The sequence below is a fragment of the Malaclemys terrapin genome, chromosome 1, assembly GCF_027887155.1.
Source record: "Malaclemys terrapin pileata isolate rMalTer1 chromosome 1, rMalTer1.hap1, whole genome shotgun sequence".
Taxonomy (NCBI): Eukaryota; Metazoa; Chordata; order Testudines; family Emydidae; genus Malaclemys; species Malaclemys terrapin.
The window spans coordinates 136,608,482-136,862,069 of NC_071505.1; the positions used below are offsets into that span (position 1 = coordinate 136,608,482).

Sequence of the window (253,588 nt, forward strand, 5' to 3'; positions counted from 1 at the left end):
AGTCATTCTTGTTGCTCTTCTCTGGACCCTTTCCAATTTTTCCACATCTTTTTTAAAATGCGGTGCACAGAACTGGACACAATACTCCAGCTGAGGCCTAACCAGAGCAGAGTAGAGCGGAAGAATGACTTCTCGTGTCTTGCTCACAACACACCTGTTAATACATCCCAGAATCATGTTTGCTTTTTTTGCAACAGCATCACACTGTTGACTCATATTTAGCTTGTGGTCCACTATAACCCCTAGATCCCTTTCTGCTGTACTCCTTCCTAGACAGTCTCTTCCCATTCTGTATGTGTGAAACTGACTTTTTCTTTCTAAGTGGAGCATTTTGCATTTGTCGTTGTTAAACTTCATCCTGTTTAACTCAGACCATTTCTCCAATTGTCCAGATCATTTTGAATTATGACCCTGTCCTCCAAAGCAGTTGCAATCCCTCCCAGTTTGGTATCATCCGCAAACTTAATAAGCGTACTTTCTATGCCAATATCTAAGTTGTTGATGAAGATATTGAACAGAGCCGGTCCCAAAACAGAACCCTGCGGTACCCCACTCGTTATGTCTTTCCAGTAGGATTGGGAACCATTAATAACAACTCTCTGAGTACGGTTATCCAGCCAGTTATGCACCCACCTTATAGTAGCCCCATCTAATTTGTATTTGCCTAGTTTATCGATAAGAATATCATGCGAGACCATATCAAATGCCTTTCTAAAGTCTAGGTATACCACATCCACAGCTTCACCCTGTGATGGGGAATTGAACTCAAGTGATTGCGTATCATTACAGAATACTAACTTCAGCAACACAAGGACTGCTTGCTACAATGTTCATTACCTAACAGCCAAATGGGAATAGCTAATTAGAGTGGAAATTAAATCCACATGTTCTGCACAGCAGTATTTAATCAATGGGGCCTTGGTTCATGAACATTACAGCAGCCCTCATTCATACCAGTAGCTGGACATTAGAACCAAGAATTGTACATGGCTCATTGACATGACAGTACAGAGCACTATGAAAGGGCATTCCCAGCAGAGGACCCAATATATGGAATTGGCTTCCCTGCTGTTCCTATAGACCCAATCTCTTAACTTCAGGTCACGTGGTAAGATCCTTCTATTTTCACAGGCAAAAGCATGATGTGGAAACTGTGGCATGTATATAGCTCATTGTATGCGTATGGGAAGGGGAAAGGGAGAAAAGTGGAGCTCATTTTTTTCCCACACTGATCAAGGAATAATGCAGTTTTTAGTAATCTTCTACATGTCCCACAGGACCTTACAATCTCAGATTGGTACATTTTTAAAATACATAAATTAAAATGAGTCCAGCAGGGACATAAGATCATCCCTAATGTGCAGACAGTTACATTATTTTCCAAAAAGAAACTTTCACTGCTCGCACTGCAGCCTATCTGGCAAAACTAAACACCAGAGAGTTCATACTGACGGTCACCATGTAACTTCTGAACGCCTCACAGGACTTATTATTTTCAAAGCATGGTCTCTCTAATAATGTTCTGTGTGATTTATCTCCCAAAATCCCACAGCTCTGAGATCCCAGGTGTATATCTTCTCCCAGGTGGACAAATGATGAAATATTCATCCTTGTGTGTTCCAGGCTCCCAAGTATGATCGCTGCAGTACATACATAGTACTATACTTTTTGCTGTGTTTCCCATTAGATCTCACAATCTAAACAACATTGGGCTTTATTTGGATGTGCATGGAAGCATCTAAAAAGTATCTAGGTATTGCAGGGGGTGGGGTGGGTGACTCGCTAGGTGCACTCTTCCCTCTGAGTCATCACTGACCCTGATATGATGCTAACATTCATCTTGGGATAGTTTCATTCTTCTGGAGAGAGTGGTGGGGTGACTCTGTAACAGGAAATTTTCTAAATCAGTATCCCACCAGTCCTGCAGCTTGCGGCAAATGGGTTCTGCACTGGTGCTCTTTCTTGGAAAAGATGTAAACTGAGGTATTGAGCAATTGCGGACCCCAGTTCTGATTCAGGAATGACCATTTTATGGCCCTTAGCACATTTATGAAAGTACATTTATGTGAAACGCAGAGGCCTGATGATGTGCCAGCTCAGATTATTACAATATGCCTTCCTAAACCTCCCCCTGTGGTTTCAGTTCTTTACTCTCTGGTGTGTAACATTACTGTGCACTATGAACCTTATTCTGCACTCCTGGAGGTAATGGGAGCATGGCCACTGACTTTTTCAAGGCCCCAATTCACTTACATACTGGATAACACCAATTTCAGTCACTTCCATGGGGGTGACTCCCTGGTTTAGTCCCATAGGCTTTGGGAAAGAAACTGCAGGGATCAGCAAACCAGGGACTGAAGCCAACACAATAGTAGTTACTAGGGTTGCCACCTCTGAGCAGGAACAAACTGGGACTTCCGAAACATTTAATCTGGGACAGCTATCTCAAAAAAGGGACGGTCCTGGGAAAACCTGGAGAAATGACCACACTGGTAACCACATACTCTTGGAGAGCAGGGAGTGTAAAATGGGGTCTAGCAGGGGCTGTCCCTCCCCACAAGCAGGCCCAGAAGTGTGCAGAGGAGACCACCCCACTGTGGATAGTAAAAGCCACATGGCCTGCCCCTTCTTCCAGCTGTGTGGCCTTTGGAAAAGAAACTGCATGGAAGTGTCAGCCAGAGACTGCAGCTGGTCCAGCAGCTGTAGAAAGCAGCTCAAGCACAGAATTATGGACACTGATGACATCATCAGGCTGCTTTCTGCAGTTTTCACTCTGAACATTCTCTCTCCTTTGCTGATTTGCTCCAATCCTTTCTCCTTTCTTTTGTCTGTGCGTCTAGCTCATCCCCTCCTAACAGAATCCCATTGAAAGGACTTCAGTGAAAAACAAAAATGGAATTAACTTGACATGTTCTGCCATTCCAATCTATTTAGATTGTAAACTCTTTGGGACAGGGACTGTTTCTTATGCTATGTTTGTCCAATGCCTAGCGTAGTGGGATTCTGTTCTCATTTGTCCAGTAGGCACTACTGTGATTTCTCCTGTATTAGGGTGTGGAATAGTCTCCCAAGGGAAGAAGTGTGTTATGTTCTACAGCGTACAAACAGAGAAATTAGATAAATAGCAAAAAATACTCTTCCTGGAAAGGTGCAATGTAAAACTACTTTATTTCTTAGGCAGGTCTTCACTACGGGGGTGGGTGGGGGGTGGGGGGGGGTGTCGATTTAAGATACGCAAATTCAGCTACGCGAATAGTGTAGCTGAATTTGACATATCGCAGCCGACTTACCCCGCTGTAAGGACGGCGGCAAAATCGACCTCCGCAGCTTCCCATCGACGGCGCTTACTCCCACCTCAGCTGGTGGAGTAAGAGCGTCGATGCATCCGAAGAAGTGAGGTTTTTACTCACGAAAGCTTATGCCCAAATAAATCTGTTAGTCTTTAAGGTGCCACCAGACTCTTTGTTGATTCAGGGATCGATTGTCGCGTCCCGACAAGACGCGATAATTCGATCTCCGAGAGTTCGATTTCTACCCGCCGATTCAAGCGGGTAGTGTAGACCTAGCCTTAGAATTCAGAACACACAAGAACCCCAAACCAGAAAGAAAAACCAGACTGCTCTCTAAAACAGAGAGGAACAACTCACACCACCTTACTCTAACTGGCTGGTTGCTAACTGACTCTGCTAGCCTCAGATAGCACAATTCCCTGCAGAACCCCTTCAGTGGAACTGCTCAGGGTAATAATAAGCAGTATATTAAGCAGTATGTGTTGGCCAAGCCAATCCAGTTTTAAGCAATGCAATTTCTCCTCATATAGTTAACCATTGGTTCAGGGTGATTAGTGATCATATTCTTCAATTAAAATATGATAAATATAAGCCTTGTACAAATTTTAGTTCACATTCATAATTATTATGTATTAAATTACACATTGTTTTGTTTTCCACCATTAAAGTATGAAAAGTGCCTTAAAACACATCTTTTATTGGGAAAATAGGATTTTTTCTTCCTTTGTTAATTAAAAATAAGGGTTAAAAGATTTTTATGAAAATCAAAAGAAAAAAAGTATCAACTCAGGCTGGGATCTAATATGACACATTTCAGAACCAGTGACACAAGATGTGTGAGAAAGGGGACCTGACATCGCCTCTTTAACACTACTCACTACTACAGCTCTATGGGCTTGTCTCTGTTAAGGAATCTTGCAGGCTTAAAAACAACGTTGAGGAGCTGAGTTAGCTGACATGGTGATAATGATCATGACTGACTAACCAGCATATATGCAGTGTTGGTGTAACTCTGTCGGTCCCAGGATATTAGAGACAAGGTGAGTGAGGAAATATCTTTTATTGGACCAACTCCTGTTGCTGAGAGAGACAAGCTTTCAAGCTTTCACAGCGCTCTTCTTCAGAAACAAATGTGTCTCTCTCACCAACAGAAGTTGGTCCAATAAAAAATATTACCTCACCCACCTTATCTCTCTGATAACCAGTGTGTAGATCAAGTCAACCCTTTTTCAGCATTATGTCAACTAATCACAGGGGCGGTGAGTTGTATGGGCCCGTGGTGCCCAGGCTCCAGGAATATTCAGGGCCCGGGGGCCCAGCTCCACCAGTGTTCAGAGCCAGATCTCTACCCCAGGCCACAATTCCCACGCCCGTGTGCCTCCCCCAGGCCCCAGAACGTCCCTGCCTCAAGCGGGCGGGTGCCTCAAGCAGGCAGCTGCCTGCCGCTCCATGCTGCACTCCCTCGCTGCCAGCCGCTGCTGCCTACAACACAAGAGGGGCGCTGGCAGCAGGCTGAGGCGGCTGCTGCACCTGCGGAGGGAGGAGGGGAGGAGGCGCACACATGATTGGCAGCCATCCTCTCCCTCGGCACCCATCGGGAGGCAATGGCAAGGGGGCTTCTGGGAGACAGAGTCTGGACCTTACTCGAGCAGCTGTTGGGGCTTGGGTGAGTGTCCGACCATGTGATTGGCCCCTCCAACTTGCAGCCACCACTTCTGCCCCACGCTGGGCAAGGGGCAGCCCCATTCCCCATGAGGCTATGATGAGGGGCAGCAGGCTGCAGCAGTGGAGGAGGCTGTGATGTTGCACTCCATATTTTTATAAAAATATGTTTATAAGTGTGGATATGATGTAACTGGAATATGCTTTATGCAAAAGGTCTCTTGTAAGGTATCATTACAAAGCTTATAATCTTAAATTAAAGGAGATATCCTGTCTCCTAGAACTGGAAGGAACCTTGAAAGGTCATGGAGTACAGCCCCCTGCCTTCACTAGTGGGACAAAGTACTGATTTTTTTGCCCCAGATCCCCCCTCAAGGATTGAATTAACAACCCTGGGTTTAGCAGGCCAGTGCTCAAACCACTGAGCTATCCCTCCCCCTACTGAGTGTGGTCATCCTATTTATATGAATGTATCATTCTTGTATCTGAAACTAGGAATATGAAATATATCTCTGAGGTCCTATTGTAATTATGCAAAGTGTGGGACATTAATGCTGGTTTGGAATCTTGATGTCTCCCGTTAACCAGGACAATTGGTTGGAAATGGCTCTGTTTACTTGTAAGACTTCCTGTACATGTGTGCCAGCAGGTAGGTAATGAAGTCTCACAGGACATGTGATCATGTCACCTGAACTGGAATCCATCTTTAACCTGGTGCTTTTCCTTTTAGAAGGAGGGGTGTGAACCAAGAGAGAGACAAAGGATTCCTGCCTTGTGCCAAAGCTACTAAAGGGGGTGGAACAGAACAAAGAGGGCTGTAGTCATGAGAAATCCCCTTTGTTAGCATCTGAGCTGGAACTCTCACATCCCAGCCCCACCCAAGAGCCTGCACCCCCAGCCAGAGCCCTCATCTCCCCCACACCTCCACATTGTGCAATATAGGGAAACCGTTAAACGCTTACTGTTTCCAGTCCATTTTTACATTATTTTAGAATTTATATATCAGCTTACAAGGCATGTGTGTGTGTAGCTGGGGAAACTTGGACCCATTCTGGGCACCACCAAAAATTATACAAACCTGCCTCTCGTAATTACTCATGTTTAAAACTAGGGTTTGTCATGACTAACTGACATGATCCTTCACATGATTTGTTTGTGAATACATAACATTGTGGACTCCATTACCTATGGCAATGACTCCCCTTGGTGTGTTAGCACCTTTTGTTCCCTGTAGTGTTCTGGCTCCCAACAATGTTTCCCTGGCTGACACAAAAGCAACTGAGAGAGACGCCCCTGCGTAAGGACATGCATATAACACTTGACAGATCCTTGTTGGATTTCTACTAGAACTCACCTAGAGCCCCTTCCCTTTCCTGGTGACTGAGAAGGGTGAGGGGTTCTTCAGCAGAGGGCTAGCTCCATGTTTGCTCTGGACAGCTGTGCAGTGAGAACCTTCCCCTCACCACTAGCTCTCCTAATCCTTCCTGTAGACAGCAATCCCTGATGAAGCCGTGGGATCCAGGAGGGATAACATGGAAGATGATCTCCTGCCTCTCCTGGTGAGAGTGGTTTCTAAAGCTCTGCCAGTTTTGTTGGCGATTTCTAGTTTAAGTTGGTGGGTAGCTGGTGCCAAGGTAAATTGTGCCTCCTGCAGGCATCCAGACCATCCCTTGATATCTGTTTGTTCCAGTGATATCATAGAGGTGTCACATCGCTGCCTTCTCCTTGTTGTGACTCTTAGTAAGGAATGAAATGACATTTTCCAACCGATTGAATTTTTCACCTTGGTTCATTTTTTATTAGGGTCACAATTTCAAATTCACTAAACACATTTTCATTCCTTTTTCCAAATGATCTTGGTCTCCATGGACAGAAATCAATAACTTGACAAGCGTCCAGTGAAGAGAAAGGAAGCATACTGAGAATAGCTGTGACATTACTATGGGTGTGACCATCAAAGCATGAGGCTGTGTAGCAGAGCTCCAAGCCCAGACCCCACTGTGAAGTCAGCTGGGATCCAGGACAGGGATGTGTCTTGCAGCACTTCCTAATCAATCAATGCTACACCCCCAGCCCCACACTGGCCTGCCCCCATCCTAGCAATCAATGATACAGCCCCAGGCCCACATCATTCCAATGACCCTCATTTCACCTAGGAGTCTCCTGCAGCCCCAGGGGGTCTTCGCCTCCTCTGACCTTTACCAGTGCTGCAGGGAGGAGAAGCAGGGAGCAGGCTGACCCATTGCTCACAGTAGAGGAGAGTAGGATAACCCTGAGCTGCTCTTTCTGCTCAATACTGCCCTATCCCCTTCGATAAGGATGGTGTCAATTGCTCCCTCCCCCACTTCTACCCCAAAACAGCTCTGGCCCCTGATGGGAGAGGGGACAACTCTGTCTGACACCTGCAGCAGCCCTGGTTGGCTTCTATTCCCCAGGAGGTGGGCAAATGGGGAAGGCAGCCAATCAGAGGGATTTCCCCTGCGCAGGATTTGAAATTCATGAGAGCTGGAACCCAGCTCCAGCTGGGGCCAAAATTGTGTCACTGGCCATGAAATCCCAGGCGTTGGCTGCTATGCTAGGAGCGCTCCTGTGGTAGAGCAGCAACCACTGCTACAGATCCCAGGATGTTGTGATTGAGGGTGGCAGCACCTACAGGAGGAGCAGGACACATCTCCCTCCAGGACTGAAGTGATGCGAGTCCAAGGGGGTGAGGGCAATGCTATTGCATAGGCTCCAAGGGAGGTGGGGCCCAAGAAGGAGAGAAGAGAGGGATAGACCAATAGCTAAACGTGCTGCATGACAATAACTACCAACGAATATTAGATGTGGCTGCATTTCCCTTTCTGACATGGTGCCATGGGCAGGAAAAGGCTATTGCAGTAAAATGCTGCTGGAACGGAATCTGCTTGCTGTTTGGTGGAGGCCGAGCAGAGGCTCTTGCTGATGTGACCATTCTGGGTGGTCCCTGGACGCCGGATAGAGCTTGGATGCAGTGATCTCTACTCTATATGTCTCTGGTTTTCCCATCGGTTTCTGCACTATGTGAACTGTCATTTAAAAAAAAAAAGTTTCTTGCCCCTGTAGCAGTAAAGGAAACCTTCCAAATGTGGCACCTTGTAGTGATCTGTGCCTGGGTCCATACAGACAGCTTGAATCAATCACTCTCAGATGGGGTCTGTGCCTGAATAAGGCATTAAATCTGAACCTGGTGACTACAGAAATTTCTCCACAGTTAACAATCGCACCTCTGATCATTGCAGCAGAAACGTCAAGCCTATTGGAGTTGTGGGGAAAGTCCTCACTGGTACCAAATTATAAAGAAGAGGCAAAGCAGAGATCAGGTGTGCATCTCCAATAATGAGAAGATTTACTGACGAGAACTAATACATATTCAGGATATGGACCTGCAGAAAAGCTTCATGGAAGGAAGCATCAGGCCTAAGTTCAGGTAAAAATGACACATGTTGTCATGGACCCCTGTGATTAGAAGGGAGAAGTGCAATGAAATGGCCCTTTCTGTGACTGAACATAGAGGAAAATAGGAAACATGATCACTTGTTCATCGTTCACCACAGTCCTGGAGGAAAAAGCAAAGCAGAAATATCAGTGAGAACAAGGCAAACACAGAATTCATAGATTCTAGGAGAGCATGAATTCAGTCTTGAATACTGTGTACAGATGTGGTTGCCACATCTCAAAAAAAAAAGATATATTGGAATTGGAAAAGGTTCAGAAAAGGGCAACAAAAATTCTTAGGGGTATGAAGCATCTGCCATATGAGGAGAGATTAATAAGACTGGGACTTTTCAGCTTGGAAAAAAAAAAAACCTAAGGGGGGAATATGATAGAGGTCTATAAAATCATGACTGTTGTGTAGAAAGTAAATAAGGAAGTGTTATTTACTCCTTCTCATAGCACAAGAACTAGGGATCACCAGATGAAATTAATAGGCAGTCGTTATAAAACAAACAAAAGGAAGTATTTTTTCCACACAACACAGTCAAGCTGTGGAACTCCTTGCCAGAGGATGTTGTGAAGGCCAAGACTATATCAGGGTTCAAAAAAGGAATTAGATAAGTTCATGGAGGATAGGTCCATCAGTGCCTATTAGCCAGGATGGGCAGGTATGATGTCCCTAACATCTGTTTGCCAGAAGATGGGAATAGGCGACAGGGGATGGATCACCTGATGATTAACTGTTCTCTTCATTCCCTCTGGGGCACCTGGCATTGGCCACTGTCGGAAAACAGGATACTGGTCTAGATGGACATCTGGTCTGACCCAGTATGGCCATTCTTATGTTCTTAATCTCTTGACCTCTGGGTTAGGGGCCCAGCTCACTTCTGCTGCACAGCTATATTGAGGGCAGCATTGTGAAGCTGGACCAAGGAATCCAGCTGTTGGATACATCTGTAGCTCCAACAGCCCAGCCCTGCAAGTAGCAGCCAACATGGTGTAAGAATGCTGCATTTCCAGGAATTGAACCAGGGCCTCACATATCAGGTGATATGTCTCCCACTGAACCAATACTCCAGCCCCAAGAATGACGTCAGTATGAGCCAGCTTTCTCTCCAGAAAGCATTTCACTGATTCACTGGCTAGAAATGGGATTTCCATGAGTCCCAGCTCCCTGTGAAATGGCCAGGTGGGTACCTGGAAGAGGCAGGCTTTAAAGGGCTGATTAGAAAAGCACTGCATTTTGGAAGATGCTAGCGCTTATATAATACTCTTCAGCCATTTTCCATCAGTCTGATTTTATGCACTTGGGCTCCAATGCTACAGAGGGCAAAGCTCTTCCTGGGAACTGCTGAGTGCCCCCAACTCCCATCAATTTTGGGAACTTGGCATCTGGCAGGATTGGGCTCTTACATGAAAACAACCTTGTCTCCCTACTCTTTGATCAGGCTGGTGGAGACTAGATAACCCTAACCTACAGGAACTTCTATCAACCTCTTTACCCCACCTCTGTATATCTATTCAGTGCAGCTCCCCATTTACCTCACCTTTCTTCTTGCTCTCCACTCACCACCTTCTCCTTGTATCTGCTCAGTGTCTCCAGCTCTCACTTACCTTTCCAGGCTATTCAATGCTTTCAGGGGCAGCTTCATTGCAGAGTGACTTGTATTCTGCAACAGCATGTTCGTCTGGAAGAGATGGGAACATTCCCATTGCAGTAAGAAGTCACTCCATCTCTGATGCCCGTCACACAAACCTCCCCTCCTTGTGGAGTATCCCTAATCCATAGAAGCTCAGAATGGATCTCTTTGAAATCTTCCCAGTTCTAGTCCATCACCTATTCCACATTCAGCACATATGGCCTGAGCCATAGCTCATTGAAGAAAACAGGTGTCTCTCCATTGACTTGAGTAGGTTTGGCTCAAACCCCTATTGAGTTCCAAGGCCCTCATCAGCCTCCCAATTGTAATGGCCCTCCATCAGCTTTAATAAATGCAGTGACACTTCCCCCCACTTGGTGTGTGGTCTAAACAAAGCCCTCCTACCTGTTTCATAGTAATCGTAGATCAGCACTGAAGCTGGTTTGATGTTGGACACAGGAAGGTCTTGTTCAACAGAGAAGGAGAAACTGATAGTCTTCCGTGAGACCTGGGAATGTGAGGGACAGAGATGGGCATCAGCTTTTGTTCATAGAATGCTGACTCCTCTGTAAAGGGTCAACCCCAGGGACTGCTAAGCTGTGGTGGGTTCCCAACACACACATCTCCTGTGTGCATGACGCACTCCAGCCCTGGCATCCATTATTTACCTGCCTGTATCTGTCATTTTAGAAACAGTCTTAGAGAGTTTTTTAAAAATGTTATTGGTTCCAATTTTCCTCTCCTTCTTGTATTGCTGTGATCCTCAGTCTTCATGAGTCCCAATACACAGGGCTCAGAGGAAGCAAAAACAACTTCTAAATCCCAAATGGTCATGACATTGAAGTCTAAAGTCTTGCAGTCCCTCCAAGCATAGAAGTGACAGTGTGCATCCCATGGAGAAGCTGGGAATCTCCCCTTTCCACTGGTGTAAACACTCCCATTGCTAGTCCTGCAGGGTCTCAAGGGAATCAACTTTAAAGATGTGACATTTTTTTCTGACTAGAAAAGCTGCTTCTGTGGCAGGACTGTGTTCTGCTAGCTCCAGTCCTGAGGCAGGTGCAGTTTGATTGGAGGGAAGGTGGAAATTCTCTATGTGGCAGGTGTGAGGAGGAGAAGGAGCATCAACATTTCCAGACCAGATAAAATTACTGCTCCATCTAGTGCAGTATCCGGTCTGTGCTGGTGGCCAGCACTGGCTGCTTTAGAGGAAACCCCCTAGTGGAGCTGTGTGCACACTGGGGAGGTTGCTCCCTGACCCCCAGCAGTCAGTGTCTGAAAGGAGGAAACATTTTGTGTGTGTTTTATTTTGAATAAAAGAACAGGAGGCTGCTGGAAGCTGCTGAGGGATTTGGAATGTTAGAATAGTTTCAGGGTAGATGGATTAATGGGCAAAGGTGCATGATCAATGCAGTTTATCACACAGATGTGGAGTGGCTATGCATGTATCTTCTATGCAAAATTAAAACCTGCTAAACCCAAACCAAAGAATTGATTTTCCAGAACTCACACTCTCCAGATAGAAGAGGACGTGGTTTTGCTTGGTTTCTACCTGCATCACTTTCTGATCCTCACGAAGCTTTAGATCAGGAAATGTGGGAAACATTAAAATATTAATAATCACTGGAAGCAAGACACCCCAGAATCTGCAGTAAATGACTGAGCCAAAGTGTTATCTAATGGATAGCATGGGTCAATAAAAATAATCACTTGATAGAGACCCAAGTGTGTAGTGGCTTTGTCAGGAAATGCACATACCTGAACAGTTATACAGGAGACAGTCAGTTTGGAATTCCAGTTGGTTAATCTAATCCAGTGATCCTCAACCTTGTCCATATTAGGACACCTCCCTCCCCTGAATCTCACTCCCATTTAACTAGGCTCTATCTGCGAACTCCGTCCAGTTTAGCAATCTAGGAAACAGGGTAGTTGTGACACCCTGACCCCTGCTCAGGACTCCTGGAGGGTGTGACCCCCAGGCTGAGAATACACAATCTATTCAAGTGCTACAGACACATTAAAATCCCTCAGAAAGTGTTTTCTCAGTGCTAACCAGGCCCCCTTTTTTATCCAGTCCATGTTGTAATATTCTGTAACCCCCTCTTCCCCTGAGGTGGCTTATTCATGTCACTGTCATTCCTTACCTTTTGCAGGGATGAACTGACAGGTTCGAAGCCAGAGAGCATCTTGACGTCGATAATGGCCATGTTGGAGATATTGCGTTTCCCGGCATAACTGAAATGGGAGGGACTGGGTCACTCTGGACCATGAATGTGGAGGAAACACAATGATACCTTCGGCTCCAGAGCATACACAGCCTGCAAAGGCCTTTTTGAATTGCATGTAATTGCTGATCATTTATTAACATGGAAGAGGTGCGGAAATGACCAATGATAGATGTCCAAGAAGGGGACAAGTATCCCCAGGGAGGGACAGTTGTCTGGAAAGAGGGGGTATCCCTGGGGTTTGGGGTAAGTGTCTAGCAGGCCAAGGCGATTAGAACCCTCAGGTATTTTACACAGACTATCTAATAGCACTTTAATATTTGTAATCTGTTCTTTCAAATGCCATCCCGTCTTAACCAGCCAGTTCTTGTCATCCAGGCAACTGAAGGGAGGTTACCTGGCTGAGAGGATGATGTCAAACTTTGCCCGGAAACTGTCTGCGCAGGAAGCATTTGCCGTCTGCACTGAGAGAGAACCCAGAAGTCTTATTGGGAAGAAGGATGTTGTATCTCAGGGTTGTCTGGAACAGATGAAAAATGGTAATGAAAATTAGAAATCAGTCTGAGCTATTGACCCACCTGTAGTGGTGTCTCGCAACCCCTTTTTTGCTCCATGCCTGGAGAAATCCTGACTGAATGCACCAATTCCCCAAGGGTAACATTTAGTCACTGGAGAACTACTTCAGCAAACCACCAAACTGCCAAGCTTTCCATCAGTAACATTAAAAGCCTTCCCTTCCCCACAACCGAGGTTCCATCCAGCTGAACAATGTAAGGAATAAGTGTGCCACCAAGTGGCCAGACAGAAGTGTGGGGAAAAAACATGTTAATCCCCATTAGCCTTTTGATCTGCCTAGGGATTTATAGGGTTCTCATCACCAATGTATCTGCATCTTATAAACTCTGTGAAGTAGGGAAATGCTATCACTGTGACCGAGTAGGATATGTATGGATCAGATTATGAATTCTATTGTACACTATGTGTTGAACTCTAGTCTGGACTCGTGCAAGGGTAGCCTGTTGCATTGCATTCCAGACAGCTGCCCTAGCTCCTTTCTGAAGACCCATCATCAGAGTCATCTGGAGCTACTGATTCTGAATGACTGAACTATTGGTCCAACCCCGGGGAACAATGGTCTCTACACTGGGCCCACAAGGGTAGGGGGCAAGCATAACTGGGGGATCTGGAGCATCTCAGTTCGAGCACATGGCTCAGAGTCATGGCCCTATTTAAGAGCAAGATTCTGCTCTGTGCAGGGGCCCATCCACTGCAACATGTAAGAAGGGCTTGAAAGAGAGAAGGCAGGAGAGAGTTTCAGGCTAAGCAGAGTCTGACAAATCAGGGACTTACAGAAGGGATGAGATCAGACTCAGGACAGTGCATCTCAGGGCTTCTGTTATTCTCAAAGATCTGTCATTCTTGAATGCTTTAAAAGTAAAGCCACGATGGTTAAGAAACATCTTTGCTAAGTCTGTGTTCCTTACTTTCCTGCCAGAGTCCCAGTAGAAGCCCAGAGACCCTTAGCCTAGTTGGGACTCTGATGGAGAATGAGTAAGCAACTGGGAGGCTTGAGAGGTTTCAGGATCCAGGGCAGCTGGATGGCAGCACCCCATATCCCAACAGATCTGAGCTTCTGAGTGTGCTGGGGAGTCTCAGAGCTAGAAACAGTGACTATACTCTACCCAGATCCAATTGACTTGGATTGGGCCCTCTCACAACAATGATTGGGCCCACTCACAACAGACTGATGCCTATACAGAGGGTACTGCACCAGGTTGTAACAATACCCATTTTACAGACAGGAACTAAGGCACATAGAGATTAAGTGATTTGCCCAAAGTCACATAGGCAGCTTTGCCAAAGCCAGAAATTCAACCCAGATCCCCTGAGTCCAGTGCATTGATCAGATCACCATTCTTCCTCTCATTGATTGTGTTGTCTGGAGATGGCAAAGTAGGGTTCAAAGTTTGTTCACCTTTAGTATGATGTTTGTCTAGGAGGATCCTTTCACCACGACTAGCACACTATATGGGTTAAGATTTAAGGTGCAGCCACTCAGCAGGAACAAAAGGGGCAGTGCTATTCCAAATGGCTTCTATTGTTAACCTCTTGGCAGCTGCTATTTTAATGGATGAAATGTTTCTAAAGAGAGGTGCACAGAGTTTTGGCCTCTCAGAGTTAGCCATTATAAACTATAGCAGCTCTTTGGGTTTTTTGACCTCATAATGCTTGTGTTCCCAGTTCTGGCTGCATCATATGACATTTTCCCCACCCAGTCAATGCTGCACTGCTTCACTAGAGCTTTTCCTGTGGAGCCTTGTTGCAGTGATTTACTCAAGGTCACTCTGTGAGTCAGTGGAAGAGACCGGAAGAGGACCCACGTCTTCTCCCTCCCATTCCTGTGTTGCAGTCCGAAGACCACAGGTTAAGGACTGAATTCTGATGTGTTTTCTGCCAGGGAGTTGGGTTCCTCTGGGAGGATGCAAATCAAAAAGCCCAGAGTGAAGCATGTGAGAGCTAGGGACAAGACATGGTCAGTAGAAGGGAACTGGCTCTGGGATAGACTGCCAGAGGAGATCAGGTGAATACAGAGCCTGACTATCTTTAGGAAATCCTGCAAAACCTTCCTCTTTGGAAAGAAAAAAATCTTTCCACCATAGCAACAGTGAGACTCACAACACTGATGGTGCTCATCTATCAAACATCTACCAAACAAATGCCTGCAAAAAAAAAAAAAAAATGTCTGAAAACATCTAACAAGTTTACCTATCCAACCACTCAAACTAAAACATCCCAGGCAGATTTTTACCCCAAATAGGAAGATCGCTATTGATTTAACATGGAAGCAGTTAGATAATACAAAGATGGGCAGTAGTATAAAGCCCTATGACTGACAGATAGACAAACTATACTCCTTCAACTGGAACTCAAGTTTTACAAATAAAGAGAAGGATGTTTTGTGTGACACATGTCCAGTTACCAGTCATCACCTAAGAAAAACTAATCACATGTGATACAGAGAAAAAACACCAAGGACCAATTCTTTCTTTCTTTCTTTCTGAACTGGACTTAAAGAAGTTGATATATTTGTCCAAAGAGCCTTAAGAAAAGAAATAACAGGAGAGGTAGGAAGGAAGGGGAAAGAGAGAAAGACTGGACAGAAGAGAGGGACACAAAAGAAGAAAGGCTGTATTATGTGCTGAAGAAGCCACACGCTGAAGGGTAGGGTGAGCACTTACCTGCACAAAGACACATCCGTTGCCATTCACTTCCAGGGTATAATTCCCTGGGATATCAGGCAGGGAACTCTGCTGCAACAGTAGCCTGTTCTGGCTATTCACCTCAAAGACCTTCTCAAAAGGCTTGCTGGAGCTGATTTTAACTGTGTTTTGGCCGTTCTCAGAGTAGGTTGCTGCACCATAACCAGCCAGCGCTTGAAGAGCAATAACTGTGTCCTGAAAAAGTGTAGAATAATTGTCAATTACAGACACACTGTGTTGGGATACTGCATGGGGTTATTAAACACATGGTTCCAATACAGACCACGGTCATTTCACGGCTCACAAGATTTCAGTGCAGATGAGCCCAAACCCATCCCAGTTCATCTTGGAAACTGAGTCCTGTAGAGCATTAGGGCACACCTCCAGAACGCTTCAGTGCACCAGGTGTGTCTGATAGCAAATCATACACACATCAATAATAGGCTAGAACCAGGGACTAAAGGAATTCTCTGAGCTCCTATTCATGTGAAGATCTAACTGTACCTGTTACTATTCATAGATTCATAGATTCATAGATTATAGGACTGGAAGGGACCTCGAGAGGTCATCGAGTCCAGTCCCCTGCCCGCATGGCAGGACCAAATACTGCCTAGACCATCCCTAATAGACATTTATCTAACCTACTCTTAAATATCTCCAGAGACGGAGATTCCACAACCTCCCTAGGCAATTTGTTCCAGTGTTTAACCACCCTGACAGTTAGGAACTTTTTCCTAATGTCCAACCTAGACCTCCCTTGCTGCAGTTTAAACCCATTGTTTCTGGTTCTATCCTTAGAAGCTAAGGTGAACAAGTTCTCTCCCTCCTCCTTATGACACCCTTTTATATACCTGAAAACTGCTATCATGTCCCCTCTCAGTCTTCTCTTTTCCAAACTAAACAAACCCAATTCTTTCAGCCTTCCTTCATAGGTCATGTTCTCAAGACCTTTAATCATTCTTGTTGCTCTTCTTTGGACCCTTTCCAATTTCTCCACATCTTTTTTAAAATGCGGCGCCCAGAACTGGACACAATACTCCAGCTGAGGCCTAACCAGAGCAGAGTAGAGCGGAAGAATGACTTCTCGTGTCTTGCTCACAACACACCTGTTAATGCATCCCAGAATCATGTTTGCTTTTTTTGCAACAGCATCACACTGTTGACTCATATTTAGCTTGTGGTCCACTATAACCCCTAGATCCCTTTCTGCCGTACTCCTTCCTAGACAGTCTTTTCCCATTCTGTATGTGTGAAATTGATTTTTCCTTCCTAAGTGGAGCACTTTGCATTTGTCTTTGTTAAACTTCATCCTGTTTAACTCAGACCATTTCTCCAATTTGTCCAGATCATTTTGAATTATGACCCTGTCCTCCAAAGTAGTTGCAATCCCTCCCAGTTTGGTATCATCCGCAAACTTAATAAGCGTACTTTCTATGCCAATATCTAAGTCGTTGATGAAGATATTGAACAGAGCCGGTCCCAAAACAGACCCCTGCGGTACCCCACTCGTTACGCCTTTCCAGCAGGATTGGGAACCATTAATAACAACTCTCTGAGTACGGTTATCCAGCCAGTTATGCACCCACCTTATAGTAGCCCCATCTAATTTGTATTTGCCTAGTTTATCGATAAGAATATCATGCGAGACCGTATCAAATGCCTTACTAAAGTCTAGGTATACCACATCCACCGCTTCACCCTTATCCACAAGGCTCGTTATCCTATCAAAGAAAGCTATCAGATTGGTTTGACATGATTTGTTCTTCACAAATCCATGCTGGCTATTCCCTATCACCTTACCACCTTCCAAGTGTTGGCAGATGATTTCCTTAATTACTTGCTCCATTATCTTCCCTGGCACAGAAGTTAAACTAACTGGTCTGTAGTTACCTGGGTTGTTTTTATTTCCCTTTTTATAGATGGGCACTATATTTGCCCTTTTCCAGTCTTCTGGAATCTCTCCCGTCTCCCATGACTTTCCAAAGATAATAGCTAGAGGCTCAGATACCTCCTCTATTAGCTCCTTGAGTATTCTAGGATGCATTTCATCAGGCCCGGGTGACTTGCAGGCATCTAACTTTTCTAAGTGATGTTTAACTTGTTCTTTTTTAATTTATCCGCTAAACCTACCCCCTTCCCATTAGTATTCACTATGTTAGGCATTCCTTCAGACTTCTCGGTGAAGACCGAAACAAAGAAGTCATTAAGCATCTCTGCCATTTCCAAGTTTCCTGTTACTGTTTCTCCCTCTTCACTAAGCAGTGGGCCTACCCTGTCTTTGGTCTTCCTCTTGCTTCTAATGTATTGATAAAAAGTCTTCTTGTTTTCTTTTATTCCCGTAGCTAGTTTGAGCTCATTTTGTGCCTTTGCCTTTCTAATCTTGCCCCTGCATTCCTGTGTTGTTTGCCTATATTCATCCTTTGTAATCTGTCCTAGTTTCCATTTTTTATATGACTCCTTTTTATTTTTTAGATCGTGCAAGATCTCGTGGTTAAGCCAAGGTGGTCTTTTGCCACATTTTCTATCTTTCCTAACCAGCGGAATAGCTTGCTTTTGGGCCCTTAATAGTGTCCCTTTGAAAAACTGCCAACTCTCCTCAGTTGTTTTTCCCCTCAGTCTTGATTCCCATGGGACCTTACCTATCAGCTCTCTGAGCTTCCCAAAATCTGCCTTCCTGAAATCCATTGTCTCTATTTTGCTGTTCTCCCTTCTACCCTTCCTTAGAATTGCAAAGTCTATGATTTCATGATCACTTTCACCCAGGCTGCCTTCTACTTTCACATTCTCAACGAGTTCCTCCCTATTTGTTAAAATCAAGTCTAGAACAGCTTCCCCCCTAGTAGCTTTTTCAACCTTCTGAAATAAAAAGTTGTCTCCAATGCAGTCCAAGAATTTGTTGGATAGTCTGTTCCCCGCTGTGTTATTTTCCCAACATATATCCGGATAGTTGAAGTCCCCCATCACCACCAAATCTTGGGCTTTGGATGATTTTGTTAGTTGCTTGAAAAAAGCCTCATCCACCTCTTCCACCTGGTTAGGTGGCCTGTAGTAGATGCCTAGCATGACATCTCCCTTGTTTTTTGCCCCTTTAAGCCTAACCCAGAGACTCTCAACACTTCCGTCTCCTATGTCCATCTCTACCTCAGTCCAAGTGTGTACATTTTTAATATATAAGGCAACACCTCCTCCCTTTTTCCCCTGTCTATCCTTCCTGAGCAAGCTGTACCCATCCACACCAACATTCCAATCATGTGTATTATCCCACCAAGTTTCAGTGATGCCAACAATGTCATAGTTGTATTTATTTTATTAGCACTTCCAGTTCTTCCTGCTTATTCCCCATACTTCTCGCATTTGTATATAGGCATCTAAGATACTGGTTTTTTTTTCAATTGCTGCCATGTGACTTTCACCTTGGCACAAATTTAGGACCAGATTGTCTTCTGGACAGCAGAACTCAACTCTAATGTTCTGCTTCCCCAGCAGGTGACATTTACACACACATCATTCTGCAGAGAGCTTGAGTGCATTGGCACTTTGTACGTAGAGGTTGAGGCTAGGGGTGGCAGCTGGCAGGGTGTGGGGAAGCCCGCAATCCCTTCATAGCGGTTATTCCAGCTTTTGGAATAGGGCTGGACTATCTGTGGGAGAAAGTGACCAATGGATCTTTTTAGTCACAGTCCTATTGGCTCTCTCTCTCTTAATCTCTAATGCAGCTGGCTTATGTGAGCAGCTGCCTGTGATTTCCTGGGTGTGATTAGAGGGCAGAAGGTAGTTGCTGTACCTGGGTGGAAGAGAAACCCCCATTGGGATTCTGCTGTCTGATGATCCACTGCACAATCTGTGAGGCGAATGTTAGGTCCTTTTGAGCCCGTTTGGGTTTGGGGAGCACTGCCAGAAGCACATAGCTGGTCATCTCAACCTCAGCAGAGGGGGTACGGGAATAGAAAGAGGGGAACGTTTCTGCAGGGGGCTTTACCGCCCGTTCCCAGTGCACTGAGCCACCTGAGAACAGAAAGGAGATTGTGAAGAATCAGAACAGCAGCTTAGTAATTAGTAGTCTGTGCTGCCATGCAGAAGCCCCAGTCCCAGTCTCTTTGAGTATGTCTTCTTTTGGTGGCATGTACAGTACAGAGACAGAGAGTCCCCCTAGCATAGATATAAATAGTAGAGCAGGCAGAGAGGCGCTGCTTAGGTGAGTAGAGTACAGACATGCTTGAAAGCTGTGGGTATGTACCCAAGTACTTACCCTACCCAGTTTTCTACTTGCCCAAGCTGTGCCTCTCCCAATGTAGTGTTCCAGTGCCTCCCTGCGGCTGGAGCATTTCGCCACTTCAGGGAAAGACACAGGCAGTGTGAAAAGGTTCTGGCAGGGTTGAGGCAGCAAAAATGGCTCTGCCAGCTACCCACTTCTGGTGCTTTTCCTCATCACAGTGAAAGGATCCGGCTGCAGGGAGCGGCATCCCCCCCACCCCCCACCCCCAGAAACTTTCACTGACCCATGTAACTACACAGTACAGTGTAGATGCAGCTGCTTTTCACTGTGGCATGCAGCTGCACACACAGTACACAGCACCAGCAGTGGTGTGTAGTGTAGACGTAGCATTTCTTTCTCCAGAAGGTTGGGAGGACCATGGAGAACAAACTCAGTGCTCTGTACTCCAATAGGAGATATAAATGTTTAGGTCTCAGTCCTCTGGCCAGATTTGGATGATTTAGTCGGGGATTAGGTCCTGCTTTCAGCAGGGGGGATGGACTAGATGACCTCCTGAGGTCCCTTCCAACCTTGATATTCTATGATTCTATCTGCTTATGTACACTGGTGTAACTCCAGAGAAACTCCACTGGACATAGGAACATAAGAATGGCCATACTGGGTCAGACCAATGGTCCATCTGGCCTAGTATCCTGTCTTCTGACAGTGTCCAGTGCCAGATGCTTTAGGGGGAAATGAACAGAGCAAAGCAATTATTGAGTGATCCATCATCCCTTGTCATCCAGTTCCAGCTTCGAGCAGTCAGAGGTTTAGGGACACTCAGAGTATAGGGTTGGGTCCCGGCCCATATTGGCTAATAGCCATCAATGAACCTCTCCTCCTCCTTTTTCCTACCCAGTTATACTTTTGGCCTCCACAACATCCCCTGGCAATGTGTTCTACAGGTTGACTGTGTGTTGTGTGAATAAATACTTCATTCTGTTTGTTTTAAATCTGCTGCCTATTAATTTCTTTGGGTGACCCTTAGTTCTTGTGTTATGAGAAGGAGTAAATAACACTTCCCTATTCACTTTCTCCACACCAGTCATGATTTTATAGCTCTCTATCATAGCTCCCCTCCGTGGTCTCTTCTCACCTCTTTAATCTCACCTCATATGGAAGTTATTCCATACCCCTCATTGTTGTTGTCATTTTCTGTACCTTCGCCAGTTCCAATAAATCCAGTTACTCTTGATTTATAGATGTAAAGGAGGGAAAAATTTGATTCCTGCTCCCTAGCTCTCTCTAGGACTTGGAGAACTGCAAAGGCTAGGTCTGGTGTACCAGGTACTAAATCTTGCCAGCTCCAGTTCCTGATCACAGCATCTTCCTTCCCTGAGGTGAGCAGGAAGTCAAAGGCGGCTGGATTTGGGACTCTGAGGGAGATTGCTCGGTGCAGTCAAACGTCAACTATCCAAAACAAAGTTTGTTGAAACTCTCCATTATCTGATAGTTGGTTAAGTCTCCTGATGTTTCACTGAAGCTCTGGTCATGGAGAACAGAGGAACGGCTATGTCATACCCGCCCAGTGGTCCATCTCGTCCAGTACCCTGTCTCTGACTGTGGCCAGAACCAGCCACCTTCAGAGGAAGGTACAAGAAATTGTAGAGTGGGTAGTGTGATAGACCCAGACCAGTTGGGAACAGCAGAATAGCAGAAGGGAGATATACTGGCCACTGGATAAGTAGTTTTCTGTTCCCTGAGTGACCAGAGCAGGGGCTGCTCCAGGCTAATAGACCACCTGACTCCAATTAACCTGCTAAGAGTCAGGTGAGGCAGTTAAGCATCTGACTCGAATTAAGGCCCCTCTGATGCTATAAAAGGGCTCACTCCAGTCAAACCCGAGGGAGTGGAAGTGTGTGTGTGAGGAACTGGGAGCAAGAGGTTTGCAAGAAGCTGAGAGTGAGTAGGCATACTGCTGGAAGACTGAGAAGTACAAGCGGTATCAGACATCAGGAAGACGGTCCGGTGGTGAGGACAAAGAAAGTGTTGGAAGGAGGCCATGGGGAAGTAGCCCAGGGAGTTGTAGGTGTCGTACAACTGTACCAGGAGGCACTCTAAACAGCTGCAGTCCACAGGGCCCTAGGCTGGAACCCGGAGTAGAGGGCGGGCCCGGGTTCCCCCCATAGCTCCCAACTCCTGATCAAACACAGGAGGAATTGACCTGGATTATAGTTTCTACCAGAGGGGAAGGTCTCTGGACTGTTTCCTGACCCACAGGGTGAATCTGTGAAGTGAGCAAATCTGCCAATAAGCGCAGGACCCACCAAGGTAGAGGAGGAACTTTGTCACAATATATAATATTTTTAATTTTTATAGCGGCCTTCACTTCCCCTTTAAGACAGGTTGGTTTACTTTTTAACTGCTGCAGCCTTCTTCTTTCAATCCCCTGCTAATAAAGCAGGAGATGGATTCATTATTAATTATTATTAATAATAAAATTACATGTTTATTATTGTACCACCTAAAGGTCCATTCAGGTCACAAATACAGACACGCTCCCAGCTCCAGAAAGCTTACTGTCTAAAAAACTGAAGAACAGATGCAAGATTGGAGAGGGGAGAAATAACACTGAAGCAAATTCACACAGTGATGATTGGTGCAATTTCGTGTTTTGTCATTACTGTTTGTTTAAGTAGGGGGAGGTCCGAGTGAGGGGGAATGGCAGGATTGGGGTGGGGAGGTTGGTAAAAATAAGGAGAAGGAAGAAAGGGGAAGAGGCACAGCCACACCTCATGTGCCAAGCTAGTCGCTGTCAAGTGTTTTTCCAGAATCACAACAAAGCAGAGTCTCAAGGAGGAATTTGAAAGAGGATCAGATGTTGGTTGCACAGATTTTTTGGGGGAGTTTTCTCCATGCAGAAAGGGCAGCATGAGAGAAAACACAAAAGTAAAGTGTTAAAGACGTTTCCCTTAATCCAAGTATTTGTAACAGTTCTCTTTAGGAAGAGCCTGAGATAGGTGAGGTGCCAGCCAGTCATTATTATGTGCTATATTCCCCTTGCCTTGTGCCTCTTCCTATAATTGTCTGTGTCCCAAGAATCAAGTCAACTTGTTCCCAAGGAATCTTCCCCCTACTGACAGCACTGATGGGCCTGGTATGTGCAGGACATCCTGCTACTGCAAGAGAGGGTCATGGCCTACTCAGGAAGTCCTAAGCTCTGCCTTTACCACAAAGAATCATGGTCTAGGCAGGAAACCCCAAGGTCTATCGGAGACTCCCAAGAAATAATATATGTATAAACAATATATTCAACACAGTAATTATATTAAACAGGAGACAAATATAACATAACAGGGTAAAACACTATTCTTAGGGTCACCGGTGCCCATGCTGATAATACCCGTGACTTTCTCCAGTCACATGACCTGATGTAGCAAATGTAAGATTAGTGTCCCGTTGGTACGTGTACTTTGTTGGGGCCCTTGATGACCTGTGACCATGATATCTTCTCTGCAGTGATTTAGCAGAGTAGCTGACTGGATTCAGTACAGCCCAAAGGACTCACAAATGGGAGAAGGTGGTAAATCCCTCCACAGGTTTAATATGCAGCAGGTTATAAAATCCCCAAACCCTTATTCGCTGGCTTGAGGACACAGTTCAGGGAGTAGGGGGTCCCCAAAACAATTTCCCTGACTAACTAAAAGATGGTGCACTCACAACCTCCATGAATGATCCTCAGGTTCAGAGGTGACTCTGGCTCCTCGGTCACTGCAGAGGGGCTGATCTCTGCTGGCAGGGATCCTTTTCAGGCAGGAATCAGGCTGCTTCTGGTCCCAGGATTTCCCCTCACCACAAAGAGGTGCAGTGCTCAAGGTGCAAATTACCACAACTATACTAAAATCCAAACTGTAGTCTCCTACCCCAGCATCTAGACACACTCACAGCAGGCAGCAGCCCTGTACTAGCAGCCAGAGCAGAGCTGACCATGTGGTGACTGGTCTCACCTAGGAAGCTGGAGGGCTAACTCAGCCTGGCTGGGGAAGTTTCCCAGCAAGACTCTACAAACTGGGAGTTATCAGTGGAGAGGGAAAAGCCCAGCTGAGGGATCTTGCTTTCAGGTCCCTAGAGGCCAGTTCTCAGGGGGAACCCTGCATGCAGGCCTGGGACTTACTAGCTCCCCACACAGCCAGTCCTGCCCTTGCTGTTGCTGGCTCCAGACTGCCTCTAAAATGGCTTCTCCCCTTTCCTGATCTCCCTGGGAAGGGCATCTCACTCCCTATTGGTTGGCAGGCAGACTCTGAGTCTGCCTTGGCTCCCCATCCCTACCAGGGACAGTGTGCCTCTCCCTGAGCTGCCAGCAGACAGAGCCCCAGGAACCTAGGTAATCTCCTTGGGGGGTTACACTCTCCCGGGGCGAAAGTTCTTGCCGTCCTCAGCAAGGGTCATTTAACCACAACACAAACTTGCAAGGTCCTTTTCGTCAGGTAATAGTAGACATTGCTTAGTGGACAATAAATGTTGTTTGTCAACAAGTAGGTATTGCTGTGTCCACATACAATATTAATTTAAAACATTAAATTATTATTCACTTTACATTACTAAGCCATTCTTACTATATTGAAATAAATAACTTAACCTTGGAGTCTCCATTGTTAACTATCAGGCACAACCACCCGCACCTATCTATTTAGTAAGTGCAAAGGGACAGAGGTGGAGATCCCTGAAACATCATAAGAGAGTTTCTCTACAGGTTTTTGCTCTCATTCTGAACGTCGAAGTACAGGAGCTTCTTTATTCTCAGGGCTCTCAGCAGTAATGGCTGCAGGACAGTCAATGATTTCCCTCTTGGCAGGTTGCATGTCATTTCCCATATCCTTTGCAGATGGAACCATACTAGCTTGTAAACCATTTGCCTCTTCAGGCGGTGCCAGCAGGCAGGGGTTATCATGCTGTATTTTTGACTGATTGTGTGATTTTTGGATTGATGGTGTGTTTTGACTGATGGTATTTTTGACATGACTGTGCTGCTGTAAGCTTGTAAGTGCAGACACGGCCTAAGTATGCAGTGCCATACGCTTTGTGGGGCAGAAGTACTTTTCTATGAGTCTGTGAGGTGTCAGAGGAGCTCCATGGAGCCTGAATGGAAAGGTCTGGAAGTGGTACAGCCCACAGGTCATGGCGAATGCAGTTAACTCCTTGGAGTCAGGTGCCAAGGGGATTTCCCGATAGCCCTTTGTAAGGCTGAGAGGGGTGATGTATTGAGCCTTACTCAGGCCTTCAGGCATCTCGCTGATCCAGGGTATAGGATAGGCATCAAACTTTGGCACTGCATTTAATTTGTGAAAATCAATGTGAAAGTGAACACTGTGGTCTGGCTTAGGGACCCGCACAACTGGGCTGCACCAGTTGCTATTTGATTCCTTAGATACACCAAATTGCAACAGAGTTTGTATTTCCTTCTTGGCTATGTCCTTTAACCACTCCTGTACCTGGAAGCAGCCCTTCTGGACACAGCTCTCAGGTTTCAGATGTACGTGGTGTTTGATTAGGTGAGTTCGCCCTGGTTTAGTAGTAAGGCCATTTGTGAAATGCTTGACCAATTCTCTGGCCCCCTCCCTGAGAGGCATCTCTGTGCATGACCCGGTCTCTGACCTCTGGGGATCAAATTTTGCCTCTGGTGTTGGCATGTGGGCAAGACACACATCCTGGACCCTCCAGGGCTACAGCAGCTTGATGTGATATATCTGGGACCCCAGCTGCTTGTGCACCACTTGAAACTTGTTGCTCACCCCCCACAACTTATCTGAGGATCTCAAAAGGCCCTTGCCCCTTTCTCAGCAGTTAGTGTTCTGCAGGGGGGAGCAGCAGGAGAACCCTATCCCTGGCTGGTAAACCCACAGGAAGTGTTCCTATTTTACTCTTGTTCCTGGGAGTGCTGTGCCACTTTCAGCTTCTCCTTGGCAAAGCCCCCTACCAGATCCAGTCTCTCTCGCAACTTGAGGACATACTGTATTACATTCTAGCTAGAAGTGCCTTTTTCCTTCCAAGACTCCTGTGAAAGATCCAGTACCATCTGGGGTTGTCTGCTGAACAGCAATTGAATGGGAGAAAAGCTGGTGGAGGATTGTGGAACCCCCTGAATTGCAAATTACATATTGGGGCATTTTGTCCCAATTCTGGGATTCCTTATGTGACAGGCATTCCCAGGGTGCAGCCTGGAACTGGGTTACCGCTGTGCTCCCTTAACTCTCCAGCCTGGGCTGACTCTCATAGTGCCTTGCTAGTGACAAGCAGCAAACCCCTCCAGGTGCTACTACCACTCGGCACAACAGCATGTGGAGCCCCACACCCAGCTAGATTGCATGAATGATCCAGAGCCACCATGAATTAACAATAGAGAGAGACTCCAGCCAAAATACCCCCAGCTTCCCAGCTTTGCACCCATGGACTACTCCAGTGGTTATCAAAGTTTTGTACTGGTGACGCCTTTCACATAGCAAGCCTCTCAGTGCGACCCCCCCTTTATAAATTAAAAACACTTCCCCCCCCCATTTAACCCTATTATAAATGCTGCAGGTGAAGCAGGGTTTTGGGGTGGAGGCTAACAGCTTGCACCCCCCCCCCATGTAATAACCTCACAACTCCCTGAGGGGTCACAACCCCCAGTTTGAGAACCCCTGAACTACACTGTCCTGCCCTGGTCAAAAGCCTGACCAGTATATGAATTTATTACACAATCCACCCCTCCCTCAATGTGGAAAGGACAATGTACAAGCCTTTGTTAACTGACCTGAGATTTTCCCCCAAGCACTTCACTCAAAGAACACTGTTATCAGAAAGATATATTTTAAGTGATTATAAGTAATAGCTTACAGATCAAAGTAAATTACCATAAGAAATTAAACAAAAACACAATCTAAATTCTCTAAACTGGATAGGATCTGAATCAAGCTGTGTCTCACCCTGTTCGATACTACAAACATCCATCAAGCTTCCATACACAGGCAGGATTCCGTCTTTCCTGCCGAGGACCCCCCCCCTCCTCAGTTCAATCTTTGTTCCTCAGATGTTTCCAGGTGGCGTGTTGTAGGGGGAGTGAGGCCCCTTGGTGATGTCACTTCCCCCTTTTACAGCTTCTTCCATCTTCCTGGAAAGATCTTTTGCTGTGACCTGACTGAAAGAGTCCACACTGCGTAATGCTATTTCTGAGAGGGTTCTATTGTACCCAGTTCCTCGGATAATCCTTCTGAGTGTATTTCCCTCAATAGGCCATTAACGCTGTTTGGCCTTTTCACTGTTGTACCTGAAAGGCTGGTTTGGGGTGTTTTTAACTTCACAACATATTTTAGTGACAGATACATAGCAAAACTTCATAACTCTAGATATAATGAAAGCACATAAACATTAATATCCTGTTAAACTATAACAGGTTAAGATGTTTAAAATACCTCACAAATCATAGTTTAATTATATCATAATCATATCACTATGGTGAATATGAGGTGCAGAGTGTTACTTTGGGGCACAGAGTGTCACACTTTAGTTACAAACTTTTGCAACATCTTTTTTAATGTATGGTTAAGCTGCTCTACCAGGCCATCTGTTTGCGGGTGCCAGAGGTTATAACTGAGTAAATTTTCAGGGGACCACAAAACAGAGGTATTAACTGGGCTATGAAAGCGGTACCCTGGTCAGTCAGGAGAACTCTTAGAAACACCCCTCTTGCAAACACATCCATTAATTGGGTAGCTATTGTGTCTGGGACACTGCTGAGTGCAGGGCTACAGCTCGGGTTACCAAGTGGCATAATCAACAGTCACCAACATAAACTGACACCAACTTGAACGTGGTTCCAGAGACCACAAAAGGTCTACCCCAATGGTGGCAAAAGGGCTGCTCACCAATGGAAGAGGACTGTGGGGCCCCATGGACTTGCTGTGGGGCCACCAGTTGGCATTCTGGACAGGATGCACAATAATTTTTGAGGGTGCAATAATCCAAGGGCTAAAAGAACTGGGCCAGCATCCTCCCTTGGTTCTTTTCCACTCCCAAGTGGCAGAACCACGGTACAGCTTGGGCCAGTGTTAAAACTTAGTTCCAATACAACTTGAGGACCAGGAGTTGGGTTTGGCAGGCCCCGCCACTGACATTTCAACCTGCTGCTCCATACCATTAACCTGACTTTAGCCACAGGGTAGGGCCAAACATCCTGATGAATACACTCTGCATAGACCAATTCGGTCCCTTTAGAGAGCCGGGAACGATTAAGTGCTCTTGTGTGAACATCTGCCCTGAACCTGAGTCAACCAGGCCCAGTACCTCAGTCCCCCGTTCTGTAACCAGGATGACGTAAGCGTTCAGCCGAAGGGGTTTGCCACACATTTCTGAGGAACAGGCACTGGCAGAGTTGCACTACATTTGGGGGCAATCTTTGTACTTGTTGCCTTCTCGTCACAAGTAAAACAAAATACGGAAACTCCCCAGTCTTCTTGGGCTGGGATTCCTTTGACTGTCAGCCCTCATTCATTATAGCTGGCCTATTGCCAGGGCTATGCACGGCTTACAGTCCCTTGCAGTATTGTGGGTGCACCCCATAGCCCAATGTGGCCTGCCCCCAGGTGATTCTTGGGGCCCGGGCCTCTTCCCCATTGAACCTGAGCTGTGGATGTTTGATTGCCCGGGTTTTCCCAGAGGCTCACACTCCAATTCAGTCTTGAGAAAGTTCTCTACGAGACAGACTGCCTCCTCCAGGAAAGTTTCCCGGTGGCAGCCAACCCACTCCTTGGGCCATGCCAGGGTAGTTTGGCAAAACTGTTCTAACATCACCATTTCCACTGGCAAATAAGTCTCTGATTTCAGCCAGAGAGAACACAAATCCCAGAGTCATTGGGCTGCAGCCCTTGGTGGGAATCTAGAGGCAATGGGTTCAGGTTTGAATGGACGATGATAGCCCTCTTCACTAAAACCTAGGCAAGCTGGTAGGGTGGCTGCAGTGTCCCATTATCTTTTGCCATCTCAACTCCCAGGGCATGATACACTGCCTGGGCCTCTCCTGTTGAGTAGGGCGCCATCTTAGTGGCCCATTCCTCCCAGGGCCAATAGTATGTCCTGTCCACCTGCTCAAGTCTCCAGGAAGGGCTCAAGAACATCTTCTGTTCCCATTTGGTGAGGACTCCCCCCTCCCACAGAGGTAACCACAGCCCTGCACCCACCTGTGGGCTCCAGTTCTGCAGGGTTAATAGGCGAAGCATAAACGGCTGCTGCTCCCTGCTGCTTTTCTTGACACTGTTGTTGTAGCTAAAGCTGCTGGTGTAACTGCTGCTGCTGGGTAACAATCTGCTGCAGCTGCTGATGTTGTAGCTACAGTTGCTCACACTCCATTGTAGAGGGGATTCAAGATCCATGGTTTCCTGGGCAGCGGCAGACACAGCCGGCATTCTCCACCCGTCCGCTGGGTCTGTCCACCAGCCTGGGGGCAGAACATCCAGCCCCACCCCACTCTGCTTTAGCCTCCTCTGTTATTCCTCTGCCACACGAAGACAAGGTGTATGGAAAAGTAGTGATAGTCCTGACTGGGGCAGATACTGCAGGGTCCTCTACCCCCAATAGCTCAAGGGTCACAGCCCTCCCTTAGCCTCAGGGGGTTACAGGGCCCTGCCCTGTTACCGCCTGCTTCTGCTCAGGGAAGTGTTTGTCTTTTGTTCCCCCAGGCCTGGGTCCTCTCTTACATCTTCCAGCTGGGAATTGGAGCCACTCATTAGTTGCTGCTTAGCTGCATCAGCTGGTTTCCTACACCTGCCTGCTGAGCTTCTCCTTAGGCCAGGGCTTGCTGCTCCCTGGCTGGACAGGCCCTTCATAGAGCAGATCCCCGTGCTAAAGAGAGCATTTGGGTCTATTGGCTAAAGAAGTTTGAGGGCTCTAAACTCAAAAATGGCTCCCTTTGTTCTTAGTCCCTCCAGTGTTCGGAGTAGCAGGACTTTGTACATTCCTTGGAAACAACCAAGATTGCACCAAAGAAAATACCAGACTCCATCTGCTTCCATCTGGAACATCCCCAGAGCCCCAAACTTTGACTAGCTGCTAAGGTCAAAAAGGGGCAACAGCCCTAGTCAGGATTAGGGCCTCACTGCATATTGAGCACTGTACAAATAAAAGGTAGTATCTGGCCTGCAAACTCATAGTGTAAAAGTGTATGAGCGCGAGAGAGAAAACACTCCCCAGCTCCTAGCCAATGTTTCACAGTTTTGATTAGAACTGTATGTTTTTTGTGAGTGCGCATGTGTGATTCTCAGCTGCTGTTGCCTCTTATAATGGTGGTTTTGTAAGAGATGGAGCTAATAGCACAGTTTACAGTCAGGAAAGGAAAGAAGGAGTATGAGTCTCCTACAGATGAGGGGCTGCCTACTGTGGTTTCAATAGTCACATCTGGCTTTTGAAAGGATTAATCTCTGTCTCTCAACTGAGAGGATGTTGGGACACTTTTTTTAACTACGCACCTTGGGATAAATCTCTCCAGATCTGTGGGTCTGTGTGTGTTTCCTGTATGCACTAAAGAGCCCGTGTAATAAATTTCCATTGATAGTCAGAAATGTATTAACTTCTGCAAGAGCTGAGCATGTCAGGGGAAAGCTGGCGAAATACTTTTCTAGTGAAAAAATTTCATCAAAAGTGCTGGTTTGAAAACAGTAAATTTGGAAGAAATTTCCTTCTTGTTACAAAATTTCAAAAAAACAGATAATGGTGTAGTTTTTTAAATTTTTGTTTTCAAATGTTTGATTTTTGTTTTATTTCACACTTTTTTTTTCTCTGTTTCTATTGTTTACTAACTGAATTTTGTCCCATGTGGCCAGGAGGTTTTCCTTGCTCGGTGAGTGTGCCCACATACTGGAAGAATGTGTGCTTGGCTCAGCTGACCTGCATGTTGCACAGAGTGAACTGTTGCTTTGTGATGAACATTGGTGCTAGGTCGACACACAGCACAAGACTGACCATCTGTCTGGGGTTCTGAATAGAGCAACTGCACCCACCCCTTCACACCACCCCCTCGCCCCCCAATGTCTTTGAGCAGAGGGAAATGATTTGGGGCTGGTGATTGTCTCACTGACTGTTGCGAATTGCAGATGCTTGGCTGGGATTATCATTACACAGGGGTCCTGTGCAGGCCTTGTACATTGTGGAGCTGGACACCTGCTAGCAGGGTTCCCTGCATGGTGGCTGGGCTGCACTCCCCTTCCCTTCCTCTCTTCATTATTCTCCCCCTCCTCCTCTTTCTTCTCTCCCACCCTCCATCCACCTCCCTCCTTTCACACTCCGTAGGGGTTATGTTGATGACATTGCTTTGGGGGCTTGTGGGGGGTTGTGTCTGTGTCTCTGGCGGCGGCGGAAATTGGAAAAAAAAAAAAAAGCCTTGATCGTAGGGGGCAGTTCAGCGGCAGGTCCCTCACTCCTAGACGGAGTGAGGGACCTGCCGCCTCCGAATTGCCGCAGGTGCCGCCCCTCTCCCTTGACCGCCCCAAGCACCTGCTTGTTAAGCTGGTGCCTGGAGCCGGCCCTGTCCTCCATGGAGACAGAGATCTCAGATGTCTGATGCCTCATACGCTCTCAAACAAGAGTGTAACCATCTCTCAGCCTTTAGCTGTTCTGTCTGCTGTGGGTAGAGAACACTGTCCCAAGCAGGCAGTTGCTGGAGGAGAGAAGATAGGACCAGGCATCAAAGGCCTAAAGGAATTCCTGGGAACACACTGTGATGTGCAGCTGCTCTAGCATGACAACCCCCATGGACATGATGTGCAGCTCAAGTGTCTCTTGCTAACTTTAAGAGTTAACATAAGAACGGCTGTACTGGGTCAGACCAAAGGCCCATCCAGCCCAGTATCCTGTCTACCAACAGTGGACAATGCCAAGTGCCCCAGAGGGAGTGAACCTAAGAGGTAATGATCAAGTGATCTCTCTCCTGCCATCCATCTCCACCCTCTGACAGACAGAGGCTAGGGATACCATACCTTACCCATCCTGGCTAATAGTCATTAATGGACTTAACCACCATGAATTTATCTAGTTCTCATTTAAACCCTGTTATTAGTCCTAGCCTTCACAACCCCCTCAGGCAAGGAGTTCCACAAGTTGACTGTGCACTGTGTGAAGAAGAACTTCTTTTTATCTGTTTTAAACCTGAGGCCCATTAATTTCATTTGGTGGCCCCTAGCTCTTATATTATGGGAACAAGTAAATAACATTTATTTATTCACTTTCTCCACACCACTCATGATTTTATATACCTTTATCATATCCCCCTTAGTATCCTCTTTTTCAAGCTGAAAAGTCCTTGCTTCTTTAATCTCTCCTCATATGGGACCCATTCCAAACTCCTAATCATTTTAGTTGCCCGTCTCTGAAACTTTTCTAATGCCAGTATATCTTTTTTGAGATGAGGAGACCACATCTGTATGCAGTATTCAAGATGTGGGCGTACCATTGATTTATATAAGGGCAATAAGATATTCTCTGTCTTATTCTCTATCCCTTTTTTTTTATGATTCCTAACATCCTGTTTACTTTTTTGACTGCTGCTGCACACTATATGGATGTCTTCAGAGAACTATCCACGATGACTCCAAGATCTCTTTCCTGATTTGTTGTAGCTAAATTAGCCCCCATCATATTGTATGTATAGTTGGGATTATTTTTTCCAATGTGCATTACTTTACATATATCCACATTAAATTTCATTTGCCATTTTGTTGCCCAATTACTTAGTTTTGTGAGATCATTTTGAAGTTCTTCACAGTCTGCTTTGGTCTTAACTATCTTGATCAGTTTAGTATCATCTGTAAACTTTGCCACCTCACTGTTTACCCCTTTTTCCAGATCTTTTATGAATAAGTTGAATAGGATTGTTCCTAGAACTGACCTTTGGGGAACACCACTAGTTACCCCTCTCCATTCTGAAAATTTACCATTTATTCCTACCCTTTGTTCCCTGTCTTTTAACAAGTTCTCAATCCATTAAAGGATCTTCCCTCTTATCCCATGACAACTTAATTTACGTAAGAGTCTTTGGTGAGGGACTTAGTCAAAGGCTTTCTGGAAATCTAAGTACACTATGTCCACTGGATTCCCCTTGTCCACATGTTTGTTGACCCCTTCAAAGAACTCTAATAGATTAGTAAGACATGATTTCCCTTTCAGAAACCATGTTGATTTTGCCCAAAAATGTACGATGTTCTATGTGTCTGACATTTTTATTGCTTACTATTGTTTCAACTAATTTGCCCAATTCTGATGTTAGACTTACTAGTCTAATTGCCGGGATCACCTCTAGTGCCCTTTTTAAATATTGGCGTTACATTAGCTATCTTCCAATCACTGGGTACAGAAGCTGATTTAAAGGACAGGTTACAAACCATAGTTAATAGTTCCCCAATTTCACATTTGAGTTCTTTCAGAACTCTTGGGTGAATGCCATCTGGTCCCGGTGACTTGTTACTGTTAAGTTTATCAATTAACTCCAAAACCTCCTCTGACACTTCAATCCATGACAATTCCTCAGATTTGTCACCTACAAAGGATGTCTCCGGTTTGGGAATCTCCCTAGCATCCTCAGCCGTGAAGACTGAAGCAAAGAATTCATTCAGTTTCTCTGCAATTACTTTATTGTCTTTAAGTGCCCCTTTTGTATCTCGATCGGCCAGGGGTCCCACTGGTAGTTTAGCAGGTTTCCTGCTTCTGATGTTCTTAAAAAACATTTTGTTATTACCTTTTGAGTTTTTGGTTAGCTGTTCTTCAAACTCCTTTTTGGCTTTTCTTATTACATTTTTACACTTAATTTGGCAGTGTTTGTGCTCCTTTCTGTTTACCGCTTTAATAGACTTTAAGGTCAGAAGGGACCATTATGATCATCTAGTCTGACCTCCTGCACAACACAGGCCACAGAATCTCACCCACCCACTCCTGTATCAAACCTGTGTCTGAGCCATTGAAGTCCTCAAATCATGGTTATGGTCACTATTTCCAAGCGGTCCTGTTATAGATACCTCTTGGACCAGATCCTGCGCTCCACTCAGGATCTCTCCCATTGTGGGTTCCTGTACCAGCTGCTCCAAGAAGCAGTCATTTAAAGTATCGAGAAATTTTGTCTCTGCATTTCATCCTGAGGTTACATGTACCCGGTCAATATGGGGATATCTGAAATCCCCCACTATTATTGAGTTCTTTATTTTGATAGCCTCTCTAATCTCCCTTAGCATTTCATCGTCACTATCACTGTCCTGGTCAGGTGGTTGATAATAGATCCCTACTGTTATATTCTTATTAGAGCATGGAATTACTATCCATAGAGATTCTATGGAAAATGTGGATTTATTTAAGATTTTTACTTTATTTGATTCTACATTTTTTTCACATATTGTGCCACTCCCCCTCCCGCTCGACCTGTTCTGTCCTTCTGATATATTTTGTATCCTAGAATGATTGTGTCCCATTGATTGTCCTCAGTCCACCAGGTTTCTGTGATGCCTATTATATCAATATCCTCCTTTAACACGCAGCACTCTAGTTCACCTATCTTATTATTTAGACTTCTAGCATTTGTGTACAAGCACTTTAAAAACTTGTCACTGTTTATTTTGTCTGTCCTTTTCTGATGTCAGTTTCTTTTTTATGTGAATGTTTCTCATCTGATCTAGCCCATATTTTATCCTCTTCCATCCTCTCCACCTGACTAAAACCTAGAGAATCTCTATCAATAGACTCTCCTCTAAGAGAAGTCTCTCTCCGATCCACGTGCTCCTCTGCAGCAAACGGCTTTCCTCCATCTCTTAGTTTAAAAACTGCTCTGCAACCTTTTTAATGTTAAGTGCCAGCAGTCTGGATATACTTTGGTTTAGGAGCAGCCCATCCTTCCTGTATATAGGTTCCTGTTGTATCCTTGGGGGCAGCAGGTTGAGGAAGAAATCACTGGAGACCAGAGAACTTAAAATAAGCCTTAAAAAGCAACCATTTATTTACACACACTGATCTAACCAAATCAGCCAAAACTGGCTGGGCTATCCCCTAATAATCTAACTCAGTTGCCATAGCAACAAGGTGCTATTACCAGGACAACCAAATATACAACATATTCCCCATCCCAAAAGCTTCCCCAGTTCCTAATAAATCAAAACCCCTCCGCTCTACACTATTGTCTTATCCACTTATTGAGACTCTGAAGCTCTGCCGACCTACCTGGCCCTGCGTGTGGAACTGGGAGCATTTTGAGAATGCCACCATAGAGGTCCTGGATTTCAGTCTCTTTCCTAGTAGCCTAAATTTGGCCTCCAGGACGTCTCTCCTACCCTTCCCTATGTCATTGGTACCTGCATGTACCACGACCACCGGCTCCTCCCCAGCACTACACATAAGTCTGTCTAGATGCCTCAAGAAATCCGCAACCTTTGCACCAGGCAGGCAAGTCATTATACGGTTCTCCCAGTCATCACAAACCCAGCTATCTATGTTTCTAATGATTGAATCTCTCATTACTAGCACCTGCCTTTTCCTAATGACTTAAGTTCCCTCCCCCAGAGAGGCAACCTCAGTGCAAGAGGATACCCCAACATCATCTGGAAGGAGGGTCCCAACTATGGGAAGGTTTCCCTCTGCTCCCATTGACTGCTATCCTTCCCTGAGCCTTTCATCCTCCTTAACAGTGCAGGGGCTGTCTGACCAGCAGTGGAACAAATCTACAGTGTCCTGGAAAGCCCCGTCAACATACCTCTCTGCCTTCCCTAGCTCCTCCAGTTCCGCCACCCTGGTCTTCAAAGCCCGTACATGGTCTCTGAGGGCCAGGAGCTCCTTGCACCGAAGCACACATACGCCACCTGCCCACAGGGAAGATAATCATACATGCTACACTGAGCACAATAAACAGAATAGCCCCTACTCTGCTGCTGGGCTTCTGCCTGCATTCTCTCCTACAGATACGTAGGTTAATGATAGAGTTTCTGTTTAAATCAAGAAGTTTTGATTATAGTTTAGTAAAGGTTTTAAACAATGGCAAATGAACCCTCACCCCCTTCCCACTCCCCTTCCAAACTCCTTTTCAAAACTCCCTTTTAGTAACCCCTGTTTGCTTGTTCACTGCTTTATAAAGTCCTGGCCTTCTTGATAGCCCCACCCCCTGACTAACGCTCAGCCAATGAACAGAGGTTTCTAGATTTCAAACCTTGTTTAGAAGCTCACAGCTTCCAACTGCCGGCCACAGCACTGCAATGCAATGCAATGGCTAAGAGGACTAGTGTGAATCTTAGCTTTATAAACATGGGCATGTCAAACAGGAGCAGCTCTGTATGCAGCACTGGTGAGACCAATTCTGGATACTGGGTCCAGTTCTGGTGTCCATGCTTCAAAAAGGATGTTGAAAAAAAGAGTTCAAACATCTGGGTGTCAGGACACAGAATCATGAGACTGGCTTAAAAATCATGAGATGCTTTCAAAAATACATTTGGACTCTTGTCTTTGCCTTTTTTGTTTGCCTTTAGGGGGCCCCTGTGTTTAAGCTTTTCTCCACAACCACGAAGGCTAGAACATTGCTGTGTTTAAATGAAGGCTGAGACTCTCATGCAGTCTCTGAATGCCAGAGCTGGGGCTCTAGAAACTCCTAATAAAATCGTGTTGGCAACTCTACAATATTTCCTTTCCCCGCACACTCACTGTGCGCCAGGGCACAGGAGCTACACTAACCACAGGGGATTCTCCTGGGAAAGAATTTGGCTCCCGTTAGGGAGCAGGAAGCCAGGACTGCTCAGGCCACAGCAGCCCTGAGAATCAGCTCCCCTGTGTGTGCCCCACCTCACAGAGTGGTCTGGGGGAGAGAGGAGAAGCTGCTCCAGCTGCTCTGGCAGATTCTAGAGTGCAGCTCATCACCCTCCTGGGAATATGCCCAGTGGGACTCAGGGGCATCCCAACCCAAGCTTTGCCTGTCCACGCTCATGGAGTCAGGTCAGATCATGGGGCAAGAAGGAGATTAGGGGACGAAAAGCAGCCTCCCTTGTGGGTTCCCCAGAGACTGTAGAGGTGAGAATAAAGGAAAGGATTTCATGTGCTTTCCCTTGGCCCACTGATCAAAGCAACTCAGGCTGCACAGGGTCCCTCCCTCCTCCCCTAGCAGGCAGGGCCATAGCGAACCAAAGCATGTGCCATGACAGGGAAATCACTCTCTGACAGACACTAATGGAATAAGGAGAGACACTAATGGAATAAGGCCTATAGACAATCTTCCTGGGAAAACGGGAAGGCCTTATTTCCTATGAGCAGAGCAGAGTTGGACTGAAAATCCAATTGCTTTTGTGAGATTTTTTTTTTTCAATTTCCCATTAAAACATTTTGGTTTTCAATGGAAACCTACACCCAAAACTAAAAAATCAAGGAATTTTTTTTTTATTTTTGAAAACCCCACAGTGAAAAGCAGTGGGTTGTGCTGACTTGTTGTCAGTGTCTATCCTTTTTCTTTTCTTAGACTCAGGTCTACAGAGTGTCAGTCCTACTGAGCCTTGGGCCATGCTGTCTCCAAGGTTTTGGAGATAGAATCATAGAATATCAGGGTTGGAAGAGACCTCAGGAGGTCATCTAGTCCAACCCCCTGCTCAAAGCAGGACCAATTCCCAACTAAATCATCCCAGCCAGGGCTTTGTCAAGCCGGGCCTTAAAAACCTCCAAGGAAGGAGACTCCACGCCCCCCCAGGTAACGCATTCCAATGTTTCACCACCCTCTTAGTGAAATAGCTTTTCCCAATATCCAACCTGGACCTCCCCCACTGCAACTTGAGACCATTGCTCCTTGTTCTGTCATCTGCCACCACTGAGAACAGCCGAGCTCCATCCTCTTTGGGGAACCCCCCTTCAGGTAGTTGAAGGCTGCTATCAAATCCCCCCTCATTCTTCTCTTCTGGAGACTAAACAATCCTAGTTCCCTCAGCCTCTCCTCATAAGTTATGTGCTCCAGACTCCTAATCATTTTTGTTGCCTTCCGTTGGACTCTTTCCAATTTTTCCACAGTATTCCAGATGAGGCCTCACCAATGTCGAATAAAGGGGAACGATCACGTTCCTCGATCTGCTGGCAGTGCCCCTACTTATACAGCCCAAAATGCCGTTAGCCTTCTTGGCAACAAGAGCACACTGTTGACTCATATCCAGCTTCTCGTCCACTGTGACCCCTAGGTCCTTTTCTGCAGAACTGCTACCTAGCCATTCGGTCCCTAGTCTGTAGCAGTGCATGGGATTCTTCCGTCCTAAGTGCAGGACTCTGCACTTGTCCTTGTTGAACCTCATCAGGTTTTTTTTGGCCCAATCCTCTAATTTGTCTAGGTCCCTCTGTATCCTATCCCTACCCTCTAGTGTATCTACCACGCCTCCTAGTTTAGTGTCATCTGCAAACTTGATGAGAGTGCAGTCCACACCATCCTCCAGATCATTAATAAAGATATTAAACAAAACCGGCCCCAGGACCAACCCTTGGGGCACTCCGCTTGAAACTGGCTTCCAACTAGACATGGAGCCATTGATCACTACCCGTTGAGCCTGACGATCTAGCCAACTTTCTATCCACCTTACAGTCCATTCATCCAGCCCACACTTCTTTAACTTGGCGGCAAGAATACTGTGGGAGACCGTATCAAAAGCTTTGCTAAAGTCAAGGAATAACACATCCACTGCTTTCCCCTCATCCACTGAGCCAGTTATCTCATCATAGAAGGCAATTAGGTTAGTCAGGCACGACTTCCCCTTCGTGAATCCATGCTGACTGTTCCTGATCACTTTCCTCTCCTCTAAATGTTTCATAATTGATTCCTTGAGGACCTGCTCCATGATTTTTCCAGGGACTGAGGTGAGGCTGACTGGCCTGTAGTTCCCCGGATCCTCCTTCTTCCCTTTTTTAAAGATGGGCACTACATTAGCCTTTTTCTAGTCATCCGGGACCTCCCCCGATCGCCATAAGTTTTCAAAAATAATGGCTAATGGCTCTGCAATCTCACCCGCCAACTCCTTTAGCACCCTCGGATGCAGCGCATCCGGCCCCATGGACTTGTTCACGTCCAGTTTTTCTAAATAGTCCTGAACCACTTCTTTCTCCACAGAGGGCTGGCCACTTTCTCCCCATACTGTACTGCTCAGTGCAGCAATCTGGGAGCTGACCTTGTTCGTGAAGACAGAGGCAAAAAAATCATTGAGTACATTAGCTTTTTCCACATCCTTGGTCACTAGGTTGCCTCCCTCATTCAGTAAGGGGCCCACACTTTCCTTGATTTTCTTCTTGTTGCTAACATACCTGTAAAAACCCTTCTTGTTACTCTTAACATCTCTTGCTAACTGCAACTCCAAGTGTGATTTGGCCTTCCTGATTTCACTCCTGCATGCCTGAGCAATATTTTTATACTCCTCCCTGGTCATTTGTCCAATCTTCCACTTCTTGTAAGCTTCTTTTTTGCGTTTAAGATCAGCAAGGATTTCACTGTTTAGCCAAGCTGGTCACCTGCCATATTTACTATTCTTTCTACACATCGGGATGGTTTGTTCCTGCAACCGCAATAAGGATTCTTTAAAATACAGCCAGCTCTCCTGGACCCCTTTGCCCTTCATGTTATTCTCCCAAGGGATCCTGCCCATCTGTTCCCTGAGGGAGTCAAAGTCTGCTTTTCTGAAGTCCAGGGTCTGTATTCTGCTGCTCTCCTTTCTTCCTTGTGTCAGGATCCTGAACTCGACCATCTCATGGTCACTGCCTCCCAGGTTCCCATCCACTTTTGCTTCCCCTACTAATTCTTCCCTGTTTGTGAGCAGCAGGTCAAGAAGAGCTCTGCCCCAGTTGGTTCCTCCAGCATTTGCACCAGGAAATTGTCCCCTACACTTTCCAAAAACTTCCTGGATTGTCTGTGCACCGCTGTATTGCTCTCCCAGCAGATATCAAGGTGATTAAAGTCTCCCATGAGAACCAGGGCCTGCGATCTAGCAACTTCTGGTGTTGCCAGAAGAAAGCCTCGTCCACCTCATCCCCCTGGTCTGGTGGTCTATAGCAGACTCCAACCACGACATCACCCTTGTTGCTCACACTTCTCAACTTTATCCAGAGACTCTCAGGTTTTTCTGCAGTTTCATACCGGAGCTCTGAGCAGTCATACTCCTATCTTACATGCAACGCAACTCCCCCACCTTTTCTGCCCTGCCTGTCCTTCCTGAACAGTTTATATCCATCCATGACAGTACTCCAGTCATGTGAGTTATCCCACCAAGTCTCTGTTATTCCAATCGCATCATAGTTCCCTGACTGTGCCAGGACTTCCAGTTCTCCCTGCTTGTTTCCCAGGCTTCTTGCATTTGTGTATAGGCACTTAAGATAACTCATCGATTGTCCCTCTTTCTCAGCATGAGCCAGGAGTCCTCCCCTCTTGCGCTCTCCTGCTTGTGCTTCCTCCCAGGATCCCATTTCCCCACTTACCTCAGGACTTTGGTCTCCTTCCCCCGGTGAACCTAGTTTAAAGCCCTCCTCACTAGGTTAGCCAGCCTGCTGGCAAAGATGCTCTTCCCTCTCTTCGTTAGGTGGAGCCCGTCTCTGCCTAGCACTCCTCCTTCTTGGAACACCATCCCATGGTCGAAGAATCCAAAGCCTTCTCTTCGACACCACCTGCGTAGCCATTCGTTGACTTCCACGATTCAACGGTCTCTACCCGACCTTTTCCTTGCACAGGGAGGATGGACGAGAACACCACTTGCGCCTCGAACTCTTTTATCCTTCTTCCCAGAGCCACGTAGTCTGCAGTGATCCGCTCAAGGTCATTCTTGGCAGTATCATTGGTGCCCACGTGGAGAAGCAGGAAGGGGTAGCGATCCGAGGGCTTGATGAGTCTCGGCAGTCTCTCCGTCACATCGTGTATCCTAGCTCCTGGCAAGCAGCAAACCTCTCGGTTTTCCCGGTCGGGGCGGCAGATAGATGACTCAGTCCCCCTGAGGAGGGACTCCCCAACCACCACCACCCTCCTCCTCCTCTTGGGAGTGGTGGTCGTGGAACCCCCATCCCTAGGACAGTGCATCTTATGCCTTCCAATCGGTGGAGTCTCCTTCTGCTCCCTTCCCTCAGATGGGTCATCTAGTCCACTCTCCGCATTAGTACCTGTAGAGAGAACATGGAAACGATTGCTCACCTGTATCTCCATTGCTGGTGCATGGACACTCCTCTTTCTCCTTCTGGAGGTCACATGCTGCCAAACCTCATCACAATCCTTCTGTCCCTGCTGCGCCTGCTCTGAATCTTCAGAACATTGTGGCCGTAGAAGCATCTCCTGATGTCTGTCCAGGAAATCTTCACTTTCCCTTATGCAACGCACAGTTGATACTCGTTTCTCCAGCCCTCGAACCTTCTCTTCCAATATGGAAACCAGCTTGCACTTTGTACAGACAAAGGGAAACTTTGTCTACCAATTGAATGTTCCCTTTAGTTACCCAGTCTTCAGTGTGGCCTGAACGTTCGTGGATCAGGGTTCACTGACCCCAGAGATAGCTTTACAACATTTAATTTTTTCACAAACACTTTGAATTTCTCAATTTTCTATTTCTTGATAAAATTTCATGCACCTTTTATGGGTAAATTAATACAGGAAATCAGTGTGTTTCCAAAACTGTATTATTTAAAGTTTGCAGTTAAAGGTACATAAAAGAGCTGAAAAGGTGGATGCAGACTTTAGAACTGTTTCTTTAAGCAAAAGGGGACAATCCATGTGACCTCAAAACTCTTTGGGAATGATATGGAACAAGGAACCTTCTTTGTTTGCAGAATCTTTCATCCTATGTTTGAGACTGTGATGGATCTGTTAAGAATGGAACTACGACCCCCACCAGCCCCTTCCCCACTGCACTTCCCTTTCCACTGGCCAGGTAAGGGGAATTGACCTGAACCAGGAAAGGGCCGGGCTATTGTGGGAAGTGGTGGCCACGTGGCAAACGAGGAGCTGCAGAGAGCTGGATGCAGAGGGCAATCCCCAGGAACTGTATGCAGAGCTGCACATGGAACCAGCTGTGACTGCCAGAGATAACAGCTGGCTGCAGGTCTGTGAGAGGTTTATGGAGGAACAGCAGAGGCTGGGCAGGGAGCCAGTGGAGAGTGGCCCCAAAGAGAGACACTAAGTGAACCGGCCTGGAAACCTGCAAGGTCCAATTTGCTTGAATAGAGATTGGACTGGAGAGGTCATGCCAGGCTCTAGGCTGGAAGAGCCCTGACTCTCAACTGGACTGCCTCAGAGACCCAAACATTTACCAGTATTACTCCTTATGAACTGTAACTGTTTAAGCCTCTGGACCTAGTGTGTGTATAACCTTCCCCTTTTCCCTTAGCCATGTGTCTGAGCAGCTAGTGGGACCAATCAGACCTAGCTGCCGAAGCACATACAGTGCTTGTCTCTGAGTGACGGTGTACCGGGCACGCTACTGGCACTTCAGGAGTTTGGTGTACTCCAGCACCAACTGCCCCAATAATTACAGGATTGTTTCTAATGGGTTAAAGAAGAACTTGTGTTGAGATTGACACGTCCCTTTTAGGTTTGTTGTTTTTACAGTGTGAACTTGCTCTGCTTGTGGGTACAGTGCATGTGTTTGAGCTGGTACCCACACACCAACATGGCTGAAACATGCAACTTCCCCTCCTGGGTGTTTCTCTCCCTCTCTCATTCTTTTCCACTGGGGGTGCTGACCCATCTTCTGTACGGCCAGAGACCCTGATGTGCAGGAGTCAGGGGTTTCGGGGGAGGTTTTGTTTTCTGTGGCTAGTGACTGTCCCTAAAGTTACTCCTCTCGACACCCTATTGCCTTTTGCTGCATCTGCCATACCCTGAGTACTAGGCAGGGACTGGGTTGGAAAGAGGGGGCACCTGTGAGTTGAAGTGGCCACAGGTCAGACACAGCAACATCTTAGCCATAACATAGATGTGTAGATTTTAAGGCCTCTAGGGACAATTAAATAATCCAGTCTAACCCCCATACATATGATAGACCATTAAAGTCACCCCTGCATTAAGCCCAACAACCTGGATTAGACCAAACTGTTATAGCCCTCAGGAGACTAAACTATTTTGTGCCACAGGCAGAGACTAGGAAGGACTGAGGGGCACCCAAACCTGAGGCCCCTTTAATGGCAGGGAATTGATTTGGTGAGATATACCCAAATGATCCTAGCAAGTGACTTGTGTCCCATGTTGCAGAGGATGGCATAAACCTCCAGTGTCCCTGCCAATCTGACCTGGGGAAAAATTCCTTCCTGAACCCCAAAATGGAGATCAGGTAGACCCTGAGGATGTGAGGAAGGCCCACCAGCCAAACACCTGAAAGAAATAGTTTTCTATATCACCTGAGAGCACTTGCTTAAGTAGCCCCTGTCCCCTCACGCCAACTCCATGTGGGTTGGAGAATCCATCATTTCCCTTGGTGCTTTTTTCCAATGTTTAATCACCTATTTCAAATTTGTCCCTTATTTCTACAATTTCTCTGGCATTAACTTCTTTATTATGCCTTTCTCTACTAGATGAAAGAGTCCTTGAGTACCCAGTATTTTGTCTTTGTGAGGGTATTTATGCACCATAATCAAATCACCTCTTGATCTTCTTTTTGATAAATTGAACAGATTGAGCTCTTGTCTCTCACTGTAAGGCATCTTTTCAGCTCTTTTTAAAATAGCTCTTCACTGCCCCTTGTCCAATTTTTCACAGTTAGTCTTAAAATGTGAACAATGCAATTGGATGCAATGTTTTGGTATTGCTCTTACCAATGTTGAATACAGAGATAAAATCTGCGCCCTATTTCTAGTCATTATTCTCTTGTATATACTTCCAAGAGTTGTATTGGCAATTTTGGCCACAGCATCACCCTGGGATTTCATGCTGAGTTTTTTGTCCATTATGATACATAAATCCTTCTCAGAGTCACATATGTATGACCTTGGATTTTATCAAAGCTCATTTATACAATGGAATTCCCTCCTCAGTCACCTTCACCTGCTGCTCTCCCTTTTCTCTTTCCTTTTCTCCAGGATCTGTGTGTGCCATTTTGGGGGGAGTTCTCCTCCTCCCTTTGCCTGTGAGCAACGTGCCCCCCCTGGATGGACTGACCAAACCCAGGATTCCATCAGCCTTAAAGAAGAGGGGAGAGTTGATCTGCTCCCTCTTTAAGGCTTCATTCCCAAGCCCTAGGCAAAGTCAGAAGCCTGGGTTCCCTGCTAAAGCACAAACATCCACCCTGGGGCCACCTCCTCTCTCTGGTCATTTCCTTTATCCCACACATCTGTGTTGACGACACAACCCCTGGCGCGGATTAGCACAGCCCGAGATTTCCCTTCTCAGTCTCGAAGGATCAGTACACTCTATTACATGTCTTGATAATGTTGTCTTCTGTTTTTTCCTTTCAAAAGTAAATTGTTTTATTCCTAGTCTCTTTGTATGACCGTCCCACCCCCAAACTTCCTGCTTCCAATCATCTGCTTTCACCTTCTGTCAACCTTTTCTATCTCCATTATATTGGTGTACAGATGAAGTGACCAAACTGAATGCAGGATTTGTGGTAAAGGAAAGACAGACATTTCTGTGAAATAGTGATGTACTCTGCATGCATTCTGCTACTTATTTTATTGAGGGTTCATCCAGAGAACACTTCTGGCTTCTCCACTGGTCAGTACTCAGTTCAGCATCAATATTAAACTATATTTGTAGAAGGCATTGGAAATAAATATTCCACTGTGTGAACATGATCAGTTTTACTGGGGTTTCTAGTAACAACTAGACTTGTTATTTGTTGTAGCTTTATCGGTTCAGTGGAAATCCAGACTCTGATTAACCTTCCCCTTGTCACTATTTTCTATAAAGTATTTATTATTCTAGCAGAAATATTCATCCTTTGTATTTATCGCTAATGGGGAATTCTTTTCTTCATTTTTTTAATTTCAGGTGTGAATTACCCAGGGGGAATTTCCCATTTATCTCCTTGGATTCAATGAATGTTTCAAATCTGAATTTGCTTTAGGAACAACCATGTTGCTCACTGCAGAATGTTCTCTTGCTGGTGTCTCACTTTTACCATATGCCTGATAGAACATGCAGTGTAAACCACCCCACCCCCTTCAAATAGCCTGCCAGACCCAGAGGTGGCCCATCCTTGTCTCTTCATTTGTTTAATCTCAGCCTCAAACTGTAATGAGCCGTGGGAACTGCACAATTCATCTGGCAAGAAAAACTTACACTATGGGGAAGACTTTCCGAAAGGATTTAATAAGAAAAAGGCACAAATTGAACCTGAAGAAATTACAGGGATAAAACAGCAGGAAACTTCCATCCTTGTCAATCAATGGGAAGTTACACAGAGGAAATCTCTGAACTTTTTCCCACTCACACTTTCCTGCAACTTCACACAAATCCTAAAGAAACATCTGCTTTGTCTATCTACCAGGCAGGGACTGTCTCTGGGCATCATGCCAGAGGGAGCATTTCTCAGAGAAAGGGGCAAAGCTTTTACATTATCCCAAAGTTATTTGGTCCAATCACATTGTTCTGATACTGATCTCCCAGAGTCACCATGTCCCACATCATCATAACTTGTGTCTCCAAGAGGCAGGAACAGGGTTTCTTTCTCTGTCACAGAGACACCTTCATTCCTTAGCGAGTGCAGATTCCAACCTGAAAATACAAAAGGAGACACATACAGTCTGTGGATCCATTTTATGGCTACATATGGCCACATAGCAATGGTGGAGTGCACTCTCTGGTATGGGTTGGAAAATGTTCCCTCTTCGTTCTTCTCATTGGGTCCATGACAAATTTTAATCCATCATCTCTGTACATATTCTGGAAGTAAAATCCTTGGTTTCAAGACCATTTACAGTTGCCAAGTGAGTACTGTATTCACCTGTCACTTCATGTATAAAACCCAATCACTTACCAGGAAGTAGCTCTTACTTAAGGGCATTGTATAATTCACTCTGTGCTAATCACAAACATAAGCACGTTATTCTTATCAAGTACTAAGGTAATGCACATTTGATTGCCACTCCAATTCCTCTGGGGTGGCTGGTGGTGTCTGCTCATGACACAATGGGGAAAGGAAGGGATAGGAGATGTTGGCCAAGGATAATGGGCAAAGCCTGACTTTTACAGGAAGTGTCATGGGCTCTTTAACAATGCACATCAGTAACAGGACTTTGGTTTATAAGATTCTGTCCAAAAGATACATGCACAGAAAACTGTTGGGAATCCAGTAATCCAGGGTGTGCCAGCCACACAAAGATTTGAACCTAGAGACTGAGGGACCTTGCAGCTTTTCCTGTCCCCACTGCAAGCACTGAAGCCTCTGCTTTGAGGGAAAGAAGAGAAGGAGAGTTTTTTTTCCACAGGCATTGGGTTGGTCAGGTTTGTTCCTTTGCTGCGTAATGAACATTTCCACCCATCCCATCCTGTGGAGACACTGTGAAGTGCAAACTCACCTGTCTGTGAATCCCTGCTCCTGTCACTCACCCCAGTGCCTTCCTCATCATTCTGCCCCAAACTAGGGTCAGCTTCAGGGTCAGACACTTCTCTGGCATCATCATAACCATCCCCTGGGACATCTCCAGGCAGGGCAGGGGCATCTGACGTGAAGATGTGAAGTAATTAAGAGAATATTCACAATGAAAACAGAATTAAACTACAAGCTGCAGATGCACCAGCCTCATTGGTCCTTGGGGATCTCTCAGCGACTTAACTTCCACCCTCAGGGATGTAAGACAAACCCTCCTCTGGAACCCTCAGATTGAGGGGTTTTACAGATCACATTGATTTGATACATTTCAATAGCTGGTTAAGAGGATCCTAGAGCTCCCAGATGATGAGGGGACAGGGAGTTCTAGAAAGAGGTGACTGGGATCTAGTCCAGAGGGATTGCTCCACAAATCATTTGGTTACAATAATTACAAATCTAAATGACTTGGAATTGTCCAGAGATTGTTCCTGGCTTCCTAAATTTGATAATATTTTTAAATGTCTTTTCAATACGTCCTCCTGATAAGGTTTACCCATAAACTGCCATCAGTCTCCAATGCACTGACACCACTGGGAGCTGAGCCAGCTAATAAGGGTCAGAAATGGGACTTTGGGTGTAAAATCTTATGCCCCCCCGTCCCATCACAGCATATCTAACATAGATGTATATAAGCTGCCATAGCTGCATGTCAGGAAAGGCTGACAGGCAACATTGCTCCTATGTAAAGGTCTCTCCTTCGATGCTCCCTCTTTACAACTAGTGAGTAACCTTGGTGCTCATGGCAGTGAGGGTCACAGGGCAGTGATCTGAGCCAAGCACCGTGTGGGCAGCTCCTGAGTAAACTGCTCCTTCCGTCCCCGCAATGGGCCTCTGTCATGACCTAGGGCACCACACTCTTCCCTACCCCTGGGATTCCACACAGCTCTTGTAATGCACCTGGTCAGCGCCCCCAGCGTTATGCCAGTAGACAATACTGGTGGTTAAACTTTGTGGTTTTCTTAATAAACCACTATTGTTCATATTGGGAAACAGATTTAGTTTTTTTTCAGGGTGATGTTGCTTCCAGGAGGCAGATTCACTGCTCACCTCGGCCGTCTGGAGTCTGGGGGACGTCTTTCAAGGCAGGCTCCTCCACGTTATCATAATCCAGCTGAGACCCCCCTGGGGAAGCTCCATCTGAAACAGCAAATGCCACACTCAGCCCATGGCACCAGCAGCGTCTCTTCAGCGCAGGTGGCCTTATAACTAGAGCTGTTTATCATGGCACGTCAGAGGGGAAGTCGCAGGGGGCCCATGGTGAGAGGGCACAAGACATAGAACGACAGTAAAACAGGAGTCCCAGAAATAACTAGGGGCCAATCCTGTCCCTGCAGAATCTAACAGCAGCTCTTGTATGTGTTTCAGTGGGAGCAGGATCTCGGCTTGTGCTGAGATAACAGGTTGGAACACGGGCGCTGCCAGGCCAGACTGTGTGAATCCAGCTGATCTCTGCAGACAGGTTTGAATTTTCCTGTTACACTGGGGAGGGGGAACCTCCCCTCTGCAGGAATTAAAGCTCCCGTTGGGAGGTCACTGGCCTGATCCTTTGTGAGTTCCTGCTCTCCACTAGCCTCTCAGGCAGCCCAGGGCTCAGCTTGGCAGCACTCCAGCTTCTCAGCAGAACTGGCTCATCTGTTCAGTGTCTCCTCCCCCAGCCACAGGCTAAACTCCCACAGGGCCCAAATTCATGGACTCCCTTGAGAGCAGCTGGGGTAGAAATGCCGCACTGTTTATAATTAGAGATGGGCCGAGGCCAGAAAGTTAAGATCCAGGGTTTTGCTTCAGCTTGTTATAGCAACAGGTGTCAGCTGCAAAACTGACATCTGGAGCTGGGGCCAGAAACTGCAAATGCCCCCACCCACAATGGTCTGGTGGGTTCGGACCAGTGAGTTGGGCTGAGCCCATCTGTAATTATAACGTAGGACAATCTTCTCGTCTCTCTCAGAGGTGAGAGACGAGCTCTGTTGGGCATTGATGCCTTCCACCCAAAGAGACTGACCCGTCTCCTCCAGCTCCTCACCGTGGGAGGTCACTGGGAACCACTCCCAGGGGTGTGTGCTCAGGAGATGGTCACATGTTCCCATCTTGAGATTCTGAAAGAAATTTTGTTCAATGGGATTAGACCTGACTGTGTAAAATGGGAACCATGTGAGGGGAAATGGCTGTGATTGCAGAAAGTGTCATAGAAATTCTGTTCTCTGCCCAGATTTGGGTCTCTCAGCCTGAGTCTGCCCCTCCCCCGTTACCTTGTTCTGATCCAGGATCGTTTTCCCCCTCACTGTCCCCGGTGTAATACGGCAGCTTCGTCACTGAGTCATCTGAATAGGAGACTGGAGAGACAAGAACCAGAAATTCATCACTGTGAGAACAGCAGTTCTGTGGGACTGGGAACACATCTGGGGCCAGGAGCAGGATTTCCAGTCTCAGACTATTCCTTCTTCTACAGGAGATGGTGGCTCACAGTGACTCTGAGTGGTTAGAAGCTGACACAGACTCCCCAGGAGAAATCTCCATGTTACTGTGGTAAATGTGACAGAGGGGATGCTACAATATGACCTGAAATATACTGGGGTGAGTGAAGGGCACGTCTCTGGCTGCTGGTCCAGGGAAGTTCCACAATGATCCTGGCCTCCTCAGCCACAGAGGGGACTCCTCCTTCTTAAGGGTAAATACCCACCTCCCACATGAATCAATCGATCAGCTCTCCGTGGTGTTTACAGACAGGCCCAGTGTAGAATCTGTGATTTCCTGTAACCATCTTAGCAGTGGTGCTGGGAAATGCCCTGAGCATGTTCCCAGAGCCTCACCACAGCACAGCCCTTGGGCAGGATGTTCTCATCAGACGTTGAGACAAAATTGCACATAGGATAACAGGGCCATGACTCAAAGTCATGAGGCTCTCCTGGGCTGATCTCACTGCTCTGTAGGGCCAGCACACAACATTTTGGCACCTGAGGCAGGGAGCTGAAATTACGCCCCCATACTCCATCGCTTGGGCCAAAACGTTGAAAGGTCTCAATTCTGCCTTCTTCCTGTTCTACTCCTCTCATGGTACTGCTCTGCTACCTACCCCAATAAAGAACTAACAACTTAAAATGCCTTGTTCAAAAATTTTAAGTAACACTTAACTTTCAAACGCCTAAACAGCAAATGTAACTTTTCTTGGCTGCATAATAAACACTGGCATTTTTATCTGTTTGAATAATCAAAGTGGTGCTTTCCGTGCCTTCTTTGTTTCAAAGATATGAACTGCTTCCTGCTGAAGGTCCACAGTCTGGACCAGCTCATGCTCTACTGAGATGGTTGCAAGGTCGAACAGCCTCTCCTGTTTCATCGTGGAGCGTAGGTGTTTTTTTATTAACTTCAGCTTGGAGAAGTTGCGTTCTCCACTGGCAACTGTTACAGGAAGTGTTAAAAGTATGGGCAGAGCAACAAAAGCATTTGGAAAGAGGGTGGTCATCTTATTTGTTCCCATATATTCCAGAACAGCCTTTGGAGTCGATCCTGCTGAAATGTATCATGAAAGGGCTTTCAGTTCATCACCTAAATCACTCACATCAATATTGCGCATATCATCATGTGTCAACACTGTCTCTAGTGCCCTGCATTGCTGGTGTAGGTCTTCTTCGGGTATAGTGAGGAGTTTTGGAATATCATACAACATCCCGAATATACTGCTCTGTTCCTTGAGCTGCATGAAACATTCTTCAACTGACTGTATTGCACAATCTAGCACCTGGTTAAAAAATTTAACTTTGGGGTCTCTTATAGGATTATCCCGTGCCTCGTAATCAAAATGTCTTCTTCTTCGGTGACTCTTGTATTCTTGAATGGGAGGGAAAATAATTTCAGTGTGAAGTTCCTCTGCCAACTTCTGTGCACTCTTCAGAACGTTTTGAAATCCCTCATCTGACCGGTAAGACTGTAGGTATGACTTTGCTTTGTCCAATTGTTCCATTGCTCCAGATATATCAAGGTCAACACCTTGGAGTTTCTTGCTTACAACATTTATTTCAAACAGTATGTCATGCCACAACATTAAGCCACACAGAAATTTGAAGTTATGTATGTTTCTGGTGATTCCATTTCCCTCTGCCACTGTTTTCCCACGTTCCTGTCATAGCATTATCCTCTATCAGGGCAACTATGGCATCATCTATCTTCCCAATTTGGTGTTTGATAGGCTTTATCACCTCCACTCAACTTTCCCATCATGTGGCACTCAGTGGTTTCAGTGTCAGAGAGGATGTTCCCAGATGTTGCTTCAAACTTTGCCATTGATGAGTTGATGCAGAGAAAAATACATAGATGCTTTGAATTACATTAAAAAAATCAGCAGCCTCACTATAACCTGATGCTGCATCACTGACCACCAAGTTCAATGAATGAGAACTGAATGGGACAAAAAGAGCTCGAGGGTTTAACTCTCGGATCCATGTCTGCACTCCTCTGTTCTTTCCTCTCATGTTGGCACCATTATCGTAGTCCCGACCTCTCATGTCAGTTATCGCAATTCCTGTATCTTGCAGCTTTTTAAGAAGCACATTTGTCATATCAGCTCCTGTAGTATCATCAATGTCAATATGTTCTATTAAATGCTCTCTAACAGTCACCATTGCAGGGACATTTTCACTACGTTCTGTTGTTGTTACAAGACGCACCATTAGAGTCATTTGTTCCATATGGCTGATGTCAGGTGTGCAGTCCAGAATAACAGAGTAATATCTTGTTGACTTCAGATGTGCCACAATCTTATGTTTGACTTTTGTTGCCAGTAACTGTATGATCTCATTTTGAATTGTTTTTCCAAGGTAGTGGTGTGTGTACATTTCCTATACGGTGACTCTTCTTAGATGTTCCTGCAGTACAGCATCAAACTCAGCTCCACAATTTTAAGGAAGTTTCCGTTGTTTAGCACATACAACTGATCTGAAGTGCCACGCGGTGCTAGGTTTTGGGTAGCAAGCATTTTCACAATGGCAATGAGCCTTTTCAGAACATTTTGCCAGTAAAGAGACTCTGATGCAATCTTGCCTTGATGCTGATCACCTATGGTGGCCTTTAACCTTAGTCTCATCTCAAGCTCTTTCCACCTATGGAATGCTCTCTGGTGATTTGCTGCCTTCTCGTGGCATGCCAGATTTCTAGCCAGATTTTTCCAGTCCTTTGTTCCTGTAGAACCCAATGTGGCTGGAACATTAGACTGGAAGAGTCTGCAACAAAAACAGTATGCAACATTCTAGGTTTTTGAGTACATAAGCCACGGCCTCTCCACTTTGTCACCATTGGGGATTTCACGTCAGTAATGTGTTGGATGGAAACTTTTATTTTCACTGTCTTTGGGGAACATGAAGTTTTTCACTTGCTGTGGCTCATGCAGTACAAGGAGGTCCCTCAGGCTACTGCTCAAGTGGGTGCACAATCCTGGATCATCTAGACTTAAGGAACTAAACTCAGCAGCAGCTGTTTCTTGTGCCTCCACCACACTCTTCTCTGATCTACACTTTTCTTCAGGAATGTGCGTGGTTACATCCATTTGAGATGGTGATATGGATGCTGCAGTAGCTGCCAGGTCACCTGCACACTGACTAACTGGAAGATCAGGCATCTCCTCACCACTCACATCCTCACTGGGAATGGAAGGCTCACTGTGAACATTTGTGTCTGTGTATCTCAGGAGAGCTCCTTCCTGCTTAGATAGAAAAACTTCCTTTGCTTTCTTTCTTTTTCTGAATGCTGCCCCAGAGGGGCGTTTTCTTCTTTCACTCATGACTGCTGTTATATGCCAGCTATAGTGGCTCTTAACACGCAATTGAAGGGTACAAATAAGGAGGCTGGTAGCAGGGCCGGAGTAAGGGAAGAAATCAGCATCCTAAGGGCCCAACTGGTTCCTACTACGTCAGTTGACTGCCTGTTCTCCTCAAGTGGGTTCAGGGAAGCAGCAGGAAACAGGAAGCTCCCTGAGAAGCTGGTGTTAATCACTCCAGGCTCCTGGGGGTGCTAGAGAGGTACATAAGAGGCTCCTCCTCCTCCTCTCTCTCCCTGCAGCTCCTGCTACTTTCTGTTATTCTCTCTCACCTTTTCTCCTGCCTGCCTGTTACGTCTCTTGTGCCCTCCTTCCTCCAGCACAGCACTCCACCATCTCTGTGCATCTAGAGCAGAGAGAATACATATGCACCAGCAGCAGACGCAATTTTCTACATGTAAGCAGAGTCAGGATAAGCTTTACCCTGACATCTGGTGGTAAATTATGGTGAGTGTGGAAAAGAACTTCAGGGGCTGACCTTGTTTGCATAGGCACACCTACCCGCCTAGCCTGGGACAACAACAACTGAAAGTGCTTACTTTGGCTGGTGTGGGATCCCCAGTTTCTCTGTTATTGGGGCAAGAAGAATAAAGTGTTGTTACCCTGATAGGTGAATCAAGGCCAGTGGAACTGTTGTATGACGGAGAGACTCACCAGTAATTAAGTAGCACTTGCTAGACAAGGGGCATGGGTTACAAAACCCAGTGACTGGAGAAAGGATGGGGACAAGTATTTGTATCTGATGGTATGGGTGCCCTTTGAGGGCTCAAAATACCAATTACACCATCTCCTCTCTCCACTGTTGAATGTCAGAGCTAATTTTGATTCCATTAGGAGTCTAGTTACAGGCTGCTGAACTGAATTCACTTTGGGCCAATGGTGCACCAGCACTGGGGCTCCCCTACTATGAGCTGAAATCACAAAAGTGCTAAAATCACAAAAGTGCTAAAGTTATTAAGAACTGAGATTACTGAGTGCTGTGTTAAATAGTGGGGGAGCCTAAAGCTGTACTGCTAAGTGGCTGGCAGAGCAAGTTTGCGGGGACGGCTGGAGGAGCAGCAAGTGGCGCGAAGCCTTGCGGGGATGGAAGGAATAGTGAGTGGAGGTGTTTGCGGGATGGCTGGAGTGGCTCACAGGTCGGTGAGCGGAGCGGAGCAGCTCGTAGAGCAGGGCAGTTCGTGGGACGGCAGGAAGTGGACTGGCTCGTGGTGAAGGCTGCGGCAGAACCCCACGGAGAGATGGCCGGCCGGCCTCGGATCACGTAAGGTGCCCTTAACACTCTGCGTGCCCCCCTTTTACTCTGTGGCTGCACTGACCAGGGACAGAGACTTTGGGTGCTTGCTGGACCCAAGAGACTTTGGGGGTGTAGGACTTTGGAGACTCTGGGTGATTTTTGGGTTGCTGGATTCAAGAACCAAAAGGAAAGGACACAGCCCAATTTGCTGGGGTGGATCTTTTGCTCCTGGTTTGTGTTATGAATCCTGTTTGTGGTATTTTTCTAATTTAATGCTGATGTCGTTTACCTCATGTTATTAAACTTTTTCTGCTACACTCAGACTCTGTGCTTGCAAGAGGGGTAGTATTGCCTCCTAGAGGCAACCAGGGGGTGGTATATAATTGTCCCAGGTCACTGGGTGGGGGCTCGAGCCGGTTTTGCATTGTGTTATTGAAACAAAACCCCTAGATTCAGACCCGGCCCTTATTGCTGCCAACTTAGATGGGCAAAAGGGTTACATACACTCTGGGTCCTAGTGGCGCCCCCATAGTCTGGCACCTGAGGCGGCCGCCTGAGTTCACCTCATGGTAAGACCAGCCCTGCTGCTCCGGGGGCAGGAGGGAACTGACCCAGCAGACCAGTGGCTGGGGTGGGAGCGGGGCACAGAACATCCCCTGCTCCAATGCTCCGGAGCAGTTTTCAAATGATAGTTTAGCCTGGCCCCAGACAGCCGCTTTCCTGACCACTCACTGGTTACACTCCAAGGCTGCAGGACGGGCAGAGTGACATTCACTGTGCCTAGAATAGGGACACTCAGTGTAAGGTGGGAAAGAAACTCACCTCCCTCAGTCTACATGAGTAACTGCTGGTCTCACCACAGACCCAGCTCCACAGCTACAGCTTGGCAAAACAAACAAAACAGATGGTTTGGTTCTCTGGCCATTGGGGAAAAAAAGCAAAATAACTCCAAGATTGTTTTGAGTTGAGCCAAAAATGACTGTTTTGGGGAATTTTTGGCAAATGAAAAAGTAAAAAAAAAATTTAATGTTGAATGAATCCATTTGGTGTTTTTTTGGACATTAGTTAATTTTTGTTTGTTTGTTTTTATAGCTAAAATTAAAGGAAATTTCTAATGGAAAAATACTATCAAATTGAAAAAACAAAATGTTTTCTTTATAAAGTGTTGAAATCAAATGAATCGTTCTGTGTGTATTTGGAACAACTGGGTGAAATTGACAGGAATTTGTGAAATGTTTCAGTGTCTCTGAATCTGTATTTTTCACCAAAACATTTTGTAATGAAGACTTTGTGCCCAGCTCCAATGACAAGCTCACAGGCTGAAGCTGCAGTGATTGAACTCTGGGTCAGGGCCTCAGATGGAAAAGTCATTAGATGGCTGCTCCCTGTTAAGAGTGAGACCCACAGACCTGAGCGACTGAACATCTCCTGCTTCTCTCTCATCAGGTTATAATCAATCTCCTCGTACACGGCCTCAGAGAAGGGATCCAAGGGTCTTCTGGAGCCTGAAAACAAAGGGCAGGGATGGCACAGGGTTATTGAAACCAGAGATGGGAAACACTATGGGATCATCCAGCCCCTCCCCCTGGGCCCAGTTTGAGGCTAAATCCTACAGCACATTCCCACTGCTGGAATTTAAATGAGCCAGGGGACAGGGTTTCTTTCCACAACATCCCTTTAATGATGGTTCCCAGGGCTAGTTTGCTGTCTGGAAGCTTCCTCACATTCATCTTAAATGTTCCCTTTTTAATCTCATCCCATTATTCCTGGTTATTCCCCTTTGGAGCAGTTTAAATAATTCTTCCCCCACGCTGGTGTTTATCTGCAAAATGGTGATAACATCTTTTTTTTTAATTGAGTTTAAGGCTAGAAGAGACCATTAGACCATCTAGTCTGACCTCCTGTATAGCACAGGCCACTGCATTTCACCCAGATACCCGTAGGTTTGAGTTCAAAGATTCACTTAGACTAAAGCACTTCAGCAGAATAAGCTCTTGTGTGCCACAGGCAGAAAGCAGGGGCGATTAAGGTACCACCAATGCCCAAGATCCCTGCAATGGCAGGGAACTGACTAGGTGAGAGATGACTAGATAATCCTGGCAGGTGATCCATGCTCCATGGTTCAGAGGAAGATGAAAATCACCTAAGGTCCCTTTTTGCCAATCTGAACTCATGGAAAATTCCTTCCTGATCCCAAATCTGACTATCGGTTTGAACCTGAGCATGTGGACTGGTCCATCCCATCCAGTGTCACATATCCCTCTGTAGCTAATGTGTGATGCTTCAGAAGAGGGCAAGAAACAAAAAAAAAAAAGCAAAACAAAACACAAATGTGGGGGCTTCCCAGAATTCTTTCCTGACCCCTGCAGGTGACTGGATGAAGCCCTGAACCATGAGGTCTGATTATAGTCATTGTCTTTGTCATAACTATAAAGGGAAGGGTAACAGCTGTCCTGTGTACAGTACTATAAAATCCCTCCTGGCCAGAGACTCCAAAATCCTTTTCCCATGTAAAGGGTTAAGAAGCTCAGGTAACCTGGCTGACACCTGACCCAAAGGACCAATAAGGGGACAAGATACTTTCAAATCTTGCGGGGGGGAAGGTTGTTGTTTGTGTTCTTTGTTTGGGAGTGTGTTCGTTCTCGGGACCGAGAGGGACCAGACATCAATCCAGGTTCTCCACATCTTTCTAAACAAGTCTCTCCTATTTCAAACTTGTAAGTAAATAGCCAGGCAAGGCGTGTTAGTTTTCCTTTGTTTTCTCAACTTGTAAATGTACCTTTTACTAGAGTGTTTATCTTTGTTTGCTGTACTTTGAACCTAAGACTAGAGGGGAGTCCTCTGAGCTCTTTAAATTTGATTACCCTGTAAGGTTAATTTCCATACTGATTTTACAGAGATGATTTTTACCTTTTTCTTTAATTAAAAGCCTTCTTTTTAAGAACCTGATTGATTTTCCTTGTTTTTAGATCCAAGGGGGTTGGATCTGTATTCACCAGGAGTTGGTGAAAGGAAGGAGGGGAAATGGTTAATTTCTCCTTGTTTTAGATCCAAGGGGGTTGGATCTGTATTCACCAGGAGTTGGTGGGAGAAAGAAGGGGGGATGGTTAATTTCTCCTTGGTTTAAGATCCAAGGGGTTTGGATCTGTATTCACCAGGGAATTGGTGAAAGGTTTCTCAAGGCTTCCCAGGGAAGGGAATTAGGCTTGAGATGGTGGCAGCGGACCAGAGCTAAGCTGGTAGTTAAGCTTAGAAGTCTTCATGCAGGCCCCCACATTGTACCCTAAAGTTCAAAGTGGGGATACAGCCTTGACAGTCTTACTGCAAAGTTGTGAATGTTACGCGTATGTTGATGGCAATCCCGTTCTCTACCTTCTTTCCAAGGAGCTGGTAGCTAATGTTTGTACAGTGTTTTAGAGAAGTAAAAACCCCTACAAGTGTCAGCTTTGAGTACAATACAGTATAATGCTCCTTTCCCACACTTCTCCTTCCTCAGATTGTCTTTTCCATTGGATCACTCTCTTCACAACTATTTACCACCACTCGATTTTTATACACTTTTTTTTCATGACAATATTTCCAATTTCTCTAGGTTCCTTTTCCATGATGTCTCTCCTCATGATATTCAGAACCCCTCCCTGTGATGTATGTTCTACTGCATTTGGGAGGGTTATCACAGCTCCTTCAGGAAGAAAAAACAGTGTGGGTGGGGGATGGGGGACGTGATTAAGGTGAATCATGGAGATTGTAACAACTCCTGAAAAGTAACAGCCTTCAGGGTGGTTTATACAGACTGGTTCAAACTGGGTTACCAGAGACCAAGAGACAAAGAAAGACTTCTGGTATGAAAGGCTGAGTTTAAACAGACTCAGGGCTTTCATTTTGATTCAGCAAATGGGCAGGACCTTCTGTCCACGGGGATCCCAACACTGAATCATTGGACAGTCTAACAGGCTGCTGAGAGAGAGCTGGCTGGTAACTTGTGACTGCTGGCAAATCACTGCTCATAGCCCTTGGGGAGAAAGCACATCATGGGGGCTGGCCTGTGGGCAGGCTGGTTTGCTGGGGTATCACAGTGGAAGGCAGGGGGCTGTGCAGAATTAAAAACACCTGGCCACAAGGAGGTGGGACAGGAGGTTCCCACCCACAGACAGGTGATGGTTGGAGACCTGAGTAGGCACTCCTGGAGTGGATTACTGGAGGGTGGGGGGGATACAGATGCAGCTTCTCTGAAACTGTAAAGGTCCCTAGCTAGTATCATCTCCAGATTTCATGACTGGACTGTTCAATTGCCAAACAGTTAATAAAATAGTAAATGAGAGAGGAGTTACCAGGCACCCCCGTCCACCCCACCCAGCCCGGTATCACCCCTCACCCTCACACCCTGCAGCCCCCCTGCTATTGCAGAGGCATTTCACACAGTGACACCAATCAGCACCCACCTCTGCGCTGTGCCCTGGCACTTCGCACCTGCGCCCCCAGGATGATTAAGACCAGGCAGAGCAGGGCCCCCAGGATAATGCAGACGACCACAGGCACCGTGACTCTCCCACTGTCAGTCAGAGGGCGGCGTGGGGGAGCTGGATGGAAATGAACAGACAAAAGGGAGAGATTATCCTGTGAGAGTCAGAGGGCCCCACGGAGCTCCCCAGTCACTCATTGCACGGCCCAGGACTGCAGGGTAACGGGCTGGGACACAGTTTGTGCGCCCTGGGGGCAGCTCACAGGCTGCTGTTTAAATCACAGGCTCTACCCTGTCAGCTGGAGCCAGCTAGGGTGACCAGACAGCAAATGTGAAAAATCGGGACAGGGGGAGCAGGGTAATAGGAGCCTATATAAGAAAAAGACCCAAAAATCAGAACTGTCCCTATAAAATCAGGACATCTCGTCACCCTAGAGCCAGCAGATAGAAATCCTCTTGCTCAGCAGGGCCTGCAGCTCCCACCCGGGTGTCCTTCCCCCTCAGATGTCACAGGCCATGGAAAGGAGCTCCTTCCCTCAGGCTGCAGCTTGCAGCTCCTCCCTCTGTGACCCAGCCCCAGGGAAATTTAACCCTTGATGGGAGGAAGGAGATGCTTTACCTGGGGTATTTGGAGAATCTGTCCTCTCTGTCAGACCTGCAAAGGGAAAGGGAGGAGAGTTGGAGCCTGGAGCGAGTGGAAGGTGACGTGTCTGTTCCCGGGGGGAACCTCTCCACTGAGAGTCCCAGGTTGTCTCCAGCTGTCACCTCCACAAACTCCCTCACAGCAGCACAGGGCCTGTTTGTTAGTGATTTAGGGCCCAAGTCCCTTGTGCTCTGTGCAGCAATGAGGACTCTAGTAACAAACCAGCACACTGGGGCCAGTGATGGATGCAGGGGTTATGTGGGCTGATGCCTGAGCCAATCTGACCCCACAAAGGTTCCACCTCACAGCATCCATGATGCTCCTGCACACAGGAGATGAGAGGTCCTGGTCTGGGACCAAAGGGATAGGAGGGTGGGCTGATCCATCCATGTCCCTGAAAATTACAGCATGTAGCAGAAACATCTCCTGTCACTCACCTGAGCAATTCACTGCAGCATCTTCCTTATGACCACAGTTGCTGTCACCCCAGGGCTTGGCAGGACAGTCCCAGAGAGATGACTCTGTCCCTCTGCAATTCAATGTCTCCACCCAGATGGGACCAGTCCCCTCACCGAATGCAGCCTCGCCCGGGGCAGATACAGCAGATCCACAGCCCAGTTGTTTGCACACAACGTTAGCATCCGCCATGTCCCAGGAGTCATCACAAACTGTTCCCCAGGAGCCACGGTACCAAACCTCCACTCTCCCCAAGCATCCGTGCTCTCTTCCCACAACACGTAACTTCTCCCTGTCTGGAAATGCAGAAACCTCACATGTTACTGGGACAGCTGGGAAAGTCCTTAGGGACCAAGAGTGAGACAGTGAGAAGCAGAGATACCTGTGCAACTTGTAGAGTTCGGGCACTCGGTGAACAGGGTCTGAGTTGGTTTTGCTTTTTTTCCTATGGAGAGAAAAAGCTGAGGTGAATGCACTGGGTTGTGTGTGTGATGTAGGAGTAGAATTTATCTGTATTTTTAACCCCTAATTTCAGCACTGTATGAACTGAATTGTGAACTCTAGGTCATTTAATACCAAATTAATTTGCTATCAGTTGTTACTGAGAAACAGGCTGACATGCACCCAGTCTTGTGGGGGATTCCAGTCTTGACCCAAACTGCACAGCCTGGGCCCATCTCTGATTGTTCATCCCAAAAGGATTAATAACCACAGAGCTGCCTAATGACGGTCTCTAGGGAGAGGCTTTTCTAGGATCTCACACTACCTTATCACACTGTATAACACTGGTCTCTTTTATAATTAATTGATTAACTTCCATGTTTGTTGTTAATCAGACAAATGCTTATTGCTATAAAAGACTGTGAAAATATGTTCGTATCTTGTGTTAAGAATTTACATCTGTCTACACTGAGATGTGAACAACAACAAGTTCTATCCTAACCCTTCAATTTATTGAACATATCGCGTACATGTGTGTGTGCATGTGCACATGCTGGTAGTTTCAGAATTACCAGTGCAAGAAATATGGGTCTCTTCTGCTCGGTTATCACAGGACTTTGGATTCCAATGGTCTGATGGGCACTGCCAGAGGGAGCGGTGCTGCTCACTGCATGCAACGTGGTCCAGCCATGTGGGACCCTTTCCATATTCAGATCCTCCTGAAATATATCCTCCATCTTCACAGTTCAGCTGTTTGCAGACAATTGCTGCAGTGACTCCAGACATCTGATTGGAGCAAACACTGCCCCACGTCCCATTGTAGAAAACTTCCAGCCGCCCAGCACAGTCACTGTCGCTCACCAGCCTCAGATCTGTGAATTCTAGAAGCAAATGCACAAAAAGGGAATTTAAATCATTTGATTCTGAAATGAACTGGGGTGTGAAGAGTGAAATCCCAGCGATTGCTAACGATCCTGTGCATTGTTCTGCAGGAGTAACTGCTAGAGAACCACTCCAAGAATTAGAGACTCTTTTAGAGACCACAGGCCCCTTAGACATACAGTGGGCGTCTCTGGAAGGCCACCATTTACCAGCAGCTACATACAGATTGTAATAGATTAAGGCCAGGAAGGATTGTGACATTGGCAGGCCAGATGCCAGCTCTTGCCCAGGCTGCAGGCCTTAACTGAGAACTGACAATCTCGTAGCTGGAGACCAGACCAGGTCACCTGTTTGTTAGTTTTGCCCAGAACAGGTATTAGTCTTGTAAGAATGTAGTTTGTGCTTAAACTCTATGAAATGGTGGTTAGTTGCTGCAGGCATTAATCTCACTTGTAATGTATGTGGTCCATGCTACAAGAAAATATGTAAGTTTTGCTTTATAAGTTTGAAAATGCTTGCTCTGAACTTGTGAACTCAGGCACGGGAATGATCCCCCCATCCATCCCCACGAACTATCAAAACCAGATGGGCCATCAAGGATCATCACAATATAAAGGATTGGTTAATGGCCTTATCGCACCCAGGGAGCAGTACATGCAGAAGGCCTCGTCCCATCACTTTGAAGGCTGGAAGAGAGAAATAAAAATAGTAGATGTGAAGATGTTTCATCTTTTTGGCTGTTTGAACTATGACAAGGCTAGAGACACCAAACTGAAGCCAGAGACCCCAAGGATTACCCCTGGGTCAGCGCTGAAGGACATTTGGAATTGGCAGATCGCTACAACTCTGTCACTCCTAGGATGTAAATGGTAACTCATTTGTGTGTAGATGTTCGTTTGCTTTAACTTGTAAATAACTCTTTTATTTCTTTTTTCCTAGTTAATAAACCTGTATATAGTTTATTACAGGATTGGCTACAGGCATTGTCTTTAGTGTAAGATCTAGGGTACCAGCTGGTCTGGGGTAAGTGTCTTGTCTCTTGCAACCTGAATGCAGTGTGATTTGTGGTGTAAATGATCAATTATAACTGTCATAACTATAAAGGGAAGGGTAACAGCCCTCCTGTGTACAATACTGTGTAATCCGTCCTGGCCAGAGACTCCAAAGACCTTTTGCCTGTAAAGGGTTAAGAAGCTCAGGTAACCTGGCTGACACCTGACCCAAAGGACCAATAAGGGGACAAGATACTTTCAAACCTTGGTGGGGGGAAGGCTTTTGTTTTTGCTCTTTGCTTTTGGTGGGTGTTCGCTCTTGGGACTAAGAGGGACCAGACATCAATCCATGATCTCCAAATCTTTCTGAACAAGTCTCTCGTATTTCAAACTTGTAAGTACAGACAGGCAAGGCGTGTTAGTTTTATCTTTGTTTTCTCAACTTGTAAATGTACCTTTTGCTAGAGTGTTTATCTCTGTTTGCTGTAGGTTTGAACTTAAGGCTAGAGGGGGTTCCTCTGGGCTCTTTGAATCTGATTACCCTCTAAAGTCATTTTCCATCCTGATTTTACAGAGATGATTTTTACCTTTCTTTCTTTAATTAAAAGCCTTCTTTTTAAGAACCTGATTGATTTTTCCTTGTGTTAAGATCCAAGGGGTTTGGATCGGTGTTCACCAGGGAATTGGTGGAAGAGTCTCCCAAGGCTATCCAGGGAGGGACAGGTTTTTTGGGGGAAGACAGAGTTTCCCAAATAACTCATCAATCATTTGGGTGGTAGCAGCAAAAGCAGATCTAAGCTGGTAATTAAGCTTAGAAGTTTTCATGCAGGCCCCCACATCTGTACCCTAAAGTTCAGAGTGGGGAAGGAACCTTGACAATAACTAAGTCCAATTTGTTCGGGTGACAAGATTGACTGGAGAGTCTAAGGGGACTGTCTGTGACTCCATGATAAGATAGATATAGTGATCCAGGACTAAGTTTCCTCTAAGCTGCGCGGTCATGTGTCCGCGCAGCAGGCTATCAAGGGCCGCATAGACACGCAGCCACAGGGGCCTGGGCTGGAGAGGCACCTCTTTCCCAGCCCTGGAGTTCCTGCGGCCGGGGACTGGTGCCTCTCCCCGGCCCCAGCCCTGGATCTGCCATGGCCGGGGAGAGGCATCTCTCTCCTGGCCACGGAGCTGCCGCATCGGGGAAAGAGGTACCTCTAGGGGCTGCTAACAGGGAGTTTTGCAAGGGAGTTCGGAAGGGGAGTGGGAAGGGGGCAAGGTTCACTTGCTGTTCTTTAAAACCTGTAAACTAAATTACATTCAAAACTTCTTGATTTAAACAAAACCCTTTCATTATCTAGATAGCTGCAGGAGACAATGCAGGCAGAAGCCCAGCAGCAGAGTGGGGGCTATCCAGTTTATTGCACTGACTGCAGCATGTATGATTACCTGCCCTGTGGGTGGGTGGCGTATGTGTGCATTCGGTGCAAGGAGCTCCTGGCCCTCAGAGACCACGTACGGACTTTGGAGGCCAGGGTGGCAGAACTGGAGGAGCTAAGGGAGGCAGAGGGGTGTTGATGAGGCTTTCCGGGACACTGTAGAATTGTCCCACCTCCAGTCAGACAGCCCCTGCGCTGTTGAGGAGGATGAAAGGCCCAGGGAAGCAGGGCAATCAACGGGAGCAGAGGGAAATCTTCCCATAGTTGGGACCCTCCTTCCAGATGGTGTTAGGGTATCCTCTCGCACTGAGGATACCTCTGCGGGGGAGGGAACTCCAGTCACTAGGAAAAGGCAGGTGTTAGTAATAGGAGATTCAATCATTAGAAACATCGATAGCTGGGTTTGTGATGACCGGGAGAACTGTATTGTGACTTTCCTGCCTGGTGTGAAGGTTGCGGATCTCTCGAGGCATCTGGATAGACTTATGTGTAGTGCTGGGGAGGCGCCGGTGGTCGTGGTACATGCAGGTACCAATGACATAGGGAAGGGTAGGAGAGACGTCCCGGAGGCCAAATTTAGGCTGCTAGGGAAGAGACTGAAGTCCAGGACCTCTATGGTGGCATTCTCAGAAATGCTCCCAGTTCCACACGCAGGGCCAGGTAGGCAGGCAGAGCTTCAGAGTCTCAATACCTGGATGAGACGATGGTGTAGAGAGGAGGGGTTTAGATTCATTAGGAACTGGGGAAACTTTTGGAATGGGGGGAGCCTATACAGGAGAGATGGGCTCCACCTAAACCAAAGTGGAACCAGACTGCTGGCACTTAACATTAAAAAGGTTGCAGAGCAGTTTTTATACTAGGAGATGGGGGAAAGCCGTCTGCTGCAGAGGAGCACGTGGATCGGACAGAGACTTCTCTTAGAGGAGAGTCTATTCTCTAGGTTATAGTCAGGAGCAGAGGATGGAAGAGGATAATGTAAGGGCCAGCTCAGATGAGAAACATTCATGTAAAGAATTGGACACATCAGAAAAGAGCAGACAAATAAACAGTGACAAGTTTTTAAAGTGCTTGTACACAAATGCTAGAAGTCTAAATAATAAGATGGGCGAACTAGAGTGCCTTGTGATAAAGGAGGATATTGATATAATAGGCATCACAGAAACCTGGTGGACTGAGAGCAATCAATGGGACACAATCATTCGGGGTACAAAATGTATTGGAAGGATAGAACAGGTCGTGCGGGGGGAAGGGGAGGGCAGCAGTGGCACTATATGTGAAAGAAAATGTAGAATCAAATGAAGTAAAAATCTTAAGTGAATCCACATGTTCCATAGAATCTCTATGGATAGTAATGTCATGCTCTAATAAGTGTAAAACATTCGGGATCTATTATCGACCACCTGACCAGGACAGTGATAGTGATGATGAAATGCTAAGGGAAATTAGAGAGGGTATCAAAATTAAGAACTCAATAATAGTCAGGGATTTCAATTCTCACCATCTGCCCTGAGGTGGGCACTCAGAGCTGTGAGCCACTCCAGACAGCGCGACAGGGATCATGAGATCAAATAGTTTGACCTTCTGTAAAACAGCTGCATAGAGCCTAATAACTTGAGTTTGACTTAAGCATAGCTTCCAGAAAGGCATCCGGTCTAGACAGGAAGACTTCAAGAGATGCAGAATGCACCATTTCCATGGTAGTTTGTTCTGATGGTTAATCACCTTCCCTGTTAAAAACCTGGGCCTTATTTCTGATGTGAATTTGTCTGGTTTCAGCTTCCAGCCATCGACTCTTGTTCTGCCTTCCTCCATTAGATTAAAGAGCCCTTTAGTAAGTGTATGTTCTCCTTGTGACAGAACTTATGTACTGTAATCAAGTTACTTCTTGATCGTTTTGATAAGCTAAACAGATTCAGCATCTTAAATCTCTCAACGTAAGACTTTTATTCAAGCCCTCAGATCACTTTTGTGGCTCTTCTCTGCTCCCTCTCCAATTTTTGTGGCCATCAGAACTGGACACAGTATTCCAGTATCTGTCTCACCAGTGCCATACACAAGAGTAAAAATTAGTCCTGATTCCTACTCACTACTCCCCTGTTTATACATCCAAGGTTTGCATTAGCCCGTTTTGCCACACACACAGCACTGGGAACTCATGTTCAGTTATTTCTACACTGGGACCATACATCCTTTTCAGTCACTGCTTTCCATGATACAGTCTCCTTCAGATATCTGAGATGCAGCATTCTAACACCAGGGAAATCTTGCAATATCTCCAATATCTCTGGGTGGGAGCTGAGGACTTTCTAATGGTGACCCTGGTAGGTAGTTACTCAAGGGAAAGGGAGGCAGAGACAGTCAGGGAAAGTATCATTCTCAGTGACCTCCTTAAACATCTGCCCGCTCCATTAAACCCCCTGGTAACATGGCTCACAAGAGCATTCACAGAACAGACCTGAGCAGAGAACTCCCGCGTCCTCTTTGTGTCTGCAGTTGTGCTGGCCCCAGCCTCTGGAAGGACACGCCCAGATATCGGATTCAATCCCAGAGCAGTTCACATCATCCAGCCAGATCTGCCCGGATCCTTGCCCATAATGAGCAGAGACAGTTGCATTGATGGCATGTCCACATCCCAGTTGTTTGCAAACGACACTGGAGTCTGGCAGGTCCCAGGAATCATCACAGACTGTCCCCCAGCTGCCATTGTAATAAATCTCCACTCTCCCGGCACAGCGACCTGCCCCGTTCACCAGTCTGATCTGCCTGCTTCCTGCAGGGATAGATTCCAGCTGTTAATGTGCAATATAATGATAACTAAACAGCTTCCATGCAAATCAATGACGATGCTACAATGGCTGAGATACTGAAAAATGTGTGTCTTTAACAAGAAACATAAAGAGAAGAAGTCAGTAGAATTAGGAAATGCTGAAGACTTTGTGAAGAAACTTCGGATAAAAAGCATTTAAAGGGACATGACCTAATCCTGAACCTTTAGTCATCTGAGTCATCCTTATCGGACAGCTCTTGAAAGTAAGAACTACTAGTGAAGCTAAAGCTTTGCAGAATCAGCTCCTACTTGGAAAACTTGAACATTTTCAAACAGCTCTTCTAAGGATGCACAAGAAATATCATATTAACTAACAAATTTATCAGAAATTCCAATTTTCTTTTAAATTGTTACAGACTTGGGAGGTTCCAGAGGCTTGGAGAAAATTAGACTTGGGACCCATTTATTTTCCAAATAAAGGAAGAAAGGCAGGTGGATACATGTACCTACGGTAAAGTCTAATAGACTTAGGGCTCTATTCTAATGCTGCTGAAGTCAATAGCAAAGCTCTCCCTGCCCTTATGGGAGCAGGAATGGGCCCTTACTGTGCCGTAGTTACCCTGGAACTGGAATGGGCATGAACAATGATTTCAGTGCAGTAACAGTACAGTGCATGATACAGGTGTTTATTAAAAAATCTGTTATTTGAAGAAAGCCATTGTTTATTTACCTTCCCCAGAAAAGAACCATAAGAACATAAGAGCTGCCAGCCTGGGTCAGACCAGAATTCTGTCTGCAAAAGTGGCCTGTACCAGAGCCGTACTCTGACCATCTAAGCTAATAGCCATTGATGGACCTATCCTCCAGGAACTTATCCAGTTCTGTTTTGAACCTAGTTATACTTTTGTCCATCACAACATCCCATGGCAATGAGTTCCACAGGTTAGCTGTGTGTTGTGTGAAAAAGTTCTTCCTCTTGTTTGTATTAAACCTGCTGCCTATTAATGTAATGAGGTGATTCCTCGGTTTTGTACTGTGTGAAGGGGTAAATAACATTTCTCTACTCACTTTTTCCACACCATTCATTATTTTATAGACCTCTATCATACCACCCAATGTGTTTCTTTTCTTAGCTAAACAGCCCTAATCTTTTTAGTCTCTCCTTGGACAGAAGCCATTCTGTACCCTTCAACATCCTTGTTGCCCTTCTCAGTATCTTTTCCAGTTCCATTATATCATTTCTATGGATGGGGCAACAAGAACTGGACATAGTATTCAAGATATGGGTGAACCATGGATTTATTGTGATAGTTTCTGTCCAGTTTTCTATCCCTTTCCTAATAGTTCCTAATATACCATTAGCCTTTTTGATCATTTCTCAATTTTCAGCAGTTTTCAAAGGATTATCCACAGTGACTCCAAGATCTCTTTCTTTGGTGGTAACGGCTAATTTAGAAGCCATCGTGGTATATATGTATTTCGGATTATTTTTTTCCAATGTGCATTGGTTTGCACTTATCAACAATGAACTTCACCTGCCATTTTGTTGGCCAGTCACGCAATATTGTGAGATCCCTTTCTAACTCCTTGCAGCCTCCTTTGGACTGAACTATCATCTACAAACTTTGCCACTTGACTGTTCACCCCCTTCTCCAGATCATTTATTAATATGTTGAACAGCACAGGTACCAGTACAAATCCTTGGAGGGACCCGCTGTTCGTGTCTCTCCATTGTGAAAAGTGACCATTTATTCCTACCCTTTGTTTCCAATATTTCAACCAGTTACTGATCCATGAGAGGACCTTCCCTCGTATCCCATGGCTACTTAACTTCCCTAAGAGCCTCTGTGAGGGACCCTGTCAAAGGTTTTCTGAAAACCCAAGTACGCTGTTATCAGCTGGATCACCCTTATCCATATGCTTGTTTACTTCCTCAGAGACTGGAGAGGGCATGACTTCCCTTTACAAAAGCCTTGTTGACTCTTCCCCATCAAATCATGCTTATCTATGTGTCTGATAATTTGGTTCTTTACTGTAGTTTCTACCAGTTGCCTGGTGCTGATGGTAGGGTCATCGGCCTGTAATTGCCAGGATCTGCTCCGGAGCCCTTTTAAAAAATCAGCCTTACATTAGCTACCTTCCTGTCATCTGATACAGAAGGTGATTTCAGTGATAGGTTACATACAACAGTTAGTAGTTCTGCAATTTCATATTTGAGTTCCTTCAGGACTCTTGGGTGAATACCATCTGGTCCTGGTGACTTATTACTGTTTAGTTTATCAATTTGTCTAAAATATCATCTTATTACACATCAATTTGGACTGTACATCAGATTTGTCACCCAACAATGATAGCTCTGATGTAGGGATCTCCCCCACATCTTCTGCAGTGAAGATTGATGCAAAGAATTAATTGAGTTTCTTGCAATGGCCTTGTCTTCCTTGAGTGCTCCTTTAACACCTTTGTCACCTTTGTTATTTAGTGGCCCCATGGTCTGTATGGCGGGTTTCCTGCTTCTCATGTACTTAAAACAATTTCTAGAGGTAGTTTTTGTGTCTTTAGCAATCTGTTACAATAGTGATGTACAATCAGTAGCAATAAAAATATTATCATATAATCCTCAATTCCTTTTTCTTTTCAATGAAGCAAAAGGATGTACTATTAAGATTAGGACATAACAATACCACATTATAACAAAAAGTTTTACTTAATCACCAAGAGAAATAGGGTTATGTATGACTTCCTTTTCCTGTTAATAATAATAGAATCTAATTCTGATATAGCACAGTTCATTGGTAGATCTCAAAGCACTCTACAAAGGAGGTCAGTGTCATTATCCGCATGTTACAGATGGGGAAACTGAGGCACGGAGAGGTGAATGAGCTGCTTGAGGTCACCAGCAGGCCAGTGGCAGAGCTGGGAGGAAACCCCAAGTCTCCTGAGTCCTGTTCCAGTGCTCTGTGAAATAGGACACATTGCCTCCCCCTCTTTTCTTTTTTGATTCTGGATGCCCCATTATTGAAGATTTTAAGATAAGAAGCCACTGTATTTACCTATTTACTGACCTGCTCAGAAAATTATCTCTTCTGCCCAACAAATGTTAGGATAGATATCAATATTTTTCATTGTCAGATTTTTCCATTATTCTTTCAAAAAAAAAAAAAAAACACCAAAACCCCATCTGATTGTGTTTGTGGTGAATGTGGGGGCAGGGTAGAGGTTCCTGCTGTGTACCCTGAATGTGACCTACTAATTTGACTTTTAAGATGGTGTCACAGTGTCAGAGGGAACAGGCAGCTCTGGCCACAGGTCGATATGGTCACAAGTCCAGTGACTGCCAACCATTAAAGCTGGATGGAGCTGACTGCGGGACAATGGAGCAATCATCATGTGGATATTCTCCTAGATGGCCTGGCTGGCCAACCGGGAAAACTAGTCTAAGGCAGAAGGAAGATTTCACCTGGCCTGTAACACAGACCACTGAGCAATATGGTAATTGAGCCGAGACACACAGTGTGGGTGGGGACTTCCAGAAAAAGCAAATTCACAGAGAAAGGGGAACGGAGTGAAGCAGACAAACTGCACCCCAGGTGTGTCTCATGAGCACCTTGGTTCTTACTAAAACACAGGCTCATTCTGTTCTTTTCCTGTTACTCCCCAGGGAAGCCCAGCTCACTTAATTTGCAGTGAAGCAGAGATTAGATGAGCTGCAACACAAGTGTGGGGTGTTTGTTTTTTTAAACCCCTTTTGCTCTAATGCATTGTTCCAGCTGCTGATTAAAGTGCTTTGTTCTGAGTATGCTGTAGGTCACTATCACGGGACACAAGTTCCCCAGGGGCAGAAATGCTGGTGCCTGAAACCCAGTCGGACCTGCAGGGGGCTAAGTGCTTGGTTTGCACTGGGTAGTGTAACCAGGCCAGGCCTAACAGAGGAAGAATCTCGAGATTCCACCCCAAGACAGGCCAGGGCAAGTGGGCCAAGACCTGATGTGGGTGCACATAGAGACACCAGAAAGGGGAGAAAGGTGCAACTAATCCTGTAACCGTGACAATGTTAAATGAAAATAAAAAAATGTTTGTGAAAATTTCCATAATAAGGAAACAGTTTTACATCTGAAAAAGTTTTGATTAAAAACGCAAGACAGACAGACAGTGAGGTTGCTGCAATGCATTAACCTATCTGGTGGCTGTGCTTTTCTCTGTACCCAATACTATATTTTTACAACAGAGTTTGACCCTCAGATCCACATATTTTCAAGGTCTGATGAGATCACAGCACAAGGTGAGATGTTTACAGGTCCTTGGACAGGTCATGTTCCCATTGAACAAGGACAGGATGTTTCCAAGATTTCATAGTAAGTCACCTGAGCAAACGACGCCGACATCCTCAGCAATTCCTGCCTGCTCTGCCTGAGATGTGGAGGTGATGCAGAGCGTCAGATTAGTCTCGTTTCCTGCACACTGGACACTTCTCAGCCCCACGGGGCCCGTTCCTCGCTCAGACTTAGGGGGGTTATAAGCTTTCTCAGCGACTCCGCACTGGAGCTCCCTGCACACCACGCTGGCATCATTCATGTCCCACTGGTCATCCAGCACTCTGCCCCACACACCACGGAGGGAAATCTCAACTCTCCCATCGCACCGGCTCTCTCCATTCAGCAGTCTGAGTGATTCAGGATGACCTGGTCTCAGGAAAGATGGGAAATTCACTGAATAACATTCCCTGTTATACATTAGAAATAATCCATACTATGCAAGAAATTATGGAAGTTTTCTAACTCAGAGGGTATTAACACAGTGATTGATGTGTATCAAGGAGTAACTTTCATGAGTTAAAAGGAGTAACCTCTGCAGAAGGTTTTTGGTTTTTTTTTGTTTTTTTTTTAATCTCTAGATGCCGGGTGCTATAAGGATTGTAACACCCAGCTGGACAGAGGGGCTTGTTAGCATATTCTGGAAGATGCTGAGCTTGTAGGTACACTCTATTTTTAGCCTGCCAGTCCCCTTGAGCTGGGAATTACATGCCCAGCACAGAGTGTAGATGTACCTGTGGCCCAGGGAGTTCCCCAGAGCCAACCCTCAGAGCACACTCCATACCACAACTCTCTTCTGGCCTGACACGCTCATTGCACCAACTGACTAGTGTTGAAATCTGCATCTAAAAGGTGTTGTGTAAGGTGTCATGCAAACTGCTATCATGCTGGTCATTAATATTGTTGTGTGGTGCATGAACAGGTGAGGTTTAAAGAACCATAGATGTGTGCTTAAGCCCAGCTGTCCTAAACAAAGGGCTGTTGTTTCACTGGCTTGACTCTGTCTCCATTGTGAATTAATTAAGTTGAAAGCAAAGCAAAGAAAACCCCATTTACATGTAAGGTAAATAAGCCCTTAACAATCTTGATGGGGGATGGAGGCTGCACCCTCAGGGAGCCTTCCTGCCTCTTCAAACAGGGTGAATGAACTTTGGGAAGATTTGAGCAGAGGCAAAAAGCCATTTTGTTATCCATCACCTCAGGGACAGAGGAGGAGCAGGGCCCTTTGAGGTCATGGAAAGTGGATCCTCTTGGCCTGGAACCCAAGAGTAGCTGGAACTGACTCAAGGTGAGAAATCTGCTTAGACAGAGACTGTAACTTGCTGGAGTTAAGTTTTAGTCACTAGAAAGCGTGTTTTGTTTTCTTTTACTTGTAACTATACTTGTGTCTTGCATTGTTAATTATTCTTCCTTAAATATCTGTTCTTTGTTAATAGACTCACTCTATTTTTATTACAAAACCATCCCAGTGCTCTGTATAAAACTGAAGAGTAAAATCCTGAGCCAAACTAGTAGGCTGGTGTCTCTTTGGAGGCAGCGCACTTGATAACTTCTGTGAGTACCCAGTGAGAGGGACTGACCGCGGCCAAATGACGTCTCTGGGGAACTCGGGCACTGGGGTTCACTGATGGGTCCCGGTAAGGCGAGGTTTGGACTGGCAGAATCCTGAGGCGTTGCGAGCCGGGCAGGCGAGCTGGTGTGGCAGGGAGCTGACAATAGCGGAGCAGCACAAAGCTCTCACTTGCTGAGGCAGAGCAGTAACCGTGTCTGACAGTTCTGAGTGACCTGAGCAAGGCCTCACATACCCTCACTTTCACCATCTGTAAAATGGAGGTGATAATAATACCCACCTACTGCCCAGGAGCTTTGTGAGGATCAACTAATGTCTGGACAGTACTTTGAACACATCAAGTGCTACAGAAATGGTGAGTGCTCTGAAGAATCAGGTCCTGGGGGGTCTCAGGTTGGTGCCCCACCACCCCAACTTAGTGGAGACTTTGGAAACTTTGGCTTTAATCACCAGAGGTAAAACTTTCAAAAGCGCCTAAATGACCAGGAGCTTAATTCCATTTTCAAAATGGGACTTAGGCAAAGAGATGCTGAATGGTAGTGGGGCTCCATGGTAGTGGGGCTCCTAAGTTGACTTCCATTTTCAAAAGTAAGTCCCTAAATCACTGATCACTTATGGAAATGTTGCCCTGGACAACATCCACCCAGTGCAGTGAATGATGCAGGAGCTGAGTGAAACAAATAGTTTGGAAGCATCCAATTAGACGGTATCATAATGTGTATGCAAAAGGGGGCAGGGGGAATTAGAAAGGATAACAAACAAACTGATGGTATTTCCTAAATTTGGAGTATTTGACTTTGACTAAATAACATTATCCTTTTTTTTTTTTTGTATGTGATGTAAATATTAGAACTGGTTGAAACTCCCAATTTTTTTCCTGTGAAGTATTTCAAATGCAATATTTCAGTTTTTCTCTAGATTTTGACCTTTGAAAATGGAATGAGAATTATTGTTTAGATTCTAACTAAAATGTTGTTTCATTTCAACTTCCATTTCAGTTTGACAGTTTAAGATTCTCCTGCCTCCTCTCCCGTTATATTTTTTCCTGTTTTTCCCCACTGTAGAAATTTTGGGGAAAAAAAAAAAAGTATCAGGAAGCAAGAAAAACACTTCTGAACCTTTTTCACCTGCAACAGTGTGATTTTTTTTTTAAAGGGTGTGGGGGATAAAGTGCTGCTTTCTTTGTGGCATGCTACCAAAAATATCCTCAGGAACTCATGTGAGAGACGGGAAATAATTATGATCAGCAGTTTATAATTCAGCCAAAATGGAAGGAATTTCACTGAAGTAAGGTATCAGAGGGGTAGCCGTGTTAGTCTGAATCTGTAAAAAGCAACAGAGGGTCCTGTGGCACCTTTAAGACTAACAGAAGTATTACTACTTCTATTAGTCTTAAAGGTGCCACAGGACCCTCTGTTGCTTTTTACTGAAGTAAGGGGAGTTCCTGGCCCCAGCACTGACCCCTTGCTGAATTGCAAAGGCCGGTTGCAAGCAGTGAAGGCATGAGGGGTTCTCCAGAAGGTGATGAGAATATTTTATAATAGAAAGTATGAAGCAACCTCTAGAGAGGGGGCCGCTCCCCCTGTAATTACTGGAGTAATGATTTGAAGAAGGATGGAGACAGTGGGTTGGTGACATTTATGAAACTCTAAGTACAAATTCTGTCCCTGCTTTACTGCCCTGCATAAGCACACGTTTGCTGAAACTCTTCCAGGAGAATCCAGGGCTTTCCCTGGTCATAACTATTCTGGTGATAATATATTTAATTTTATTTTATTTGCAATATATTAATTATTTTTATACGTGGTTTAGAATCTAGCTCCCTCTCCCCTTGCTGTGCCCTGAGATTCCCCTGCTCTGGGGTCAGTGTCACACACTGAGAGGCAGGTGTCCTTAATCCAGCATTACACTTACCTGAGCAAACCACACTGGCATCATTGTCATGGGAGCACTGAGAGGCCCCCAGGGCAGTAACAGGGCATTGGCTCAAATGGGGTTCAGTCCCTTTACAGTGATATGTGTCTGTCCAGACAGAGCCAGTTCCCTTCCCAAAATACCCTTCTCCTGGAGCCGATACAGCGAATCCACAGTCGAGCTGATGACAGAGAACACTGGCATCTGGTAAATCCCAGCGTGAGTCACAGAGGGTTCCCCAGGCACCACGAACCTGAATCTCCACCCTCCCTGAGCACTCTGTGCTGCCATTCACCAGCCGGAACCCTGTGTGCCGAAGGGAGAAGGGGTTTAGAGAGGGAGAATTTAAGATATTTTATAGCAAATAGTTAAAGAAGGAAAGTCAGGGGGCACTTGATCCCTTTCTCATTATCTTGGCTTGTTTGGGGTTTTGATCCAACCCTATCAAACCCAGCTCCCTACACAGTGAGATCAGTACATTGCTTCACCCTAATCTAGAATACACAGAACTGGTATTTTAAAGCTATTGTGCTGAATTCTTACGTGAGCATATGACACCGGCATCATTTGTGTGTGAGCATGTGTGATTCACTTGTGATATCCTGGTACAGGAGAACAGGAGAGACTCATTCCCCACACACTGGAATTCTTCAGTCAAGATCTTGCCTTGTCCTTCTCCAAAGTGACCTCCTCCTGGGATAGATACAGCTATTCCACACTGTAGTTCATTACAGATAACGTTGGCAACTTTGCGATCAAAGTGTGCATTACAGACTGTTTTCCACGTGTTTCCATGTTCTATCTCCACACGTCCTGAGCAGGCAACATCTCCTCCAACCAGCCGGGGTTTAATGTGTCCTAGAAAGACAATGGAGGCTGAAAATTATAAAGGGCGTTTGGGAGTTGGGGTGCTCCACTGGTATAAAACTTTACCTAAAAGCTCATACTGGGTCAGTGGCAAAGTGAAGGCAGCAATAGAAATAAAAAGATATATAAAAAGAAAAAAAATATATATTAAAAAATGGAAATAGTGGGAATTTGAGCAAATCAATATACATTAAAAGTTATTATATGAAGAAAACTGATAAGGGAAGCTAAAGAGATCAGGATAAAATCTGTGACTGGGAGGACTATGAAAAATAAGGAGTTTTTTAAGTATATTAGAAACAAACAAACAAACAAATCCTAACAATGATATAGGCCCATTAGAAATGGAGATGGTGAAATTGTTAATAATGAGGTAGAAAAGGCAGATGTGTTCAATACACATTTCTGGTTTTGGACAGCAGCAGGATGTCTATTCGTATCCTGTGAAGAGGATGAGTCTCTCTCCAATCTATTGGTACCTAGGGAGCATGTTAAATGGCATTTATCAGGGATCAACATTTTTTCACATCAGCAGGCCTGAATAGCTGATAAAACCATAGAATAATAGAAATGTAGGGTTGGAAGGAACATCAAGAGGTCATCTAGTCCATCTCCTCACACCAAGGGATGTTTAAGTATACCTAGGTCACCCCGATAGATGTTTGTCTAACTTATTCTGCAAAGTCACCAATGATGGGCAGTACACAACCTCCCTACGTACCCTGTTACAGTACTTAATTATCCCTCTAGTTAGAAAGTTTTTTCTAATATCTAATTTGAATCTCATTTGCTGCAATCTAAGATGATTGTCTAATCCTACCCTTGGTGGATATGGACAAAAATTGACCAACAACCTTTCAGTTATTTGAAGACTGTTATCAGTTCACCTCTCAGTCTTCTCTTCTCTAAACTGAAAATGTCCAATTCTTTCAACATTTTCTCATAAATCATGTTTTCTAAACCACTTACTTTGTTTGTTGCTCTCCTCTGGACATTCTGCAATTTATCGTTATCTTTCTTAAACAGTGATGAGCAAAACTGGACACAGAACTCCAGCTGAGGCCACACCAGTGCTAAGTAGAGTGGGACAATTACCTTCTGTGTCTTACATATAACATTCTTGTTAATACAATTCAGAATGACATTTCCCTTTTTCACAACAGCATCACAATTTTTTAGATTGTGATCCACTATAACCCGAAGATCATTTTCTGCAGAACTGCTGCCTTGTCAGTTATTCCATATTTTAGGTTTTTTGCATTTGATTTTTCCTTCCTAAGTCTAATACTTTGCACTTGTCTTTATTGAATTTCAGTTCTGATCTCAGACCAATTCTCCAGTTTATCAAGATCATTTTGAATTTTAACCCTGCCTTCCAAAGAGCTTGTGACCCCACTCAGCTTCATGTCATCCCCAAATTGTGTACGTGTATCTCTACTCCATCACCCAAGTCATTTACAAAAATATTGAATAGTACCAGACCCAGGACAGTGTTATTTTTTATTTATCCATAGGAACACAGCAATCACAGAGAAAAGAATAAAGCAAGTGAAGGCCTACATGCCTATGTCTTACCTAACGCTCAGCTTTTCCCTCAAAACCTGGGCTGACTCAGCTCATCCCAGGAACCCCTGCTTCTTGGGATTGTGTTTCAGTCTCCTTCCCTGCAGACCCTGCCTCACCCCCTCTGTTCATCAGGGCTCCCCTGTTAACAATTCCCAAGCTCTCTGTTTAAGATTTCTCATCTCATGGGTCCATCCCAAGGAAGGGGGCTTAAAATAAATAAATAAAAAATAAGATGAGCTTGTGCTCATCTTGGCCAGATGCAAAGGTTCAAAAATCCTGACGCCTGTATTGTCAGTTAAGTACCAGTAACTGGATTCTATGAAACCATTGTCTGCCATCCTGGGACATGTGGGGAGTTCAGAGGGGGGTTAACCTTTGAATCTCAGCAGGAAATGTGAAAATAGCAAAAACGACTAAGGTGATCCTTGGCTGTATAAAGAGGGGAGCAATGAGTACAGGTGACAAATGCAGGATTTCCAGTATACCGGAAATTTCACTATTTTAAAATTTCCTGTGAATTGGAAATCCAGCTAAAATTTTGTTTTGGAAACTCCAGCCCATGGCGTATCCAACATGAAATTTGCTCCCAGGACCCCCAACAGATGCGGAGTGACATTGACATCCTTGTCAGTTTCACCACTGTTAGCACCAGGACAAGCATGTCAATTTCTCACAGCCACTGCTGGGGCTCTGGGGCAGCCTCATCATGTGGCCTGACCTGGACTGGGGACCCCCAGGCCTCCAGACTCCTTGGCCAGGTGGCAGCCTAAACAGGCAAAAAGCCCAGTCCAGGACATTCTGCAAGGCAGGGCTGCCCCAGAGCCACAGACTCTGGGACACTGGAACCCATCCCAGGACTTCCAGAATCCCTGATGAAAACCCTGGAGCTGAGCCTTGGTTAAAGCTGGGGCTCCCAGGGCTTGCAGGTTCCTATCCCATGGCAGAGAGCCTGAAAGCATTGGCAGGGCTGCTCTGGAGGTACAGACCCTAAAAAGACAAGGTCTCCAATTCTGGGGCAATCCGTACCAAGCCCCGGGACAATCTTCATGGCAGGACTAATAGGAGCCACCAGGGAACCTGGCAGGGAACCAGGGACAATTCCACGAGACCCTGCTTGCGGTTTCGAGAAAGTTCGTTGAACCCGATTCACTTTCATGATAAATGTTGAGTTCAACAAACTGTTATTTTCCAATGAAACTCTGGTTTGCCAGATAATTTCCAACCTGCTCTAGTAGGGAGGTGATTTTTGCTCTGTGTGCAGCACTGGGGAGACAGATACTACATCTGCTTTTAGTGTCCACATTGTAAGAAGGATGTTAAAAAAATTGGAAAGGGCGCAGAGAATAATGATTCCAGGGCTTGAAAATGTGCCCTGCAGTGAGAGATTTAAGGAGGTCAATCTGTTTAGCTTATCAAAAAGTTGACCTAGAAGTGTCTTGATTGCAGTGTATAAGTATCTTCGCATGGACAAAACACTGCATACTAAAGGCCTTCTTAATCTAGAGGATAAAGGCATAACAAGAACCAGTGGATGGAAGTTAAAGGCAGATACAGGTGAGGCATACATTTTTCACAGTAATACTGATGAAACATTGGAACAAACTACCAAGGGAAGCAGAAGATTCTCCACCTTCTGAAATATTCAGAACTAAATTGGATGCCTTTCTGGAAGATATGCTTTAGCCAAACACAAGTTCAGATGAAGTACAGGAGTAATTGGTTTAAATTCTATAGCCTTTGTTACCCAGGAGGTCAGACTAGATCTAAAGCTCCCTTCTGGCCTTAAAATCTATACAGCTAAGAATCAAAAAGAAAGTTAAAGTTTGCAAAGTGAAGCACTCAAACATTCAGAATGCCAGACTTGTACTTGCCTGTGAAACCTTCATTAGTCACTTTTATGACTATACTTGCTGGTTCATTGTCCAGAACATGAATCTGGCAAAGGCATGGTTGGTGTTGCAAAAACACAAACACTCATGAGAAGTGCTAGACACTGGCACATGCATAAACACATTCCAGAAGGGTAATACCTTGATATAGGGTTATGATGTAAACACACTCCCCAATGATGATACAGGGACACACTAACCCCTCCTAAAGATAAGGTCAGGATGACAGGGGGATGGATAGAGATGTTTTAATCCAACCAAAATGTACAAGGGAAAGGGTGATAATTAACCACGTCAAAGGGGCAAAACGTAACTTTTTTGTATCAGAGTATAAAAAACAGGTTACAGAGGGGGTGTCTTTTTCTGGCCTCGGCAGTTGGGGGAGTGGAAAGTCTCACCACTCACTGAGCCAAGTCCATTGTAGGGGGCATAGATGTGCCAGTGTAACTGTAGACATTGATCTGAGGAGCTAGTACTGTGCTTTGTCAGCAATAAACCTGGCCAAGCGCCTTCACCACTGAACCAAGTCTGTGGTCTTCCTGGGCAGTTTGATTGAGACCTGCTGCGTCTGTGCAGAGATGGTGCAACACACAGAGAGAAAACACACAGCCAACAGCTGACAACACCTGGGAGGCTGGGAAGTATTATTATCTCCATTTTACTCATGGAGAACCAGAGACACTATGTTCAAAATTATCAAAAGCATCCACTAATTCTGGGTGCCCAACTTGAGATATCCACGTCCTGGTTTTTCAGAGTACTTATGCTTGTGCAGCACAGCTCCCACTGACTTCAGTTTACAGCAGTGCGTGCTCAGCACTTCTGCAAATCAGACATGCATGGTCTCAAGGGGGGCACCCATAAAATGAGGAACACACAATTAGTGACCACCTGTGAATCATTTGGTTTCAGTGACTTGCCAAGAATGACATAGGAACTCTGTGGAAGAGGCAGGGATAGAATCCAATTACCCAGGGCAGCATTCAGCTACCTTAACAAGAGACTCTCCTTTCTCTTTCTGCAATCCCCTGCCTCACACACAACACACTTCACAGTTTCTGCAATCAATGAGGCAGGGAGCCTATAGACAAAAGCCTCCTTCACTCCACAACCCTGATTCAGAGCACTGTCAATTCTGTGTGCTGCATGAAGCAGGGGTCCTGTTGAAAAAATAACAAGTTATCATGTAATGAAAGACTGAATATTAATGCATATGTAAAGATGGGCCAAAATAGGGTTGCAAAGACAACTTTAATTCTGCCATTTCCTTATTTTTACAGCTCAACATTTGCAAACTTAATGTTCCTTGAAAGTAAAGTTTTGTGCATAATTTCCTAGGTTTTTAAAAAAGCAAACTGAAAAATAGAAGTTCCTGGATGTGGAATCATGTTGACACCCACATGGGTCATCAATAGCTTTTGAGCCTTTAGATCCTCCACAAAAATCTCTGCCAATTGAGCTAATGGAGTAACTGACAGCACTAGTAGGTCATCATCCTCTTTGTGGACCAGCACTAGAGGGATATCAGAAGATTTTGTTGGAGAGTTTGATAAATATTTGCTGACAGCAGGGGAATGGCAAAACTCAGGGATACTAGGTTCCATTCCAGGCTCTGGAGAGAGGTGAATTCTAGTGGTCACAGACCCTTCTTTCCCTGTTGCCCCAAGCCTAACCCCTTCTCTCCAACTGTCCCTGTCCCAGTCCTGTCTCTTCTCCATCCCTTGCTCTGTGTCCCAGTCCTATTCTCCTTGTCTACCAGTTCCCGCCTCCACCCCTCAAGCTTCTCATCCCCAGACCCAGTCTCCTTGCCAAGCCAGTCCTGGACTTCACCTCTGGCTTCCCCAGCCAAGTCCCAGTTTCCCCCCTGTTCTTTGCGCTGTCCCTCCCCTCTGGGGTCCTCATCTGATCTGTTTCTCACACTTATCCTTACCTTGAGTTGTCCTGTCTGCCTCAAGCACCAGTTTCCCTCCCTGGATGCCTCATCCACTCTCAAGGCTTCTCTACATGAACGCTTAGTTTGTCGCAAAATTTACCCCGCTCTAGCCTGCTGCAAACTGAGTGTCTGTGTGGAACCTGCTGCTGCGCACTAACATTCCCCTAGTGCTTTGAAACGGGAGTAGATCTGTTCCCTAGGGAACTGTTAGGACTTGTCTTCCCTACCGCGCTGTATCAGTGCCAGTGCATTGATGTAATGGTGCTGATTTAGCGTGTCTGATGAAGATGCATTACCTCGATGGGAGAGCGCTTTAAGTTGATGTAACCTACGTTGCTCGGGGGGTGAGGGGGGCGTGTTTCACACCTGAGTGACGTAACTTACATCAACTTAAGCGGTAGTGTAGACAAAGCCTTGGAGCATGGCAGCATGGTCCACATGGACACTTGGTGCCTGTCAGGACAGTGCAGGGGAGATTTACACCCCATCTTGCCACACAATAAATGTTCATATAGATCTGCTGTCTGTCTCCCCCACTCCACCCTGCCTGCTTATTCCAGTCTTTTTGCCCAGTTAGTCTTATACTCCCCCCACACTCTGGTTCCTGATCTGATCTGTTTTTCCTCACCCACCCCCAGTTCCTCCCCACTGATTCCAAATCCCAGACTCCTCCCCCAGGGAGTCCCAGTCTCCCCAAGTGCCCAATCTCATTGATCAGAAAGTCCCAGTCTCTCCCCACCTACTCCCTGTCCTACTCCCCCTGCCTAGCCCGTCCTACTCTCTTTCCCCCTCCTCCCAGTCCCCATCTCCCGCTTTCTCTCCCATTCCCAGTTTCTCTCCATCCACAAGCCTCCAGGCTCAGAATATTCCCCCTGCATCCTTATCCTCATCTACTTTCCCCTCTCACCCTGGTCTGTGTTCAATTCAGGTAGCTTCCTCTCTGCGCTTCCTGGGCCCAATAGGTGGAGACAGTCTCCCTTATCTCAGTCCTGGTGCCTGGTGTCACTCTGGCCCACAGCAGACAGGAGCATAATTTCAGCATAATTTTATTGGCCACACACTTTGCCACTGCTGCAACCCCTCTTCGGGGACCATCACCTTGTTGCGGTGAAGGGGCTCATGTGCTCCAATGATCCTCAGAGCGAGGCTGTTGGGAGCTTCATTTTATTTCAGATTTGGTATAATGAGAAGATTCCAGAAGACTTGAGAAATGCCAACATTGTTACCGTCTTTAAAAAAGGAGATAAGTCGGAGGGTGGAAATTATCATAGCATTGCCTTGCTATCTACAGCAGGGAAAATTCTTGCCCGTATTCTTTTAAACTGATTACTTCCCCTTACTGAGGAAATATTGCCAGAATCTCAGTGCAGTTTCAGACCATCCCACAGGACAACCGACGTGATCTTCGTTGCCCACCAAATCCAGGAAAAGTCTCGGGAGCAAAATCAGGACCTGTACATGGCCTTCATCAATTTGACAAAGGCCTTCGACTCTGTCAATCGCGAAGCCCTGTGGAAGGTGCTGGCCAGATTTGGCTGCCCTTCAAAATTTATTAAGAGCCTAAGGCTTCTACCTGATGAGATGACTGCCACCGTTCTCTGTAATCCCCTGGAGATGGATCCTTTTGGCATCAAAACTGGGGTTAAGCAAGGATGTGTTATTGCCACAACCCTGTTCTCCATGTATTTATCAGTCATTTTGGTCCTTGTTAAAGACCTCCTCCCCACTGGAGTTGACATTCAATACAGAACGGATGGGCGGCTTATTAATCTTTGATGTTTCCACTGAAAGTCTAAACTCTCAGAGCGTCCATTACTGACCTTCAGTACAGTGATGACTGTGCCATCCTTGAGCACACTGAGAATGACCTTCAGTCCACACTGGATTTTTTTGCACAAGCTTACCGAAGCCTATGACTCTCACTCAATATCAAGAAAACTGAAGTGTTCCATCAGCCTGCTTCAGGCCTTCCACATGAGCTGCCACAAATCACCATCGAGGGACAGACCTTGGAAAGAGTTGAGGACTTCTGTTACCTCGGTAGCCAACTTTCTCAAAATGCAAAAATTGACAGTGAGATCCAGCACAGGATCCAATGCGCAAGTGCTTCCTTTGGGAAACTGCTCTGGCACATTTTCACAGACCGTGACCTACAGCAGGACACCAAGATCCAGGTCTATGAGATAATTGTTATTCCTGCACTCCTTTATAGCTGTGAAACCTGGGTGACCTATCAACAGCACCTTAGGAGTCTGGAGAGGTACCACCAACGATGTCTCTGGAAGATGCTTTGCATCAAGTGGGAAGATCGCTGCACTAACACCAGCATCCTCATTGAAGCTAATGTCACCAACATTGAAGCAATGATCCACACGCACCAACTCTGCTGGGCTGGACATTGTGTGCCGATGCCAGACTCTCACCTCCCAAAACAAGCCCTCTACTCTCTGCTCACCCATGGTGAGAGATCCCGTGGTAGTCAGAGAAAACCCTACAAAGACACACTGAAAACATATCTCAAGAAAACTCATGTGGATATCACAAGCTGGGAGGAGCAAAGAACCAACCGATCTCAATGACACTTCATTCTCCACCAGGCAGTGGCCTTCTTCGAGGGGAAGTGCCTTGATCTTGAAGTTGAGAAGACAGAGAGAAGAAAAGAAAGAAAGAAAAAGAACTTTCTCCCAGCAGGCAGCTGACCCATCAGGAAACATCTGCACCTATTGCAGGCAGATCTATGGTTCCAGGATCAGACTCCTGAGTCGTCTCAGGACCCATATGTAAATCTGTGGTAGAGATCATCCTTGAATGGAGGGGTTGCCGATGACGGCGATGCTGCTGCTGCAACCAATGAGGCTGTGGGCCTACAGACAACAGCCTCTTTCACTGTGCATCCCTGATTCACTCCCTGGGCACCGTCCAGCCTGTGCACTGACTGAGGCAGGGACCTTGGCAGAGGAGAATGTCTTGGCGAAGTTTGGTATTAATCCAACCAGAAATGAAATCTGAATGCTGTACAAGAAGGGGTTGAGAGAGACAAGGTGGGTGAGGTAATATCTTTGCTGAGAGAGACGAGCTTCTGAGCTGACACACAGCTTGTCTCTGTAGGATCAAAAGTTTGTCTCTCTCCAACAGAAAGGGGTCCAATAAAAGATATTACCTCACCCACCTTGTATCTCTAATATCCTGGGACTAACACGGCTACAACAGCACTGCATATAAGAAGACGACTGTCACTTTTTGGAAAGTTTTCTACTATTCTGTCAGGACAGCATCTCTCAAAAATTGCTTGGTGCAGAAACATCACAGATCCTATATAAAGAACAGGAGTACTTGTGGCACCTTAGAGACTAACAAAATTATTTGAGCATAAGCTTTTGTGGGCTACAGCCCACTTCATTGCATGCATAGAATGGAACACACAGAAAGAAGATATTTATACATACAGAGAACATGAAAAGGTGGAAGTAGCCATACCAACTGTAAGAGGCCAATCAACTGAGATGAGCTATTATCAGCAGGAGAAAAAAAAAACTTTGAAGTGATAATTGAGATGACCACATCAAACCTGTAGCCCACAAAAGTTTATGCTCAAATAAATTTGTTAGTCTCTAAGGTGCCACAAGTACTCCTGATCTTTTTGCGGATACAGACTAACACGGCTGCTACTCTGAGCTCCTGTATGTGTTTGTTCTCAGTGATATCTAGTGCACAGGGCAGTTTGTAGACAGCTGAGTGGTTATTTCTGGAATAATTCTGAATGGGCCCAATCCTGAGTTCTTTATTCTGTTTCTACTCAGTCTGTACAAAGCAAACTCACATTAGTGTCAATAGCTGCCTGCCTGAGTAAGGAACCCCTATGAGCTGGCCCTACTCCTCTATCCGGGGAAGACGGGGATTAGTGACAAGAATGGACATAACTATAAGGGTCATGGAAAGACTCATCCTCCTCTCCAAGCTTCAGCACAGGCATGTGGAACTACCCTGCCAGCACAGCAGGGGTTAAAGGAGCCTTTGGGCCCAGCTAGCCCCACCCCGCTGTACCTGCAGCCAATGCGAGGCCTGGGGGGAGAAAACGAGAGAGCCTGACTCAGTTGAGGGCTGACTGGTGAAGAGGCAGGACCGATCCACCTCACTACCTGAGGGGAAGGGTCACTAGCCTGCAAGCCGAGGCAGCCACCAGGGAGTAAGCACTGTCTCCCCAGCCAAAGGGGACTGTGGAGGAGACCTAGGAGCCTCCAGCAACTGAGGTAACTGGGTCCCTGAAGCTCAGAGACATTGTGGGGTTCAGTCTCACCAAACTTGCAGCTGCCCCACCTAAAGGAGCCTGGGACCGCAGCACGAGGCCACCCAAGATCCACGAGAGGGCGCTATGGTATACAAGCCACCAGCGAATGGGACTAGAGGGGCCATGCCCCAAACAAAAGGGACAGTGGTAGGAAGTAGCCCAGGGCAGGGGATTTAGATCCCTTCTGGGAGGCCTCCCCCATTCAGGGGTAGATGTATGCAGGACCCTGGGCTGGGACCCGGTGAAGAGGGAGGGCCTGGGTTTCCCCACCCTACTGCCTAAAATACTGAGGCAACTTCATCTGGAAAACAAGGGGCTGTAGTTCAGATGCAGCAACCAGTAGGTCGCCCGCCCTAGTCCACGAAAGCTTATGCTCTAATAAATTTGTTAGTCTCTAAGGTGCCACAAGTACTCCTGTTCTTCTTTTTGCGGATACAGACTAACACGGCTGTTACTCTGAAACCAAACTTTTTTGCCACTGCAAACGTGCAGCTCCAGCTGAGATGCAGCAGCAGTTTTAAAGAAAGGTGCACAGAAGGGACTTTTGCTTTGATACCCCTTTGTTTATGTGCTGCTCCCTCCTCCTGGTGAGGTTCAGAGGAGAGGGACTCCCTGCTGTGCACTTGCTAGGTGTGCAGCACAAGGCATTGCAGTTGTTATTACCAGGTTAGGAAATTTACATTGGTGAAGGTCAATGTGTTTTCTGAAGAGTTTAAAAGTCCTGGCAATGAATTTCTGTAAAGTTCACGTCCACCGTAGCTTTTTTATTTTTAAAAAATACTAAGAAATTGCATACAACCCCTCCCCCCATGTGAAGAGCGTATAGATGTTTGTCATTGAAACACTCAAAATCCAGGAAAGGGTGGAGATTGAACACTGCCCTGAGCTCCCACTGCCAGCGGGAGCTGCTAAAACTTTTGGAACTATGGGGAAATATTCTCTCTTCCTTGTGCTATGTCAGAGGAAGATATTACTCCCACTAAATATTAAGAAGAGGGTAGTTAAAAATAAAATTTATAATGAGTCTGTAGCTGTAATGTTAGCTACTGAGTCACAATAATATGATATTCCTGTGCTGTGTAGGGTTGAGGTATATTTTTGGCTGAGCTCTCTATGCTATGCTAGATCTACAGTATATCAGAGGTTTTGAAATTTTCTATTACTGGTTGGTCCAAAATGTGAGAAGTAACAGAGCAGAGAGGGGAGTGCTCTTGGTTAAATCTAATTCTGGCCAAGCTGAGAGAATCTGCCCATTCCTCAGTCACCCTATGAGGGTGGCAAAGAAGCTACATAAATGCCCCACCCTCTGTACCTCTGTGGTTGGATGTCTGGGTCTGGATTTTGACATGAGTGTAACATTTTCAAAAGTGCCTCAGCAACTTAGGAGCCTAAGTGACATTTTCCTTTTTAATTTTCTCTCCTATCTGCATTTTTAGACCCATTCAGAAGGAAAGGGAAAGGAAAGCCGTGGCATTAAAACAATGGGAAATGAGATAATGAAAATGATTCAGTCACACAGGGGGATCCTCAGAGTCCAGTGACATGAACAGTAATAATTACAGCTGAGTAATAACAATCATTACAGAACTTGCTCTACTTTTTGTTCGTTTCTCGTTAGGGTCACAGGCCCACGATGCCTTCTGGGTTCAAGCCCTTTTGTCTTAGGGGGTTTGCTTTTCAGGACAGAGCTGGCTGAGTCTTACCTGAACAGGTCACTCCAGCATCCTCTCCATGACTGCAGTCACTCTGACCCCATCCCTCGTTCCCACAGTGCCAGAGAGCAGACTCGGTACCATCACAGGCAACTTCATCCAGCCAAATTGTTCCAGATCCTGGTCCAAAATGAGCTTCGTCAGGGGCACTGATAGCAGCTCCACATCCCAGCTGCTTACAGACAACCCCAGCATCTGCCATGTCCCAGTTGTCATCACACACCGTCCCCCACTGATCCTGGTGTTTAACCTCCACTCTCCCGGCACAGGGGCTGCCTCCATTCACCAGCCTCAGCTCATCAGCACCTGCAAAGAGAGACACAGATCAGGGTCAGAGTGAGCAGAGAGCCCCCTCCCCAGCGTTATCACAGCAGAGTCCGCGCCCATCAGCAGGGGATCCGCGCCCAGAGCCAGGAGAATGAGACATGCCCAGAGCTGTCTCATGGCGCCACCTTCTCATGTCTCAGGGCCTCACATTCGGGGCTGTCAGTGCTGCAGCTCTCACCATTTTATCCCCACTCTGGTGATTTGAGGTGTTTTTAACCTGTCCCGTGAGAACACGATGAAAGGTGCCAACTAACGGAGTTTCCCTTATTTCAAATGGTGCCATCTCCTGTCACTGTCACTGGGGCTGAAGCCAGCGAGATGCCGCTATCTCCCTACAGTCTGTCGGCATGTGGGAGTGAGGCCGTCCTGAAGAAAGCTGGCTGCCACTTCCCACTAAAGCCTGTGGGGAACACGACTGTCTCTGGGTGGCTGAGGGGGCTGGAGAGGACCCAGGGACTGTGATGGGCAGCAGAGACCCAGTGAAAGGAGGATGGGGAGAGTGAGGGGAGCAGGGCACTGGGGGGACAGGAGGCAGATTCAAGGCTTGCAAGGGAAGGGGGTGCAGGTGCTGTGTGGGCCGGAGGGAGGGATGGGGAGGAGGTTCTGGAGCAGGGGGAGGAAAGAGGGTGGAGAAAGGAGAGTCTGTAGCAGGAGGCAGGAGGGACAGAGGGGAGGAGCCTCTGGAAGTGGGGGTAGGAAGGTGCAGGAGTGAGGAAGTGGGTCTGGGGTGGGGGACGGGAAGGAGGTCAGAAAGTAGGGGCAGGAGGGAGAAGTGGGGGGAGAGGGGTGTCTGCAGTGGGGGTTAACAGGGAAGCAGTAGAGAGGGACAGAAGGGAGGGGAGGGGACAGGGATCTGAAATCGAGGCATGAGGGAGGAGTGGAGATAGAGCACAGGGTTGTCTGGAGGGAGAGAAGGGAGCATGGGGCTGGAGGGGGTTATTGAGCAGGGGGTAAGTGGGAGGGGAGGAAAAGGGTGTTTAAAGAAGGGGGTCTGCATGGAGAAGTGGAGAGAGGAGGGGGTCTGGAGTGGGGGACAGGAGTGAGAAGTGAGGAGGGGGTGAGGATCCAGGCAGGAGAGTGAGAGAAGGGAAGGAAGAGAGCAGAGAGGGGGCAGAAGGATGCATGGGGAGAAGATGGGGGAAGGAGGAAGTGAGGGGGGGAAAGGTGATCATGTGTAGGGCGAGGAGGGAGGGGGTCTGAATCAGGGCATCAAGAAGGCGAGGAGGGGAGGGGTGTGGAGCAGAGAATGGGAGTGAGCGGAGGTAGCCTGGAGCAGGGGCACATGAGGGAGTGTTGGGGAGGATGGAGGAGTGGGGATGGAGGGTGGGTCTGGTGCTGGTGGACAGGAGATAGGGGAGCGGTTCTGGAACAGGGGACAGGAGGGAGTATTGGGGAGGGGAATGGAGTCTGAAGTAGGCAGGGGGTGGGGTCAGGAGTGGGAGGGGCAGGAGAGAAGGGGAGGAGAGGCGAGGAGGCTCTAGATTGTGGGGTGTGCTTCACTGTCTCAGGTAGAGAAGTAGCAGGGTGGTGTGGGGTGAGCCAGGGAAGTGTTGCTGTTTGCAAATGGCTACATCAATCCTGTCGTGTTACGGTGACATTATAGCTGATGTGAATGGTTGATGTCTCCAGTATCTCTGTCTGTAACTCACCCCTGAACAGTAACAGACGTTCTGTGTGTGAGTGTGAACCATGCAGCATGAATTTAGCTCAGTGGCTGTCAACTATTTCCCAGCCAACCCTTCATCTGTCAGAGGAACTGAACCAGGACGGGAGAGCGAAGGCAGTGCTGGGCAATGGACGGCAGTTCCCGGCTCAGGGGTGAGGGGAGGGTAAGCGCAGTCTCCAGCTAAGCAGCCAGGGGGAGTCGGGCAGTTTGGGTGCACTAGAGGGTGACTTTTCAGCCTGCGATTCTCACCCCCACTCTGGCAGAGGAGTAGAGGGGAGTTGAACAGTCCATAGACAGACTGAGTAACATAATGGGATGGTTTTTATAATCTCGTAATTTTTGTTCTGTGGCGCTTGGCATTACAGCCTTGTGCTCCCTACTGGAGCTTCCTCTCCCCACCTGCCCCAAACATTTCCCTCTTCTATTGGTCTCTTCCCACTCTCCTCCCCTGGGCTTTTCTCCCTCCTCTTCTCCCCTTTCTACCTGGCCTCTCTGCCCTGCGTGTACAGGCTGCTCCTTCCCCAGATGAGCAGCAGACTCTGCCCCCACTTCCTGCCATTGGCTTTTCTCACAGTAGCTCTGAGTTCCACCCCCTGCCCCCAGTTGTCTCTAAAGTTTTTTGTATCTCTGGGGGTTGTGGAGAGGAAAAGCTGGCTGCTGGGAGGGAGGCAGCTAACAGGGAATGTGAGGAGTGGCCACTGCCTGCCACACAGTCCTGGGATATTAGCTGGGAGAACTGGTGCGCAGGACAGGGTGTGAAGAGCCAGGACTGTCCCTGTGACTGGGAGCTAGTACGGGCATCATTACAATGCCCATGAGTTACGGTGTTTATTCAGGTATGACTCACTTCAGTGAAGTCCCACAGGCAACCCATGGGGACTGGTTTGCACTAAGAAAAAAAGGGCTTTTTTTTCAATGGAGTTAACTCAGTGATGTTCACTCGTGGCAGGACCCAAGGCTGTAACACTGCTCTGGCTAAGTGCACACTCAGTTCTGTTTCCCTGCACACAGTAGAAACTAACAACTGTCGGCAGTTTCCTTGTTCAGAAATCCCCCAGCCTGCCTCTCCAGTGAGCTCCAACTGGCTTTGTTTCTTTTCTGCTTCCAAGGTCCTGATCACAACTCCTTCTACTGGCTTCTCCCTCCAACAGACGTAGTCTGATGCCAGTATCCTGGCCCCTGCATTGGCAACAATGGAAACCCCTGGCTTAGCTCTGCCCTGCCCATGTGCCCAGTGCCTTTGGCAGTAGCCACCACTGTTTGCAGCTGTTTTTACTACATAAAGGATCTTGATTGCTCCGTCTGTTGAGCCTAAAAGAGATTCCTCGCCCTGCCATTGACTTTCATGAGATCTGTGATTGTCTTAGTATCGAAGCCTCCCCCATGGCAGCCATCAGCACCTTTCAGGATAACAATCACATTTATATTGTACCTATCATATACTGGCTCCACTTCTATGGCCCAACCTGGAATAATGACCCCCCCAGCACTCTGAACATTGGGGAAGTTCAGACCTTAGTCTGGGAGTTAAACCTGTGGCTTTGGTCCGTCCCTGATATTTTCTCATTTGTTTGCCTGGACCCCACATCATTTTACAAATTTGTTTTCCCACAAAATGTAAATAGGTCAATAATTGTGAAACACGATCTTCTGGCAAAGACTGACCTGGCCTCTACTCAGGGCTCAGGGAGGAGAATTGGGGCACTGAGGGAAAGGGAAAAGTAGCTACATGGGGTGATATTCCCTATATTGTAAACACCCCTGAGTCACTGTGTCTGTGTCATGTGAAGCAAACTCAAATTCCCAATAGAAAATAAAAAATATCAAAGGGATGATGCTCATTTCCTCATCAATCCAACAAAAATACACTGAGCTGAGCATGTGCTTGGCATCACTATATGACGCCATCCCACAAGTAACTGGAGAGTATTTTATGCTCCCCCATGTCACCGTGTCTACATCATGTGAAGCAGTCAAATTTCCCATAGAAAATAAGAAATATTCAGGGGATGAAAAACATTTACTCATAAATCCAAAAAAAATACCCTGAGCTGAACATGTGCTTGGCATCACTGTATGACACCATCCCACAATCGTGCAGTAATTTATCCCTCACCTGTTAATAATTGTCCGTCCCCTGCAATGTCAGTCTGATCACCACCAGACACCATAGAATCCTCTGTTTTTCAGTCATGTACAGCAGTGTTCTGGGCTCTAATCCCAGCATATTATATTTTAACTTCTTGGAAATCTGAAATATAAACTCCAAGTAACCTGCTAGATGGTTTGGTTTGCTCAGGATTTTCTGGGTACCAGCCCCCTAATCACCGCACAGTTACTGAGCTGTCTGTGAAATATACATTACGGCAGGTTTTTCTCTAAGACAATAATTTAGAGTGACATTTCTGATCATCAACTTCAGTGTCAGTTTCTCAGGCTGGTGCAGCAGCACATCGAGTTCCCATGAACCAGCTACTGCTGAGCAGTTCATTGCCCTGCCAGTCACATGGATCATTCTCGTGCTGTTAACACCAGCCCAACAGGTTCCAATCACTGTATTATTTGAATCATATCTGGGTTCCACATTCAATTTTAATACTATTGCTAATCAGTTTGGAGTCTTTGGGCCAGATTCACATCCTAAAATGCACCAGCACATACTGATGTACCCCATGATCTGCCTCTCCCCCCCACCCCCACCTTTGCTGTTGAGTTTGCCTTGAACTGGAACACAGCATGGCAAGGAGCCTGCAGCTCCCTCTGTGCTGGAGGAATGAGAGCAGCCCTGAAACTGGGCAGGGGCGGCCTTGAGAGAATGAAACCAGTGTGGCTCTGAGAGGCACTGATACAGCACCTCTGCCATGCAGCTTGTGCTGGTCGGGCTTCTCTAGTCTCCAAATAGGATTCAAAGCTTCTCCTTTCCAGCAGAAACCCTGGGGGAGGGAGGCAGGGCTCATGCAGGATAAATCTTCCTGCTGTCAGAGCTTCCGGTACCTCCATGGGCACAGGGCTTTGCACACTGCACCCCAACACATGCACACACCCCTTCCCTGGAAGGAATCGGCTCTGGGTTTATTTGGATAAATCCTGCTCACTTCAAAATTGCAAAACTTCTACTGGCTTCAGTGTGTGAATGGGGGAGTGAGGAGCCAAGACTTGGCCCTTGGAGCTGTTGGATTCAGTACCAAACAGACATTTCTGTTGGATCCCAAATTACTGATGTATTTATTGGGATTTAAAATACTAAAGCGATGCTCAGCCAAGACTGTTGGCACCCGGACGCATTGATAACAAACTCAAATCCCTGCAGCATGAAGTGACCATTACAACAGGAACTCAGCCAGCCAGACACCTACAGAAACTCCTTCCCACCCATTTCTCATTATGTTACGCACGGCCTGGGTCCTTCCCACCCCCAAACAAGTGTCTTTTGCAGTGTGCCCAGAAGGTCACCAAATTTGGGCTATTTTGGCCCAAACCGGACAACAAGTTTCCGAGTCCTGGAGGCCAGGGCTGGCTCCAGGCACCAGCCTGACAAACAGGTGCTTGGGGCGGCCGCTCCGGCCAGGGGCGGCAAGTCCAGGTATTCGGCGGAAATTCGGCGGACGGTCCCGCACTCCCGCTGGGAGCAAAGGACCTCCCGCCGAATTGCCGCCGGAGATCGGGATCGCGATCGCGGCTTTTTTTTTTTTTTTTTGGCTGCTTGGGGCGGCCAAAACCCTGGAGCCGGACTTGCTGGAGGCCTCAGGAGAACACCCTCTCAGCCACCCCTCTCCTTTATAAAAAGGGGGAACCAGCTTAGGTGCCCCTGCTAACCAGAGCTGTGGCAGTACGACACAGGGAGAGAGGTGATCCCTCAGGGAGGCCGGTCCCAGGCCACTTAGGTCTTTATAAATACTAACCCAACACCTTAACCTCCACCCAGAGCTGGACAGCCAGTGCAGATCCTGCACCATGGCTGTAACCTGCTCCTAGCAAGATGTGCTGATCAGTGAGTCTCTTCCGTTTGCACCAGCTTTGTTCTCTGAATGGTTCTAAGGTGCAGCCCCACATTAGGATCATTTGAATAGTCCAATCTCAAGGTAACAAAAGCCTCGGTAACAGTGGTAAGTTCCAATCCCAAAAAGAAAAGTCACAACCTCCTAGCCAGGCACTGATGGTAAAAAGCTGACTTTAAAAGTTACCACCCTAGTTCCAGTTAACCCAGCTCCCCTGGTGAAACACAGAGGAGACTTACCTGCTATGTCCTGAACTGTGAGGAGAAGAAGCCACAGCACTGGAGTGGAGAGATGTCCCTTCATTGCCACCCTGACTTGTTGTCCCCCCTATCAATGCACTGGCTGCTCCTAAACACCTGCCAGGCCTCCTCTGTGTCTGACAAGTGACAACAAAGCAGTGGAAGGGAAATATATAGAATCAGAGGCTGCCATCAGCTGTGCAAAGGAACCAATAGCAAACCCATCTGCCTTTTTAGTTATTATCAGTGGTTTTATCTGTGACTTTATGCAGCTAAAACATCCAATAAAACTCGAAAGCAACAAACATCACCATATATGAGTGATGAGCCCCCTCCTGACGTCAGCTTTACCACAGCCTCAGATCATCGGGTAACCCCCAATCCCCGGTGAGGGAAGGAAAAGTTCTGTATAAATTGTATCCCTGCTGTTTCTAACCCTGACAGATTTTATATCATATTAAACATGAATTGGGAGACATTAGAGGATGGTTATTTTATAAACTAGGAAAGAAATCCCTTGTGCCAAAGGTGATCATTACAAGACCAATTCCCAGTATAGGACATGCCCAGTTGTAGACAAGCACAACTCACTAGAACCAGGGTGTGTCACTCAGATCAGCTTTATAGAAGAAGAATTACTCAGCTGCATCTGAAATATTGACAGTTCTTCTACGAATAGACCTTGGGGCAGGGGTGAAAGTGGGCCGGTACGACGTACTGGTAAAAAGTGGCTGCCAGTACCAGCCCATATGCAGTTGACGTTCATTGCCCCTTTCCTCCCACTCCCACAGGCTGCCAACATGGATGGGGGGGGCAAAAGGGGAGCTACCCTGGGGCTGGTGATTTAAAATTTTAAATCTCCATCGGAGCCCCGGGTGGCGTGGGCCAGGCAGCGCAGATGCGCTGGCTGGAGTAGGCTGACCCCCAACCCCGCCCCTTCTGCCCAAGGCCCAGCCCCTTCCAGGGGCCCGGCTCTGGGCCACCGTACTGGTAAGTGCTTAATGTTACTTTCACCCCAGCCTTGGGGTTTCCTGCCTAGACCATGATTCTTAGTGATAGAGGCAGAGCTTAGGGCTTCCTGAGTAGGCCATGACCCGCTCTTGCATGGAGGCTACACCATGCCCATCAGTGCTGTCAGTAGGGGGAGGGCTCCTTGGAAACCAGTTTACTTGATTCATGGGACACAGACAATTCAAGGAACAGGGACAAGGCAAGGGGCATATAGCACAGAATAATGACTGGCTGGCACCACAGCTACCTCCTGCTCTTCCTCAAGAGAAGGGTTACAAATACGTGGATTAAGGGAATCGTCTTTAACTCTTTACCTTTGCATTTTCTCCCATGCTGCCCTTTCTGTATGGAGAAAACTCCCTGAGAAAATCCATGCAGCCAACACCTGATCCTCCTTCAAATCCCTCCTTGAGACTCTGCTCTGTTGTGATTCCGGAAAAACACTTCACAGAGAATGACTAGCTTGGCAGGGGAGGAAGTGGGGCTGTGCCCCTTCACCTTCCTTCCCTCTCCTTATTTTTACCAACCTCCCAGCCCCAATCCTGCCATTCTCTCTCACTCTGCCCTCCCACTACTTAAAGAAACAGTAATGACAAAACAGGAAATTGCACCAAAATAATATAAGGGCCCTACTGTCAATCAAACGTTAGCCCACCCCTTGATCCCTGCCCACCTGTCATGGGAAGTCCTGCACCTGTGGGTATTACTTCTGGTGTCAAGCCGGACACATGACTGGAAGCAAGGTGTGTCATGTGACCCCTCTAAGAACTCCTCCCACTGCCCTCTACCAATCAGGATGGGTTTTCGCTCCCTCAGGACCGCCCTAAGAGGCAATTTTACGAATTGGGGGGAGTTCCAGGGCGGGGTGATCCGTGCAGAAGTGGGTCATGTGACCCTTCTTAGAACTCCTCCCACCACCCTCTACCAATCAGGAGGGGTTTCAGCTGCAGGGGACCACTCCTGAGAGGATATTTGACCAATCAGGGAAGTTCTGGGATGGGGTGACCCATTTGGAAATGATTCATGTGACCCCTCTAAGAATTCCCCCCAATGCCCTCTACCAATTGGGATGGGTTTCGGCTTCAGAGGACTGCCCTGAGAACAGATCTGACCAAAATAGGGCAGGTTCTGGGGTGGGATGAACCGCCCAGAAGAGGGTCATGTGACCCCTCTAAGAACTTCTCCCACCACCCTCTGCCAATCAGAGCACAGTACCACTACCCCATAAGTCCCAGCTCTGGGTAGAAGAGGCCATCTCTTACCAAGAATGCACGTTTTAGAACGCGTGGAAATGCTAAGAGGAAACATGAACTCCTTCACCACCGACGTAAAAATTTCAGCCTTTGTTTTAGCCCCGAGGGACTTCGACCATCTGTGGAGAAAGCTCTACATCAGCGAAAGTTCTGAGGAGGAGGAGGACGAGTGAGAGACCAAAGGGAGACCTTTGGCCCAGCCGTTGATGGATACATCAGAACCCGATCCCGAAACCCAACTGCTCGTGAGACACTCCAATGAGCGTGCTGGCGTCTTGTCGTCCACCCCACTGGAGGAAGAAGGCGAACACAGCTCGGGGCAGTCACCGGCGGACAAAGTGAAAAGAAAAGATGTTGCTCAGGTAAATGAACAATTTAGAAGTGATGTTAGATGATGTGTGTGTGTGTGTGTTTAATGAAGTTGTGTAAATCTAAAAACAAGCAGTTGGAACTTACACTTGTTTCTTTTCTGAAAAATCTCTCGACAGCTCAAGGATACCTTTCTAGAGGACCCAGAGGCCCTGGACACCATTGCATCAAGCAGCAAAGACGAACTGGGCCCACTTTGTTTTTGCTCAAAGCCGATACAAATCATTGAAGAGGACTCTGAGGATGATGGCTATGAGGAGTTTAGGAGGGGGCTTGGCACGGAACTAACTGAGTCAGTGCCACGTCGTGAGCATAAAAATGTCATGCAGACTATTGTACGCATTGCTTTTTATGCTGTCCTTAATCACTATCTTAGGGAAAAGCTTTTTGAAGATTGTGAGGGCTGTGTCATAGATGCACCAGGCCAGCAGCACCATGACTGTGTGACTTGGACTTCAGTGGATATAAACTGCAAGCTCTGGGGCTTGTGTGCTGAGCTGTGTTTGGAAAGCTTATTCAACACTATTTTTGCCATAGGTGATGCTGTGCAATGTCTGTGCTTAACTCAAGAACTTTAGCGCAAGGAGTGGCCTTGATAAATGCTGTGCAATTCAGTGGAGACCCTGATCGGTTTTAAAGAAAATGACCAAACCGGAAGATTGTGTTTACGGCGTTATATTGATGGTCTGGTCCACACAAAAAGTTACAGAACCCTGCTTAAGAAAAAGACTATTTGTAAGAAATCTAAAGGGATTAAGTTAGAGAACGGTGAAGGGACAAACATGCGATATAAAACTTGGTAGCTGTCAATAAAAAAAAATCTATTGAAAAGGGCTTTGTGACTACTGTGTTTCTGTTTAAATTTTTAAGGTCTCTGTGGCCCTTAAGTGAGCTAAAAGTTTTAATGGAACATCTTGGTTTGTTTTCAAGGAGCTGTATGTCTTAAATTAAAAAAAAAATAGTTTGTGAGAACCTAGTTCTTGTGTCTTTGTGTAAAAGAGACCCATTTACAGCAAAATGCAGAAATGTATGTTGTAGAATCTTGGGGGGGGGCACCCTAAAAATGTGTTTACAATTAAAAAAAAAACAGGGATGGTTCAGACACGTGTTTGAGTACCATAGAGTTGACCCACCGTGTTGAACTGAATGGTTTTAATCACACCCCCACTGAATAGCCAGGGTGACTGAGATTATCCGTCCTTGTTGCCATCAGGGTTAATCATATTAGTGATCGGTAATTAAATTTGACGGGTGTACACCCACAGTAAGGGAGGTGGGTGGGTGAGGATGGTGAGCTCTGAGTAATATGAAATGAAATAAAACCTCAGCAGTTTGCAGATGCTATTGGACAGTTTAAATATAACTCCAGGAGTTTGTAGAATGCTATGGGTCACTCTTTCTAGCAACTCAAAGTCATTAAAATAATATATTTAAAAAATAAACAAGGCTCTAACCCCAAACTGAAATGTTTCAAGGGTTCACAAACCTCCACCATACTTTAGAACAAACATTTGCTCTAAAGACAATCAAAAATTTAAAAGCTCTGGGTACTTTTAGGGTGCTTACTATGGTTGTGATACACCCATTTTATTTCAAAAACAACCCCCAAACTTTAAGCATGAAAGAAACATGTTTAAAAAACAAACAGACATGCCCCAAGACATTCATTGATATCTGCAAGGGGCCCCCACTTGGGAATGGGGTACAGGAACATTAAGGATTGTTGTGTTTGGTGATTTACTGGTTTTTCATTGAAACAGAAAAATGTATTTTAACTAAAAGAAAAAAAAAATAGCCTAAAGCAGCCCAGTTGTGCAGACAACTTAATTCCTCCACCCCAGATCACAAAAGGGAATGTTAGGGGAGAGGTGCCTAAAGTCCTTAAGTATCTATTAATTCAGAGTTGTGGTGATTGAATCAACTGGCTAACTACAGACTTCTGAAGTCTGTTTGAAACAAAGAGTTAGGATAGTATAAAAACCTCAGTTTTTTGGAGACTGTCCTCTATCAACTGAAACTATCTTGAATTGAATTGCTGCTGGACTGCAAGAGGAGATATGCTTCCTGTTTTTAACTCTGAAAATATATATTGTATTGTCACTTTTTGGCCATGCTGTCCTTACTAAATAGTGGTACTTATCTTCATTGCACGTGATCTGTTTAGTGTGGAACCAGTCACTTTAAGCTGCATTTTACCACCAGGCCAATGTAAAAACCAAAACCCATTTTTAACTGTAATTGTGCTTAATACAGTTAAATTAAAAAACTGCAAACTGATGGTATGGTGTGTTTCAAAATAACAGAGTGTTTTTCTGTGCAAAATGGTTTTTAAAAGCAGTTTGGTTTCTATTCAGCAAAAAAAAAAAATAGATTTTTTTTTTAAATATGGGGTTGTTTGTCCTCTTAAAAGAGTTGGCTTTAATGTTTAAATTGTTAGTGATTCAGGGGCCTAAGCTAGACATAAGTGTGGGTGTTTAAAAAAGTATTTTGTTGCAAACTGTTGGTTTGGTGTTTTAAACTGGTGGTGTGTGTATGTGCGTGTGTGTGCATGTAAAACATAGGTGGCTTTTTAAAAAAAATATATATATATGACTGCAAATTATTGGTTTGGTGTGTTTCAAACTAACAGGTTTCTGTGCAAAATGTGTTTTAAAATAGATTTTAAAAGTTGGTTTTTAAAACAGTTTGTTTTTTATTCTGCAAAATGAGATGTGTTTTTAAAAAGTGTTTGTGTGTGTGTGTGTGTGTTTGTTTTTTTTAAGTGGTAGAAATAAACTCAAAACCCGTGTTTGTTGTACAGCTGGAAATAGATTATTTTGTTTTAAATCTATGACTTTTTTTAAATAGAAAAACACCCTAATGTGTATTTTATTTTTTAAGTTTAAAAGACAATTTCATGTTTTTATAATAATAATGTTGTCTGCTCCACAGTACAGTCAAAACATGAGAGATCCTTAGACCAGAGGGTAAACAAGCTCAATTGAAAAAGGAAAGAGACAGCTGAAAAGGAAAATTCACCAGCATCAGTGACTGATGGATGGATGAAGCCCAGTAAATATATTTTGCTTATTGGTTTGGTTATTTTATGAGGTTGTGTATTTTAAGTAAATACATAGGTGTGGGTGAGAAAGATGGTAACGTTAAGTTTTGTAAAATTTTTTTTTCCTCCTAATCAGGCATGTGCAGCTCTCCTGACAATGCCGTAGTCAGAGCTACAGGGACACCTCCACCAGAACGGCTAAAGAACTGGGAATCAGCTTTGAGACCTTTAACAATGCCAACACAAAACAGCACAAGAGTGCAGATGAAGCATCAGAGCAGTCTAAACCTCATATACGTCAAACTGAAGGACTCTGGTAAAAAACAATCATGCAAACACAACTCCAGTTTCCAAGCAGCCACCACCACACCAAGCCCTGAGAAAACTGTGAGCGAAAACACCAATATTCACAAACCCGGAGCACGTGCTCTATGGGTTGTGAGTAAAAAACCAAGGACTGACAAACCATTCTCCCAACACCATAAGCTCATCACAGCTCCCCCATATTCTAGTATTTTGGAAAATATGATGCTTCGTTCAGAATACTGGTGGACACTGTATCCTCGGGGGTTCTAAAAGAAAGAAGAGCTGGAAACTAGATCAAAAATGCAAAAGCTCTTGCAGGTGACTTTTTGAAAAATACTTCAATTTTTTTCCAAAGGGTAGCTCTGAGCAGGCATGACTATTCATAGAAAGGGTAAAAGGGGCACCCTGAAGGGTACACATCAGCTAAGGTGTAAACGAAATGGGGGACGGCGCTTGGGGGATAAACAGACAGCTGCCAAAAAGTTCCAGGCCAGGGTCACTGTAAACATTTTGAAAAAGGCTGAAGAGGTAATGAGGAAAAAAACAAAAAGAGATGCCCCCTACTGGCGGCTCTCAAACTGGCTCATCTGAAAATGGGGAGGTGGAATCCAACCTGCAGCGTGGTGGTGACTCTCATGCAGAGTCTGATTTAGAAAATTCCCCAGAAGGCTGTCTAGACGGGTCCCTGTCTACTCCTAATGACCCTCATGGAGGCCCCTAGGAGTCGGACTCTCAAATAGCATCTGATGTAGAAGATGCCGCTGATGGTGCCTTAGAGGAACCCCCAGGTAACCCTGAAAATGCAGAGGTGTATATGGAGATAGTGAGAAGTTGGCGATGTGAATTACCTAGATTTGGGGGTCGGTGTATTGTGAGAAATTTCGTTTTGTCAATCTTGAGTGAATAAATTCAGCTCAGCAGGTTGCTGAAGCCATACACAGGGAGATACAGTTAGTTCTCGATGATGTTAATGGTAGGATAGGCCCTGACGATTATGTTCAGTTATGTTTAGAGAGCCATAATTTAACTAACCCTTTGTTTTTGGCCAGAAGAATGAGGGATGAGCTGTCTGCTGAGGATTTCTTCAATCAGACCGATGTTGCATCTCGTTGTGACAGTTGTAAAAAACAGGGGTGGGGGCAGTCGTAGAGTTTTAAATTCTATCCTCAGTAGTCAAATCATCCATAAAAAGAGACAGTGTTTAGTAGACCTGACTTACACCGGTACCAATCTCTGTTTTACGGGCAGGTTCTTGGCCATCATGTCCAACCATAAGCCTACGGATGCGGAATTGTTAGTGGGGGCAAGAAAGTTGCATGAGAAACTGGAGTGGTCAGATCAAAAAAAGGTTCTGCTCAGTGATGTGGCAACATTTGAACAGCAATTAGGAGTCAACATACAGCTGGTGCTTTATGCGGCGAAAGGTGGCTGGGGCTTTTTTAAACCAAGGGGCCCAGTGTACCCCAAGACTTTTTTCATCCTGTTGCATGATGAGCATTACTATAGGGTTCTGGATGTGAAAAAGGTGTTCAGTGTGAAAAGTTATTGTGAGTTTTGCCACACGGTGTACAGTCACCACCACTCTTGCAGGTATCTTTATCGCCTTTGCTTCAGCGTAATGTGCTCGGACAGCATGGGTGTGCAGCTGAGGTGTTCTAGCTGTAGACAGTATTGTCTGTCCAAAGAGTGTTTAGACAGACACGTTGACTGTGAATTGAAAAAACAAGTTGACTGCCTGTTTAAAACTTTGTGTGATAAATGTCAGTCTTACATGGACAAGCGGCACAGGTGTAAAGGGAGGCATTGTAAGCAGTGTCAGGGTTTGATCACCGGTGATGTAGACAGCCACCTGTGTTTTATGGACAGCATTAGAAAGCCTGAATCATTAGAAAAGTATATTTTTTATGATTTTGAATGCACACAGGAGACGGGGTTGCACATGCTCAATTACATTTTTGCTATGTCCCTAAAGCTGGAAAAATCCTGGGAATTTAAGGTCTATGAGTGTCTTTCTATCTTTGTTAAGACCTTTATTGGCAAAGAATTCCAGGACGACATGTTCCTAGCGCACAATTCCAAAGGTTACCATACATATTTCGTCATTAGACAGTTACTGAAGTAAAAGATGTGCATAGAACTGATCACTCAGGGTAGTAAACTAATGTGTGTGGAAGTTAAGGCCCTGGGCATTGCTTTTATAGACTCTTTAAACTTCTTTCCCGTGAAGCTTAGCAAGCTCCTGCAGGCGATGGGGTTTGAAGGGTGCAAAGGGGATTTTTCACATTTTTTTAACACTTTAGAATATCAAAATTATGTGGGGCCTATGCCCGGTCTGGAGCACTATGGTGTAAAAAGCATGATGCCCAGGGAGAAAGCAAAGTTTCTCGGCTGGTATTGGGACCACAGATATGAGACGTTTGACTTGCAGAAAGAGCTCACATATTACTGTCAGCAGGATGTCAAAATGTTGAGACACGCTTGTATCCTATACAGAAAAGAGATTATGAAAATGATGGAGATGGGAGATATAGTAGAGAGAGGCCCTGGTAAAATCACTGAGATAAAACTGTGTATAGATCCATTCCGGTACATAACGCTGGCATCTGTCTGCCTGGCTATGCACAGGTTTATGTTTTTGGAGCCTAAGATGGCAGCTCTTCTCCCTCCAGACAACTACCACAGGCAGAAAAAGAGATATTCAACCCCATCTATTCAGTGGCTCCATATACCTCTCACAAAGAAAATATACAGATATGGCATGCTTTACAGGGTGGGGAACTACAGTTAGGCCCGTACTTTTTAGAGTGTTATGCTAATGTTGATGGGGTACACACAGCCTTTGAGTTTAACGGGTGTTTCTTCCATGGCTGTATCACCTGTTATTGTGAAAAAGCAAAGAACCCTATGATGGGGACAACTTTTGGGTTTCTTTATTACAAGATGCAGCTCAAGACCGACTATCTGAAAAGACTTGGTTTTGTAGTGAGGATTCTCTGGGAGCATGAGTGGGAGGTGATGAAAGAAACAGACAGGGAGCTGGCAGGTTTTTAAACTGAGCCCAATTGCCCCAGCCTCTCATGCCTAGGGATGCTCTTTTTGAGGGGAGAACAAATGCTATCCACTTGGATTACAAACCTAACCCCAGGGAAGAAATCCACTATCATGATTTTACCAACCTGTACCCTTCTGTAAACAAAACCAAAGAATACCTTATCAGACACCCCAATGTAGTTTATGACAAATTTGGACCCCTCACAAATTACTTTGGAATAGAAAAAGTTAAAGTGTACCCCCTGCAAGGCCTCTCTTTCCCATTGTTACCTGTCAGAATGAGTGGCAAGTTTATAATCCCGCTATGCGAAACCTGTGCGGAATCAGAGCAGCAGGAGACATACACCCATACTGATGAGGAGAGGGCCATCCTGGGGATGTGGTGCACGGTGAAATTGAATGTGACCATAGCAAAGGGGTACGCGGTGGCTAAAATATATGAAATCTGGCATTTTAATGAAAAATCTGACAAACTCTTTTCAGAGTACATAAAATTACACCTCTGCCAGAAACAAGAGGTTTCAGGGTATCCCAGCTGGTGCACAGACAAAGAAAAACAAAATAAGTACGTTAACAATTTCTACCAGAAAGAAGGCGTGTGTTTATGCCAACACGAGATCAAGTTGAACCCCGCTAAACGCCAAATCGCTAAACTGTTTTTATATTCTCTGTGGGGCAAATTCGGCCAAAGAACGAACCTACTCAATACCAGCATTGTGAGAGACCCTGACAAACTTTTTCAGTACCTGTTTTCCCCCAATAACAAGGTTTCATCCTGTGAGTTTATCAATGATGAAACAGTGTGTGTGTCTTGAAGACCGATACTTGGTGCTGGTAATAATAACGTCTTCATTGCCTATTTCACCACCGCTTACGCCTGCTTAGAACGATACAACCTTCTAATCAGGCTGCAAGAGCAGTGCTGTACCACGACACTGACTTGGTGATATCTGTGAAAAGGGAGGGTGACTGGAATCCCCCTCTGGGGGATTATTTAGGGGACCTCCCGAGCGAGATCCCGCCAGATCAACACATCACGAGTTAATGTCAGCAGGCCCGAAAACATATTGGTATAAGCTGTCGGGAGGAAAGACTTGTATAAAAGTCAAATGGATTACCCTGAACATAGCACAGTGTGAAAAGATCAACTTTGACAGTTTGAAAGATCTAGGCCAGGACTATTGCACGGGCCTGTGAGAAAACACGTCAAAAAAGATAGAGGTGCAGGAGCTCTCTATCGTAAGGAAAAAAATCAGTGTCAAATAAAGACAAAAATCCTTAAGAAAGCGCAGACAGTCATTTACAACAAGAGGGTCCTAGGAGAAGGATATAAAACCCTGCCCAATGGTTTTGAAAATGGATATGCGGTGGAAACATCCTTTTTCTGCAATTTTTGTGGGGCCTACCAACTGCGGAAAAAATTACTTTATAAAAAAATGTGTTGGATAATGCTGAACAAACGTTGTATGTTATCCCTGAGAATATTGTGTGGTGTTACAGTTGTTGGCAACCTCTGTATAAAAAACTGCTCTGTAAATATCCCTTTATCAATTTTGTGGGGTTCTGCCCGATGCTTTTTTTGTTTCCGGCCAATAAAGTAAATATGATTATCATAGATGATCTGATGAACTCTGCTTGTGAAAGTGATGAAATTGAGAAAGCCTTTACCAAGTACATGCATCGCAGGAACCTGAGCATTATGTATATAGTCCAGAATATATTTTGTCAAGGAAAAAAGAGTCGCGTGATTAACCTAAACACAGAGTACATGGTTCTGTTCAAAAACCCCAGGGGCAAATTACAAATCACTATGTTAGCTCGGCAATTGTACCCCGGTAAAGCTCAGTTCTCTCTAGAAGCTTTTGAGGATGCACCCAAAAGACCTTATGGCTACCTGGTGGTGGATTTAAACGCTTCCACACTAGAAGCTTACAGACTAAGAACCGGTCTTTTCCCTCGAGACTGGCCGGTGGTTTATACTTTGAAAAGAACAACAGTCGGGTATAAAAAGAGATGAATTATTGCAGGCCCCTTTTTAACAGCCGGGTTTGCTGCCCGAAAACATGTCTAACTGTGTGAAGAGAAACCTGGTCCTTTTAAAATTCCTTAGCAAATCGTCCCCGCAGCAAAGGAAGGCTATACTGTGTTCGGCCTCTGACGATTTAGTAGCGGCCCTCTCAGATAGAGCACTCAGTACCTTAAAATGAAACGTACCTTTGACACAAAATCAAGTGCGTGTGCTGAAAAAGAGATGCACGCTTATAAAAACTCTGTATAATAAAAGGGTTTCACTTAAAAGAAAGAAGCATCCATTGAAGCATTCTGGGGGCTTTATCAGACCTCTGTTAAGTTTTTCTATTCCTCTGATAATGGGGCTTTTAACTAATCGATAATGGAGTATGCCGAAAAAATGTATCTGGTGCCCAGCCGCCAGTTGGAGCAATTAAGAGCTCCCCCTCCAGCAGAGGAAAATATCAGAATGAACGCAACTCGCTTCTTGAATGCTGAAATGAAGTCTGTTCTTCAAAGAACTGACTTAGCCAACTATGGAAAGGCTAAACTTTACAGTGCTGTGCTTCAAAGGTACCTGATGTACTTGCAGCAGAGCAATGCGGATAAAGGGGAAATACATCTGTATCTACGAGAACAGAGTGTGACTGCCAAACCCCCAGAAACACCAAAGACGTCAGACTCTGCAGCTTAGGAGGTACCGGATAATGTGAATAAGCATTATAAGAAAAATGCATTAGTATTGCTAAATAAGCTGGGCCAGGTGTGACGGGTTAGATCACAGAAACCCCCTTGGGAGCTGCCACCAGATGTGCAAAGACTACCCCTGCTTCTGCTTTCCCTGCCAGCTCAGGACTCCAGCACCCTGTCTTGCTGAGCCAGACACTCCCGTCTGGCTCCAGACACAGACCCAGGGTCTGAATCACTTGTCCCAAAGCTGCAAGTTTACCTGAAAACAGCTCGCAGTAGCGTGCTTGTCTTTAGCACTCAGATGCCCAACTCCCAATGGGGTCTAAACCCAGATAAATCCGTTTTGCCCTGCATAAAGTTTATGCAGGGCAAACTCATAAATTGTTCGCCCTCTATAACACTGATAGAGAGATATGCACAGTTGTTTGCTCCCCCAGGTATTAATACATACTCTGAGTGAATTACTAAATAGAAAGTGATTTTATTAAATACAGACAGTAGGATTTAAGTGGTTCAAAGTAGTAACAGACAGAACAAAGTAAGTCACAAGCAAAATAAAATAAAATGCGCAAATCTATGCCTAATCAAACTGAATACAGATAATCTCACCCTCAGAGATGCTTCAGTAAGTTTTTCTCAGACTGGACACCTTCCAGGCCTGGGCACAATTCTTTCCCCTGGTGCAGCTCTTGTTGCAGCTCAGGTGATAGCTAGGGGATTCTTCATGATGGCTCCTCTCCATCCCTGTTCTCTTCCCCCCTTTATATATCTTTTGCATAAGGTGGGAACTCTTTGTCTCTCTGGGTTTCCACCCCCCCTCACTGGAAAAGCACCAGGTTAAAGATGGATTCCAGTTCAGGTGACATGATCACATGTCACTGCAAGACTTCATTACTCACTTGCCAGCACACACATATACAGGAAGACTCACAGGTAAATACAGCCATCTGCAGACAATGGGAATCATCAAGATTCCAAACCATCATTAATGGTCCACACTTTACCCAATTACAATAGGCCCTCAGAGTTACATTTTATATTTCTAGTTTTAGATACAAGAGTGGTACATTTATACAAATCAGATGATCACACTCAGTAGATTATAAGCTTTGTAATGATACCTTACAAGAGACCTTTTGCATGAGGCATATCCCAGTTACTTACATTCACTTATTACCGTATTTTCTCTAAAACTATCTCAGTTACATTATATTGACTTATTATCAAGTTTTTATAAAACCATATAGACTGCACAACGTCACACCCTCCTCCTGAACTTACTGCCAGAGACTTGGACACTGACCATGGCGGAGGCAGTATACCTAAAATTCATTTTTGGGCTCCCCTATGGGGCAGACACTCCTGTGTCCCCCAAAAGGGAAAGAGACCCTGACCCAGCTGTAGGCTCACAGCTTCCAGCTATGAGGGACCTTTCACTGGCCAGCAAAATCCCCCCCCCTTTCACTCAGGTTGGGTTTGCTTCCAGCTAGAGTCCTTGGGGTTTGTTCCCACCGCAGCAGTCACCAGGACCCCAACTTCCAGCTCCAGGATACATGTCTCTGTGCACCTCTTCCACTCCATTACAGCCAGGTCATGCTTCTGGGTCTTAATTGCTTTGTCTCTTAAGGCCAGGCTGGTGGGCAGCCTTTTCTTTTTCCAGGTCAGGCTTTCCCCAGGCAAATTGTACATCAATTTCCATTTGTCTTCCCTTGAGACCATCACTTGATGAGCTGGGATACCACAGAGAACACCCTCCTGCCAGAACAGGCACCCCTCCACTCCTGTCTTGCTAAATTAGACACCCCAGTCAGCTTCAGCACAGACAGAGGTTGGGCCACACCCATCTGCAGTTCACTGAAACTGAGATGCACTCAGCTCAGGGGCTTCTTAGTTAACAGAGACATTCCCAGCGCCCATTGTTCAGTCTTTCTGGGCAATTTGCAACTTGTGTAGTTTTAACTTCTTTTGATCTTCATTCTTACTTATTTTGCTTCCTTTTCTGTCCCTACTTCCCTTTCCCGAAATAAGCAAACAGAAAATAACAAACCAGTAACCACTTTGTCTGTTCTCCAGCCACCACACTTAAAACTCACTTAAAATCACTACCAGTATCTCAAAGCAATCAGCTGTGCACAGATCCTGCCGACTACGCCACTGTGACGGGTTAGATCACAGAAACCCCCTTGGGAGCTGCCACCAGATGTGCAAAGACTACCCCTGCTTCTGCTTTCCCTGCCAGCTCAGGACTCCAGCACCCTGTCTTGCTGAGCCAGACACTCCCGTCTGGCTCCAGACACAGACCCAGGGTCTGAATCACTTGTCCCAAAGCTGCAAGTTTACCTGAAAACAGCTCGCAGTAGCGTGCTTGTCTTTAGCACTCAGATGCCCAACTCCCAATGGGGTCTAAACCCAGATAAATCCGTTTTGCCCTGCATAAAGTTTATGCAGGGCAAACTCATAAATTGTTCGCCCTCTATAACACTGATAGAGAGATATGCACAGTTGTTTGCTCCCCCAGGTATTAATACATACTCTGAGTGAATTACTAAATAGAAAGTGATTTTATTAAATACAGACAGTAGGATTTAAGTGGTTCAAAGTAGTAACAGACAGAACAAAGTAAGTCACAAGCAAAATAAAATAAAATGCGCAAATCTATGCCTAATCAAACTGAATACAGATAATCTCACCCTCAGAGATGCTTCAGTAAGTTTTTCTCAGACTGGACACCTTCCAGGCCTGGGCACAATTCTTTCCCCTGGTGCAGCTCTTGTTGCAGCTCAGGTGATAGCTAGGGGATTCTTCATGATGGCTCCTCTCCATCCCTGTTCTCTTCCCCCCTTTATATATCTTTTGCATAAGGTGGGAACTCTTTGTCTCTCTGGGTTTCCACCCCCCCTCACTGGAAAAGCACCAGGTTAAAGATGGATTCCAGTTCAGGTGACATGATCACATGTCACTGCAAGACTTCATTACTCACTTGCCAGCACACACATATACAGGAAGACTCACAGGTAAATACAGCCATCTGCAGACAATGGGAATCATCAAGATTCCAAACCATCATTAATGGTCCACACTTTACCCAATTACAATAGGCCCTCAGAGTTACATTTTATATTTCTAGTTTTAGATACAAGAGTGGTACATTTATACAAATCAGATGATCACACTCAGTAGATTATAAGCTTTGTAATGATACCTTACAAGAGACCTTTTGCATGAGGCATATCCCAGTTACTTACATTCACTTATTACCGTATTTTCTCTAAAACTATCTCAGTTACATTATATTGACTTATTATCAAGTTTTTATAAAACCATATAGACTGCACAACGTCACACCAGGATAAAAATATCTCTTCGTGGAATGATAAAGGGGCTTTTGTGTACAAAGGTTCTGTGGTTAATGGTTCTAACATGCTTGACAGTCAGGGCCGTCACCCGGATGCTCTCTAGGTACATGTCTGCTAGGAACAAAGGATGGGATGTGTTTATGAATTCCATGGTGGAAATGAACGTACCATCTTCCATCATGGGCAACGCAACCAACAGAGATCTTTTGGAACGCCCGAAGGCCTCGACAGCCAACAATGGGGTGGATTGAGAAACGGTGAGCCCTTTTTTGCCCTCTAAAAAAAAAAAATTGGTTAAAAGATCCAAATGGCTCAGTGTGTAATGTTTTTCATGTTCTAAAAAAAAATAATAATTTAAAACTGGTAATGTTTTGCTTTAAATAAAACATGTCTATACTTAAAAATTAATATCTGCGTGTACTTTTTCTGAATTGGCCATTGTTTTTTTTTTTTTTTTAAAAAGAACAAAAACCCACCAAACATCAATTGTCTTTAAACCCCTCAGCTGGGGTGTCTTATTGAGTAACATGACTATGAAAATCGTTGCAAGATACACATGTCTGGGTTTCTTGAAACATGTTTTGAGTGAAGCTAGGCATGCCTGAGAATTTACATTTTATTTACAAAAATCATCACCATCTCGTTGTTTTGCACTAAGTCGTTAGAATATAATTTTAAAATCGGTCAAAAGATAAACCCTCGCTACGATGATGTAAGAAACACATGCAGTGATAGACACAGGCAATGGAGTGGCGTTCTTGTAATTGTCTAGTGTGAAACACAATGTCGGCGGCATTTTGTTTTAAAAATTTCATAATGCTTCTAGGAAACAACCCACTGTTCGGGGGATGCCCATAGGAGTCAAAAAACTCTCCACAGTTGCGCTTCGCCAGATACAAGCAAGGCAGTGTTCACCCAGTTGGTTGTGTGGATGCGTGTTCACCACCAAACCAAGGGGTCTCTGCGACAGCTTGCCACCAGGGAGTCAATCACAAGGGAACACATCTAAGACATTCTTTTTTGTGTAAGGGTCCATTGATAAGACACATGAGAGCTGCTTGGTATCCATATTCACATGTAGTCACACAGAATGTATCTCCTCTGATTTATCTCTATGACGTTGTCAAAAACCCCATACAAGATCATATTGACGGTTACCGTCAAAGCCTTCCCAAAATATATTTCTGCTCTCAGGTTCCCGGTTTTAATCAGGGAATAGTGATCGGTGCATTCCTGGTCAGGAGACTGGTCAAAGGCAAACAAGGTGTAACCCTGTGCAAACTCCTCATGGTTGATTAACAGAGAAGGCTCTTTCATGTGTTTACCAGCTGTCTGTACCAGATTCATGTATTCTCTCACACAGCATCGGGCCTTGAAGTCTGGTTGCAGAGGCTTGGTATCTGTTCACCATCCACATACAAGGCCACAAAATTAATATCGTAATATTTAAAATGAAAGGGTTTTTTAGTGTAACTTCCGCTAAAGGCATCATTATCCACAAAGCCTAGAACAGTGGTCCCCAACCTTTTTCATCAGGCGGGCGCCAGACGACGAGCCACGGAGGACCGTGGCAGCGGACGAGCATCCACCAAAATGCCACCGACAAGCGGCAATGTCAATAGGCATCGCCGCTGAAATGCTGCTGATTTTCGGCGGCATTTCGGTTGAGACCCTCTGGATGACGCTGCTTCTCGGCGGCATTTCGGCAGATGCTTGTCCACTGGCCAGTACGTGGGCATACTTAGATGCCCCGGTGGGCACCATGGCACCTGCGGGCACCACGTTGGGGACCCCTGCCCTAGAACAAGCATTTTGGGTAACTGTCCCATAACAGATTCTCCTGGTTACTGACCCTGCTGCTTGTGGGGATGCTAAACACTTTCATTCCCACACGGTCCACGGAGTATTTAGCATTAGCAGTAAGCAGGGCCTCCGCATGCCCCAGATGGACGCCCGGGGCCACCTCTACTTTCTTCACAAAAAGGGACGCTGATACAATGCTCGGTTTAAAGCCTTTGGCCACATTGCCCATTAAACAGAAGGCGTCTTTGCTGCGTGTCAGTTTAATTTTCACATACACTCCGTTCAACAAAAGTTTTTCTTGAAAAAACAGGTCGCTGTGTAGATGACCCAACAGCTCTACCATCCTGTTCTGGGCCATCAGCTTTGCCCGTCTCACAAACCCTAGATTCCCACCATCCAGCTCCATTTCTTTGTATTGTCTGGGAGTGTCTTTGTAAAACAGGCCGGCAGAAAATTGCGTGGCGAGAGTGTCGTTGCTGTAATTGAGAACCGATTCTATAAAGGCCCTGTGAGGGTTTGTGATGTTATAGACACAAACTGGGACCGTATAGATCATTGTTTGCAACCAAGGTCCTGTAGTAAAAACAACAAAGAGTCTGGTGGCACCTTAAAGACTAACAGATTTATTTGGGCATAAGCTTTCGTGAGTATAAACCTCACTTCTTCGGATGCATAGAGTGAAAGCCCTAATGCATCCGAAGAAGTGAGGTTTATACTCACGAAAGCTTATGCCCAAATAAATCTGTTAGTCTTTAAGGTGCCACCAGACTCTTTGTTGTTTTTGTAGATACAGACTAACACGGCTACCCCCTGATACTTGAAGGTCCTGTAGTGGCACCAAGTCTTGTATAAAGGGGGTCAAATAAGGTGTCTAAGACAAGGTTATGGTTTGCTGGTTATGATTATGCTATCTGTATGCATGTATCATGTTTGTAATTAAAGTTATAAGTATTGGCGCTATACTGTCTGTATTTCAAACTTGTGCTATGCTTCTGGGTGACACCCCAGACAATTTGGCATCAGCACTGCCTAGCCTGCTTGATGGCCCATTAAGGACCTCAGCTATACAACTGACCCATTGAGAGAAGGCAGATACACCTTGTGACTCAGCAAGGCATGCAGGGACATGCCTATGGACAGAACTCTAAGGTTTTTCTATGACATGTGCTGGATAGCTTGTTTTTGGAACAAAGGAAGCAGAGGCCACATGGCAAGAGATTATAAAAGGCTGCTGCATCTCCTCCATCTTGTCTTCAATCCTGCTTCTAACCTCTGGAGGAACTTTGCTACACTGAAGCTCTGAACAAACGACTGAATAACCCATCCAATCTGTGGATGTACTCTGAACACTTGATTTGAGCCTGCAGTTAATTCCATCACTGCTACAAGCCTGAACCAAGAAATTTGCCATTACTGTATGTAATTGATTCCTTTAACCAGTTTTAGCTCTCATCTATATTTCTTTCTTTTTATGAATAAACCTTTAGATTTAAGATTCTAAAGGATTGGCAACAGTGTGATTTGTGGGTAAGATCTGACTTGTATATTGACCTGGGTCTGGGGCTTGGTCCTTTGGGATCGGGAGAACCTTTTTTCTTTTACTGTGGTATTGGTTTTCATAACCATTCATCCCCATAACGAATGGCACTGGTGGGGAAACTGGGTTGTCTAAGGGAAACTCAGCCTTGGGCTGTAACTGCCCTGCTTTAAGCAATTTGTCCTGAACTGATACTCTCAGTTGTGTCCCGCCAGAGACTGCATTGTTACAGGGTAACAATTGTTGCTTTGGCTTACTAGGTGGTCTCCCAGCGGAACGTCAAACTGTCTAAAAATAGATGCCACTGGGTAATTCACCAGGCCCACCTCAGCATCCCTGGCGAGTTCAGTTCTGTCTCCTTTTACAATCTTGCAACACAGGTACACCAGCATGTTGTTTAAATCCATATATTCTATGCCATTCCCTGCTATAAAAAGTCAATGGGGGCAGACTCCGTAACGGCCGATAGATGCAGCACCTCAATGTAGATGCTTTTCTCTATGCTGGTCTGCGGGGGGACTATTTGGAACAAGTCTAGTTTGGATTTGGTGCACTCTTCAGACCTGCAGTGAACAAAAGCCATGTTGATTAAAATATATCTCTTTAACCAGGTGGAGAGCATTTCCTCTTTACAGGCCTCCTCTTGGACTTTCGCTTATGACTAGTCCTACGCATCAAAGCCCTTCTTTTAAAGGGTTGCAGGGGACCTGTGCATCGCGGGTATGAAGCATTTCTCTTTCTCTTCCTCCTTTTAATGTACATCATGCCGATCCCTCCTGTGAAGCTGGATTCCCCACCTTCTCCAGAACAGTGTGGGAGACGTGGCCTACCACATATCTAGCTATGTTTTTAGCAGTGGTTTTTATGTGGGGTTTAATAATCTCTAGCCCTCCCTCCTCAAAAGCGGTACGGCTTCTCGAAAGAGGCTACGGAATACTCCGCCCCATGATATCCAGGAAGGGCGTATCCAGCCTGGGCTTTGTAATAGTTCCTGTAGATGTTGGGGTCACAGTAATTTTTTAGGATTGCCATAATAGTGTTTTGCTTTTTAGAAACCTCGCTTTCTCCAGGGACCCAGGTGCAGCTTGACGATCACCTTGCCAAACCGAAATGAGACGTGTTTGTTCTGATCTGTCTTTATTTCAGTGGTGATGGTGTTGATGTGGTGTTTACTGACAGGGACGTAATGAGGTTTATCGTAAGTGATGGTGACAAACTCGTTCCTTGCTCAGACAGGGACATAGCGTAACAGGGGAACAGAAAAGTCCCCCACAAACTGATGTTCTACAATATCTGTTTACAGATACAAGGAGTTGAAAGCCCCTGTGATGTCTGCCAAAAAGGGGATCTTTTGGACGCTGTGCTTGGGGCCCAAACCCAGAATGTTAGCTAGCTCCCCACCAGTAGAAAACATATAAGTAAAATAGGCGGATTTCAGTCTAACTTTTCTACCCAGAGGGTCGTAGTTCATGACCACCTCAGGCTGTCCTGGGTGAGGAGCTACAGTATTGTTTATATGATCCAGTAATTCGGGTATGGACGAGTAATAACTTTGTCATAGGATGAAACTCCACATCATATCTCCAAGGATGATTTCGAAAGGGGTGTGTAGCGATGTGAGGACTCACCACTGCGGTGCCTCCCCCTGCTGGTCATCCTGGGAATTAGCTCTCCAGCTCTGGAGTGCCCTCTCCTGGCCAATGTCCCACTTGCCTCAGGCCCCCGTGTCCCTCCCAGACCCCAGTGTCCCTTACGTCGGGGTTCTGCCCTCTGCAGTACCCCCACAGTCTCTGGGTCTCCCCTCCCAGGGGAACCCCCAACCCTCTATCCCCACCTTGCCCCAGTGGTTACTGCCAGTCATCGTCTAGCCCCCGCTCACTGGGGCAGACTGCAGTCTGTAATGGCCACTCATCATTGGCAGGGGGGGTTTGGACCTGCTGCCTTTGCCTAACCCTGAGCTGTACCTCTGCAACCCCAGTACCTCCTTTGGGCCTTCACCAAGGCCTTCAGTCTGGGCAGTTGCCAGGCTGGAGCTCCCCCGCTCCTTTGCCCTTCCCCAGCCCTGCTCAGCCTCAGGTGCCCTGCTCAGCTCTCAGGCATCCCAGTCCTTCTCTCTCCAGTGAGAGAGAGACTCCTTCAGCACCTGCTTCACAGACCTTCTATAGCGCCAGCTGTGGCCTCCTTGGGGCGTGGCCCAGCTGTGGCTTCTTCCCCAATCAGTCTACGCTATTGGCTCCCAGGAACAGCCCTTTACCAGGGTTGTTTTAATCGCTTCAGGGCCGGAGCGGGGTAACCACCGTGCTACAGGATGTCTTTGTTGATAGTGTTCCAGCTGTGTGGTTATTGTTTTTCCACTAACTCCACCTCCCAGGCAGCCGGGAGATCCAAGGTCTTAATTAGCCACATTGTAAAGTTTGAGGTGGTGTTTTGGGGGAAAATTGCAGAGCTGACGTTGCTGGGCAAAGTAATGTAAAACCCACCGTCGCTCATTTCTCTCTCTTTCTCTCTCTCTCTGTCTTTGCAGGAGGAATTTTTTTTGTTTTTGTCTAAATGTCACAGAGTTGAGAAGCTTCCACCAAGCTGTTAAACTTATTGGGCCACCCCAACCATTTCACCAGGAGCTGCTTTTTTCTCACTTTTCCTTTCTCTGCTAGAACCTTTTCAATCCTGTAAATCCTGTCTCGTTTGGGGTTTACTTTTTGTAATTGTGACAAAGTTCCTCCTCTATCTTGGTGGGTCCTGCGCTTATTGGCGGATTTTCTTGCCTCAGAGATTCACCATGTGGGTTGGGAAACAGCCCAGAGACCTTCCCCTCTGGAAGAACCCACAGTCCAGGTCAATTGGGAGGTTTGGGGGGAACCTGGGCCCGCCCTCTACTCCGGGTTCCAGCCCAGGGTCTTGTGGACTGCAGCTGTCTATAGTGCCTCCTGTAACAGCTGCATGACAGCTACAACTCCCTGGGCTACTTCCCCATGGCCTCCTCCAAACACCTTCCTTATTCTCACCACAAGATCTTCCTCCTGGTGTCTGATAACGCTTGTGCTCCTCAGTCCTCCAGCAGCACACCCTCTCACTCTCAGCTCCTTGCGCCTCTTGCTCCCAGCTCTTCACACTGGCACCACAAACTGAAGTGGGCTCCTTTTTAAAACCCAGGTGCCCTGATTAGCCCGCCTTAATTGATTCTAGCAGTATATTTGCCTTCTACCAGACTCCTGTACCCCACTGGTCTGGGTCTGTCACATATCCCTCCCCCCTGCTCAACGCCAAGGGCTTGGGCAGCTTGGGACGCCAGACAGTGCACACGTGACAAGCCATTGGCGTTGCCAGGATGGCTCCCTGCTCTGTGTTGCACACGGAACTGGAAAGGTTGGAGGGATAAGAACCATCTGGTCACCCTTGTGTTCTTCTCCTTGTTCTGCTGCATCCATTGAAGAGGGGATGGTCGGTCACGAGGACAAATCTGCACCCAAGCAGGTAGTAGCGCAATGTTTCCATGGCCCATTTTACAGCGAGGCATTCTCTCTCCACCACTGCATATTTTTCTTCCCTTGGAAGGAGTTTCCGACTGAGGTATAGAATTGGGTGTAGCTCCTCCCCGACCATCTGTGATAGAACGGCCCCCAACCCTACTTCCGATGCATCTGTCTGCAGGATAAACTCCTTGGTGAAATCAGGGGCTATCAGTACGGGGTTACTGCAGAGAGCAGTCCGTAGGTCTGTGAACGCTTCCTCTGCTGCGTCAAACCATCTCACCAGATCAGGTCCACGGGCTTTCACTAGGTCTGTCAGGGGGCTTGCCCTTGTGGCAAAGTGGGGATAAATCGTTGGTAATACCCCACCACACCTAGGAACGCCCGGACTTGTTTCTTGCGACTTGGTCGGGGCCAATTTTGGATGGCCTCTAACTTGTTCACTTGGGGTTTTACCAAACCTTTTCCCACAATGTAGCCAAGATATTTGGCCTCTGTAAACCCTACAGTGCACTTGGCAGGGTTTTCTGTAAGGCCAGCTCGCCTGAAGGTATCGAGGACTGCCTCCACCTTCTCCAGGTGGGTTTCCCAGTCTGGGGTATGAATGACCACATTGTCCAAGTAGGCAGCAGCATAACTGTTATGCGGGCGTAATAGCTTGTCCATGAGGTGCTGGAAGGTAGCTGGAGCCCCATGTAGTTCAAAAGGGAGGACAGTATATTGAAAAAGACCCTCTGGTGTAGAGAACGCAGTCTGTTCCTTTGCGTCTTCTGCAAGGGGAATCTGCCAGTACCCCTTTGTCAAGTCTAGGGTAGTCAAGTACCAGGCATTACCCAGATGGTCCACTTGCTCATCTATGCGAGGTATGGGGTATGCGTCGAACTGGGATACTTCGTTTAGTCGCCGGAAGTCGTTGCAAAATCTTGTGGTGCCATCAGGTTTGGGCACCAGCACGACTGGGCTGGACCACTGACTGTGGGATTCTTCGATGATCCCCAATTCCAGCATTTTTTTTACTTCTGCTTTTATTTCCTCCCTTTTTGCCACTGGCACCCGATAGGGCCTCATTGTTACTCTGGCCCCAGGGTTCGTGACGATGTGGTGATATGTCTCGGTTGTTCGACCTGGTTTTGTCGAGAACACATCTTGGTTCCGGAAGATCATCTCAGACATCTCATTCTTCTGGTCTGGTGTTAAATTGGGAGACACTCTCACCTGTTTGGAAGGCTTGTTTTCCTGGCTTAGGTCTTTTTGGACCATTGTGCATGCCTCTTGTGCATGCCAGGGTTTCAGAAGGTTAACGTGAAAAATCTGTTCTTGTTTTCTGCATCCTGGCTGCCGCACCTTGTAGCTTACTTCCCCCACGGGTTCAACCACCTCATAGGGCCCCTGCCATTGAGTCAGAAGCTTGCTTTCTGCTGTGGGTACCAACACCACAACCCAATCCCCTGTGTGGAACTGTCACACTTTTGCCTGGTATTGTAATGGGTTCGCTGGGCCTCCTGTGCCTTCTCCAAATGTTCCCGTACAATAGGGGTAACCCGGGCTGTCCGGTCTCGCATCTGCATTACATGCTCTATTATATTTCTCCCCTCATTGGGTTCCTCTTCCCAGATTTCTTTGGCGATATCTAGTATGCGACGGGGGTGACGCCCGTATAATAACTCGAAGGGGGAAAACCCAGTTGAGGCCTGAGGTACCTCCCGGATAGCGAACATAAGGTAGGGTAGTAGGGTGTCCCAATCCTTCCCGTCCCAACTTACCACCTTCCTTATCATAGCCTTGAGGGTTCAGTTAAACCTTTCTACCAACCCATCAGTCTGCAGATGGTAGACCGAAGTTTTCAGGGTATGTATATGGAGCAACGTACAGAGGTCCTTCATTAGATTCGACATAAATGGGGTTCCTTGGTCGGTTAATATCTCCTTTGGTAGCCCCATTCGGGCAGAGATCCCCACCAGCTCTTTGGCTATAGTTTTAGAAGCCGTGTTCCGCAGGGGGATGGCTTCTGTGTAGGGAGTAGCATAGTCCAAAACAACAAGTAGATATTGGCGGCCCCGAGCCGTCTTCTCCAGGGGTCCCACTAGGTCCATGGCTATTTGCTCGAAGGGGACCTCTATGATGGGAAGGGTTACTAAAGGTGCCCTCAAGTGGGGACGGGGACTGTGCAGCTGACACTTTGGGCAGGAGGCACAGTACCTCTGCACTTCTTCATGTACTCTGGGCCAGAAGAACCGTCGTAGGACTCGTACCAGGGTCTTCTCTATCCCCAAATGCCCCCCAAAAAGATGACTATGAGCAAGACTTAATACAGAGTTCTGGTGTTTTTGAGGTACTAGGATCTGCTGTACCTTCTGCCCCTGTACTGGTGCAACCCGGTATAAGAGATCCTTCTTCATTATGAAGCAGGGTCCTGGTCCCTGGGTTTTTCCTTCCACAGGGACCCCATTTATTTCAGTCACCTCCTTCCTAATGTTGTCATACCTTGGGTCTTCTGCCTGGTCCCGTCCAAAATTTCCTCTCCCAGGGCTAATCTGCCCAAGATCTAGGGGCCCAGTCTCTTTTGCCTCTACTGGTTCAGAAGTATTAGGGTGGGGGTCAGACTCAGGTGCCTCTCCCTCCTGCGTGGCCTCCTTTTCAGCTGCGCGGGTCTGCCTACCTACAAGAGCGACCCTCTGGCTTTGGGTCAGTATTCGGGTTCCCAAGGCCTTAGCTGCCCTTCTTTCCCTTTTTGTCTTTCTGCCCTGTCTGGGAGTGGAGAACAAATCTGGGGATATTTCAGAGAAGATTGGGGGTTGACAGTCTGCTGTGGATGCCTCACCAATTTTAGGGTCCCCAACTTTCTCCAATCCCCCTACTGGGAGTAAGTTTCCAAACCCTGGGAAGTCGCTCCCTATGAGCACCGGGTATGGGAGTTTAGGGACTACACCTGTTCCTACCTCAGTAGTGTTCCCTTGGATCTCGATTTTTACTGGGATGGTGGGGTAGTAACTAACTGTCCCATGGACACGTTATCCCTGTACGTTTAGCCTTCAGCAGCTGACTACGCTTCACGAGCTTCCCTGAGATAAGCGTGATAGCACTCCCCGAATCAACCAGTGCCGTGGTCCCTACCCCATTTAGTTTCACTGGTCTGGTATACATATGTGGGGTTAGTGAGACCCCCACAAGGTGGATTAGAGAGCATGGATCTGCCCCGTTCCCCAGGTTACACTGCATAGGCTCCTTAGCATTGGGACACTGTGCAGCTACGTGTCCCCACTCCCCGCAGGAATAACATCTGTATGGAGCCCTAGGCGTTCTCCGGTCTCTTGGTTTGGGCACTCTAACATCACAATCCTCTTCTCCCTCAGTGCTCCGACTCTTTGTGGCCTCTGATGGGCCTTCAGCCTCTCTCTTTTTCCACCTGGGCCCTCCTGGTGGCCCAGTCACCCGAACTTTAGGGCTTGGTGCTGCTAGTTTAACCTGGGGTGCCTCTTCCTTAACTGTTCGGGTCAGCTCCCTCGCTGTCCTTCGCCTCTCTACCAGGGCGACAACCTCGTCATAGGTGGAGGGTTCGTTCTGGCTTATCCAGGAACGAAGGTCTGGTAGTAGTCCCCTCATGTATCAGTCGATGACCAGAACCGCTAGTATCTCTTCTGGACTCCGGGACTCTTTTTGCAACCACTTTCGTGCGAGATGGATGGGGTCATACAATTGGGACTGCAGAGTTTTGTCTTCCTGGTACCTCCAACCGTGATACTGCTGGGCCCGCACTGCTCTCGTTACCCCAGATCTGGCCAGGATCTCTGCTTTCAGCTGGGGGTAGTCTGCCGCAGCCTCTTCAGGCAGATCATGGTAGGCCTTCTGGGCCTCCCCACACAGGAATGGGGCAAGGATGCCAGACCACTGATCTTGAGGCCAGGCCTCCTGTAGGGCTGTCCTCTCAAAGGCCAGAAGGTATGCCTCTACATCATCCTCACGTGTCATTTTCTGCAGCCAGTGGCTGGCCCGTATGAGCCACGTCCCATCATGGCCGCGATTCAGCTCTGTAAGGGACTTTACCTGGTTTACCAGTTCCCACAACATAGCTCGGTCTTGAGCAGCCTGGTCCATTAGCAAGTGATTAGTCTCTTGCTGCAGCTGCACTGCCTCCTGTTAGGTGGCTGCCTGTACACAGGTAGCCTCCTGCTGGGCCACCGTAGCTTGTATCAGTGCCCGCACTACGTCTTCCATTGTGGTGAAAAAAAATAAGCCCTCTCCCTTTTTGTTGTTGTTGTTTTTTAAATCACCTTCCTTCTTCCACCGCGCTGTGCACCCCAAAATCCCTCCCCGACCAGTGTGACAAAGTTCCTGCTCTATCTTGGTGGGTCCTGCACTTATTGGCGGATTTTCTTGCCTCAGAGATTCACCATGTGGGTTGGGAAACAGCCCAGAGACCTTCTCCCATAGTCCAGGTCAATTGGGAGGTTTGGGGGAAACACGGGCCCGCCCTCTACTCTGGGTTCCAGCCCAGGGCCCTGTGGACTGCAGATGTCTATAGTGCCTCCTGTAACAGCTGCATGACAGCTACAACTCCCTGGGCTACTTCCCCATGGCCTCCTCCAAACACCTTCCTTATTCTCACCACAGGACTTTCCTCCTGGTGTCTGATAACGCTTGTGCTTCTCAGTCCTCCAGCAGCACACCCTCTCACTCTCAGCTCCTTGCGCCTCTTGCTCCCAGCTCTTCACACTGGTGCCACAAACTGAAGTGAGCTCCTTTTTAAAACCCAGGTGCCCTGATTAGCCTGCCTTAATTGATTCTAGCAGCTTCGCCCTAATTGGCTCCAGGTGTCCTAATTAGCCTGCCTGCCTTAACTGGTTCTAGCAGGTTCCTGATTACTCTAGTGCAGCCCCTGCTCTGGTCACTCAGGGAACAGAAAACTACTCATCCACTGACCAGTATATTTGCCCTCTACCAGACTCCTGTACCCCACTGGTTTGGGTCTGTCACATAATTCTTCAGGGTAAAAAATCCTGTAACTGTCTCACTCTCATAATCTTTTAATCGGTATACAGTTCTCTAGCCCCTGGTTAAGGCTTCATCCACTATGAATATCTCATTGGTAAACATCTGTTCATAACCTTTTTCGAAAGCTCTTTTGGTTTTAGATAGTCTCACGTGGTCGCCTTTTCTAAAAGGGGCATGTGACAGTACTGCCCATAAAGCTTTATGGGAATATGACATAACTGGAATACGTTTTGTGCTGCCTGTGCCATGTAACATATCTCTGTAAAAGTTATGGGTCTCTTATATCTATTCATCCTATTTGTACACATATATCATTTTGTACTTGAGGTTGAGAATATTGGCTGTATACTTGCTTGATTTCTAAGTAAGCTTTGTGAGGCATTTGGTTAGCTTCTTTAGGAAGGAATTTGCAAAGTTAAGTACCTGATCAGGAAGCACTTGGGGAACAATGCATCTTGGAATGCTCCAATCCACATAAGAAGCCTTCCTGGAGACATACATGATACCATGTGGACAATGGCTTCTGCCTGTAAAGACTGTGAGTCATGCATGGACATGTGACTTGCTCAGGGGACTCCAGAACTTCATCTTGAAGCTGGACTTTGCATAAGAGTGAGGAGGGGGGTCTCAACCCACAAGAAAAAGTCTATTTAAACCCGTGGGAGACCCCTCCATTTTGTCTTCAGCTGGCTAAAGAGAAGGCCTCCCCACCCCCCAGGATACTTGGAAGAAACTGGAACAAGGGGGTGTGAGTGATTGCTGGACCAAGGTTAAAAGGAGATTAGTCTGTAAAAGGGAGTGTTCTGGAACTGGTGAGGATCTTATTTATATTCAGTTTGATTAGACGTAGACGTAGATTTGCGTGTTTTATTTTATTTTGCTTGGTGACTTACTTTGTTCTGTCTGTTACTACTGGGAACCACTTAAATCCTACTTTCTGTATTTAATAAAATCACTTTTTACTTATTAATTAACTCAGAGTATTTATTAATACCCGGGGGAGCAAACAACTGTGCATATCTCTTTATCAGTGTTAAAGAGGGCGAACAATTTATGAGTTTACCCTCTATAAACTTTATACAGGGTAAAACAGATTTATTTGGGTTTAGACCCCATTGGGAGTTGGACATCTGAGTGATAAAGACAGGAACACTTCTGTGAGCTGCTTTCAGGTAAACCTGCAGCTTTGGGGCAAGTAATTCAGACCCTGGGTCTGTGTTGGAGCAGATGGGAGTGTCTGGCTGAGCAAGACAGGGTGCTGGAGTCCTGAGCTGGCAGGGAAAGCAGAGTTAGAAGTACTTTTGGCTCATAGGGTGGCAGCTCCCAAGGGGGTTTCTGTGATCCAACCCGTCACAGGGCAACAACCAGTTTTATTTTAAAACCGTCTCTGTAAACCATTTTCCATACCTTCAGAGAATTTGAAGGGTGAACATCAACAGGTCTGGTACATATAGTTCTGTGAAAGCTCTGGTTGTAACTCTTTATAAAGTCAGGTAACACATCGATGTAGCAAAAGGTGTTATGGGCTGTAAAATATCTCCACATCCTAGTTTTTAAAGTTCTGTTAAATCGCTCCACAACCCCTGCTTGGACTTCGTTATTAGTAACAAAATGGTGAATGCCATGCCACTTTAGCAATCTGCTTAAATATTTGTTTAAAAATTCTTTCCCCCGATTGGTTTGTAAATTTTGAGGCACGCAACCTTCAGGTAAAATATCTTTAAAGGCCTTGGATACCTCACCACTCGTTCTGTCTTTCGGGCATATTTGGATAGAATGTCTATCACTGTTAAGTATCAGAGAGGTAGCCGTGTTAGTCTGGATCTGTAAAAAGCAACAAAGAGTCCTGTGGCACCTTATAGACTAACAGATATATTGGAGCATAAGCTTTCATGGGTGAATACCTCTGCCCTGAACCCCCACACACACTCAGCCCTCTGCCCTGCACCTCCCATACCCCAACACACACCAGCCTTCTATCCTGCACCCCCCCACACCCCAACAGACACCCAGCCTTCTGCCCTGCACCCCCCACAGCCCTCTGCCCTGATCTCTGAACCCCCCCACACACACATCCCAGCCTTCTGCCCTGCACCCCTCACAGCCCTCTGACCTGACCCTTGAACCCCCCCACACCCAGCCTTCTGCCCTGCACCCCCCTGCCCTCTGCCCTGATCTCTGAACCCCCCCACACACACATCCCAGCCCTCTGCCCTGACCCCTGAAACATTCCCGCCCCAGGTCTGGGGGGTCCCGGCCGCAGGCGCTGATCAGCCCATTGCTGGCCTAGGTGAACAGAACCCCAGGCTGGCAGCGAGCTGAGCAGGCTGGTGGCGTAAGATCAGCAATTTCATTTAATTTTAAATGACGCTTCTTAAACATTTTGAAAACCTTGTTTACTTTACATACAAGAGTTTAGTTATATAATATAGACTTATAGAAAGAGACCTTCTAAAAACATTAAGATGTATTACCGGCACGTGAAACCTTGAATTAGAGTGAATAAATGAAGACTCAGCACACCACTTCTGAAAGGTTGCCGACCCCTGGGTTAAGCTGTCATGCTAACATCCTGTCCTACATAGACTATCATAACTATTAGCAGACCCACTAGGCCTCAGCTTATTGTCAAGCCTTCATTAGTTGGTACATAGATTCTTATAGATTTTGGAGTGGTAGCCGTGTTAGTCTGTATGAGCAAAAAACAACGAGGAGTACTTGTGGCACCTTAGAGACTAACAAATTTGTTTGGGCATAAGCTTTCATGGGCTAAAATCCACTTCATCAGATGCATGGAGTGGAAAATACAGTAGGAAGATATATGTAACAGTACTTGAAAAGATGGGTGTTGCCTTACCAAGTGGGGGGTTGAGACAATTCAATTAAAGTGGGCTATTATCAAAAGGACGAAAAATCACTTTTGTAGTGGTAATCAGGATAGCTCGTGTCAAACAGTTGACAAGAAGATGTGAGTAACAGTAAGGGGAAACTAGCATGGGGAAATTAGTTTTTAGTTCTTGTAGTGACCCATCTACTCCCAGTCTTTATTCAGGCCTAATTTGATAGTGTCCAGTTTGCAAATTAATCCCAGTTCTGCAGTTTCTCTTTGGAGTCTGTTTTTGAAGTTTTTTTGTTGAAGAATTGCCACTTTTAAGTTTGTTATTGAGTGTCCAGGGAGGTTGAAGTGTTCTCCGACTGGCTTTTGAATGTTATAATTCTTGACATCTGATTTGTGTCCATTTATTCTATTGCATAGAGAAGGGGTGAGGCAGGGGCATGGCCTCGGGGAAGGGGCACGGGTGTTTGGGTTTGTGCGATAAGACGTTTGGCAACCCTAGAAAGACTTGAGGCTGATGGTGGATTAAGAGTAAGAGCAGGGAAGTTAAATTACTGCTGTAGTTTGCACAGATTCTACCACCAGTGGAGAAACTGTGTCTAATTCTGGTGCCCAATATTTAGGAAGGAATATCAAAGAACCTACATTGCCAGCAGATTGAGGGAAGTGATTATTCCCCTCTATTCAGCACTGGTGAGGCCACATCTGGAGTGTTGCATCCAGTTTTGGGACCCCCACTACAGAAAGGATGTCGACAAACTAGAGAGAGTCCAGCAGAGAGCAACGGAAATGATTAGGGGGCTGGAGTACATGACTTACGAGGAGAGGCTGAGGGAACTGGGCTTGTTTAGTCTGCAGAAGAGAAGAATGAGGGGGGATTTGACAGCAGCCTTCAACTACCTGAAGGGGGCTTCCAAAGAGGATGGAGTTTGACTGTTCTCAGTGGTGGCAGATGACAGAACAAGGAGCAATGGTCTCAAGTTGCAGTGGGTGAGGTCTAGGCTGGATATTAGGAAACACTATTTCACTTGAAGGGTGGTGAAGCACTGGAATGGGTTACCTAGGGAGGTGGTGGAATCTCCATCCTTAGAGGTTTTTAAGGCCTGGCTTGACAAAGCCTTGGCTGGGATGATTTAGTTGGTGTTGGTCCTGCTTTGAGCAGGGGACTGGATTAGATAACCTTCTGAGGTTTCTTCCAACCCTAACCTTCTATTATTAGAGGCTCTTAAATCTTGCAGACAAAGGTAGAACAAGATCCAATGACTGGAAGTTGAAAGTAGATAAATTCAGGCTAGAAATAAGGCACTATTTTTAGTAGGAAGGACAATTAACCATTGGAATGACTTACAAAGTTCAGTGGTGAATTCTCCATCATAAGTCATTTTTAAATCATGATTGGATGTTTTTTCTAAAAGTTAAGCTCTATTCAGACAGGAATTAATTCAGGGAATTTCAGGGGCCTGTGTTAGATTTGTCAGGCTAGATGATCACAATGGTCCTTTCTGGCCTTCTAATCTACGAATCTATGAATTGTGGGCAGGAGACAAATGTCTACAATCAGTGAAGTTCCAGGGATGAATGTGCATGTCATATTTCCCACCTCTTCTCTGTGAAAACAACAGGTGGCAAGAAAAAGGGATTGTCGCAGAGTGACTAGCCCCTTAAAGGGGAAATGGGCCCACCCCACCTGTGATACTCTACAGGTATGGACAATGACAGAGGGTCACATGACACAATCTGGCCTTATTTAGCCCAGTAGCATGGGCAGAAAAGGGGAATTGCAGTGGTAAACGGTTGCAGGAACTGCAGAAAGCAAGAAGGTTCCTGCAAGAGACCCTGAAAAGGACTTCTGCTAGTTTACACTGGGAGTGACCTGCAAAGGCAGAGAAGAGGCCAGGCTCCAGGAAAAGTCCTGGGAGTCAGTGCTGTGGTAAGGAGTAAGAAAATCTTTGTTTAAGTAGAGTGTGAAGCCCAGGAGGGCCAGGAGACTGTTTCTGTTTGTGTTATACTTAGACTCCCAGTGGGGAAAAGCCCATGAGAGAGAGGAGAACTGTGAGTTGAGCTCAGGAGGGATGAAAAACCTTTAATTCATGAGAGTGAGATGAACTTGAGACTATTACCGAAGGTGGTGTTTATTTTGAACTTTGAGTGCCCTGAATGGGGCTGAACTCTGAGAGTGACCTGGCCAGAGGGCTGAGCAACGTGAATTCTTGGGAGAGACGGAAAACCCTGATGAGGAGAAACTGAGGCAGAGCCATCCGCAGCCACGATAGGTGTTCAGAAGCAGCGACCCTGTTACAGGGACACAGGAAACAAGCAAACCTAAATAGTAGAGCTGTGGGGTGGAGAACGGTTTTCCCATCCTGCAAATTTTCAAAATATAGAATATATATCCCATCTCAAATTCAGACTGTTGCCTGCCTAAAAAGGCCTCAAGATGGCAAACAGGGGTTCGTTGCCCGGTGTGCTTGGCACCAATAAAGACACCGAGGGGAGAAAGCAAGCCAAGTTTATTTCAGAGCTCTGAAATGGCACTAGGAGACCAGCATGTCTCAAATCAAGTGCAGCACATACAAATAAAATTTTCCCTTTCATATTCCAAGCTGTTTCTGTGTAAGCCTTTGTTCTGTTACTCCCTCTTACCCCTCCCACCCCTCCCTTCTGTAGCAGTTACAATTAGAAAAGTTCCCATTCGTCTGCTTATCTTTTGGCCTTGCAAGGCCTGTTTACAGCAGTCTGAGCAAAACAGCAGCTGTATGCTAGAGAAAAGCTGACCCTTACATTTCTGCTTCAGCATGTAAGCAGCTAGCACAGAAGTAGGTGAAAGTTCTCAAGATGGAGTTTTGTGGTTCAGGTAGGCCCAGAGCAGAAGAGCTTCATCGGCACTTTTGGCCTTCCACTCTCCCGAGTTACCTGGTAGCTATACCTAGTGGACCCCAACAAGACTATAGACAGGTGCTGTCCCAGAACACCCCTTTATGGTCTGGGGTGGCCCTTCAGTTTCCCTTTGTGATTCCCAAAAATAATCCACTCACAGGAAGAAATCTTCAAAGCAATATTCCTCCTCTCTTAGGGTCTAATGTGTTCAACCTAGTTCAGCTCCCCAGAGTCAGCCCCTCGGGTCAGGGTTTCTGCAGTCTGCCTTCTGGGGCTGTGTGATTCAAATCCTCTCCGGCCTGTAATTTCACCCCTTTAGATCAGGCTTTCATGGCTCTCCTTCTAGGGACTGTGTGTTAGCTGTTATTTTGCTTTCTGGGCTCCCAGCAGCTCCTCTTTGACTGAGCTGGGAGCTTCCTGTTGGTTCACCTGCCCCATTTACTAGCAACCAGACATGCCCCTATCATCACTGGGGATGGATCCAGGCCAGTAAAGGAAATGAGGGATGCCTTGTGTGCCAAAATCCAGGGTGGACGGGGATAAGGAGATGTGATGCCAGGATAGGAGCCTGTAATGCAGTGATAGGGCATGTGCTGGAGGATCGTGATGCAGTAAGGTTTCATACAGTTGTACTGCACCTATTACAATGACTATCGTCACTTTGGTAATGGTTTTTCATGATTATGAGATTTGGATACTTTATGAAAAGCTTAAGACAAAACTTCCTGCCTCTTCCTTCTTTAGCAAACACCCCCACACCCTCATGTTGTCCAACCAAACAACTTATTAACACAACTAACTAATGAAAATAAAAGAAATATGACTAAAGCCATTGCAGATGAAGCACAGCTTGTCCACAGATAACTGCTGACCAATGTGCAGAGTGAAGTGAATTGCTGGTTGATGCCTGACAGTGAAAGACAAATAGTGCAGCTCAGTGCAATTATCTGAAACTCGGGCATCACAGTCAGTCTCCCTGGTGGTGGAACGCCATGCCAGACGTGGGCCCTGATCTCCTGCCCACAACAGAATGTGTTGCCCAAGTTGCACGTGGCTGTACAGATGATGCGGGTTGTATGCAGATCGGGTACACAGAGTACATCTCTCCATTCTAACTCAGACAGTTGTTCATGGACCACCCAACATCAGACAAATCTAAGGAATTGTCCCAGATTGAGTTGTCATTAGAGGAGGTTTTATAACAAATTCATAAACTAAACAGTAATATGTCACCAGGACCAGATAGTATTCACCCAAGAGTTCTGAAGGAACTCTAATATGAAATTGCAGAACTGTTAACTCTAGTTTGTAACTTATCATTTAAATCAACTTCTGTACCACATGACTGAAGGATAGCTAATGTGATGCCAATTTTTAAAAAGGGCTCCAGAGGTGATCCTGGCACTTTCAGGCCGGTAAGCCTGACTTCAATACCAGGCAAACTGGCTAAAACTATAGTAAAGAACAAAATTATCAGACACATAAATGAACATATTTTGTTGGGGAAGACTCAACATGATTTTTGTAAAGGGAAATCATGCCTCACCAGTGGACAAGGGGCATCCAGTGGATACAGTGTACTTAGATTATCAGAAAGCCTTTGACAACATCCCTCACCAAAGGCTCTTAAGCAAAGTAAGGTGTCATGGGATAAGAGGGTAGGTCCTCTCATGGACTGGTAACTGGTTAAAAGGTAGGAAACAAAGGGTAGGAATAAATGGTCATCTTTCAGAATGGAGAGAGGTAAATAGTGGTGTCCCCCAGGAGTCTGTACTGGGACCAGTCCTATTCAACATATTCATAAATGATCTGGAAAAAGGGATAAACAGTGAGGTGGCAAAATTTGCATATGATACCAAACTACTTAAGATAGTTAAGTCCCAGGCAGACTGCGAAAAGCTACAAAAGGATCTCTCAAAACTGGGTGACTGGGCAACAAAATGGCAGATGAAATTCAATGTTGATAAATGCAAAATAATGCACATTGGAAAACATAATCCAAACCATACATATAAAATGATGAGGTCTAAATTAGCTGTTACCAGTCAAGAAAGAGGTCTTGGAGTCATTGTGGATAGTTCTCTGAAAACATCCACTCAATATGCAGCGGCAGTCAAAAAAGCCAACAGAATGTTGGGAATCATTAAGAAAGGGATAGATAATAAGAAAGAAAATATTATATTGCCTCCATATAAATCCATGGTATTACCCACATCTTGAATACTGTGTGCTGATGTGGTCGCCCCATCTCAAAAAAGATATATTGGAATTGGAAAAGGTTCAGAAAAGGGCAACAAAAATGATTAGGGGTATGGAATGACTTCCGTATGAGGAGAGATTAATCAATCTGGGACTTTTCAGCTTGGAAAAGAGATGCCTAAGGGGGGATATGATTGAGGTCTATAAAATCATGACTGGTGTGGAGAAAGTGAATAAGAAAGTGTGAATTACTCCTTCTCAAAACACAAGAACTAGGGTCACCAAATACTGGGCTAGGTGGACCTTTGTTCTACCCCAGTATGGCCATTCTCATGTTTTTATGCTCTGCCTGGAACCTGACTGACCATCCAGAATTTCTCCTGGATGAAATGTTTTCAGGTATCACTTGATAGGAGTGGGGGGGAAATTAGGGCAAACATTACCAGGATCCTGAATTAGGATGCAGAGGTAACAGAGCAGATTCTCCCTCCTTCCCCTCCCACTCCAGCCCATACAGCATGATGCAAATGCACAGAAGAAGAAGGACAAACAGTGAGGGGGAGGGGGAGGAAATGGTTGCCACGGAAATTTTGTGGCTTCCGCCCTAGGTGAAGCTAAGCCCATCCTACTGCCTGCAATATCCTCCATAGCTATAATTGTATTGTTTACAACACAATTACCCTGTTACACTACCCTTTCCCCCATGGTAATAATAAAGATGCTGTGCCGATCTGATCCTTATCACGCTGTGGAGCCAATCCCTGGCTCAGTGCTGCTCCCTCTCCAGGCTCTTCCTGAGGTCCTCCCTAAATCAGGTCATTAGAAAATGGATCCTGGACATTCACTAACCCAGAGATTCCAAAACTTTTTCTGTCATGCTCCACCTCCCTTCAGAGACCCATGGCCCCCCACATGCCTCCCTCCCTCCAAGCAGAAACAGCAACTTCATGGATACATGGGTCCTGGATCCCACATTGGCCGGAATACCCAGCCTACGAGCACTCCCTGCCTGGGACATGCCCTAGGTGGGCAGCCCGAGTAGGACAAAAACAGCCAGTCTGCTCCCCTTCCTGTGGCGTTACCTATGGAACTCCTTCCCCCAAACCGCCCACAGACTCCTCCAGACCCAGTGTGACCAGGGCCGCCCAGAGGATTCAGGGAGCCTGGGGCAAAGCAATTTCAGAGGCCCCTTCCATAAAAAAAAGTTCCAATACTATAGTAACATGTATTTGGGAAATGTGAAAAATAACCAGTGAAATACATTCAAAAATTAATTTGTAATAATTTGAAAATACACGAAATACATTATTTAAAAACATTAAATGCTTTAGTGGTATGTATACATTTGCAATTACATAATGGGCTGTTGCTGGGTAATGGTGATGGTTGGTGCCAATGGGCTGTCGCTTCCTGGGGGTGGTGCTGCTGTTGCCCAGGGCTGAGTGGGGAGCTGGGCTCTGGATTTGGTGGTGCCCGGCTCACAGGGGCTGGGCTCAGAGCTGGGGGTCAGGGCTGTGGGGGGGATGGGGTTGGGGGAGTCGGGGAGGTCAGGCTCAGAGGGGCTGGGCTCGGAGCTGGGGGTCAGGGCTGTGGCATGGGGCACAGGTCACTTGCTGGTTTAAACCAGCATAAATGGTGGATTCTCTGTAATTTGAAGTCTCTAAAGCATCATTTGAGGACTTCGGTAACTCAGCGTGTTGGAGGGTGAGGTTCTGTGGTCTGCAATAGGGCAGACTAGATGATCATGACTGCCCTTAAAGTCCATGGATCTGTGAGCCTGGTGCTAACAGACTGGGACACCTTCCTGCAAGCATTTTCTGCAATTTTTGACAACTCTCCTCATGCTCGCTCAGCAGAAGCTGCATTATGAAGGGTACAACAAGGCCCAGGGTCAGCTGCCTCACACATTGAGAAGTTCCAGCAACTCACAGCTGATGTTTAGTGGAATGAGGCAGCTCAACTGCATCATTTTCATTGCAGACTTAGTGAGGAAGTAAAGGATGAGCGACCCCACACTGAGACCACAGCCCACTTGGATGCATTCATTGGCTCTCTCTCTGCATCAACAACAGCGTGAATAAAAGGAGGAGGGGAGGCACCTTGCCACCGCTTTGCCCACACGCTACACTGAAAACTCCAGGGCCCAGCCATGATGCAGGTTGATCTGGGCCACTGACGCTTGACCCTAACAGAAAAGGAACAGCAAAAGCACAATAACCGCTGGTTTTATTCTGCAGCACCCGGACGTGCCCTCTCCTCTTGCCCATTGTGGACCTCAACCCACAAGGAATCAGGAAATAAGTGAGCCTAGGCAGCATGTGGGCACCACCAGGACAGTGTGCTCTGGAACTACCCCACATCCCCCGCCCCCAGCCCTCAAGAGAAACTCTATCCAGGACAAGCAAGTCCTCCCCCGACTTCCAAGTATGAATAGTTACATGCCATGGATGGGATCAAGCCGATTACCTCCAAGTGGACTCTGATCAATTCTGAGGCTACTGATAACTTCACAGATGCTAAAGCTGATCAAACACTACAAATCCCCCTCTGTTTAAAGCCTTCATCATTTCTCATAGTAACAATAGATGGGCCCTCCTGTCTTCAGGGCTAATGATACAGGAACAGTACTGCTAGAGATTGTAATTCAGGGCCATTGGGAAGTGCTACAGTTCAATGTGATCCATTCTCCACACTTCCCCCTAATACACAACATCGCCTCATTGAAGAAGAATAAGTTTTGCATCTCCTAGTGAGAAAAGAGGATCAGCTCCTCTCTGAATACTGCCAAAGGCTCTGCCTGCATCCACCTAAACCCAACTTTCTGGTCCCGGGCTCCTGCAGCCATTTGGAAGCACCTATGGAGGAACTCCAGTTTGTGGTGGCTAGCCTGAAGTGGTCACTTCCAAGCCTTAGTCCCCATATCCCTGAAAAATATTGGGATCATGCAGACATTTTTGAAAAGAAGAATGCAGATATGCTACCTCTGCACTGGGACTATGAATGCCTCATAGACCAGCAGCCTGGGGCAAATGTGCCTTATTAACAGATCTATGTGATATCCTAGTCAGAATTGGAAGCATTTCATGTGTACATCCAGGAAAACCTTGCCAAGGGCTTCATCTGGTGCTCTACCTCCTCAGAAGGGGCGCTAGTACTTTGTGTTAAGAAAAAGGACAAAGTTACATTTTTGCATAGACTATCGGATCCTAAACCAGGTGACAGTCTGAAACTTGTATTCCCTGCCCTTAATTTCGGAGTTTGCAGTGTGTAGATAGTATCAAGTGTGCGAGAATTTTCACAAAACTGGACCTCTGCGGCATATATAAACTAGTTTGCATCAGGGCGGGAGACGAATGAAAGACTGCCTTTAGATCCCGTTATGGACACTTGAATATTTAGTAATGCCATTTGGGTTGACCAGCACTCCCGCGACCTTACAATACTTCATGAACAGCCTATTTAGAGACATCTTGGGCCAGTAGGTAGTCATCTATTTCAATGACATCCTTGTAATTTCAGATGATCCTGAGCAGCATTCTTACCACATTCGTTCCATCCTGGAAAGATTACAGAAGCATGGCCTGTTCGTGAAATTAGAACAATGTACCTTTGACCAATCCTCCACAGAATTTTTGGGTTCTATCTTTCCTCTGAGAAGGCATCAAGATGGAGCCCCAGAATATACAGGCCATGCCCAGATCCCACCGGGTGTTACAGTGCTTCCTGGGCTTTCTCTATTTTCACAAATGGTTCATTCCAGGCTTCTTAGGGAAAATAACCCCCAAGACAAACCTCCTCCTCAAGGCAGTTAAATTTGAATAGTTCAGGGCTGCTTTCACCACCGCTCCCATTCTAGCATACCTGGACCTGGCCCAGGCATTCGTATTCGAAGCAGAGTCCTCTAATATAGCCATTGGGGCCATAGTGTCCCAGAGGCATGGTACATACCAAGCATTGCACCCGTTTGCCTACTACTCCTGAAAACTCATCCCAGCTGAATAGAATTATGATATCTTATATAATGAACTACTCACAATTAAATTGGCCTTCAAAGAGTGGCAAAATTAACTTGAAGGAGCCCAATGGCCAGTGCACGTCTTTTCTGACCATAAAAACCTTGAATATTTGTGTAACTAAAAAATAACCAGTGAAATACATTCAAAAATTAATTTGTAATAATTTAAAAATACACTAAATACATTATTTAAAAACATTGAATACTTGTGTAACTAAATATTCTTCTCTTGGTTTGCTTTCATCATCACCTACAGCCTGGGAACCAGGAATGGGAAAGCAAACTCCTTATCCTGAAAGGGGAAATACTACCAGAGGTGAATACTCTAACCAAGAAGTACCTTGTCTCCTAAAACCTCACAACTTCCTTAGTGTCACAATATGTCAAGACTTGCTTGATCTAATCCAATCTGCTTCGCAGGGAGATCCACTATCACTGGAGGTAACAGAACAGCCTGAACAAATGAGAACCAAAATGCAATGTTCCATGCAGGATGGGATCACATACATGGATGGGTGCATATTTGTTCCAGTGGAACGCCCCTGGCTAGAAGTGCTCCATCTCTGCTCTGACATGTCATTGGCAGGCCACTTTAGCTGCCTTAAGACTTTCTGCACAGCTTCCCATTTCTTCTGGTGGCCCCATTTGTAAGCTGAAGTCCAGGACTGCATTGACTCTTATGACCTGTGTGTGCACACCAAGGTGACCTGTACTAAGCCCTTTAGTGCCCCTGGAGACTCCACCTAGACCCTGGACTTTCATACTGGAACTCCCTGACTCTGATAAGCACACAGTTGTCTTGATTATTGTGCGTCATTTTGGTCACTTGGTCTACTTCATCCCCTGTAACAGCCTGCCCTCTGCTGAAACAGCTCGACTGCTAGTGGTTTATGTGATCTATATTGAGGAACTTCCTGGCTGTATCACATTGGACCGAGGCCCAGAGCTTGTGTCAAACTTTGGTCATGAAGTGTGCTGGCTAGTGGATGTTCATGCTTTCAGTTCCTCCATGTATACTCTGTGATGGGTTGCATCCCCCATCCGGGATGCCAACTGATGTACTGGGGTCCCACTGAGCCCATCCGTTCCACCAGCCTAGGCTCCATCACCCTATCCTGCTGTGCCCGGCCCTCAAGCCTCCTCTACCACACACATAGGTAGGGCCACAACCAGCTGCCAACAGTCACAGAGTTGCAGTTTAAAGTTCCAGGTATTTCTCTTCACAGGCCAGACCTCTTTCTCAGCCTGGGTCCCTGTCCTTCTTCCCCAGATCAGCCTTAGGTGTTTCTAGCAGTCATCCTGGGTGGGGAATCTGTGAAGAACTGGCAACCTTGATTAACTCACTCCCCAGCCTTAAATAGGTTTTACATATGGTGGGAATCCTTTGTTTCCCTGTTTTGTCCCCACCCCTACTTCAGTCTCTGTGGTCACTCAATAACAGACCTAAAAGTGGCAATTAGTCTACAAGAAAACTTCAAAAACAGACTCCAATGTTAAACTGCAAAACTTGAATTAATTTGCAAACCGGTCACCATCACATTAGGCCTGAATAAAGACTGGGAGTGGTTGGGTCATTACAAAACCTAAACCTAATTTCCCCCATACTAATTTGCCGCTACTGTTACTTACATCTTATTGTCAACCGTTTGAAATGGGCCACTCTCATTACCACTTCAAAAGTTATTTTTCCTCCCTTGGTATCCTACTGTTAATTGAACTGTCTCATTAGACTGACCTCACACTTGGTAAGGCAACTGCCATCTTTTCATGTATTTATACCTGATCCAGTATTTTCCACTCCATGCATCTAATGAAGGGGGTTCCAGCCCATGAAAGCTTATGCCCAAATAATTTTTTTAGTCTCTAGGGTGCCACAAGGACTAGTCGTTGTTTTTGCTAATACAGACTAACATGGCAACCACTCAGAAAGGATACATGTATACAAATAGGATAATCATATTCAGTAAATCATAACCTTTCATATGACCCACCTTACATAAACTACATCTTAGTTATGCCATATTCATATCATAAGCATATTTCTATGAAGAATATGGGACGTAATGTCACACCCTCCCCAAACAAATGGGCAGACAGAGACGGTGAATCAAGTATTAGAGCAACACCTAAAATGCTTTGTTAACTACCATCAAGATAACTGGTTCTACCTCCTTCCTTATGCTGAGTTCTCAAACATCAAGCTGAATATGCCTACGTGGGGAGAATCCGTTTTTAGCAAATTACGGGTTCCACCCTAACTTCCTTGATGGCAGCCTCCTTGTCCTTGTCCTTGACGGCAGCCTCCCCAAACCCAGCAGTTTTTGTCTGGATCCAACAATTCACCATATCCAGGAGGAGCTTAAGGACCACCTCCAAGATGTGAAAAGGTACTACAAGCCATATGCAAATAATCGACATCAGGAAGGCCCAGCTCTCAGGGTGGGTGGCAGCTCCCATCTCACTCAGCCTCTGGGGATTCTGACATTTTGATTAGTTTCAGATTCTAGATTCTGGGTAGCATTTCCCAGATCTTTCATTATAATTTATGGTCTGTGAATATGTCAGTGTCCATGCTAACTATTTTCTCAGAGCTAATTTCTTTCCCAGTTTTTTTGTGGCAAAACCACAGACTTTTCTGTTATTACCAGTATTGTGTCTCTACCTCCAAAATCTGTATTTAGAAGATCTTTCAGGTGTCAAATCAGAGAAGACAATAAGGGTATAAAAACAAATTAATTAAGTAGTTTTAATTAACCAGTTACCTATGCCACCTTTCTCAGTGTTCTTGTGCCTCTGTTCCTTAGGTAAAGTACAGAACTGGAGGAGGATTGTAAATGTACAAGTTTTATTAGCAAAAATAATTTGAGAGAATTACAGAAAACAAAATAAAGAAGGTTTTATATAATAGAAATATGCCTATGATATGAATATGGCATAACTAAGATGTATTTTATGCAAGGTGGGTCATATGAAAGGTTATGATTTATTGAATATGATTATCCTATTTGTATACATGTATCCTTTCTGAGTGGTAGCCATGTTAGTCTGCATTAGCAAAAACAATGACTAGTCCTTGTGGCACCCTAGAGACTAAAAAAATTATTTGGGCATAAGGTTTCATGGGCTGGAACCCCCTTCATTAGATGCATGGAGTGGAAAATACTGGATCAGGTATAAATACATGAAAAGATGGCAGTCTTGGTAGGGTCTTTTTACAAAATTAAAAAGAATTAATTTGACAAGGAAAGTTAAAATCTTTCAATAGGCAATGGACCAAATCAGTTACTCCAAAAAGAGGAATGGCAGGAGAGCCATCAAGCCATTGGTACTCAGACAACCAATCAGAAAGGATGTGTTCTCTGTCTGCAGCACTGAGGTTATAAAAGGCTGCAGGCTCAGACAGGGTCAGCATACTACTGTGGTGATTTCAAGAAGTGGCTTAGCCAAGCCACACTTTGTCAGGCCAGTCAGAATCAGGCCAGACCAAGAAGAAATCAAAGAAGGCAAAATAAGAGCGAGAAAACCAAGTGAACAGAGCCAGGAACAGAAGGAAAGAGAGTCAGGCAAGCCAAGCAAAGAAAGACACAGGCAAGTGGAGCCAAGCAAGGAAACATCCACTCAAGCCAAGCAAGTCAAGAAAAAAGCTAGGCAGGCCAATTCCTGAGGAAAGACTCAGGGAAACCAAGCAGAGAAAACAAAAGAAAGCCAAGAAAGTCAAGCCAAGTGTTGCTGGAACACTAGAAGTCTGCAACATGTCTGAGACTGAGTCTGAGTCTGAGTCTGAGCACTCTGGTGAGACCTCAACCGCAAAAGACCCTAAGGCCAAAATCACCCGTTCTTCCCGGGCTGGGCTGCAGTTCTCTGTCAGTCGCATAGACAGATTGCTCCGCAAAGGACAATTTGCAGACCGTATTGGAGCTGGAGCCCCAGTATATATGGCCGCGGTGCTTCAATAAGTGACTCATGAGATTGTGGATAGTGCTGGGGAAGTCGCTGCACGCAGCAAGAATTTCCCCACGGCACTTGCAGCTGGCCATTCACAGCGACTCAGAGCTCAAGAAACTGCTGGGAGGTGTCACCATCTCTCAGGGCGGAGTCCTGCACTTAAATCAGCCTGTGGTTTTACCTTCCAAGAAGAGGAATGGCAGGAGAGCCATCAAGAGAAGGCTTGCCCCTGCTCCTGTCCCTGTTAAGTGAGAACAGAGCAAAGGGGAGACTGCCACCCCAGATTTGGGAGAAATGACATTGACTTGGTTGCAAGGCTCTTTTCAAATGCATCAGTATGGTCTAATAAAAGCAGTTAAAATGCCTGGTCTTCTTTTGTGAATTCATTTCCTCTTTTACTATCCAACAATTTTAAGGGATCATTCAGTTGGTCAGGGAGCTGCATTGATAATATGGTAGAAAAGCCTAGAAAGATAGAACTCAATCATTTCATTAAGAAATTGACATCAGAAATTGTCTAAATGGGGTCAAGTATCAGAGTGGTAAGCGTGTTAGTCTGGATCTGTCAAAAGCGACAAAGAGTCCTGTGGCACCTTATAGACCAACAGACGTATTGGAGCATAAATGTCTAAATCGTGTAGATTCTGGGAGGTGAGTTCTGTGTTTTTTTCAGGCATTTCCCCAATAGATTGAAGATTAGGAACATTTTTCCCATAGTGAAGTTAATGTGTATTGCATGTTTTGTGAAAACAGAAAAAAGAACAAACTCATGACAGAAAAATGTAATCCATTACACATGAAGGATAAAGCCTATGGGCCTGGTTTTTCTTTTTCTTTTTGTTTTGTTTTGTTATTTTTTACTTACCCCATTATAAAACCATTGACTCGTTTAGAGTAATATCAGATTTATACAGTATAAGTGATACTAGAATCAGGCTTTCTGAAATTATTAAATACCTGGAGGGGTTCACATACACTTTGATCACCTTTTTAAAGGGAAAACATTACCCACTTGCCAGCACATTTTTGGCTAAGAACCCTTACCGTGGGCTTGGGTGCCATGAGGGTTCTCTAAGAGACGGGAAGCATCACCGAGTTAAGGGCTCCAGAGAAACTGGCCAATATTTTCAAACTTTAGGATGCCTGAATTTCAGCCCCTAACCCTACCTTTAAGCAACTAACTCAAAGTGACCTGATTTCCATAGGTGCTGAGCACTCCAAACCCCTAGTGAAATCAACAGGAGCTGTGGGTGCTCAGCTCCTCTTCAAATCAGGCCACTTGTAAGTTATTTAGGTGCCTAATTTAAGGCATCTCATTTTCAAAATGTAGCCAAAGCCTATTTCATGCCGTTACAGGATGAGTTTTGCTAATAGCAGTTATCACTGAGTAAAAATCCAACACAAACGGTGAATGAATGGGAATGATGTCATCAAAGGATGACATATCCCCTCTGGCTTGGTTAACAAATGAAGTAGCTGCCCATTGGTTCTCAGACAACCAATCAGAAAGGATGTTTTCTCTGTCTGCAGCACTGAGGTTATAAAAGGCTGCAGGCTCAGACAGGGTCAGCATACTACTGTGGTGATTTCAAGAAGTGGCTTAGCCAAGCCACACTTTGTCAGGCCAGTCATAATCAGGCCAGACCAGGAAGAAATCAAAGAAGGCAAAATAAGAGCGAGAAAACCAAGTGAACAGAGCCAGGAACAGAAGGAAAGAGAGTCAGGCAAGCCAAGCAAAGAAAGACACAGGCAAGTGGAGCCAAGCAAGGAAACATCCACTGAAGCCAAGCAAGTCAAGAAAAAAGCTAGGCAGGCCAATTCCTGAGGAAAGACTCAGGGAAACCAAGCAGAGAAAACAAAAGAAAGCCAAGAAAGTCAAGGCAAGTGTTGCTGAAACACAAGAAGTCTGCAACATGTCTGAGACTGAGTCTGAGTCTGAGTCTGAGCACTCTGGTGAGACCTCAACCGCAAAAGACCCTAAGGCCAAAATCACCCGTTCTTCCCGGGCTGGGCTGCAGTTCTCTGTCAGTCGCATAGAAAGATTGCTCCGCAAAGGACAATTTGCAGACCGTATTGGAGCTGGAGCCCCAGGATATATGGCCGCGGTGCTTCAATAAGTGACTCATGAGATTGTGGATATTGCTGGGGAAGTCGCTGCACGCAGCAAGAATTTCCCCACGGCACTTGCAGCTGGCCATTCACAGCGACTCAGAGCTCAAGAATCTGCTGGGAGGTGTCACCATCTCTCAGGGCGGAGTCCTGCACTTAAATCAGCCTGTGGTTTTACCTTCCAAGAAGAGGAATGGCAGGAGAGCCATCAAGAGAAGGATTGCCCCTGCTCCTGTCCCTGTTAAGTGAGAACGGAGCAAAGGGGAGACTGCCACCCCAGATTTGGGAGAAATGACATTGACTTGATTGCAAGGCTCTTTTCAAATGCATCAGTATGGTCTAATAAAAGCAGTTAAAATGCCTGGTCTTCTTTTGTGAATTCATTTCCTCTTTTACTTGCCTACAATTTTAAGGGATCATTCACTTGGTCAGGTAGCTGCATTGATAATATGGTAGAAAAGCCTAGAAAGATAGAACTCAATCATTTCATTAAGAAATTGACATCAGAAATTGTCTAAATGGTGTCAAGTATCAGAGGGGTAGGCGTGTTAGTCTGGATCTGAAAAAAGCGACAAAGAGTCCAGTGCCACCTTATAGAAAAACAGACGTATTGGAGCATAAATGTCTAAATCGTGTAGATTCTGGGAGGTGAGTTCTGTGTTTTTTTCAGGCACTTCCCCAATAGATTGAAGACTAGGAACATTTTTCCCATAGTGAAGTTGATGTGTATTGCATGTTTTGTGAAAACAGAAAAAAGAACAAACTCATGACAGAAAAATGTAATCCATTACACATGAAGGATAAAGCCTATGGGCCTGGTTTTTCTTTTTGTTTTGTTTTGTTCTTTTTTACTTACCCCATTATAAAACCATTGACTCGTTTAGAGTAATATCAGATTTATACAGTATAAGTGATACTAGAATCAGGCTTTCTGAAATTATTAAATACCTGGAGGGGTTCACATACACTTTGATCACCTTTTTAAAGGGAAAACATTACCCACTTGCCAGCACACAGGTATACAGGGAGACTTACAAGTAAAAGAGAGCCATCTGCAGACGATTGTCCTGGTTAATGGGAGTCATCAAGATTCCAAACCACCATTAATGGCCCACACTTTGCATAATTACAATAGGCCGTCAGAGTTATATTTCATATTTCTAGTTTCAGATACAGGAGTGGTACATTTATACAAAGAGGATGACCACACTCAGTAGATGATAAGCTTTGTAATGATACCTTACAAGAGACCTTTTGCATGAAGCATATTCCAGTTACATTATATTTAACTCATTAGCATATTTTCATAACATCATCTAGAGTGCAACATCACACAATGGATTTGGCCTGATGTGAGGGGTTCTCTCCAGATGCTGTTTTTAAACCGGTCTCAGAAAATAGCTCTCGAACAAGAGAAGCGGCTAATCAAAGCTGAGAGTGGCAAATGGTGAACACTTGGGTTTCTGGAATGGCAAAGAACCCTTACCGTGGGCTTGGGTGCCATGAGGGTTCTCTAAGAGACGGGAAGCATCACCGAGTTAAGGGCTCCAGAGAAACTGGCCAATATTTTCAAACTTTAGGATGCCTGAATTTCAGCCCCTAAACCCACTTTTAGGCAACTAACTCAAAGTGACCTGATTTCCATAGGTGCTGAGCACTCCAAACCCCTAGTGAAATCAACAGGAGCTGTGGGTGCTCAGCTCCTCTTCAAATCAGGCCACTTGTAAGTTATTTAGGTGCCTAATTTAAGGCATCTCATTTTCAAAATGTAACCAAAGCGTATTTCATGCTGTTATAGGATGAGTTTTGCTAATAGCAGATATCACTGACTAAAAATCCAACACAAACGGTGAATGAATGGGAATGATGTCATCAAAGGATGACATATCCCCTCTGGCTTGGTTAACAAATGAAGTAGCTGCCCATTGGTTCTCAGACAACCAATCAGAAAGGATGTTTTCTCTGTCTGCAGCACTGAGGTTATAAAAGGCTGCAGGCTCAGACAGGGTCAGCATACTACTGTGGTGATTTCAAGAAGTGGCTTAGCCAAGCCACACTTTGTCAGGCCAGTCATAATCAGGCCAGACCAGGAAGAAATCAAAGAAGGCAAAATAAGAGCGAGAAAACCAAGTGAACAGAGCCAGGAACAGAAGGAAAGAGAGTCAGGCAAGCCAAGCAAAGAAAGACACAGGCAAGTGGAGCCAAGCAAGGAAACATCCACTGAAGCCAAGCAAGTCAAGAAAAAAGCTAGGCAGGCCAATTCCTGAGGAAAGACTCAGGGAAACCAAGCAGAGAAAACAAAAGAAAGCCAAGAAAGTCAAGCCAAGTGTTGCTGGAACACTAGAAGTCTGCAACATGTCTGAGACTGAGTCTGAGTCTGAGCACTCTGGTGAGACCTCAACCGCAAAAGACCCTAAGGCCAAAATCACCCGTTCTTCCCGGGCTGGGCTGCAGTTCTCTGTCAGTCGCATAGACAGATTGCTCCGCAAAGGACAATTTGCAGACCGTATTGGAGCTGGAGCCCCAGTATATATGGCCGCGGTGCTTCAATAAGTGACTCATGAGATTGTGGATATTGCTGGGGAAGTCGCTGCACGCAGCAAGAAGCGTCGGATTTCCCCACGGCACTTGCAGCTGGCCATTCACAGCGACTCAGAGCTCAAGAAACTGCTGGGAGGGGTCACCATCTCTCAGGGCGGAGTCCTGCACTTAAATCAGCCTGTGGTTTTACCTTCCAAGAAGAGGAATGGCAGGAGAGCCATCAAGAGAAGGGTTGCCCCTGCTCCTGTCCCTGTTAAGTGAGAACAGAGCAAAGGGGAGACTGCCACCCCAGATTTGGGAGAAATGACATTGACTTGATTGCAAGGCTCTTTTCAAATGCACCAGTATGGTCTAATAAAAGCAGTTAAAATGCCCAGTCTTGTTTTGTGAATTTATTTCCTTGGTAATATTGCTAATATTAAAAGGGAAAATTCAATTAGTTAGGAAGTGACACAAAGGCTGTGATATAAAAGCCAATGTTAGGTGCAGTGGTGGCACTTGTGTCGGGGGCAGCATGTGGAGCCCCCTGGCTTCCCCTACGGATAGGAACTCAGGGGGACATGCCGGCTGCTTCCCGGGAGCTGAGCAGTGCAGAAGCTAACTGGAAACCTGCCAGCCCCACTGCATGGCCCGCCATCTGGATAGTCAACAGCCCAGTCAGCAGTGCTGACTGGAGCCACCAGGGTGCCTTTGTGACTGGGTGTTCCAGTCAAAAACCAGACACCTGGTCACCCTACTTGGAGATGAACTACAACCACTGGCCTCGCACCCAACAGCAACTTCTCCCTCTAGAAAGCGGAATGGGGAAGGGGAGGGGATTGAAACCTAGGTAGGGTTAGGGAAGAAGCCATGGTAGATGGGACAAGAAGAAAGGGAAGGAAGATCTGTGGAGGGTTGATCCTTGATGCTGATGAAGGAGTACCTTATTGGGTTGAGCTTGTGGTGGGGACAGGGGGAAAAGATCCTTGTGGAGGCTGGTGCAAGGTTCAGCTTTGGGAGACAGGGAATAGAGAAGGGTGAAATATAGAAGAAGGTCCATGTTCATGATGGACATTGGGAAGGGGAAATCCTTGTGATGGAAGGAGCTATGTATGGGGTGAGATGGGGTAGGGGATAACTTGAGAAGAATGGAACCTTGGGGAGTTGGAACAAAGTCATGGGAACCTGGAAAATAATATGGATGTTTTTGGGGAGAGGGCAGGGACCTAGTAAACAAAGGAGAACTGGGAGCAGCAGGAAAGCAGCTTAGGGTGGCTCTGCTCCTCCCACTGCCCTCTGGTGAGAAACATGCACAGGACAGCATCTCTGCTCCTCCCCGTGCAGCCCCTGGCCTGGGAAAGGGTGGATGGGGGGTGAAGAGCCCCTGTAACCCCCCCCCCCCCCGCAAGCCAATAAGGCTTGCTGAAGCCCCTCTCAGGCCTGGGAGAGAGGGTTGAAGAGCCCAGGAGGTGCAGAGGTAAGGTTGGTAAGGCTGTACCTAGGGGATGGGACTGAACTGAGGGGGATGAGGCTGATAGAATTGGGGGACTGAAACTGATGTGGGGGCTAGGCAACAAGATTAATTGCTGGGCAGAGGATGGGCAGATGTGAGGGTGAAAGTTCCTGGACCCAAGGTTAAAATTACCTTACCCAATAAATTTGGAAGAGTGGCAACACAAATTGTCTTACACATACGTGCATGCACAAATACACACACACACACACACACACATGCACTGGAGATGGGCAGAAGGAGTTCACCAATCAAAAGACAGACTGAAAAAAACACAATATAATCATTTTTTTAAAATCTCCTGATATTTGATCTAATCTTATGATTTGTGTTTGACTCATGATTTTTGATCACCTGAGCTTGGCAATACTACTTACAGAAGGCTGAGAAGTTTTAGTGCACCTGCATTGATTTCTACGGGCTAAGGATCTTGATTTGAAAATGCAGGAGCCTCACAGAACAGTATCATTTGGAGATTGTGAAAAAACTGCATGCTTTTGGTTTTTGTTGGGATAGCAGAATGTTTGTGACCAGATTTTGGTTTTGCAAATACAATAGCATGGTTTGTCCTATTTCTTCCCCAACTCCACACTTCAAGTAATAGGAATGCCAATAACAAACTGCACATGCTACAAACTTGATTTTCAAACATTCATAACTGCTAGCTAATTTCTTCAGTGCTTCCTTCTGGGAAATGATAACCTGACCGCATCGTACATGGTAAAATAAAAATGTAAATTAAAATAGGGATTTGGGTTATCCCCATGGGGAATTAGAGAGTGACTTACATATTCAATACACTGATTTCTTTAAAATATGCAATACACCATACCACAGTATAAGAAAACCATCAGTGCTTCAAGGAATTTCCACTTTTCTTAAGGAGTCAGGATGGGTGGCCATGATGGTAAAGGATTCAATGCTTAGCTGGAGTCATATTAGGCATTTTAAGGGGGACGGGAGAATCTTTGACATGGCACAGCTTTAATGGTTGATAATGGTGGAGAGGGATTTGTCATATTTTGGTTGCTTAATGTAAAAAATTCTTGTTTTACACAAGTGCGCAACCTTATGATCACACAATCAATTAATGTACTGGGGAATTTCTCTCATTGTTTGAACACTAGACCTCACAATCAATTCAGAGATTGTGCTCTAGGTATGCATCCTCAAATCATGATATGTCCTTGAGAAATATAGAGCCCAATTCCCCTCTCAGTTAAATTTGTGAAAGTCTGGAATAAGTGTATTAACTTCATTGGTACATATGACATTAACTATGATGTAACTGCTTTAGAAATGTGCCATTGTCTTTGAAAGACGCTGCTTGCAGAACACATCAGTAAGGCTACCAGAGTTATTGGGTCCCTTCTAATTCTATTTTAAAGGTGTTTATGGGGAAGTACCTAAAGTCTAGTCCCTCTTCTTTACAAATTACAAACTAAGTAATTACATCAGAAAGGAAATTGAAATACTGCTCCGACTCAGTAGTTAACTGGTTAACATTAGAAGTCAACATTTATCCTATTGTCACACAGTAGTTTCTGAGATTTCAGAAGGATAATTCCTCATCTTTATAGAATACAGGTACAGGAAATAATGCTTTTAAGCGTAAGTAGTCAAATCTACAGCAGTAATAACACACCCTAGTTCAGATCAAATGAAGAAGAAACAGCTAAAGTAAGCTCGAGAGATGATGTCTTTCTTGATATTGACAAGACTGAAAGGATATAAGCAAAGACCCTTCAGCTCTGGAAGAGCCCAAACTCCAGCAGCCGTCAATGACACTTTTGATTGTGCAGTGAAGGCAGGATCAGACATTTGGCTAGGAAAGCATGAACATTGACTCAGGAACTTCCAAGGAAGTTGCCAGTATCTCTTTCATAGTTTTATGGATGCTGGAAAATATGTGTTTGAATTCAAGATTTTCTGGCTGTCCCCAGCTTCCTAAACTGTGCAGATAATAAAGTTTTTCATTTTCTGAAGAAGAAGTAAGACCTATTTAAAGAGAAAAGGAGAAGGGAAACATCTCGTTGATATTGCCTTTAGTGAAAACCCAATAATAGAAGTGAAGGGATGATGCAAAATAATTCTTCTGAATGCCAGGGAGTCACACACGACCCCTCCACCCATAAGGTTTACATCATGTGCTGAGCATATAAACACATTTCTGAGACCTTTGGGACATGGTCCCTGTGGCATCTCAAAGTCTAGAACTAATGAGTGATAATACCAAAGGGAGCAGCTGAAATGTTCTTAGATGATTCAATGCTACAAAACAACAAACTAAGGGAAGCTTTTGTCTGAACTGCACAAAATGCCGTTTTCAGCCCAGTGAAAGGGAAGTCCTAGTCCAAACTTTTGGGTTTAATTTTCCTGACACTCACAGGAATACATCAGAACTAACACTCACAGAATGAAACCCATATTGTGGAGACTGGAAGAGCAGTGGTTATTAATATTTCATCATCTCTTCACATCAGCGCAGAGGTACTGCTGGGACTTGTGGCTCTCCAATGATACTGTGCAGGGCTCCATCATTAAAATAAAGAGAAATGATAAAAACAGTGTTGGGCATTATCAGGGAGTGAGTCTGCTGAAGATAAGAAAATCTGAGGGGCTATAGGAAGTTAAAATCAGCTTGAGACAGACAACAAGAATGGAGAATTTCAGACCAAATGGTTAATGTTTGGCAAAGTTCTGGGCAACTGACAATAAGGTCTTATAATGGCAAGTATCTAATAACTTTCATAACAGGCTGTGCTACCAGCACCACCTATAATTTGCAACACTTGGTCAATTTATATTCAAATGCTGGGTCAGTTATAAGCCCAGTAGTCTTTTTTTCTGCTTTTTTGTACTTCGCTCCTCCATGCCCTCAGTTTCTTTTTGAATGACCTTCTTTGTTTGTTTCTGTGTTTAGGAACACAATTCCAGTATTTGGAGTGAGTGAGAGAGAGAGAGAGAGAGAGAGAGAGAGAGAGCTATTATATAACTGAAACAGGGTTTGCAAAAATAAAAAAGAGAATGTGTTAACCGTGGCTCCACAAAAGGACTTGGCACCAAAAATGGGAGCTAGGTGCCCAAGTCCAAAATTTAGGCCCCACTGAGACCCTGAGAACACCAGTTCAGTGGCTGCCTAACTCTAGAAGTGATTTAATTGTCACCATAAAAATCCCTTATGTTCCTAAATTCCTGCCTCTGGGCATAGAATCGTAGAATTGTAGGACTGGAAGGGACCTTGCGAGGTCTTCTAGTCCAGTCCCCTGGACTCATGGCCAGATTATCTAGACCATCCCTGACAGGTGTTTGTCTTACCTGCTCTTTAAAATCTCCAGTGACGGAGATTCCACAGCCTCCCTAGGAAATTTATTCCAGTGCTTAACCACACTGACAGTTAGGACATTTTTCTTAATGTCCAATCTAAACCACCCTTGCTGCAATTTAAGCCCATAGCTTCTTGTGCTATCCTCAGAGGTTAAGAAGAACAATTTTTCTCCCTACTCCTTGTAACAACCTTTTATGTACTTGAAAATTTTTATCGTATCCCCCCTCAGTCGTCTCTTTTCCAGACTACACAAACCCATTTTTTCAATCTTCCTTCCTAAGTCATGTTTTCTAGACCTTTAATAATTTTTGCTGCTCTTCTCTGGATTTCCTTCCCCAGTTTAGGCACCTGCGTGCCTGTCTCATGCCTAAGCCCCAGTGCAATCCACAAACCAGCTTGGGATAGACATTTCCTTGCCTACCTTGCCTGTGGGGCCTCATCTGGTAGATGTGCTCTAAATACACCTAGCACCACACAAAATGATGACAAGGGCCAGTCTTCTAGAACTTTTCCTGTGTTCCAAGACTTACTGAAAACAACATTAATGTTCCAGTGAGCTCCTGGGCCCCCTCTTCTTATTTGTAGATTTTGGCATGAGTGAATTAAACAAAATTCATTGAAATGGAAGTGAAGTCATTTTACACATGCTAGGTCAGCCAATCAGGTAACAGAAGCAATAATATGTAATTGAGGGGACCAGATAGGAAGCTCAAAGAACATATTCCAAATGAGTTACCATGAACAGTTCAAAGAGGTTTGAAATTCTTTAAGGAATAATTTTTACAAACAATGGAAATTCATATAAAATAATGATGTCTTTACAAGCAGCACATCTAGCTGACTCAATCCTCTTACAAAATCTTAACAAAAAATGGAAACAAACATTTTCAAAAATGTATTGTTTCCATTTTCTCATTGGCCCTATTCTTTATATGGTCTGGAGGAGGAATGAAGAGCAAACATGAGCATAACTATGTCTCTTGAAACCAGGCCTCGTTCCATTCAGTTGGTTAAACTGAATCTCAACTATGTCTAGTTGAGAAGGATGGAAGAAACTTCTCTTAAAATATGACCAGAGCCTTGGTGATCTACTGGGGTGGCTTTTAGATTTGGGCTGGGGGCACGTGTACCTTCGCTACATAAGGAACAGGACATAGAGATGGGGAATTGAACTCAAGTGATTGCATATCATTACAGAATACTAACTTCAGCAACGCAAGGACTGCTTGCTACAATGTCCATTACCTAACAGCCAAATGGGAATAGCTAATTAGAGTGGAAATTAAATCCACATGTTCTGCACAGCAGTATTTAATCAATGGGGCCTTGGTTCATGAACATTACAGCAGCCCTCATTCATACCAGTAGCTGGACATTAGAACCAAGAATTGTACATGGCTCATTGACATGGCAGTACAGACCACTATGAAAGGGCATTCCCAGCAGAGGACCCAATATATGGAATTGGCTTCCCTGCTGTTCCTATAGACCCAATCTCTTAACTTCAGGTCATGTGGTAAGATCCTTCTATTTTCACAGGCAAAAGCATGATGTGGAAACTGTGGCATGTATACAGCTCATTGTATGTGTATGGGAAGGGGAAAGGGAGAAAAGTGGAGCTCATTTTTTTCCCACACTGATCAAGGAATAATGCAGTTTTTAGTAATTTTCTACATGTCCCACAGGACCTTACAATCTCAGATTGGTACATTTTTAAAATACATAAATTAAAATGAGTCCAGCAGGGACCTAAGATCATCCCTAACGTGCAGACAGTTACATTATTTTCCAAAAAAAAACTTTCACTGCTCACACTGCAGCCTATCTGGCAAAACTAAACACCAGGGAGTTCATACTGACGGTCACCATGTAACTTCTGAACGCCTCACAGGACTTATTATTTCAAAGCATGGTCTCTCTAATAATGTTCTGTGTGATTTATCTCCCAAAATCCCACAGCTCTGAGATCCCAGGTGTATATCTTCTCCCAGGTGGACAAATGATGAAATATTCATCCTTGTGTGTTCCAGGCTCCCAAGTATGATCGCTGCAGTACATACATAGTACTATACTTTTTGCTGTGTTTCCCATTAGATCTCACAATCTAAACAACATTGGGCTTTATTTGGATGTGCATGGAAGCATCTAAAAAGTATCTAGGTATTGCAGGGGGTGGGGTGGGTGACTCACTAGGTGCACTCTTCCCTCTGAGTCATCACTGACCCTGATATGGTGCTAACATTCATCTTGGGATGGTTTCATTCTTCTGGAGAGAGTGGTGGGGTGACTCTGTAACAGGAAATTTTCTAAATCAGTATCCCACCAGTCCTGCAGCTTGCGGCAAATGGGTTCTGCACTGGTGCTCTTTCTTGGAAAAGATGTAAACTGAGGTATTGAGCAATTGTGGACCCCAGTTCTGATTCAGGAATGACCATTTTATGGCCCTTAGCACATTTATGAAAGTACATTTATGTGAAACGCAGAGGCCTGATGATGTGCCAGCTCAGATTATTACAATATGCCTTCCTAAACCTCCCCCTGTGGTTTCAGTTCTTTACTCTCTGGTGTGTAACATTACTGTGCACTATGAACCTTATTCTGCACTCCTGGAGGTAATGGGAACATGGCCACTGACTTTTTCAAGGCCCCAATTCACTTACATACTGGATAACACCAATTTCAGTCACTTCCATGGGGGTGACTCCCTGGTTTAGTCCCATAGGCTTTGGGAAAGAAACTGCAGGGATCAACAAACCAGGGACTGAAGCCAGCACAATAGTAGTTACTAGGGTTGCCACCTCTGAGGAGGAAAAAACTGGGACTTCCGAAATATTTAATCTGGGACAGCTATCTCAAAAAAGGGACGGTCCTGGGAAAACCTGGAGAAATAACCACACTGGTAACCACATACTCTTGGAGAACAGGGAGTGTAAAATGGGGTCTAGCAGGGGCTGTCCCTCCCCACAAGCAGGCCCAGAAGTGTGCAGAGGAGACCACCCCACTGTTGATAGTAAAAGCCACATGGCCTGCCCCTTCTCCCAGCTGTGTGGCCTTTGGAAAAGAAACTGCATGGAAGTGTCAGCCAGAGACTGCAGCTAGTCCAGCAGCTGTAGAAAGCAGCTCAAGCACAGAATTATGGACACTGATGACATCATCAGGCTGCTTTCTGCAGTTTTCACTCTGAACATTCTCTCTCCTTTGCTGATTTGCTCCAATCCTTTCTCCTTTCTTTTGTCTGGGTGTCTAGCTTATCCCCTCCTAACAGAATCCCATTGAAAGGACTTCAGTGAAAAACAAAAATGGAATTAACTTGACATGTTCTGCCATTGCAATCTATTTAGATTGTAAACTCTTTGGGACAGGGACTGTTTCTTATGCCATGTTTGTCCAATGCCTAGCATAGTGGGACTCTGTTCTCATTTGTCCAGTAGGCACTACTGTGATTTCTCCTGTATTAGGGTGTGGAATAGTCTCCCAAGGGAAGAAGTGTGTTATGTTCTACAGCGTACAAACAGAGAAATTAGATAAATAGCAAAAAATACTCTTCCTGGAAAGGTGCAATGTAAAACTACTTTATTTCTTAGGCAGGTCTTCACTACGGGGGGGGGGGGGGGGGGGTCGATTTAAGATACGCAAATTCAGCTACGTGAATAGTGTAGCTGAATTTGACATATCGCAGCCGACTTACCCCGCTGTAAGGACGGCAGCAAAATCGACCTCCGCGGCTTCCCATCGACGGCGCTTACTCCCACCTCTGCTGGTGGAGTAAGAGCGTCGATTCAGGGATCGATTGTCGCGTCCCGACGAGACTCGATAATTCAATCTCCGAGAGGTCGATTTCTACCCGCCGATTCAAGCGGGTAGTGTAGACCTAGCCTTAGAATTCAGAACACACAAGAACCCCAAACCAGAAAGAAAAACCAGACTGCTCTCTAAAACAGAGAGGCACAACTCACACCACCTTACTCTAACTGGCTGGTTGCTAACTGACTCTGCTAGCCTCAGATAGCACAATTCCCTGCAGAACCCCCTCAGTGGAACTGCTCAGGGTAATAATAAGCAGTATATTAAGCAGTATGTGTTGGCCAAGCCAATCCAGTTTTAAGCAATGCACTTTCTCCTCATATAGTTAACCATTGGTTCAGGGTGATTAGTGATCATATTCTTCAATTAAAATATGATAAATATAAGCCTTGTACAAATTTTAGTTCACATTCATAATTATGTATTAAATTACACATTGTTTTGTTTTCCACCATTAAAGTATGAAAAATGCCTTAAAACACATCTTTTATTGGGAAAATAGGATTTTTTCTTCCTTTGTTAATTAAAAATAAGGGTTAAAAGATTTTTATGAAAATCAAAAGAAAAAAAGTATCAACTCAGGCTGGGATCTAATATGACACATTTCAGAACCAGTGACACAAGATGTGTGAGAAAGGGGACCTGACATCGCCTCTTTAACACTACTCACTACTACAGCTCTATGGGCTTGTCTCTGTTAAGGAATCTTGCAGGCTTAAAAACAACTTTGAGGAGCTGAGTTAGCTGACATGGTGATAATGATCATGACTGACTAACCAGCATATATGCAGTGTTGGTGTAACCCTGTCGGTCCCAGGATATTAGAGACAAGGTGAGTGAGGAAATATCTTTTATTGGACCAACTCCTGTTGCTGAGAGAGACAAGCTTTCAAGCTTTCACAGCGCTCTTCTTCAGACACAAGTGTGTCTCTCTCACCAACAGAAGTTGGTCCAATAAAAAATATTACCTCACCCACCTTATCTCTCTGATAACCAGTGTGTAGATCAAGGCAACCCTTATTCAGCATTATGTCAACTAATCACAGGGGTGGTGAGTTGTATGGGCCTGTGGTGCCCAGGCTCCAGGAATATTCAGGGCCCGGGGGCCCAGCTCCACCAGTGTTCAGAGCCAGATCTCTACCCCAGGCCACACTTCCCACGCCCGTGCGCCTCCCCCAGGCCCCAGAAGGTCCCTGCCTCAAGCGGGCAGGTGCCTCAAGCAGGCAGCTGCCTGCCGCTCCATGCTGCACTCCCTCGCTGCCAGCCGCTGCTGCCTACAACACAAGAGGGGCGCTGGCAGCAGGCTGAGGCGGCTGCTGCACCTGCGGAGGGAGGAGGGGAGGAGGCGCACACATGATTGGCAGCTATCCCCTCCCTCGGCACCCATCGGGAGGCAATGGCAAGGGGGCTTCTGGGAGACAGAGTCTGGACCTTACTCGAGCAGCTGTTGGGGCTTGGGTGAATGTCTGACCATGTGATCGCCCCCCCCCAACTTGCAGCCACCACTTCTGCCCCACGCTGGGCAAGGGGCAGCCCCATTCCCCATGAGGCTATGATGAGGGGCAGCAGGCTGCAGCAGTGGAGGAGGCTGTGATGTTGCACTCCATATTTTTATAAAAATATGTTTATAAGTGTGGATATGATGTAACTGGAATATGCTTTATGCAAAAGGTCTCTTGTAAGGTATCATTACAAAGCTTATAATCTTAAATTAAAGGAGATATCCTGTCTCCTAGAACTGGAAGGAACCTTGAAAGGTCATGGAGTACAGCCCCCTGCCTTCACTAGTGGGTCAAAGTACTGATTTTTTTGCCCCAGACCCCCCCTCAAGGATTGAACTAACAACCCTGGGTTTATCAGGCCAGTACTCAAACCACTGAGCTATCCCTCCCCCTACTGAGTGTGGTCATCATCCTATTTATATGAATGTATCATTCTTTTATCTGAAACTAGGAATATGAAATATACCTCTGAGGTTCTATTGTAATTATGCAAAGTGTGGGACATTAATGGTGGTTTGGAATCTTGATGTCTCCCGTTAACAGGACAATTGGTTGGAAATGGCTCTGTTTACTTGTAAGACTTCCTGTACATGTGTGCCAGCAGGTAGGTAATGAAGTCTCACAGGACATGTGATCATGTCACCTGAACTGGAATCCATCTTTAACCTGGTGCTTTTCCTTTTAGAAGGAGGAGTGTGAACCAAGAGAGAGACAAAGGATTCCTGCCTTGTGCCAAAGCTACTAAAGGGGGTGGAACAGAACAAAGAGGGCTGTAGTCATGAGAAATCCCCTTTGTTAGCATCTGAGCTGGAACTCTCACATCCCAGCCCCACCCAAGGGCCTGCACCCCCAGCCAGAGCCCTCGTCTCCCCCACACCTCCACATTGTGCAATATAGGGAAACTGTTAAACGCTTACTGTTTCCGGTCCATTTTTACATTATTTTAAAATATATATATCAGCTTACAAGGCATGTGTGTGTGTGTGTAGCTGGGGAAACTTGGACCCATTCTGGGCACCACCAAAAATTATACAAACCTGCCTCCTGTGACTACTCATGTTTAAAACTAGGGTTTGTCATGACTAACTGACATGATCCTTCACATGATTTGTTTGTGAATACATACCATTGTGGACTCCATCACCTATGGCAATGACTCCCCTTGGTGTGTTAGCACCTTTTGTTCCCTGTAGTGTTCTGGCTCCCAACAATGTTTCCCTGGCTGACACAAAAGCAACTGAGAGAGACGCCACTGCGTAAGGACATGCATATAAAACTTGACAGATCCTTGTTGGATTTCTACTAGAACTCACCTAGAGCCCCTTCCTTTCCCTGGTGACTGGGAAGGGTGAGGGGTTCTTCAGCAGAGGGCTAGCTCCATGTTTGCTCTGGAGAGCTGTGCAGTGAGAACCTTCCCCTCACCACTAGCTCTCCTAACCCTTCATGTAGACAGCAATCACTGATGAAGCCGTGGGATCCAGAAGGGATAACATGGAAGATCATCTCCTGCCTCTCCTGGTGAGAGAGGTTTCTAAAGCTCTGCCAGTTTGGTTGGCGATTTCTAGTTTAAGTTGGTGGGTAGCTGGTGCCAAGGTAAATTGTGCCTCCTGCAGGCATCCAGACCATCCCTTGATATCTGTTTGTCCCAGTGATATCATAGAGGTGTCACATCGCTGCCTTCTCCTTGTTGTGACTCTTAGTAAGGAATGAAATGACATTTTCCAACCCATTGAATTTTTCACCTTGGTTCATTTTTTATTAGGGTCACAATTTCAAATTCACTAAACACATTTTCATTCCTTTTTCCAAATGATCTTGGTCTCTATGGACAGAAGTCAATAACTTGACAAGCGTCCAGTGAAGAGAAAGGAAGCATCCTGAGAATAGCTGTGACATTACTATGGGTGTGACCATCAAAGCATGAGGCTGTGTAGCAGAGCTCCAAGCCCAGACCCCACTGTGAAGTCAGCTGGGATCCCGGACAGGGATGTGTCTTGCAGCACTTCCTAATCAATCAATGCTACACCCCCAGCCCCATACTGGCCTGCCCCCATCCTAGCAATCAATGATACAGCCCCAGGCCCACATCATTCCAATGACCCTCATTTCACCTAGGAGCCTCCTGCAGCCTCAGGGGGTCTTCGCCTCCTCTGACCTTTACCAGTGCTGCAGGGAGGAGAAGCAGGGAGCAGGCTGACCCATTGCTCACAGTAGAAGAGAGTAGGATAACCCTGAGCTGCTCTTTCTGCTCAATACTGCCCTCTCCCCTTCGATAAGGATGGTGTCAATTGCTCCCTCCCCCACTTCTACCCCAAAACAGCTCTGGCCCCTGATGGGAGGGGGGACAACTCTGTCTGACACCTGCAGCAGCCCTGGTTGGCTTCTATTCCCCAGGAGGTGGGCAAATGGGGAAGGCAGCCAATCAGAGGGATTTCCCCTGCACAGGATTTGAAATTCATGAGAGCTGGAACCCAGCTCCAGCTGGGGCCAAAATTGTGTCACTGGCCATGAAATCCCAGGTGTTCGCTGCTATGCTAGGAGCGCTGCAGTGGTGGAGCAGCAACCCCTGCTACAGATCCCAGGATGTTGTGATTGAGGGCAGCAGCACCTACAGGAGGAGCAGGACACATCTCCCTCCAGGACTGAAGTGATGCGAGTCCAAGGGGGTGAGGGCAATGCTATTGCATAGGCTCCAAGGGAGATGGGGCCCAAGAAGGAGAGAAGAGAGAGATAGACCAATAGCTAAACGTGCTGCATGACAATAACTACCAACGAATATTAGATGTGGCTGCATTTCCCTTTCTGACATGGTGCCATGGGCAGGAAAAGGCTATTGGAGTAAAATGCTGCTGGAACGGAATCCGCTTGCTGTTTGGTGGAGGCCGAGCAGAGGCTCTTGCTGATGTGACCATTCCGGGTGGTCCCTGGACGCCAGATAGAGCTTGGATGCAGTGATCTCTGCTCTATATGTCTCTGGTTTTCCCATCAGTTTCTGCACTATGTGAACTGTCATTTAAAAAAAAAAAAAGTTTCTTGCCCCTGTAGCAGTTAAGGAAACCTTCCAAATGTGGCACCTTGTAGTGATCTGTGCCTGGGTCCATACAGACAGCTTGAATCAATCACTCTCAGATGGGGTCTGTGCCTGAATAAGGCATTAAATCTGAACCTGGTGACTACAGAAATTTCTCCACAGTTAACAATGGCACCTCTGATCAATGCAGCAGAAACGTCCAGCCTATTGGAGTTGTGGGGAAAGTCCTCACTGGTACCAAATTATAAAGAAGAGGCAAAGCAGAGACCAGGTGTGCATCTCCAATAATGAGAAGATTTACTGACGAGAACTAATACATATTCAGGATATGGACCTGCAGAAAAGCTTCATGGAAGGAAGCATCAGGCCTAAGTTCAGGTAAAAATGACACACGTTGTCATGGACCCCTGTGATTAGAAGAGAGAAGAGGTCTATAAAATCATGACTGTTGTGGAGAAAGTAAATAAGGAAGTGTTATTTACTCCTTCTCATAGCACAAGAACTAGGGATCACCAGATGAAATTAATAGGCAGTAGTTATAAAACAAACAAAAGGAAGTATTTTTTCACACAACACAGTCAAGCTGTGGAACTCCTTGCCAGAGGATGTTGTGAAGGCCAAGACTATATCAGGGTTCAAAAAAGGAATTAGATAAGTTCATGGAGGATAGGTCCATCAGTGCCTATTAGCCAGGATGGGCAGGTATGATGTCCCTAACATCTGTTTGCCAGAAGATAGGAATAGGTGACAGGGGATGGATCACCTGATGATTACCTATTCTCTTCATTCCCTCTGGGGCACCTGGCATTGGCCAGTGTCGGAAAACAGGATACTGGTCTAGATGGACATCTGGTCTGACCCAGTATGGCCATTCTTATGTTCTTAATCTCTTGACCTCTGGGTTAGGGGCCCAGCTCACTTCTGCTGCACAGCTATATTGAGGGCAGCATTGTGAAGCTGGACCAAGGAATCCAGCTGTTGGATAAATCTGTAGCTCCAGCAGCCCAGCCCTGCAAGTAGCAGCCAACATGGTGTAAGAATGCTGCATTTCCAGGAATTGAACCAGGGCCTCACATATCAGGTGATATGTTTCCCACTGAACCAATACTCCAGCCCCAAGAATGACGTCAGTATGAGCCAGCTTTCTCTTCAGAAAGCATTTCACTGATTCACTGGCTAGAAATGGGATTTCCATGAGTCCCAGCTCCCTGTGAAATGGCCAGGTCGCTACCTGGAAGAGGCAGGCTTTAAAGGGCTGATTAGAAAAGCACTGCATTTTGGAAGATGCTAGCGCTTATGTAATACTCTTCAGCCATTTTCCATCAGTCTGATTTTATGCACTTGGGCTCCAATGCTGCAGAGGGCAGAGCTCTTCCTGGGAACTGCTGAGTGCCCACAACTCCCATCAATTTTGGGAACTTGGCATCTGGCAGGATTGGGCTCTTACATGAAAACAACCTTGTCTCCTTACTCTTTGATCAGGCTGGTGGAGACTAGATAACCCTAACCTACAGGAACTTCTATCAACCTCTTTACCCCACCTCTGTGCATCTACTCAGTGCAGCTCCCCATTTACCTCACCTTTCTTCTTGCTCTCCACTCACCACCTTCTCCTTGTATCTGCTCAGTGTCTCCAGCTCTCACTTACCTTTCCAGGCTATTCAATGCTTTCAGGGGCAGCTTCATTGCAGAGTGACTTGTATTCTGCAACAGCATGTTCGTCTGGAAGAGATGGGAACATTCCCATTGCAGTAAGAAGTCACTCCATCTCTGATGCCCGTCACACAAACCTCCCCTCCTTGTGGAGTATCCCTAATCCATAGAAGCTCAGAATGGATCTCTTTGAAATCTTCCCAGTTCTAGTCCATCACCTATTCCACATTCAGCACATATGGCCTGAGCCAAAGCTCATTGAAGAAAACAGGTGTCTCTCCATTGACTTGAGTAGGTTTGGCTCAAACCCCTATTGAGTTCCAAGGCCCTCATCAGCCTCCCAATTGTAATGGCCCTCCATCAGCTTTAATAAATGCAGTGACACTTCCCCCCACTTGGTGTGTGGTCTAAACAAAGCCCTCCTACCTGTTTCATAGTAATCGTAGATCAGCACTGAAGCTGGTTTGATGTTGGACACAGGAAGGTCTTGTTCAACAGAGAAGGAGAAACTGATAGTCTTCCGTGAGACCTGGGAATGTGAGGGACAGAGATGGGCATCAGCTTTTGTTCATAGAACGCTGACTCCTCTGTAAAGGGTCAACCCCAGGGACTGCTAAGCTGTGGTGGGTTCCCAACACACACATCTCCTGTGTGCATGATGCACTCCAGCCCTGGCATCCATTATTTACCTGCCTGTATCTGTCATTTTAGAAACAGTCTTCGAGAGTTTTTTAAAAATGTTATTGGTTCCAATTTTCCTCTCCTTCTTGTATTGCTGTGATCCTCAGTCATCATGAGTCCCAATACACAGGGCTCAGAGGAAGCAAAAACAACTTCTAAATCCCTAATGGTCATGACATTGAAGTCTAAAGTCTTGCAGTCCCTCCAAGCATAGAAGTGACAGTGTGCATCCCATGGAGAAGCTGGGAATCTCCCCTTTCCACTGGTGTAAAAGCTCCCATTGCTAGTCCTGCAGGGTCTCAAGGGAATCAACTTTAAAGATGCAACATTTTTTTCTGACTAGAAAAGCTGCTTCTGTGGCAGGACTGTGTTCTGCTAGCTCCAGTCCTGAGGCAGGTGCAGTTTGATTGGAGGGAAGGTGGAAATTCTCTATGTGGCAGGTGTGAGGAGGAGAAGGAGCATCAACATTTCCAGACCAGATAAAATTAGTGCTCCATCTAGTGCAGTATCCGGTCTGTGCTGGTGGCCAGCACTGGCTGCTTTAGAGGAACCCCCCTAGTGGAGTTGTGTGCACACTAGGGAGGTTGCTCCCTGGCCCCCAGCAGTCAGTGTCTGAAAGGAGGAAACATTTTGTGTGTGTTTTATTTTGAATAAAAGAACAGGAGGCTGCTGGAAGCTGCTGAGGGATTTGGAATGTTAGAATAGTTTCAGGGTAGATGGATTAATGGGCAAAGGTGCATGATCAATGCAGTTTATCACACATATGTGGAGTGGCTATGCATGTATCTTCTATGCAAAATTAAAACCTGCTAAACCCAAACCAAAGAATTGATTTTCCAGAACTCTCACTCTCCAGATAGAAGAGGACGTGGTTTTGCTTGGTTTCTATCAGCATCACTTTCTGATCCTCACGAAGCTTTAGATCAGGAAATGTGGGAAACATTAAAATATTAATAATCACCGAAAGCAAGACACCCCAGAATCTGCAGTAAATGACTGAGCCAAAGTGTTATCTAATGGATAGCATGGGTCAATAAAAATAATCACTTGATAGAGACCCAAGTGTGTAGTGGCTTTGTCAGGAAATGCACATACCTGAACAGTTATACAGGAGACAGTCAGTTTGGAATTCCAGTTGGTTAATCTAATCCAGTGATCCTCAACCTTGTCCATATTAGGACACCTCCCTCCCCTGAATCTCACTCCCATTTAACTAGGCTCTATCTGCGAACTCCGTCCAGTTTAGCAATCTAGGAAACAGGGTAGTTGTGACACCCTGACCCCTGCTCAGGACTCCTGGAGGGTGTGACCCCCAGGCTGAGAATACACAATCTATTCAAGTGCTACAGACACATTAAAATCCCTCAGAAAGTGTTTTCTCAGTGCTAACCAGGCCCCCTTTTTTATCCAGTCCATGTTGTAATATTCTGTAACCCCCTCTTCCCCTGAGGTGGCTTATTCATGTCACTGCCATTCCTTACCTTTTGCAGGGATGAACTGACAGGTTCGAAGCCAGAGAGCATCTTGACGTCGATAATGGCCATGTTGGAGATATTGCGTTTCCCGGCATAACTGAAATGGGAGGGACTGGGTCACTCTGGACCATGAATGTGGAGGAAACACAATGATACCTTTGGCTCCAGAGCACACACAGCCTGCAAAGGCCTTTTTGAATTGCATGTAATTGCTGATCATTTATTAACATGGAAGAGGTGCGGAAATGACCAATGATAGATGTCCAAGAAGGGGACAAGTATCCCCAGGGAGGGACAGTTGTCTGGAAAGAGGGGGTATCCCTGGGGTTTGGGGTAAGTGTCTAGCAGGCCAAGGCGATTAGAACCCTCAGGTATTTTACACAGACTATCTAATAGCACTTTAATATTTGTAATCTGTTCTTTCAAATGCCATCCCGTCTTAACCAGCCAGTTCTTGTCATCCAGGCAACTGAAGGGAGGTTACCTGGCTGAGAGGATGATGTCAAACTTTGCCCGGAAACTGTCTGCGCAGGAAGCATTTGCCGTCTGCACTGAGAGAGAACCCAGAAGTCTTATTGGGAAGAAGGATGTTGTATCTCAGGGTTGTCTGGAACAGATGAAAAATGGTAATGAAAATTAGAAATCAGTCTGAGCTATTGACCCACCTGTAGTGGTGTCTCGCAACCCCTTTTTTGCTCCATGCCTGGAGAAATCCTGACTGAATGCACCAATTCCCCAAGGGTAACATTTAGTGACTGGAGAACTACTTCAGCAAACCACCAAACTGCCAAGCTTTCCATCAGTAACATTAAAAGCCTTCCCTTCCCCACAACCGAGGTTCCATCCAGCTGAACAATGTAAGGAATAAGTGTGCCACCAAGTGGCCAGACAGAAGTGTGGGGAAAAAACATGTTAATCCCCATTAGCCTTTTGATCTGCCTAGGGATTTATAGGGTTCTCATCCAATGTATCTGCATCTTATAAACTCTGTGAAGTAGGGAAATGCTATCACTGTGACCGAGTAGGATATGTATGGATCAGATTATGAATTCTATTGTACACTATGTGTTGAACTCTAGTCTGGACTCGTGCAAGGGTAGCCTGTTGTATTGCATTCCAGACAGCTGCCCTAGCTCCTTTCTGAAGACCCATCATCAGAGTCATCTGGAGCTACTGATTCTGAATGACTGAACTATTGGTCCAACCCCGGGGAACAATGGTCTCTACACTGGGCCCACAAGGGTAGGGGGCAAGCATAACTGGGGGATCTGGAGCATCTCAGTTCGAGCACATGGCTCAGAGTCATGGCCCTATTTAAGAGCAAGATTCTGCTCTGTGCAGGGGCCCATCCACTGCAACATGTAAGAAGGGCTTGAAAGAGAGAAGGCAGGAGAGAGTTTCAGGCTAAGCAGAGTCTGACAAATCAGGGACTTACAGAAGGGATGAGATCACACTCAGGACAGTGCATCTCAGGGCTTCTGTTATTCTCAAAGATCTGTCATTCTTGAATGCTTTAAAAGTAAAGCCACGATGGTTAAGAAACATCTTTGCTAAGTCTGTGTTCCTTACTTTCCTGCCAGAGTCCCAGTAGAAGCCCAGAGACCCTTAGCCTAGTTGGGACTCTGATGGAGAATGAGTAAGCAACTGGGAGGCTTGAGAGGTTTCAGGATCCAGGGCAGCTGGATGGCAGCACCCCATATCCCAACAGATCTGAGCTTCTGAGTGTGCTGGGGAGTCTCAGAGCTAGAAACAGTGACTATACTCTACCCAGATCCAATTGACTTGGATTGGGCCCTCTCACAACAATGATTGGGCCCACTCACAACAGACTGATGCCTATACGGAGGGTACTGCACCAGGTTGTAACAATACCCATTTTACAGACAGGAACTAAGGCACATAGAGATTAAGTGATTTGCCCAAAGTCACATAGGCAGCTTTGCCAAAGCCAGAAATTCAACCCAGATCCCCTGAGTCCAGTGCATTGATCAGATCACCATTCTTCCTCTCATTGATTGTGTTGTCTGGAGATGGCAAAGTAGGGTTCAAAGTTTGTTCACCTTTAGTATGATGTTTGTCTAGGAGGATCCTTTCACCATGACTAGCACACTATATGGGTTAAGATTCAAGGTGCAGCCACTCAGCAGGAACAAAAGGGGCAGTGCTATTCCAAATGGCTTCTATTGTTAACCTCTTGGCAGCTGCTATTTTAATGGATGAAATGTTTCTAAAGAGAGGTGCACAGAGTTTTGGCCTCTCAGAGTTAGCCATTATAAACTATAGCAGCTCTTTGGGTTTTTTGACCTCATAATGCTTGTGTTCCCAGTTCTGGCTGCATCATATGACATTTTCCCCACCCAGTCAATGCTGCACTGCTTCACTAGAGCTTTTCCTGTGGAGCCTTGTTGCAGTGATTTACTCAAGGTCACTCTGTGAGTCAGTGGAAGAGACCGGAAGAGGACCCACGTCTTCTCCCTCCCATTCCTGTGTTGCAGTCCGAAGACCACAGGTTAAGGACTGAATTCTGATGTGTTTTCTGCCAGGGAGTTGGGTTCCTCTGGGAGGATGCAAATCAAAAAGCCCAGAGTGAAGCATGTGAGAGCTAGGGACAAGACATGGTCAGTAGAAGGGAACTGGCTCTGGGATAGACTGCCAGAGGAGATCAGGTGAATACAGAGCCTGACTATCTTTAGGAAATCCTGCAAAACCTTCCTCTTTGGAAAGAAAAAAATCTTTCCACCATAGCAACAGTGAGACTCACAACACTGATGGTGCTCATCTATCAAACATCTACCAAACAAATGCCTGCAAAAAAAAAAAAAAAAATCTCTGAAAACATCTAACAAGTTTACCTATCCAACCACTCAAACTAAAACATCCCAGGCAGATTTTTACCCCAAATAGGAAGATTGCTATTGATTTAACATGGAAGCAGTTAGATAATACAAAGATGGGCAGTAGTATAAAGCCCTATGACTGACAGATAGACAAACTATACTCCTTCAACTGGAACTCAAGTTTTACAAATAAAGAGGAGGATGTTTTGTGTGACACATGTCCAGTTACCAGTCATCACCTAAGAAAAACTAATCACATGTGATACAGAGAAAAAACACCAAGGACCAATTCTTTCTTTCTTTCTTTCTGAACTGGACTTAAAGAAGTTGATATATTTGTCCATAGAGCCTTAAGAAAAGAAATAACAGGGGAGGTAGGAAGGAAGGGGAAAGAGAGAAAGACTGGACAGAAGAGAGGGACACAAAAGAAGAAAGGCTGTATTATGTGCTGAAGAAGCCACACGCTGAAGGGTAGGGTGAGCACTTACCTGCACAAAGAAACATCCGTTGCCATTCACTTCCAGGGTATAATTCCCTGGGACATCAGGCAGGGAACTCTGCTGCAACAGTAGCCTGTTCTGGCTATTCACCTCAAAGACCTTCTCAAAAGGCTTGCTGGAGCTGATTTTAACTGTGTTTTGGCCGTTCTCAGAGTAGGTTGCTGCACCATAACCAGCCAGCGCTTGAAGAGCAATAACTGTGTCCTGAAAAAGTGTAGAATAATTGTCAATTACAGACACACTGTGTTGGGATACTGTATGGGGTTATTAAACACATGGTTCCAATACAGACCACGGTCATTTCACGGCTCACAAGATTTCAGTGCAGATGAGCCCAAACCCATCCCAGTTCATCTTGGAAACTGAGTCCTGTAGAGCATTAGGGCACACCTCCAGAACGCTTCAGTGCACCAGGTGTGTCTGATAGCAAATCATACACACATCAATAATAGGCTAGAACCAGGGACTAAAGGAATTCTCTGAGCTCCTATTCATGTGAAGATCTAACTGTACCTGTTACTATTCATAGATTCATAGATTATAGGACTGGAAGGGACCTCGAGAGGTCATCGAGTCCAGTCCCCTGCCCGCATGGCAGGACCAAATACTGCCTAGACCATCCCTAATAGACATTTATCTAACCTACTCTTAAATATCTCCAGAGACGGAGATTCCACAACCTCCCTAGGCAATTTGTTCCAGTGTTTAACCACCCTGACAGTTAGGAACTTTTTCCTAATGTCCAACCTAGACCTCCCTTGCTGCAGTTTAAACCCATTGTTTCTGGTTCTATCCTTAGAAGCTAAGGTGAACAAGTTCTCTCCCTCCTCCTTATGACACCCTTTTATATACCTGAAAACTGCTATCATGTCCCCTCTCAGTCTTCTCTTTTCCAAACTAAACAAACCCAATTCTTTCAGCCTTCCTTCATAGGTCATGTTCTCAAGACCTTTAATCATTCTTGTTGCTCTTCTTTGGACCCTTTCCAATTTCTCCACATCTTTTTTAAAATGCGGCGCCCAGAACTGGACACAATACTCCAGCTGAGGCCTAACCAGAGCAGAGTAGAGCGGAAGAATGACTTCTCGTGTCTTGCTCACAACACACCTGTTAATGCATCCCAGAATCATGTTTGCTTTTTTTGCAACAGCATCACACTGTTGACTCATATTTAGCTTGTGGTCCACTATAACCCCTAGATCCCTTTCTGCCGTACTCCTTCCTAGACAGTCTTTTCCCATTCTGTATGTGTGAAATTGATTTTTCCTTCCTAAGTGGAGCACTTTGCATTTGTCTTTGTTAAACTTCATCCTGTTTAACTCAGACCATTTCTCCAATTTGTCCAGATCATTTTGAATTATGACCCTGTCCTCCAAAGTAGTTGCAATCCCTCCCAGTTTGGTATCATCCGCAAACTTAATAAGCGTACTTTCTATGCCAATATCTAAGTCGTTGATGAAGATATTGAACAGAGCCGGTCCCAAAACAGACCCCTGCGGTACCCCACTCGTTACGCCTTTCCAGCAGGATTGGGAACCATTAATAACAACTCTCTGAGTACGGTTATCCAGCCAGTTATGCACCCACCTTATAGTAGCCCCATCTAATTTGTATTTGCCTAGTTTATCGATAAGAATATCATGCGAGACCGTATCAAATGCCTTACTAAAGTCTAGGTATACCACATCCACCGCTTCACCCTTATCCACAAGGCTCGTTATCCTATCAAAGAAAGCTATCAGATTGGTTTGACATGATTTGTTCTTCACAAATCCATGCTGGCTATTCCCTATCACCTTACCACCTTCCAAGTGTTGGCAGATGATTTCCTTAATTACTTGCTCCATTATCTTCCCTGGCACAGAAGTTAAACTAACTGGTCTGTAGTTACCTGGGTTGTTTTTATTTCCCTTTTTATAGATGGGCACTATATTTGCCCTTTTCCAGTCTTCTGGAATCTCTCCCGTCTCCCATGACTTTCCAAAGATAATAGCTAGAGGCTCAGATACCTCCTCTATTAGCTCCTTGAGTATTCTAGGATGCATTTCATCAGGCCCGGGTGACTTGCAGGCATCTAACTTTTCTAAGTGATGTTTAACTTGTTCTTTTTTTATTTTATCCGCTAAACCTACCCCCTTCCCATTAGTATTCACTATGTTAGGCATTCCTTCAGACTTCTCGGTGAAGACCGAAACAAAGAAGTCATTAAGCATCTCTGCCATTTCCAAGTTTCCTGTTACTGTTTCTCCCTCTTCACTAAGCAGTGGGCCTACCCTGTCTTTGGTCTTCCTCTTGCTTCTAATGTATTGATAAAAAGTCTTCTTGTTTCCTTTTATTCCCGTAGCTAGTTTGAGCTCATTTTGTGCCTTTGCCTTTCTAATCTTGCCCCTGCATTCCTGTGTTGTTTGCCTATATTCATCCTTTGTAATCTGTCCTAGTTTCCATTTTTTATATGACTCCTTTTTATTTTTTAGATCGTGCAAGATCTCGTGGTTAAGCCAAGGTGGTCTTTTGCCACATTTTCTATCTTTCCTAACCAGCGGAATAGCTTGCTTTTGGGCCCTTAATAGTGTCCCTTTGAAAAACTGCCAACTCTCCTCAGTTGTTTTTCCCCTCAGTCTTGATTCCCATGGGACCTTACCTATCAGCTCTCTGAGCTTCCCAAAATCTGCCTTCCTGAAATCCATTGTCTCTGTTTTGCTGTTCTCCCTTCTACCCTTCCTTAGAATTGCAAAGTCTATGATTTCATGATCACTTTCACCCAGGCTGCCTTCTACTTTCACATTCTCAACGAGTTCCTCCCTATTTGTTAAAATCAAGTCTAGAACAGCTTCCCCCCTAGTAGCTTTTTCAACCTTCTGAAATAAAAAGTTGTCTCCAATGCAGTCCAAGAATTTGTTGGATAGTCTGTTCCCCGCTGTGTTATTTTCCCAACATATATCCAGATAGTTGAAGTCCCCCATCACCACCAAATCTTGGGCTTTGGATGATTTTGTTAGTTGCTTGAAAAAAGCCTCATCCACCTCTTCCACCTGGTTAGGTGGCCTGTAGTAGACGCCTAGCATGACATCTCCCTTGTTTTTTGCCCCTTTAAGCCTAACCCAGAGACTCTCAACACTTCCGTCTCCTATGTCCATCTCTACCTCAGTCCAAGTGTGTACATTTTTAATATATAAGGCAACACCTCCTCCCTTTTTCCCCTGTCTATCCTTCCTGAGCAAGCTGTACCCATCCACACCAACATTCCAATCATGTGTATTATCCCACCAAGTTTCAGTGATGCCAACAATGTCATAGTTGTATTTATTTTATTAGCACTTCCAGTTCTTCCTGCTTATTCCCCATACTTCTCGCATTTGTATATAGGCATCTAAGATACTGGTTTTTTTTTCAATTGCTGCCATGTGACTTTCACCTTGGCACAAATTTAGGACCAGATTGTCTTCTGGACAGCAGAACTCAACTCTAATGTTCTGCTTCCCCAGCAGGTGACATTTACACACACATCATTCTGCAGAGAGCTTGAGTGCATTGGCACTTTGTACGTAGAGGTTGAGGCTAGGGGTGGCAGCTGGCAGGGTGTGGGGAAGCCCGCAATCCCTTCATAGCTGTTATTCCAGCTTTTGGAATAGGGCTGGACTATCTGTGGGAGAAAGTGACCAATGGATCTTTTTAGTCACAGTCCTATTGGCTCTCTCTCTCTTAATCTCTAATGCAGCTGGCTTATGTGAGCAGCTGCCTGTGATTTCCTGGGCGTGATTAGAGGGCAGAAGGTAGTTGCTGTACCTGGGTGGAAGAGAAACCCCCATTGGGATTCTGCTGTCTGATGATCCACTGCACAATCTGTGAGGCGAATGTTAGGTCCTTTTGAGCCCGTTTGGGTTTGTGGAGCACTGCCAGAAGCACATAGCTGGTCATCTCAACCTCAGCAGAGGGGGCACGGGAATAGAAAGAGGGGAACGTTTCTGCAGGGGGCTTTACCGCCCGTTCCCAGTGCACTGAGCCACCTGAGAACAGAAAGGAGATTGTGAAGAATCAGAACAGCAGCTTAGTAATTAGTAGTCTGTGCTGCCATGCAGAAGCCCCAGTCCCAGTCTCTTTGAGTATGTCTTCTTTTGGTGGCATGTACAGTACAGAGACAGAGAATCCCCCTAGCATAGATATAAATAGTAGAGCAGGCAGAGAGGCGCTGCTTAGGTGAGTAGAGTACAGACATGCTTGAAAGCTGTGGGTATGTACCCAAGTACTCACCCTACCCAGCTTTCTACTTGCTCAAGCTGTGCCTCTCCCAGTGTAGTGTTCCAGTGCCTCCCTGCAGCTGGAGCATTTCCCCACTTCAGGGAGAGACACAGGCAGTGTGAAAAGGTTCTGGCAGGGTTGAGGCAGCAAAAATGGCTCTGCCAGCTACCCACTTCTGGTGCTTTTCCTCATCACAGTGAAAGGATCCGGCTGCAGGGAGCGGCATCCCCCCCACCCCCCCACCCCCAGAAACTTTCACTGACCCGTGTAACTACACAGTACAGTGTAGATGCAGCTGCTTTTCACTGTGGCATGCAGCTGCACACACACTACACAGCACCAGCAGTGGAGTGTAGTGTAGACGTAGCATTTCTTTCTCCAGAAGGTTGGGAGGACCATGGAGAACAAACTCAGTGCTCTGCACTCCAATAGGAGATATAAATGTTTAGGTCTCAGTCCTCTGGCCAGATTTGGATGATTTAGTTGGGGATTAGGTCCTGCTTTCAGCAGGGGGGATGGACTAGATGACCTCCTGAGGTCCCTTCCAACCTTGATATTCTATGATTCTATCTGCTTATGTACACTGGTGTAACTCCAGAGAAACTCCACTGGACATAGGAACATAAGAATGGCCATACTGGGTCAGACCAATGGTCCATCTGGCCTAGTATCCTGTCTTCTGACAGTGTCCAGTGCCAGATGCTTTAGGGGGAAATGAACAGAGCAAAGCAATTATTGAGTGATCCATCATCACTTGTCATCCAGTTCCAGCTTCGAGCAGTCAGAGGTTTAGGGACACTCAGAGTATAGGGTTGGGTCCCGGCCCATATTGGCTAATAGCCATCAATGAACCTCTCCTCCTCCTTTTTCCTACCCAGTTATACTTTTGGCCTCCACAACATCCCCTGGCAATATGTTCCTCAGGTTGACTGTGTGTTGTGTGAATAAATACTTCATTCTGTTTGTTTTAAATCTGCTGCCTATTAATCTCTTTGGGTGACCCTTAGTTCTTGTGTTATGAGAAGGAGTAAATAACACTTCCCTATTCACTTTCTCCACACCAGTCATGATTTTATAGCTCTCTATCATAGCTCCCCTCTGTGGTCTCATCTCACCTCTTTAATCTCACCTCATATGGAAGTTATTCCATACCCCTCATTGTTGTTGTCATTTTCTGTACCTTCGCCAGTTCCAATAAATCCAGTTACTCTTGATTTATAGATGTAAAGGAGGGAAAAATTTGATTCCTGCTCCCTAGCTCTCTTTAGGACTTGGAGAACTGCAAAGGCTAGGTCTGGTGTACCAGGTACTAAATCTTGCCAGCTCCAGTTCCTGATCACAGCATCTTCCTTCCCTGAGGTGAGCAGGAAGTCAAAGGCGGCTGGATTTGGGACTCTGAGGGAGATTGCTCGGTGCAGTCAAACGTCAACTATCCAAAACAAAGTTTGTTGAAACTCTCCATTATCTGATAGTTGGTTAAGTCTCCTGATGTTTCACTGAAGCTCTGGTCATGGAGAACAGAGGAATGGCTATGTCATACCCGCCCAGTGGTCCATCTCGTCCAGTACCCTGTCTCTGACTGTGGCCAGAACCAGCCACCTTCAGAGGAAGGTACAAGAAATTGTAGAGTGGGTAGTGTGATAGACCCAGACCAGTTGGGAACAGCAGAGTAGCAGAAGGGAGATATACTAGCCACTGGATAAGTAGTTTTCTGTTCCCTGAGTGACCAGAGCAGGGGCTGCTCCAGGCTAATAGACCACCTGACTCCAATTAACCTGCTAAGAGTCAGGTGAGGCAGTTAAGCATCTGACTCGAATTAAGGCCCCTCTGATGCTATAAAAGGGCTCACTCCAGTCAAACCAGAGGGAGTGGAAGTGTGTGTGTGAGGAACTGGGAGCAAGAGGTTTGCAAGAAGCTGAGAGTGAGTAGGTGTACTGCTGGAAGACTGAGAAGTACAAGCGGTATCAGACATCAGGAAGATGGTCCGGTGGTGAGGACAAAGAAAGTGTTGGAAGGAGGCCATGGGGAAGTAGCCCAGGGAGTTGTAGGTGTCGTACAACTGTACAAGGAGGCACTCTAAACAGCTGCAGTCCACAGGGCCCTAGGCTGGAACCCGGAGTAGAGGGCGGGCCCGGGTTCCCCCCATAGCTCCCAACTCCTGATCAAACACAGGAGGAATTGACCTGGATTATAGTTTCTACCAGAGGGGAAGGTCTCTGGACTGTTTCCTGACCCACAGGGTGAATCTGTGAAGTGAGCAAATCTGCCAATAAGCGCAGGACCCACCAAGGTAGAGGAGGAACTTTGTCACAATATATAATATTTTTAATTTTTATAGCGGCCTTCACTTCCCCTTTAAGACAGGTTGGTTTACTTTTTAACTGCTGCAGCCTTCTTCTTTCAATCCCCTGCTAATAAAGCAGGAGATGGATTCATTATTAATTATTATTAATAATAAAATTACATGTTTTTTATTGAACCACCTAAAGGTCCATTCAGGTCACAAATACAGACACGCTCCCAGCTCCAGAAAGCTTACTGTCTAAAAAACTGAAGAACAGATGCAAGATTGGAGAGGGGAGAAATAACACTGAAGCAAATTCACACAGTGATGATTGGTGCAATTTCGTGTTTTGTCATTACTGTTTGTTTAAGTAGGGGGAGGTCCGAGTGAGGGGGAATGGCAGGATTGGGGTGGGGAGGTTGGTAAAAATAAGGAGAAGGAAGAAAGGGGAAGAGGCACAGCCACACCTCGTGTGCCAAGCTAGTCGCTGTCAAGTGTTTTTCCAGAATCACAACAAAGCAGAGTCTCAAGGAGGAATTCGAAAGAGGATCAGATGTTGGTTGCACAGATTTTTTGGGGGAGTTTTCTCCATGCAGAAAGGGCAGCATGAGAGAAAACACAAAAGTAAAGTGTTAAAGACGTTTCCCTTAATCCAAGTATTTGTAACAGTTCTCTTTAGGAAGAGCCTGAGATAGGTGAGGTGCCAGCCAGTCATTATTATGTGCTATATTCCCCTTGCCTTGTGCCTCTTCCTATAATTGTCTGTGTCCCAAGAATCAAGTCAACTTGTTCCCAAGGAATCTTCCCCCTACTGACAGCACTGACGGGTCTGGTATGTGCAGGACATCCTGCTACTGCAAGAGAGGGTCATGGCCTACTCAGGAAGTCCTAAGCTCTGCCTCTACCACAAAGAATCATGGTCTAGGCAGGAAACCCCAAGGTCTATCGGAGACTCCCAAGAAATAATATATGTATAAACAATATATTCAACACAGTAATTATATTAAACAGGAGACAAATATAACATAACAGGGTAAAACACTATTCTTAGGGTCACCGGTGCCCATGCTGATAATACCCGTGACTTTCTCCAGTCACATGACCTGATGTAGCAAATGTAAGATTAGTGTCCCGTTGGTACGTGTACTTTGTTGGGGCCCTTGATGACCTGTGACCACGATATCTTCCCTGCAGTGATTTAGCAGAGTAGCTGACTGGGTTCAGTACAGCCCAAAGGACTCACAAATGGGAGAAGGTGGTAAATCCCTCCACAGGTTTAATATGCAGCAGGTTATAAAATCCCCAAACCCTTATTCGCTGGCTTGAGGACACAGTTCAGGGAGTAGGGGGTCCCCAAAACAATTTCCCTGACTAACTAAAAGATGGTGCACTCACAACCTCCATGAATGATCCTCAGGTTCAGAGGTGACTCTGGCTCCTCGGTCACTGCAGAGGGGCTGATCTCTGCTGGCAGGGATCCTTTTCAGGCAGGAATCAGGCTGCTTCTGGTCCCAGGATTTCCCCTCACCACAAAGAGGTGCAGTGCTCAAGGTGCAAATTACCACAACTATATTAAAATCCAAACTGTAGTCTCCTACCCCAGCATCCAGACACACTCACAGCAGGCAGCAGCCCTGTACTAGCAGCCAGAGCAGAGCTGACCATGTGGTGACTGGTCTCACCTAGGAAGCTGGAGGGCTAACTCAGCCTGGCTGGGGAAGTTTCCCAGCAAGACTCTACAAACTGGGAGTTATCAGTGGAGAGGGAAAAGCCCAGCTGAGGGATCTTGCTTTCAGGTCCCTAGAGGCCAGTTCTCAGGGGGAACCCTGCATGCAGGCCTGGGACTTACTAGCTCCCCACACAGCCAGTCCTGCCCTTGCTGTTGCTGGCTCCAGACTGCCTCTAAAATGGCTTCTCCCCTTTCCTGATCTCCCTGGGAAGGGCATCTCACTCCCTATTGGTTGGCAGGCAGACTCTAAGTCTGCCTTGGCTCCCCATCCCTACCAGGGACAGTGTGCCTCTCCCTGAGCTGCCAGCAGACAGAGCCCCAGGAACCTAGGTAATCTCCTTGGGGGGTTACGCTCTCCCGGGGCGAAAGTTCTTGCCGTCCTCAGCAAGGGTCATTTAACCACAACACAAACTTGCAAGGTCCTTTTCGTCAGGTAATAGTAGACATTGCTTAGTGGACAATAAATGTTGTTTGTCAACAAGTAGGTATTGCTGTGTCCACATACAATATTAATTTAAAACATTAAATTATTATTCACTTTACATTACTAAGCCATTCTTACTATATTGAAATAAATAACTTAACCTTGGAGTCTCCATTGTTAACTATCAGGCACAACCACCCGCACCCATCTATTTAGTAAGTGCAAAGGGACAGAGGTGGAGATCCCTGAAACATCATAAGAGAGTTTCTCTACAGGTTTTTGCTCTCATTCTGAACGTCGAAGTACAGGAGCTTCTTTATTCTCAGGGCTCTCAGCAGTAATGGCTGCAGGACAGTCAATGATTTCCCTCTTGGCAGGTTGCATGTCATTTCCCATATCCTTTGCAGATGGAACCATACTAGCTTGTAAACCATTTGCCTCTTCAGGCGGTGCCAGCAGGCAGGGGTTATCATGCTGTATTTTTGACTGATTGTGTGATTTTTGGATTGATGGTGTGTTTTGACTGATGGTATTTTTGACATGACTGTGCTGCTGTAAGCTTGTAAGTGCAGACACGGCCTAAGTATGCAGTGCCATACGCTTTGTGGGGCAGAAGTACTTTTCTATGAGTCTGTGAGGTGTCAGAGGAGCTCCATGGAGCCTGAATGGAAAGGTCTGGAAGTGGTACAGCCCACAGGTCATGGCGAATGCAGTTAACTCCTTGGAGTCAGGTGCCAAGGGGATTTCCCGATAGCCCTTTGTAAGGCTGAGAGGGGTGATGTATTGAGCCTTACTCAGGCCTTCAGGCATCTCGCTGATCCAGGGTATAGGATAGGCATCAAACTTTGGCACTGCATTTAATTTGTGAAAATCAATGTGAAAGTGAACACTGTGGTCTGGCTTAGGGACCCGCACAACTGGGCTGCACCAGTTGCTATTTGATTCCTTAGATACACCAAATTGCAACAGAGTTTGTATTTCCTTCTTGGCTATGTCCTTTAACCACTCCTGTACCTGGAAGCAGCCCTTCTGGACACAGCTCTCAGGTTTCAGATGTACGTGGTGTTTGATTAGGTGAGTTCGCCCTGGTTTAGTAGTAAGGCCATTTGTGAAATGCTTGACCAATTCTCTGGCCCCCTCCCTGAGAGGCATCTCTGTGCATGACCCGGTCTCTGACCTCTGGGGATCAAATTTTGCCTCTGGTGTTGGCATGTGGGCAAGACACACATCCTGGACCCTCCAGGGCTACAGCAGCTTGATGTGATACATCTGGGACCCCAGCTGCTTGTGCACCACTTGAAACTTGTTGCTCACCCCCCACAACTTATCTGAGGATCTCAAAAGGCCCTTGCCCCTTTCTCAGCAGTTAGTGTTCTGCAGGGGGGAGCAGCAGGAGAACCCTATCCCTGGCTGGTAAACCCACAGGAAGTGTTCCTATTTTACTCTTGTTCCTGGGAGTGCTGTGCCACTTTCAGCTTCTCCTTGGCAAAGCCCCCTACCAGATCCAGTCTCTCTCGCAACTTGAGGACATACTGTATTACATTCTAGCTAGAAGTGCCTTTTTCCTTCCAAGACTCCTGTGAAAGATCCAGTACCATCTGGGGTTGTCTGCTGAACAGCAATTGAATGGGAGAAAAGCTGGTGGAGGATTGTGGAACCCCCTGAATTGCAAATTACATATTGGGGCATTTTGTCCCAATTCTGGGATTCCTTATGTGACAGGCATTCCCAGGGTGCAGCCTGGAACTGGGTTACCGCTGTGCTCCCTTAACTCTCCAGCCTGGGCTGACTCTCATAGTGCCTTGCTAGTGACAAGCAGCAGACCCCTCCAGGTGCTACTACCACTCGGCACAACAGCATGTGGAGCCCCACACCCAGCTAGATTGCATGAATGATCCAGAGCCACCATGAATTAACAATAGAGAGAGACTCCAGCCAAAATACCCCCAGCTTCCCAGCTTTGCACCCATGGACTACTCCAGTGGTTATCAAAGTTTTGTACTGGTGACGCCTTTCACATAGCAAGCCTCTCAGTGCGACCCCCCCTTTATAAATTAAAAACACTTTCCCCCCCCCCATTTAACCCTATTATAAATGCTGCAGGTGAAGCAGGGTTTTGGGGTGGAGGCTAACAGCTTGCACCCCCCCCCCATGTAATAACCTCACAACTCCCTGAGGGGTCACAACCCCCAGTTTGAGAACCCCTGAACTACACTGTCCTGCCCTGGTCAAAAGCCTGACCAGTATATGAATTTATTACACAATCCACCCCTCCCCCTCAATGTGGAAAGGACAATGTACAAGCCTTTGTTAACTGACCTGAGATTTTCCCCCAAGCACTTCACTCAAAGAACACTGTTATCAGAAAGATATATTTTAAGTGATTATAAGTAATAGCTTACAGATCAAAGTAAATTACCATAAGAAATTAAACAAAAACACAATCTAAATTCTCTAAACTGGATAGGATCTGAATCAAGCTGTGTCTCACCCTGTTCGATACTACAAACATCCATCAAGCTTCCATACACAGGCAGGATTCCGTCTTTCCTGCCGAGGACCCCCCCCCCCTCCTCAGTTCAATCTTTGTTCCTCAGATGTTTCCAGGTGGCGTGTTGTAGGGGGAGTGAGGCCCCTTGGTGATGTCACTTCCCCCTTTTACAGCTTCTTCCATCTTCCTGGAAAGATCTTTTGCTGTGACCTGACTGAAAGAGTCCACACTGCGTAATGCTATTTCTGAGAGGGTTCTATTGTACCCAGTTCCTCGGATAATCCTTCTGAGTGTATTTCCCTCAATAGGCCATTAACGCTGTTTGGCCTTTTCACTGTTGTACCTGAAAGGCTGGTTTGGGGTGTTTTTAACTTCACAACATATTTTAGTGACAGATACATAGCAAAACTTCATAACTCTAGATATAATGAAAGCACATAAACATTAATATCCTGTTAAACTATAACAGGTTAAGATGTTTAAAATACCTCGCAAATCATAGTTTAATTATATCATAATCATATCACTATGGTGAATATGAGGTGCAGAGTGTTACTTTGGGGCACAGAGTGTCACACTTTAGTTACAAACTTTTGCAACATCTTTTTTAATGTATGGTTAAGCTGCTCTACCAGGCCATCTGTTTGCGGGTGCCAGAGGTTATAACTGAGTAAATTTTCAGGGGACCACAAAACAGAGGTATTAACTGGGCTATGAAAGCGGTACCCTGGTCAGTCAGGAGAACTCTTAGAAACACCCCTCTTGCAAACACATCCATTAATTGGGTAGCTATTGTGTCTGGGACACTGCTGAGTGCAGGGCTACCGCTCGGGTTACCAAGTGGCATAATCAACAGTCACCAACATAAACTGACACCAACTTGAACGTGGTTCCAGAGACCACAAAAGGTCTACCCCAATGGTGGCAAAAGGGCTGCTCACCAATGGAAGAGGACTGTGGGGCCCCATGGACTTGCTGTGGGGCCACCAGTTGGCATTCTGGACAGGATGCACAATAATTTTTGAGGGTGCAATAATCCAAGGGCTAAAAGAACTGGGCCAGCATCCTCCCTTGGTTCTTTTCCACTCCCAAGTGGCAGAACCACGGTACAGCTTGGGCCAGTGTTAAAACTTAGTTCCAATACAACTTGAGGACCAGGAGTTGGGTTTGGCAGGCCCCGCCACTGACATTTCAACCTGCTGCTCCATACCATTAACCTGACTTTAGCCACAGGGTAGGGCCAAACATCCTGATGAATACACTCTGCATAGACCAATTCGGTCCCTTTAGAGAGCCGGGAACGATTAAGTGCTCTTGTGTGAACATCTGCCCTGAACCTGAGTCAACCAGGCCCAGTACCTCAGTCCCCCGTTCTGTAACCAGGATGACGTAAGCGTTCAGCCGAAGGGGTTTGCCACACATTTCTGAGGAACAGGCACTGGCAGAGTTGCACTACATTTGGGGGCAATCTTTGTACTTGTTGCCTTCTCGTCACAAGTAAAACAAAATACGGAAACTCCCCAGTCTTCTTGGGCTGGGATTCCTTTGACTGTCAGCCCTCATTCATTATAGCTGGCCTATTGCCAGGGCTATGCACGGCTTACAGTCCCTTGCAGTATTGTGGGTGCACCCCATAGCCCAATGTGGCCTGCCCCCAGGTGATTCTTGGGGCCCGGGCCTCTTCCCCATTGAACCTGAGCTGTGGATGTTTGATTGCCCGGGTTTTCCCAGAGGCTCACACTCCAATTCAGTCTTGAGAAAGTTCTCTACGAGACAGACTGCCTCCTCCAGGAAAGTTTCCCGGTGGCAGCCAACCCACTCCTTGGGCCATGCCAGGGTAGTTTGGCAAAACTGTTCTAACATCACCATTTCCACTGGCAAATAAGTCTCTGATTTCAGCCAGAGAGAACACAAATCCCAGAGTCATTGGGCTGCAGCCCTTGGTGGGAATCTAGAGCCAATGGGTTCAGGTTTGAATGGACGATGATAGCCCTCTTCACTAAAACCTAGGCAAGCTGGTAGGCTGGCTGCAGTGTCCCATTATCTTTTGCCATCTCAACTCCCAGGGCATGATACACTGCCTGGGCCTCTCCTGTTGAGTAGGGCGCCATCTTAGTGGCCCATTCCTCCCAGGGCCAATAGTATGTCCTGTCCACCTGCTCAAGTCTCCAGGAAGGGCTCAAGAACATCTTCTGTTCCCATTTGGTGAGGACTCCCCCCTCCCACAGAGGTAACCACAGCCCTGCACCCACCTGTGGGCTCCAGTTCTGCAGGGTTAATAGGCGAAGCATAAACGGCTGCTGCTCCCTGCTGCTTTTCTTGACACTGTTGTTGTAGCTAAAGCTGCTGGTGTAACTGCTGCTGCTGGGTAACAATCTGCTGCAGCTGCTGATGTTGTAGCTACAGTTGCTCACACTCCATTGTAGAGGGGATTCAAGATCCATGGTTTCCTGGGCAGCGGCAGACACAGCCGGCATTCTCCACCCGTCCGCTGGGTCTGTCCACCAGCCTGGGGGCAGAACATCCAGCCCCACCCCACTCTGCTTTAGCCTCCTCTGTTATTCCTCTGCCACACGAAGACAAGGTGTATGGAAAAGTAGTGATAGTCCTGACTGGGGCAGATACTGCAGGGTCCTCTACCCCCAATAGCTCAAGGGTCACAGCCCTCCCTTAGCCTCAGGGGGTTACAGGGCCCTGCCCTGTTACCGCCTGCTTCTGCTCAGGGAAGTGTTTGTCTTTTGTTCCCCCAGGCCTGGGTCCTCTCTTACATCTTCCAGCTGGGAATTGGAGCCACTCATTAGTTGCTGCTTAGCTGCATCAGCTGGTTTCCTACACCTGCCTGCTGAGCTTCTCCTTAGGCCAGGGCTTGCTGCTCCCTGGCTGGACAGGCCCTTCATAGAGCAGATCCCCGTGCTAAAGAGAGCATTTGGGTCTATTGGCTAAAGAAGTTTGAGGGCTCTAAACTCAAAAATGGCTCCCTTTGTTCTTAGTCCCTCCAGTGTTCGGAGTAGCAGGACTTTGTACATTCCTTGGAAACAACCAAGATTGCACCAAAGAAAATACCAGACTCCATCTGCTTCCATCTGGAACATCCCCAGAGCCCCAAACTTTGACTAGCTGCTAAGGTCAAAAAGGGGCAACAGCCCTAGTCAGGATTAGGGCCTCACTGCATATTGAGCACTGTACAAATATACAATAAAAGGTAGTATCTGGCCTGCAAACTCATAGTGTAAAAGTGTATGAGTGCGAGAGAGAAAACACTCCCCAGCTCCTAGCCAATGTTTCACAGTTTTGATTAGAACTGTATGTTTTTTGTGAGTGCGCATGTGTGATTCTCAGCTGCTGTTGCCTCTTATAATGGTGGTTTTGTAAGAGATGGAGCTAATAGCACAGTTTACAGTCAGGAAAGGAAAGAAGGAGTATGAGTCTCCTACAGATGAGGGGCTGCCTACTGTGGTTTCAATAGTCACATCTGGCTTTTGAAAGGATTAATCTCTGTCTCTCAACTGAGAGGATGTTGGGACACTTTTTTTAACTACGCACCTTGGGATAAATCTCTCCAGATCTGTGGGTCTGTGTGTGTTTCCTGTATGCACTAAAGAGCCCGTGTAATAAATTTCCATTGATAGTCAGAAATGTATTAACTTCTGCAAGAGCTGAGCATGTCAGGGGAAAGCTGGCGAAATACTTTTCTAGTGAAAAAATTTCATCAAAAGTGCTGGTTTGAAAACAGTAAATTTGGAAGAAATTTCCTTCTTGTTACAAAATTTCAAAAAAACAGATAATGGTGTAGTTTTTTAAATTTTTGTTTTCAAATGTTTGATTTTTGTTTTATTTCACACTTTTTTTTTCTCTGTTTCTATTGTTTACTAACTGAATTTTGTCCCATGTGGCCAGGAGGTTTTCCTTGCTCGGTGAGTGTGCCCACATACTGGAAGAATGTGTGCTTGGCTCAGCTGACCTGCATGTTGCACAGAGTGAACTGTTGCTTTGTGATGAACATTGGTGCTAGGTCGACACACAGCACAAGACTGACCATCTGTCTGGGGTTCTGAATAGAGCAACTGCACCCGCCCCTTCACCCCGCCCCCCGCCCCCCAATGTCTTTGAGCAGAGGGAAATGATTTGGGGCTGGTGATTGTCTCACTGACTGTTGCGAATTGCAGATGCTTGGCTGGGATTATCATTACACAGGGGTCCTGTGCAGGCCTTGTACATTGTGGAGCTGGGCACCTGCTAGCAGGGTTCCCTGCAGGGTGGCTGGGCTGCACTCCCCTTCCCTTCCTCTCTTCATTATTCTCCCCCTCCTCCTCTTTCTTCTCTCCCACCCTCCATCCACCTCCCTCCTTTCACACTCCGTAGGGGTTATGTTGATGACATTGCTTTGGGGGCTTGTGGGGGGTTGTGTCTGTGTCTCTGGCGGCGGCGGAAATTGGAAAAGAAAAAAAAGCCTTGATCGTAGGGGGCAGTTCAGTGGCAGGTCCCTCACTCCTAGAGGGAGTGAGGGACCTGCCGCCTCCGAATTGCCGCAGGTGCCGCCCCTCTCCCTTGACCGCCCCAAGCACCTGCTTGTTAAGCTGGTGCCTGGAGCCGGCCCTGTCCTCCATGGAGACAGAGATCTCAGATGTCTGATGCCTCATACGCTCTCAAACAAGAGTGTAACCATCTCTCAGCCTTTAGCTGTTCTGTCTGCTGTGGGTAGAGAACACTGTCCCAAGCAGGCAGTTGCTGGAGGAGAGAAGATAGGACCAGGCATCAAAGGCCTAAAGGAATTCCTGGGAACACACTGTGATGTGCAGCTGCTCTAGCATGACAACCCCCATGGACATGATGTGCAGCTCAAGTGTCTCTTGCTAACTTTAAGAGTTAACATAAGAACGGCTGTACTGGGTCAGACCAAAGGCCCATCCAGCCCAGTATCCTGTCTACCAACAGTGGACAATGCCAAGTGCCCCAGAGGGAGTGAACCTAAGAGGTAATGATCAAGTGATCTCTCTCCTGCCATCCATCTCCACCCTCTGACAGACAGAGGCTAGGGATACCATACCTTACCCATCCTGGCTAATAGTCATTAATGGACTTAACCACCATGAATTTATCTAGTTCTCATTTAAACCCTGTTATTAGTCCTAGCCTTCACAACCCCCTCAGGCAAGGAGTTCCACAAGTTGACTGTGCACTGTGTGAAGAAGAACTTCTTTTTATCTGTTTTAAACCTGAGGCCCATTAATTTCATTTGGTGGCCCCTAGCTCTTATATTATGGGAACAAGTAAATAACATTTATTTATTCACTTTCTCCACACCACTCATGATTTTATATACCTTTATCATATCCCCCTTAGTATCCTCTTTTTCAAGCTGAAAAGTCCTTGCTTCTTTAATCTCTCCTCATATGGGACCCATTCCAAACTCCTAATCATTTTAGTTGCCCGTCTCTGAAACTTTTCTAATGCCAGTATATCTTTTTTGAGATGAGGAGACCACATCTGTATGCAGTATTCAAGATGTGGGCGTACCATTGATTTATATAAGGGCAATAAGATATTCTCTGTCTTATTCTCTATCCCTTTTTTTTTATGATTCCTAACATCCTGTTTACTTTTTTGACTGCTGCTGCACACTATATGGATGTCTTCAGAGAACTATCCACGATGACTCCAAGATCTCTTTCCTGATTTGTTGTAGCTAAATTAGCCCCCATCATATTGTATGTATAGTTGGGATTATTTTTTCCAATGTGCATTAATTTACATATATCCACATTAAATTTCATTTGCCATTTTGTTGCCCAATTACTTAGTTTTGTGAGATCATTTTGAAGTTCTTCACAGTCTGCTTTGGTCTTAACTATCTTGATCAGTTTAGTATCATCTGTAAACTTTGCCACCTCACTGTTTACCCCTTTTTCCAGATCTTTTATGAATAAGTTGAATAGGATTGTTCCTAGAACTGACCTTTGGGGAACACCACTAGTTACCCCTCTCCATTCTGAAAATTTACCATTTATTCCTACCCTTTGTTCCCTGTCTTTTAACAAGTTCTCAATCCATTAAAGGATCTTCCCTCTTATCCCATGACAACTTAATTTACGTAAGAGTCTTTGGTGAGGGACTTAGTCAAAGGCTTTCTGGAAATCTAAGTACACTATGTCCACTGGATTCCCCTTGTCCACATGTTTGTTGACCCCTTCAAAGAACTCTAATAGATTAGTAAGACATGATTTCCCTTTCAGAAACCATGTTGATTTTGCCCAAAAATGTACGATGTTCTATGTGTCTGACATTTTTATTGCTTACTATTGTTTCAACTAATTTGCCCAATTCTGATGTTAGACTTACTAGTCTAATTGCCGGGATCACCTCTAGTGCCCTTTTTAAATATTGGCGTTACATTAGCTATCTTCCAATCACTGGGTACAGAAGCTGATTTAAAGGACAGGTTACAAACCATAGTTAATAGTTCTGCAATTTCACATTTCAGTTCTTTCAGAACTCTTGGGTGAATGCCATCTGGTCCCGGTGACTTGTTACTGTTAAGTTTATCAATTAACTCCAAAACCTCCTCTGACACTTCAATCCATGACAATTCCTCAGATTTGTCACCTACAAAGGATGTCTCCGGTTTGGGAATCTCCCTAGCATCCTCAGCCGTGAAGACTGAAGCAAAGAATTCATTCAGTTTCTCTGCAATTACTTTATTGTCTTTAAGTGCCCCTTTTGTATCTCGATCGGCCAGGGGTCCCACTGGTAGTTTAGCAGGTTTCCTGCTTCTGATGTTCTTAAAAAACATTTTGTTATTACCTTTTGAGTTTTTGGTTAGCTGTTCTTCAAACTCCTTTTTGGCTTTTCTTATTACATTTTTACACTTAATTTGGCAGTGTTTGTGCTCCTTTCTGTTTACCGCTTTAATAGACTTTAAGGTCAGAAGGGACCATTATGATCATCTAGTCTGACCTCCTGCACAACACAGGCCACAGAATCTCACCCACCCACTCCTGTATCAAACCTGTGTCTGAGCCATTGAAGTCCTCAAATCATGGTTATGGTCACTATTTCCAAGCGGTCCTGTTATAGATACCTCTTGGACCAGATCCTGCGCTCCACTCAGGACTAAATTGAGAGTTGCCTCTCCCATTGTGGGTTCCTGTACCAGCTGCTCCAAGAAGCAGTCATTTAAAGTATCGAGAAATTTTGTCTCTGCATTTCATCCTGAGGTTACATGTACCCGGTCAATATGGGGATATCTGAAATCCCCCACTATTATTGAGTTCTTTATTTTGATAGCCTCTCTAATCTCCCTTAGCATTTCATCGTCACTATCACTGTCCTGGTCAGGTGGTTGATAATAGATCCCTACTGTTATATTCTTATTAGAGCATGGAATTACTATCCATAGAGATTCTATGGAAAATGTGGATTTATTTAAGATTTTTACTTTATTTGATTCTACATTTTTTTCACATATTGTGCCACTCCCCCTCCCGCTCGACCTGTTCTGTCCTTCTGATATATTTTGTATCCTAGAATGATTGTGTCCCATTGATTGTCCTCAGTCCACCAGGTTTCTGTGATGCCTATTATATCAATATCCTCCTTTAACACGCAGCACTCTAGTTCACCTATCTTATTATTTAGACTTCTAGCATTTGTGTACAAGCACTTTAAAAACTTGTCACTGTTTATTTTGTCTGTCCTTTTCTGATGTCAGTTTCTTTTTTATGTGAATGTTTCTCATCTGATCTAGCCCATATTTTATCCTCTTCCATCCTCTCCACCTGACTAAAACCTAGAGAATCTCTATCAATAGACTCTCCTCTAAGAGAAGTCTCTCTCCGATCCACGTGCTCCTCTGCAGCAAACGGCTTTCCTCCATCTCTTAGTTTAAAAACTGCTCTGCAACCTTTTTAATGTTAAGTGCCAGCAGTCTGGATATACTTTGGTTTAGGAGCAGCCCATCCTTCCTGTATATAGGTTCCTGTTGTATCCTTGGGGGCAGCAGGTTGAGGAAGAAATCACTGGAGACCAGAGAACTTAAAATAAGCCTTAAAAAGCAACCATTTATTTACACACACTGATCTAACCAAATCAGCCAAAACTGGCTGGGCTATCCCCTAATAATCTAACTCAGTTGCCATAGCAACAAGGTGCTATTACCAGGACAACCAAATATACAACATATTCCCCATCCCAAAAGCTTCCCCAGTTCCTAATAAATCAAAACCCCTCCGCTCTACACTATTGTCTTATCCACTTATTGAGACTCTGAAGCTCTGCCGACCTACCTGGCCCTGCGTGTGGAACTGGGAGCATTTTGAGAATGCCACCATAGAGGTCCTGGATTTCAGTCTCTTTCCTAGTAGCCTAAATTTGGCCTCCAGGACGTCTCTCCTACCCTTCCCTATGTCATTGGTACCTACATGTACCACGACCACCGGCGCCTCCCCAGCACTACACATAAGTCTGTCTAGATGCCTCAAGAAATCCGCAACCTTTGCACCAGGCAGGCAAGTCATTATACGGTTCTCCCAGTCATCACAAACCCAGCTATCTATGTTTCTAATGATTGAATCTCTCATTACTAGCACCTGCCTTTTCCTAATGACTTAAGTTCCCTCCCCCAGAGAGGCAACCTCAGTGCAAGAGGATACCCCAACATCATCTGGAAGGAGGGTCCCAACTATGGGAAGGTTTCCCTCTGCTCCCATTGACTGCTGTCCTTCCCTGAGCCTTTCATCCTCCTTAACAGTGCAGGGGCTGTCCGACCAGCAGTGGAACAAATCTACAGTGTCCTGGAAAGCCCCGTCAACATACCTCTCTGCCTTCCCTAGCTCCTCCAGTTCCGCCACCCTGGTCTTCAAAGCCCGTACATGGTCTCTGAGGGCCAGGAGCTCCTTGCACCGAAGCACACATACGCCACCTGCCCACAGGGAAGATAATCATACATGCTACACTGAGCACAATAAACAGAATAGCCCCTACTCTGCTGCTGGGCTTCTGCCTGCATTCTCTCCTACAGATACGTAGGTTAATGATAGAGTTTCTGTTTAAATCAAGAAGTTTTGATTATAGTTTAGTAAAGGTTTTAAACAATGGCAAATGAACCCTCACCCCCTTCCCACTCCCCTTCCAAACTCCTTTTCAAAACTCCCTTTTAGTAACCCCTGTTTGCTTGTTCACTGCTTTATAAAGTCCTGGCCTTCTTGATAGCTCCACCCCCTGACTAACGCTCAGCCAATGAACAGAGGTTTCTAGATTTCAAACCTTGTTTAGAAGCTCACAGCTTCCAACTGCCGGCCACAGCACTGCAATGCAATGCAATGGCTAAGAGGACTAGTGTGAATCTTAGCTTTATAAACATGGGCATGTCAAACAGGAGCAGCTCTGTATGCAGCACTGGTGAGACCAATTCTGGATACTGGGTCCAGTTCTGGTGTCCATGCTTCAAAAAGGATGTTGAAAAAAAGAGTTCAAACATCTGGGTGTCAGGACACAGAATCATGAGACTGGCTTAAAAATCATGAGATGCTTTCAAAAATACATTTGGACTCTTGTCTTTGCCTTTTTTGTTGAGCCTTTAGGGGGCCCCTGTGTTTAAGCTTTTCTCCACAACCACGAAGGCTAGAACATTGCTGTGTTTAAATGAAGGCTGAGACTCTCATGCAGTCTCTGAATGCCAGAGCTGGGGCTCTAGAAACTCCTAATAAAATCGTGTTGGCAACTCTACAATATTTCCTTTCCCCGCACACTCACTGTGCGCCAGGGCACAGGAGCTACACTAACCACAGGGGATTCTCCTGGGAAAGAATTTGGCTCCCGTTAGGGAGCAGGAAGCCAGGACTGCTCAGGCCACAGCAGCCCTGAGAATCAGCTCCCCTGTGTGTGCCCCACCTCACAGAGTGGTCTGGGGGAGAGAGGAGAAGCTGCTCCAGCTGCTCTGGCAGATTCTAGAGTGCAGCTCATCACCCTCCTGGGAATATGCCCAGTGGGACTCAGGGGCATCCCAAGCCAAGCTTTGCCTGTCCCCGCTCATGGAGTCAGGTCAGATCATGGGGCAAGAAGGAGATTAGGGGACGAAAAGCAGCCTCCCTTGTGGGTTCCCCAGAGACTGTAGAGGTGAGAATAAAGGAAAGGATTTCATGTGCTTTTCCTTGGCCCACTGATCAAAGCAACTCAGGCTGCACAGGGTCCCTCCCTCCTCCCCTAGCAGGCAGGGCCATAGCGAACCAAAGCATGTGCCATGACAGGGAAATCACTCTCTGACAGACACTAATGGAATAAGGAGAGACACTAATGGAATAAGGCCTATAGACAATCTTCCTGGGAAAACGGGAAGGCCTTATTTCCTATGAGCAGAGCAGAGTTGGACTGAAAATCCAATTGCTTTTGTGAGATTTTTTTTTTTTCAATTTCCCATTAAAACATTTTGGTTTTCAATGGAAACCTACACCCAAAACTAAAAAATCAAGGAATTTTTTTTTATTTTTGAAAACCCCACAGTGAAAAGCAGTGGGTTGTGCTGACTTGTTGTCAGTGTCTATCCTTTTTCTTTTCTTAGACTCAGGTCTACAGAGTGTCAGTCCTACTGAGCCTTGGGCCATGCTGTCTCCAAGGTTTTGGAGATAGAATCATAGAATATCAGGGTTGGAAGAGACCTCAGGAGGTCATCTAGTCCAACCCCCTGCTCAAAGCAGGACCAATTCCCAACTAAATCATCCCAGCCAGGGCTTTGTCAAGCCGGGCCTTAAAAACCTCCAAGGAAGGAGACTCCACGCCCCCCCAGGTAACGCATTCCAATGTTTCACCACCCTCCTAGTGAAATAGCTTTTCCCAATATCCAACCTGGACCTCCCCCACTGCAACTTGAGACCATTGCTCCTTGTTCTGTCATCTGCCACCACTGAGAACAGCCGAGCTCCATCCTCTTTGGGGAACCCCCCTTCAGGTAGTTGAAGGCTGCTATCAAATCCCCCCTCATTCTTCTCTTCTGGAGACTAAACAATCCTAGTTCCCTCAGCCTCTCCTCATAAGTCATGTGCTCCAGACTCCTAATCATTTTTGTTGCCTTCCGTTGGACTCTTTCCAATTTTTCCACAGTATTCCAGATGAGGCCTCACCAATGTCGAATAAAGGGGAACGATCACGTTCCTCGATCTGCTGGCAGTGCCCCTACTTATACAGCCCAAAATGCCGTTAGCCTTCTTGGCAACAAGAGCACACTGTTGACTCATATCCAGCTTCTCGTCCACTGTGACCCCTAGGTCCTTTTCTGCAGAACTGCTACCTAGCCATTCGGTCCCTAGTCTGTAGCAGTGCATGGGATTCTTCCATCCTAAGTGCAGGACTCTGCACTTGTCCTTGTTGAACCTCATCAGGTTTTTTTTGGCCCAATCCTCTAATTTGTCTAGGTCCCTCTGTATCCTATCCCTACCCTCTAGTGTATCTACCACGCCTCCTAGTTTAGTGTCATCTGCAAACTTGCTGAGAGTGCAGTCCACACCATCCTCCAGATCATTAATAAAGATATTAAACAAAACCGGCCCCAGGACCAACCCTTGGGGCACTCCGCTTGAAACTGGCTTCCAACTAGACATGGAGCCATTGATCACTACCCGTTGAGCCTGACGATCTAGCCAACTTTCTATCCACCTTACAGTCCATTCATCCAGCCCACACTTCTTTAACTTGGCGGCAAGAATACTGTGGGAGACCGTATCAAAAGCTTTGCTAAAGTCAAGGAATAACACATCCACTGCTTTCCCCTCATCCACTGAGCCAGTTATCTCATCATAGAAGGCAATTAGGTTAGTCAGGCACGACTTCCCCTTCGTGAATCCATGCTGACTGTTCCTGATCACTTTCCTCTCCTCTAAATGTTTCATAATTGATTCCTTGAGGACCTGCTCCATGATTTTTCCAGGGACTGAGGTGAGGCTGACTGGCCTGTAGTTCCCCGGATCCTCCTTCTTCCCTTTTTTAAAGATGGGCACTACATTAGCCTTTTTCTAGTCATCCGGGACCTCCCCCGATCGCCATAAGTTTTCAAAAATAATGGCTAATGGCTCTGCAATCTCACCCGCCAACTCCTTTAGCACCCTCGGATGCAGCGCATCCGGCCCCATGGACTTGTTCACGTCCAGTTTTTCTAAATAGTCCTGAACCACTTCTTTCTCCACAGAGGGCTGGTCACCTTCTCCCCATACTGTACTGCCCAGTGCAGCAATCTGGGAGCTGACCTTGTTCGTGAAGACAGAGGCAAAAAAATCATTGAGTACATTAGCTTTTTCCACATCCTTGGTCACTAGGTTGCCTCCCTCATTCAGTAAGGGGCCCACACTTTCCCTGATTTTCTTCTTGTTGCTAACATACCTGTAAAAACCCTTCTTGTTACTCTTAACATCTCTTGCTAACTGCAACTCCAAGTGTGATTTGGCCTTCCTGATTTCACTCCTGCATGCCTGAGCAATATTTTTATACTCCTCCCTGGTCATTTGTCCAATCTTCCACTTCTTGTAAGCTTCTTTTTTGCGTTTAAGATCAGCAAGGATTTCACTGTTTAGCCAAGCTGGTCACCTGCCATATTTACTATTCTTTCTACACATCGGGATGGTTTGTTCCTGCAACCGCAATAAGGATTCTTTAAAATACAGCCAGCTCTCCTGGACCCCTTTGCCCTTCATGTTATTCTCCCAAGGGATCCTGCCCATCTGTTCCCTGAGGGAGTCAAAGTCTGCTTTTCTGAAGTCCAGGGTCTGTATTCTGCTGCTCTCCTTTCTTCCTTGTGTCAGGATCCTGAACTCGACCATCTCATGGTCACTGCCTCCCAGGTTCCCATCCACTTTTGCTTCCCCTACTAATTCTTCCCTGTTTGTGAGCAGCAGGTCAAGAAGAGCTCTGCCCCAGTTGGTTCCTCCAGCATTTGCACCAGGAAATTGTCCCCTACACTTTCCAAAAACTTCCTGGATTGTCTGTGCACCGCTGTATTGCTCTCCCAGCAGATATCAAGGTGATTAAAGTCTCCCATGAGAACCAGGGCCTGCAATCTAGCAACTTCTGCTAGTTGCCAGAAGAAAGCCTCGTCCACCTCATCCCCCTGGTCTGGTGGTCTATAGCAGACTCCAACCACGACATCACCCTTGTTGCTCACACTTCTCAACTTTATCCAGAGACTCTCAGGTTTTTCTGCAGTTTCATACCGGACCTCTGAGCAGTCATACTCCTATCTTACATACAATGCAACTCCCCCACCTTTTCTGCCCTGCCTGTCCTTCCTGAACAGTTTATATCCATCCATGACAGTACTCCAGTCATGTGAGTTATCCCACCAAGTCTCTGTTATTCCAATCGCATCATAGTTCCCTGACTGTGCCAGGACTTCCAGTTCTCCCTGCTTGTTTCCCAGGCTTCCTGCATTTGTGTATAGGCACTTAAGATAACTCATCGATTGTCCCTCTTTCTCAGCATGAGCCAGGAGTCCTCCCCTCTTGCGCTCTCCTGCTTGTGCTTCCTCCCAGGATCCCATTTCCCCACTTACCTCAGGACTTTGGTCTCCTTCCCCCGGTGAACCTAGTTTAAAGCCCTCCTCACTAGGTTAGCCAGCCTGCTGGCAAAGATGCTCTTCCCTCTCTTCGTTAGGTGGAGCCCGTCTCTGCCTAGCACTCCTCCTTCTTGGAACACCATCCCATGGTCGAAGAATCCAAAGCCTTCTCTTCGACACCACCTGCGTAGCCATTCGTTGACTTCCACGATTCAACGGTCTCTACCCGACCTTTTCCTTGCACAGGGAGGATGGACGAGAACACCACTTGCGCCTCGAACTCTTTTATCCTTCTTCCCAGAGCCACGTAGTCTGCAGTGATCCGCTCAAGGTCATTCTTGGCAGTATCATTGGTGCCCATGTGGAGAAGCAGGAAGGGGTAGCGATCCGAGGGCTTGATGAGTCTCGGCAGTCTCTCTGTCACATCGTGTATCCTAGCTCCTGGCAAGCAGCAAACCTCTCGGTTTTCCCGGTCGGGGCGGCAGATAGATGACTCAGTCCCCCTGAGGAGGGACTCCCCAACCACCACCACCCTCCTCCTCCTCTTGGGAGTGGTGGTCGTGGAACCCCCATCCCTAGGACAGTGCATCTTATGCCTTCCAATCGGTGGAGTCTCCTTCTGCTCCCTTCCCTCAGATGGGTCATCTAGTCCACTCTCTGCATTAGTACCTGTAGAGAGAACATGGAAACGATTGCTCACCTGTATCTCCATTGCTGGTGCATGGACACTCCTCTTTCTCCTTCTGGAGGTCACATGCTGCCAAACCTCTTCACAATCCTTCTGTCCCTGCTGCGCCTGCTCTGAATCTTCAGAACATTGTGGCCGTAGAAGCATCTCCTGATGTCTGTCCAGGAAATCTTCACTTTCCCTTATGCAACGCACAGTTGATACTCGTTTCTCCAGCCCTCGAACCTTCTCTTCCAATATGGAAACCAGCTTGCACTTTGTACAGACAAAGGGAAACTTTGTCTACCAATTGAATGTTCCCTTCAGTTACCCAGTCTTCAGTGTGGCCTGAACGTTCGTGGATCAGGGTTCACTGACCCCAGAGATAGCTTTACAACATTTAATTTTTTCACAAACACTTTGAATTTCTCAATTTTCTATTTCTTGATAAAATTTCATGCACCTTTTATGGGTAAATTAATACAGGAAATCAGTGTGTTTCCAAAACTGTATTATTTAAAGTTTGCAGTTAAAGGTACATAAAAGAGCTGAAAAGGTGGATGCAGACTTTAGAACTGTTTCTTTAAGCAAAAGGGGACAATCCATGTGACCTCAAAACTCTTTGGGAATGATATGGAACAAGGAACCTTCTTTGTTTGCAGAATCTTTCATCCTATGTTTGAGACTGTGATGGATCTGTTAAGAATGGAACTACGACCCCCACCAGCCCCTTCCCCACTGCACTTCCCTTTCCACTGGCCAGGTAAGGGGAATTGACCTGAACCAGGAAAGGGCCGGGCTATTGTGGGAAGTGGTGGCCACGTGGCAAACGAGAAGCTGCAGAGAGCTTGATGCAGAGGGCAATCCCCAGGAACTGTATGCAGAGCTGCACATGGAACCAGCTGTGACTGCCAGAGATAACAGCTGGCTGCAGGTCTGTGAGAGGTTTATGGAGGAACAGCAGAGGCTGGGCAGGGAGCCAGTGGAGAGTGGCCCCAAAGAGAGACACTAAGTGAACCGGCCTGGAAACCTGCAAGGTCCAATTTGCTTGAATAGAGATTGGACTGGAGAGGTCATGCCAGGCTCTAGGCTGGAAGAGCCCTGACTCTCAACTGGACTGCCTCAGAGACCCAAACATATACCAGTATTACTCCTTATGAACTGTAACTGTTTAAGCCTCTGGACCTAGTGTGTGTATAACCTTCCCCTTTTCCCTTAGCCATGTGTCTGAGCAGCTAGTGGGACCAATCAGACCTAGCTGCCGAAGCACATACAGTGCTTGTCTCTGAGTGACGGTGTACCGGGCACGCTACTGGCACTTCAGGAGTTTGATGTACTCCAGCACCAACTGCCCCAATAATTACAGGATTGTTTCTAATGGGTTAAAGAAGAACTTGTGTTGAGATTGACACGTCCCTTTTAGGTTTGTTGTTTTTACAGTGTGAACTTGCTCTGCTTGTGGGTACAGTGCATGTGTTTGAGCTGGTACCCACACACCAACATGGCTGAAACATGCAACTTCCCCTCCTGGGTGTTTCTCTCCCTCTCTCATTCTTTTCCACTGGGGGTGCTGACCCATCTTCTGTACGGCCAGAGACCCTGATGTGCAGGAGTCAGGGGTTTCGGGGGAGGTTTTGTTTTCTGTGGCTAGTGATTGTCCCTAAAGTTACTCCTCTCGACACCCTATTGCCTTTTGCTGCATCTGCCATACCCTGAGTACTAGGCAGGGACTGGGTTGGAAAGAGGGGGCACCTGTGAGTTGAAGTGGCCACAGGTCAGACACAGCAACATCTTAGCCATAACATAGATGTGTAGATTTTAAGGCCTCTAGGGACAATTAAATAATCCAGTCTAACCCCCATACATATGATAGACCATTAAAGTCACCCCTGCATTAAGCCCAACAACCTGGATTAGACCAAACTGTTATAGCTCTCAGGAGACTAAACTATTTTGTGCCACAGGCAGAGACTAGGAAGGACTGAGGGGCACCCAAACCTGAGGCCCCTTTAATGGCAGGGAATTGATTTGGTGAGATATACCCAAATGATCCTAGCAAGTGACTTGTGTCCCATGTTGCAGAGGATGGCATAAACCTCCAGTGTCCCTGCCAATCTGACCTGGGGAAAAATTCCTTCCTGAACCCCAAAATGGAGATCAGGTAGACCCTGAGGATGTGAGGAAGGCCCACCAGCCAAACACCTGAAAGAAATAGTTTTCTATATCACCTGAGAGCACTTGCTTAAGTAGCCCCTGTCCCCTCACGCCAACTCCATGTGGGTTGGAGAATCCATCATTTCCCTTGGTGCTTTTTTCCAATGTTTAATCACCTATTTCAAATTTGTCCCTTATTTCTACAATTTCTCTGGCATTAACTTCTTTATTATGCCTTTCTCTACTAGATGAAAGAGTCCTTGAGTACCCAGTATTTTGTCTTTGTGAGGGTATTTATGCACCATAATCAAATCACCTCTTGATCTTCTTTTTGATAAATTGAACAGATTGAGCTCTTGTCTCTCACTGTAAGGCATCTTTTCAGCTCTTTTTAAAATAGCTCTTCACTGCCCCTTGTCCAATTTTTCACAGTTAGTCTTAAAATGTGAACAATGCAATTGGATGCAATGTTTTGGTATTGCTCTTACCAATGTTGAATACAGAGATAAAATCTGCGCCCTATTTCTAGTCATTATTCTCTTGTATATACTTCCAAGAGTTGTATTGGCAATTTTGGCCACAGCATCACCCTGGGATTTCATGCTGAGTTTTTTGTCCATTATGATACATAAATCCTTCTCAGAGTCACATATGTATGACCTTGGATTTTATCAAAGCTCATTTATACAATGGAATTCCCTCCTCAGTCACCTTCACCTGCTGCTGTTCCTTTTCTCTTTCCTTTTCTCCAGGATCTGTGTGTGCCATTTTGGGGGGAGTTCTCCTCCTCCCTTTGCCTGTGAGCAACGTGCCCCCCCTGGATGGACTGACCAAACCCAGGATTCCATCAGCCTTAAAGAAGAGGGGAGAGTTGATCTGCTCCCTCTTTAAGGCTTCATTCCCAAGCCCTAGGCAAAGTCAGAAGCCTGGGTTCCCTGCTAAAGCACAAACATCCACCCTGGGGCCACCTCCTCTCTCTGGTCATTTCCTTTATCCCACACATCTGTGTTGACGACACAACCCCTGGCGCGGATTAGCACAGCCCGAGATTTCCCTTCTCAGTCTCGAAGGATCAGTACACTCTATTACATGTCTTGATAATGTTGTCTTCTGTTTTTTCCTTTCAAAAGTAAATTGTTTTATTCCTAGTCTCTTTGTATGACCGTCCCACCCCCAAACTTCCTGCTTCCAATCATCTGCTTTCACCTTCTGTCAACCTTTTCTATCTCCATTATATTGGTGTACAGATGAAGTGACCAAACTGAATGCAGGATTTGTGGTAAAGGAAAGACAGACATTTCTGTGAAATAGTGATGTACTCTGCATGCATTCTGCTACTTATTTTATTGAGGGTTCATCCAGAGAACACTTCTGGCTTCTCCACTGGTCAGTACTCAATTCAGCATCAATATTAAATTATATTTGTAGAAGGCATTGGAAATAAATATTCCACTGTGTGAACATGATCAGTTTTACTGGGGTTTCTAGTAACAACTAGACTTGTTATTTGTTGTAGCTTTATTGGTTCAGTGGAAATCCAGACTCTGATTAACCTTCCCCTTGTCACTATTTTCTATAAAGTATTTATTATTCTAGCAGAAATATTCATCCTTTGTATTTATCGCTAATGGGGAATTCTTTTCTTCATTTTTTTAATTTCAGGTGTGAATTACCCAGGGGGAATTTCCCATTTATCTCCTTGGATTCAATGAATGTTTCAAATCTGAATTTGCTTTAGGAACAACCATGTTGCTCACTGCAGAATGTTCTCTTGCTGGTGTCTCACTTTTACCATATGCCTGATAGAACATGCAGTGTAAACCACCCCACCCCCTTCAAATAGCCTGCCAGACCCAGAGGTGGCCCATCCTTGTCTCTTCGTTTGTTTAATCTCAGCCTCAAACTGTAATGAGCCGTGGGAACTGCACAATTCATCTGGCAAGAAAAACTTACACTATGGGGAAGACTTTCCGAAAGGATTTAATAAGAAAAAGGCACAAATTGAACCTGAAGAAATTACAGGGATAAAACAGCAGGAAACTTCCATCCTTGTCAATCAATGGGAAGTTACACAGAGGAAATCTCTGAACTTTTTCCCACTCACACTTTCCTGCAACTTCACACAAATCCTAAAGAAACATCTGCTTTCTCTATCTACCAGGCAGGGACTGTCTCTGGGCATCATGCCAGAGGGAGCATTTCTCAGAGAAAGGGGCAAAGCTTTTACATTATCCCAAAGTTATTTGGTCCAATCACATTGTTCTGATACTGATCTCCCAGAGTCACCATGTCCCACATCATCATAACTTGTGTCTCCAAGAGGCAGGAACAGGGTTTCTTTCTCTGTCACAGAGACACCTTCATTCCTTAGCGAGTGCAGATTCCAACCTGAAAATACAAAAGGAGACACATACAGTCTGTGGATCCATTTTATGGCTACATATGGCCACATAGCAATGGTGGAGTGCACTCTCTGGTATGGGTTGGAAAATGTTCCCTCTTCGTTCTTCTCATTGGGTCCATGACAAATTTTAATCCATCATCTCTGTACATATTCTGGAAGTAAAATCCTTGGTTTCAAGACCATTTACAGTTGCCAAGTGAGTACTGTATTCACCTGTCACTTCATGTATAAAACCCAATCACTTACCAGGAAGTAGCTCTTACTTAAGGGCATTGTATAATTCACTCTGTGCTAATCACAAACATAAGCACGTTATTCTTATCAAGTACTAAGGTAATGCACATTTGATTGCCACTCCAATTCCTCTGGGGTGGCTGGTGGTGTCTGCTCATGACACAATGGGGAAAGGAAGGGATAGGAGATGTTGGCCAAGGATAATGGGCAAAGCCTGACTTTTACAGGAAGTGTCATGGGCTCTTTAACAATGCACATCAGTAACAGGACTTTGGTTTATAAGATTCTGTCCAAAAGATACACGCACAGAAAACTGTTGGGAATCCAGTAATTCAGGGTGTGGCAGCCACACAAAGATTTGAACCTAGAGACTGAGGGACCTTGCAGCTTTTCCTGTCCCCACTGCAAGCACTGAAGCCTCTGCTTTGAGGGAAAGAAGAGAAGGAGAGTTTTTTTCCACAGGCATTGGGTTGGTCAGGTTTGTTCCTTTGCTGCGTAATGAACATTTCCACCCATCCCATCCTGTGGAGACACTGTGAAGTGCAAACTCACCTGTCTGTGAATCCCTGCTCCTGTCACTCACCCCAGTGCCTTCCTCATCATTCTGCCCCAAACTAGGGTCAGCTTCAGGGTCAGACACTTCTCTGGCATCATCATAACCATCCCCTGGGACATCTCCAGGCAGGGCAGGGGCATCTGACGTGAAGATGTGAAGTAATTAAGAGAATATTCACAATGAAGACAGAATTAAACTACAAGCTGCAGATGCACCAGCCTCATTGGTCCTTGGGGATCTCTCAGCGACTTAACTTCCACCCTCAGGGATGTAAGACAAACCCTCCTCTGGAACCCTCAGATTGAGGGGTTTTACAGATCACATTGATTTGATACATTTCAATAGCTGGTTAAGAGGATCCTAGAGCTCCCAGATGATGAGGGGACAGGGAGTTCTAGAAAGAGGTGACTGGGATCTAGTCCAGAGGGATTGCTCCACAAATCATTTGGTTACAATAATTACAAATCTAAATGACTTGGAATTGTCCAGAGATTGTTCCTGGCTTCCTAAATTTGATAATATTTTTAATGTCTTTTCAATACGTCCTCCTGATAAGGTTTACCCATAAACTGCCATCAGTCTCCAATGCACTGACACCACTGGGAGCTGAGCCAGCTAATAAGGGTCAGAAATGGGACTTTGGGTGTAAAATCTTATGCCCCCCCGTCCCATCACAGCATATCTAACATAGATGTATATAAGCTGCCATAGCTGCATGTCAGGAAAGGCTGACAGGCAACATTGCTCCTATGTAAAGGTCTCTCCTTCGATTCTCCCTCTTTACAACTAGTGAGTAACCTTGGTGCTCATGGCAGTGAGGGTCACAGGGCAGTGATCTGAGCCAAGCACCGTGTGGGCAGCTCCTGAGTAAACTGCTCCTTCCGTCCCCGCAATGGGCCTCTGTCATGACCTAGGGCACCACACTCTTCCCTACCCCTGGGATTCCACACAGCTCTTGTAATGCACCTGGTCAGCGCCCCCAGCGTTATGCCAGTAGACAATACTGGTGGTTAAACTTTGTGGTTTTCTTAATAAACCACTATTGTTCATATTGGGAAACAGATTTAGTTTTTTTTCAGGGTGATGTTGCTTCCAGGAGGCAGATTCACTGCTCACCTCGGCCGTCTGGAGTCTGGGGGACGTCTTTCAAGGCAGGCTCCTCCACGTTATCATAATCCAGCTGAGACCCCCCTGGGGAAGCTCCCTCTGAAACAGCAAATGCCACACTCAGCCCATGGCACCAGCAGCGTCTCTTCAGCGCAGGTGGCCTTATAACTAGAGCTGTTTATCATGGCACGTCAGAGGGGAAGTTGCAGGGGGCCCATGGTGAGGGGGCACAAGACATAGAACGACAGTAAAACAGGAGTCCCAGAAATAACTAGGGGCCAATCCTGTCCCTGCAGAATCCAACAGCAGCTCTTGTATGTGTTTCAGTGGGAGCAGGATCTCGGCTTGTGCTGAGATAACAGGTTGGAACACGGGCGCTGCCAGGCCAGACTGTGTGAATCCAGCTGATCTCTGCAGACAGGTTTGAATTTTCCTGTTACACTGGGGAGGGGGAACCTCCCCTCTGCAGGAATTAAAGCTCCCGTTGGGAGGTCACTGGCCTGATCCTTTGTGAGTTCCTGCTCTCCACTAGCCTCTCAGGCAGCCCAGGGCTCAGCTTGGCAGCACTCCAGCTTCTCAGCAGAACTGGCTCATCTGTTCAGTGTCTCCTCCCCCAGCCACAGGCTAAACTCCCACAGGGCCCAAATTCATGGACTCCCTTGAGAGCAGCTGGGGTAGAAATGCCGCACTGTTTATAATTAGAGATGGGCCGAGGCCAGAAAGTTAAGATCCAGGGTTTTGCTTCAGCTTGTTATAGCAACAGGTGTCAGCTGCAAAACTGACATCTGGAGCTGGGGCCAGAATTTGCAAATGCCCCCACCCACAATGGTCTGGTGGGTTCGGACCAGTGAGTTGGGCTGAGCCCATCTGTAATTATAACGTAGGACAATCTTCTCGTCTCTCTCAGAGGTGAGAGACGAGCTCTGTTGGGCATTGATGCCTTCCACCCAAAGAGACTGACCCGTCTCCTCCAGCTCCTCACCGTGGGAGGTCACTGGGAACCACTCCCAGGGGTGTGTGCTCAGGAGATGGTCACATGTTCCCATCTTGAGATTCTGAAAGAAATTTTGTTCAATGGGATTAGACCTGACTGTGTAAAATGGGAACCATGTGAGGGGAAATGGCTGTGATTGCAGAAAGTGTCATAGAAATTCTGTTCTCTGCCCAGATTTGGGTCTCTCAGCCTGAGTCTGCCCCTCCCCCGTTACCTTGTTCTGATCCAGGATCGTTTTCCCCCTCACTGTCCCCGGTGTAATACGGCAGCTTCGTCACTGAGTCATCTGAATAGGAGACTGGAGAGACAAGAACCAGAAATTCATCACTGTGAGAACAGCAGTTCTGTGGGACTGGGAACACATCTGGGGCCAGGAGCAGGATTTCCAGTCTCAGACTATTCCTTCTTCTACAGGAGATGGTGGCTCACAGTGACTCTGAGTGGTTAGAAGCTGACACAGACTCCCCAGGAGAAATCTCCATGTTACTGTGGTAAATGTGACAGAGGGGATGCTACAATATGACCTGAAATATAGTGGGGTGAGTGAAGGGCACGTCTCTGGCTGCTGGTCCAGGGAAGTTCCACAATGATCCTGGCCTCCTCAGCCACAGAGGGGACTCCTCCTTCTTAAGGGTAAATACCCACCTCCCACATGAATCAATCGATCAGCTCTCCGTGGTGTTTACAGTTTAGGCCAAGACAGGCCCAGTGTAGAATCTGTGATTTCCTGTAACCATCTTAGCAGTGGTGCTGGGAAATGCCCTGAGCATGTTCCCAGAGCCTCACCACAGCACAGCCCTTGGGCAGGATGTTCTCATCAGACGTTGAGACAAAATTGCACATAGGATAACAGGGCCATGACTCAAAGTCATGAGGCTCTCCTGGGCTGATCTCACTGCTCTGTAGGGCCAGCACACAACATTTTGGCACCTGAGGCAGGGAGCTGAAATTACGCCCCCATACTCCATCGCTTGGGCCAAAACGTTGAAAGGTCTCAATTCTGCCTTCTTCCTGTTCTACTCCTCTCATGGTACTGCTCTGCTACCTACCCCAATAAAGAACTAACAACTTAAAATGCCTTGTTCAAAAATTTTAAGTAACACTTAACTTTCAAACGCCTAAACAGCAAATGTAACTTTTCTTGGCTGCATAATAAACACTGGCATTTTTATCTGTTTGAATAATCAAAGTGGTGCTTTCCGTGCCTTCTTTGTTTCAAAGATATGAACTGCTTCCTGCTGAAGGTCCACAGTCTGGACCAGCTCATGCTCTACTGAGATGGTTGCAAGGTCGAACAGCCTCTCCTGTTTCATCGTGGAGCGTAGGTGTTTTTTTATTAACTTCAGCTTGGAGAAGTTGCGTTCTCCACTGGCAACTGTTACAGGAAGTGTTAAAAGTATGGGCAGAGCAACAAAAGCATTTGGAAAGAGGGTGGTCATCTTATTTGTTCCCATATATTCCAGAACAGCCTTTGGAGTCGATCCTGCTGAAATGTATCATGAAAGGGCTTTCAGTTCATCACCTAAATCACTCGCATCAATATTGCGCATATCATCATGTGTCAACACTGTCTCTAGTGCCCTGCATTGCTGGTGTAGGTCTTCTTCGGGTATAGTGAGGAGTTTTGGAATATCATACAACATCCCGAATATACTGCTCTGTTCCTTGAGCTGCATGAAACATTCTTCAACTGACTGTATTGCACAATCTAGCACCTGGTTAAAAAATTTAACTTTGGGGTCTCTTATAGGATTATCCCGTGCCTCGTAATCAAAATGTCTTCTTCTTCGGTGACTCTTGTATTCTTGAATGGGAGGGAAAATAATTTCAGTGTGAAGTTCCTCTGCCAACTTCTGTGCACTCTTCAGAACGTTTTGAAATCCCTCATCTGACCGGTAAGACTGTAGGTATGACTTTGCTTTGTCCAATTGTTCCATTGCTCCAGATATATCAAGGTCAACACCTTGGAGTTTCTTGCTTACAACATTTATTTCAAACAGTATGTCATGCCACAACATTAAGCCACACAGAAATTTGAAGTTATGTATGTTTCTGGTGATTCCATTTCCCTCTGCCACTGTTTTCCCACGTTCCTGTCATAGCATTATCCTCTATCAGGGCAACTATGGCATCATCTATCTTCCCAATTTGGTGTTTGATAGGCTTTATCACCTCCACTCAACTTTCCCATCATGTGGCACTCAGTGGTTTCAGTGTCAGAGAGGATGTTCCCAGATGTTGCTTCAAACTTTGCCATTGATGAGTTGATGCAGAGAAAAATACATAGATGCTTTGAATTACATTAAAAAAATCAGCAGCCTCACTATAACCTGATGCTGCATCACTGACCACCAAGTTCAATGAATGAGAACTGAATGGGACAAAAAGAGCTCGAGGGTTTAACTCTCGGATCCATGTCTGCACTCCTCTGTTCTTTCCTCTCATGTTGGCACCATTATCGTAGTCCCGACCTCTCATGTCAGTTATCGCAATTCCTGTATCTTGCAGCTTTTTAAGAAGCACATTTGTCATATCAGCTCCTGTAGTATCATCAATGTCAATATGTTCTATTAAATGCTCTCTAACAGTCACCATTGCAGGGACATTTTCACTACGTTCTGTTGTTGTTACAAGACGCACCATTAGAGTCATTTGTTCCATATGGCTGATGTCAGGTGTGCAGTCCAGAATAACAGAGTAATATCTTGTTGACTTCAGATGTGCCACAATCTTATGTTTGACTTTTGTTGCCAGTAACTGTATGATCTCATTTTGAATTGTTTTTCCAAGGTAGTGGTGTGTGTACATTTCCTATACGGTGACTCTTCTTAGATGTTCCTGCAGTACAGCATCAAACTCAGCTCCACAATTTTAAGGAAGTTTCCGTTGTTTAGCACATACAACTGATCTGAAGTGCCACGCGGTGCTAGGTTTTGGGTAGCAAGCATTTTCACAATGGCAATGAGCCTTTTCAGAACATTTTGCCAGTAAAGAGACTCTGATGCAATCTTGCCTTGATGCTGATCACCTATGGTGGCCTTTAACCTTAGTCTCATCTCAAGCTCTTTCCACCTATGGAATGCTCTCTGGTGATTTGCTGCCTTCTCGTGGCATGCCAGATTTCTAGCCAGATTTTTCCAGTCCTTTGTTCCTGTAGAACCCAATGTGGCTGGAACATTAGACTGGAAGAGTCTGCAACAAAAACAGTATGCAACATTCTAGGTTTTTGAGTACATAAGCCACGGCCTCTCCACTTTGTCACCATTGGGGATTTCACGTCAGTAATGTGTTGGATGGAAACTTTTATTTTCACTGTCTTTGGGGAACATGAAGTTTTTCACTTGCTGTGGCTCATGCAGTACAAGGAGGTCCCTCAGGCTACTGCTCAAGTGGGTGCACAATCCTGGATCATCTAGACTTAAGGAACTAAACTCAGCAGCAGCTGTTTCTTGTGCCTCCACCACACTCTTCTCTGATCTACACTTTTCTTCAGGAATGTGCGTGGTTACATCCATTTGAGATGGTGATATGGATGCTGCAGTAGCTGCCAGGTCACCTGCACACTGACTAACTGGAAGATCAGGCATCTCCTCACCACTCACATCCTCACTGGGAATGGAAGGCTCACTGTGAACATTTGTGTCTGTGTATCTCAGGAGAGCTCCTTCCTGCTTAGATAGAAAAGCTTCCTTTGCTTTCTTTCTTTTTCTGAATGCTGCCCCAGAGGGGCGTTTTCTTCTTTCACTCATGACTGCTGTTATATGCCAGCTATAGTGGCTCTTAACACGCAATTGAAGGGTACAAATAAGGAGGCTGGTAGCAGGGCCGGAGTAAGGGAAGAAATCAGCATCCTAAGGGCCCAACTGGTTCCTACTACGTCAGTTGACTGCCTGTTCTCCTCAAGTGGGTTCAGGGAAGCAGCAGGAAACAGGAAGCTCCCTGAGAAGCTGGTGTTAATCACTCCAGGCTCCTGGGGGTGCTAGAGAGGTACATAAGAGGCTCCTCCTCCTCCTCTCTCTCCCTGCAGCTCCTGCTACTTTCTGTTATTCTCTCTCACCTTTTCTCCTGCCTGCCTGTTACGTCTCTTGTGCCCTCCTTCCTCCAGCACAGCACTCCACCATCTCTGTGCATCTAGAGCAGAGAGAATACATATGCACCAGCAGCAGACGCAATTTTCTACATGTAAGCAGAGTCAGGATAAGCTTTACCCTGACATCTGGTGGTAAATTATGGTGAGTGTGGAAAAGAACTTCAGGGGCTGACCTTGTTTGCATAGGCACACCTACCCGCCTAGCCTGGGACAACAACAACTGAAAGTGCTTACTTTGGCTGGTGTGGGATCCCCAGTTTCTCTGTTATTGGGGCAAGAAGAATAAAGTGTTGTTACCCTGATAGGTGAATCAAGGCCAGTGGAACTGTTGTATGACAGAGAGACTCACCAGTAATTAAGTAGCACTTGCTAGACAAGGGGCATGGGTTACAAAACCCAGTGACTGGAGAAAGGATGGGGACAAGTATTTGTATCTGATGGTATGGGTGCCCTTTGAGGGCTCAAAATACCAATTACACCATCTCCTCTCTCCACTGTTGAATGTCAGAGCTAATTTTGATTCCATTAGGAGTCTAGTTACAGGCTGCTGAACTGAATTCACTTTGGGCCAATGGTGCATCAGCACTGGGGCTCCCCTACTATGAGCTGAAATCACAAAAGTGCTAAAATCACAAAAGTGTTAAAGTTATTAAGAACTGAGATTACTGAGTGCTGTGTTAAATAGTGGGGGAGCCTAAAGCTGTACTGCTAAGTGGCTGGCAGAGCAAGTTTGTGGGGATGGCTGGAGGAGCAGCAAGTGGCGCGAAGCCTTGCGGGGATGGAAGGAATAGTGAGTGGAGGTGTTTGCGGGATGGCTGGAGTGGCTCACAGGTTGGTGAGCGGAGCGGAGCAGCTCGTAGAGCAGGGCAGTTCGTGGGACGGCAGGAAGTGGACTGGCTCGTGGTGAAGGCTGCGGCAGAACCCCACGGAGAGATGGCCGGCCGGCCTCGGATCACGTAAGGTGCCCTTAACACTCTGCGTGCCCCCCTTTTACTCTGTGGCTGCACTGACCAGGGACAGAGACTTTGGGTGCTTGCTGGACCCAAGAGACTTTGGGGGTGTAGGACTTTGGAGACTCTGGGTGATTTTTAGGTTGCTGGATTCAAGAACCAAAAGGAAAGGACACAGCCCAATTTGCTGGGGTGGATCTTTTGCTCCTGGTTTGTGTTATGAATCCTGTTTGTGGTGTTTTTCTAATTTAATGCTGATGTCGTTTACCTCATGTTATTAAACTTTTTCTGCTACACTCAGACTCTGTGCTTGCAAGAGGGGTAGTATTGCCTCCTAGAGGCAACCAGGGGGTGGTATATAATTGTCCCAGGTCACTGGGTGGGGGCTCGAGCCGGTTTTGCATTGTGTTATTGAAACGAAACCCCTAGATTCAGACCCGGCCCTTGTTGCTGCCAACTTAGATGGGCAAAAGGGTTACATACACTCTGGGTCCTAGTGGCGCCCCCATAGTCTGGCACCTGAGGCGGCCGCCTGAGTTCACCTCATGGTAAGACCAGCCCTGCTGCTCCGGGGGCAGGAGGGAGCTGACCCAGCAGACCAGTGGCTGGGGTGGGAGCGGGGCACAGAACATCCCCTGCTCCAATGCTCCGGAGCAGTTTTCAAATGATAGTTTAGCCTGGCCCCAGACAGGCGCTTTCCTGACCACTCACTGGTTACACTCCAAGGCTGCAGGACGGGCAGAGTGACATTCACTGTGCCTAGAATAGGGACACTCAGTGTAAGGTGGGAAAGAAACTCACCTCCCTCAGTCTACATGAGTAACTGCTGGTCTCACCACAGACCCAGCTCCACAGCTACAGCTTGGCAAAACAAACAAAACAGATGGTTTGGTTCTCTGGCCATTGGGGAAAAAAAGCAAAATAACTCCAAGATTGTTTTGAGTTGAGCCAAAAATGACTGTTTTGGGGAATTTTTGGCAAATGAAAAAGTAAAAAAAAAATTTAATGTTGAATGAATCCATTTGGTGTTTTTTTGGACATTAGTTAATTTTTGTTTGTTTGTTTTTATAGCTAAAATTAAAGGAAATTTCTAATGGAAAAATACTATCAAATTGAAAAAACAAAATGTTTTCTTTATAAAGTGTTGAAATCAAATGAATCGTTCTGTGTGTATTTGGAACAACTGGGTGAAATTGACAGGAATTTGTGAAATGTTTCAGTGTCTCTGAATCTATATTTTTCACCAAAACATTTTGTAATGAAGACTTTGTGCCCAGCTCCAATGACAAGCTCACAGGCTGAAGCTGCAGTGATTGAACTCTGGGTCAGGGCCTCAGATGGAAAAGTCATTAGATGGCTGCTCCCTGTTAAGAGTGAGACCCACAGACCTGAGCGACTGAACATCTCCTGCTTCTCTCTCATCAGGTTATAATCAATCTCCTCGTACACGGCCTCAGAGAAGGGATCCAAGGGTCTTCTGGAGCCTGAAAACAAAGGGCAGGGATGGCACAGGGTTATTGAAACCAGAGATGGGAAACACTATGGGATCATCCAGCCCCTCCCCCTGGGCCCAGTTTGAGGCTAAATCCTACAGCACATTCCCACTGCTGGAATTTAAATGAGCCAGGGGACAGGGTTTCTTTCCACAACATCCCTTTAATGATGGTTCCCAGGGCTAGTTTGCTGTCTGGAAGCTTCCTCACATTCATCTTAAATGTTCCCTTTTTAATCTCATCCCATTATTCCTGGTTATTCCCCTTTGGAGCAGTTTAAATAATTCTTCCCCCACGCTGGTGTTTATCTGCAAAATGGTGATAACATCTTTTTTTTTAATTGAGTTTAAGGCTAGAAGAGACCATTAGACCATCTAGTCTGACCTCCTGTATAGCACAGGCCACTGCATTTCACCCAGATACCCGTAGGTTTGAGTTCAAAGATTCACTTAGACTAAAGCACTTCAGCAGAATAAGCTCTTGTGTGCCACAGGCAGAAAGCAGGGGCGATTAAGGTACCACCAATGCCCAAGATCCCTGCAATGGCAGGGAACTGACTAGGTGAGAGATGACTAGATAATCCTGGCAGGTGATCCATGCTCCATGGTTCAGAGGAAGATGAAAATCACCTAAGGTCCCTTTTTGCCAATCTGAACTCATGGAAAATTCCTTCCTGATCCCAAATCTGACTATCGGTTTGAACCTGAGCATGTGGACTGGTCCATCCCATCCAGTGTCACATATCCCTCTGTAGCTAATGTGTGATGCTTCAGAAGAGGGCAAGAAACAAAAAAAAAAAAAGCAAAACAAAACACAAATGTGGGGGCTTCCCAGAATTCTTTCCTGACCCCTGCAGGTGACTGGATGAAGCCCTGAACCATGAGGTCTGATTATAGTCATTGTCTTTGTCATAACTATAAAGGGAAGGGTAACAGCTGTCCTGTGTACAGTACTATAAAATCCCTCCTGGCCAGAGACTCCAAAATCCTTTTCCCATGTAAAGGGTTAAGAAGCTCAGGTAACCTGGCTGACACCTGACCCAAAGGACCAATAAGGGGACAAGATACTTTCAAATCTTGCGGGGGGGAAGGTTGTTGTTTGTGTTCTTTGTTTGGGAGTGTGTTCGTTCTCGGGACTGAGAGGGACCAGACATCAATCCAGGTTCTCCACATCTTTCTAAACAAGTCTCTCCTATTTCAAACTTGTAAGTAAATAGCCAGGCAAGGCGTGTTAGTTTTCCTTTGTTTTCTCAACTTGTAAATGTACCTTTTACTAGAGTGTTTATCTTTGTTTGCTGTACTTTGAACCTAAGACTAGAGGGGAGTCCTCTGAGCTCTTTAAATTTGATTACCCTGTAAGGTTAATTTCCATACTGATTTTACAGAGATGATTTTTACCTTTTTCTTTAATTAAAAGCCTTCTTTTTAAGAACCTGATTGATTTTCCTTGTTTTTAGATCCAAGGGGGTTGGATCTGTATTCACCAGGAGTTGGTGAAAGGAAGGAGGGGAAATGGTTAATTTCTCCTTGTTTTAGATCCAAGGGGGTTGGATCTGTATTCACCAGGAGTTGGTGGGAGAAAGAAGGGGGGATGGTTAATTTCTCCTTGGTTTAAGATCCAAGGGGTTTGGATCTGTATTCACCAGGGAATTGGTGAAAGGTTTCTCAAGGCTTCCCAGGGAAGGGAATTAGGCTTGAGATGGTGGCAGCGGACCAGAGCTAAGCTGGTAGTTAAGCTTAGAAGTCTTCATGCAGGCCCCCACATTGTACCCTAAAGTTCAAAGTGGGGATACAGCCTTGACAGTCTTACTGCAAAGTTGTGAATGTTACGCGTATGTTGATGGCAATCCCGTTCTCTACCTTCTTTCCAAGGAGCTGGTAGCTAATATTTGTACAGTGTTTTAGAGAAGTAAAAACCCCTACAAGTGTCAGCTTTGAGTACAATACAGTATAATGCTCCTTTCCCACACTTCTCCTTCCTCAGATTGTCTTTTCCATTGGATCACTCTCTTCACAACTATTTACCACCACTCGATTTTTATACACTTTTTTTTCATGACAATATTTCCAATTTCTCTAGGTTCCTTTTCCATGATGTCTCTCCTCATGATATTCAGAACCCCTCCCTGTGATGTATGTTCTACTGCATTTGGGAGGGTTACCACAGCTCCTTCAGGAAGAAAAAACAGTGTGGGTGGGGGATGGGGGACGTGATTAAGGTGAATCATGGAGATTGTAACAACTCCTGAAAAGTAACAGCCTTCCGGGTGGTTTATACAGACTGGTTCAAACTGGGTTACCAGAGACCAAGAGACAAAGAAAGACTTCTGGTATGAAAGGCTGAGTTTAAACAGACTCAGGGCTTTCATTTTGATTCAGCAAATGGGCAGGACCTTCTGTCCACGGGGATCCCAACACTGAATCATTGGACAGACGGTCGTCTAACAGGCTGCTGAGAGAGAGCTGGCTGGTAACTTGTGACTGCTGGCAAATCACTGCTCATAGCCCTTGGGGAGAAAGCACATCATGGGGGCTGGCCTGTGGGCAGGCTGGTTTGCTGGGGTATCACAGTGGAAGGCAGGGGGCTGTGCAGAATTAAAAACACCTGGCCACAAGGAGGTGGGACAGGAGGTTCCCACCCAGAGACAGGTGATGGCTGGAGACCTGAGTAGGCACTCCTGGAGTGGATTACTGGAGGGTGGGGGGGATACAGATGCAGCATCTCTGAAACTGTAAAGGTCCCTAGCTAGTATCATCTCCAGATTTCATGACTGGACTGTTCAATTGCCAAACAGTTAATAAAATAGTAAATGAGAGAGGCATTACCAGGCACCCCCATCCACCCCACCCAGCCCGATATCACCCCTCACCCTGACACCCTGCAGCCCCCCCTGCTATTGCAGAGGCATTTCACACAGTGACACCAATCAGCACCCACCTCTGCGCTGCGCCCTGGCACTTCGCACCTGCGCCCCCAGGATGATTAAGACCAGGCAGAGCAGGGCCCCCAGGATAATGCAGATGACCACAGGCACCGTGACTCTCCCACTGTCAGTCAGAGGGCGGCGTGGGGGAGCTGGATGGAAATGAACAGACAAAAGGGAGAGATTATCCTGTGAGAGTCAGAGGGCCCCACGGAGCTCCCCAGTCACTCACTGCATAGCCCAGGACAGCAGGGTAATGGGCTGGGACACAGTTTGTGCGCCCTGGGGGCAGCTCACAGGCTGCTGTTTAAATCACAGGCTCTACCCTGTCAGCTGGAGCCAGCTAGGGTGACCAGACAGCAAATGTGAAAAATCGGGACAGGGGGAGCAGGGTAATAGGAGCCTATATAAGAAAAAGACCCAAAAATCAGAACTGTCCCTATAAAATCAGGACATCTGGTCACCCTAGAGCCAGCAGATAGAAATCCTCCTGCTCAGCAGGGCCTGCAGCTCCCACCCGGGTGTCCTTCCCCCTCAGATGTCACAGGCCATGGAAAGGAGCTTTTCCCTCAGGCTGCAGCTTACAGCTCCTCCCTCTGTGACCCAGCCCCAGGGAAATTTAACCCTTGATAGGAGGAGGGGGATGCTTTACCTGGGGTATTTGGAGAATCTGTCCTCTCTGTCAGACCTGCAAAGGGAAAGGGAGGAGAGTTGGAGCCTGGAGCGAGTGGAAGGTGACGTGTCTGTTCCCGGGGGGAACCTCTCCACTGAGAGTCCCAGGTTGTCTCCAGCTGTCACCTCCACAAACTCCCTCACAGCAGCACAGGGCCTGTTTGTTAGTGATTTAGGGCCCAAGTCCCTTGTGCTCTGTGCAGCAATGAGGACTCTAGTAACAAACCAGCACACTGGGGCCAGTGATGGATGCAGGGGTTATGTGGGCTGATGCCTGAGACAATCTGACCCCACAAAGGTTCCACCTCACAGCATCCATGATTCTCCTGCACACAGGAGATGAGAGGTCCTGGTCTGGGAACAAAGGGATAGGGGGGTGGGCTGATCCATCCATGTCCCTGAAAATTACAGCATGTAGCAGAAACATCTCCTGTCACTCACCTGAGCAATTCACTGCAGCATCTTCCTTATGACCACAGTTGCTGTCACCCCAGGGCTTGGCAGGACAGTCCCAGAGAGATGACTCTGTCCCTCTGCAATTCAACGTCTCCACCCAGATGGGACCAGTCCCCTCACCGAATGCAGCCTCGCCCGGGGCAGATACAGCAGATCCACAGCCCAGTTGTTTGCACACAACATTAGCATCCGCCATGTCCCAGGAGTCATCACAAACTGTTCCCCAGGAGCCACGGTACCAAACCTCCACTCTCCCCAAGCATCCGTGCTCTCTTCCCACAACACGTAACTTCTCCCTGTCTGGAAATGCAGAAACCTCTAATGTTACTGGGACAGCTGGGAAAGTCCTTAGGGACCAAGAGTGACACAGTGAGAAGCAGAGATACCTGTGCAACTTGTAGAGTTCGGGCACTCGGTGAACAGGGTCTGAGTTGGTTTTGCTTTTTTTCCTATGGAGAGAAAAAGCTGAGGTGAATGCACTGGGTTGTGTGTGTGATGTAGGAGTAGAATTTATCTGTATTTCTAACCCCTAATTTCAGCACTGTATGAACTGAAATGTGAACTCTAGGTCATTTAATACCAAATTAATTTGCTATCAGTTGTTACTGAGAAACAGGCTGACATGCACCCAGTCTTGTGGGGGATTCCAGTCTTGACCCAAACTGCACAGCCTGGGCCCATCTCTGATTGTTCATCCCAAAAGGATTAATAACCACAGAGCTGCCTAATGACGGTCTCTAGGGAGAGGCTTTTCTAGGATCTCACACTACCTTATCGCACTGTATAACACAGGTCTCTTTTATAATTAATTGATTAACTTCCATGTTTGTTGTTAATCAGACAAATGCTTATACCTATAAAAGACTGTGAAAATATGTTCGTATCTTGTGTTAAGAATTTACATCTGTCTACACTGAGATGTGAACAACAACAAGTTCTATCCTAACCCTTCAATTTATTGAACATATCACGTACATGTGTGTGTGCATGTGCACATGCTGGTAGTTTCAGAATTACCAGTGCAAGAAATATGGGTCTCTTCTGCTCGGTTATCACAGGACTTTGGATTCCAATGGTCTGATGGGCACTGCCAGAGGGAGCGGTGCTGCTCACTGCATGCAACGTGGTCCAGCCATGTGGGACCCTTTCCATATTCAGATCCTCCTGAAATATATCCTCCATCTCCACAGTTCAGCTGTTTGCAGACAATTGCTGCAGTGACTCCAGACATCTGATTGGAGCAAACACTGCCCCACGTCCCATTGTAGAAAACCTCCAGCCGCCCAGCACAGTCACTGTCGCTCACCAGCCTCAGATCTGTGAATTCTAGAAGCAAATGCACAAAAAGGGAATTTAAATCATTTGATTCTGAAATGAACTGGGGTGTGAAGAGTGAAATCCCAGCGATGGCTAACGATCCTGTGCATCATTCTGCAGGAGTAACTGCTAGAGAACCACTCCAAGAATTAGAGACTCTTTTAGAGACCACAGGCCCCTTAGACATACAGTGGGCGTCTCTGGAAGGCCACCATTTACCAGCAGCTACATACAGATTGTAATAGATTAAGGCCAGGAAGGATTGTGACATTGGCAGGCCAGATGCCAGCTCTTGCCCAGGCTGCAGGCCTTAACTGAGAACTGACAATCTCGTAGCTGGAGACCAGACCAGGTCACCTGTTTGTTAGTTTTGCCCAGAACAGGTATTAGTCTTGTAAGAATGTAGTTTGTGCTTAAACTCTATGAAATGGTGGTTAGTTGCTGCAGGCATTAATCTCACTGGTAATGTATGTGGTCCATGCTACAAGAAAATATGTAAGTTTTGCTTTATAAGTTTGAAAATGCTTGCTCTGAACTTGTGAACTCAGGCACGGGAATGATCCCCCCATCCATCCCCACGAACTATCAAAACCAGATGGGCCATCAAGGATCATCACAATATAAAGGACTGGTTAATGGCCTTATCGCACCCAGGGAGCAGTACATGCAGAAGGCCTCGTCCCATCGCTTTGAAGGCTGGAAGAGAGAAATAAAAATAGTAGATGTGAAGATGTTTCATCTTTTTGGCTGTTTGAACTATGACAAGGCTAGAGACACCAAACTGAAGCCAGAGACCCCAAGGATTACCCCTGGGTCAGCGCTGAAGGACATTTGGAACTGACAGATCACTACAACTCTGTCACTCCTAGGATGTAAATGGTAACTCATTTGTGTGTAGATGTTCGTTTGCTTTAACTTGTAAATAACTCTTTTATTTCTTTTTTCCTAGTTAATAAACCTGCACATAGTTTATTACAGGATTGGCTACAGGCATTGTCTTTAGTGTAAGATCTAGGGTACCAGCTGGTCTGGGGTAAGTGTCTTGTCTCTTGCAACCTGAATGCAGTGTGATTTGTGGTGTAAATGATCAATTATAACTGTCATAACTATAAAGGGAAGGGTAACAGCCCTCCTGTGTACAATACTGTGTAATCCGTCCTGGCCAGAGACTCCAAAGACCTTTTGCCTGTAAAGGGTTAAGAAGCTCAGGTAACCTGGCTGACACCTGACCCAAAGGACCAATAAGGGGACAAGATACTTTCAAACCTTGGTGGGGGGAAGGCTTTTGTTTTTGCTCTTTGCTTTTGGTGGGTGTTCGCTCTTGGGACTAAGAGGGACCAGACATCAATCCATGATCTCCAAATCTTTCTGAACAAGTCTCTCGTATTTCAAACTTGTAAGTACAGACAGGCAAGGCGTGTTAGTTTTATCTTTGTTTTCTCAACTTGTAAATGTACCTTTTGCTAGAGTGTTTATCTCTGTTTGCTGTAGGTTTGAACTTAAGGCTAGAGGGGGTTCCTCTGGGCTCTTTGAATCTGATTACCCTCTAAAGTCATTTTCCATCCTGATTTTACAGAGATGATTTTTACCTTTCTTTCTTTAATTAAAAGCCTTCTTTTTAAGAACCTGATTGATTTTTCCTTGTGTTAAGATCCAAGGGGTTTGGATCGGTGTTCACCAGGGAATTGGTGGAAGAGTCTCCCAAGGCTATCCAGGGAGGGACAGGTTTTTTGGGGGAAGACAGAGTTTCCCAAATAACTCATCAATCATTTGGGTGGTAGCAGCAAAAGCAGATCTAAGCTGGTAATTAAGCTTAGAAGTTTTCATGCAGGCCCCCACATCTGTACCCTAAAGTTCAGAGTGGGGAAGGAACCTTGACAATAACTAAGTCCAATTTGTTCGGGTGACAAGATTGACTGGAGAGTCTAAGGGGACTGTCTGTGACTCCATGATAAGATAGATATAGTGATCCAGGACTAAGTTTCCTCTAAGCTGCGCGGTCATGTGTCCGCGCAGCAGGCTATCAAGGGCCGCATAGACACGCAGCCACAGGGGCCTGGGCTGGAGAGGCACCTCTTTCCCAGCCCTGGAGTTCCTGCGGCCGGGGACTGGTGCCTCTCCCCGGCCCCAGCCCTGGATCTGCCATGGCCGGGGAGAGGCATCTCTCTCCTGGCCACGGAGCTGCCGCATCGGGGAAAGAGGTACCTCTAGGGGCTGCTAACAGGGAGTTTTGCAAGGGAGTTCGGAAGGGGAGTGGGAAGGGGGCAAGGTTCACTTGCTGTTCTTTAAAACCTGTAAACTAAATTACATTCAAAACTTCTTGATTTAAACAAAACCCTTTCATTATCTAGATAGCTGCAGGAGACAATGCAGGCAGAAGCCCAGCAGCAGAGTGGGGGCTATCCAGTTTATTGCACTGACTGCAGCATGTATGATTACCTGCCCTGTGGGTGGGTGGCGTATGTGTGCATTCGGTGCAAGGAGCTCCTGGCCCTCAGAGACCACGTACGGACTTTGGAGGCCAGGGTGGCAGAACTGGAGGAGCTAAGGGAGGCAGAGGGGTGTTGATGAGGCTTTCCGGGACACTGTAGAATTGTCCCACCTCCAGTCAGACAGCCCCTGCGCTGTTGAGGAGGATGAAAGGCCCAGGGAAGCAGGGCAATCAACGGGAGCAGAGGGAAATCTTCCCATAGTTGGGACCCTCCTTCCAGATGGTGTTAGGGTATCCTCTCGCACTGAGGATACCTCTGCGGGGGAGGGAACTCCAGTCACTAGGAAAAGGCAGGTGTTAGTAATAGGAGATTCAATCATTAGAAACATCGATAGCTGGGTTTGTGATGACCGGGAGAACTGTATTGTGACTTTCCTGCCTGGTGCGAAGGTTGCGGATCTCTCGAGGCATCTGGATAGACTTATGTGTAGTGCTGGGGAGGCGCCGGTGGTCGTGGTACATGCAGGTACCAATGACATAGGGAAGGGTAGGAGAGACGTCCCGGAGGCCAAATTTAGGCTGCTAGGGAAGAGACTGAAGTCCAGGACCTCTATGGTGGCATTCTCAGAAATGCTCCCAGTTCCACACGCAGGGCCAGGTAGGCAGGCAGAGCTTCAGAGTCTCAATACCTGGATGAGACGATGGTGTAGAGAGGAGGGGTTTAGATTCATTAGGAACTGGGGAAACTTTTGGAATGGGGGGAGCCTATACAGGAGAGATGGGCTCCACCTAAACCAAAGTGGAACCAGACTGCTGGCACTTAACATTAAAAAGGTTGCAGAGCAGTTTTTATACTAGGAGATGGGGGAAAGCCGTCTGCTGCAGAGGAGCACGTGGATCGGACAGAGACTTCTCTTAGAGGAGAGTCTATTCTCTAGGTTATAGTCAGGAGCAGAGGATGGAAGAGGATAATGTAAGGGCCAGCTCAGATGAGAAACATTCATGTAAAGAATTGGACACATCAGAAAAGAGCAGACAAATAAACAGTGACAAGTTTTTAAAATGCTTGTACACAAATGCTAGAAGTCTAAATAATAAGATGGGCGAACTAGAGTGCCTAGTGATAAAGGAGGATATTGATATAATAGGCATCACAGAAACCTGGTGGACTGAGAGCAATCAATGGGACACAATCATTCGGGGTACAAAATATATTGGAAGGATAGAACAGGTCGTGCGGGGGGAAGGGGAGGGCAGCAGTGGCACTATATGTGAAAGAAAATGTAGAATCAAATGAAGTAAAAATCTTAAGTGAATCCACATGTTCCATAGAATCTCTATGGATAGTAATGTCATGCTCTAATAAGTGTAAAACATTCGGGATCTATTATCGACCACCTGACCAGGACAGTGATAGTGATGATGAAATGCTAAGGGAAATTAGAGAGGGTATCAAAATTAAGAACTCAATAATAGTCAGGGATTTCAATTCTCACCATCTGCCCTGAGGTGGGCACTCAGAGCTGTGAGCCACTCCAGACAGCGCGACAGGGATCATGAGATCAAATAGTTTGACCTTCTGTAAAACAGCTGCATAGAGCCTAATAACTTGAGTTTGACGTAAGCATCACTTCCAGAAAGGCATCCGGTCAAGACAGGAAGACTTTAAGAGATGCAGAATGCCCCATTTCCCTGGTAGTTTGTTCTGATGGTTAATCACCCCCCGCCCCCCCCTGTTAAAAACCTGGGCCTTATTTCTGATGTGAATTTGTCTGGTTTCAGCTTCCAGCCATCGACTCTTGTTCTGCCTTCCTCCATTAGATTAAAGAGCCCTTTAGTAAGTGTATGTTCTCCTTGTGAAGGAACTTATGCACTGTAATCAAGTCACCTCTTGATCATTTTGCTAAGCTAAACAGATTCAGCATCTTAAATCTCTCAATGTAAGGCTTTTATTAAAGCCATTAGATCACTTTTGTGGCTCTTCTCTGCTCCCTCTCCAATTTTTTCTGGATATCAGAACTGGACACAGTATTCCAGTATCTATCTCAGCAGTGCCATACACAACAGTAAAATTTAGTCCTCCCTCCTACTCACTACTCCCCTGTTTATACATCCAAGGTTCACATTAGCCCATTTTGCCACACACGGCACTGGGAGCGCATGTTCAGTTATTTCTCCACTGGGACCCTAAATCCTTTTTAGTCACTATTTGCTATGATACAGTCTCCTTCAGATACCTGAGACGCAGCATTCTAACATTAGGGAAATCTTGCAATATCTCCAGTAATGCTGGGTGGGAGCTGAGGACTTTCTAATGATTGGAGACATTGGTAGGTAGTTATACAAGGGAAAGGGAGGCAGAAACAGTCAGGTAGAGTATCATTCACAGTGATCTGCATAAACATCTGCCCCCTTCATTAAATCCCTCACAAGAGCATTCACAGAACAGACCTGAGCAGAGAACTCCCGCATCCTCTTTGAGTCTGCAGTTGTGCTGGCCCCAGACCCTGGAAGGACATGCCCAGAGATCGGACTCATTCCCAGAGCAGTTCACATCATCCAGCCAGATCGGCCCGGATCCTTGCCCATAATGAGCAGAGACAGTTGCACTGATGGCATGTCCACATCCCAGTTGTTTTTAAACAACATTGGAGTCTAACAGATCCCAGGAATCATCACAGACTGTCCCCCAGCTGCCATTGTAATAAATCTCCATTCTCCCGGCACAGCGACCTGCCCCATTCACCAGTCTGATCTGTCTGCTCCCTGCAGAGATAAATCCCAGCTGTTAATATGTATTTTCCTACTGAACAGAAACTGTTTGTGAGATTTGGAAATGAATCACCTGAGCAAACAACTCCAACGTCCTCAGCAATTCCTGGCTGGGCTGCCTCAGATGTGGATTTGTCACAGAGAATCAGATGAGTCTCGTTTCCTGCACACTGGACCCTTCTCAGCCCCACAGGGCCCGTTCCTTGCTCAGACTTAGGGGGGTTATAAGCTTTCTCAGCGGCTCCGCACTGGAGCTGTCTGCACACCACGCTGGCATCGTCCATGTCCCACTGATCATCCAGCACTCTGCTCCACACACCACGGAGGGAAATCTCAACTCTCCCGTCGCACCGGCTCTCTCCATTCAGCAGTCTGAGTGATTCAGAGTGACCTGGGCTCAGGAGAGATGGGAAACACACTGAATAACACTCCTGGTTATATACTAGAAATAATGCACAGTGTGTAAGAAATTATGAACTGTTTCTAACTCAGAGGATGCCACGTAGTTAAAAGGAGTAACCTATGCAGAAAATGTTGTTTTTTTGAATCTCTAAGTGGAGGGTGCTATAAGGATTGTAACACACTGCTGGGCAGAGTGTCTTGTTAGCATATCCTGGGAGATGCTAGGCTCACAGCTACACTCTATTTTTAGTGTGCCAAGTTCCTTGAGCTGGGAATTACATGCCCAGCACGGAGTGTAGACGTATCTGTGGCCCAGGGAGTTCCCCAGAGCCAACCCTCAGAGCACACTCCATACCACAACTCTCTTCTGGCCTGACACGCTCATTGCCCTAAGCCAGAGGTGTTGAAATCGGCATCTAAAAGGTGTTGTGTTATGCAAACTGCTATCACACCGGTCATTCATATTGTTGTGTGATGCATGAATGGGTGAGGTTTAAAGAACGATAGATGTGTGCTGGAAATATGTTCCTATAATGTGTGCCTAAGCCCAGGTGCCCTAAACAAAGGGCTGTTGTTTCGCTGGATTAACTGTGTCTCCAATGTAAATTAAGCAAGGTGAGAGCAAAGAGAAAGAAAAGTCCATTTATGTGTAAGGTAAACAAAGCCATTGGGCAAACAAGTAGGGGACGATGACCCCTTAACAATCTCGATGGGGGATGGAGGCTGCACCCCCAGGAAACCTTCCTGCCTCTTCAAACAGGGTGAATGAACTTTGGGAAGATTTGAGCAGAGGCAAAAAGCCATTTTGTTATCTGTCACCTCAGGGTCAAAGGGGGAGCAGCGCTCTTTGAGCTCATGTAAAGTGGATCTTCTTGGTCTGGAAAACAAGAGTAGCTGGAACTGACTAGGTGAAAAATCTGCTTAGACAGAGACTGTAACTTGATGGAGTTACGCTTTAGTCACTAGAAAGCATGTTTTGTTTTGTTTTACTTATTATACCTGTGTCTTCTATTCCTAATTATTATTCCTTAAATATTTGTTCTTTGTTAATAGATTCACTCTAGTTTTATTACAAAACCATCCCAGTGCTCTGTAGAAAACTGAAGGTAAAATCCTCAGCCAAACTAGCAGGCTGGTATCTCTTTGGAGGCAGCGCACTTGATAACTTCTGTGAGTACCCAGTGAGAGGGACTGACCGCGGCCGAATGACGGCTCTGGGGAACTCGGGCACTGGGGTTCACTGATGGCTCCCGGTAAGGCGAGGTTTGGACTGGCAGAATCCTGAGGCGTTGCTAGCCGGGCAGGCGAGCTGGTGTGGCAGAGAGCTGACAATAGCTGAGCAGCACAAAGCTCTCACTTGCTGAGGCAGAGCAGTAACCGTGTCTGACAGTTCTGAGTGACCTGAGCAAGGCCTCACATACCCTCACTTTCACCATCTGTAAAATGGAGGTGATAATAATCCCACCTACTGCCCAGGAGCTTTGTGAGGATCAATGTCTGGACAGTACTTTGAACACATCAAGTGCTACAGAAATGGTGGAGTGCTCTGAAGAATCAGGCTCTGGGAGGTCTCCGGTTGGTGTCCCACCACCCCAAGTTAGAGGAGACTTTGGAAACTTTGGCTTTAATCATCTGAGGTAAAACTTCCAAAAACACCTAAGTGACCAGGAGCCTAAGTCCCCTTTGCAAATGGGACCTAGGCAAACAGATGCTGAAGTCTCCATGGTACTGGAGCTCCTAAGTGACTTATGAAATTGGAAGTTAAGTCCCTAAATCACTTGGTGCTTTTGAAAATGTTTCCATGGGCAGCAGCCACCCAGTGCAGTCAATGATGCAGGAGCTGAGTGGAACAAATAATATGTGTGCCTGAAATTAGACTGTATCATAATGTATCTGCATAAGGGGGCAGGAGAATTAGCAATGTACAGACAACCTTACCGCTGGTATTTCCTAAATTTTGAGTATTTGACTTTCACTAAATAACATTATCCTTTTCTCTCCTCTCTCTCTCTCTCTCTCTTTTTATATGTAAGTGTAACCCTTCTGCCCATCTAAGTTGGCAGCAACAAGGGCTGGGTTCTGTATCTAGGGGTTCCGTTTCAATAACGCAATGCAAAACCAGCTCGAGCCCCCACCTCTCTCTCTCTCTTTTTTTTTTTTTTGTATGTAAGGTAAATATTAGAGCTGGTTGAAAACCGCTAATTTTTTCCTATGAAGTATTTCAAATGCAATATTTCAGTTTTTCTCTGGATATTTTTTGAAAAAAGAACCAAGATTTTGACTTTTGGAAATTGAATGATAATTATTGTTTAGATTCTAATTAAAATGTTGTTTCATTTCAGGTTTTGGAAACAAAAAATCAGTTTTCCATTTTCATTTTATAGTTTACAGATTCTCCTGCATTTTCTCCCTTGTTATTTCCCCCCTGTTTTTCCCACTATAAACAGATTGAAAAAAGTATCAGAAAGTAGGGAACAACACTCCTGAACTTTTTTCAACTGGAAAGGTGTGAATTTTTTTATTTTTATTTTTACAGTGCGAGAAAGTACTATTTTCTTTGTGGCATGCTACCAAAAATATCCTCAGGTACTTATGTGAGAAAAAGGAAATTGTTATTTTCAGCAGTTTATATTTCAGCCAAAATGGAAGGAATTTCACTGAAGCAAGGGGAGGTGCTTTCCTGGCACTGACCCCTTGCCAAATTGCAAAGGCCTGCTACAATCAATGAAGACACGAGAGCTTCTGAAAAAGGTGCTGAGAATATTTTATAATAGACAGTGTGAAGCAACATCCATATAGGGGGTGGTTCCCCCTGTAACTACCAGAGTAATGATTTTAAAAAAGGATGGGGACAGTGAGTTGGTGAGATTTATGAAACTCTTAAGGAGAAATTCTGTCCCTGCTTTACTGCCCTGCACACACAAACTTTTGCTCAAGCTCTTCCTGGAAAATCCAGGGCTTTCCCTAGTCATAACTATTATTTTGTGATAATACTTTTTACTTTTACTTGTAATATATTAGTTGTTATTGGACATGGTTTAGGATCTAGCTCCCCCTTCCCTTGCCATGCCCTGAAGTTTCCCTGCTCTGGGGACAGTATCACACACTGAGGGGCAGGTGTCATTAATCCAGCATCTCTCCTGCACTTACCTGAGCAAATCACACTGGCGTCATTATCGTGAGCACTGAGAGGCCCCCAGAGCAGTAACAGGGCAATGGCCCAAATGGGTTTCAGTCCCTTTACAGTGAAATGTGTCTGTCCAGACAGAGCCAGTTCCCTTCCCAAAGTACCCTCCTCCTGGGGCTGATACAGCAAATCCGCAGTCGAGCTGATGACAGAGAACGTTGGCATCCGGTAAATCCCAGCGTGAGTCACAGAGGGTTCCCCAGGCACCAAGAACCTGGATCTCCACCCTCCCTGAGCACTCTGAGCTGCCGTTCACCAGCCAGAACCATGTGTGCCCTGGGGAGAAGGGAGAAAGGGTTTAGAGAGGGAGCATTTAAGATACTTTATATTAAATAATAAAGAAAAGGAAAGTCGGGGGGATTGAGCCCATTCCCATTATATTGGATTGTTTAGGTTTTACTAGAAGCTGAGAGCAGCTCTATTATCCCAGCTCCCTACAGCGTGAGATCATTTTATTGCTGCACCCTACTCTAGAATACACAACACTAGGATTTTAGAGACATTGTGCCAAATTCTTACGTGAGCATATGGTGCTGGCATCATTTGCATGTGAGCACGTCTGAATCACATGTGATACCCTGGGACAGTAGATGAGGTGTGACTCATTCCCTACACAGTGGAATTCCTCAGTCCAGATTGGTCCATGTCCTTCTCCGAAGTGAACTCCTCCTGGGATAGATAGAGCTGTTCCACACTGTAGTCCATTACAGATAACACTGGCAGCTTTGAGATCAAAGTGTGCATCACAGATTGTAGCCCAGGTGTCTCCATGCCTTACTTCCACACGTCCTGAGCAGGCACTGTCCCCTCCAACCAGCTGGAGCTCAATGTGTCCTAGAAAGCCAATGAAGGATGAAAATTACAAAGTAGCCTGAAGGAGTTAGGTGTTCTCTGCCTTAGAACTTTGGCCAAAAGCCCGTCCTGATGCAGTGTGACAGTGCAGGCAGCAATTAGAGGTGTTTTTTTGTTTTTGTTTTTGTTTTTTTTACAACAAATGGAAAGAGGGGAATTTAATAGCAATCAATATACATTAGAAGTTATGAGATGTAGAAAATCAATAAGGGAAACTAAAGCTATCAGGTAAAACTCAATAGTTGGCAGGGCTAAGACCAATACTGAGAATTTTTTAAAGTATATTAGGAGCAAAGACAAACAAACAAATCCTAACAAAGGTGTAGACCCATTACAAATGGAGATGGTAAAATAGTTTATAATAATGCAAATAAGGCAGAAGTGTTCAAGAAACATTTCTGATTTTGGATAGAAGCAGGATGTGTATTCATACTATGTGAAGAGGGTGAACCACTCTGCAGTCCATTGGTAACTAAGGAGGATGTTAAACAGTATCTACTAGGGAATTTTAAAAAAAAAAAATCAGCACGCCTGAATAGCTTATAAAATCTTGGAATAAATAGAAATGGAGGACTGGAAGGAACCTCATGAAGTCAGCTAATCCATCCCCCCACACCAAGACAGGTTTAAGTATACCTAGTCCATCCCAGATATATGTTTGTCTAACTTGTTCTTAAAAGTCACCAATGACGTGTGTGACGGGCTCAGTCACAGAGGGGACCGTCCCTCTTCGGACTGCCACTTGATGATCTGAAATTACCTCTGAGCCCATTTTCCCTGCCAGCTTGGAACTCCAGAACCCTGCCTTGTTGAGTCAGACACGCTCGTCTGCTGCAACACAGACCCAGGTCTGGTTCACACTCCAAAAGCTGCAGACTTCAACCAAAAACTGCTCAGCAGGTCACCTGTCTCCAGCACCCAGACACCCATTTCCCAATGGGATCCAAACCCAAATAAATCCATTTTATTCTGTATAAAGCTTATAGAAGGTAAACTCATGAATTGTTCACCCTCTATATCACTGATAGAGAGATATGCACAGCTGTTTGCTCCCCCAGGTATTAATCACTTACTCTGGGTTCATTAATAAACAAAAGTGATTTTATTAAGTATAAGAAGTAGGATTTAAGTGGTTTCAAGTAATAACAGACAGAACAAAGTAAGTCACCCAGCAAAATAAACCAAAAACACGCAAATCTAAGCCTAATACATTAAGAAACCGATCACAGGTAAAATCTCACCCTCAAAGATGTTCCAATAAGCTTCTTTCACAGACTAGACTCCTCCCTAGTCTGGGCCCAATCCTTTCCCCTGGTATAGTCCTTATTAGTTCCAGCAGACATCTTAGGTGGAAACCAGGGGCTGTCTCATGCCTGGCAGCCCCCTCTGTCCTGCTCCTCCCCTTTATATAGCTTTGGTACAAGGCGGGAATCTTTTTTGTCTCTCTGGGTCCCCATCCCTCCTTCTAAATAGAAAAGTACCAGATTTACAATGAATTCCAGTATCATGTGACATGGGGACATGTCCTTTGAGACCTCATTCTTCATTATCCACAGGCTGGCCCACAGGTACACAGGAAGGCTTGCAGGTAAATAAACCATCAACAACCAATTGTCCGAGTCAATAGGAGACATCGAGATTCTAAACCACCATTAATGGCCCACACTTTGCATAATTACAATAGGACCTCAGAGTTATATCATATTTCTATACAAATAGGAGGAATATATTCAGTAGTTTATAACTTTTGTTATGATACCTTACAGGAGACTTTTGCATAAAGCATATTCCAGTTACATCATATTCACGCTCATAAGCATATTTCCATGAAACATATGGAGTGCAATGTCACAACGGGGATTCCACAACCTCCCTTGGTACCTTTTTCCAGTACTTAACTATCCTTAGAGTTAGAAAGTTTTTCCTAATATCTGACTTGACTCTCCGTTGCTGCAATCTAAGTGCATTACTTCTTGTCCTACCCATCGAAGAGAGAGAGCCCAAAACTGGACACAGTGCTCCAGCTGAGGCCTCACCAGTGCTGAGTACAGCAGGACAATTACCTCCTGTGTTTTACATAGGGCAATTCTGTTAATAAAATCCAGAATGACATTTCCTGTTTTCAAAACAGCATCACCCATTTCAGTCTGTGATCCAATATAACCCCAGAACATTTTCTGCAGTACTGCTGCCTAGTCAGTTATTCCCCATTTTGGATTTTTTGCATTTGATTTTTCCTTCCTAAGTCTAGTACTTTGTACTTGTCTTTACTGAATTTTAATTTGCTGATTTCAAACCAATTCTCCAATGTATCAAGGTCATTATGAATTCTAATACTCTCATCCAAAGAACTTGTGACCCCTCCCAGGTTTGTGTCATCCACACATTTTATGAGTTTATTCTCTACTCCACTATCCAAATCATTAATGAAAATATTGACTAGTACCAGGCCCAGGAGAGTGATATTATTTATGTATCCATAGGAACACAGTGACCAGAGAGAAAAGTATTAAAGCAACTAAAGGCCAATAAGAATATGTCTTAGCTAATCCTCAGCATTTCTCTCAAAACCTGGGCTGGCCAACCTATCCCAGGTACCCCTGCTTCTGGGGACTGGGTTTCAATCTCCTTCCCTGCAGACCCTGCCTCTCCCTCTCTGTTCATCAGGGCTCCCCTTTTCAAAGGTCCCAAGCTCTTTATTTAATTTGCCCACGTGAATGGCCCCTCCCCTCTCCCAAGCTAGGGGGGGTTGTGCCCGGCTTGGTCAGAGGCAAAAGTTGAAAGGCCTTGACACCTGTATTGTCAGTTAAGTACCAGTGACTGGGGTCTCTGTAGTCATTTTCTGCCTTGCTGGGACATGGGGGAGCTCCAGCAGGAGTTACTCTTTCAACCCTGGTAGGAAATGGTAAAACAGCAATAAAAGAAACAGAGGTACACACAATATACATAAACATACAGATATCTCCCATGGTCTTCGCAGGTGTCATAGTGGACAAGCCACTGAACTAGAGCTCCCAGGGTGATGCTGTGAAAAGGCTGAGGTGATCCTTGGAGGTTTAAATGGGGGACCAGTGAGAAGAACTGGATGAAATGTAGGATTTCCAGCTTACAGGAAAATTTGCTATTTCAAAACTTCCTGTGAACCAGAAATCTTCTCAACATTTGTTCTGGAAACACCAACACATGGTGTGTCCAACATGAAATTTGCTCCCAGGGACACCAGCAGATGATGAGTGACACTGACATTCTTGTCAGTTTCACCAGTGCTTAGAGAAAAACAAAAATGTCAATTTCTCTCAGCTGCTGCTGGGGTTCCCAGGGTCTGTGGCTCTTCAGCAACCTCCCCATGCAGACTGTCTTGGACTGGGGACCCCTGGGCTTCCAGACTCCTGGGCCAGCTGGTGTCCCAAATAGCCAGGTGGCCGGAGAGTCTCAAAGCTCTGGGGTCCCCGGTCTGGAACAGTCTGCAATGCAGGGCTGCCTCAGAGCCAGAGATCCTGGGAATCAGGATTCCATCCCAGGATTTCTAAATTCCCTGCTGTGGAGCTGGGAGCTGATGCCTGTTTAAAGCTGGGACTCCCTTCTCCATGGCAGGGTTGCTCTGGAGCTGCAGATTATAGAACACCAGGGTCTCTGGTGCTGGGGCAGTCTACATGGTGCAGCTATCCCAGAGCAGCTGACCTGAGAAGACTGGGGTACCTGGCCCCAAGACAGTCTGCATGGCAGGGCTGGCTGGAGCCCCCCAAAGCGAGCTGGCACTTAACCATGCAGGTTTCTGCCATAACACTGCCTGTGGTCTGGAGAAAGTTCATTGCACCCAACTCACTTTCATGGGAAATGTCGAGTTCAACAAACCAGCATTTTCCAATGAAGCTCTATTTTGTAGGATAATTTCTGACCAGGGTCATGATTTTACCTCTGTATACAGCATGGTGAGACCGCTACTGCATCCAGCTGTGCTGTCCACATTTTAAGAAGGATATTTAAAAAAAATGGAAAGGGTGCAGATGTAGAAGGTCTTTACACTAATATTCCACATGAGGATGGACTTCAAACTGTCAAGAACAGTATCCCTGATGAGACCATGGCACACCTGGTGGCTGAACTTTGTCCTCACCGACAACCATTTCGGATTTGGGGACAACTTATACTTTCAAGTCAGTGGCACTGCTATGGCTTCCCGCATGGCCCCACAGTATGCCAACATCTATATGGCTGACTTAGAACAGTGCTTCCTCAGCTCTCGGCCCCTAGTGCCCCACCTCTACTTGCATTACATTGATGACATCTTCATCATATGGACCCACGGACAGGAGGCCCTTGAAGAATTCCACCTGGACTTCAACGATTTCCACCCCATCATCAACCTCAGCCTGGACCTGTCCACACAAGAGATCCACTTCCTGGACACTACAGTGCATCTAAGTGATGGTCACATAAACACCACCCTATACCGAAAACCTACTGACGGCTATACTTACCTATGCCTCCATCTTCCATCCAGGAGACATCACACAATCCATTGTTTATAGCCAAGCCCTAAGATACAACCACATTTGCTCCAATCCCTCAGACAGATACAAACACCTACAAGATCTTTATCAAGCATTCTTAAAACTACAATACCTGCCTGGGGAAGTGAGGAAACAGATTGACAGAGCGAGACAGGTACCCAGAAGTCACCTACTACATGACAGGCCCAACAAGGAAAATAACGGAACACCACTGGCCATCACGTACAGCTCCCAGCACATCATCAACGATCTACAACCTATCCTGGAAAACGATCCCTCACTCTCACAGACCTTGGGAGGCAGGCTAGTCCTCGCTTACAGATAGCCCCCCAACCTGAAGCAAATACTCACCAGCACTACACACCACAGCACAGAAACACTAACCCAGGAAGCAATCCCTGTAACAAACCTCATTGCCTAGTCTGTCCCCATATCTACTCTAGTGACACCAACAGAGGACCCAACCACATCAGCCACACCATCAGGGACTAATTCACCTGCACATCTACTAATGTTATATATGCCATCATGTGCTAGTAATGCTCCTCTGCCATGTTCATTAGCCAAACCTGGCAGTCTCTACATAAAAGAATAAAGGGACACAAATCGGACATCAGGAATGGTAACATACAAAAGCCAGTAGGAAAACACTTCAATCTTCCTAGACATTCTATAAGAGATTTAAAAGTAGCCATACTTCAACAAAAAAAACTTCAGAAACAGACTTCAAAGAGAAACTTCAGAACTAAAATTCATTTGCAAATTTAACACCATTAATTTGGGCTTGAATAGGGACTGGGAGTGGCTGGCTCACTACAAAAGCAGCTTTGCCTCTCCTGGAATTGACACCTCCTCATCAATTTTTGGGAGTGGACTACATCCACCCTGATTGAAGTGGCCCTGTCAACACTGGTTCTCCACTTGTGAGGTAACTCCCTTCTCTTCATGTGTCAGTATAATAATGCCTGCATCTGTAACTTTCACTCCATGCATCTGAAGAAGTAGGTTTTTTTACCCACGAAAGCTTATGCCCAAATAAATCTGCTAGTCTTTAAGGTGCCACTGGACTCCGTATTGTTTTTGTGGATACAGACTAACACGGCTACCCCCGATACTCAGGACCCATATATAAATCTGTGGTTGAGATCATCCTCGAATGGAGGAATCACCGAAGACGATGATGATGATGCTGCAACCAATGAGACTTTGGGTCTACAGACAACAGCCTCTTTCACTGTGCGTCCCTGATTCACTCCCTGGGCACCGTCCAGCCTGTGCAATGTCTGAGGCAGAGATCTGGGCAGAGGAGAATGTTTTGGCGAAGTTTGGTATTAATCCAACCAGAAATGAAAAGTGAAAGCTGGACGAGAAGGAATTGAGAGGGACAAGATGGCTGAGGTAATATCTTTATTGGACCCACTCTTGTTGGCGAAAGAGACAAACTTCTGTGCTTAGACACAGCTCTTCTCTGTAAGTTCAATAGCTTTTCTGTCTCCCACAGATGTGGGTCAAATAAAAGCTATTACCTCACTCACCTTGTCACTGATATCCTGGGACTAACACGCCTACAGCAACCCTGCATATAAGAAGACAACTGTCACTTTTTGGAAAGTTTTCTAGTATTCTGTCAGGACAGCATCTCTCAAAAATCTCTTGGTGCAGAAACGTCTCTGTTACAATATGTGATTCTTCTCAGTGATGTCTAGTGCACAGGGCTATTTTGTAGATGTCTGGCTGGTTATTTCTGGAATAATTCTGAATGGGCCCAATCCTGAGTCCTTTATCCTGCTTCTATTCAGTCTGTACAAAGCAAACTCACATGACAGTCAATAGCTGCCTGCCTGAGAAAGGACCCCTGAGTTTGGCCCTATGAGCTGGCCCTGCACCTCTATCCAGGGAAGATGGGGATTACTGACGATATTATTCCTACTAAAAGTTAAAAATAAAACGTGTAATGGGTATGTAATGTTGTAAAGCTGTAATGTTAACTATTGAGTCACAACAAATGACTCCATAATATGATATTCCTGTGCTGTACAGGGTTGAGGTATATTTTTGGCTGAGCTCTCTATTCTACCCTAGATCTACAGGGTAGCAGAGACTGTGAAATTCTCTATTACTGGTTGATCCAAAATGTGAGAAATAACAGAGCAGACAGGGGCGTGCTCTCGGCTAAATCTAATTCTGGTCAATCTGGGAGAATTTGCCCATTCCTTGGTCACCCTATGAGGGTGGCAAAGGGGCTACACAAATGCCCCAGATGCTGTACCTCTGCGGTTGGGTGTCTGGGTCTGAGTTTTAGCATGAGGGTGACGTTTTCAAAAGTGCCTCAATGACTTAGGAGCCTAAGTGACATTTTCCTTTTCCATTTTCTCTCCTATCTGCATTTTTAGCCACATTCAGAGGGAAAGGGAAAGGAAAGACGTGGCACTGAAAAAACTGGAAATGAGATAATGAAAATGCTTCACAGTCAAACAGGGGGATCCTCAGTGACCAGTGACATGAACCGTAATAATTACAGCTCAGTAATTACAATCATTACAGGACTTGCTCTGATTTTTGTTCATTTCTCATTAAGGTCACAGGCACACAACACCTTGTGGGTTCAAGCCCTTTTGTCTCAGGGGATTTGTCTTTCAGGACTGAGCTGGCTGATTCTTACCTGAACAGATCACTCCAGCATCCTCTCCATGACTGCAGTCACTCTGACCCCATCCCTCGTTCTCACAGTTCCAGAGAGCAGACTAGGTACCATCACAGGCAACTTCATCCAGCCAAATTGGTCCAGATCCTGCTCCAAAATGAGCTTCGCCAGGGGCACTGACAGCAGCTCCACATCCCAGCTGCTTACAGATAACCCCAGCATCTGTCATGTCCCAGTTGTCATCACACACCGTCCCCCACTGATCCTGGTGTTTAACCTCCACTCTCCCGGCACAGGGGCTGCCTCCATCCATCAGCTTCAGCTCATCAGCACCTTCAAAGAGAGACATGGAACAGGTCAGAGTGAGCAGGGAGCCACCTGCCCAGCGTTATCACAGCAGAATCTGTGCCCGGCAGCAGGGGATCCGTGCCCAGAGCCAGGAGAATGGGACATGTCCAGAGCTGCCTCATGGCCTCACACTCGGGGCTGTCAGTGTTGCAGCTCTCGCCATTTTATCCCCACTCTGGCGATTTGGGGTGTTTTTACCTGTCCCATGAGAACACGATGAAAGGCGCTGACTCTCAGGGTTTCCCTTATTTCAGATGATGCCATCTGTTACTGTCACTGGGGCTGAAGCCAGCGAGATGCCACCATCTCCCTACAGTCTGTCAGTGTGTGGGAGTGAGGCCGCCTGGAGTAAAACTGGCTGCCACTTCCCACTAAAGCCCAATGGGAACATGGCTGTCTCTGTATGGCTGAGGGGGCTGGAGAGGACCCAGGGCCTGTGATGGGCAGCAGAGACCCAGTGAAAGGAGGATGGGGAGAGTGAGGGGAGCAGGGCACTGGGGAGACAGGAGGCAGATTCAGTGGAATGGGGTAAAGATGATGAGTCGGCCGGAGGGAGGGGTAGGGATGGGGTTCTGGAGCCAGGGGAGAAAAGAAGGTGGGGAAAGGAGAGAGTCTGTAGCAGGGGGCAGGAGTGACAGAGCGGAGGATGGCCGGAATGGGGGTAGCAAGGGGCAGAAGCAAGGAGGTATGTCTGGAGTGGGGGTGGCAAGGAGGTCAGAAAGCGCGGGCAGGAGGGAGAAGTGTGGAGGGGAGGGGTGTCTGCAGTGGAGGTTAACAGGGAAGCAGGACAGAGAGTCAGAAGGGAGGGGAGGGGACAGGGATCTGAAACTGGGGCAGGAGGGAGGAGTGGAGATGGAGCACAGGATGATCTGGAAAGGGGAGCAGGGAGCATGGGGCTAGAGGGGGTTATTGAGCAGGGGGCAGGAGGGAGAGGAGCAGAATGGGGTTTAGAGAAGGGGGCTTGCATGGGGAGAAGTGGGGATCTTATAAGGGAGGAAGGAGGAGGGAGGGGTGGGGAAGGGTGAACTTGTGGGGGAAGGAGGGAGAGGGTCTGAACCAGGGCAGCAAGAGGGTGAGGAGGGGAGGGGTGTGGAACAGAGGATGGGAGGGAGCGGAGGTAGCCTGCAGCAGGGGCACATGAGGGAGTATTGGGGAGGATGGAGGAGTTGGGCTGGAGGAGGGGTGTCTGGTACCGGTGGACAGGAGGTAGGGGAGGGGTTCTGGAGCAGGAGAACAGGAGGGAGTATTGGAGAGGGGAATGGAGTCTGGAGTAGGCAGGGGATGGGGTCAGAAGTGGGAGAGGGCAGGAGCGAAGGAGAGATGGGGAGGAGAATGGAGGGGACTCTAGAATGGGGGCAGTGCTTCCCAGCCTCAGGCTGAGAAGTTGCAGCGGGTGGGGGGGAAAGCAGGGAAGTGTTGCTGTTTGCAAAAGACTAAATCAATCCTGGCGTGTTTATGATGATATTGTAGTTGATATCAATGGTTGATGTCAGTGTGAAGGTCAAGGACACCCAGAGGATTCAGGGAGCCTGGGGCAAAGCAATTTCGGGGGCCCCTTCTGTAAAAAAAAGTTGCAATACTATAGTAACATGTATTTGGAAATGTAAAAAATAGCCAGTGAAATACATTCAAAAATTAATTTGTAATAATTTGAAAATACACTAAATACATTATTTAAAAACATTAAATGCTTTAGTGGTATGTATACATTTGCAATTACATAATGGGTTGTTGCTGAGTGATGGTGATGGTTGGTGCCAATGGGCTGTCGCTGCCTGGGGGTGGTGCTACTGTGGCCCGGGGCTGGGTGGGGAGCTGGGCTCTGGGTCGGAGGGTGCCCGGTTCAGAGGGGCTGGGCTCAGAGCTGGGGTCAGGGCTGGGGGGGGATGGGGTCAGGGGGGTGTCCGGCTCAGAGAGGCTGGGCTCAGAGATGGGGGTCAGGGCTCTGGGAGGATGGGGTCAGGGGGTGCCCATCTCAGAAGGGCTGGGCTCAGAGCTGGGGGTCAGGGATGTGGGGGGATGGGTCAGGGTGGGTGTCTGGTTCAGAGGGGCTGGGGTCAGGGCTGTGGGGGAATGGGGTTGAGGGGGTGTCCGGTTCAGAGGGGCTGGGCTCAGAGCTGGGGTCAGGGCTGGGGGGGGATGGGGTCAGGGGGGTGTCCGGCTCAGAGAGGCTGGGCTCAGAGATGGGGGTCAGGGCTCTTGGAGGATGGGGTCAGGGGGGTGCCCGGCTCAGAAGGGCTGGGCTCAGAGCTGGGGGTCAGGGATGTGGGGGGATGGGTCAGGGGGGTGTCTGGTTCAGAGGGGCTGGGCTCAGAGCTGGGGGTCAGGGCTCTTGGAGGATGGGGTCAGGGGGGTGCCCAGCTCAGAAGGGCTGGGCTCAGAGCTGGGGTCAGGGATGTGGGGGGATGGGTCAGGGGGGTTGTCTGGTTCAGAGGGGCTGGGCTCAGAGCTGGGGGTCAGGGCTGTGGGGGATGGGGTCGGGGGGTTGCCCGGCTCAGAGGGGCTGGGCTTGGAGCTGGGGTCAGGGCTGGGGGGGATGGAGTCGGGGGTGCCTGACTCAGAGGGGCTGGGCTCGGAGCTGGGGGTCGCGGGGTGCCCGGCTCAGAGGGGCTTACCCTACCGCCTCTCCCAGAGCTTCAGCGAGCCGCATCCAGGAGCTTCTGCTGCTTGGCCTGCCGGAGCTCACAGCCCCGCCCCCTTACCAGCCACTCCGAGTGGGAGGAGCTCAGGCTCTCCCCGAGCCATGCTGCTGCAGTGCCGTCCAGGGCCGCTTTTGGACGTGGCGTGCTGAGGCGCCGGGGGATGGGGGAAGGCGGAGGCGGAGGTGGGGGGGAGCCTCCGACAATCTCATGGGGGCCCCTGCGGGGCCCGGAACCTGGGGCAAATTGCCCCATTTGCCCCCCCTCTGGGCGGCCCTAGTGAAGGTCTCCAGTATCTCTGTCTGTAACTCACCCCTGACCAGTAACAGAAGTTCTCGGTGTGAGTGGGAAAGATGCTGCACGAATTAGCTCAGTGGCTGTGAAGCTATTTCCCAGCCAGCCCTTCATCTGTCAGGGGAACTGAACCAGGAGGGAGAGCGAAGGCAGCGCTGGGCAATGGACGGCAGTTCCCGTCTCAGGGGTGAGGGGAGGGTAAGCGCAGTCTCCAGCTGAGCCGCCAGGGGGAGCCGTGCAGTTTGGGTGCATTAAATGGTGACTTTTCAGCCTGCGATTCTCACCCCCACTCTGGCAGAGGAGTAGAGGGGAGTTGAACAGTTCTAAGACAGACTGAGAAACAAGACTGGATGGTTTTTATAGTCTCATGTTTTTTGATCTGTGGCGCTTGGCATCATTATAAAGCCCATGACTTACAGCTACATGTCGAGTGCCACTGTGACCCCTGGAACAGGCTGGTTGCATTAGTGGATGGCTGAGCCGGGGACACCATGTTTATGGAGCCTTCATGGAGCTTAGAGAACAGTGCAGTTCACACAAGTACGTGGCCAGACCATCCTGCTCCTTCAATGCCGAGCAAATATAAGTATCAGGGGGTAGCCGTGTTAGTCTGTATCTACAGAAACAACAAAGAGTCTGGTGGCACCTTAAAGACTAACAGATTTATTTGGGCATAAGCTTTCGTGAGTAAAAACCTCACTTCTTCGGATGCATAGAGTGAAAGCTTTCACTCTATGCATCCGAAGAAGTGAGGTTTTTACTCACGAAAGCTTATGCCCAAATAAATCTGTTAGTCTTTAAGGTGCCACCAGACTCTGAGCAAATATAAAACATTTATTTTGCTGCAATCCACAGGGAAGGTTATTCAGGTGCCGCTCTGTTCAATCCAGTCCCAAAGGAAACCTCTTGGGCCTGGTCTGCACTAGGAAAAAGGGGCTTTTTTCAATCGAGTTAATTCGGCGACGTTCACTTGTGGCAGGACCCAGGGCTGTAACACTGCTCTGGCTAAGTGCGCACACAGTTCTGTTTCCCTGCACACAGTAGAAACTAACAACAGCCGGCAGTTTCCTTGTTCAGAAACCCCCAGCCTGCCCCTCCAGCGAGCTCCAACTGGCTTTGTTTCTTTGCTCCCTTCCAGGATCCCGGTCAGAACTCCTTCTCCTGGCTTCTCCCTCCAACAGACGTAGTCTGATGCCAGTATCCTGGCCCCTGCATTGGCAACAAGGGAAACCCCTGGCTTTTAGCTCTGCCCTGCCCATGTGCCCAGTGCCTTTTTCAGTAGCCCCCACTGTCTGCAGCTGTTTTAACTACATAAAGGATCTTTATTGCTCCATCTGTTGAGCCTAAAAGAGAGTTCTCACCCTGCCATTGGCTTTCATGAGATCTGTGATTGTCTTTGGATTGAAGATGCCCTGATTTCAGCCATCAGCCCCCCTCTGGATAACCAGGGCCGGATTTCCAATTAGGCATGTGCCATGGGGGACCGACATTGTAGGGGCGCTGAAGGTTGCCAAGTATGCGATTTTCTAGCCTTCAGTTGCCAGGTTTTTTTAGCAGTTGCGATTTGTGATATTTTGAGCTATTTTACTATCCTAATACTGCTGCCCGCACTGCTGAGTTCTTGGGAGGGAAGAAGCCTCCTGATCTGCCCCGCTCCCTGCTGAGACACCCCACAAGCCCCTTGTCTCACGTCGTGCCCCCTCTCCTTACGTGACAATTGCAGCATGTGCAGAGTTCTTGTCAGATGGAGGCACAATTTTTTTCTGCAGAAAATGTGCTGCAGTTCTGCCTTTCACCCACCAGAGGCCGCTGTGGCGCCAGAACAGCCTGAGCTGGCTGAGGCTGACTGGTCCGTTGGGCAGCAGCAAACACCTAGCAGGCGGGTGGTGGGTGCATTTTTAACTCAAGTGAAAAGTCACAGCAGCCTTCTTGGAGCCCAGTTAGGAGACAGAGTGGGCCATACAGGGCTGCTGGGGGTCACAGGGCCACATGGGGAAGGAGGGGGGCTCCAGGCAGGGCCACATGGGGAGGGGAAGGGGCGCTGAAGAAGCTGTGCTTAGGGGCGCATAGGTTTAAATCCAGCCCTGAGGATAACAATCATATTTGCATACTGAATCTATCTTATATTTCCACTAATTCTGTGGCCCCACTTGGAATAATGACCCAAACGCAGCACCCTGAGCCCTGGGGAAGTTCAGATCTGGGGCTGAGAGTGAAACTCGCAGCTTTAGTCCGTCCCTGATATTTTATCACTTGTTTGCCTGGACCCCACATCATTGTACAAATTTGTTTTTCCACACAATTGAAATAGGCCAATAATTGTGAAACACGATCTTCTGGCAAAGACTGACATTGCCTCTACTCGGGGCTCAGGGAGGAGAACTGGGGCACTGAGGGAAAGGAAAAAGTAGCTACATGGTGATATCCCCTATATTGTAAACTCCCCCGTGTCACTCTGTCTGCATCATGTGAAGCATACTCAAATTTCCCATTGAAAATAAAAACTTTCTAGAGGATGATGCACATCAGTGCAACAAAAATACACTGAGCTGAACATGTGCTTGGCATCATTCTAGGACACTCTCCACAAATAACTGCACAGTCATTTATCCCTCACCAGGTGTCACTATATAATTCTCTGCTTTTTGGTCATGTACAGTGAAGGGTTAAAATCCATGCACATTTTATATAACAACCTGACATATGGATTGTGCCAGCTCTTTTCCAGACCAAAAGTGCAGAGTTTGGTCAAGAGACCAGAGGCCTAGCAAATAGTGATTAGCTAATAGAAGCAGAACAAACAAAAGATAACCTTGCTTTGCCAAAATAAGCCTAGTCAGCAAATTGCCAGGTTAGTCTCTAAGGTGCCACAAGTATTCCTGTTCTTTTTGCAGATACTGACTAACATGGCTGCTACTCTAAAACCTGTCACCTGTCTGTGAATCCCTGTTCCTGTCACTTGCCCCAGTGCCTTCCTCATCATTCTGCCCCCAAACTGGGTCATCTTCAGGGTCAGATACTTCTCTGGCATCATCATAACCAGCCCCTAAGACATCTCCAGGCAGGGGCATGTGACATGAAGATGTGAAGTAATTAAGAGAATATTCATAGTGAAAATAGACACAAACTACAAGTTGGAGATGCACCAGCCTCACTGGACCATGGGGATCTCTCAGCACTTCCACCCTCAGGGTGGTAAGAGGAGCCCTTCTCTGGAACCCTCAAACTGGGGGATTTCACATATCACATTATCTGATACATTTTAGTAGCGATTGAAAGGATCCTAGAGCTCTAAGATGACGAGGCAGGGTGGGGGGGAATGATGTAGAAAGTGGTGACTGGGATCTAGTCCAGAAGGATTGCTCCACAAGGCATTTTGCTATAATAATTACAAATATAAATTATTTGGAATTGCCCAGAGTTTGTTCCCGACTTCCTAAACTTGATGTTATTTTTAAAATGTCTTTTCAGTGTGTTCTCCTGATAAAGTTTACCCCCAAAAATGATATCGGTCTCCAGCGTACTCACAAAGAGCATGCTGCCAGCTACTCTTCTCCTTTATAAAAGGGGGAGCCAGCTCGGGCACCCCTTCTAACGACGGCTGTGATAGTACGGCACGGGGAGAGAGGTGATCCCTCAAGGAGGCTGGTCCCAGGCCACTTAGGTCTTTATAAATCATCACCAATATCTTAATCTCCACCCAGAGCTGGGCAGCCAGTGCAGACCCTGCAGCATGGCTGTAACATGCTCCCAGCGAGATGCCCTGCTCAGTGAGTCGCTGCCATTTGCACCAGCTTCGTTCTCGGAATAGTTTTAAGGTGCAGCCCCACATAGAGGTCACTGCAATAGTCCAATCTCAAGGTAACAAAGGCCTCAGTAACAGTGGCAAGATCCAATAAATACTGAAAGGAAAAGTCACATCCTCCTAGCCAGGCACCGATGGTAAAAAGTTGACTATAAAAGTTAACCCTCATTCCAGTTAACCCAGCTGCCCTAGTGAAACACAGAGGAGACTTACATTCTATGTCCTGAATTGTGAGGAGAAGAAGCCACAGCACTGGAGTGGAGAGATGTCCCTTCATTGCCAGCCTGACTTGCTGTCCCCTCCTCACACTGCACTGGCTGCCCCTAAGCACCTGCCAGGCCTCCTCTGTGTCTGACACGTGACAACAAAGCAGTGGAAGGGAAATATATAGATTCAGAGGCTGGCATCAGCTGCAGGAAGGAACCAATAGAAAACCCATCTGCCTTTTTAGTTATTATCAGTGGTTTTATCTGTTACTTTATGGAGCTAAAACATCCAATAAAACTTGAAAGCAACAAACATCACCATATAGGAGTGATGAGCCCCCTCCTGACGTCAGGTTTACCACAGCCTCAGATCATCGGGTAACCCCCAATCTTCAGTGAGGGAAAAGGAAAAGTTCTGCACAAACTGCATCCATGCTGTTTCTCACCCCAATAGATTCAATATCATATTAAACATGAATTGGGAGATATTAGAGGCAGGTTATTTTATAAACTAGGAAAAAAATCCCTTGTGCCAAAGGTGATCATTATGAGACCAATTCTCAGTATAGGACATGCCCAATTGTAGACAAAGACAAATCACTAGAACCAGGTTGTGTCACTCAGATCAGTTGTTGTACAAGAGAAATTACCCAGCACCACCTGTAATATTGTAGACAAAGACAAATCACTAGAACCAGGTTGTATCACTCAGATCAGTTGTTGTACAAGAGAAATTACCCAGTACCACCTGTAATATTGTTCTACTAATAGACCTTGGGGTTTCCTGACTAGACCATGATCATTAGTGGTAGAGGCAGAGCTTAGGGCTTCCTGAGTAGGCCATGACTCTCTCTTTTGCAGTAGCAGGATGCCCTGCACACACCATGCCCATCAGTGCTGTCAGTAGGGGGAAGACGCCTTGGAAATAAGTTTACTTGATTCTTGGGACACAGACAATTCAAGGAACAAGCACAAGGCAAGGGGCATATAACACAGAATAAAGACTGGCTGACACCACACCTACCTCAGGCTCTTCCTAAAGAGAACTGTTACAAATACTCGGGTTAAGATAAATGTCTTTAACTCTTTAGTTTTGCATTTTCTCCCATGCTGCCCTTTCTGTATGGAGAAAACTCCCTGAGAAAATCTGTGCAGCGAACACCTGATCCTCCTTCAAATCCCTCCTCGAGACTCTGCTCTGTTGTGATTCCAGAAAAACACTTGACAGTGACTAGCTTGGCAAGTGAGGAGGCGTAGCTGTGCCTCTTCCCCTTCCTTCCCTCTCCTTATTTTTACCAACCTCCCCACCCCAATCCCGCCATCCCCCCTCACTCGGCCCTCCCCCTACTTAAAGAAACAGTAATAACAAAACAGGAAATTGCACCAATCATCAACATGTGAATTTGCTTATATGTTATTTCTCCTATATCCAGTCCTGCATCTGTTCTTGAGCCTTTTAGACTATCAGCTTTATGGAATTAGGAGTTTGTCTGTATCTGTGACCTGAATGGGCATTTGTGTGCTACAATATTATAAATGTAATAACAATTTGATTATTAATAATAACAATTAATCCATCTCCTGCTTTTTCAGCAGGGGGTTTAAAGAAGAAAGAAGCAGGCTGTACTAGTTAAAAATAAACCAACCTGGCTTGGAGGGGAAGTAAAGGCTGCTATAAAAATGAAAATGTCTATATATCTATATATATCTATCTAGAGAGAGAGAGAGAGAGTGGAAGACAGGTTATGTGAAGAGAATGTAGTCAGTAATTGTAGACAAAGCAAAGGATTACAAGGAGAACTCCATAGCTGTCAGAATTAAGGACAACTAGATGGAATATGTAAAGTATAGTAGCAACAAAAATAACCCTAAAAATGGTATCAGTCCATTGCTAGATGGAAACGGTCGACTTATCAGTAGCAATGCAGAGAAAACAGAAGTGTTCACGATAAATTTTTATTCTGTATTTGGGACAAAGTCAGATGATGTGGTCACATCACATGAGGATAAGGATGATGAAGAAACCCAGGAGAATGTTAAACAGCAGCTACTGTTAGACATTTTAAAATCAGCAGGTCTGGATAACTTGCAATGAAGAGTTTAAAAAGAAGTGGCCGAGAAGCTCTCTGAATCATTAATATTAGTTTTCAGTAACTATAGGAATACTGGGGAAGCCCAAAAGACTGGACGAAAGCTAATGTGTTTTTGTAACTGTGAAGCTGAGCCAGAGGGGAATCCTCTGTTTTTTAAATCTTTTATTTACCCTGTAAAGTTACCTTCCATCCTGGTTTTGCAGGTGTGATTCTTTTATTTTTTTCTTTATAAATAAAGTTATTCTTTTAAGAACCTGATTGGTTTTTAGTGTCCTGAAAACAAAGGGTCTGGTCTGTGCTCACATTGCTAAGGCAATTGGTTGGTATATTATTCTCAAGCCTCCCCAGGAAAGGGGGTGAAGAGGCTTGGGGGGATATTTTGGCGGGATCCCTATTCCAAGTGACCCTTCCCTGAATTTTTGTGTAAATCACATGGTGGTGGCAGCAATACTGTCCAAGGACAAGGAAAGGAATTTGTGCCTTGGGGAATTTTTTAACCTAAGCTGGTAGAATATAAGCTCAGGGGGTCTTTCATGTGGGTCCCCACATCTGTACCCCAGAGTTCAGAGCATGGGGGGGAACCCTGACAGGGCTCCTGCAGAGTGTTGTGTAAGTAGGTCTGGGAAAACTGTAAGAAACTGGTGCATAGGTGCTCTGGCCAAGCGGTCACCACTGGGCTGGGGTCCACACATCAGGGACGGTAGCTGGTGAGCAGGGGTCAGAGGAATGACTAGAACAGGGTTCAATAAGCAAGAGTTGGGGTCAAAGTCAGGACAGGCTCGGAGACTGGAGATCAGAGGTAGTACCAGGCTGGAATCAGGAGGCAAGAGCCAGGGTCAGAGTCAGACCAGAGTCAGAGACCGGAGATCAGGAAGCAAGGTGAGGTCTTGAGTCACAGCGGCCCAATGTCCTTCCTGGGGCACACTCCAGGGTTAAATAGGGTACTTGGTCAGTCAGAGGGCCTCAGGGTACCGTCACTCTGGGTCCCTTGGGCGGTACTTCCTGCGGCACGTACTCTCCACAGTGTTCCCTGGCAGTGGCACTGCATGGTCTCTCCATGGTGTTGTGGGAACATCAGCTGTCCCAGGCTCTGCAGACCTGGGTTCTAGTCGAAGGACCCTTACAAGCAGCAGGAGCTGAAGCTGGACACCCAGCCAGTGAGAGGAGCTTTCACCAACCAGTCAGGTCCTTGAGGCTGCCTGTTAACCCCACTGTGGCCCACTTTCCACGGAGGGGAGCTCCACAGTTTGAAAACCAATATGCTCTAGCCCATCAATCCTGCCAGCTGTCAGGGTTGGCATCTCCTAGCCTGCTTGGCAGAGCCAGACTAAGCTGTGCAGAACTGAGAGAAAATTAAGGGTTAAATGCCAATCAAGGGTCTCTAAACCATCAGGTAGCTTCTGGTGCATAAAGAGTGAGTAGGAAGTGAGAGTAGAAGGGCAGGAAAATACAGGCACAGGGAAATGTGGGAATGGCATTGGAGGACTATCTCAACATGAGGTCAGGGTGAGAGGTAAGGTCAAGGCTTAAGTAAAACTATGCCCCACGTCCCCGTCCATCCACACCGTCACAGATTCAATGTGCTCCTAGACACATGTTCAAGAGATTTGAGTGTGGATGGAGGGGGAGGGGAGATGGGAATAACACACGGCAAGCCTGCAATATAGACATAGCTTTAGGCCTTGCAATGCTGAACGTAGCAATGCCTAAATACCTCTATCAACCTGACCGAAGGGCCAATATTCTCCCTTATTGGTTTACAACTGTTCACATGCTTTCTGAACCAGTCCATTGAAAGGGCATCAATCTAACTATTTACATAATCTAAGTTCTTCACCAAGCTGGGTATGCAATAGATCTTGCTGAACATTAGTTATCAAACCAAAAATGTGGTGAGTTTTGGTTTTTGTATAGTTTACTCACCTGCACCAGTTCATAAAAATGTCTTTTAGTTATTCTCAGCCCAAGGAATGTTTGCAAACTGTTCACATTGACTACTAGCGATTCACTATTTGTGGTGCGTGATTGGTCCCAAAGTGTTGTGTCTGCTCCTCAACGGGATGAGATAGGCCAGAGAGTCTGAGCTATAGAATATCCATAGCCCTATAAAATAAGGCAATATATTTGTGATGTAGCACCTCATAAGGCTTTATGGGAATATGTTTATGAATGTAAATATGACATAACTAGAATATGTTTTATGCTACATATGCCATGTAACATATCTCTGTAAAGGTTATGATCTACTGAATATATTCATCCCATTTATATGCATGTATCATTTTTGTATTCGAAGTTATGAATATTGGCTATGTACTTCTTTAATTTTAAGTAGCCTCAGTGAAGCACTTGGTCAGCTTCCTGAGGAAAGACTATTCTCAGTAAGTGCCCAGTCAAGAAACACTTAAGCTAACAATGAACTTGGAGATGTCAATCCACATCTGAGCTTTCCCAGGAATGTAGCCTGGCTGGTAAGGAACTCAGTCATGCATGGCCATGTGACTTGCCCATGTGACTCCAAAACTCCATCTTGGAGCTGAATTCTGGATAGGAGAGAGGAGGGGGTCTCCACCCACAAGAGAAAGTCTATTTAAGCCCCTGGGAAACTCCTCCATTTTGTCTTCAGCTGGCTCAAGAGATAACCTCTCCACCCCCAAAGGATACCTGAAAGAAACTGGAACAAAGGACAGTAACCACAGGGCTGTGAGTGATTGCTGGACCCAGATTAGAAGGAGGCTAGTCTGTAAAAGAAACCTACTGGAACATCTCTCAGGGTGAGATTTCATCATTAATCACTTTCTTACTGTATTAGGTTTAGACTTGCGTGTTTTATTTTATTTTGCTTGGTAATTCACTTTGTTCTGTCTGTTATTACTTGGAACCACTTAAATCCTACTTTTTGTGTTTAATAAAATAACTTTCTACTTATTAATTATCCCAGAGTATGTATTAACACCCGGGGAGGGTGGGGGGGCAAACAGCTGTGCATATCTCCCTATCAGTGTTATAGAGGGCGAACAATTTATAAGTTTACCCTGTATAAGCTTTATACAGGGTAAAATGGATTTATTTGGGTGTTGGACCTCATTGGGAGCTGGGCATCTGAGTGATGGAGACAGGAACACTTCTTAAGCTGTTTTCAGTTTAGCCTGCAGCTTTTAGGGGACGTTGTTCAGATCTGGGTGTGGGTTTGTAGCAGGCAAGTGTGTCTGGCTCAAACCAGGCAGTGTTCTGATGTCCCAAGCTGGCAGGGGAAACAGGATCAGAGGTAGTCAAAGCAGATCAGTTGGCAGTTCCCAACGGGTTTTCTGTGATCCAACCCGTCGCAATATTTATTATTTATACTAGTATCGTGTTCTGAAGGCCCCTAATATGAGCTGGGTGAAACCTTATCATGGGTTGAGTTAAAACCCCAGGGAGACTGAGAAGTATGAAGTCACCTTTCAGTTAACATAACAGTAAGCGTAAGCCCCCAACTAAGACAAAGTGTATTACTAGCCCTTTCCCCATCTTGAGAATAAAAGTCCTTATTCATATGTGTGAATAGGTGCTAGAACTAGGGTGCTGGGGGTGCTGCTGCAGTCCCTGGCTTGAAGTGGTTTCCATCATATACCAGGTTTACAGTTGGGTTGAATGGCTCTCACCACCCCGCACTCTACAGTTTGTGCCAGTACCCCTGTATGTGTGACTCTGGCTCGATGGCAAAGTGTAAACACATCAGGATGCAGAGCCAGGTATCACTGGGCCAACCTGGGGTTTGTCTCTCATGGCATGTGGACAGTTTAAAGGGGTTCGTTCTAAGATGAGAGCAAAATACTTGGTATAAGTAGTACAAGTAAATAGTATCTAAGGGCCTAGACAGCCCACTTTATCGCGAGGCATTCTTTCTCAATGACTGTGGTTTTGTTCTCGGGACAGCAACTTCTTTCTCAAGGGCAAAATGGGCTGGTCTCTGTCCTTCAATTCCTGTGGGAGCATAGCCCCCAGGCCCCATTCCAATGCACCCATTTGTAAGATGAACTCTTTATTAAAGTCTGGGCAGTGAAGTGCCGGGGCACTGCAGAGAATTTGCTTTATTTCACCATATGCAGCCGCACATGCAGAGGTTCACTGCATCTTTCTGGGTGCCTGGCTGCACAATAACTATGCCATTGGGGCTGAAATCATAAAAATGTGGGGATATGAAGCACTGGTGGCTCCTAGCCAACCCCTGGAAAGTTTTTATTTGCCACTTTGTGGTGGGGACAGGACATTCTATGAGGGCCTTTACCTTCTATATTAAGGATTAAATCCTCCCATTTCCCAGTGTGTAGACAAGGTACTTTGTCTCTGTGCAGCCAATCTGGCATTTGGCTGGGCTGGATGGGAGACTCACAGCTCAAAGGGACTGGAGTACGTCATCAACACGATGGAGGTGCTCTACCCAGGTGGTGGAATAGACCATTATATTGTCTAAGGCAGTGTCTCTCAAACTTATTTACTAGTGACTGCTTTCACATAGCAAGCCTCTGAGTGTGACCCTCCTTATAAATTAAAAACACTTTTTTATATATTTAACACCATTATAAATGCCTTCCCTCAGACAATGTCACTCTTTCCGGAGTTTGGGGTAGAGTTTGACAGCTCGTGACCCCCCATGTAATAATCTCATGACCCCCTGAGCAGGGCTGTCCCTAGTCATTTTGTTGCCCTATGCATCCCCCCCGTGGGGGGCTGTGTGGGGCCCTGTGTGGGGCCCCAGGCCTCCACGGGGGGGGAGGAGCAGGAGCTGGCCCCATGCCTCTGTGGGGGGGAGGGGGAGTGCTGGCCACCTCCTGCGAGAAGTGGAGTGACCCGGTCCCAACCTGCTCTGCTCCCCTGGCTCCCAGGCTTGGGGGGCAGAAGGAAACCGTCCCCCAGCACTCACTGGCGGTGCAGTTGGGAGCCAGGGGAGTGGAGCAGTCTGGGGCCGGGTTGCTCTACTTATCACCGCCAGTGAGTGCAGGGAGCCCGACCACTGCAGCAGTCCTCAGGGGAGGGGCTAGCTGGAGTGGGGGCAGGGCTGGGGTGGAGCAGGGGTGGAAAGAGGTGGGGCTGAGGCGGAGCAGGGCAGGGGCCATGTGGAAGAGGCAGAGCAAGGGCTGGAGCAGTACCCAGCAGCATAGGGCACCAGGAAATTTGGGACACCAAATTTGCTGGTGTCCTACGCAGCAGCATACTTTGCGTATGGGTAAGGGCGGCCCTGTCCCTGAGGGGTCCTGATCCCCAGTTTGAGAACCTCTGATCTAAGGCTATGTCTACACTCACACCTATGTTGGCTAAGCTTTTGTTGCTCGGGGGTGTGAAAAAACACACCGCCCCCGAGTGACATAAGATTTGCTGGCATAAGTGCTCATGTCACTCATGTCTCCCGCTGGCATAGCTACCACCGCTGTTTGAGCTGGTTTTATTATGTTGATGGGGGAGCTCTCTCCCTTCAGCATAATGCAGCTACACAAGCACTTTTTCAGCACCACAGCTGTATCACTACATGCTGTGCAACAATTCAAAGGGTGAAAAGGAGGTGGAGGATTGTGGGTCCTCCTGGATTGAGAGCTACACATGCAGGGGCTTTTTTGTCCCAATTCTGGGATTCCTTATTTATGTAAGCAGAGTCAGAATGAGCTCTACCCTGACATCTGGTGGTGACCTGTGGAAAATGACTTCAGGGGCTGATCTCATGTGCATGGGCACACCCACCCCACCTAGCATGATGGGACTGCTTGCCCAAATGGTCACGTTGGCTGCTGTGGGATCCCCAGTCTCTTTGTTATTGGGGCAGGACTAATAAAGTGTTGTTATCCTGGTAATGTGAATCAAGGACAGTAGAACTGTACTTGGCATTTTATGATGGAGGGATTCAACCTCAACTAAGTAGCACTCGATAGGCAAGGGACATGGGGTTCAAAGCCCAGTGAACTGAGAAAAAAAAAATATGAAGATAGACATGTGTAGTCTGTGTAATGATGGGTCATTTTCTTGCCCCCACCCCTTTCTTTCTCTGCTGGGTAATAAAAGAGCTAATTTTGATTCTATTAGGAGTCTTGTTACATGCTGTAGAGCTGAAATCACTGATTCCTAGGTCTAAGCATTAGATCTACTTTGGGCAAGTGGTTTTGAGTGTGCTAACACTGGGGTCTATCTACTAACAGCTGAAATTGTTGAAGTTACTAAAGAGCTGACATCACTGACAGGTGTATTGGGGGGGGCTGAAAAAATCTTGGTGAGCAGCTAGTAGAGAGGTGTGCAGAGGCATGGCTAGCAGGACAGCTTGAGGAGAGGAGTGGCCAGCAGGACGGCTGGCTGAGAGGAGTGGCTGGTGGGGAAGACTGTAGCAGAACCCCATGGAGAGGCGTGGCAATCGGCCTTCTACCCGAGCAGTGGAGCATGTAAGCTGCCACCCATACCTCCCCCTGCTTCCATCCAGGCTGGGAGATAAACTCTGCAGATAAACTTCTGAACTTGGGGGGCTGCACTGACCAAGGACAGAAACTGTGGGTGGGGGTGACTGTTGGGTTGTTGGACTTAAGACCCTGAGGGGAAAAGGACACTACCAAACTTACTTGGGGGTGGGTCTTTTGCTCATAGTTTATATTATGAATCCTGTTTCTGGTGTTTCCCCAACATAATGCCTCAATGTTTTGTGTTATGAATCCTGTTTGTGATGTTTCCCCAACATAACATCACAATGTTTCCCTCCTTTATTAAAAGGTTTTTGCTACACTCAGACTCTGTGCTTACGAGAGGGGAAGTATTGCCTCTTAGAGGTGCCCGGGGGGGGTGGTATGTAATTGTCCCAGGTCACTGGGTGGGGGCTCGAGCCGGTTTTGCATTGTGTTATTGAAACGGAACCCCTAGATACTGAACCGGGCCCTTGTTGCTGCCAACTCTGACGGGCAGAAGGGTTACACTTACAAATTTTTGCAACATCTCCTTTAATCGATGGTTAAGACACTCTACCAGGCCATCTGTTTGGGGTGACAGAGGTTTTAACTGAGTAAATTTTCAGGAGACCACCAAACTGAGGTATTAACTGGGACATGAAGGCTGTGCCTTGTTCTGTCAGAAGAACTCTTGGAAACCCCACTCTTGCAAACACTTTCATTAATTGAGTAGTTATTGTCTGTGACATGGCTGAGTGCAGGGCTATAGCTCGGGTTACCAAGTGGCATAATCAACAATCACCAAAGTAAACAGACAGTGGTTTGAATTTGGTTCCAGGGACCACAAGAGGTCTACTCCAATTGTGGCAAAAGGCCTGCTCACCAATGGAAGAGGACTTTGGCTGGCTCTGGGGCCACCTGTTGGCATTCTGGATAGGATGCACAATAATCTTTGATGTTGCGATAAACCCAGGGCCAAAAGAACTGGGCCAGAATCCTCTCTTGGGTCTTCTCCACTCCCAAGTGACAGGACTACGATACATCTTGGACCAGTTTTAACACTTCCTTCTGATACAACTTAGGGACCACGAGCTGGGGTTTGGCGGGCCCTGGTTTGTTTGTCTCAGGTCACCCTCACCAAGAGATCCCCTTTTAGTTCCAAATGAGGTAATGGGTGTCCTGGTCAGGATCAGCCAACAACCATTTTTCCCAAGTTAACCAGCCTCACAGAAGACTCAAGACTGGCTCCTCCCTCTGACGCTGGATGAAGTTGGGCCCCTCCTCTAAGACCAGTGGGTCCTCCCTAGGAGGAGGCTGTTCCCCATTCTCACCCTGACCTGTTCAATTCCAGAACAAAGTGCTGCTGGGAACAGTGTCAGGCCTGAAGGGTCAGGATGCAGTGTAGTTTGGAGCACTGCGCTCTGACCCTTCAGGTCTGACGCTGCTCCTGGCCGGACTTTGGTTTGAAACCGAACAGCTCAGAGTCAGAAAAGGGGAAAATTTCTTTTAGCTTAATCTTTCCTTGGCTGCCCAGGTTTAGTCCAAACCCTGCCTTCCCAGTTACCCACACAAGACTGGTTACAGGTCCCAACATGTCCCCAGTCCCAGCCCAATAAAACCAGGTAGGCTAGGTGTCAGGCCATCGTAACTCACATTTCAACCTGATGCCCCATACTTTTAACCTTACTTTAGCCACAGGGTAGGGCCAAACGTCCCGATGAATACACTCTACATAGACCAATTCTGCCCCTGTAGAGATCTGGTAGTTATTAAGCGCTCTTGTATGAACATCTAAGAACATTAGAACAGAACAGGTAAGCATCAAGTGATCCATCCCTGTTGCCCATTCCCAGCTTCTGACAAACAGAGGCTAGAGACACCATCCCTGCCCATCCTGGCTAATAGCCACTGATGGACCTATCCTCCATGAATTTATCTAGTTCTTTTTTTAACCCTGTTATAGTCTTGGACTTCACAACATCCTCTTGCAAAGAGTTCCACAGGTTGATTGTGCATTGTGTGAAGAAATACTTCCTTTTGTTTGTTTGAAACCTGCTGCCTATTTATTTCATTTGGTGACCCCTAGTTCTTGTGTTATGAGAAGGAGAAAATAAATTACACTTCCTTATTTACTTTCTCCACAGCAGTCATGTTTTCATAGACCTCTACCATATCCCCCCTTAGTCATCTCTTTTCCAAGCTGAAAAGTCCCAGTCCTATTAATCTCTCCTCACATAGCAGCCATTCCATACCCCAATCACTTTTGTTGCCCTTTTCTGAATCTTTTCCCATATATCTTTTTTGAGATGGAGTGACCTCATGTGCACACAGTATTCAAGATGTGGGTTTACCATGGATTTATATAGAGGCAATATGATATTTTCTGTCTTTATTATTTATTGCTTTCTTAATGATTCCCAACATTGTTCGCTTTTTTGACGGTTGCTGCATATTGAGTGGATATTTTCAGAAAACTATCCAGAATGATTCAATCTGTTTCTTGAGCAGTAACAGCTAATTTAGACCCCATCATTTCTTCTCAGCTGGAATTCCTTCAGCTTCCAGTCCCTTGGAGTAGCAGGGGTACACCCCATAGCCCATGAGACCATTCCCAAGGGGTTTCTTGGGGCCTGGGCCCCCTTCCCCATTGGATCTGAGCTATGGATGTTTGATTGTCAAGGTTTCCCAGAGGCTCACACTCCAATTCAGTCTCCAGAAAGTTCTCTATGAGGCAGACTGCCTCCTTCAGCAAGTCACCCTGTGTCAGCCAACCCACTCCTTGGGCCACGCCAGGGTTCTTCGCCAAAACTGTTCTAACATCACCATTTCCACTGGCAAATAAGTCTCTGATTTCAGCCAGAGAGATCACAAATCCTGTAATTTTTGTGCTACAGCCCTTGGTTGGGGATCTACAGCACATGGTTCATGTTGGAATGGCTGACAATAGACCTCTTCAGTAAGTCCTAGGCAGGCTAGTAGAGGGGCTTGAGTGTCCCATAGCCCTTTGCCACCTCAATCCCCAGGGCATGATATGCTGCCTGGGCTCTCCTGTTGAGTAGGGCACAATCTTAGTGGCCCACTCCTCCCCGGGCCAATGGTATGTCCTGGCCAACTGCTCAAAAGTCTCTAGCAAGGCCTCAAGAACATCTTCTGTCCCCATTTTGGCAAGGACTCCTCCATCCCACACAGGTAACCACAGTCCCACACCCATCTGTGGGCTTCAAGTCTCTGGGGTTAATAGGTGAAGCATAAACTGCTGCTGCTCCCTGCTGCTTTTGCTGGCACTGTTGTTGTTGTAGCTGAAGCTGCTGGTGTAACTGCTGCTGCTGGGTAACAATCTGCTGCAGCTGCTGATGTTGTAGCTACAGTTGCTCACACTCCATTGTAGAGGGGATTCAAGATCCATGGTTTCCTGGGCAGTGGCAGACACAGCCGACATTCTCCACCCGTCTCCTGGGCCTGTCCACCAGCCTGGGGGCAAAACCTCCAGCCCCACCCAACTCTGCTTTAGCCGCCTCTGTTATTCCTCTGCCACACAAAGACAGGGTGTATGGAAAATTAACACAAAGGATAGTCCTAACCTGATACTGCAGGGTTCTCTACCCCCAATAGCTCCAGGGTCACAGCCCTCCCTTAGCCTTAGGGGGCTACAGGGCCCGGCCCTGCCCTGTTACCTCCTCCTCCTGCTCCTGCTGAGACATATTTATCTTTCCTCCTCCCCAGGGCTGGGTCCTTATTTACATCTTCCTGCTGCGGAAACCAGAGCCACCCATTAGCTGCTGCTTAGCTGGATCAGCTGGTTCCCAACACCTGCCTGCTGGGCTTCTCCTTAGGCCAGGGCTTGCTGCTTCCTGGCTCTGCAGGCCCTTAAAGGGCAGATCCCCCTGCAACAGGGAGCGTTTGGATCTATTGGCTAAAGAAGCTTTGGGGCTGTAAGCTAAGAAACGGCTCCTTTTGTTCTTAGTCCCTCCTGGGTTCCGAGTAGCAGGAATTTGTATGTTCCTGGTAAACAACTATAGAAAATACCAGATTCCATCAATTTCTGCTTCCAGCTGGAATGTTGCCAGAGCCCGAAACTTCGACTAGCTGCTGGGGTCGAAAAGGGGCAACAGCCCCAGTCAGGATTAGGGCCTCATTGCATATTGAGCACTGTACAAATATACAATAAAAGGTAGTATCTGGCCTGCAAACTCATAGTGTAAAAGTGTATGAGTGCGAGAGAGAAAACACTCCCCAGCTCCTAACCAATGTTTCACAGTTTTGATTAGAACTGTATGTTTTTTGTGAGTGCACATGTGTGATTCTCAGCTGCTGTTGCCTCTTATAATGATGTTTTTGTAAGAGATGGAGCTTATAGCACAGTTTACAGTCAGGAAAGGAAAGGAGGAGTATGAGTCTCCTACAGATGAGGGGCTGCCTACTGTGGTTTCAATAGTCACATCTGGCTTTTGAAAGGATTAATCTCTGTCTCTCAAATGAGAGGATGTTGGGACACTTTTTTTAACCATGCACCTTGGGACAAATCTCTCCAGATCTGTGGGTCTGTGTGTGTTTCCTGTATGCACTAAAGAGCCCGTGTAATAAATTTCCATTGATAGTCAGAAATGTATTAACTTCTGCAAGAGCTGAGCATGTCAGGGGAATGCTGGTGAAATACTTTTCTAGTGAAAAAAATTCATCAAAAGTGCTGGTTTGAAAACAGCAAACTTGGAAGAAATTTCCTTCTTGTGACAAAATTTCAAAAAGACAGATAATGGTGTGTTTTTTTAAATTATTATTTTCAAATGTTTGATTTTTTTTTTATTTCACACTTTTTTTCCTCTCTGTTTCTACTGTTTACTGACTGAGTTTTGTCCCAAGTGGCCAGGAGGTTTTCCGTGCTTGGTGAGTGTGCCCACATACTGGAAGAACGTGTGTTTGGCTCAGCTGACTTGCATGTTGCACAGAGTGAACCGTTGCTCTGTGATGAACATTGGTGCTAGGTCGACACACAGCACAAGACTGACCGTCTGACTGGGGTTTCGAATAGAGCAACTGCACTCACCCCTTCTCCCCCTGCCCCCCCGCCCATGTCTTTGAGCAGAGGGAAATGATTTGGGGCTGGTGATTGTCTCACTGACTATTGCAAATTGCAGTTGCTTGGCTGGGATTATCATTACACAGGGGTCCTGTGCAGGCCTTATACGTTGTGGAGCTGGGCACCTACTAGCAGGGTTCCCTGCAGGGTGGCTGGGCAGCACTCCCCTTCCCCTCCTCTCCTCATTATCCTCCCCCTCCTCCTCTTTCTTCTCTCCCACCCTCCACCCCACCTCCCATCCTTTCACACTCCATAGGGGTTATGTTGATGACATTGCTTTGGGGGGGGTTGTGTCTGTGTCTCTGGCAGCCAGGGACAGCCCACCCTTCCTTTCCCTTCCCTTCCCTGTAATTGACCCAGAGGAAAATACACACAGAGGGCAACACCTCAACTCCTCTGCTGACCTGAGATTTCAATAAAAAGAAGAACAGGAGTACTTGTAATAATAAATTTGTTAGTCTCTAAGGTGCCACAAGTACTCCTGTTCTTCTTTTTGCGGATACAGACTAACACGGCTGTTACTCTGAAACTTGAGATTTCAATGTTCCATTAGCTTCAAACTGAAAATATCCAAACTTTTCCTTTCTATGGTTTTCAATTCAAAACTGTCTGAATTTTACCGGAAATTTCAACATTTTGTTCAGCTGTTTTCCCGTTTAAGGAGACAGGGAAACTGAGGCACAGAAAGGTGAAGTTAAGACCACACAGGGTCTGGGTGACAGAGCCTGGAGTAGAAAGCAGGTCTCCTGACTACCAGGCTGGTGCGCTGTCCACTGCCCCACATCTTGTGATGACACAGTCTAAGATCTGCTCACCAGGCAGACACACTTGCCAGTCTTGCCATAAACAACCAGTTGTTAATTAACCCAGTGTTAAATACTGTCTGGGGATGGCACCAGCGAGAGCTGTGAGGAACACCCTCAGTGCCTGATTTTCAAAAAGCAGCCTTAATTAGGCTTCCAAGTCCATCCTTAGGCACCTGCATTCAGTTGTGTAGTTGGGAGTAAACCAGGATAAACAGAGTTTATCCACATCTCATTTGGGGAATACGGAGGTTAGTTTGGGAGTTTATCCACTTATTTTTTTACCACTCCCAGATAGGTGTGTATCTGCATGTACGCTTGACAGCATGTGCCCCCACCTTTAACACTGCATTGAATCTATCAGTGTTACCCACACAAAATTCTCTATTACTCTCACACACTGTTATTCACACACTCCACTTTACCCAGTTCCTAGGGCTCAAGGCGTAACCTTCTTGATTTAGACACCCCCCTTACCCAATTCCTAGGGCTCTGGGTGTAAACTTCTGCGGTTTGCAGGACCTTCTACTAGTGAAAGTGCCTTACACAGTAATATCCTTATCCTCTATTTATTAACAATTACCAAGCAGAATACACATGATAAGCATACAATGCTATGCTCACCAATCCTGTTCAGGCAGGCGGACTTTCCCTGTTGGCTAGGCAAGGTCAGTCTCATCTGAATTCTGGTTGCTGCACGTCTTAACATTCTTAACAGCTTTTCTTGTGACCTGCCCCTCTATGCACCCTCCACCCCAGCACAGCAGCCCGAATCTTGGCCTGGTGCAGTGTGGCAGTCCCAGAGTTAGAGAGCCAGTCCGCCCCACACTCACCCTGCAGTGGTGGTTCCAGTCCTGTGGGGCTGAGCCTAGCTCCCTGCTCCGGGAATTGTGACCTGGCACATGGGGTTGGGTGCCTCTCAGATGCAGCCTGTCCATTCCTTCATAATGTCAAAGGTGTGACTGGACCAAATTTGAGTAAGTGACATTGCAACCTGACTCATAGTGTCACAGCACCTCTCAGATTTGTCCTGGATACCCATTCATAATGACCAGGGATCCTAGTTTTCCATGATAACCCCCCCCACAAATTCTCTGATTTTTTTTTTCAAAATCTATGTTTCTCCATAATTAAAATGAAACACTAACTTTAGTTTCCCTAATCACAATATATATATATATATATATATATATCAGTTGAACGTAATGTTTTATTGATACAGTATATTTATAATTTTTAAGCTGAGCCCAAGCAACACACATTCACCTGATTAGCTGAAGTTTTGATGATTTGATCTGACCCCCGTCCACTGTAAATGTTTTTATTTTTTCACAAAATGTAAAAACTAAAGATTCTCTGTAAAAATGCAAATTCTGTGTTTTTCCGCATTTTTCCATGGCAAACAGATTTCTAGGAGCCCTGATAAAGACAGATGATCGAGGGGCAGCAAGGCCAAAAATGAGTGGCTTTGTGACCCCCATATGCCAGGTGACAATGCCTGGAGCAAGGAGGTGATGTGACCCAGGAGCCCAATGGTGCATAGTATTTCACAGGGATTTCCTGGGTCTGATATATGCATCATAGTTAACACTCCAGGTTTGTCACAGAGGTCACAGAAGTCATGGATTCCATGACTTTCTGTGATCTCTGTGACTTCTGAAGTGACTGGTGTGCCTGGCACGGGGGCCCCTGAGCAGCCCAGGCAGCCCCTGGGCCAAGCGCACCAGCAGGGGCTGGGGCTGTCTCGGGTTTCTCTGCCCCCCAGTAGCAGGAATTGGGGGGGGTGCAGAGGGGGACCAGGACTTGGGATTGAGGTCTGGTGCAGTGCTTACCTGGAAGGGGGGAGTCCCCTCCCTCAGCTCCAATGTCCACATGCTGCCTCTGCTGGCAGGCACCACCCCTGCAGCTCCCATTGGTCATGGTTCCCAGCCAATGGGAGCTGCAGAACTGGGGCTTGGGGTGGAGCAGAGGCAAGAGCATGTGGAGCTCAGGAGCTGGGTAGGGAGCCTGCCCCAGCCCCACCAACCATCCCCCCCTGAATGCACAGCAACTCCCCTAAGTACACCACGCCCCAGCACCACCAGCAGTGCCCCCCCCAAGCACCGGCAGTGCCCCCCTGAGTCATGCTCCCCCAGCACCTGCGGCACCCCCGGAGATGCCCCTCCCCCCAAGTTTTAGTCAGGGGTATATAGTAAAAGTCATGGACAGGTCATGGGCTATGAATTTTTGTTTACTGCCTGTGACCTATCTGTGACTTTCACTAAAAATACCCATTACTAAAATGTAGCCTTAATCATAGTTCTCTGAAGGGTGCCATGTAAGGTCTCTACCAAGAACCAGTAGACCACTAGTCATCATGATCATTGCAGAATGCATGTACAGATGATATTTAAGGAGTTATAGATCTATGTTCTTAAGGTCCTGTAGGTAAGACAAATCACCAAGAGGTGGCAGACCTCCGACATGTTCCTCTCAGGCAGGAAGTAATAGATACCTGTATATGGTGTATTGCATGCCTCGTAGTGGAAGCCTATTTGCAAACTGAGTCAAAGCAAATGGAAAGTCTGCAAAATCTGCAAGAGAGAAAATCTATAGGATGAAATAAAACAGCAGGGGAGTGTCCTGTTTATGAATAAAGACAAAGGATGGGACTGGTATATTCTGGGGGAGGGATGTGGCAAAAGAACACACTGGAGCCTTCACGTAGGAATCAAGCTGACAGTATATTTGACTCAGTCAAAGCCAGATTGGTTGTAAAATGCTGCAAGGGTCTTGGGTTAAGATTACTCTACAAGTCGTGAGAGTGTCTTGTTAATTAAGTCTGGGGTCCGGAATGCGGGTTACAATTTTGTTTTATACGTAACTATTTGTTTCCTATACTTCTATTGCTAATGCTTGATTGTCTATCTTTGTTAAATAAACTTATACTTGACTTCACTATAAACATATCTAAATGCTGAGAGATAAGCGGAGAGGTGATCTGAGGTCTAACTGCTAATCTGAGTTGTGCTGCTTCTTGTGAATACTGAGAGTGTTCAGGGGTCCAGGGACTGGACACTGCAGGGAGATGTTTGGAGGGCTTAAGGGCCTCCCTTCTGCACTTGGCCAGGAGAATTGTGTTTGCCTACACCAGGATCTTGTGACAGGTTAATTGAGGCCTGGACATGATGACCCATCTAGAACCATCCCATGACCCACTGGTGGTTCGGGATGCACCGTTTGGGAAACACTGGACTAAAGCTAGTTCAGGTATGTCTGCATGAGCTGCAATCACAACCCATGTTTGCAGTGCTGATGTCTTTAGGGGTGCTTTACACTGATTGGCTGGGGAGGGAGCACTTGGTCCGTGGGTTCTCCAGCTTGAACTCTGCCTGAGGAGTGTCTGGAAAGTGGGTTGCTGCCATGAGATTTTGTTCCCGTTACAGAAGGAACTTGAAAACTGGAACCAGATGAGCATAATTCACATGTTATATTTTAGGGGTAATTCATCTGGGTACTTTGTCCCTAGCAGAGTAGTTAGAAACTTGTGGTCTGTTCTAAATGAAACTTTAGGCCTACAAGGAAGTCTCTGAAGCATTTATATGCTATGCAGGGGATAATACCTCATTTTGTAAAAGTGCATAGCACTGCTGTGTTGGTGAGAGCTGGAGAGGCCTGTGTGAAGGGTGCCACATTGTAGGTGACTGTGTTTGAAAGAAGACTGTGCTAGGTCCATAGAAAGATGAACTGTCTGAAACCGCAGTATCTTTATTCAGACTATATAAGGCTAAACTCAGCAGGATGCTCAGGCTATGTGCAATCTTCCTGAATGCTGGGCTCTGCGTTGGCCCCAGTGCCAGGAGATTTTGTTCTTGTCCAGATATCTCGAGGGTTTTGACTTCTTCTCCAGGCAGTGTGGAAATTTTCCCAGGAGGCTCATATGCCCACACACCGACATGCTTCACTGATATTCCGAGCCTCACTCATCTGGGTTATGGCTTGAACATTTTCTGGGTCTGCTCTGACCTCTGTCCCATCAATGATTTGACCCAGAAACTTGACTCGGTTCTGTTACCTCACTCTTATTGTTTAATTTTAGGCCTAACTTCTCCAGGTCCTTTAGGACTCCAAAGAGAGATTGACTCTGCACTAATCCATGTATGGGAATATCATTCATTTGGCAGAGGAGCTCTTCTACCCTCCTGAGAGTTGTGACATTTTCCCTTTGAAGTGTTCAGGGGCAGACAGCTTGCCAAGCGATCCCTGATTGAAACAAAAGCCTCCAAAACTTTCAGGGTGTGATGAAAGCTGTCAATATGCAGATTCTCTCTTTGATTTTCTAGACCAATCTAGATGCCTGGTTCCTCCATGGAGACAGAGCTCTCAGACTTCCGATGCCTCATACACTCTCAAACAAAAGTGTAACCGTCTCTCGGCCTTTAGCTGTTCTGTCTGCTGCAGGTAGAGAACACTGTCCCAAGCAGGCAGTTGCTGGAGGAGAGAAGGTAGGACCAGACCTCAGAGGCCTAAAGGAATCACTGGGAACACACTGTGATGTGCAGCTGCTCTAGCAGGACAACCCCCATGGACGTGATGTGCAGCTCAAGTGTCTCTTGCTAACCTTAAGAGTTAACATAAGAACAGCCGTACCGGGTCAGACCAAAGGTCCATCCAGCCCAGTATCCTGCCTACCAACAGTGGAGAATGCCAGGTGTCCCAGAGGGAGTGAACCTAACAGGTAATAATCAAGTGATCTCTCTTCTGCCATCCATCTCCACCCTCTGACAAACAGAGGCTAGGGACACCATTAGCCATTAATGGACTTAACCTCCATGAATGTACCTAGTTCTCTTTTAAACCCTGTTATAGTCCTAGCCTTCACAAATTCCTCAGGTAAGGAGTTCCACAGGTTGACTGTGCGCTGTGTGAAGAAGAAGTTCCTTTTATCTGTTTTAAACCTGCTGCCCATTAGTTTCATTTGGTGGCCCCTAGTTCTTATATTATTGGAACAAGTAAATAACTTTTCCTTATTCATTTTCTCCACACCACTCATGATTTTATATACCTCTATCATATCCCCCCTTAGTTTCCTCTTTTCCAAGCTGAAAAGTCCTAGCCTCTTTAATCTCTCCTCATATGGGACCCATTCCAAACCCCTAATCATTTTAGTTGCCCTTCTCTGAACCTTTTCTAATGCCAGTATATCTTTTTTGAGATGAGGAGACCACATCTGTATGCAGTATTCAAGATGTGGGCATACCATGGATTTATATAAGCGCAATAAGATATTCTCCGTCTTATTCTCTATCCCTTTTTTTATGATTCCTAACATCCTGTTTGCTTTTTTGACTGCCGCTGCACACTGTTTGAATGTCTTCAGAGAACTATGCACGATGTCTCCAAGATCTCTTTCCTGATTAGTTGTAGCTAAATTAGCCCCCATCATATTGTATGTATAGTTGGGGTTATTTTTCCAATGTGCATTACTTTACATTTATCCACATTAAATTTCATTTGCCATTTTGTTGCCCAATCACTTAGTTTTGTGAGATCTTTTTGAAGTTCTTCACAGTCTCCTTTGGTCTTAACTATCTTGAGCAGTTTAGTATCATCTGCTAACTTTGTCACCGCACTATTTACCCCTTTCTCCAGATCATTTATGAATAAGCTGAATAGGATTGGTCCTAGGACTGACCCTTGGGGAACACCACTAGTTACCCCTCTCCATTCTGAAAATTTACCGTTTATTCCTACCCTTTGTTCCCTGTCTTTTAACCAGTTCTCAATCCATGAAAGGATCTTCCCTCTTAACCCATGACAACTTAATTTACGTAAGAATCTTTGGTGAGGGACCTTGTCAAAGGCTTTCTGGAAATCTAAGTACACTATGTCCACTGGATCCCCCTTGTCCACATGTTTGTTGACCCCTTCAAAGAACTCTAATAGATTAGTAAGACATGATTTCCCTTTACAGAAACCATGTTGACTTTTGCCCAACAATTTATGATGTTCTATGTGTCTGACAATTTTATTCCTTACTATTGTTTCAACTAATTTGCCCAGTTCTGACGTTAGACTTACCAGTCTAATTGCCGGGATCACCTCTAGAGCCCTTTTAAAATATTGGCGTTACATTAGCTATCTTCCAGTCATTGGGTACAGAAGCTGATTTAAAGGACAGATTACAAACCATAGTTAATAGTTCCACAACTTCACATTTGAGTTCTTTCAGAACTCTTGGGTGAATGCCATCTGGTCCCGGTGACTTGTTAATGTTAAGTTTATCAATTAATTCCAAAACCTCCTCTAGTGACACTTCAATCTGTGACAATTCCTCAGGTCTCCCTAATGTCCTCAGACGTGAAAACTGAAGCAAAGAATTAATTTAGTTTCTCCGCAATGACTTTATCATCTTTAAGTGCTCCTTTTGTATCTCGATCGTCCAGGGGCCCCACTGGTTGTTTAGCAGGCTTCCTGCTTCTGATGTACTTAAACACTGTTATTACCTTTTAAGTTTTTGGCTAGCTGTTCTTCAAACTCTTTTTTGTCTTTTCTTATTACATTTTTATACTTAATTTAGCAGTGTTTATGCTCTTTTCTACTTACCTCACTAGGATTTGACTTCAACTTTTTAAAAGATGCCATTTTATCTCTCACTGCTTCTTTTACATGGTTGTTAAGCCACGGTGGCTCTTTTTTTAGTTCTTTTACTGTGATTTTTAATTTGGGGTATACATTGAAGTTGGGCCTCTATTATAGTGTCTTTGAAAAGTGTCCATACAGCTTGCAGGCATTTCACTCTAGTCACTGCACCTTTTAATTTCTGTTTAAGTAACCTCCTCATTTTTGCATAGTTCCCCTTTCTGAAATTAAATGCCAGAGTATTGGACTGTTGAGGTGTTCTTCCCACCACAGGAATGTTAAAAGTTATTATGTTATGGTCACTATTTCCAAGCGGTCCTGTTATAGTTACCTCTTGGACCAGATCCTGCGCTCCATTCAGGACTAAATTGAGAGTTGCCTCTCCCATTGTGGGTTTCTGTACCAGCTGCTCCAAGAAACAGTCATTTAAAGTATCGAGAAATTTTGTCTCTGCATTTCATCCTGAGGTGACGTACCCAGACAACATGGGGATAATTGAAATCCCCCACTATTATTGAGTTCTTTATTTTGATAGCCTCTCTAATCTCCCTTAGCATTTCATCATCACTATCACTGTCCTGGTCAGGTGGTTGATAATAGATCCCTACTGTTATATTCTTATTAGAGCATGGAATTACTATCCATAGACATTCTATGGAACATGTGGATTCATTTAAGATTTTTACTTCATTTGATTCTACATTTTCTTTCACATACAGTGCCACTCCCCTTCCCGCTCGACCTGTTCTGTCCTTCTGATATATCTTGTACCCCAGAATGATTGTGTCCCATTGATTGTCCTCACTCCATCAGGTTTCTGTGATGCCTATTATATCGATAGCCTCCTTTAACACGAGGCACTCTAGTTCACCCATCTTCTTATTTAGACTTCTAGCATTTGTATACAAGCACTTTAAAAGCTTGTCACTGTTTATTTGTCTGTCCTTTTCTGATGTGTCAGATTCTTTTTTATGTGAATGTTTCTCGTCTGACCTGGCCCATACTTTATCCTCTTCCATCCTCCTGACTAAAATCTAGAGAATCTCTATCAATAGACTCTCCTCTAAGAGAAGTCTCTGTCCGATCCACATGCTCCTCTGCAGCAATCTGCTTTCCCCCAGCTTAGTTTAAAAACTGCCCTGCAACCTTTTTTAATGTTAAGTGCCAGCAGTCTGGATCCACTTTGGTTTAGGTGGAGCCCATCCTTCCTGTATAGGCTCCCCCCCATCCCAAAAGTTTCCCCAGTTCCTAATAAATCTAATCCCCTCCTCTCCACACCATCGTCTCATCCATGCATTGAGACTCTGAAGCTCTGCCTGCCTACCTGGCCCTGCACGTGGAACTGGGAGCATTTCTGAGAAACCACCATAGAGGTCCTGGATTTCAGTCTCTTTCCTAGCAGCCTAAATTTGGCCTCCAGGACATCTCTCCTACCCTTCCCTATGTCATTGGTACCTACATGTACCACGACCACCGGCGCCTCCCCAGCACTACACATAAGTCTATCCAGATGCCTCAAGAGATTCGTAACCTTCACACTAGGGAGGCAAGTAATGATATGGTTCTCCCGGTCATCACAAATGCAGCAATCTATGTTTCTAATGATTGAATCTCCCATTATTAACACCTGCCTTTTCCTAGTGACTGGATTCCCTCCCCCGCAGAGGTAATCTCAGTGCAAGAGGATACCCCAACATCATCTGGAAGGAGGGTCCCAACTATGGGACGGTTTCCCTCTGCTGCCGTTGACTGCTCTGCTTCCCTGGGCCTTTCATCCTCCTCAACAGCACAGGGACTGTCTGACTGGAGGTGGGACAATTCTACAGTGTCCTGGAAAGCCTCATCAACATACCTCTCTGCCTCCCTTAGCTCCTCCAGTTCTGCCACCCTGGCCTCCAACACCCGTACACGGTCTCTGAGGGCCAAAAGCTCCTTGCACCCAATGCGCACATACGCCACCCACCCACAGGGCAGGTAATCGTACATGCTACACTAAGCGCAATAAACAGGATAGCTCCCACTCTGCTGCTGGGCTTCTGCCTGCATTCTCTCCTACAGCTACCTAGGTTAATGTTTAAATCATTCTTGTTTAAATCAAGAAGTTTTTATTATAGTTTAGTTTAAAGGTTTTAAAGAATGGCAAGTGTACCTCGCCCCCTTCCCACTCCCCTTCCAAACTCCCTCTCAAAACTCCCTGTTAGCTGCCCCTGGTCGCTGATTCACTGCTTTATAAAGCCCTGGCCTTCCTGATAGCCCCGCCCCCTGACTAAGGCTCAGCCAATGAACAGAGGCTTCTAGATTTCAAACCTTGTTTAGAAGCTTACAGCTTCCAACTTCTGGGCAATGCAATGCAATGGCTAAGAGGACTAGTGTGAAGCTTAGCTTTATAAACATGGGCATGTCAAACAGGAGTAGATCTATATGCAGCACTGGTGAGACCAATTCTGGATACTGGGTCCAGTTCTGGTGTCCATGCTTCAAAACGGATGTTGGGGAAAAAAAAAAAAAAAAGAGTTCAAACATCACGTGTCAGGACCCAGAATCATAAGACTGGCTTAAAAATCATGAGATGTTTTCAAACGATACATTCAGGCTCTTGTCTTTTCTTTTTGTGTCGGAGCCTTTAGGGGGCTCCTGTGTTTAACCTTTTCTCCACAACCACGAGGGCTAGAACATCGCTGTGTTTAAATGAAGGCTGAGACTCTCATGCAGTCTATGGACGCCAGAGCTGGGGCTCTAGAAACTCCTAATAAAATCATGTTGGCAACTCTACAACATTTCCTTTCCCCACACACTCACTGTGCACCAGGGCACAGGAGCTACACTAACCCCAGGGGATTCTCCTGGGAAAGGATTCAGCCCCGTTAGAGAGCAGGAAGCCAGGACTGCTCAGGCCACAGCAGCCCTGAGAATCAGCTCGCCTGTGTGTGCCCCACCTCAGAGAGTGGTCTGGGGGAGAGAGGAGAAGCTGCTCCAGCTGCTCTGGCAGATTCTAGAGTGCAGCGCACCAGCCCCCTGGAACATGCCCAGTGGGACTCAGGGGCATCCCAACCCAAGCTTTGCCAGTCTACTCTCATGGGGCCAGGTCAGATCAGAGCCCCTGGCTCTTCTAAGGGGCAGGAAGTAGATTAGGGGACAAAGAGGAGCCTCCCTGCTGGTTAAGCCCAGAGAGTGGAGAATAAAGGAAAGGATTCCATGTACTTTCCCCTGCCTCACTGTTCAAACCAACTCAGGCTGCACAGGGCCCCTCCTACCTCCCCTAGCAGGCAGGGCCATGGCCAACCAAAGCATGTGCCATGACAGGAAAATCACTCTCTGACAGAGCCTGTCCACAGGAGAGACACTAGTGGAATAAGGCCTATGGACAATCTTCGTGGGGTAACGGGAAGGCCTTATTTCCTATGAGCAGAGCAGAGATGGACTGAAAATCCAATGGCTTTTGTTGGATTTTTTTTTTTTTTAATTTCCCATTAAAACTTTTTGGTTTTCAATGGAAACATAAACCCAAAACTAAAACGTTAAGGAATTTTTTTTTAATTTTTGAAAAACCCACAGTGAAAAGCAGTGGGTTGTGCTGACTTGTTGTCAGTGTCTATCCTTTTTCTTTTCTTAGACTCAGGTCTACAGCGTGTGGAGATGTCCCCTACCTGTCCTGGCTGTGGTCCCTGCCAGCTTATGTGATGCTGGCTTTGCTGACTGTTCTGCTATGGGAGCAAGCGGGAAACTTTGTCTATCAACTGAATGTTCCCTTCAGTTGCCCAGTCTTCAGTGTGGCCTGAACGTTAGTGGATCAGGGTTCACTGACCCCCGAGATATCTTTAAAAAATTTAAATTTTTCACAAACACTTTGAATTTCTCAAATTTCTATTTCTTGATAAAATGTCATGGATCTTTTATGGGTAAAAGAATACAGGAAATCAGTGTGTTTCCAAAACTATATTATTTAAAGTTTGCAGCTAAAGGCACATAAAAGAGCTGAATAGGCGGATGCAGACTTTAAGACTGTTTCTTTAAGCAAAAGGGGGTGTGACAGGGTGGGACTCATCACCGCAATGCCTCCTGCTGGTTGCTGCCAGGAATTAGCTCAGTCCAATGGAGCGCCCTCTCCTGGTGGTGTCCCAGCCATTGTCTCGCCCTTGGTTGGCATATGAGTCCGCATTGCTCTCCAGCTCACGGCATCCTCTTCCGGACCACTGCCTCCAGCAGTGCCCCTTAGTCCATCCACACCCCCTTTGGGGGAGGAGGGGAGTTTATCAGCAGTCCTTCTACACCCCAGCCACCATGTCCAACCACATCCCCAAAGTCTAATCCCTCTTGTCAGGGATCTAACATAGTCAGTAATGGCCACTCCCCTCAGCCGATGACTGGGTGTAATGCAAGAGGGAAGGAG

The 253,588-nt window shown here is 46.1% G+C and overlaps 1 protein-coding gene and 2 long non-coding RNA genes across 3 annotated transcripts; all 3 read right to left on the reverse strand.

Annotated features, from left to right (window-relative positions):
• Positions 1–8,516: 8,516 nt before the first annotated feature.
• Positions 8,517–11,628, reverse strand: LOC128843549 (uncharacterized). The gene is made up of 4 exons (XR_008446288.1): positions 11,556–11,628; positions 10,454–10,556; positions 10,023–10,096; positions 8,517–8,529 (listed from the first exon to the last, which is right to left on the reverse strand). It is a non-coding gene; the product is annotated as an uncharacterized LOC128843549 (long non-coding RNA).
• A 33,619-nt stretch (positions 11,629–45,247) lies between these two features.
• Positions 45,248–228,274, reverse strand: LOC128843516 (scavenger receptor cysteine-rich type 1 protein M130-like). Its single transcript, XM_054040396.1, is given in 25 exon segments — positions 45,248–45,409; positions 46,213–46,356; positions 47,334–47,423; positions 48,533–48,616; positions 54,736–54,831; positions 57,769–57,906; positions 58,408–58,443; positions 58,869–59,183; positions 59,270–59,332; positions 59,901–60,209; positions 65,085–65,399; positions 69,761–70,078; positions 73,194–73,499; positions 73,737–74,051; positions 85,440–85,743; positions 173,103–173,122; positions 202,778–203,092; positions 203,179–203,241; positions 203,810–204,118; positions 208,992–209,306; positions 209,386–209,492; positions 212,880–213,177; positions 213,421–213,735; positions 220,930–221,244; positions 228,211–228,274. Coding segments are annotated over 25 exon segments (5,103 nt in total). The 3' UTR covers positions 45,248–45,260.
• Positions 155,426–156,615, reverse strand: LOC128843551 (uncharacterized). Its single transcript, XR_008446290.1, has 3 exons — positions 156,539–156,615; positions 156,061–156,151; positions 155,426–155,495 (listed from the first exon to the last, which is right to left on the reverse strand). It is a non-coding gene; the product is annotated as an uncharacterized LOC128843551 (long non-coding RNA).
• Positions 228,275–253,588: the final 25,314 nt, after the last annotated feature.